This window comes from Dermacentor andersoni, chromosome 8 (assembly GCF_023375885.2).
Source record: "Dermacentor andersoni chromosome 8, qqDerAnde1_hic_scaffold, whole genome shotgun sequence".
NCBI lineage: Eukaryota > Metazoa > Arthropoda > Arachnida > Ixodida > Ixodidae > Dermacentor > Dermacentor andersoni.
The window spans coordinates 27,994,584-28,208,939 of NC_092821.1; the positions used below are offsets into that span (position 1 = coordinate 27,994,584).

Sequence of the window (214,356 nt, forward strand, 5' to 3'; positions counted from 1 at the left end):
GTAGCAGTGCGCACGCGAGGGCGGCACCACTTCAAAAGTGTGCCGTTCGTGCTGCGGGGTGGATATATGGCGGTTGAATAAACGAGGTGGGATAAAGCTGCTGGAAAAGTGAAAGGGTTGCAACTACGAACTAGATCCGGATTATTACCTCGCATGGTTTCTAGAAAACTTTCTTTAGGTTCATGCGGAGCTTGTAGAATATACCATTGCGAGCAAACGTTTAGGGGCCTTTGTAGCAGTCAATAATTTAGATTTTTCGTGCAGCTTTATGAAAACACTAGGGGCGGCCTTCACTAAGATGCGCCGTTCTTACGTACTTTCTTATCGAAAAAGTCCTTACGCCATAATGAGAGTGCCACCGAAGTGGCAGCGCAGTTAACTTAAGGCATCGTATGAGAGCGAGGAGGAAGCTAAGCTCGGATTGAACCACAAGGAATGAGAGAAGCGCGGTTACCTGATATCGTGATTTCACATCATGCGTCTGTATTTCAGGCTATGCTCTCACGACCAATCACTGCACTCTGGCATCGCTGGCAACTTCTGTTTCCGAGCGCCTGTTACATTCCCGACAAGCGCGACCGTGCTCGTCCGTTCACTCTGCCGCCAAAGCAGTGGTAGTGCCCGTAATAAAAAGCGACTAACCGTGTTTATTTTGATACTAGCGCAGCAAAAGGAAACAAAAGGGGAAACTGCCAATAAATAGTACACAACGAGGACACATAACTGCACGCTCTCTGAAAAGGCTTTGGCATCGACAGTAGGTGCACAACTTCCCATGGTTCTACATCTAAAAAAAAAAAACTACGTGCATTCCAGTTGCTTCTTGTCGCAAAGACTACCCGAAGCCAAATTTAGACGCCTTGTGGACGCTATATTCAAGACCGCATGCATTGCCTTTACTGCGGAACAGTGAAGTTGGCCAGTGTAATTTTCTTATCACGCCTGGTAATTCTAGGCACCGATCACTCGTTTCTTTTAGATAAACAAGTGGTGACGAAAAGAGCTCATTCTATTTTCGGATCTACTGCCTCAATGTTGAAATAGTCAGAGACACGGCTTGCCCTGACACCTGTCATCAGAAATTTGGTTTAACTGGCAGGAAAATATACGAACGCTATATAGGCTAACATGCACCAGCTAACAGAGGTATAATCCCTAGAAGTGCTTCACTAAAACGCGTTTCGTTTCGCACGTAGAGAAGCAATAGATACTCATTCCTTTTTAAGGAGAAGGAGGTAAAATATTCTGTGTCCGAAAAGTGCATAGAAATAAGTGCACGATTATCTATCTCGCGTCACTCCAGCAAGCCAATGGGAACGATACATAAACACCAATCAACGGTGACTTTTTTATGCTACTCTTCACATTTACTTAGAAAGCATCTCAGATTAGCTATAGGTATGCGAGCATGGCGGCCGCATTGCCCGAAAAGCACTCGAGGCGACCGTATTCCGACAGTGGCGAAGCGCACAAAGGTCCGTACAGTGAAATTAAGAGCACAGTAACAAATCATACGTTGGGAGTGACGTCGAGGCCTGGAGCGAGATGCCTCAAACTACGGTGGTCCATCATAGTCCAAGTGGCAGCTTATGCAGGCCAAAGCAAATCAGACAGCGTTGGGAAAACGAGCCCTTCAATGAATTTACAAGCTTCACTAGGACACACGTTCAAGTCCACCAGAACACGGCACAATGCGAAGCCGAAGCTATCGCTGAGGCAGAGTAGAAGGGCTGACGACTTGCCGATACATGCGCTGTGTCTGAACATAAACATGGCACTTCTGCATAAATGTAACAATCCTTGAGTTGCCTGCCGAACGCTAAATGCACCACAGCCTTGGTGTGAAGTTCGTTCAGTCTTTCACTATCGGCGATACGATATGCACGCGCACCACTAAATGCACGCAAATGCCGCAGCTTCATCCAAACGCACGGAACCAAGTGATCGAACGGTGCACTACCCGTAGAGAACACGCTGAGACAGCACAATTCCAGCGACAGAAATGCTTCCATCTTGCTGACACGCTGCGTTTTGATGACTGTGATCGGCGTCGTGTACGGTTCACATTGTCAAAGTGCACATGACGGTGTTTTCCAGGCGAAAATCGTCGTCGTTAACTTCTACATGATACCACGTTTACTGGACTACTGTACAGCAGTCACGGAGCACCGTAAGACGATCGCCATATGGAAGAAAATTCTTGCGACGTATTCACAAGCGCCTATGAAGGCTTTCTTATGTGAGAGGAGGAAAAGGTGGAATGAACATCACACGAAACCACTGAAAAACGGTAGTGACGTCACATTTTACCAAGGACTGGGGTGTTACTTTTCTATTGCACTTCTGCAATCAGCCTTCCGCGATTGGTCAAAAACTTTTTTGGACAACCCCTCCTTCGCCAGTCTGATCACGCGACGTCACGAAAACCGCGATAGGTCCCCATCTGAAATGACGTGTACACACTGATTACGCATAGATGGACCGAACGAAAGAAAAATAGTTATTTCTTATTCGACGATTTTCGCCATTAGACCTCGGCTATTGGTCAAAAGTTTTAGGGCTGCACCCACTTCACCTGCCTGTCAGGCGACGTTGTAAAACTTCGAAAACTCACCGCGTTAAAGTGACGTCTACGCGTTAAAGATGCATTAATATGTCGAACAAAACTGAATTTTTTTCTGAATAGCCGCAGGCTGTGTCCTTCCGAAAGGAATAAAAGATGGCGGCCGCCGATCGCTTAGGCACTGGCCACTCACAGCTGCCGGAGAGCATGAGATTATTTGTGTACAATAAAACTTTTTGCGTGGCAGTTTAACATTTTCGAGCACTTTTGGCACGTTTACGACCTCGCTCTGCCAACTATTCTTGGCTAAGGATCCGTTTCTGTTGCATGCAGCCGCGATTTTCGAGCAGCCGCCGCAAGCTAAGAAAGGGAAAGCCGACCAATCGCAGATGCCGGCACCACCATCTTCATCCGGTTATCAATTTCCAGTGCACTGGCTCGGCCCCATCGAATCCCTCTCCACTTGATCGCGCTCCTCCGATCTTGTCAGCCAATTAGATAAGACAAGCCGCTCTGTGTAGGCAAGCAAACAAAAGTGACCTCCTATTAACGAGGAAAGCGTTTGTTTGGTCTGTTCAGACAACCCTGGTGGGTCACCGCCCGATGCTTGCGTCAGCGATTACAGAAATTTAAAGCCAGGAGATTGGAATAAAAACCCATTGGAATAGTTTTACGTTATAGGGCCGCTGATCTTGGGCTGGGTTTTAGAATAAGCATTTCCAACCAGTCATAAGACGACAATGATGGCGTTCGTCTGCTCTACCTGTGGACTGTTACAGGCTTTGCGTTTGCAAAACAGAAATGTAGCGGTGCCTTTAGCAGCGTTATATGTGCACAACGAAAGCAAGTGTGCTAATAATTGCGTGGACTGCGCCAATACTTGTCGAAAGGACCGTGCCTCCGGTGATAGGCGTCACTATCATTATTTATATACGGGAATGAACGAGAAAAGGGGACCTGAAGGACCCATGCCGCAGACGTATGACGGCCGCAGACAACGAAGGAAAAAAGAGCCTAAGGAAATTTTTGTTGGCCTAATTCAAGCGTAGAAATTATAAGGCAAACGGAAATGAAAGTGAACATAAATACAACTGGCTCCCTGTGTAAGCCGGCGGATAACGTACGTGCATGCGCGCGTTCACTCAATCCACTGAACGTCTGAAGGCTCACTAAATTTGTAGGACTTATCTGTACATACTTAAATAACCATATATGCGCCTTTCCAGCGCATCGCTAAATCAAAAGATTTAGAAATACGTGGATATTATATGTCTCTGGCAAGCACGCATAGGTGCCCCGATATGAGGTGATACCCTATTGGGTGCTTTTTTTTTTTTTTACACCAAACGGCACTTTCGGACCAATGAATGGCTGGCGTCAAGTCCAATTCTACGCATTGGATTGCAGGCCCCTTTCTTACGTAACCCTGCTGATCTATTACACGTTGCTTCATGGCGACATTAATCTTTGCAGTGCAATGGAATTGAGATGGCCTAAAACAACCCGAAAGGTGCTGTGCACTAAAAAGTTGTTATCCACACAGAAGAGTGCTCATACGCTTTCCTTTAGCACGATTGACTACAAGAGAACTCATGCGACGACGATTCGTCCCTTTCGTGAGCTGTATGTTATTTCACAGCCTAACACTTATTCTGACAGTCCACGTGATTTTCATATCACTGGTGGTACGGAATTTCATTCGCCATTTCCTTTTTCATGCGTCATCGCAGTGACGTCCCGTTTCGTATCATAGACAGGATTGTCGTGCGTCCTGTGGATAGTAAGGTGCAGCTTGAGCGGAACCGTGTGCACACACACCACAGTGAAGAATTAGCGCTGAATTGAAACAATCAGCACTCTAATAGAAACTGGGCCAACAACACGCATAGCGGTAGCAAGCTGTTCACCAGGTATAAGTTTTAACAATTAGGGACGCCTTGCTGTTCTGTCATTCTTTGATCTCACATAGAAAAGCATATATCATCAAAAGCGTCTGGAAAAATAACCATCCGGAGCCCTATGAGCGTGGGCAAGCTTTAACTTGGATAAAACGTGGTAGGCGCGCCGAAAATAGATAAATAGCAAACTTTATGGTCGTCGTCGGCGGCCACTCCCCTTCTACTTGCTGCTACCCAATAGAGCACCATGAAGATATGAAAAATCCGGCTGTTGTGCGCATGAAGAAACACAGCCTATGAGACATTCAGCAGAAGCTCGCAGTACAGCAATAATTTACTGCTTTTAACACCAGTACACGCCCAACACAAATATATGCACTAAAACTGCTCAATGTATTTGAGACGACAAATCAGAGCACGGCACAAAATTATAAGCACGCGCCATCCTCGGCTGTCAACTGTGGCCAATTCGCCGCTACAGCGTGCTCCTACGCTTACCGGCGTCAGCTCCATAATTAAGTTCGTAAGACTGCTATCCACCTAGCTGTCGTATAAATTTCTTCTTAAGTCGCCAGCTGCGATGGCTTACGCTTACATACATGCATTTTTTCGACTGCAGCGTTCGCCTTTGCAGTGGCGGACATCACACGATTTTACGAATAGATTTAGCTTTGTGAATACGTGTTTTTTTTTTGCGTAATATATTTCTCACGTCAAAATTTGTTTGTAAGTTCGTTTAGTGAATTGCGCCCTAGATGGATATCGAAAAAAAAAAAAACGCGCGTGCACTGTACCACTACATTCATGGCTTTGTAGCTGGGCAGCGAAAAAAAAAAACTTTCTTTACAGATTATGTACCCGTAAGGAGTAGTGAACTAATCGCATCTTCTGAAACCTAATTGTCGTTAACCTTAATTGTCATCCAGTAGGCAGCGTTCTTATGCAATCCACCAATGCTCTGCGCTGTTTCTTTGCGCAATGCATTTGAGCGGGAAACGAAGAACAGGACCGGCCGGGGACAAAATGACTGGCAGACTAATTGCTGCGTGCGACGCGCTGCATGGTAACGAAGGCTCTATCAGGTCACTAAATAAAAACAATAACAAAACTGGCAGTCTGATGACCGCAAGCGCCGTGTGGTGGACCGCAATAATCAAATTACCCAAAAGGAACCAGACAGGCAGCCGCTGGGGACATTCGACAGCGTTCTCGTTAAGCCGCGTCCACGACACACGCGACGTTCGAAACTCGAGCTGTCGTATAGGAGGCCTCTTGCCAGCACTCGATGCGAAGTCGTCGGAAGGAGGCGCGCCAAGGCCTACTTTGGACCACGTACAACTGCAGTCGCCCTAAGAGGTGAGTGGAATAAAATATATGGTGCTTTACTGGGCCCGTGCTGGTGCACCGTTTGGGGCGCCTTGCAAAGTTGTAACTAGTCTGTAAGAGGTACGTTATGGTACATTTATTGATGCCATAATATTATTGGTGCTCCAAGTGAACTGAACATCGGCAGTTACTATGCGCTCTGCCTGGTGCAAAGATTTTTTCCGCAGAAGTGTACGAGCTTGTATCTCTACTAAGAGCGACAACATGCCTATGTTTTATGAATTGATGAGATTTATTAGTGAGGAAACGAGTTTGCATGACTGTCGCAAGTAGGTAGTCTGCGCACTAAGCTGTTTTATTTTCGCAGCCTATATTTATGGGCATGCCTGCCTGCGTAGTGTTGAGCTGTGTTGGGTATGACCAAACTAGAACAAGATAAAACCAAAGAGAGAGGGGGTAAGGCGGGTGGGCGAGCAAACGACCGAAGGTGTACTAGTGGCAAGGGTGTAGAACTTAAAATAAAGGTGTGCCATTCACACGGCCAGTCACACGGCCGTGTGTCAGCCGGCCATGTGTGCTTTTTGTGGAAAGGGCCTGGACGATGGTGGTGGTGGGAGGGGATTATCTGCTTTCCTGGAGGTCAGTGAGCTATCGTCTCTCTGAAAGAGGTAAAAAAGGAGCAGGAGAAAATGGTGCTTCTGGGAGCGTTACAACGCGAAGCCATTCCAAACTTTTCTATTCCGATTCTGCAATCAGCCCTCCGCGATTGGTCAAAAGCTTTTTTGGACCATCCCCACTTTGCCTGTCTGTCACGCGACGTCACGAAAACCGCGATAGCTTCCCGTCTGATATGACGTGTTCACACCGATTATGCATGATTGGATCGAACGAAAGAAAAACAGTTATTTCTGATTCGACGCTTTTTCGCCATTAGACCTCGGCTATTGGTCAAAAGTTTTAGGGCTGCAGCTACTTCACCTGCCTGTCACGCGACATCAGAAAACCGCGAAAACTCACCGCGTAGTGACGTGTACGCGTTAAAGATGCAAAAAATATGCCGAACAAAACTGACTTTTCTTCTGAGTAGCCGCTGGCTGCCCCGTTCCGAAAGGAATAGAAAATGGCTGCCTGCCCCATCGCTAAGGCTCTGGCTACTCGCACCTGCCGGTGAACATGGTTTATTTGCGTATAATAAACATTGTTGCGTGGCAGTAAAACGTTATCGAGCCCTTTAGGCACACATACGGCATTGCTATGCCAACTCTTTTTTGCTGAGGATGCGTTTTAGCGGCATTCTTCCGTTGCATGCCGCCGCGATTTTCGATAAGCCGCCACAAGCTAAGAAGGGGTGTCGGACCAATGGCAGACGCCGGTACCACACTTGTCATGCGGTTATCAGCTTTCACTGTACTGGCTCGGCCCCATCCAAACCCACTCCACTTGAGCGTGCTCGTCGCCTCCTGTCAGCCAATTAGATAAGACAAGCAGCTCAATGTAGACAATGCTATTCGCTTTGAGAGCAAAATAGGTGTCCTCCTATAAACGAGGACCTCATTCGATTGGACTTCTCAAACAACGCTGCGCGTTACCGCCCGATGCTTGCGTCGGTGGCTACGTAAAGTTGACGTGAGTGTGTCGGGAGATTGGAACAAAAAAAGGTTGGAATAGTTTTACGTTATAAGGCCCCTGGAAAAAAATTACTAAAATGAAATAAATGTATAAATAAAAAAAGCAGGAAATGGAGAAAAAAAGGAAGAAACAAAAAATGCTAAGCAATCAAATGAACATAACTAAATGATGTAGCTTATATTGAAATTTAGCATAGCGAATAGATTCTAAAGCTCCATTTGAAACGTTTATACCTATTGGTTGCAATGTCTTGAACTTATGGACGAGGTATGACTCGCTGTATTTTCTTCCTCGCGCAGAACGGAAATTTGACTGTATTATGTAGCCTTTAAGTACATCACAGATATGACATGGTTGGTTGAAAGGCTCGACGAATGCTTTGAGAAGCGCTTTAGCTGTATCTGCGCGTTGCCCGTTTCATTGATTGTCCCGTTCCACCGATATATTATTTCTTACAGGAGCAACATTCAAGCAAAAAAATCGCATCCAAACTAGTACAAGTAAAGCTAGTTTTCACTTTGTGTGTATAACTACTTGCGGTGCTTTGAATTTTAATGTCACTTTGAAAGTGCCTGCAGGTTTTGCACCTGGGGCGACAACATGCTTTCATTAGGGGGAATGATCTTGGCTGACTTTTGCGTGCACTAACATGTCTTTAAAGTTTCTGTTGCGGCAATAGGTGACCCCTGGTACCTCCGGGAACGTTTTTCTCAGGCATTCGTTGCTTAATGTTGGGTGATATTTTCGTAGGATGCTGTTTGTATCTGGGAGGGCATTAGAATATTTTCTTGTAAAGGCTGATGGTCAGCCACATTCTGGTGTGGGCTCTTTTTAGCTAACTCCGACTGCCTCTCCATATATCCATATATAGCGTAATAGACACATCCCAGAGTTTAAGCCCCCACGAAGTCGATCTCCTGAAGCGTGGTGTAACGTTTTGCCCCACGAATAAGGCTGTAAACGAATACGAAGTCCACAAAGATGTATTAGAGTTTTCAAGACTCATGTGCATCAAGGAAATTTTTTAGATAGGCGAAACGTAGGAAAACAGGATAGAGACTCTTTTAGACTACCTAGCACGTAGACAGCGTAAGCCGAACAGTGCCCAGATCTTGATATATACATAAAGCTAATATCAAAGGAAATTCTAGAGTCAACGCGGAATTGCCGGAAACGCAAAAATTTGTCCCCCACTCAGCACTAAATTCTTTAGGAACTTGCGGATAGAAACGATATTATAATAAAACCGGCCAGCATACAAAGACGGCGCTATCGTAATGTGGTCTATAGAAAAGTACAAGAATGAGGCCGCCAAACAACTGAGCAACCACACCCATTACCAAAAACTCGACTCTAACCCAGCTTGAGACAACAACAATCTTGCGGAGAGCACATAGCGGAGCTCCTGTCCAGGAAACTAATCACGGAATCTGAATACCGCTTTATGATGCCCAAGAACAAAGAAGCAGGCCAGTTTTACCTTCTTCCTAAAATACGTAAGGTTCCCGTTAAAGAAATATTTACAGCAGAAATCCAAGGTGGGCCTATAGCGTCTAATAACAGCACACCTACGGAGTCACTATTTAAATTCTTAAACAACCTCCTGTCAAACATCTCCGCCACCATCTCATCTTTTCTTCAAGACACGCCGCAGTTCCTTCGAATTATCGACGGCATTGACGTCAATCAAATCCTTTCCAACCGCACTATTCTTGTCACTTTACATGTTTCTGCCCTTTACACTAACATACCCATGAGTGAAGGAATTGAAGCCGTATCCAAATCCCTCGCAGTCAATCACCAAGCGCACGCTCCCTGAAGTGTACCTGTCACTCCTTTGGTTAGCTCTCACGCTCAACTATTTCGAATTCGATTCTATTCACTACCTGCAAGTTTTCGGCACTAGCATGGGGACATCATTCGTTCCCACGTGTGCCAACATTTTCATGGGACAGCTTGAAGCAGACCTGTTGAATCCCTGCCCTTTAAAACCCCACACCTATCTACGTTACATTGACGACATATTTATAATATGGGAACACGGCACAAGCGCGTTAATCGACTTAATTAGCAATTTCAGACGCTTTCGGCCGAGTATTATAGGCTTTGCCGAGTCAGCAGGCCTTCCCTTGGCTGCCCGCGCATTGAACGCTTCCGTAGGTTAGGCAGAAGGCGCCCTGGGCGTTCTCGCCCTATCATTTTATTATTGCTTGATTTGGGCGATAAGCTAGTGATGCTGAAAAGCGCTTATAAGGCAAAAAATTCCGGCAATATATTTTCGGAAGATTCTTCGTCCAGAATGCGTGCAGTATGTAAAAAGCTATGGGATTCTTGGGTTGAGCAGCGGAATAATGGTGGGATTATTAAAATGAGGTTCGACCATCTATTTATCAATAACGTTCGTTACAACTCGGACGGTGCATCAGATTTGTTTAGTAATAGCTCCTGGTTTTGATTCTAGCGCAAATATATGTCCTAATGTATCATTATCATTACGATCACAATTTCATCATTCTGCCACTGATCTTGAGGTTTTTAAAGTTAATGCCAGAAGTATAAATAACAAATTTCCGCAGTTTCTTTCACTAGTTCCTTCATGTTCTCCTCATGTTATATGCACCACAGAAACTTGGCTTCATGAAGGTATTCACGACTCTGAATTCACGCCTCGTGGTTACATTGCTGTCCGGTAAGACTGTCAGAATAAGAAATGTGGTGGTGTTACCTTGCTTTTACGTTCAGATTTTAACTTTAAGGTTTTACCAGGTCCTCCTAACGTCGAATTGGTTTGGTGCAAGTTGCTAGCGCATAAGCACAATTTCATAACTTGTGGTCTTCATCGACCCCCTGATAGCCTTAGTGACTTAATTGTTCGAGAATATTTTCACTTTATACATGACCATATCCTCGGCAGCGCTACTAGCCTTAAACAGTTATGACTAACTTTATCGTTCTTGCTGAATTTAACGTTCCCGGCATTCACTGGCCTTCCCACACATATTCCGCCACTAGTGCCTCTATTTGCAGAGACTTACTTACATTTTTTTTGTCATACAACCTGATACAATTGCTTGGTAACAATACGCGGCAGAACTCCATACTTAGTGTTTATCCGTGACAGTCTTGCTCATTTAGGCTTTAGGTATGATATTGACACGTGTACTTATCTTTATCGGGCAACCACGTTTCGCCGCTTAACAACTGTACAGCCAGGGACGCGCCTGCATGTATCCGACGTTTCTGGAATGTTATCGATGCTTCTACCCGGCTGTCTGTTGTCGCCGAACCTTGTGTTATCTGATTTCATCGCGTAGCGCGAATGGTGTAGAACTTTGTGGAAAGCACGCGGGTCCAAACGATTAGTCTGGAACATTCGACGACTGCTCTATAAAAGCCGACGCGCTTGACCCGCTGAGCAGATTTTCGACGATCGCCGAGCGTGTTCGCCGCTATCGTTGCGCTATAAGTGTAGCCTGTTTTGTGGGCACAGGTTCGCCCAATAAAAGTTAGTTTTCTTGTTCACAGTATTGCTACTGTGTTCTTTCTTCAACGTCACCACCACGTGACATCTGGTGGAGGTGCTTGTGCGTTCATGTACCGAACGCCCCCGCAAAGCCGCGATCCAAGCCCGAAGCCCGAGGACAAAACCGACACCGCCCAAGACCAGCGTGCTAGCCGCAGACTGCAAGGCCTGCCCCCAGAGCACGGACTTCTACCTGAGGCGACAAAGAAGATCGTGGTCAAGACAACCTCAATGGCTGCCCCAGCGTCCCCCGTTATCCTACAACAACCCCGGGACCCACCGACCTTCCATGGAGCAGCGACTGAAGACCCGGAATCTTGGCTGGAGACCTACGAGCGAATCGCGACATTCAACAACTGGGACTCCGACGACAAGCTGCGGCATGTCTACTTCGCCTTAGAAGACGCCGCCAGAACGTGGTTTGAGAACAGGGAGTCGACCTTGACTACGTGGGACCTGTTCCGTAGCGGCTTCCTGTGCACCTTTACAAGTGTCGTGCGCAAGGAAAGGGCCGAAGCTATGCTGGACGCCCGAGTGCAGCTACCAAACGAGAACGTTGCCATCTTTACGGAAGAAATGACCCGTCTGTTCCGCCACGCCGACCCGGATATGGCCGAGGAAAAGAAAGTTCGCCTACTCATGCGTGGTGTGAAGGAGGAACTTTTCGCCGGGATGGTAAGAAGCCCACCGAAGACCGTCGAAGAGTTTCTTCGTGAGGCGACGAACATCGAGAAGACACTCGAAATGCGGAACCGGCAATTCAACCGCCGTACAAGCTCTACCCCCTACGCAGGAATTCAATCACTGGCCACGGACGATCTGCGCGAGACCATCAGGGCCATTGTGCGCGAAGAACTGCGCAAGGTCTTGCCTTCGTCGCAGCCTCAAGTGGCTTCGATCGCCGACATCGTAAAAGAAGAGGTGCACCGATCGCTTGGAGTTCCTGAGGTGCAACCAGAACCACCGCAGCCTCAGCCGCAAGCGATGAGCTACGCCGCCGTCGCCCGCCGTCAAGGTCCCTTTCCACTACCGCGCCAGGGCCCCGTAACGCCGCAATTCCGTCGACCACCACCGCCGCCGCCAGCACGCCCACCCGTCGCCCAGCGCAGCTACCCGAGGAAGACTGACGTTTGGCGCGCTCCTGACCACCGCCCGCTCTGCTACCACTGCGGAGAGGCAGGTCACGTCTACCGACGATGCCCATACCGAGAGATGGGACTGCGAGGTTTCGCCGTTAACGCGCCGCGTCCACAGCTTGGAGAGCGCCCACGTGACATCGCCGACTACCTCGCCGCTACTCAATGGAGCTCTCGACGACCGTCGCGTTCGCCATCACCAGGCCGCTACCTGTCGCCGCAGCGCCGACCATACAGTGGCCCAGCCCGGGGCCGGTCAGCGAGCCCATATCCGGAAAACTAAAAGCAGCAACCGATGGAGGTGCGGTTGCTGTTCGTCGAACTGACGAAGATCCTCCGCCGCCGACGAAGACACCGACGAAACTACCTCGACGACATAACGACACGCCGCCGTCCCGACGAAATGAGGAAGCGAAGACTACACCGATAAAAGACGACTTGACGACGCGACATTCCAACTTCAGTTCAACACGACGCAGCCGTGATCCGACGCCAAGACCTAACTGTAACGCAAGACAGAGAACCACCGACCTCGACGTGCTTCTCGACGGCCACGCAGTCACCGCTTTAGTAGACACAGGAGCCGATTACTCCGTCATGAGTGGACCCATCGCCGCCCAGTTGAGGAAAGTTAAGACTGCATGGGAAGGCCCTCAAATTCGGACCGCTGGAGGACACCTGATTACGCCGACTGGGATCTGCACGGCAAGAATTACCGTTCACGACCGGACTTACCCTGTCACCTTCGTTATCCTCCAACAGTGTTCACGAGACGTCATTCTCGGTATGGACTTCCTGGACCAACACGGCGCAATCATCAACCTGAAGTCGAAGTCAATAACGCTGTCGGAAGATAAAGCGATACCGCCGGAGAGCCCTCGTAGTCACCACGCCTTGAATGTGCTCGAAGACCAAGTGAGCATCCCGCCCCGCTCCAGCATTGTTATTTCGGTCGGCACCGAAATACCCGCTGACGTAGAAGGCGTCATCGAAGGCGACCAACGTCTACTGCTAGACCGTGAAATTTGCGTCGCAAGAGGGATCGCTCGACTGCATGGAGGGAAAACTGAAGTGTTGCTGACAAACTTCAGCCAGGAGTTCAAGCACCTCAACAAGGGCACGACGATCGCGTACATCGAGGAAATTATGGAAACAAGTAATGCGTTTGTCCTTTCGGATTCCGCCGCATCTACCCCGACGACCATGGTTCCCGAACCAGACTACGACATTAATCCAAGTCTCCCAGTGATTAAGCAACAGCAGCTCAGAAGTCTGCTCCGACGATACAAAAGCTGCTTTTCGACGACATCGAGGATTCGACAAACACCAGTCGCCAAGCATCGCATAATCACCGAGGAGTACGCTCGACCACTCCGCCAAAGCCCTTACCGAGTTTCGCCGCGAGAACGCGAAGCTATAAGAGAACAAGTCGACGAAATGCTGCGCGACGACATCATCCAGCCGTCGAAAAGCCCATGGGCATCCCCTGTTGTCCTGGTGAAGAAAAAGGACGGAACCCTACGTTTCTGCGTCGATTATCGTCGTCTGAACAAGATCACGAAGAAGGACGTATACCCCCTTCCACGGATAGACGACGCATTGGATCGGCTCTGCAACGCTAAGTACTTCTCCTCGATGGACCTCAAGTCTGGCTATTGGCAAATAGAAGTCGACGAAAGAGATCGCGAAAAGACCGCCTTCATCACCCCAGACGGCCTCTACGAGTTCAAGGTTATGCCATTTGGACTGTGCTCGGCGCCTGCAACGTTCCAGCGCGTGATGGACACGGTTTTAGCGGGATTGAAATGGCAGACCTGTCTCGTTTACTTGGATGACGTCGTTGTATTCGCCGGAAATTTCGACGATCACCTTAGGCGGCTTGCCACAGTACTAGAGGCCATCAAGTCATCAGGGCTCACTCTGAAGCCAGAAAAATGCCGCTTCGCTTACGACGAGCTTCTGTTCCTAGGCCACGTCATCAGTAAATCCGGAGTACGCCCCGACCCCCAGAAAACAGCTGCCATCGCAAAGTTCCCGCAGCCCACCGACAAGAAGGCAGTGCGTAGATTCCTTGGCATGTGTGCCTACTACAGGCGCTTTGTCAAGGACTTTTCACGCATCGCCGAGCCGTTGACACGTCTAACTAAATGTGATGTTGAGTTCAAGTGGGAAACGCCGCAGGCCGACGCATTTGAAGAACTCAAACGACGCATGCAGTCGCCGCCGGTACTTGCGCACTTCGACGAGTACGCCGATACAGAAATCCATACTGACGCCAGTAGCCTAGGCCTCGGTGCCGTTCTAGTCCAGAGGAGAAACGGAGTCGAACAGGTGATAGCTTACGCTAGCCGGTCGCTGTCAAAAGCGGAAGGCAACTATTCTACAACCGAAAAGGAATGCCTCGCCATCGTTTGGGCTACAGCTAAATTTCGCCCTTATCTTTATGGCAGGCCATTCAAAGTCGTCAGTGACCATCACGCGTTGTGTTGGCTAGCGAGTATAAAGGATCCTTCAGGACGACTGGCACGGTGGAGCCTCAGACTACAAGAATACGACATCACTGTAACCTACAAGTCAGGACGAAAACACTCCGATGCCGATTGCCTATCACGCGCCCCCATTGACCCGCCGCCGCAAGATGACGAAGATGACGCCTTCCTTGGCATGATAAGCGCGGAAGACTTCGCTGAACAGCAACGGGCAGACCCGGAGCTAAAAGGCCTGGTGGAATATTTGGAAGGACACACCGACGTTGTCCCCAGGGCATTTAAGCGCGGATTATCTTCCTTCACGCTTCAAAACAATCTCCTCGTGAAGAAGAACTTTTCACCAGTCCGCGCCAACTACCTTCTTGTTGTCCCGTCAGGACTTCGTCCAGAAGTATTGCACGCCCTACATGACGATCCGACCGCTGGACACCTCGGTTTTTCCCGGACACTATCGAGGATACAAGAAAAGTATTATTGGCCGCGCCTGACCGCCGACGTCGCCCGTTATGTCAGAACATGCCGAGACTGTCAGCGACGCAAGACACCGCCGACAAGGCCAGCCGGATTACTACAGCCAATCGAGCCTCCTTGCCGACCATTCCAGCAGATCGGGATGGACTTGCTGGGACCCTTTCCGACGTCAACAACCGGAAATAAGTGGATCGTCGTGGCGACAGACTACCTCACCCGCTTCGCTGAAACTAAAGCACTGCCGAAAGGTAGCGCAGCCGAAGTGGCGAAATTCTTTGTCGAAAACATCCTGCTTCGACATGGCGCCCCAGAAGTCCTCATCACCGACAGAGGAACGGCCTTTACAGCGGAGCTCACCCAAGCCATTCTGAAATACAGTCAGACAAGGCACAGGAGAACCACGGCCTACCACCCGCAGACGAATGGTCTTACGGAGCGGCTGAATAAGACCCTCGCCGACATGCTAGCGATGTACGTCGACGTCGAACACAAGACCTGGGATGCCGTCCTGCCGTACGTAACATTCGCTTACAACACGGCGGTGCAAGAAACAACACAGATCACGCCGTTTAAGCTGGTTTACGGCAGGAACCCGACGACGACGCTCGACGCCATGCTGCCCCACGTCACTGACGAAGAGAATGTTGACGTCGCTAGCTATCTCCAGCGAGCCGAAGAAGCCCGACAGCTCGCCCGCCTACGGATCAAGAACCAACAGAGGACCGACAGCCGACACTACAACCTCCGACGACGCTTTGTTGAGTACCAGCCCGGCGACCGTGTTTGGGTTTGGACCCCGATACGCCGACGAGGACTCAGTGAGAAACTACTCCGACGCTATTTCGGACCCTACAAGGTCATCCGACGTATTGGCGCACTAGACTATGAGGTCGTGCCAGACGGCATTTCGCACTCACAGCGGCGCCGCGCACGATCTGAAGTGGTCCACGTGGTGCGCCTTAAACCATTTTACGGACGCTAATGAACTTCCTTAGTTTGTTGTTTTCTTTGCTACGAGTGCTTTTCTTTGTTACTTTCGTTTGTTAGCAGCATCAGGTCGATGCTTTATAAGAGGGGGGTAATGACACGTGTACTTATCTTTATCGGGCAACCACGTTTCGCCGCTTAACAACTGTACAGCCAGGGACGCGCCTGCATGTATCCGACGTTTCTGGAATGTTATCGATGCTTCTACCCGGCTGTCTGTTGTCGCCGAACCTTGTGTTATCTGATTTCATCGCGTAGCGCGAATGGTGTAGAACTTTGTGGAAAGCACGCGGGTCCAAACGATTAGTCTGGAACATTCGACGACTGCTCTATAAAAGCCGACGCGCTTGACCCGCTGAGCAGATTTTCGACGATCGCCGAGCGTGTTCGCCGCTATCGTTGCGCTATAAGTGTAGCCTGTTTTGTGGGCACAGGTTCGCCCAATAAAAGTTAGTTTTCTTGTTCACAGTATTGCTACTGTGTTCTTTCTTCAACGTCACCACCACGTGACAATATCTTGGAAGGAATCTCGCACAATACCGCAGTTCTCGTACACATTCACTGTCCTATTCAACATGAAATGTTTAGCTATTCCACATTTCATCATTTTAACAAGGCTGACGATATGTCTATCACTGATACTGGGGCAAATAACTTTGACCATTTTCTGTCGCTCAGTACCGGATGTCATGTTCACAGCCTTGTTCATTGTTTTGAGTCGTTAGTGAAATCTTGCATCAATAATTACGTTTCATTAAAAACAAAAAATAAATAATAAACGTCCTTGGATTAACCTGGATATCTTGCACATATCACGCCATGCCGGTAGACTACACAAATCAAAGCATTCTAATCCTACGCTTCGCATTCTTTTTGAAAAAAAAAAAAAAACAAGGAGGAACTTCGTACTTGTACTAGACACGCTAAAGATTCGTATTTTTATGTGCAACTCCCTATACTACTTCAATCAAATCCTCGCAGGTTCTGACATCAATTTTACCTAGTGCAACGTATAGTACCTCTTTCAAGGTTAACGACGGCTCCATCGTAGTTTCGAATGCTTTTGACTCGTACTTGCAATCTGTTTTCGCCCTCAATAACCATGTGGTTTCAAAGTTTAGTTATGATGCAAAAACTAATAAACTAGGCGATATTGCAACAAGTTCTGGTGATGTCTGAGCCCTAATCTTGAATCTAGACACTAAAACGTGTACCGGTTCAGATGGTACCCCGAATTCTTTCCTTGTAAGATATACTCGCTATTGACTGCTCCGTATTTTGCTCTAACCTTCCAGAAATGCTTAGACTCAGGTGAAGTACCAACTAAATGAGAAACAGTGAAGGCCCTGCCTTTCCATAAATCAGGTGAGAAACAACTCTTCAACTACAGGCCGATATCCCTTACGCCCCAGTCATGCAAAACGTTAGAGCCCATTATTCACAAACACATTATCGAATACCTTGACTCTAATGACGTTCTAACATATTCCCAGCATAGTTTCCGTCGTGGTTATAGCGCTGCAACGCAGTTAATCGATTTTGTTCGTGATATCGCTTCTAACTTCGATATAGGCAGTCAAGTGGATCCCACCTTTATTGACTTTTCTCAATTTTGGCTCTCTGATTCATTATGAATGACTGGTAAAGCTAAACGCCATATTCAATAATCCCTGTCTTGTTTCTTCGATCGCCAGTTTTCTTCGTTATCGCTCACAATTTGTTTCTTCTCAGTGGAATCAACTCCTGTCGATGCTACGCAGTGTGAGGATTGGGAGGTCAATCTCACCGTTCGTAACCATTTGTCAAGATTGGAGTCGGACATGAATTAGATGGTAACTGGCTTATGCTGTCGTCCAACTTATCCACGCTGAGGTCGTTGTTGAAGGGAAGGACTGCTTCTCATCGAGAACGAGGAATATGGGTTTATTTGCAGTATCTACAGAAGGACGTTGCAGTTCATCAGTCTAGCATGACTGCGAGAGAAAGTACACTGAGCAGCCGCACAACAGCGGTTTATAAACACTCTGTGCTCCCTCGATCCCTATGTGAGGGAACCCTTCAACCAGTCATCGTAGACGAGCCGCCTTTGAGCGGGCGGGCTTCCGCACCGGTTTCACGGACTCCACCGAGGGCAGACGGACTTCGCAGAACTCGGGGCTTACGTCAGGAACGGTGCGTGGGAAGGGGCCTCCAAAGACGTTCCCTCGGGACCTCCCTTGCTCACGGCAGACCAGGTCGGCGGTGGCGTGTTCAGTCACAAAGCCTGGTTAGTCGAACTCATCTCGGCAATCCTATGACGAAGGGTCGAGGACGCGGCGTATTCTTCCCCGCACACAGTAGACTTAGTGACGCCGTGTGGCTAGAGGGTGGCGGTGGCTTTCCAGGAAAAGTCGACGCCGCTCTCGCACCTGGCTGGCAAAACTTGCACCTCAGCAGGCCGTTCTTAATAGCAGGCGTTCGTCATGGATGCGTATTAGGCTCTTTATTATTTCTAATATATATTAATAATTTACCTCGCAGTACGTCAACTAAAATCATACTTTACGCAGACGACTGTGTAATATACGAAACCATTAGCTCCATCGATGACCATCACTGTCTTGCCCAATTCCTTATGATCAGCTATAGTACAACAGCCGTTATGTAATTTGCCAATAGGCAGAGCCCCCTCTCGTTCGATTATTCTCTGGATGGCATCCAACTTAAAAGAGTGTCTGAATATAAATACGTAAGTGTTATTCTAACAGAACAACTTTCTTTGTCTAAACATATTGAATATGTAAACGGGAAAGCCCTAAAATATTAGGTTATTTGCGCCACACTTTAGCCAAGGCCCCCCGCGATACTAAACTGATACTTTGTAAAACGTTAATTCGCCCTGTTCTAGAATATGCATCTGTCGTTTGGTTCCTCTACAAACAATGTGAAATAAGTTTGCTGAATAACCTTCAACGAAAATCTATCCGTTTCATTTGCCAAAGTTACAGCCGCAGTTTCTCACCAACACAGGCTCAACAATCTTTGAACATTGAGCCATTACTTTCACGTTATCGCATTGAAGCCTTAAAAGTTTTATATGCAATTAATAACTCCACCTCTGCTCTTTCTGACTATAACTATACCACATCTAGAAACTCAAGTTGCACTCGTAGCTCCCACGCCTTGTACATAACAACTATTTGTGCTGGTACTAGCACATTCATATACACTTTTCTTTCCACGTACGATGGAGCTTTGGAATTCTCTACCCGGTAACATCCGCTCACTATCACTAAAAGATTTATAGCTACCGCTGGTAATCACTTCGCTAACATGCAAAGCGCTTCTTTTTGATCATTGATCTTTTTGTGTATGTGTGTGTTTTAATGTGTAATGTATAGTAATGTATAATATTCCCACTCCTGTTATAGCCCTGTATTGGGCTGCAGTAGATGTAAATGAATAAATAAATTAATTAAACTTGGTGCTCACCACTCGCTTAGTCAAGTCCAATTCCTCGACACGACAGTCTACATAGAAAATGAAAAGCTGAGAACGACACGTTACCCGAAGCCTAGGGATAGCCAGCAGTATTTAGACCAGTCATCACTCGAGACACCGCCAGCAAGGAATTTTTGTCGAGCAAGCGAAACGAATAAGAAGAATCTGTAGCGATGTCAACGGTTACATCCACCACGTAAATGACTTCAAAGTAACGCTAGAGGAACGAAGCTATCCACAAGTTCCTCTCGACAGAGCTTATGACGTCGCGTCAAGTAGGAGAGGCAGACGGAATTACATAAGAAAAAGCCCAAACCAGAATCTGACAGACCGCCAGCCTTTATAACAAAATATTCTAATGCCCTCTCAAACATGAACAACATCCTACAAAAATACCACTCAATATTATGAAGCAACGAACGCCTGAGAAAAGCGCTCCCAGTGGCACCAATGGTAACCTATCGCCACAACAGAAACTTTAAAGACATGTTAGTGCACGAAAAAGTCAGCCGCCATCATTCCCCGTAATAAAAGCATGTTGTAGCCCCAAGTGCAAAACCTGCAGGCACTTTCAAAGTGGCATGAAGTAAACACTAGCTTTACTTGTACTAGTCCGGATGTGATCTATATGCTTGAATGTTCCTTCTGCAAGAAATACTATATCGGTGATACGAGACAATCAATGAACGTCAGATTAAACGGACATCACGCGGACACAACTAGAAAGCGTGACAAAGCCGTCGCCGAGCATTTCAACCAACCATGTCGTAACTGTGAGGAACTTAAACTCTACACAGTACGATAAAATTTCCGTTCTGCGCGAGAACGAAAATACGGAGAACCATACCTCATGCATAAGTTCAAGCCATTGCAACCAACAGGCATAAACGTTTCAAAGGGAGCTTTGAATCTATTCGCTATGCTAACTTTCAAGCTAGGGGCAACAGCACTTAGTTATTCTCATTTGGTGGCTCAGTTCTTTTTTTTTTGCCTTTTCTCAATTTTCCTTATTTTATTCATATATTGATTCCATTTTAGTACATTTTTTTTCAGGAGCACCATTTTCTCCTGCTCCTGTTTTTAATTACCTCTTTGAGCGAGACGCTAGCTCACTGACCTCCAGCGAAGCAGATAATCCCCCCCCCCCTACTGTTGTCCAGGGCTTTTCCACGAAAAAAAAAAAAAAAAAACACACACGGCCGGCTGACACACGGCCGTGTGCACACATCCCTCTATTGTCAATGCTACACCCTCGCCGCTAACACACCTTCGGTCATAGCCTCACCCACCCGACTTACCCCTCTTCCGTTTAAAAGAACCCTGCCTATGTAAAGGGCGACTGTCGGCTAACGCGGCGTGATTTTAGTGCCCTCAAATGTATGTTACGAATTACCAAAGGCTGTTCCGAGCACTGAGATCGATTAAGCAGGCTGCGATGGACTGCGATGGACCGGAGGCAGCATGGTTTTTATCTCCGTCTTTCATCACCCTGTCAGCCTGGCCCTTCCATCGTCTTTCTTCGTTCGTCCGAAAAGAAAAGAAAAAAATGCCTGCCCTACGTCAAATGCGGCCTCCGGTCCCATATCGCATTCGCACGTGGCAGTCGCTTTTTCGTTGTAGAATTTTTTTTTTAGAACTGCACTCCACTTTTGTCACTTTGTGTCCTTCGCACTAACCGACATCTTGTTCAAAATGTGCGCGGAGCAGCCTTTGCTGATTTGGTCAACTTACATTTGAGGGCACTAAAAACGCGGTGCGTTAGCCGGCAGCCATGTGGTATTGTTTAAGTTTCGCGCACTTTAAAGAAAGGCCGGAAAAACAATAAACAGGGCAGCCTAAATTGCGTTCCAGATGTCGGGAAACTATACAATGCCTTAGTACATGCATATAGAGAAGTTTGCGCAATGCAGCACATGCGGGAACCGTTGAGTTCCTTGTATCGCGACCTTAGCAAGCTGCTTAGCAATAGAGAAGTAGACGACGCAGTGAAGCACGAGATCGTAGAGTCGAGCAAAAGTGTGCGAGCATCGTATTCTGACGGTGTCGATAATGGAGCAGAATCTTGGTGGTTAATAAACAAACTACGGAAGAAGTTACGGACCGCGCAAAAAGCGATAGAAAGAAAAGTGATAGGCGGAACCTTAAGGTAGAGGAATACAGCCGTGTGAATTAGAGCTCGAACCGGGATAGCCGATCTTTTAGTGGACATGAAACGAACCAATTGGATCGATGCGATGGTCTCTTAGAGTTACAGAATGGGTACCCAGAAGTAAAGAGCAGTCGAGGACGGCAGAGAACTAGGTGATGCAAAATTATTACATCTTTAAGCATAAGATAGGCTCAGGTGGCGCAAGGCAAGGGTAATTGAAGATTGCTAGGAAATGTCTTTGGTCCTACAGTGGACATAAATTAGGCTGATGATTATTTTTATTTACAGATATGTATAGTTCTGCTAGCTTATTTTAAGCTTGAGCAGTAGAGTGAGTAAAAACTTTATTCAAAATGTCCGGCGATTTGGGCGGTGTGGGGCCATAAGCACCGCAGCCTAGGTAACGGCCTCGAGTCCTTGGACACGGGCGGCTTCCTCGGCGTTGCCGGACGGCCCACAGTTGCTCGGCGAGGTCGTGGCTGAGCCGCCTCCCAACGCGCCCCTGTGTCTGCCGCGTTCGTCGGGGACTCCTGCGGCTCGCTACCGCTGAGTTCCCACAGCAATAGAAGCAGCAAACGCTTTTGTTTCATATTTCATTACAAAGCATCAAGAACATTAAGAAGTGGTACATTGCATAATCAATTCGGAGCATACAAGAAAAGAAATACAGAATAAACTTCCGACGGAACAACATGAAAACAAAGAGAACTGTAAATGAGAGAAAAAGTTATCTGAAAGGTGGCGACAATGATAGTGATGTAATCGAGCATGTGACCCCAGCGATGCAACCCCAAATGAAACCTGATGACTGATATAATCGCCTATGTCATTATATATCGCCTATTTAAGGCAAATATCACTCTTGATATGTGAGCTTTGAAGTATGTGGCCATTTGAAGTGTCTGCATCCGTAAAACATTTGGGACATGTCCACGTTCTCAAAGTGTGTTAGCATATATCTGACCAATTTTTTCTTGTACGCGCTAAAGTAGTTCTGAGGTAGGAGGACATATGAAGACCAATCACACCAGATTTCTCCGTCGATGGCAGTTGCGATTAGCAGTATTTCCTAGACGCTAGAAAAAGGAAAAGCACCTATCGCGGCTCAACTTATGAATGCCTTACCTTGATATGACTGAAGGGGCGATGCCACGAAGGAGTTAGCGTGTAAAAAAGTTTGAGAACATTGCCGTTGTAGTGAATGGTGCAAGTGATAAACGCCGGGAACATTTGTGTTGCGTTTGGGCATCAGCTGTGGAAAGCGGATAGGTTACGGTTGGGCCGCGTAACTATAACTTTTGCAGTTATGTTGCCGATAATTCTCAATTACGAAATGGCATATCAGCTATGTTTCCTGGCGCCTAGTTGGATATGCATTCTTCGTCGTGTGGTTCAGCCCATGTAAAGCGTAGAAAAAGAACTTGGGAAAAAACAGAGTGCTGATTATCAACTAACAGTTCATTGACGGCGAGCTTGCCAATATATGCGAGGGTAAGTCAAATACAAAAAGATGAAAGAAAGAACAGGCCGACATACTTGGCTAACACTTTTGTAATGTATCCAGCTCGATGAATTATTCAAAGCAATTTTTAAATTACAAACAATCAGCTGAAAAACAGAAGCTTCCCAGGCGCATCAAACGAACTCAGGCGCATCAGGCGCATAAAATGAACTGTACGATACCCTCCTCAAACAAGGGGAATTAAACAGAATTCTTTCTGGAGGTAAAAAAACAGCGGCAGGTCACGGCCGTATTCACTACTCGATGCTGGCACATCTAAACCAAACACCGGTCGATGCACTCCATGAATTTTTCAACATAATCTGGGAGTCTGGTATAAATGCCGGATGAGTAGAAAAAGTCCAATACTTGTTCCACTTCTAAAAGCTGAAAAATCTCCAACATCTCCAAGCAGTTACAAGCCCTTTGCCCTCGCAAGCTGTCTGGCATAAATGTATATAATACTGTCTTATTTACGAATCAAGAGACCAAATAGACCCTCTCCAATGTGGATACAAAAAGGGTTGTTCAACCACTGATCATCTTGTTCGATTAGAACATGCAATTCAATATGTATTTTGACAAGTGCAACACTGTCTTGCAGTTTTCTTTGATTAAAGAAAAAGCCTATGGCACCACGTGGAGATATCGAATTTTAAAAGACCTAGCTCACTTCTGGATTCGTGATCAAACGATAAAACGCCGACGAGCTGCAAGTGGCTTACCGTGCCTCAAGTTTTTCAACCTGTCAGAAGTAGCTTCAAATCAGAATAAAAAATTACAGGGTCTCTTAAGAGGAAGCTTTAGCTCGGGTGCTCCTATCTAAATACATGTAAAAGGAGAATTCGTTTTGCTCGGCAACCACTGCAACAAATTTGTCGAGGTTTGTTGCATTTAAAATAAAAACTTAAAATCTAGTGACTGTTGGTTTCGAATGTTTCAGTTTGGTCGTGAATCTTTTATTAAAAACTGGCAAAAATAAAAAATTTTCAAAAAACGAAACTATCAAGATTACAACTCTCTAACTCAACAACAAAAAATGATAATAGAATTCTGTGAATTGGATCTAATAGCACATCTAAAGCGGACACAATTGATATGGTACACATGAATATGAAAATATTTACTAATAGGGAAATACAACTTTTGCAACACCCTTGTAACCAACGTAACAAATTCACGTAAGATGTAAAATGACATATTGAATTTGTCCGCTTTGAACAATCTAATGGACGCCGTTTACAGAACTGCGATATCAGTTCTTGATGCAGAGCCATGAATTTGTAAACTTCGTGCTTCTTATTTTTCAAACGGTCAAATATTTGAAAATCGTTTTAAGAAAATTCAAGCCAGAAATCGCAATCCCGCTTCCATCAGTCACTAGAATTTAGCTTTCTCTTTCAAATGCAACAAATTTCATTAAAATCAGTCCAAGGGTTATCTCATAAAAACGTTTTTGCGTTTTACATGTATTTGAATAGGCCCCGTTGGAGTTGGGCCCGAGCTAAAGCTTCCTCTTAAGATATCTCTGAAGAGGTGTACGGCGAAAGCCTACTCTTCCTCATCTTATCATTCGCGTCCTTCTATTTGCCTCTTCTCTTTCTCTTCTTTCTTTTAGTCATTACTGCTCACTACTAAGCATTTTTAGTGATTTGTAAAGAATTGTGGTCATTACAAGCCGTCGTTAGACAAGTTGGTCATGTAGTCGTTAGCAGTCATTACAAGTCATTTCAATCATTACTAGTCATTACTGGTCATTACTAAGCATTTTTAGTCATTTCTAACCAATTGTAGTCGTTACAAGTTGTCGTTAGAATATTGGTCATTTCAGAGTCATTACTAGTCATTAAAAGTCATTTCAATCATTATTAGTCATTACTGCTCACTAGTAAGCATATTTAGTCATTTCTAATCAATTGTCGCCATTACAAGCCGTCGTTAGACATATTGGTCATTTCGGAGTCATTAGTACTCATTTACAAGACATTAGTAGTCATTTTAGTGATTACTACTCAATACTAGACATTTCTAGTCATTTCTAATCAATTGTGGTCATTACAAGTTGTCATTAGACATACTGGTCATTTCGGAGTCATTAGTAACCATTACAAGGCATAGTAGTCATTATTAGTCATTACCAGTCATTATATGCCTCTACCAATCCCTATTATAACGTTATCATTCACTAACTGTCACTATCAATTATTTTTCATTCTTTTCTCTGTCTTCATATGGAGTAATGACGATTCGTCGGTCACTCCGGCGGTCAGGACTGCTGACACAAACTTCACCACGAGCCTAGAAAGGCTTTCGCCTTAACAAACTTACGGAATGGGCTGACAAAAAATGGCTTCCGTTTCTCCTCACAGAAAATAGCTACTGTTTTCTCAGAAACGAGGGCTACGCAGCGATCCAGTCCTGAAATTGAATGACGCCACACTGCCGGTCAAACCAGATTATAAGCCATTAGGAGTAACCTCTGACGCCACATTAAACTTCCTAGCCCACATAAGAACACTAAAGATTAAAGCAAATAAAGCGTTGAATATCCTCAAAGTGTTGTTTCATAAGCACTAGGGTTCAGAACGAACGTGTCTCTTGTGCGCAGCATTCTAGACTACGGCTGCGTGGTTTATGGCTCAGCCAGACAGTCTTACATTCGACGACTTGACCCAGTACATAATTTTGGACTGCGACTGACAAGTGGTGCCTACAGAACATTGGCTGTCCCAAGTTTATACGTTGAGTGTAATGAACCTTCCTTACAGCAGCGCAGAGCGTTACTCACTTTTCCCTACGTGCTCGAAATTCAGTCATCACCGCAGCACATATGCTACAACATCAGCACACAATGCAACTCACGCTCACATTATACAAATAAACCGAACATTATTACGGCGCTTGCCCTGTGATATAAGGAATATTGTCGGGGGTATGACATCCCTCATGAAGTCCTCCAGGTTTCCAAAAACCCAGAACGATCCAGCCACAGTTATGTGACTAGACATTAACATATCTAAAGAAAAGATACACCCCACATGAACACAATATACAAGAATCTGCGTTCTTTAGGACAAATATCAAAATTACATGAAATTTTACACTGATGGCGCTAAAATAATAAAAACAAGTGAGGAGGGGGCATAACAGAAAATTGGGAAACAAGTATGCGATTACCACAGCATGCGTTGCTTTACAGCCGAAGTATACGCAATATGGACGGTAGTTCAAAAGATTATCGCTGACAAACACAGAAAACACAGTCATATACACAGATTTTTTAGGTACACTAAATGATCTATATCTGAAATCTGCTAGGGGATATTTTAGTGGCGCTTAACGAATACGCGAGATTAATTCGTTTCTGCTGGGTCCCAAGCCATATTGGGATACCGGGTAATGAAGCAGCTGATAGATATGCATCAATGGCAGCGTACAAAAGCATAACAAGCACAACACTTGTAAAAGACAGTATCTCTGCGATTAGGAAGGCCTTGACGTTAGAATGGCAACACGAATGGGACCATTGTGCAGACAACAGGCTACATCTCACTAGACCCGTACTTGGTGAGGTTCGGGTCTAGTGACCACCATGAGTGGTTACCACCAGGGGTGTAACCACAAGGAATGGTTCATTGAAGTAGTTTTATGCCGACTGCTCATTGGGCACGCCCACCTCATACACAATTATTTACTTGCAAAAGAAGACCCACCAACATGCGAGAAGTGCCAAGAACTACTAACAGTTATGCATATTTTACAGACATGTACACATATTGAATTACGGATGAGAAACCATTTGCGAAATTTATATAAAATACGCATACGCTTACACCCTGCTTTAATTTTAGATTATTCGCTAGTCCCATTACCTGACATGCGTAGATTTCTAGATGGCACTGGCTTCTTACACAAAATATAGATCAACACAACGTTTTTCTTTTTAAATTCAATACTATAGCACATTGTGTTTGGTGTAGCGTAGCCTTAGCCGCTTTTCCGACACTCAACCATATTTAACTAACATCAGTAGCCCGTTTCATTTTATCTCAGCCGAGATGTGCCCTTCATAAAACTCGAGCAGCGGATTTTCTTTTCAATTGACGAAAACAAAGTTTGGAGCGTGTTTATGCGTGACGCTATTTTCACTTGCATGTGCACTTTTATTGAATAACGCAGCCGACCCTTCACACTGTTCACCGCCGAAAGATGAAGGCTTCGCAGATCCTTCCACTCATCTCAGCGGCTCTGTGTGCCCATGAGTTGCTCACACCGAAGAAAGAAAGCAACCAAGACTACTGCAATGTCACCTTGCCCTGGACGGTGTCAAGAACTGTGTTCCGCGACATTTCGGACCCTGTTTTCTCCAGAGTGGTGGAGTGTCCTGCTGGTCTTCATGGCTGCTCGGAACAAATCGTGTCTTGCTCTCCGAGAACTTACGAAGTCACTTGCTCTTGCGCTTCCAACTGTAAAGCGTACGGTGACTGCTGCTGGAACGTTGCCATCCAGGGTGAGAAGAGCACTGGTACGACGTCGTCATCTTGCGTGCAACTGCGTGCTTCCGGCTCCTCAATACAAGCTATTTACATGGTTGTTGGATGCCCACCAACGTGGAATATGGACGACGTGAGAACTAAATGTGAAAGAGCCGATTGGATGAATGGCACATTCTACAAAATACCGGCGACCAGTGTCAACAACATAACCTACAGGTAAATCATGTCGGCCGCCAGCTCTCAAAAGCTTAAATATTATATTTTGCCTGTTTTGTACATATTCAAACTTCTTCCGGTTGGATCTTCGGTCCAGGAAGTTAGCATCGTCTGCCACCTAGTTAACAGCTACTGCCACTTATCCCTTAAGACATAAAATGCAGAAATTTGGAGAACAGGAGGTGAATGCGCCATAAAGAGTGTTCTTGTTTACTTCTTCCGTTATTTGTTTGTTTTGCATTTTTTTAATATTCATCAGCAGTTTGTTTGTCGAAAATAGCATTTTCAGCCATAACGCCTTCACCCAACAAAGGCTTGGGGCATGAGTCCTTATTAAAGTAAAAGAACCAAACCTCATTAAAATAGCTACATTGTTGTTGAATGTATTATTATATTCATATGTCCCATATTTCCAATATTCCCTGCTTTAACATGTTAATCACGCCATGCTTGGCTGATCCTAGTCAGTTTACTATTGGCATATAACACCGCTGCCTGCGAGGTACCTAGAAAGTTGGTCTCGTGTCGAAGGAAATTTTTGTATGCCGAAATTTGTTTTGAGCCTTTTGCACTATAGTTTTGAGAGCACTCTGGTGAAACCTAGTGTCGAGCAACGCAATCGACAGGGTAGTACAACTCACGGCTCAGCGCACTGAATTGCCTTGTGACTATCAAGTATCTAACCCAATTATTGCGATAGGGAGCGCAGAAGTGATGCGGAAAGAAAGAGGCAGGACAGGAAAGCCGCTGTTACCAGTCCCGTTTCTTTTTTTTCCGTACCGTGTCTTCGCTCGCCGTTGCAAGCTATGTCGAACTAACTAGCCCAACAATGTACTGTCCTGAAGTATATAACCCATCTGTGTCGCAATGTGGGATAGTAGGCAGTTGCACTCTAATATGGCAGCTTCTACTGTCCGTATGTTGCCTAGGGAATTTATTGCCTTTATTCATCAAGTGACAGTACGCTGCTTGAGTAAAAAAAAGCTGCATGCATGATATCAAAACATGGGCTGCAATGCAAAGCTGACACTTGTAATAACATATTAATAAATATAGAGAAAGTGCACATTAGCTATGCCAACACTGTGCGCATCTTGAGAAAGCTACACACCGGTATGTACCGATAAAGTCAAGTCCTCTTTAAACAACCACAGTAGTGTACTTACCGCCCAGAAAAAACAAACGATTGAAATCCAACACGTCCACCTTCACGCTTTACATTTCAACGTGTGCCAAATTATTCATTTTTTCTAAATCGTTTCAGAAATGCCTTCTGCGCACTCTGCAATGAAGACATCGTCAATGCCACCTATTGGAGCGCATTGGTTCCTGGAGCCCACCGAAAGATCTCGGTGGCAGTACCGGATGCCATATTGCAGAAGCCTGCCCTTCACCTGAGACCGTGCGCTCGACCAGTAGATGACGCGTGCGCTAAAGACGTTCCAGAAAGCGTGTACTGGAAATGCAAGACGTATTATGCGCCGGTAGTGCAGGGAAATCATGAAGGCAGCAAAATCTACAAAAATGTATATTGCGCCATGTGCAACGGTGAAAAATTGGCCAGTTTGTCTTGCGCAGAAGTGATCCGCGTGAGCCGCACCAGAGTAACCGTCTATAAGAAAAGTTCACGAAAAAAAACATTCCTTAGAGGTGGTATGCCTAGTCTGGCGGCCATATTCAGGCCAGTGAGGAGCTCGCCGGGCTGTCACGCTGAATACGAAGGGCAGTGCTACATCAAAATGCGTAGGCCAAAAGTGCACGGCGTAGCACCGAGTTCTGGGCGTGGGCTTGCTGGCAACGAGACTCGGACATTGGGAACGATCACCACAGCACAGAGAAATAACGATGGAATTGAGCTGTACTATATTTACATGTATGTGACGGTTGCCAGCATGTCGTTGTCCATATGCTGCATCGTTCTAAAGGTTGTCGTGTTTTGCGCTTACCCTGAAGCACGTAGTTTTTCGTCTAAGTGCGCGCTTTGCCTTTGTGTGACGCTCATGTTCACCCAGGTTATGTTTTTGGTCATCAACTTTTCTCAGCTCAGCGCAGAACAGTGTGTGGCACCTGCGGTGGTCATTCATTACGGTTTCCTTTCGACGATGACCTGGACGAGTGTGCTCTCGTTCGATATTTGGAGGAATGTAACCGCCCCGAAAGTTTGCTCGTCACATGGACGGGATCTTCTGACTTACGGCTGCATTTCTTGGGGTTTGCCCCTGGCTGTCATTGCCGTGGCTTTTGTCGTGGATCGAACTGCTCCTGACTCCACTCTGTCGCCCGCTTACGGCGTTCAAGCTTGCTGGATCGGCACCACCGGGGGCCGCATTCTGTACTTTCTTGCACCCATGGCTGCACTGACGCTGTTTTGCGTCTTGTTGTACGTGAGAACAGTTTGTTACATACGTCGAACTTCGTCGAATGCGCGATCGTGCGAGAAGGGCAGCGGAATTCGCGCGAGTTTCCAAAACGATCACCTAACTTTGTTCCTGCGTCTTGCGATAATCATGGGTGTGACATGGGCCTTGGAATTTGTTGGATACTTCCTTGCCATTGCGGAAATCGACCTGGTTGTGAACGCTCTGGTGGGACTGGAAGGAGCGTACCTGTTCTTTGCATTCAGAGACTATCGATACCTTTGTGGGCCCGTGCGCAGGCAGGCCACGAGAAGCGCCTCCAACAGTCCACGAGCGACATCGCTCGCAAATACGTCTTCCACCAGAAAATGTTGAGTTGAGAAACGAAAGCTGGATTGTGAACGAAGTTCAGCGCTGCGTGATCGCGATTCTTGCGAGATCCTATCAGCCACGCTGTGCAGTGAGAAAATTATTTCTGTTGGACAATAGAAAATAACAGCGGCGAAATTATGCCGAAGAGAGTGTTCTACACATCCTTTTGTAGACAATTTTCATTAGTTGTTTTTAATTTTACACTTTAAAAGCGTACAATAGCGTATCATGTGCTGTATAGAATTATAATAAAGCATGCCCACATTAAGTCAACGGATGATGCAGCCAAAAAAAGCATAGCGGACACTAGTTGATTTTTTTTCTTTTTTGAAGTGTAAAACTGATGAAATAAAGGGAAATGCAAGTTAAATAAAAAAGCTGCTCGCTGCTGGCGAGAGCCGAGCCCACAAACTCGGCATTACGCGTGCTTGAAATCATAGAGTTGTGCGGGCAATAACAGGCCTTAATTCACTTCGTTTTCCTGTCGTGAGATGCTGCGACCAAGCATATGCGACCGTGTTCCAGAATTTGTTTCGTGTGACATGCAGCTGCAAGAGATAAACGTACTGTGCTTGAATAAATGAAAAATGCAAAATGTATATTGAAGGTGCATGCCGGTTGTCCGTGCCAATTTAAATAAAGCTAGATAAAGAAATGCGAACATTCGCAACGCTAGTATTGCGACATGTCAGTGCGTTACAAGAGGCGTCGCAATGTTGGGCACATGATTGCCCATTTGAGAATCAAAACCGTGCTCAGCCGTACTTCAGGTGGTAAATGGCGGCAATACTTTTAGAGGTGTCTCCACCCTTATGAAGCGCGTGAGCGCGTGTACGTAAGAAGTCTCCCCACCCTTGCACTCATCGCAGCGCCCGCTTCGGTGTTTGGCTGCCCGTCAAATCATGAAGCGTGAACACGGAGGCGGGTTGGCTTCGCTACACGCAGGGCTTCATCTATAGATGTCAAACCTGCAGTGAGCATGTATGGGCCGTCGGCCGCACTTTGGAGCTCGAAACCGATGGTTTACGCTATGTCCCTTCTGTGAAAGTTAGCTGCAACCTTTGTACATCTCCCCCTGAATGCCGGGACGACAAGACCCCGGTTGTGAAGAATGCGAGGTTTTTTTTAACGCTAAGCCACTGCTAGGGAAAAATGGTGGAGTCTCTCCTAAACGGTACCAGAAATGCCGCCATAACTATGCCAACGACCACTTGGCCAGCGGCGATTTCTCAGTAGTGAGCCGCTTCGGCACAGGCTTTAGTCTAGACTTCAGACTGTCAATAAAGTCAAATGCTTTTAGGATCTGATTACATGCACCATTATTAAAAGACCCGTGGTAGCATGAGCAATTCTACAGTTTACCGCTTCTATTCTTGCAATAGCAATTTTATTAACATATTGCAGGTGAATTTTCGCCGTCGCTACGATGTTCCATATAATGTCTAAGTGCGATAAGATTTTATCGCGCCCTCCGCGCCACGTGTCTTTAGGACGGAAAGCGCGCAAGTGTAAGCCGAGGAGAATGGTGGCTTGATCTGCCCCATTTTCAAGCGCACCCAATGTTGGAGGTCACGAAATCATGCACGCACTAGGATAAGGCGGGGAGTGAGCACGTGGTAACGCAGTCGAGGGCGCGCGACGAGTGCCAGGTGGCGTGCACGAGCCTCCAGCCCGACCGCGGCGTCGCATCGCTGTCCGCGGGGCTGAGCGCATACGCCGTCCACGCGCCGTGTCTTGCAAAGTAGCACGCGGCACGTGCAAAGTTTGACGGCCCGAGATGGCTGACGCCTCCGTAACGCGATGGGCAGCGAGAAGCGTTTATCTCTATACGGCCAGCACTCTTCGTAACGCCAGCGTTGTGGCAACCAGCAGGTGTTCGTTTTCATTGTGTGAGATATGCTCGCATGACTGCTTGCAATGCTTATTAATTTAATTACTAAGGGAATGTTGGCTGACATTCTTATGGCATCGAATACTGCAAATGGTACTTCGTATTTTGCATTATTGTTGCATTAGTAAAGTAGGGTGTGCATACTATCGCACAAACAGATTTCTACACTTTTTCATACCGAACACCTCACGTGACTGGAACCACCTTTGTGCCAATCTTGTTTCTATCGCGGATGATGCTTTATTATGACAATCCTTATTTGCATTTTTTTCATTGTAACTGTGCCATATAGCGAGTCATTTTGTTTGTATCACGCTGTTTGTTTAGTAGTTAATTCTTGTATTCTGCCTTAATAGCTTTTGCGTTACTGTTTCTTTTGTTGAACTTTATATAACTTACCATTCCTTTGTAACTACTCCCTTCTACAATGGATTTGTGTTTAAGAACTTTAATTAGAAGGTCCTGAGAAGCTTTGCCCTAGGGCAAAGCTGCGGGCCGTTGCCACGTGGGGACTGGTAGGCCGAGCCTAACCGCCGCATCGTGGGCTCTTTGGACAGCCCAAGTTTGAGAGTATTTGGAATAAGTAAATAAATAAAAAGATTTGCTATCGCTGTGAATGCTTCGATATTTGGGCGAAACTGCGACTTCTATTTTAGAGCGCAGTTCCTAGGCGCCCATTTCTGCGGCGAGCGTCGGCGTCCCTCGTGACTTAACGCTTTCATTACAACCCCCGAGAAGCTGAAGCGGGAAGAGCAACCAGCGCACACGGTCACTCCAAATGTGACACCGCGAAGAGCAACCGCGCAGCCTACCACACCACAGGGAGCCATACCTGACCAATATGCCCCTCCCCGAAAGGTAGAATAGATGCAGTAGTAGCAAAAGGCCATTCAGAGGCTCCAAACATCTATACAGGCTACTATGCAACAAGTCACAGCTATACAACTGCCAAAGGCACAACAAGAATAATTCGCAGCTCAACAAAAGCTAACGAACACTCAGATGGCGGAACGCATTGCGAGACTATAGGAATGCATACTAGCCCCTGGAAGCTCGAAAAACAAGCGCGCCAAGAAAGCATCTTACCATACCCCACCAGACTTCCCAGACTCATCTGAACCCCTCCTAAATGCAAGCATCATCCCTCCTTAACAACCAAAATGGCTCTTGCTCAACGCCTATGCAGTAAGTTCAGAGGCACCAGGCGAAACCACGGTGTGACAGGGGAATTGCAGGGGCTATAAGAATAAGTACGGGTCATTGACACAGTATATCTGTTGTCACTTATCTCGGAGCCGTGCGGATGTTGGGAGAGATGGAGTCCGGAGACGCAGGTGAGCACAGCAAACACATTTTACTCAAAACAAAGCCAAAATAAAGCACACTCAAAACTCAGTTAACTCCACACAACACTTCTAAGGAATGCAACGCCCTAAAGAGCAATCGGCACCTTTGTCGCCCACTTAATGGTGACTATGTCCTAATTGCCGGCCACGTCAGTCCTTAGCCCGTTCCGCGCGAAAGTCCGGCAACCCTGGCCTATGGCTCCGCGCTAACAAAAAGGAACGCTCTTACAAAGTTATGTGGTCGCATGTATCTCAAAGTCCGATGCGCGTCAGCTCTTGGTCCTAGTCGGTGCTCCCGCCGACTCCGCAAGCTTTGCTGTCTTGGTATCGGCCGGCCAGCTCGTCCGTCTCGGATGTCAGTGCCCCGAACTCTGTCGGTGACGTTGCATCCCGGCCTCGCTGGCTAGGCCTAACTCCGTGTTCCTCCGCTACTTCGAGTGCCGACGAGACGCCCCGTGGACTACCGTCCGTGCTGGTCTGCCTCCGAAGGGGGATCCAATTCCTGGAGCGCCGGCACCGCCGTGAGAGGTCCAAAGAGCCTCGCTCGAACTTCGCCGAGATCGACGGCCGCACCCTGGGTTGCCAGCGTCACGGACTTGGCCGAACCTCTATGGCTCCCGTCGCCAGTACGATGCCGATGCTCCAACCTTCTTGGCCCGGAGCCACGTCGATAATGCCAGCTCAGCGCCGCTTCTCTCCCGATCACAGCTCAGGTCACGCGCCTCGAGGGCTCGTGCTGTTCGGACGTATCCGCGCACATCGTCCTCCTCCTTTCTTTCTCGCCACATGCCTCTTACATGTGACATCTGTACATCAACAAGAACACCTGAAGTCAACACACTGAAGCGATGGACACTCACGTCCCTCTAGCCGTTTGCGTCACGTATGGTACCGATACGGGTGACAGCCTTCACACCCTAGACAGTAAGAAGCTAGTGGCAGTCCAACACCATCTCCAAGAATCCGAACCGCTTGCAACTTCGCTGAAAATTATTCCGCATGTAACGAAGAAGTGTTCCCGTTGGAGCACGTGGACTTAGAAAGTTGAATAAAACTTGCATGGCGCCAAAGACAGATAGGTGCTATTGTGACACAAGACATCTTCAAAGCATACGACAGTGTAGAATTGTAATTTTATCGGATATATTGCGAAGTCTAGAGTTTGCAAATTACCTTGTAAACTGGATATGTGAATTTTTAAATGGGAGGAAATTCTACTGCTCTGTAAGGGGCTTTTCTTCGAGCATACATAATCAATCATGAGGTGTTCCTCAAGAAGCTGTCACTTCTCCATTGTTATTTAACATTCTGATGTGTTCCATTCCTCGGCATCCAGATGTACAAACATATTCATACGCAGACGATATTGCCACGTGCCTTTCGGGCTTTGCATCTGTGCCGGTGGCGTTCGAATGATTGATGTTAACGCGTGTGAGCACTCGCACGAACCTACCGCGATAGCCTTGTATCTACGACGGGCCCATCCTATCAGGCAGGGCAACTCGCGCTATCTATCGCGATAGTTCTACGCACGTTACTTCACAGCCTTTAAATACTGCCCGCAGATAGGGGATGCTCGTTCTTTGTCGATTGCTGTCCATGCTCGCACACGTTGCTGCGATTGGGCTAGTTGCTTTTGGTTATGTGGGGGCACAAGTTCGCCTCAATAAATGTTTGTCTTGCTGTGCGCTCGTCTTCTTTAATTACCGGTGTGTAGCACCACTCGTGACAATATTGCTTCCTAGGCATCAGACAGCGATAATCACTCCTTATATTATCGACTACAGAACTATCTCTACGCCATAGTAAGCTGGTTAAACAAGATTCGCCTTTCACTTAACGTGAGAAAATGCTCGATATTGGTTTTCGTTAATATATCGCTATCCTACCATCTCGAGACTGTACCTCAAGTGTAGTCAGTGAAGTAGTTAGGTGTAGTGTATGACGGCCCCATTAGTTGGCTTGACCATATTGACCCTACAGTTAAAGGAGTGAGAGCAGTTGGTATGCTACGTAAGCTATGTAAAAGTCGGTCGGGGATACAGAGAGACCCACTACTAATGATTTACAAAATGTACGTGCGGCCCATTTCAGAGTTTGGATGTGAGCTCTTTCATGGTGTGCCAGCTTATAAATTACGCCCCCTTGTTCTGATTGAGCGGGAAGCCCTGCGATTATGCTGCGGATTACCGAAATTTGTGGCTAATAATGCCTTACATCAATAAGTCAGGCTGCCCTAATTTTGTGCAGATTCCGGTTGCTGACGGTGCAAACATTCTTAAATATGTAGGAATCTCCTGTTAGAAGATTGGAAAACATATTCATTTCCCAGCCTGCTTTATATTTCGGAGTATACACTGGCCCCGGTTTCATAAACCAGAGGTGGTCTTTGTACAAATATTGATTAACCCCTTAAATGTACGTATTAGGAAGTTTGTGATGTGCAAGAGAGTCTACAAATCATCTATGAGGACATGTACCCTAACAATGCAAAATTTCTCTCTCAAATTATATTAAATGGACTGTTGCAAGGTCATTTATTCAGTTTAGGTATAAATATGGTCATCGCAACAGACGTATCACAGTGTGTAGAAAAATCTGGAGTTGGTATTTTCGCTCATGCTCTAGAGTGGTCATTCTTAATTAGGATTCCGGACTACTTATCTGTATTTCTGGCTGAATTTCTAGCTGTAGTGTTATCATTACGTAAGCTAAATTAATCAATATCGACAGCAGTGATAATAACGGATTCTTTATCTTTGTGTACATCGCTCACAACAAATAGCTAGCCTTTTACGTATACTTAATTTTCTAGTGTCTGACCACATAAATTTAATTAGTTTATTTTGGGTGCCTGGTCATAGGGGATCATAGGAGCGGCCCTCAATGGCCCTGTACTATCTTTACTTCCGGCATCAGCTTACCTAACTACTACTAGATACAGGAGATAATTATGCAATTGCTCTAGGCTTTTTGAATCCAGAGATAGCAAGTTTTTCAGATTACCGACACTTCCTATTCCCTTGGCACAAAAATCCCTTTCACACCAGAAAAACTGAAGTAACTTTTACCCTGTTACGTTGTCGAACACCATTACCAAACTTCATCGTCACAGGGATGGTCTGGCACCCTCCCCTCTGTGCCCCTTCTGTGCAGTAGATGAAACCATCGATCATCTTTTTCTTATTCTGCCAGCGTTTTTCCGCTTTGAGGGAAAATATTATAAAACCAACGTTCACGCAACTTGGTTTAAATTCTTCCTTTTTAAGTATCCTTTCTCTAGGAACCTCCTCTCTTGGCAACTACCACATGGATGTCTGCTCAGTCGTGGAGGAATTCATAGTTATTTCAAGACGTTTTTCTTAAGTTCTTCAAGCATTATTTTTATCCGTTTCCACTTGACCAGCTTTTGTACTACCAAGATCTTCCTAATACCATGCAAATCTTGGCCAATCCCCCGAAGTGGGTACGCGCCATCAAAGAAGGCTACCCAATCCAATCCAAGCATCTATTGCCGATCGAATGAGTGAGTGAGTGAGTGAATAAACTTTATTGTAGGTCCGGCGAGGACGCAAACTCGTCGCGCACCCGGCTAGTCCCACGTCGGGACCGGCAAGTCTAGCCCACCGGCCCGGTCGCGGGCACGCCGGACGGCCAGGATTTGCTTTTCTAGAGCGGGGCTACGCAGAAGCGAGTCCCACTCCTCCTTGATGAACTTCGGGTATGTCGACCCGCACTCCCAGAGCATGTGAGGTAGAGTGGAGGTCTGGCCGCAGGACGGGCAGGCGTCGTCGCGATACACGTCGGGGTAAGCCTCGTGGAGAGCGGACAGACACGGATATGTGCTGGTCTGTAGGAGCCTAAGCGAAACGGCTTGCAACCTATTAAACTTGGGGTGAGGGGGTGGAAAGACCCTTCTGGACATGTAGAAATCTTTAATAATCTCGTTGTGAGTAGCGGGAGTGTCCCTGTGATCATAGAGAGGAGGGGAGTCAGTGTTCCTTATAGAGGAAGCGCGGTCGGTGAGGTTACGCGCAGCCTCGTAGGCAGACTCATTGAGGTTCGGGGGAGCACTCTCGAGTGATCCTACGTGAGCGGGAAACCAGTGAATTGAATGGTTTGTGAGAGCATGTGGACTCGAGCCGCTAAGAAGACGAACAGCTTCCTTGGCGATGCAACCCTTCTGAAAAACCCTAACTGCCGTTTTGTAATCACTATATATCTCGGACCCACGACCGTCTAGCAGGGCGAGGGCGATAGCGGCTTGCTCGGCGACTCCGGGGTCGGAAGTGCGAATGGAGGCGCTATTGGAAATCTTGCCGCTGGAGTCGACCATAACGATTGCAAAGGTCTTCCCATCGCCGTACTCCACGGCGTCAACGAAGCTTGCTCCAATGTGTCGTTGATTGATCTGTTTGAGGATGGCTGCTGCTCTGGCCTTGCGTCTGCCCTCGTTATGGAGGGTATGGACGTTTCGGGGCACAGGGACCACTTCGAACTTGTCTCGAATGCACCTACAGATCGGGGTACTGACCATCGGGAATCCCGCAGGTTGGTGACCCAGCCCTTCAAGGATGCGTTTACCTACCGCTGTGGTGCTCAGGCGATTGAGTTGCGCGCGTTCTTGGGCGTTGGCAATCTCCTCGGCAGTGTTATGCGCCCCCAGCTTGAGGAGATCTTCGGTATGGGTCCTGATGGGTAGCCCGAGAGCCCTCTTGACCACTTTGCGGATGAGAGCGTTGAGCTTGTCTCGCACCGCTCTGAGCCAGTTGTGCATAGAAATTGTGTACATAAAGTGGCATAGTACGAATGCATTGATAAGCCTGAGGAGATTGTTTTCCTTCATTCCTCGGTGCCGGTTTGCTATTCTGCGAACGAGGCGGAAAGCATTGTCCGTCTTTGCGATGATCTTGCGGAGAGCCGTTCCGTTCCCGTCATTGAATTCGACAAATATGCCCAGGACCCGAATAACGTCGACCATGGGTATCACCCCGCCCCGTCACAAATGCGAAGACTGATGCTGCTTTCGGAGACTGGCTTCCAATCTTTGGGTCTGCCTCCCTTCTCTTTTCTGTAAAGCAGAAGCTCCGACTTGGCGAGGGAGTATCGAAGTCCGGTGGGGCGGAGATACTCCTCGATCACGTCGATCGCCTCCTGCATGGATTCTTTGATTCTGCCCTCGCAGCCGCCGGAGCACCATAAGGTGATGTCGTCGGCGTATATGGTGTGCTTGACGCCCTCTACGCGTGCCAACCTCTCGAAAAGAGCAATCATACAGATGTTAAACAGTGTGGGTGAGATGACGACGCCCTGAGGAGTGCCCCGCCCTCCGAGGGGCACATCGTCGGAGCGGAAGTCCCCAATGCGAAGCTTGCCCTTTCTGCCCGTTAGAAAAGAGCTGACGTAGCTGTGGAATCTGGAACCGACACCCAGGTCGGAAATGGTCTTTACGATGAAGCTGCGGAGCACGTTGTCGAAAGCTTTCTCGAGGTCCAGACCGAGCAGAGCCTTGACGTCTCTGGAACGGCCATCCACAATCTGACGGTTCATTAGCTTCATTGCATCCTGCGTCGAGAGTCCGACGCGGAAGCCGATCATGTTGTACGTCTAAAGGCTGTTTCACATGCTGCGACTGCAACGACGAAAATCGGTGCTGTCGCACGCGTCGCAATGCGATTTTTAGAGGGCTCATTTCACATGATTGCGATTTTAACAATGCGACTGGTGCGACGCCCAGGGTTGCTGACTGCCAGGTTTCGTGGCACACGCTGCATAATTCTTTTATTGTAGTGAATAAAACGTTGACACTATAATATTATTGACTTCTCTTGATAAGAAGCAAATAATATATACGTTTACTAATTTAAAAACGTTAGTTAAGATTTGTCTTGGAATGCGCGACGGCGGTTTCTGTAGTTCAGTGCGACATCGCGCACGTAAACAGCTGTTCGCAGGTGGTTCAGCGCTGTGTGTTGTCTTATCTACCTTCTATGACCGTTTCGTTCTGCCTGCGCTACAACAATCTACAAGATGACCTATCGACAAGTTCATATAGCTACCCTCACCGCTTATGCAGTATTTGGAATTCGGCTGCCACGAAGTTCTCGTGTCAGCCCAACAAGATCCTCGCGCTACCCGTGCTCGGCGTCAGCTCCTGGAGAAATGATGCGTGTATATTGCCCGTAATTGCGCTTATGTGGTGCCTGATCCTAGCCATATTCTTGCGCCAAAAGCAACAAGAAGCACCAACCCGAAAGCCCGCGTGTGCCCCTGAACGAAGCCTCAAATGATCTGTGTGATTACTGGACGTGGAATGAAAATTGTGTTGTGAAATTCAACCTTAGCGCTAGCCTGGTTCATCCATCGCCGTGCTTGCGCTGCGAATATATATATGGGAGCCCTCTCTAAACATTTCTAAAGGCGCAAAAGCCGACGCATCAAATATTTCGAGCAGTTACCGTCACTTTTGTAGAAACCTGTACGTTGTAACACAGCATTATAAAAGACACGCTCCTCGTCCACTTTGTGTCTCGCGCTGGTAGTATACTCGGAACTTCTAACAAGAAGACCATATCAATACGCGCTATTCTCATGTAGGATCCTAGGCCGACGGTAGGCGCACTTGCCGTAGAATTTTTCGGCTTTCTGCTCAGCCTCGCACGCCGCTCACGGTTAGCCTGTCTTGTGGAAATAAATATTATTATTATATTATTAATGTTATAAAACATTATAGTTCCTTCGCAGTAATTTATAGCAATCATCCAGATTTCTTAAGCTAGTCTGCATGCTTGCACCTCCTGCAATTCAATGTTCAGAGCTGGAAAAACTGATTCCTTTTCTTGCTGTCGAAAGGCTGATTCAATGTCGATAGCAAGCTATAATTATTCATTTCGAGAGTGTTAAGCAATTACTATATCTCTAAGCTTATCAATGCGTTTTTGTTCCACGAACGCAATTAAGTTTTCTCTCTCCCTCTCATTGACAGCCATGGAATGAAACTGTTCACTTTCATAAGTATCAGGATGCAAACATTCTAGAGTTTGTCCTGAGCATTTGTCGGCATCCTATAGTGTGCATGTTTGTATCAAGTTCTAGTGTTACAATCGCAGTGATCTACACATATTGTTATATTGCAACAAACAAATTTATTTAACTTTGTTTTCAAATCTGCAATGTGGCCATGCAGTAACGACCACATTAATAAGCAAAAAAAAAAGCTGCAGATGCAGTGTACGTGTTGGAATCTATGCGAAGTGAAGTTTTTGTCAAGTGGTCAATTAAATGCTGTTAAAGTAACTGCAATATATACCATTTGTCTTATTTTCAACATCCAACATGTCATCTTTTGCAAGGTTTGCTATGCACCGCATAGGTCACAACCTTAATGTCATGTAATCTTTATGCATTACACTGTTCACAAACCATACCGAAATGCAAACGGCAGTTAAAGTACATGCACGCTGCGAGACATCAACACAGTGACGTTTGTTGAGCAAGGAATGGTGTGAGGTGTATGCAGATGAATGAATGACGTGCTTATGTACTTATTTATTTATATACCTCGCAGGCTGCAAGGTTGGAGTATTATGCAAGGGGGAATAAAAAAGTTGTTACAAAAGGAAGAAGGGCACAACATTAAGACAAAAAACAGCAATAAGAGCAGTACCAATACATTGCACCAACTAGCCCAAAGTGTTTTACTGGCACAACATTATACAATACTTAACAATCAATAACAGAAAAAGTTACTGCCCATGCACCCTGTACAGACGGTAAACCAGCGAAGCTGAAATGTGCGGCCCCGGTGTTTATCACTGGGTTAATTCCAATTGTTTATTCAGGTCTTTCAATATTATTGGTTATGTCTGTGTTTCTTAATGAGGTTATGCACATGTTTGGCATGGGTTTATCACATTGTTTATTTGGAATGCCACACATTGCACTTTGCAAGATCACCATCATGGAAAGTGCAATGAGTGGTTCATTGTGTTAATCCAGCGGGCCCATCAAAGTCTTTCTGAATTATGTTACGCACTTGCGTTTTGTAATGCGTTAATCATAATGTTTATGACTCAGTTATGCACTGTAGTTACCAAGTGACACACCGGGGCTGCACATTTCATTTAATTAAATACAGGGACACATTTTCGAACCTATTGGGAAGTCGGAGAGAGACTGCTGCACGCGCGCTCTGCTGCTAGAGAGAAACAACGTCACTATCGGTCTAGCCAATGGCCCACCACACCTTTGCTGCGAGATAATAATGACATCATGATCTTGTCTTAACCCCATCCCCCTCTGTGTCCCTTCCCTGCAATAATACGCAGATAAATGTATGTTTGAAATGCATAAGCATTTCTATGTCTACCCAACATGAAATTTCTCTGTCCATCATGCAAGGCGAATGCAATGGCTCACACCCCCTTAAACAATGGCTCATACCCCTACAGTAGGGTTTTTGGGATCGGACCACGAGTGTTTCGCCTAGGCATATACAGCTTCACTGTAAAAAGAATGAACACCTTTCTGCTAGAGACCAAGGCAATCATGAGGTATATAAACAAATGAAAGTTTATTGAACATGCCGAGTAAATGCTGGTTGACAAGCAATAAATCGAATTTACACAAAAAGCAGAAGCAAGATCTGATGTGTGTCCATACTGATCCCGACAGCAAACGCATCCATCTCTGAAAGTGTACCAGCGGCCATGCTGACACAAGATTCTCCCAGTGTCTTTGCATCTACAGCTTCCATGATTTCTCTGGGCAGCCGATCTCCACAGAATGCTAGCTTCTTCCTTTACAATGCACTCTCCACATCTGAGCGTGCATTGTAGAGGAAGAAGCTAGCATTCTGTGCAGATCGGCTGCCTAGAGAAATTACGGAAGCTGTAGATCTAAAAATGCTGGGTTAATCTTGTCAGCACGGCCTCCGTTAGAAATGGATGCATTTCCTGTCGGGAAACGCACATGAATTTTTGCTTCTCCTTTTCGTGTATGTTCAGTCTATTGCTTGTCAGTGAGCATTTACTCGGTGCGTACATTAAACTTTTGGTTGTTAGATCATCTCGGTTTTCTTGTTCGTCCTATGTGTTCTCTGGTGCCATTTGCAGCCAGGCTATTCATATTTTTTTTAGACTGCAACAAGTCACTTTAATGGCCCTCATGATACCTTATAAAATCTTTTATTTGGCCAATGTAGCAAAACTGTACAGTGTGAAGCAGTAAGAACAGGGTACGTTAACTTCTAATTAAAAGGTTTATTGTGAAAATGCAGTGATCTATATAGGTTACCACAAAGTAGTACAGCAATAAAACCTGATAAAGACTAGTGCTTGATGAAACCAAACATAAAAGCAGGAAAGGGAGAAAATACATATAGATATACAAGTCCAGGGAAAAAAAAACATTGTGATCACCAAGTGTGCATGTGGCTACCTTCCAGGAAACTCATTTTTTTCCCAATGGCATGGAACTGGAAGAATGTGCTTGCATCAGCAAGCTGTCAGTCTGTCTATTGGAATAACAACAGTGTTTCTTGAAAGGTGCTGGCATGCAGGATTGGCAATTGTAATGATTTTTTCCTGCACTTGGAATTTTTCTCTATTTTCTTTCTGTAGCATTTTTATTTATGTTTGGCTGCATCAAGCACCAATCTTTATCTATCCTTCAAAGATGTATTTCTTTTTCTGGGGAAATCTGTTGCGCTTTAGTTAATAATGAATACACACAAACTCATCTAGTTTTCAGTTATTATGTCGGGCTTATAAGCCCGCTTGTGTCCTGGAATATCTGCATGGCTATGTATCCTGTAATTTAATTTCTGGCCATGTGCTTACAAGTCGCGTGTCAATCTCCTGATTTTCCTGACAATCTTGTATGATGTGCAGGCCCAGACAGTTTCTGGTGAATCCATGCAGGGTGTTGTACAGGGTGTAATCTGCACTACAAGTGCTGCTTTGAATGCTTTCATTTCAGTTATTATAGGTGTAGGATGACCTGGAGTGGTACTCACTTATATGGGGTTTAGTTTTATGTAGTGTCATACTACTGTTACACTGCTATTGCCAGATCAGTGTACTATATGTGCCTTATGTTTGCTTGCATCTTCATGATTAGCAACCTCCTCTGTGTGTTTGGCAGTTGCATATAGTCTCCTGGCCTAATTTTTTGCCCCCATATTTCACGATATGGGCCTGTTGTGTTTCAAGTTCAGGTACTCCCGAGGTTGTATTTCTGAAGGGAGGGGCAGTCATCTTTGCATCTCATATGCTAGTTGGCATAGTATGTTGGGACGAGGTTCTGAGCTCTTGAGACAAAGAATTTTGCTGCAGGCTGCAACTCTACTCTGTCTAGGTGCTTGTTCGTCAGCTCTTTCTCATAGAGGTCTTCAAGCATGGTAAAGTTGGAAAGACCTATTCTTACTACCTGATGCCTGTATTCGATCAGTTGTCTTTTTTGTGTGCTGCTGGTAATTCATACCGCACTATACCTTGGACACAAGCACAGCATCTGTGATTTTCCATAGTATCCACTCGTACACCCTCATTATTTCGAGATTATTCTTTTCACCAGGTGTGGAAGTTGCGTCCAGGCATTGCATAATTGTTTCACCCACGTGCTGGCTCTGCCGTCATGGGCTCACACTAGCTGAGGATTTGTAGATGTTGACTTGCAGGCATATTTGTCCAGCTATGTGGATCACAATGTGTAATCTGGGGCAGTTCTTGATTCTAGTCTTTTTTTTTTCCGCCGTCGATATGAGCTGACTTATCAGAAAGCGAGAGGCCAGACTGGCCAAGAAATCTGCAGTGTTGTTGAGGGCTTGTTGCATCATTCTTGATTTCCGTATAAGATAGCTTTCCCACAGACTGTAATACACCATAGGCTGTAGTGTTTCTTGTAGTATGCCCGCGTTGTTGGTGTGTGTGGGCCAAATGTACCTCCAACTCTCACCTGGAATTTTCTGTCTTTCAGAAATTTACTGTGTAAGTGCTCTACCAGAAATGTTTTTGCTCATCGTTCTTCTTATTAGAGTAGCATGAGGTACTGCTGTTAAAAGCCTCTTCACTCTCTTCATTCCTTCATAAGCAGTATTACACAATGTCCTGCAATAAAGTTTCTGCTGCTTATGGCCCACTCATATCTGCCAGAAGGGACAACTCTTGAAAAAGGTTTTCTTTGTGCTATGTGTGCGACGTAGCATGAGCATTCATGCCTTGACATTTATACATCTGTAGAACCAGCTTCCTACTTGCTATACCTGATCATGCTTATTTGTGCAGTGCTGTTGAACAATACATATTGATCCAATGAATATTTACACACTCGAATTATCACGACAGATGGTTGTTTTACAATTCTGCCCTTTGCTTTCTATTGGTGCATAAGCATGCCCCCCTATGCAATAGTATTTTGAAGTGTAAGGGTTCAGTGAAAGGTGATGAACTAAATCTAAGTGCAAGAGCTTTTTTTTTTCACCTATGACTCCCATCAAAATGCGACTTCCATGGCTGGCAAATCAACCCCTCGCCTTGTGCTAGCAGCAGAATGCTATAGCCACAGTGGCAGGTGAACAAATTGAAGAACGATATGTCTGTCTATAATTTTTTTTCTTGCCTGTATGTAAGTAAAGTTTGGAATAAGTTTGTCACTGCAAACAAGCCCAGTTTGTGGTCTTTTATTGAATAAACCACATATTGTGTATAGTTGAAATGCAGAAATTTCTAAAATCCTCGGGTGATATATGTTCTTGCAAGTAGCATGGTATTTCATTACCTATAAAGATAGTAATCGCAACGGATATCGTTACATAGTTTTACACACTAATATATGTGATCACAAACTTATTAGAAACTTACTAGAAACATGTAAGGCATGAATGTTTCTGCACACTTGATCAGCTGTGAACGTGCAAGAACTGCTTCTACTGGCTGACTTCACTGCACAGTTTTGATTTACTTTTCTTCAGCGTGTCGTTTTATACTGTTTTATCCCCACAAGAACAGGCTGTTTGCCTGGTTTTCGCATTGTTGCACGAGTTCTACATGATTGTGCAGGAGGGTACGTTGTCACTGTGCCACTATAGCAAGCAATTTACTTAATCTACTAGCTGTACAGTTAATTACGTTGCTGAGCAAGTGTTCATACAGATGCAGTAAGGATACAAAGTCCGCAACATAGTCAATGTTTATTGGTTTCTGTGCAAGGAAAAAAAATTCTCCAGACAAGAGGTGCAACTTAACGCGCATGTAATATTTTATTGAAGCCACGGATTTAATGCTATCGTAGCAAATTCATTACGACAGCTTACACTTTTGCTCTGTCAAATTTAATAAGAGGCAAGATAAGCTTTCAAGATGCATCGGGAAATTCATGCTAGAAAACCGACAAGAAAATGCAACTGAAGGGTACCGCGTTCAGCGCAACGTTGAAACTTCGGGTACTTTGCTGTCTTGTCATTTGCCCTTGCCGAGGTTGAAATAATTCAAGCTGCTCCATAAGCGCGATTTTTGCATGCTACTCAACAAAAGAAAATTGTGACGACCTCGTCGTCTGCTGGGGATCGAACAGCTCCTAGCACTGACAACTCACAAAGGCGTACGAAGCAAACGTGAAAATGCACTTTATTTGCTGCGTACCGTGTCGACAAATGTACATAAATGGGAGAATCGAATATGCGGTACAAGTTTTTTATTCTCCCTTCGCGTACGTACCGAATTCGACAATCCACGTCTCCGCGCATTGCACTTGTAGTGCCAGACGCCATTTTCCAAAACAAACCGGTGAAATAGCTCCGTTGACAGCTCTCCGCGCAATTTCGACGGAAAATCGCAGCGATCGGTGCGACGGTGCGACTGTGCGACCAACCGGTTGGTCGCAGCCGAAAATCGGGGGGTCGGCACTGCGACTGCGATTTTCATCGCAAACGACGGAAATCGCACTTCCGGTGCGACGAAAATCGCATCATGTGAAACAGGCTTAAACCTCGTTGTCTTCCAGGTACCCGTTGACCCTGTTGAGGACGACGCGCTCCATGACCTTGCCGACGCAGGAGGTTAGAGAAATCGGCCTGAGGTTCTCGATGTTCGGGGCCTTGCCGGGCTTGGGAATGAGCACCGTCCAGGCCATCCTCCATTCTGCAAGAACAATGCCGCTATTCCAGGACTCGTTGATCTTGTCGGTCAGAAAGACGATCGACGTGTCCTCGAGGTTTCTCAACATTCTGGTGCTGACTCCGTCCGGACCCGGCGCAGACTTTCGGTTGAGTGCGAAGATGGCCTGTCTGACCTCGGCAACGGAGAAGTCTTCGTCCAGCTCGGGGCGTGGAGGGCCTCGGTAGTCCGGGTGTTGGGTCGCCGGATCTCCGTCGCAACGGACGGGCAAGTACTTCTGTACGAGTTCTGAGAAGAGATAGACCGTGTGAGACCTGGTGGCTTCGTGAGGTGCCTGGGCCAACGTATGCCTCTGATTTGACTACGAGCCGCTTTCGTCAAGAAGGTGCTTCAGCATACCCCAGGATTTACCGTTGCGCATCTGTCCGTCGATAGATTCGCAGAGCTCGTCCCACTGCTGCTGGCACAGCGCCTTGCAGGGGTCATCGATGACCTTGTTGAGCTCCGACATCTTTTTTCGGAGTCTGCGATTGAGCCTTTGACCCTTCCGTCGGCGGAGCAGGGCGTTTTTGGCCTCGATCAGGTAAGCAAGTCTGCTGTCCATCCGCTCGACGTCGAGATCGATTTCCACTTTCTTGGTAGCCGCGGAAGCGTCGTTCCGGACGCCTTCGCACCATTCTTCGAGAGTGGCGGGTGCCCTGGCTCTGCCGGGTTCTTCGCGAATCTTGCGAAAATGGTCCCAATCGATGAACGTGAATTCCCTGATCCTACTCCGAGACACCTTGAAGTTGGTCTCGAGAATGTAGTGGTCGCTGCCGAATTCCATGGCGGTGTTCTCCCAGCCCACGTCATCAACGTTCCTGACGAACGCGAGGTCGGGTGTCGAGTCTCGGGTGACGGAGTTGCCGATGCGCGTAGGAAAATCCTTGTCAGGGACCAGAGTGAGGTCCATCTCGTTGGCGTCTTGCCACAGGTTGCGACCCTTGGTAGTGTCGTAGATGTAACCCCAGATGCCGTACGGTGCATTGAAGTCATCGACGACGACCAAAGGTCGAGGGCTGGCCAACTCGGTCGCTTTCTTGAGGATGGTCTTGAACTCCTGGCGCGAGTCCCTGGGGTTGCTGTAGATATTGAGGACGAACACGCTGTTACTGAGCTGATTCCGCTGCGATACATCGAGCAGGATCTCAACCATGACATATTCAATTCTACCACTCGCCAGCTTGAGGTCTTGAGTGAGATGAGTCAGCCTTTTATCAATCAAGGTGCAAATCCCTCGCCCCCCGGCCCGGCCCGACAAGGCCCTGTAACCCTGGAGCGAGGCGGCGGAGACTAATGTTTCCTGGAGAGCAATGACTTGAGCTTTGACAGCGAAAGACCTGAAAAACTGCTGCAGAGGGGCTTTTTTGTTCGAATACCCCCTGCAGTTCCATTGCCAAATGCGAAAACTCTCTTTGGACCTATCCATTATGGCGGACTGGACGGACTACCACCTGGACGGACCTCCTGTCGCCGCCCTTGTGTGATACTGAAGTCTAGCTTCCTTTAGTATGGCGGAAACGGTTAGCGGTTGTACGACGGAGGCCGATGAAGCCATTCGCGCCTCAATGGCGTCGATGCGATTAGCGAGAGCTCCGAGGCCCCTGTTGGGGTCTTCGAGCGCAACCTGAATTTGGCGAACGTTATCGGTGAGACAACTGACGCTAGCGGTGACCTGTTTGAGGCCATCTGCCAGCCCAATGAGAGTTTGCTTAATCTCGCTGACTTCTGCGGACAACGCTCCCGATTCACCTGTTTGTTTGACTACTGCTGTGCGTATGGAGGACGTCGCAGTACCGTCTACCGGAGCTGGGATTGGAGTCTCTGTGGCCCTGCCTGGCGCACCGTTATCCGACACATTCGAAACGAGTTTCTTGATCTCTGCCATTTCGTTAACTAGCCTCTTGATCGTGCTCTTGAGGTCGTCGTTCTCTTTGCGTAAGCAAATGACTTCCGCGTCCCTAGCTTGCTCTGGGTGCGGGTCGTTACGAGGTGCCTGAGCAGCTTCTATATTGGCACCGGGCTTGGGACGTGCCAGATCGGCCCAAACGAGGGCCGGCTGCTTCCCGCAACGTGTGGAGGCGGGCTGTGGTACAGATGCTGGCTGGGTTCTGGAACCCGGGCCGCCCCTGGAACCGGATCTGGATCTGGATCGGACTCGAGGTTTTGACATCGACCTGGCCCTAGAGACAGAGCGGCTTCTGGTGCGACCCCTGGAGCGGCCACGAGGCCTGGATGTCCCCCTGGTCCGAGAGCGGCTGCGACCGTGTTGACGTTCAGGCGATGTTTGCCGGGCTTGATTCGCGCTCTCCATGGGCGGGAAATGTTCGGCATTGAGGGCGCGGGAGCGTTCCCCCGTCTGCGCCTGACGAGATACGGCGTCTGAAATCGTCGCTTGCACTCCTTGGAGGCGGTAAGGTGCTCTCCTCCGCACAGCTTGTATTTGGGATCGCACCTATGCTGAGCGTCGGGGTTTGCTTCTCCGCATCCTCTGCAGACGGCGTCGCTGGGCGAAGGGCAGACGTCGGAGCAGTGCCCGAGTCTGCCGCAGCTGTAACACACGTCCATTTGCTTGCGAAATAAAGTGCACCTGGGATTTCTCGGGTTGACGAGTTTTTTGCCGATTGCCGCGGGCCCGTCGGTAAGGGAGATGCCTCGGATGACGCCCTTGAACGTGTAGTGGGGGATGGCCTCGTAAGCGCTCACCTCTCGAAACGTTGACCGGCGATGGAGATGCCCTCGATGCCGACGTAGCGTGCAGCGTTGTCCCTGTTTGGTGTGCTGATCGCCATTATATGTTGTTGAAAGTTGGGACACATCGTGTCGGTGTCCCGCGACGCCGAATCGGGCCCGGCAGCCTGCCATATGGCGTCGGCGACTGCGGTAGGTCCGCACTTGCTGATACACAGGCCTCCCCTGGGCCGCACGGCGATCTTTGCCTCTTCCTTGGGCATCGGAGGCATCCTAGCCCCTCGAATGATCTTGCTTTTAATGCCCGCGCGGTCGGCGCGACGCGGAGCGTTGGAACCGGCGTTATGCTGAACGTCGGCCGCACTGGCATTGGCCGCGTTTCTCATTCTCATTGAAGAACGTCTGGCAGCAACGAGCTGCCACCCGGAGTCTTTACTGAAGTCCTCGGAGGATAAAAACTCCCCTTCCACCTCACACTCCATCACAAAGTCCGTGGAAAAGCCTCCGACGAGATAGAGGTGGGCGAGCGATGCCTCGCCTCGCGAACCCTAACACGGTTAGGCTCAGCACACAGTCACGGCGTAGTCTAAAGAAAAACGGCAAGAAATGTCACAAAAGTCCACCCACCCACAAAATTCGGGTATCGGCGTGTTCCTCTTGACTTCACGGATCCGAAAATGTAGAAAGTTCGGGGGTACACAATCGAAAAACATCCGAGAATGTTGGCAAAAAGCAGTTGTGCCTGTGTTGCCGAAGCTCTCTGTCCTATCGCTGCGGTGCTCTGCTATGTGAGCGTTTCATCAATTGAACTATAACGCCTCTTGACATTTGGTGGACGTGCCGGGCCCTTCACAAACCTGGATCTCCGCAGCCGGACGCTCCCTACCGTTTCTGCCATGCCTCAGGACGCCGCGCAACCCGATACTCCCCTGGCATCTCCTGTCGTCCGCTCCGGTGCTCTACGCCAACGAGATCCTCCGGTCTTCGGCGGCAACGACGACCATGACGTGGAGGATTGGCTCTCGTCATGCGATCGCCTGAGTGCGCATAACAAATGGGACGACAAAGCTAAACTGACCAACGTCATCTTCTATCTTTCTGGAGTCTCTAATCTCTGGTTCCGGAATCATTAATCCAACCTTTCCTCCTGGACACCATTTACCCATTGTTTCAAAGAAGTCTTCGGTTTCCCTGCTATGCGCAAGCTTCGCGCAGAACAACGCTTGCGTGGTCGCGCTAAGCAAAAGGGTGAAAACTGCACCAGCAACATTGAAGACGTAGTTGACCTTTCCCGGTGCATTAATCCCGCCATGCCCGACTCTGAAAAGATCAAGAATGTCACGAAGGGCATATGGGATGACGCCTTCCAAATGCTCTTTGCGAAAAATCCTCAAACGATTGACGAGGTCGTTACACTGTGCCAGAACTACGATGAGCTCCGAACTACGACGCGCCGAGCTGCCGCGCCCGACGACACGGTTTCGGCTTTAACCGACAGTTCCAGTGCTGCTCTCGCCCGCGCTTCGTTCCTCTACCAAATCAAGCAATTCGTTCGCGAAGAAGCCGCGCGCCAACTGTCACTGCTGCCTGCTACCCAGTCGTCCGAGTCCTCTTTATCCCCGGAACTCCGACGCGTCATACATGAACAAGTCAGCGACGCACTACCTCTCGCTAATCAGTCACCTTCAGCGCCGGTTCTGCTCACGTACGAAGACCTCCGCCTGAAGTTGCGCATTACACGCCCACAAGCGGCTTCTACGCCTCGCCTTCTCTAGCTGCAAACTACTTGCCCAGAAGCGGCTTCTGCGCGCCTCCGCAGCCCCTACGCCCAGCTCAGAACTGTGCACCGCTACCTCCCCTGCTGATAATCCGTGGCGTACCCAAGACAACCGACCGATTTACTTGGCGTGTGGCTTTGCTGGCCACGTGGCACGGTTCTGCCGCCGGCGGGGTTGGTATCCTCCTGATACTGCGAGACTTCATGGGAATGCTCCTGACTCCCAGTCCCGCTTTTCGCCACCAGTTCCGCACTTCGCTCATTGATCTCCTGTTCCCCAAAGATTCAACACTCGTCGGTCCCCACCTCCCCGTCGACGTTCCCTGTTCCCCATCCTCCGCCGCCCTCCAGCTGTGGAGTAAAACTAAAAGGCGCAGTTCCGGAGGCAAGAACTGCGATCTCATCGAACTGCTCAAGCCCTCGTTTATTCCCTACGAACGTCATTGAAGTTTTTGACGAAGGTATCCCGTTCACGCGCTTGTCGACACAGGTGCCGCAGTGTCCGTGATTGCCGACAAGCTTCGCCGTACGCTCTGAAAAGTCACGACGCCGTTTTCTGCCATTTCGCTATGGACAGCAAGCGCTGAGCCAATTGAGCCCTTAGGAACATGTACCGTCCGTGTCGCCATGCAAGACAGTTTATACCACATTGAGTTTGCTGTTCTTCCCCGCTGCTCTCATGCCATCAATCTAGGATGGGAATTCCTCTCATCTCATCACGCTGTTATTGATTGTGCCCGTGCAGAACTTACGCTGACTCCGTTTTACGGCAGTCTTTCTGAGGATTCGCCTCCACCTTCTGCTCGAGTGTTCGTCGCCACCGACACTGATATCCCTCCTTTCTCTTCCGCCCTTGTACCCGTTTCCTGTGCTGCTTTCTACAATTCCACAGTTCTTTTCACGCCATCTCAACTTGCTGCACGCCGTCATCCCTTCTTGCTTCCCTTTGCCCTCCTTCCCTTTCGCCAGGGCTCCAGCGCACTTTACGTTTACAATCCGTTTTCGTGTCCATCAAGCTTACATCATGGCGAGTGCCTCGGTTTTGTTGCTGAATTCGAGACGAGCTCTGTCTGTCTACGATGGACCTGATGACTCCTCTTCACGTTGACGCCAAGGCTCTCCCTGTCTCTGCGCCTGCGCCTGCATGTGACCGAACGTTTGCTCCGTTTATTGATCCCGACCTCACTCTGAGTCAGCGCAAACAGGTCGTCGACCTCCTTAACCAATTTCGAACTTCTTTCGACCTCCAGAAACAATGTTTAGGCCGTACCTCCACAGTCGTTCATCACCTCGACACCGACAGCCACGCGGCTCTACGCCAACGTCCATACCGTGTGTGCCCGACGGAGCGCCGTGTCATTGATGAGCACGTAGGAGACATGCTCCGACGCGGCGTGATACAGCCATCACACAGTCCCTGGGCTTCTCCGGTAGTCCTAGTCAAAAAGAAAGATGGGACAATTTGTTTTTGTGTGGACTATCGACGACTCAACAAGATAACCCGGAACGATGTCTATCCTCTTCCCCGTATCGACGACGCACTGGACTGCCTTCAAGGCGCTGAATTCCTTTCGTCCTTAGACTTATGATCCGGTTATTGGCAGGTCCCGGTGGCTGACGCAGACCGCCCGAAAACAGCATTTGTTACGCTTGACGGCTTATATGAATTTACCGTGATGCCCTTTGGCCTCTGTAATGCGCCTGCAGCATTTGAAAGAACGATGGATAACATGCTCCGGGGCCTCAAATGGCAGACATGCTTTTGTTATCTCGATGACATTGTCATCTTTTCTCCGGACTTTTTTTCTCACCTGTTCCTACTGAAACGCGTGCTCACTTGCCTTGCCGATGCTGGACTCCAGCTCAACTTAAAGAAGTGTCGCTTCGCCGCTCGGCAGCTAGTCATCCTTGGCCACGTTGTTTCAAAAAGATGGTGTGCTCCTAGGTCAAACCAAACTCCAAGCCATTGCCGAATTCCCACGACCGAAGACCACGAAAGAACTCCGCAGCTTCATCGAATTATGCTCCTATTTTCGTTGTTTCATCCGCAACTTCGCCACCATAATAGCGCCTTTGACGCAGCTTCTCGCGGGTAACCACGACCTCTTGGCCTGGCCGCTAGTTTGCGATGCCGCATTCATGACGCTGCGTCATCTTCTAACCTCACCCCCCCATAATCCGACATTTTGACCCAAGCGCACCGACAGAAATACACATGGATGCCAGTGGCGTGAGCATTGGCGCTGTTCTTGCACAACGAAAGACTGGCTTCGATGAATACGTTGTTGCCTTCGCTAGCCGCGCACTCCCAAACGCGGCAGCAAACTATTCTGTTACAGAAAAAGAATGCCTGGCTATCATTTGGGAACTAAGTTTCGTCCTTACATCTACGGCCGCCCGTTCGATGTCATCACGGACCACCATGCACTCTGCTGGCTGTCGTCCTTGAAAGATCCTTCAGGTCGCCTCGCTCGATGGGCGCTTCGCCTCCAAGAGTATGATATTCGAGTGCTGTACCGCTCTGGCCGTAAACATGCGGACGCGGATGCCTTGTCTCGCTCTCCAGTGTCCAATTATCAGAAAGTACGAATATGCGAGTCCTCCCTCACCGCCACGAATATGCTTTCGGAGCAGCAGAAGGATCCATGGATTGTTGTCATGCTGGTTTTTCTGTCAGTCCCATCAGCGCCTTCTACTGGCCGTGCATTGCGTCGCCAAGCACACGTCTTCGCTGTTCGTGGCCGGCTCCTATGCCGCCGTAACCACCCCTCGGACGGCCGCAAATGGTTACTCGTGGTTCCTCGGCATCCACGTTCGGACATATGTGCAGCGTTTCACGATGACCCGCAATGCGCACATGCAGGAGTACTAAAAACATACCCGCGCCAGTGAATTCGTTATTAGTGGCCCGGCATGTACCGATTCGTCCGCCAACATGTCCGCTCCTACCTCGCTTGCCAACGCCGCAGAATACCCCTCATGCCTTAGCTGCTCCACTGCAATCATTGCCTTGTCCAGGACGGGCCTTTGACCGGGTCAGAGTTGGTCTTTATGGGTCGCTTCCGAGTACTTCAAATGGCAACCGCTGTGTGATAGTGACAATAGACCATCTCACGCGCTACGCGGAAACTTCGCCTCTGCCCAACGCATCTGCGCGGGATGTTGCCTGGTTCCTTCTGCGTAACATCATACTTCGCCATGGAGCCCCCAGAGAGTTGCTGAGCGACAGAGGCCGCGTCTTTCTCTCTGATGTTATGGAAGCCTTGCTCAAGGAATGCAACGTAATTCACCGTACCACTACTGCATACCACCCGCAAACTAATGGCATGACTGAGCACTTTAACCGCACTCTTGGCGATATGTTAGCCATGTACGTCGCATCTGACCAAACCAATTGGGACCTAATTCTACCCTTCGTGACCGACGCTTATAATACCACCACACAGGCCAATACAAGATTTTCCCCGTTCTTTCTTCTTTACGTACGCGAGCCTTCCGGCATAATGGACACCATCCTTCCGTATCGCCCTGACACAACGGAGGCTACTACCCTGTCCGAAGCTGCTGCACACGCGGAAGAGTGCCGAGAGCTCGCCCGCACAGTTAGTTCGGAAGATCAGCAGCGACAGAAGCACCTTCGGGATATTCCCTCCTCTCCGGCACCCTATGCCCCTGACTCACTAGTCTGGCTTTGGGTTTCCGCTACCAGACCTGGACATTCACCCAAGCTTGTGTCCAAGTACCAGGGTGCCTACCGTGTCGTCAATCAAACGTCTCCTGTGAACTATTTGGTAGAACCTCTTGAGCCGCCTTCCGATAAGCGCCGCCGAGGGCGCTAAATCGTGCACGTTCAGCGGCTCAAGGTGTCCTTTGATTCACGTGTGCTATCTTCCCCTAGGTCGCCGAGACGGCTCCTCTTCTCCAGGGAGGCAATTGTACTGGAGAAGGACGAGCAGCAGGCACTGCTTCGAGAAAGACGACGACAACAAGTGGCTGGAAGCCTTGGGCTTGTGTTGCCGAAGCTCTCGCTGCGGTGCTCTGCTATCTGAGCGTTTCATCAATTGAACTATAACGCCTCTTGACAATATATGTAATGTGGGGCTCGGAAAGCTGGTCAACTGAAACGTTGACCGCTAAAAGTCGCTCGCGTACCATGGTTCTGATGCACGTTAAGGAACCCCAGATAGTCAAAAAGTTATCCGCATACTCCCATTAGGACATCTCTCATTGCATTACATTATCACGTCACATTACGCATAATCGTTACAGTATCCCGTCCTTAAACACTAACAGTTTCGCATTCCGCCCTACTCAGAATGCCGCCACCTAAGCCAGGAACTGTAACCGCGACTTCGATCCGAGTAGCTCAACGTGTTTTCATCCGTGGCGCATAGACGGTTGTCTGTAATAGCACACTCAACTCCCACTTCCGAAGAACTGCCATCGCACGCGATCATCGTCATTTACATTGCAAGCAGCGCCAGTAGCGGTTTCCAGTTAGACAAACTGCATCGTAGGCTGCTTATGCTCCGGGGCTGTCCTTGGCCCGAGCCGACTGCGTATTCGCACATCCACCCCACGTAAACTGCACGCGGGCTTCTGAGTCCCGTTATACCATACTCCTCCAACAACATCTCGTTTTCTTGGATTGGCAACGACTACTAAAAATCTTCATCCATTTGGATTCAGCTGGGCGGGGTTAACGTTCATAAAGTAACAATTCTGCCATTTTACGCTTCGTCAATGATGCGAACGGCCCAATTATCACTGGGATCAGCCGCTCGCGAGCGGTGGTTGACGGGAAAGCAAAATAATCGATCGAAATTAATGGCTACGTTACATCACCTAGCTCTCATAAAATAACGTTTTTGGCACAGCGCAGTACGCTCGAAGACAAGGAAGGTGACGAGCTACGGGGACAGAAAGAACGCGCGCTAACGAATAAAGTAATGCGCCCTTTCTACGGCCTCCGCAGCGTCCGTTGTGCAGCTCGGTAGGCCGGTAGCTTTGAATTTGACGTGTGAAGCAGCCGCCGCCAATGAGCGCGACCCACGGTTAGCCCGAGTCGTTTCCCTCTCCACACGTTAGCGCAGAATCAACGTGGCGTTGGTGCACTCCGCGCGCAACTCTCTCTCTTTCCACGTTCACGGTAGAAAGAAGAAGCCACCGAGAACGAACGCCGAGGGAGCCTCTTTGTGTCCCCTGTTCCTCGAGGCGTTGGGCAGTCTTCTGTTCCGTAACTACTTCGCAGGTGCGCGCTTCTGTGGTCTATGGCCGGCAGCACGAAGCTTCACGACGCAGTGCGCCACGACAGATGCCGGCTCATCGCTCGGCTCGTTGCCGAAGGTAAGCGCGGTTTGTTGTCGGCGCGTTCTCGCTCGATCGGCCACCTTCGGCGACTTGCGCTAAGCTATCTGTCGTGCTTAAGGCAATGCCTCTTGTAGGGCTATGGCGTTGTAGCTGCCAGCCCCTTTGTGTTTCGTTTTTGCATTCAGTGCATTCTGTGATAAGTGTGCAGACGAACGCGGTCACAATGTTTAATCATGGTGAACGGGCTTATTTGAAAAAGTGAACCCGTCCTGCCGCAGCAGCATTGCGTTGACTCTCGTAGGTAACGCTTCAGAGTTGTTATTAACGTAGTTATTAGTGCCATGCCTAGCCTTAACAAGTGTAGGCGATGGCTGCGTGCTGAAACGCCGCGGTTTTGTGTGTAACGGTCATACGCATCGGGTGTGGAGCTGCAGTGTTTTTCGACGATGTTTGACGCTTTACTTCGATATCATGTAGCGATTTCCGTGCGCGCGAGCTTGTTTGTCGTGTGAATGGGGTTGCCAGCGGCGGTCATTCATTCGTATCAAGTGGTTACGGCAGCGCTGTAGTGCCATAACGTGGTCGCGTTTTTGTCACAGTTTGTGGCATGCTAATCACAGTGCGTGGTACGTTTGGTGCCAAATTGAGCTATAGTTGCAGCGCAGTATAACTTGTCCCAATATCACGTGTCCGCTTGGCCCACCTCTGCGGCGGCTCGTGGAGACGTGTCCGGCGAGCGCGCTTGTGCCTGTCACAGCGTCTGTGGGGCCTCGGGTGTGCGCCTTACGGCAGAGGCCGCTACGCATGTGTGTTCGATTGGTTCAGTCGGTGCGTTCATCTGTGCATGAGTAATTCTGAGTTCAGTAAACAGGAAACGCGTGTTTACGTTCTCCTCGCCTCTTGTTGATCGTTGTCCTCAAGTTGATTTTCGTACTGGTCTGTACCGTTCATCGCGATTGCGTCAAATTAGCCGCCGCAATTGTATCTTTGTAGCTTTACTGCTTCCTTAATTCTGCCTGTCTCGCCCGCTTGTCGCTGAATAAAACTAGCAGAGCGGCATGGTTCGCGCACAGAATCCTTGTGAGGACCACTAATGTAATGTCTCCGTTGGAAAGTTTCTCCTTAAATTTTAAAATGCCTGCAGAATGTAAGGTGCTCGGATTCGTGAAACGTGTGCTTGTGGAAACTAGAGTTAGTGCAGCAATCTGTTAAACAATTTGAGAATTTTTGTGCAACTGAAGTGAGTCAAAATCCAGGCGCCTGCACACGACTGCCGCAGCTCCGAAACTCCTGTCCATGCACTTCAGCTGTGAAAATGTTTGGCCCCGCATTAAGAGGTTGGTCAAGGCGAAGGCTTTGCTGGCGCGGTCCGACTTGCCGGTTGGCCGGCACTGCAGTGTTAAGGAACACAGTGTTTATTCGGGCCAGGCGGCTGATAGCCGTCGTGAACAATGGACGCAGTGTCGCGTGCAAAGCATGAAAGCGCCGATCGCTGGCAGGCCCGTGCAGTGACTGCCTGGAAATGCGCCAGCTGCTCCGCATAGGTCGGCACATGCACGTGTGCAGTCTCGTACTCCCTCGCACTCATTTCAAAATCGTGATTGTGATTTGAGTTACGAAGGGCGTGAATGGGCGCGATTGAGTGCCGCTGCGTGGGAGCAGGTGCGAACGCGAGTGGCTGTCGGCGAGTGTGAGTGGACGTGACCTACGGCGTGTTTATGAAAGCGAGTGAGTGCTGGGGAGTGTTGGGTGGACGCGAGCATGAGTGAGTGCGGGGGGAGGGAGTTGGCTTACGAACGCGAGCGAATGCTGATAGAGGTGAGTATACGTGCGAGTGCCAGTCGCCGAGAGTGAGTGAGTGCCGGTGAGTATACGTGAGCGTGAACCTGAGTACTTGTCACTCTGGCTTGGCGTGAGTATTAAGACGAGTGCCGGGGAGTGTGTGCTGACGCGAGTATGAAAGCGAGTTAGTTGCCTGTGAACGAGTGGACGTGAGTACGAACTTGATTGAGTGCGAATAAATTTGAGCATCCGCGAATGCTCGTGAATATTGTTGCGGCGCAACCGAGAGTGGCGCCAAATACAGAAGACGACGATTTGACGTGTCGAGGTGAAATCGGTCCCGCCAGCCACCCTGTTTGTGTATCGTTGCCTTTCTTGTAAATATTGTAAACACATATTTGCGTGTGATCCCCCGATTTCCTCAGCGTAACAAATTGGTGGAGGTGCTGGGTACCCGCGAAAGACAACAACGCAGCTCCGCGTGACGACCGAAACGGGTCGGCCCATGTCAACGCCTACAACCCCGACGGTTGTCCCGGATCCTGAGCCGGCAATGTTTTGCGGCGCCGACCACCTCGACGTGGAAGGCGATCGCCGCGCGTGAGTGCCCAGAACGAATGGGACCCAACGATTGTATTGGCGTCATCGAGCGCACGTGCTGTGTTACAAGAGGCGGAAGACGACGACGATGAAGGCGCGAGCATGGTCGGGCAATGGGCGACCGGAGAATTGCCCCTGAGCGCCTTGGCGCGAGCGTGGAACGCGGGAGTGGCGCCATTGTAAAGGGGGAAGCCGAGGCGAGAATGCAGCAACGGTAGCCTATCGGACCATGGGCACGGGCTCCTGCCTATGCCTGGTGTTCGTCTGCGGGGCGTCCACTACCGACTACAGCTTCTATGTTCCCGGCCTTCCCTCCTGGCTTACACTCATGCTCCGTCGTGCCACGTCGTCAAGCCTCCCCACTCCATCTAGGGTACTTCAGCACCAGTCCACTCGTAGTCTGCACCATTGCGCCCGTGACCTCGCCCGACGCCCCACTTCAAATCACATCGTCATCATCAGCCTGGATACGCCCACTGCAGGGCAAGGACCCCTCCCACACTTCTCCAACTACCCCGGTCATGCACTAATTGTGGCCATGTTGTCCCAGCAAACTTCTTAATCTCATCCGCCCACCTAACTTTCTGCCGCCCCCTACTACGCTTCCCTTCCCTTGGAATCCAGTCCGTAACCCTTAATGACCATCGGTTATCTTCCCTCCTCATTACATGTCCTGCTCATGCCCATTTCTTTTCCTTGATTTCAACTAAGATGTCATTAACTCGCGTTTGTTCCGTCACCCAATCTGCTCTCTTCTTATCTCTTAACGTTATACCCATCATTATTTGCATAGCTCGTTGCGTCGTCCTCAATTTAGGTACAACCCTTTTCGCAAGCCTCCAGGTTTCTGCCCCGTAGGTGAGTACTGGTAAGACACAGCTATTATATACTAACCTCTTGAGGGATAATTGCAGCCTGCTGTTCATGATCTTAGAATGCCTGCTAAACGCACCCCGGCCCATTCTTATTCTTCTGATTATTTCAGTCTCATGATCCGGATCCGCGGTCACTACCTGCCCTAAGTACATGTATTACCTTACCACTTCCAGCGCCTCGTTACCTGTCGTCAACTGTTGTTCTCTTCCGAGGCTGTTAAACATTAGTTTTCCGCAGATTAATTTTTAGACCCACCCTTCTGCTTTGCCTCTCCAGGTCAGTGAGCATGCATTGCAATTGGTCCCCTGAGTTACTAAGCAAGGCAAGACCATCAACGAATCGCAACTTGCCAAGGTATTCTCCATTAACTCTTAACCCGAATTCTTTCCAATCCAGGTCTCTTAATATCTCCTGTAAACACGCTGCGAATAGCACTAGAGAGAACGTACCTCCCTGCCTGACGCCCTTCTTTATCGGGATCTTGTTGCTTTCTTTATGGAGGACTACGGTGCCGGTGGGGTCGTTATAGATATCTTTCAGTATTGTTACATACGGCTCGTCTACACCCTGATTCCGTAATGCCTCCATGACTGCTGAGGTTTGGACTGAATCAAACGCCTTCTCGTAATCCTCGTAATCGTAATCACATGGTGATGTGTAAACTTTGATGACCTAATTCTGTAGTTTGCAGACTAGTTAGAGACTACATACTTAGCAGCGGTCCATATTAGTCTTTGCTACTAGTTATATGTCGGTGAATTCATATAAAACATTGTTTGTGTGTGTGCAACACGGAGTGTACGCTTCGTCTTTTCTTTCCTGAATCGGTGTGTATTGACTACTTTAAAGAACCGACTACGGTGAAAGAAATCTATACCGTGCCAATTGGCTAACTTGGTGCTCTATTTAAAAGGCACGGCGAAAGTGTGGGAGGATAACCATAAAGAAGAGCTTAACGACTGGGACACATGCAGGCAGAAGCTTACGGACTTGCTTGGCCGTCCCGCCAGGCGGCAGAGCGCCGCCGTGAAAGAACTTTAGGATCCGCGTCCAAAGAATCGTGCCTCTCTCATATCCAATGGAGGTGCTGGCCACGAAAGCGATATGGCAGAATCTGACAAGCTTGGGTGCGTACTGAAGGGTATCGCTGACGGTGTTTTCAACCTGCTCATCTGCAGAAATTGCGAGACAGTACAGGATACCAAAGAAGAGTGCCAGCGCTTTGAGCAGGCCAAGAGCCGCCGCATTGCAACGCCGTTCGCACGTCCACCGAACACAGCTGCGACGTCCTCTTGTGATGACAGGCTAAGAATGCAGCGACTATCATCAGACGACCTGACGCGGATAATGCGGCGAGTACTTGAAGCCACGTCTCCTGCATATTTTTTCTCCTCCCAGTGAGCCGAACAACTTGGCTACAGTACCATATCTGCAGGCGATTTCTACTCGCCATGAACTTGGTAACCTTGGAGTTGGTTCCGTATGTGCCGTTGCCGCTTCACAGCTTTCTAGTGATCCTTGTCCTTCCACTGATCAGCGGTATCCTGCACGCTACTGAAATACAATTAAGTGGCGAACCGCAGACGATCGGCCAATCTGTATCGCCGGCCGGCGTGTCGGTCATGTTGCTCGCCATTGTAATAACCGTTCTGTCTCCTCCCCTCTGCGGCCGGCATTCGCAAGTTATCGCCCAGAACAGAGCCCTCCTCCACTTGAACAGCCACAGCGTAGTTCCGTTCACCACCGTCCCCGACGCCCGTCTCCGCAAAGCTAAGCGATGCAGCTCCCGGAGGCGGCGCTGCATGGACGACTCGACCGCAAAGTCCTCTGATTGCTTTTGCCACCAAACAGAACTTCATGGACATTTCAGTCGATGGCGTCAGTGTCCCAACACTCATTGACACTGGCGCGCACATATCCGTGATGAGCGACCAATTGCAGCGGCGCAATTGGTCGTTCATCAGCTTTATACTCGGCTTGGACTTTGTCGCCCCATTAAACCTTCTTTTAGCTGGGCGTCTAGTGTCATTCAGCTTGAACTGCCCCATGGTTGCCATAGTGCGCCGATCGCATAACCACGGTGTTATGCTCTCCCAAGGACATTCGCCTGAAGCAACTACGCACGTCACTCTGATGTTTCCCCTCTGTTCCTGGCGAAGTCCATGTACTATGTCTCACGGCTAATATACTGCTTGAAAGGAGTTTGACTGTTCGCCGTACCATGCTCACTCTGACACGCAATGAGACCTCGCTCCCTCTTCTTAATTTTAGCTGCTCCAGAGGATATGTCTTTGGCCGACATCTCGCCTGCCAACGATTGCGAGATATCGGCACTTGACGCCGTAATTTCGTCGCCCTCCACAGGCTCTTTCGATTCACCGGCTCTATAGTCGCAGACGAACTTAGTAAGAGACCTTAGCAAGAACTTAGTAGCGCCTAACCTCTTTCCTGCCCAAGCTGTAGACATCCGCCGTCTCTTAGAAACCTGCCGTGACACTTTTCGCCGGCAATTTTCGCCTTGACGGCCGCCCTTTAGCCCAGGCGTGGGTGGTCACCCATCATATTTACGCCGGAGACGCCAATCCCATATGCCGCCGTCCGTACCGTGTTTCACAAGCTCAGCGACAAGTGGCACGTTAAGTCAATAAGACTGTCTATTTAAAGGCGTCGTTGAGCCACCCTCCAGTCTGTGAGCGTCCTCTGCTTTTGTATCAACTACCGACACCTCAATAAAGTCACGCGCAAGGATGTCTACCATTGCCGCGTATTTATGACGCCTTGGGCTGCCTGCACGGAGCCAAGTACTTCTCGTGATATACCTCTCTTGCAAATATCTGTAGATTGCATTGACCGTGCGAAAACCGCCTTCGTAACACATGACGGCATCTACCGATTCAAGGTTATGACGTTCGGCCTTTGTAATGCCCCGGCAAGCTTGAAAGAATGATGGACTCCTTAGTTCGTGGCTTGTTGCGGATCGGCGTAGCGTTTAGGCCAGGAATCCTCCATGCACAGGGATGAGTATACGTCCGGGAATAGGAGCGAAAGGAAAATGGGTTATTATTCATTATTTACACTGGTCCCACATATGGAAGCCTACCCTATGTAGGAGCACTTCAAATGCCTGAGCTCACTACATATCTGAGCACAGGACACCCATGTCAGCAGACGTCAGGACACACCACTGCACCATATGTGCGCGCGTTTAAGGCAGTTTATTTCCCTAGGTGACTAGACTAGGCAGTCTGACGAATGTGTCTCTGCCAATCACAATCGTCGAATCGGTCGCCAAATCCCACCCACGACGTCACACCGTCCCACCGGGCTCCGCCTCCAACGCTGCGTGTCGCCCCTGCACACGAGGCAATCACGTGGTAGTTTGGGAACCTCAAGTCGGAGCAGTTCCCGTTGAAGTAGACGTTGGCCCCATGCATCAATTAGTGGGCTTTTCGTGACAGTCAGCTTGTCAGGGTCAGGAGAGTGGCCTTCGCGGTAGTTACCGCTTCCATGGAGTGCGACGGCTGTTGCCTCGAAGTGAGCTCCTTTGTTTGCGCGTCACAGTCTATGTCGGGGCCCCGTAGCCGTCTGGGCGGCTTCCAATGAAAAGGCTGCCCCGTGGGAAGCATCCAAGGAATGCCCGTTGCTGTTTTGAGTCGTAACAAGCTATAAATGGTCTACATGTCTGTGTTATCCAGGCGATGTGACAGTCTTTTCACCAGCTTTTGCGAGTCATCTAATGTGTCTGTCGGTCATTCTTGCCGTTTTTCGGCGCACGGGCCTGCAGTTGAAACTCATTCCAAGTGGCGTTTTGGACTTCCTTAAATTACAGTTCTTGGCCATCTCGTCAGTCCCGCTTGCGTTCGACCTGACCCGGACGAGATTCCTGCTCTCCTGAGCCTTCCTGTTCCGTCTTCACCGCAGACGTGAGGAGCTTTGTCGGACTGTGCTCCTGTTTGCGTCGTTTGATCAGCGATCTCGGCGAAACCGCTCGTCCACTCGATTTATTTCCCTGGCTTCGTTGTCTTCCTATGGACGACACCGTGGCGCCTCGTCGGCTTGTCTGAAAAGCTGCTGCCTCTTCACACACGATATTGCGTCAGCTTGATGTGAACTACGAGATCGCTCCGCTGGACTCGCGTGTCTCCACGGACGTTGCGCATGTGTCGAGGCTCGAGCCTGACTGCCGCGAGTTCCACTCCCTTATAGTTATCGCCGAGACGGCGCCTCGGGCGTTATACGTTATAGCGCGACAAATAGTGAAGGCAAAGACAGAAGACCACGATTTGACGTGCCAAGGTGAAATCGTTCTCGGCAGCTATCACGTTCATGTATCGTTGCCTTTCTCGCGAATATTGTAAACACATCTTCACGTGTGATCCCTCGATTTCCGCAACGTAACATTATGAACGTGCGTCGTTAAAGTGGAAGTGGGCACACGAGTGCGCTATTTGATTGAAGTTACGCGCTCCGCGTACACGTAGAACAAAAGATTACTCAGCCTTGGCCGTACAGACCGATATATAGGGTGCCCCAACTATCGTGCACCAAGATGTAAAAGTATGCAAATGCCACGCAGCTGGACAGAACCATTGTAATGTCTGCCGTTGCTTGGAGATACAGATAATTTTTTTTGCATTCCCCCTGATTAGATAACTATTATTAATTAATTAATCAAATTTTGAAATAACTAGACAAAAAATGTAAGTGAGAAAATTGTAGACCAACGGGAAAAACCCCCGATACAGCTTGCTGCTGCTCAATACGTGATGCATAAAAGTGTTTTTCCAAGTGTGAAAGAAGCCCGCAAATACGCACTGACTGTCTCGAGCCGACCAGTCGCGCGGAGGTCTTTCTGCGGCGGCTGCTGCCGTGAATCGCGTCCCCACGTCACCCACGCGCTGCCTCTCGCGATCTCCAGTTTGGCGAGGCAGTAGCGCCACACTTCGTTTGCAGCGTGTTGCACGAGGCAAATTGTCTGCGCCGGCCAGTATATCGCGAAATGAAAACACGGGTAGAGCTGCGCTCAAAATTCGCATGAGGGAGTATCGTAATCGTCGGTATCTTTTTTTCACCGTCACTACATCGTGACATATCGTTCCTCGTACCTCTCGCGTCGGAGCTCATACCCCTGTCAAGCTGGAAAGTTAAGTGCACTTACGGAGAGTGCACTTGGTTTTAAATGCACTTTCCCAAATCTAAACGTCGCAAGCTGAGCGTACTCGCCGAAGAGTGCACTCCGGTCGGAGTGTGTTCACGGAACGCACTTTGCTAGTCGACTGCATAGCCTCGTCGCCAGCTGTTCCAATGATATAAAATACAATGCATAGAAAAAGGACACAGAAGTTCACTCTGACTGTTCAACAGCTTTTAGAGGGCCCCTCACCAAGCCCTATAGCAAATCTTGGTTATACGCTGGAAGTTGTTTCGTGTCCTCTAGGGAGCGTTCTGCCGCAAAAATATTTCAAATCGGCTCATTAATAGCCGAGATATATTTTAGTGCTGCGAACCCATGGTTTCAGCAGGCGGGCTCCACTGCCACGCAAGACGCTCTCTCCACTCGCCCTGTCAAGCCTTCGCAAGCGAAATTCCATCCCTGCGTCCTCCCACACCAGACCTCGAGGATCGCATGACGCATATGTCACAGGCCCCGCCTTCATTTTTTTCTCCTCGCTTTTTTTTTTTTTTTCGGCGCCACGCATTTCCGCGCCGCGCGCGAGCTGTTGTCTCGGTTCGCGCAGCGCATGATTTTGCGCGCTGTACACAAGGAACCATGACTAGCGGTGTAATTCAGTGCTGCACGAATACTGACGCAGAACAAGCGGTTCTCAGGGCATGATCACGCGCTGGAACACGGTAGAAAATTGCATAGTTTCTGTACTTGCGCACGTGACCGCACGACCGTGGGAACAGGCATACGCAGCGTAAGTACATCTCTTGCTTCGGTGCGAAGTAAAAAAAAAAAAAAAAAACGCGGACATTCCGTTTGCGTTTTATCATTTCTCTAAACTTCAATTCGTCAATTCAAGCAACAGATCGCACAGATGACATGTTGTCTTGAATAATTCTCGAAGTCGCGTGTCTCCACGAGCGACGTCACGCTGCGGACACGATTACGTAGGCGCAGGAGCTCGACTACGTCACCGTCTCCCTCCGGGCGGATTCGCCGCGAGTGAAGAGGGAAACGGCGTTCGGATTGAAATTTCAGGCGGCGCGTAGCGATGAAATTCTTTGCAAACACGATCGTTAGCGCGCATTGTATGCGCTGCGCTTGTCAGCTCAAAATGGCCAGACCTGGTGAAACCTTTAACAAGATAATAAAAACAGAACTCGCTGATATTCTGTTCTGGCAGGATCAAATGCCTCCTCGTCGCACGCCACCATGTTGTGCTGGATTGGCTAGGCATTCGTCTTGGCCGGCCTTGACTTGTAACGCTCTTATGGTAAAAATATTTTCGTTTGTTGAGTGAATATAGATTAAAATTGTTTTTTATTTATAACACAGCTAAAGCAATAGCTTTTTAGGTTTTTATTTTAATCTACATCTTCAAAAAACATGATTTTAGTCTGTCGCCATTTCTTGTGTGTTGTGTGTGTGTGTGTATGTGTGTGTGTGTGTGTGTGTGTCTGCGCGCGCGCGCTCTGTGTACCGTTTAGAACGGCGTAGCCTGATGTATTTTACTCAAGGTCCCGAAGTGCCCTCCCCCTAAGTGGACGTAACTTGGCCGCTTGACAGGGGTATTACTCAAGCCATTCTGCAAAAAGATCGAGGACGTTTAAGCTTCGCCTTTAAAAGTGGAACGCGATAGCATTCAAAGATGCATGACTGCTTCTCACGCTTCCCGGCAACGTCACTGTAACCGCAACGTTTACCGGGAAACGCTGCCGGCAAACGCTATGCACGAAGACGAGCTTCCTGGCAGAAACGCGGCCTCTTGCGTGGCTGGATCGCGGAGGTAGTGCACAGCTGCTCAAAATAAATTACGTTGTGTTCAGGTTTCTGTTATTGTTTCGCACGTTGAACTTTTAACTTTGAGAAGATTTAATATAAAAGCCGTGCGCTATCGGTGTTATCTTTCATGCAATTTGTCTGTGGGCTGTCATTCTCAAAATTCTGAGGAATAACTTTTATCAAGAATGCAGGACAAGGTATGAGCAGTTTTGGTGATAGAATGGTGTGGCAATATAACCTGCATTAATCGCAAGTCGTAAACCAAGGCGTGGCACATCCATATACCCAGATACATGCGGCTGTTGTCGCTCGCGTACAACTCCGCCGATGCCGACACTGGATTTTCTGCGACATGGGGCCCTCAACGCTGTCGCTTTAATCCAGCCATTCACCGCAGGACGACCGCCTAAAGCCCGCAGACGAATGGCCTTGCGCTCTAAAGCGCCTGAATAAGACCCTCCGACATGTTATCCATAATTTAAAAACAGCGCTAAAGACGTACACCGGACAACAGAATAGAGCATGGGACACACACTTCTGTTGTCTGGTGTACGTCTTTAACGCTGTTTTTAAACATTATAGAAAACCACCAATTCGCCTGATCTGCCGTTCTTCTTCAGTTCATGTTATCCATGTACGTCGACGTTGAACACAAGACCTGGGATGCCGTACTACCATACGTAACCTTCGCGTACAACACGGCGGTGCAAGAAAGAAGACAGATTACGCCATGCTGCCGCACGTCTGCGACGAAGAGAATCTCGACGTCGCCACCTATATCCAGTACGCCGAAGAAGCCGGACAGCTCGCCCGCCTGCGGATCAAGAACCAGCAGAGGACCGACAGCCGGCGCTACAAACTTCGAAGACTCTGCGTGGAACACCGGCCCGGCCACCGTGTTTGGGCTCCGATTAGCGAGAAACTGTCACGCCGCTATTTCGGACCCCACAAGATCATCCGACGTATTGGCGGACTGGACTACGAGGTCGTACCAGACGGCATTTCGCAATCACAGCGGCGCCACGCACGACCTGAAGTGGGCCACGTGGTGCGTCTTAAGCCCTTTTACGCACGCTGACGAACTTTGTTTTGTTTACTACGGGTGCTTTTGTTTTTCGCTGTTTGTTTGCAGCCTGCATGTATCGGAAGCTCCTCGATTGTTATCGATAGTTCTATCCGTTGTCTCTTGTCACTGAATCTGATTGTATGCGCGACGCGAATTGTGCAGTACTTTACGGATGACACGCGGGCACCAGCGATTACTCTGGAACCTTGACGACTCCTCTTAAAAAGCGCTTGCCCGCTGATCAGATTTTCGCCGATCGCCGGCTGTGCTCGCGGCTATCGTTGTGCTTTGAGTGTAACCTGTTTTCTAGGCACAGGTTCGCCCCTTAAGGAGTTTCGTAGTTCCCACTTTCTTGCTACTTCTTTCACCGTCACAACAGCGTGACCATACGCTGCAGCGATGCCTGAGATGTTAGGACCTTCGCGCATGCACATCGTACACCGCGAATTCAGCAGCCGCCCAGAAGACGGCGCGGATGAACGCATCTCGAGGGGCATTCGGCCTCCCTGTTGGCTAAAAGAGTCTCGCAGCTTCCACAGTGCTGCAGACGACTCCTGAGAAGGAGCGGAAATTTCTCATGTGTAGTAACGGAGGCTGTGCTGTGTACATCGTGACGTGAATCGCTTAGTTAATAAGAGAATGCCTTGCAAATTCATTCCGGTAGCTCTGTCCAAAGGTATACCTGGAGCTCGTCGTTACCCTGCGGTAGAAGGCAACGATTGGTGACGCTTGACCTTCCAAAACCAGCGTGATACTGGAGATTATTTTCACCAGCTGGATAACCTGCGACTAGATATAAACACGCCGCCGTTTTCCCGTTCGCCCTCAAAGAGGGCGGCCGCTAGGTGGCAGTCGAACCACGACCTACTGTATAAAAAGGTCGTGGTCCAAGACCTCTTATAAAGTAGGTCGTGGTCGAACCCGCACCCTCGTGCTCGGCAACGGGATGCCAAATCTGCTCAGCCACCCAGACTGGTCGCGTGCATGATGGAAAGTACTGGGGCTTTCGAGGTCTGCGACAGGCTGTTTGTTTCCTTCCTGTTCTGTTTGCCTGTTTGAATGTGACACCAAGCCATCGTTCTGTTAAGGTACGGACACACTGGCGGCAAGACACGCGCGGCACGCCGCCGGTGGCAAGAACGCCGCGCGGCAGAGAGGCCACATCGGTCGCGCGCGCGGCGGCCGCCGCGGAGTCACGTGACAGCGCTGATCTCGCCTTGTCTCGAACTGCGCGAGCATAGGCGCGATATCGCGGTTGTCGCGCGCTTTTTCCTTGCTCGGTTAGCAGATACCGCGCTGATCGCGTTGATTCCTGCAATGGCAGATGCAGACGACGATGTTCTGACGACGATGAGCGTTTTGGTCATTGTGTGTTCTCTGCTGTTGCGACGGCGGCGCGCGCGAAAGGCACGCAGACGAAGCACTAGCGCTGTTTATCGCGGCTGGCTCGGAGCGCTCGGTCGTCGATCGTGGTTCCGCCGCCGCTGCTGGAAGTTAACTTCGGCAGTAGCCAAGAGGTGGCGCTTAGGAGAAAGCCCGGACGGACGTCTCTCATTGGTTCGCGGCACGCGGCAAGCCGCCGAAAATGGCTCCTCGACCCATCCTCTGCGCGGCAGACCAAACCGGTTCCGCGGCAGGTTTTGCGGCACGCGGCGCGCCGCCGGCAGCGTGCCGCGCGCGTTTTGACGCCAGTGTGTCCGTACCTTTAGACGGAAACCCGCATGTGCTTTGGCGGTTGATGTTTTATGGTGCTGGATTCGGGCTAAAATTGGCAAAATGTTGTGTGAAACGCCCTGTACTGGGGGTAGCCGTCGGCGTGACGCGGTGCGAGGGTTCACGTGGACACAGCGCCGAGGCCAAGCTGTGCACGAAAGGGTTACGGCGGCGCACGGGGTTATCGCCTCCTGCGGCAGTTGCTACGGGCTCTGTGCGTGGTGTGCCGGGTTCGTCTGGCGATCGACGAGCGAGAAGGACGGAGCGGCGACGCAAGCGGCCAAGCGCCAGTCGACCGACCCCGAAGTCGTCTGCAAGCACCCGGCGCGGGCTGAACGGGACCGGCGAAAGGCGTGTGCCCACGACACTGCCGAATAACGTGTTAGGCGGGTGTGTCGCGCAAGACGGCATGGCTTACAAAATCCGGAACAGCAACCGTACGCCAGCGCGTAGCTCACGAAATGAAACGTCACTAGATTTTTTTTAGAAACTTTAGAATTTTAGACATAACTTGGTAACTGCTATGCCATATTTTTATTTTCTGAATAATTAGAAATTAGTTCCTAAATCCTAATCAACATAAGGCTAAAATAATTTCAATTATTTCAGAATTATTCTAGAGTAACAAACTCCCATGCAATTTGCCAAGGAAAAAAAATTAAGGTCGGTTATTGCCAGATCTATATACTCATCTATATACAAAACTGTATCTTGTTGCATGATCAGCTGAAGTTTTCTCGATATTCGGGTTTCACTGCACTCGGACATTTGGAAGCAAAATGCAGCACTGACGGCTCTTTCAAACTGTATGCTGCCATTTCGTAAAGCTACACGCATACGACGAAGATGAACGAGTAATGCCACTCGAGTAAGCGCCCTGAGAAGGGCTCGTGTGCTGCAACACTCTTGCGCCTGTTAAAAACCTCAAATAGTCGTAATTGCGTCGAGACATATTGAATGAACAAAAAGAATGTGGGATCAGAAATTATCATTGACATTTCCATCAAACATTGCACGCGTTTAGTGGACTGCAGAGTGTACTTTGGTATTAGAGAGTTTTAGAGTAGGGGCCCCAATATTTTGTGGCCCCAAAGAGCTTTGCGGGTGTTAGCGTTGGCGCACGCAGGAGTGAAGAGTTTTAGAATAGGGCTTTGCGTTTGCAGATAGCGTCTCGCGCTGACAGCGCCACTACGGCGTCTAAGAAAAACGATTAAAAATAATTAAATAAAATATACCATCTTATGATATGAATAGTAATTTTGACTTGCGTGTATTCGCGTTTAATTACAATTTAGATGTTATTCTTCAAGCAGCAAACAATTAGTTGTGCTTAGTTTGGAGCAACAAAACCAACTTTACGTGCCTTCACCAGCCAAGCTTAGCCGTGTTAGGCCTACGAGCCATAAAATCCACACTCGAATTCGGAATCAGCGGCGTCTAATGGATCAATCTTGATAACACACGCTAGTTGAGAGAAAGCGATAACTGCAGTCACTTCTCCTAGCTTGCGAACTTCACGCATTACCGCGAATCGAACCCAGTTTGGTGCTAGGGTGGAGCCGTCGTTTAATTCGATGGGTGCCGGCCGCCATGTTTGTTGACGCAAAGCTTTTGGGAACGCTATTTGAGCTCCCGCTAAATCGGTGAAATAGCGTTCCCAACGCAAAACCCAAGCGCAGTTTGCGTCTCGCGCATGCGCAGTGGCTTCGACGCTATTTCTTTGGGGCCCCAAAACGTTTGGGGCCCCTATTCTAAAACTCTCTATTAACACCGTGTTGTCATTCGGCAGTCTTGTCATTGCTGTGAGGCCCTTTGCAGACACACAAATCATGCGCGTGATCCGTACAAGTTCACGCTTATCCAGCATAAATTTCAGTTGTTATAAAGAGGAGCACTTGTCTCTCTCGGTATTCACTTGAGACGCTAAAAACACGAACACTAATCCATAGCGCATCAAATATCTCAGCAGGAAGCTCTTGTGCTATAATAGCCTCTCTACTGCACAGCGCAATATCCGTCCCTGAAGTTGTGCCGCAGAAGCACAGCCATCAACTGTACCAGAGTCCTTTAATGCTTTTTTTCTTCTAAGTATAAAATGGATGTGACTATACATACTGTATCCCTGATGCATGCAGGCACCCCCGTGGACGCGGTGGACCCTAGCGGCAACTCGGCGCTGTTCGTGGCCATCACCGATGGACCCGTCAGCGCCGTCCCCTACCTGCTGCAGGCTGGCGCTGACCCGAACTTGTGAGTGCGCCCCGCAGAATCTCTCGCATGCAATTGGTGGACGATGCAAAGCAATGGGCGCACGGTCCGTCATCCGCTAGCAGCTGTATATGCCCCGTTTCCACAAATATAACCACAGTTTTCGTCTTTTATTTTTTTTTTTTCGGAATTGGCGGCCTAAGAACGCCCCTCGTGTTATATTCGAGTTCGTGACACGAATGTATTGCTTTAATTTTTTTTCTGGCGTTTCAAGCTGCCGGAAGCCGAACCACTAACTATATAGGCTCCACCGCGATGCCTACCGTTATGGAGCTGTGTCACGGACGCGTCTGAACTGCTGTCTGCCCAATAAGAGCCTTGGTGTCATGGAGGACGATGCCGCTCTCGCCGACCTTGACAAAGACGTCAGCAGTGACAGGGAGTAAAATGTGCACGCAATCGTCCGTTTTTTCGGCAACGATCAGTAAAGCAATATACTCCATCTCACAAGCTGGTCGCTGCACTGTGGAAGCTACACGAATTCTCAGCCAATAGGAAGGCCGAATGCCCCTCGAAGTGTACTCATCCGCACCGCGACGTCTGCTCAGCGTCTGCTTGCCATCCTGTCACGTGCTCCATGGTTGGTGGATTGACGCAAAACAAAAAAAATGTTTTGATGCCGTAACCATAAGCTGCGTTTACATGCATGCGACAACAGGGCTTCGCTTTACCTGTGCGCTTTCTCTCCGGTTACCTTGCAACCTGTTTAACAAATAATGCGGCCGAATGCCTTTACAAATGTTCATCTGCGCTACAGCGTCTGCTCGACGTCTACTTGGCGTTTGCTCGCTACCGTCATCATGGACCCAGGGTGTCTACCAACCGGGAAAACCGGCAATTCTCAGGGTATTTGAATAGTCTGGAAATACTCAGGGAATTTGTGCTTGTATCAGGGAAAATTAGCTGTAACTTTATTGAAAATGAACGAAAGTCGCGTTAACGCTGGCTCCAGTAACAGGAATCGCAACGAATCGCCATTGACGCCGTGTCATCGGCACGAGGTATTGCCAGAGCAGCTAACAACCGACTTTCCAGACGCCCGGTTTTTCGGACATACCTGATAATTCGCACGGCTTTGCGGCACCACCACGTAATCCATACAGTCAATGTATGTTGCCCTGAAATGGCATTAATCAAAGCCACCACCCAGGGGGCCTGAGAGGTCCCAAATTCCTTTGCAAAATAAAGCTTTTTCCTCCTGCTCCTCCACCGCCGCCATTTTGATTTTCTCTCCGCCTCTAACCGGCACTCTCGCATGCAGATCCGCTGGCAGCTGTAGCCACCACCGCGGCAACGTTAGGCCTAGCTACTTCTACGTTCGCTATGTGCCATGTTTTTCATTGGAAGAATTCGCCGCTGTCAGCTATGGCACAGACTCCGCCTTTGTAATGCTCACGATTGGCTTCGAAGCTCGCAGAGCAGTGTCCGAGGCTTCGAAGCTCGCAATGCCAGTGTCCGAAAGTTAGCTTTGCCTCGGTACAGCAGTGTTATGCGGTGAAGCACAACAAGCGTGGGAAGGGGCAGTTGTCACGGGACATAGTATGTATTACTTAATTATACACGCGTGCACCCCCGTCTCCTGTCACAGTACGAGCACCGATATGCCTAATAAGTGTACTGGCAGGCCTTAAGAGCTTTTTCGGACGTCTGTGACAGTTTTATCCCTTAAGGGCAGTTAAAGACATGCATACAATTTTTTTCCGACTGCCCGATTTTTCGGATGTTCTTGCGGCCCCTAGGGAGTCCGAAAAATCGGACGTTGACTGTGCAACTGACCAACAGGATGCTTCAAATGATCCATGGGGTGAACGCGTGGCAGAAGGAGGATGAGAACAGAAAGGACCGACGCACTGAGGAATTAACGGGAAAGAAAGCGTGCCATCACCTCTTTGAAGGAGCTTCAGCTCAAAAAACAGTGTTGGCTGACTCCGAGATGCAGGTGTCCCTCATCCAAACCAAAATAAACTCTTTAAAGCAGTGAAACCCAACAGCGAGATGATGTGTACCGGCAGATAGTATATGTCAGGGCAGTTGAGCTTGACTTTTCAGCTGCTGAGAGAGAATCTTAGTTGTGACAAACTTCAGGCCTCATACCGATGAGCTTGCTATCAGTTGATAGAAATAGCTCATATTCAAAAATATTTACTTATGTATGCAACTCCTTTTCATTCCTATTTTTCGACTCAATTTGGAATGAGTTTTACCATTTTTTCTCGCTGTGCATTTTACTAACACATTCCTTCTGTTCTCTCTTTAAATAAAATAGATATTACTCCTTACTATTCAAACTGGATTAAGTCATTTTTCCTTTCAACATGCTTACTAGAGAGCGACAACATCGGGCAACATGTTGTCAGCCTGTCACATAAAGCAAAGTTCTGGCTCATTCAGAGAATTTGGCAAAGGTACTCAGGGAAAACCTGGAAAACTCAGGGAATTTGGAAATGTCAACTAGGTAGACACCCTGTCAGGACCATAATGCGTACCATGCTAGAGCGGGGTAGTAAATTAATGATGCAGTGAACAATTACGCTTTTTTAGCGTTCTGTATCGTCGACGCGTCACCAGTGCTAATGCTGTGGTGCCATCTGCTAACTAGAAACCAAACCAGTTTTATGGCTCGATGTTGTGTCTACAGTCCTAGCGGCGTGGAAACAAACGGCCGATCTCAATAATCACGACAAAACATACCTAATGATTTGACCTCAGCTTGAGATGTGGCTTAGCGATGACGGATTTTGCCGCTTGTTTCTTGCTGACAGCGCGTAGAGCCAGTAACAAGCGCGAATTGTGGTCGTGGTCGGCGCTGTATGGGCGCTGCCATGTGGCCACGGCGAAGGTGGCTATTATGGTTACCGACGGCAATTGCCAAAGTATTTCTCGGTATATGACGGGAATGCGCAAAGGTCTTAACATGTCACGTATCGCTGTACCGTATCATGTAGCTAGCAAAAATAAAACTTTCCAGTGTGGCCAATAATCAGCCATTTACGCCCGGAACTATATATATACTGCTGCGCAAGGCCATTGCTTGTATATGCCTCGTACCTTTGGCTGTGCTGCAACCAGCTTGTGAGATCGTGTTATTGGCGGCGAGGAGTTACGGAGTCGCCATGAGGAGTTACGGAGTCGCCATCTGTAGGAAGCGCCCCCCTTGCGTAGTATGAGGGATCACGCGGCACGCTCCTCATAGGTTTGGCTTACGGCGTTCAATAAGAACACCACACGGCAGCCCTCCTGGACATTTATGTATGTACTCTCAAAACGAGGGAAGTTTTTGACTGTCAATATAATAATCTTGGTCAAACTGAATGCACAGAATTGTTTACAGACGCGCTACCTCTTTACCAAATACGTACAGTGAACGCCACTGCGCGCGGTCGCCGCGATGGAGTCTCCTGAACCGGCTTCTTGCGTGAAAGGTAGGCAAACGCTGACAGTAAACTATGTGAAATATGTTCTTATAGTGGGCTGTCTGTATAACCAAATTGAGCATAACAGAAGGAAGCTTCCATGCGGCGATCGCAGGGGTTCGCAGCGACCGAATGCGCGTCTGCATGCATGTCCGCGCACAATGTTTTCTTTTGCTGTGAGCGCGTTTTTGCACCGTGCCGTGAGCTTTAGGTCACAGCATATGAGCATTTGACAGTACAATATCAACCATTGTTGCATGGACGCTATCAGAACTGTTTCAAAAATAATTTCGTTATAGAGACTTCGACGCCTACGGCGAGTGTGATGTGCCGTCGCGACGATTAAATCTTTTTTTGTGTTCTAAATTCTTGGACATTTCAATACTTCTCAAGTTGTGTCGCACTTATATGCTTATCGGTCTTCTCAAGCGTGCGGCGTAGCAGGCTGGAGACACGCTCTCCAGGCCGACCTCTCCTCCTTTCTCTTCATTAAAATCTACTCCTCCTCCTCCTCAGTGTGCGATTTCCCTCTGCTTCATTTTCGTAATCCAGTGCATTAATTCATAACACAAACATGACCATATGCCATGCCTTCTTTAATGTGCGTCTTGCCGCTCCCTTTCCGTTCCAGTGAACTTTCCAGTATCTAGCGTCAAGTTCATAGACCAAACCGTCATGACATTAGCCGGGCAGCGGGCGCGGGCGAGCATCTCAGTGCGCGTTTTCTGCTACTCACCGAACATTGCAGTCCCGGCGCCGCAGCAGAAATCTTCCTCGCGTCTGTGCTTGCTGCATACCCGAGTTGTAGCCGATGGTTGTGCCGGTTCTAAGTTTCGGGAGCCAAGCTTCACGCAGCTCCTTGTCCTGCGGCTACGTGTAATAAGCTGACACCGGGCTCGGTTGCGTGCGTCCGGCATTGCGGCACCGAGCATACCATGCTGCCCGCCTCCAAAGGCAGCCACTACCTATTATAGTACTTTCAAATGTTGTCAAGCAGACCCCCTAGGCGGTAAAGCCTCACCACTTAATCAGAACCGCAGCGCAGGTGGGGCTTCAAACTTTCGTTTTCAGCTCGCTTCGGCGCTACCGAAGCAGCCGACGCGGCCGCTGTGTTCACGTGATCCCTCATGTCACGTCACGCCGACGGTGGCGCCAGCTTTTCCAGTGGTAGAGCTCGCCCCCAATAGGCCCGCGCACGTCGGATTTTAGGCATCATATACTGTTGTACTGCGGCACTAAGCATATACATATATATACAGTAAACTCTCAGTTGTACGAACGTCAGTTTATCAAATATTTCAGAATAACGAACTTTTTAAAACTCCCCGGCAGTTTTCTTATATATTCTATGCAAAAATGTTTCACTTAAACGAATTTCGGAACAGTCAATATTTCAGTTTAACGAACTCGCTCAGAGGATAGACTCCGCGATATGGACTGAGATCTGTCATCAGTTGGAGGTCGATAGCAATACTTTGTTTGAAGACTATATATGCACAGTGTGACAGTGCACTGATTACCTGTGCTGGACAGACGGATCTGGAGATTGTTTCCAGGGTTCGTCCTGAAGAAGAAGAGTGCGACGAAGAAGAGGCAACTGCCGAGCCAGTTTCAAGCCCTATAACTCTAGATGAGGTTGTAGGGTACATTGGAAAGTTGAGAGACTTTGTGTCTCAACAGCAACCTTTGTCAGAAGAAGTGTACAAAAACGTTGACTCTTTGGGCAGTTTTGTTACTTCCTGTGCTTTAAAAGTACAAGTGCAGAAGAAGATTACAGATTTTTTTCTAAGTGAGAAAGGCAGCATTTTAACTGTTATGAACCTTGTACTTGTTGATATGTACAAATTCTTTTCAGACATTTCTAACACTATGGATGCCATATCTTTTGCTCCATGAATTGCACTTCAAACTTTTGACTCTGTATGCCATGTCTTATGTTGGTCTAGTGAATATTCAGTTTAGTGAACTTTCAGTTAAGTGAACTATTTCCTTCGATCCCTTGAAGTTCACTCAAGTGAGAGTTCACTGTATATATATCCTGTTTCTGAGAGATCAATCCCCCCTTGAGTTATATTCGTGGTCGCATTATTTACGTACGCGCTCATACGGTATAGTCTACATACACTCCACTCCTCCTCACCGATTCCCTGTAGGGCGGGACAGGCTGGTGTCCTATCAGGACAACCTTGATCATTATAGACATCTGAGGGCCAGGTATCCTGTAGCACACAACCTAAACTACGTGGCAATCGGTGGCGTGGCGTTTGCTTCAGACCAACGCCTTCGTGGCCTACAGCCGCGGTTACCCAGAACTGCATACAGCCGAATGCAAAATCTGCAGAGGCACCCTCGGCACATGGATTGGTCGTGCCTCCTCAAACGTAGTCGCGTCCAACAGAAAGAACACCCTTCCTTAGAAATCGGGTCTGCGGTGCAGTGGGCGACCGCGCTGCTCAGCTCCGATCCGGAAGTGCAAGTCCGGTTGGCTGAAGACGCTCAATGACTCCTGGCTGCCGCCTGAAGGGGGAAGAAGACAGAAGAGGATCTGACACCTCTTCCCCTTCCATTGAGCCCATCCCGGAAATACAATAAAGTTGACTCTGTGCTGGGGAGCGAAGGCGCGTCAGTCGACCAGAATTACGAGAGCCAGCCGTGCATTCTGACGGGAAGGGCTCTTCCGCCGCGGCCGGCGGCGGTGGTTTTCGCATCTTGGAACGCATGTTCTTGGCGCAGGTCTGTGTGTATTCCACTTAAGTTAAAACAATGTGAAATAAAGCACAAATGCTTTTTGCTTTTTGTCATTATTATTTGCTTTCTTTTATAACTCGTTACAGCATTTAAAAAAAAAGGTAATCAGGCAGGATCGTGACGTGCCTGATGATCGGATTTCTCATTGGATCCCTATCCACACCGAACGTGTGATTTCGCAGGACGGTACACCACTCTATGGCCTCTACAATATTCTAGGGACCATAACCGCTCCGAACATCGTAACATAGCACGTACGAAGGTGTCGGCGGCTGGTCCGCTGGACTTCACGTAATTTCAGTAAAACAAAGTGAATCAAATGATAATGGCACGATAAACGTACTACACCGTATCATTGTGTTGTAAAATTAGTGTTGCTTTCATAAGCTTGATAATGTAACGGAAGGTCCAGATGACAGAGCAGCAGCCCGTGCGAGCAGCAGAAGCCGGCCCACCAGCTTTTTTCCTTCGTCACGTATCATTTTACAAGCTATACGAAAGTTGAGCGTGCTAGATATTTACTTCAAAAGGAATAGAATACGCAAAGATATCGTGGAATTGTTTACCCTTTTGCGAAATCGAAGACCCTGTTGTCTGGGCGGCAGTCTAATGAAGATGAATCTGCGTATAGTTTTCATTTTCTCGGGAATAAGCAGTTCGTTGACGTCACAGGAATGTAAGGAAGTTTTGGCAAAAAGCTAATTGGTAGCTGTATAGTCCGCAATGCTGGTAACGATGCGCGAGTAAATAATGCAACGCGGCATCAACATATACAGGGTGTCCCACATAACCTGAGCCAAGAATTTAAAAATGAAAGGCGCGTTGGAAGTGAATCTAACCGGATGCATACTATTCGCAATAGCCTGTAGTAACTCAGACAATGTTTTATTTTCCCTATAACTCACTAATTAAGTTTAATTATTGGGTGAGGACCCCAACCAAGTATGATACGCAGATATGTAGAGCACCTTCGGAAACCACCGACTGAGTTATTTCCTTTACGATACGTCTCACGTAGTCCTTTTTCTCTGGTTGCAAAGAAAGCCCGCGAAATATGAAAAAAAAAACGCATGACGGAGCGTTTGCGCAGTGGTATTGGGCTGCTCTCAAGCTTGCGTTCTGTAGCTCAGAACACGACCTTGAATCACACAGTGTTTGCGAAGCGCGTTGTCTTTGCAGGGTGTCTACCAACCGGGAAAACCGGGAATTCTCAGGGATCTTGAATAGTCTGAAAATACTCAGGGAAAACTCGGGGAATTTGTGCTTCTATCAGGGAACATCAGCAGTAATTTTGTTGAAAGGAAACGAAAGTCGCGGTAATGCTGGCTCGAGTAACAGAGAAGAATTGTAACGAATCTTCTATGACGCCGTGTAATCCACTGGAGGAGTTGCCAGTGTGCCATCAACGAAAGACTTTCCGGACGCCTGATAATTCGGACGGCTTCGCGGCGCCACCACGTCCCCCATAAGTCAATCTATAAGAACGTCTGAAATTTCGGACGCGAGAACGCTTCGCCGTCCGAGTTCTCGGACTTTTTGCCGTGACCGCCGGCCCGAAACAGCATTAATCATAGCCACCACCATCGCCGCCATTTTGATTACCTTGCTGCCTCGAACCGGCGCTCTCGTACGCAGATCTGCTGGCAGCCGTAGCCGCCACCGCGGCAACGATAGGCCTAGCTGCTTCGACGTTCGCTATTAAGCTTCATGCCCTACTGTGCCGTTTTTTTCATTGAAGGAATTCGCCGTTCTCAGCAACGGCACCCACTCCGCCTTCGTTGTCCTGGCGATGTGTTTCGAAGCTCGGAAAGCACGGCGCGTTGCACAGTTCCGGTTCGCGAAAGTCAGCTTCGCCTCACTACATCACTGTTACGTGGTAAAGCATACGCGAAAGTATTGCGGTGAAGCATAAGTGTCGTGAGGGGGCAATTGCCATGGGACACAGTAAGTATGTATTCCCTAATTATACACGCGTGCACCCGCCATCTTCTGTCACAGTATGAGCACCGATATGCCTAATTAATGTACCGACAGGCCTTCTGAGCTTTTTCGGATGTGCATGCACCGATTTGAGCCCAGGTCTGGCCATTTTGAGCTGTCAGCGCCATGCACACTATGCGCTAACGGTTGTGTCAGCTAAATATTACATCGCTACGCGCCGCGGAAAGAGCTGGAATTTCAAATTGAATGCCGTTTGCCCTTCTCTTCGTGGGTGCCGTGTTCCCAGTCACAGAGCGGACGTCATTGCACAAGTACGCCCACGTGCATCGCACGTTCTACTCTGACTTCGCTCGTAGCGACACATGACTTCGACAATTATTCAAGGCAACATCCGTTATTAGAGAGTTTTAGAATAGGGGCCCCAATATTTTGGGGCCCCAAAGAGCTTTGCTGGTGTTAGCGTTGGGGCACGCAGGAGTGAAGAGCTTTAGAATAGGGCTTTGCGTTTGTGGATAGCATCTTGCGCTGACATTGCCACTACGACGTCAAAGAAAACTATTAGAAATAATTAAATAAAATATACTATTTTATGATAGAAATAATAATTTTGACTTGCGTGTATTCACGTTTAATTACAATTTAGAGGTTATTCTTCAAGCAGCAAGCAATTAGTTGCGCTTAGTTTTGAGCAACAAAACCAACTTTATGTGCCTTCACCAGCCAAGCTTAGCCGTGTAATACCTGTGTCACACGGGCACATTTGGAAGGCCTTCCAGTCGACTGCCTTCGAAACGCCACAAATCTATCGACTCAAAGGAGTTGTTGTGCTGCTACACGGCACTTTTGAAAGGCCGTTGAGTGGTTCCGGCGTTTTTAGCCAAATTGTGCGGCGCTGCGGATCTTTATTTTCATTTTCATTTCACGAAAAGTTAAACAACATTAAAACCATGCACCTAAAAGCACTATAATTTATTTTATGTTTGTTTATACATTAAAAAAATTGTTTATACATTGCCATACACATATGTTTAGTTTTTAAGTTGTTGAGTAGCGAAACTGCGGCAACGTTTGCGTCGCTGTTGTCGAGAGTATGTGCAGTTCGCGCATATCAAGTGGCAAAAATACTTTATTGAATAATTAATAACACCCATATATAGTATTTTTAGAGCATTGCGGTTTGATTTGTTCTTTCTAACCCTGAGTTATAGCACACGGTGAATGAGAGGGCATGTTAGCGCTGTTTCCGTTTCCGTTGCTCAAAGGCCATCGAGATTTCGATAGAGTTGTAAGGTGCTCCGTTGACTCTATAGACTATTGACTTGGTGGCCGTCGAAACCGCCCCTGTAGCAGCTCGAACTTGACCTTTGAGTCAACTGACTATCGGTTGGAAGGCCTTCCAAACGCCCGTGTGACATGGGTATTTTTAGGCCTACCAGCCATAAAATCCACAATCGAATTCGGAATCAGCGGTGTCTAATGAATCAATCTTCATAACACACACTAGTTGAGAGAAAGCGATAACCACAGTCACTTCTCCTAGCTTGCGAACTTCATGCGTTACCACGAATCAAACCCAGTTTAGTGCTAGGTTAGAGCCGTCGCTTCGATGGGTGCCGCCATGTTTGTTGACGCGAAGCTTTTGGGGCCGCTATTTGGGCTCCCGCTAAATCTTTGAAGTAGCATTCCTAACGCAAAACCCAAACGCAGTTGGCGTCTCGCGCATGCACAGTGGCTTCGGACGCTGTTTCTCTGGGGCCCCAAAACCTTTGGGGCCCCTATTTGAAAACTCTCTATTTGTGTAATATGCTGCTTCAACAGACGAAATAAAGTTTAGAGAAATAACAAAACACACAAACAGAATGTCTGCCTGTTCTTGTTTTACTTCGCACCGCTGCAAGAGAGATGTACTTCCGTTTGGTGTGCATGTTCCCACGTTGTGCAGTCGCGCGCGCAGGCATTGAAATCGCATGCTGTGCAAAACGAGACAAACGCAACAGCTCGCGCGTGACGACGTCAGAAGTGCGCCGTGCAGCAAAAAAGAGAGAGGAGAAAAAAATGCAAGCAGGCCCGTGACATATGCGTCACGTGATCTTCGAGCTCCGGTATGGGAGAATGCAGGGAAAGGATTTCACTTGCAGAGGCTAGATGGGGCAAGTGGAAAGGGTGTCTCTCTTGGCAGTGACCCTCGCCTCCTGAAATCATGGGTTCACGGCACCGAAATATTTCTATCTTGCCTTTTAATGAACCAGTTTGAAAAATTTCTGCAGCAGAACGCTCCCTTGAGGGCACATACCTTCCAGCATATAACCGAAATTTGGTATGTGGCATGGTGAAGGGCCCCTTAAGGGCAGTAAAAGACATGCATTCATTTTTTCTAACTGCCTCATTTTTTGTATGTTTTCGCGGCCCCTAGGGAGTCCGAAAAATCGGACGTTGACTGTACAACTGACTAAGAGGAAGCTTCATATGGTCCTTGGGGCGAACGCGCAGCGGAAGGAGGATTTGAGCAGAAATGACCTATGCATTGAAGAATGAACAGGAAAGGAAGTGTGCTGCGGCTTCTTTGAATTAGCTTGAGCTCAAAAACGAAGGAACACCTGCATCTCAGCGTCAGCCAAGATGCAGGTGTCCCTTATCTATACCAAAATAAACTCTTTAAAGCAGTGAAACACAACACTGAGGTGATGTGTGTGGGCTGAGAGTATGTCAGGACAGTTGTGGTTTACTTACCCAACTGTTGAGAGAGGATCTCACTTGTGACGAAGTTCAGGCCTCATACCAATGAGCTTGCTATGAGTTGATTGAAATTGCTCATATTCGTAAATGTTTGCTTCTCTGTGCACCTCTTTTTTGAACGTATTTGAGGATGCACTACTCGATTTGCAGTGGTTTTTACCATTTTTTAAAGATATTTTATTCGCTGTGCATTTTACTAACTCCACCCTTCCGTTTTCTTTTTGAAAAAATAAACATTAGTCCTTGCTATTCATAATGTATTAAGTCATTTCTATTAATTTTTTAACATCCTTACTAGAGAGTGGCAGCATCGGGCGACATGGTGTCAACCTGTCTTGACATAAAACGAAGTTCTGTGTCACTCAGGGAATTTCGCAAGGGTACTCAGGGAAAACATGGAAAACTCAGGGAATTTGGAAATGTCAACTTGGTAGACACCCTGCTTTGGCATCCTCAGTAGTGCTAGCTGCTTGATTCCATCTGCGCAGTGCTATCCCAGGCCACGGCTCAATTTTTTGTGTCACGATCATACATTGCTTGAATTAACGACTCGGCTGCATTTGCAGTATGGCTGCAACATTTTTTTTTTTTTTTTACTTCGCGTGAAACAAATAGTTTCAGTTCGAATTATTTATAGCGATGGCGAAGTATTAGATAACTACACGAAGTAAGGTTCGTAGTTTTATAGGCCGTATAAATTGCATTCATTAAACATTCGCTTGCTAATTCAGTTAGCAAGCATGGTTTGAAGCTCATGCCGGCAAATATGACCAGACCTCACTCGATTACCGCGAGCACTCGATGTCGCAATACTGGCTTGATGAATAACAGCAGTGGTAAAATAACTCTTCGGGCTGCCTCTCACTTCAACACGTCTTCGAAACTTGAGATGACGCGACCGACTCCGGGTGCCCTGAAAGACAGTACATATGAAAGCACCAGGCACCTTGGTTCACGCGGCTTTGCACCCGCTACATATTTTTTTAAAATATTTATTTGAATACCTTTAAGGCCCATAGGGTTTTACGGAAGCGAGTGACAATAAACAGTCAAGTGCATGTTTAAAGTCACTAGGATCTGTAATAGATACAACGTAGGGGCCAAGTGGTTCCAATCATTACAAGTTTGCGGAACGAAAGAATCTGTCAGTGTGACTAGGATCTGTAATAGATACAATGTAGGGGGCAAGTGGTTCCAATCATTACAAGTTTGAGGAACGAAAGAATCTGTCAGTGTGACAACGAGGAACAAACACTTTATGAAGGTGGTCAATATGATATGAAGGATGGGAAAGCAGTTCTTGCTTAAGACAAGGGGCGCTATAAGAGAAAGCTATTCCAAACTTTTCTATTCCAATTCTGCAATTGGTCCGCGATTGGTCAAAAACGTTTTTGGACCACCCCCACTTCGCCTGTGTCACGCGACGTCATGAAAACCGCGATAGCTTCCCATCTGATATGACGTGTACACACTGATTATGCATGATTGAACCGAACGAAAGAAAAACGATTTCTGATTTGACACCTAGCTTTTCGCCATTAAACGTCGGCTATTGGTCAAAAATTTTCAGGCTGCACCCACTCTCACCTGCTTTTCACGTGACGTCAAAAAACCGTGAAAGCTCACCGCGTCAAAGTGACGTGTACGTGTTAAAGATGCATTGATATGCCGAACAAAACTGAACTTCTTTCTGAATAGCCGCAGGCTGCCCCGTTCCGAAAGGAATAAAAGATGGCTGCCACCGATCGCTCAGGCACTGCAGGCTACTCACAGCTGCCGGAGAACACGGGTTTATTTGCATACAATAATACTTCTTGCGGGGCCGTGTAAAGTTTTCGAGCACTTTTTTGGCACGTTTAGAGCCTCGCTCTGCCAACTCTTGTATGCTCAGGATCCGTTTTAGCAGCGTTTTTAACCTTCCGTTGCATGCCGCTGCGATTTTTGACCAGCCACCACAAGCTAAGTAAGGGAAAGCGGACCAATCGCACACGCCGGCAGCACCCGCTTCATTCTGTTATCGATTTTCAGACCACTGGCTCGGCCCGATCGAATCCCTCTCCACTTGATCGCGCTCCTCGCCTCTTCTCAGCCAATTAGATAAGACAAGCAGCTCAGTGTAGGCAATGTTATTCGTTTTTAAAGCAAACAAAGGTGACCTTCTATAAATGAGGAGAGCGTCTGATTGGTCTCTTCAGACAACCCTGCGGGTCACCGCTCGATGCTTGCGTCTGCGGTTACGCAAATTTGACGTCAGGCGATTGGAATAAAAATATATTGGAATAGTTTTACGTTGTAGGGCCCAAGGGCTATGGTAGTAAACCTTACGATTTTCCTGCGTGAGGAAAAGGACGGAAGCCGTAACGTTGTTTTCATGGATAAAACACTGGAAAGATGGGAGTAGTAGAAAAAAATGAAGCGTGCACTATGATATTGTACAGATTCAAGGCGAGTAATAAGACTTTCAGTAAATAGATCCCACACAGATGATGTATATTCTAGTTTGGAATGAACGGAAGTTTTATAAAGAAGGAGTTAATGAGAAGGGGCCATTGAAAAGTTACGGCGCAGGTACCTTCCAAGCATGCGGTTATAGCACTATTAGCAACATAATTAATGTGTGGTTGCCAAGGCAGGTTAGAGTTGATGTGGACCTCTAAGTATTTGTAAGTGCTCGCTTCGAGAGCGGAACCGTTATGCTTACAAGAGTTTTTGGAAAGTTTACGAGAAATTCTCATTAGTTTGCACTCTGCCGCGTTGAGTTTCACTTTCCATGTGTTAGTATAAAAATGAGAAATATTTTTAAGGTCAGACTGTAGTAGTGATATGTCAATATCAGAGGAAATCACGCGATATACAAAGCAGTCGTCTGCATAAAACCTAATAGAAGAGTAGAAGGGGCCCAAGACAGAACCTTGGGGCACACCTGAAAGGACAGGAGACGGGGAAGAATCGTAGCCATTAGCAGTTACAAATTGCTGTGGGTTTAACAAAAAAATTTTTTTATCCATGCAAGAATGTTAGGGCCAAGATTTAGTTTACTGAGCTTAAGATAAACTAGTTCATGGTAGGCAAGGACAAAACCTTTAGAAATATCTAAGAATATAGAATCAATGTAAAATCCCAAGTCTTGGGCTACTAAGAGTTCACTAGTAAATTAAATTATTGCGTTTCACAGCAGAATGTCTGTCTGAAGCCGTGCTGACGAGATGTGAAAAAAGAATTACCTTTGAGAAAGTTAACCAGGTAAGAATAAATGACATGTTCAGAAGATCTTACTAGGGACACTGGTTAATGGTATTGGCGTATTATTTAGCACAGAATGAATGTCACCAGATTTAAACGACACCACCGTTACAACCGATCGACGCACAGGCAGCGTATGCTCTCAGGCGCGCTAGGCGCAGCCAGGCAGGAGACATGTTACTAGTAGGCACAGCGGGGCATGGCGTTTCTCGCGGCGCTCGACGTTTCTGAACAGACGCGAGTAAGAGCGGGTGCGAGAAAATCTGGGGGCCTTTGCTCCTTGAATATGCAACTCTGTCTAGGCACTACGGAGGGGGTTTCTTAGCACGTGTTGTATTTTGCCCCCCTAGACATACCGGCATTGCGGAGTGCGGTCGAGTTTGTTTACGCTCCGCCGCTGGCTGCCCCCGCGGGGGAAGCAGTGGGCACGGACGCCCCATTCGGTGATAGCTGTGTTTGAAGGAGCAAGGTTCTGATTGGTGTTGTATAAGTCGCGCGTCCCTTTTTTTCATTGCGACGATAGATTGCATTTTTTACGAGCACTTAACTCTCCAGGAGGGCACATAAAAACTGCAAACAGAGGCCTCAGTAGAGCACCTGAGGTTATATTAAAGCAGGCGGCTCAGGATCCCCGGGGCACCCAAGCGGGAGCAGGGGGACCAAACAAAGCTGGAAGCTGGGCGGCCCGTGGGTTGGGGCCGCGGAGGCCGAAGCGTGCCAGGGGTGTTCGCATAAAAAAATGGTTGTCCGCTATCGCAGGCAGCCAATTTTTTATGCGAACACCCCCTGGCATGCGCAGGCCTCTGCGAGCCCCAACCCACGGACCCTACCCTACCCAACCCTACGGGTTCTAGCTTTGATGTCCCTGTTGCCGCTTTGGTGTCCAGGAGGCACTGCCAATAATGCTAAATAATGAAATGTTGCTTTAATTAGTAAAAAAACACGATTGAATAAATATAATTACATCCAGCCGCCAACTTTCGATGCTAAGTTCAGCACTACCACGCCCCGCGACTACTGACAACACACCTAGGGACAAACGCATAGAACACGCACTAAGAAACTCTTCCGTAGTGCCTAGGCAGAGTCATATATTCCAGGAACATAAGTCCCCACATGTTCTCTCTCACACCTGCTCTTACTCGCGCATGCGCGCACACGTCCAGCGTATCCGCAAGTGCCATGCCCCACTGTACCTACTAGCACTTGTAAATACGCCGCCCGGCCGTATCTTGCGAGCGATCAAGCGCGCCCGAAGGGTGCGAGGAGTGGTGGGCAGGGTGGCGCGCGTCTTCATTTCTAGCACGGCCGTGACTGCGCATGGCTGTCAGTGTGGCTGAGCACATTCGCAGCCCGGGAGGCGTGTTTCTATTTACGCCCAAGACCAATCCTCGACCACTGTGCCACCATGTGCCTCTCGCGTGTACCACGTTTCTAGGTACTTCTTCCCCGAAGCGCCACGGCGAGCGCCCTAGATCCTTGTAGGTACTTTGTGGGACTAGGGAGATGTTATGCCTGCGCGCACAATCTGCTCACCCAGCTGTCGCTAAGAAAAAATGTTTGAAAACACGCCACCAAGGCATTTTGAAATAAGATTTGCATGCGGAAACTGAAATAACACTGGACGAAATTTTTCACACTAGATAAGGGGATAAAGGGATGTGATAAGAAGTTGTGGTGTGCGAGCCGCTTCGATCTACAAAAGCTGGTATAATCGTGGGAAATGGAGGGTTTCTTGCACCGTGGGCCACATCATCGCTGCGCTCAAGCGTCGATCTTGACATCACTATCTCCTTCCCGCCGGAATAGCAAGGTGCAGAAGCTCCCCTGGCAGTTAAACTAAGTATGCTTTAGCATTATGCCACTTGCTCATCTCCACACAGCCTGGTGTCATTACTAACGTTATGAAACTTGATTAGGCCAGTACTAATGACAACTCAGTGGCAACACGAACTAGTGCCGACGGCTGTGCAAGGATCATTGATAACGCTTGCAAAGTACTGCAGGTAGAGGCGCAAGGTGCGCTGATGACGTTTCGATCATTATAAGTTGTTATCGCTCTTTAATGCCTTATTCATCTGCGTCGAACCATTATTGAACCGTGAACGTACTCTGGCAGCGGCTTCTTTTGGCATTGCCGTGCGGGCCGCAATTTGAAAGTGACCTGCGATGCCCACAAAGAGTGCAGATTGCTCATAGCTTAGCGCGCTGTGTTCTCACTGCTTACGTGTTGAAGAGGCATGCGCGCCCGTAACTTGAAAGGGATCTGCAAAAGTGGCAGAGTGAGGCGTTTGCCAAGAGCACCATCAGCACTGTGTTTTTGCCACTTTGTTGGTGTAGAAGCGGGAGGCAGCGCAAAGGCAAATTCGCCCACTGTTACGGCCGCTATCTCGAAAGCAGTCGTCTTATTACGGGACGGACGAAGGGACGGTTGTCCCGTTAGGTAAGCATACAAAGGCTTATGCATTTAAAATTAAAACTTACCTACACCGCCTAAACTCTGCGAATGTGGGCTGGCCCGAGCAGACTGCGTGCCCAGGCTCAGCTAGGAACGCAAAACCAAATACCTAGAAGGTTGTTGGGCACGTGCCGTGGCGCTTCGGCAGAAAAATACCTAGAAAAGTGGTACGTGCGGGCGGCGCATGACGGCACAGCGGTCCAGCACTGGGCTTGCGCGTAAATAAACACACGAGCCCGGCCGCCCTGTTTTAGAGGTAATCTACCACCTGTGCGAGCTGAGATGGCGTGGCATCGTGCGCTTTACTACCACGCATTTAGTACTGAATGTTGGGTAATCTCAAGTTTCGGAGACCCGTTGAAGCAAAAGCAAGATGAAGCATTCCCTTCCCATTGCCGGTGCTTTTCATGATAGTGTTGTTCCATTGCAGGGGGCGGAGTGGGCGCGAAAATGTGGTTGGATCACTTCATACCGGCGGTGGGAAGATATCGACATGGCCATGAAACCGTATCATTCGTCGCCTACTCTCAAGTTCAGCAAAAATATTTTTGTCTCATTCAGGTTTGCTTCTTTTTAAGATTTCACAGTAATTGGGAAAAATATTGCGGCCCCTTCCCTCCTGTAAAATATATCCATCGGGGACTGTACTTATTTGCATAAAATATTGAAGCTCAATATAACGAAATTTCGATATAACAAAGTAAATTGCCAATTTCACCAACTTTGTTATATCGAGGTTTAACTGTAATTGCTATTGCATAAAAGACATCTTGCCAATATAACATCTTAGGCAAAGATCTGTCGATTGGTGTGCCGCCTTTCACCTTGCGCTGGAAAGTTATTGTGTTATTGGCACTGGACTAATCTGTGCAGTGCTGTTTGTGTGAGTGTACTTTCACTTATACTTCTCTTGAGGGCTGGAACGATGCGACTTTCCTAAAAAGCACCGAAGCAGTTAATTTATGCATGCGCACACAGCCGATGCAGCGGGGGCGCCACTCCAGTGCACGCGGCGTGCCGCCGGGGCAGCCGGGGCCTCCTGCAGCAGCTGCTGGAGTGTGGCGGGGACCTGCGGCTGCGCGACGCCTCGGGCCGCACTCCACAGGACTGGGCGTTGGGACACGCTGACCCGCAGTGCCGGCGCAAGCTGGTCGCCTTCATCAACACCAAGTACGAGCACACTGCCCCTCTCTCTGCTTGTGCTGACACACACAAACAACGCTCTTCAATCTTGGGCTCAATGTCATCGATCTCTACGGTATAATCTGTGCCCTGCAAGCGAGATTTGTAACAACGTGGGCATGCCTGTTCTCTTGATGTCTCGCGTCGACCCGCCCTGGGATCCCTGTGGCTGTGGCGTTGCGTTGCTGAGCTCGAAGCCGCCTCATTTCGATGGGGGAGAAAAGCAAGAACGCTTGTGGATCCAGGTGCACGTTGAAGAACCTCAGGTGGTCAAGATTTATCTAGAGTTCTGATCACGGTGTACACGGTGTACAGCTTGTCCAGTATTGCGGTAAATGTAGGCGGACTGGGCGTTTTACTGGAGGGGCGGAGGTGTGAACGTTAGCCGCCAGCACAGTGCAGCCACCTGGTGGCGAAGAGCTCAACCAGACAAACACAGTCAATATTGCAGTTACCAAGTGTATTTACCTTTGCTGCTGGTGTAATGTTTCGGCAACAACGCGATTATGCCATTGCCAAAAATTTATACCAGCAGCGAAGTAGAATACACTTGATCACTTTAATATTAGCTCTTCGTTTGTCTGAGCTCTTCGCCGCCAGATGGCTTCACCGAGCAAGACACTCATGTTTGCGCCTCCGCTCATGCCGTAAAACGCCCAGTCAGCTTGCGTTTACTCAAGTATCGGACATGCTAAAACTCTATAATGAGAGCATAGTTCTGGCACCAGAAAAAACCCAAATTTAAGACTGCCAGCCTTCACATTTATTTCTTCTCTGGGTGAATTATACCAGACGAGGCATTCTGCAACCACGCATACCTACGGGATTATCTTTTTTTGCAACATGCTAAAATCTTTAAAAAGAACTTGCACACTAATTTCTTGTCCCCAAGCAATAAATAATACAATCTGTCTTAATTGCAATGTGCATTAGCTTTTTTTCAGGTACTGTGCTCGATACTTTCCTGTGAATTAAGAGCGCAATGCCAGGCTAATATCATTTGTTACCTACAGCTCAGAGTAGCTTGCGTGCAACTGGAAACAAAGGAAAAGGCGTGCAAGACAGGTGGCCATTATTGTATAGGGACAATATAGATCCACAGGGCTTGAAACTTTTCTGTCAGCCAATAGCCACTTATTGACCTGATAGGCCTTGAAGATGGAGAGAGCGGTGTTGTTAGAAGAGGCCGGATTGCCGAAGCTCGGTGCGTGACGTCTATGCTTTCTTACTCCATGGTTCGAATCTCCAGTACGGGGACATGCAGGCGCGTGTACCACAGGCAGACGCTTCGGTGCTGCAATTAAACTTCCCGTAGTTGGCCTGCGAGCTAAGCATAATTTGTATCCAGCAAAATTTGAATGTTTATAATTTTTCATAGTATTCATTGTTTTAAAATATTGAAGTGCTAAAAAGGGAAACGCTGGGTTATCCTGTCATTGCTAAATAAACTAATATTTCAGGATTTTTACTCCCAAGTATTGAAAAAAAAATTCTGGAACCCGTGAAGCCTGCACTGATTCTGCAGACTATCTTGCCACCTGCATCGGTAACTTACGCAGGCGCGCGCTGGCGTACCGGTTCGGCGACGCGGCTGCCCTGCTGGACGATGACGCGGCGGGTGGTGGGACCGGCGTGGATGGCTCGCCTGGCAGAGGGGGCGCAGCGGCAGCCGCCTCATTGCGCCGGCGCCTGGTCGGTCGGCCCACGGCGCCCCGCAGGCCCTGGTGCGGCGAGAGGATCCGCGCTGACGGAGGATTCGGGGTGGTGCGTCTCGGTTCACCTCCGGGCGCTGATATGTCAACTTTTGTTAATTCGACCTTGACAGGACCGATGACATCGATCGAATTAGCCGGCGGGTTGAATTAAACAAAATGCAGAAAGAATGCCAGAACACACTGCGAATTAATTGGACAGTACTTGCCAGATTCTACTAACATGCCCCCGAGTCAAATGCGCGCCAGCTTTCTGTATGTCCAAAGTAGAAAACACGCGTATAAATAACTATTAAAGCTTCCAAGCAAAGTCGAAATCAAACACTGACATGATTTTTTTTTTGCAGGAAATATTGGCCCTATGTGTTGCACAATGGTGGCTAGTTTCCTAAACTCAACTTCGCCACGCTAACTTGACGTTTGCTTTGGCGCAATGTATTTTTTTTATGTAGTAAAGCATACGAACGCTGAGAAGTTGTTCTTAGTTTCGTGTCCGATTGCACTGCACAGGCAATTTACGACCCAATTTTTCTAAAGAAGAAAGGAAACTCGGCTTTAGGATACGGTAAACACGGACATAGAGCTATGGTCGTCGCTTGAAAATTCTAGTGCAAGTGTGAAATAGACATTTCCCAGAGCAGATGACGTGTTCAACTCATACACTGTCCCCCTAACCCCTGCCAAGATAGGCGCTGCCACCAAAGGGGCCGCTGTTAGAATCACCTTAGGGTGACTGGTCCAGTAAGAATTATCTGGCCAAGGCCAATTTTAGGGTTGAAATAACCTTTGGCCCCATAGGAAAATGCATCTGCGCCGGCCGGGACCTTCGCTCAGAATTACCGAAAAGTCGACCGGACTTGAATTAACGGAACTTTACTGTTACTGTGTTTGCGTTGTCCTTCTCGTTCGAATTGTGTCTGCCTGCCTTTCCGTACCACTTGTATACGTCAAGTAGGCTTGTGCGCATATCAATTTTTGGCTCGAAGGGAATAGTAATTAGTGTGGAATAATTTCAAAGGGATTAGTTCGAATAGCTGTGGGGTTTGCATAAATACTTGATACAAGTGCCAGATGCTGACTAAAGAAGCCAAAAAGAAGTAAACTGGTTCATCTCTGAAATCAGGTAATTTGATTTTTGAAGTGCCGTTATTCAGATAAAAAATTATTCCACGCAAAATTATGCCAGTTCAACATTTCTTACAACTGCAGCAGCACAAAAGATTTGTTCACAGGCTCTTGCTCATTGTTGTGCTTAGTCAAAATTCTGGGGCGATTGAGGCCCCGGTAGCGTTTCACATTCCGTCAACATGTGAGCCTAATCCGTTCCGTCCAGTGTGCACACGTACGAACTTGGTAGGCATGCTCGCTGCTTTTGCGGTCCTCACTCTTTCCCGCGCATATCTCTGACCCGATCACCAGCAAACTTCCTGCGACAAACGTTTAACATCCAAGGCCGCCTGCCTTGTGGCCTAACCAGTGCAGTTTTGTCGGCCGTCGGCCACCAAGGCTACTATGTTTAAAAATTTCGCTTTAAAATCAGGGTGCGGGTTATATGCAAATTTCAACTTGTATGTGTCTTCCTGGCAGCATGCATTTTAACTCGAGGTGTGGTTTCACGGTAGCGTGGCGCATGCTGCCGTGAAAACACCTTCAGGGCAAAGTTCTCCCCATCATTTGCGCTGAAAAGGGGGAGCGGGGCGGGGGATAGAGCTGGCCTAAGATACGACATGGACGATATGTGCATCCGCAAATGGAGGGCTGTCTGTACAAAGAATTGCATGTAGTCATTGTCTGCGGTTATTCCTGCAGGTTATATGCGCATATCTTTTTTTTTTTCAGGGTGTATTAGTTGGAGGTGTGGCCTATATGCGAAAAATTATGTATATTTGTTCGTTCTGAATACTTCGAAAAATTAGAGTACAGAAATTCAAGCAGAAGCAAACATCGAATAGCATAAAAAATATTGAATTCGCACAAGCCCAATGTCAAATGATATATTTTAAGCATTAGACTCTTTGCAATTACCCGATTCTTCAATGCCTGATCCTTGAATGCATGGTTGCTTGCCGTTCTAGTTAACAATATGGCTGGAGTAGTACATAGGACTGTGATGGGGTGTGTAGTGAGGCCAGTGCTCGTTGGGGATCAGTGGGGCTAACTCAGTGGTTGTTGCACCATTGTACAAGTCACTGCTTATCACGCCACGCATGTGGGTTTGGTCATGGTTCGAACCAAATAGCTAGGAAGAGAGGGTTTTATGCAAAGGAGAGTAAAGGTTAATAGGAAGCGCACTTTTAGTAGTATCTGCAGCACTAGCATAGTTTCTCTTGCATTGGGGTGGTAATCGTTGAATATTGTGCCACTGTCTTGCACATGTATTGCATGCTTGTCCTTGCTTCATTCTTTATGTGGAATTTGTTTACTATTTTGATAGAAACCATTGATAATGGTTAAAGACCGTAATAGATTTTCTGTTTGAAAATTGCTGAATTTCAGATGAGTGTGCATTGCATTCCATAATTTAAAGAAATTACCATGAATAATATGTGCAATACCAACTTATTTCGAAGGAGTAAGCCCTGTCTTTAATAATCACCACCGATGGTTTCTAATGTAACCTTTCTAGCTAAAACATTCTTTTAAAGTGCTGCGAAGGCTTTTTATTATCCTCGAAGAGTATTGGCATCTGCACATGTGTTTTGGAGGTGATAATAGGCTAGGCAGTAAGCTGGTGTGCAGCACAGCAGCCATTTGCGCAATTTTTTATTCGGCTCAGTCATTCTGTGTTCCTCTCCTAAAGATGGCTCCTCAGTGTTAAAGCTTCCGAAGGCTGTTGCCAGCACACGCTGCCACAAATGACCATGTCAGCTGTACTGAGTAACAGAGCAATCTTTTTTATTAACCTACTTCCCCTCTGTTTGATTAAATATCTCAGCAGCAGGGAGATAAATAGTTGAGCCATTGAAATGGTAATTGTCATTTGCATACTGGCTAATTCCCCTCTGTTTGATTAAATATCTCAGCAGCAGGGAGACAAATAGTTGAGCCATTGAAATGGTAATTGTCATTTGCATAGTGGCTAACAGCTTGCTGTGACAAGATATAGACACACAATACTCGATCACATGTCAATACGAATGTAATTTTACAGTGTCAGTTAATTTTACTGCCGGCAATAAGCTAGCAGAAGCAGATGTCTCCTGTGGATAATAACAAACGAGCCGATACTTCCATTATCATGACAGCATTGGCTAGTTGGTTGATGTGCCACGTCGAATGTAATTTCATGTAATGTAATTTTATTAATGTAATGTAATCTGATTTGAAGGAAAAAGCAACATGAAAACGAGTGCAAAATGTGTGTACTCATACGTTGTGTGGCCATGCATCAGCACATAATGCCCAGAGCGGCTTCGACCCTTTTTTCAGGTGTACTGCAGCCCCGCCCGTGAGACTGGTGTCACCACATTTGTGCCATTTGTAGCAAGCAACTACCTGTACAACTCTGAGGACAACAACATCACCTGGAGTGGGCCACAGTCGCTCATGCAGACGTTAGTATACATGTATAGTGTGGCATTCTTGCCTTTCAGAGGCCTTTCTCTGCACGCACGTCTCTCTTAAATTGTCATTATCCTGGTTATATCTCATATCTGGCGCCTATTCTGTGGTCACTGTCAGTCGCTGTCTTCCAGCTGGCCAAGAAGTATAATGCTAAACGGGCGGGCCAAAGCTGCTGTAATTGCCGTGTGCATTCAGAGTAAATTGTACGCCCCTCTGTGCTCATCTTGTCCCAATAATGGTGGTCTACATTGCATGCATTTCTTTTGTTTTATATGCTGCTTTCCCAGCAGTTTCAGGTCCCAAATTGCATGTAGCTATCAGCATGGCATAGCATTCCTGGAAAGAAAGTATGCCTTTAGAGCGGAGCAAGAGAACTCTATGCAAGATTGATGTCCCAATTAGGGTGTTAAAATTTTTAAGTGTGGTCAAGTGTGGTGTCGAATTCGGGATGGTAAGGAAATGTATTGGTAAGAAGTAATGAGTGACTATCCATGTAGAAATAAAAATACATATTTGTGTTTAAATACCTTTATGTGTCGTTTGATTACTTGAAGTGGGCAAGACTACTATTTGCACTCCTAAGATGTACTGTAGCAAGTGAAAGTGTGGCAGTGGCATGTTTCTTTTTGCAATATTAAAGGTGTTGACTGATTTATAAAGATTCTGGTTCTAATTGGTGTGCACATAAAATGCCAGTTACAGTTGTTAATGTGAAATGGCAGTAATTATAGAGATCGTTGGGAGAGGCTTTCATGCTGGAGTTGTCATAGAATAGGGTGATAATGATCTTAAGACATACAGATGACCGTGCCAGCTTTTTGAGTAAAATGAGAAATGCAGTTAAACTAAGATATATATATATATATATATATATATACATATATACAAGTCTTGAACTCGGAACTTCTTTTTCATAGAGCACCATGTCTTTTAAACCTCAATATAACAAAATGTATTTATACATGATTTCAATATAATGAAATTTCACTGTTGCTGCAAAGAAATATTGAGGCAATAAATGGAAAGGGCTGCAGATGCAGATCGTCAAATCGTTGAATTACATGCCATTGCTTGCAAACGCATCTCTCAAACCGCGTGCCATGCAACGAAATGTGGCTGCCAAAGCACAGCAGTGTATTGGCAAGATCCTATCGCTCCCCAAGCACCATATCAACAGCAACTTCATATCACAAGGCCTGTGCATTATGCTTTATGACGTCATGCAACTAGGGCTGAAATTTTCACTGCGAAGCTGGGTGTGCTGAAAGTGGTGAAGTCAAAATCACTGTGGATTACACAGAAGCATTCAAATTAGATTCAATGCTGTTAACATGACATCATAAAGCAGAGTGTGCAGGCATTCTATCATTCAGCTGGCTTTGGCCATGTACTGTGGGTGCGAAAGTGAGCCGAAAAGGATGGTGGCTTTATCCGCACTTCTCGTTTGAGGAGAGGTGGGACGGGGGAGCAGCGAGGTAATGTGATCAAGCAGATGCTAAGGGAAGAAGGTGGATGTGTATCTCCTCCTATAGCTGCGTCTGGCTGTCAGTGGGGCTGCACACACATGCAGCCTGTGTGCCCTAGCTTTGAGGTAATCTGTGGTGGGTGCAAAGTTTAAGCGAGCTGAGGTGGCCGTGGCTTCAAGTGTGCTGTCTTCCCGCCAATGTGAAGATATTGTTGACATAGCACAAACCGTGTGGATTTACTTGAAATCTGCGCTACATTCGGGTGGATGACAATTTTCTTGTTTATTGTCAGGTGTAACGAAGTAAATATAACATGTTTATTGCAATGAATATTGCATATAATGCAGGTACTTTTGCATCGGATGCAAGATCTAAATGTACTAACCATCATGCATCCATCTATTATGCCAGCATGTACTGGGACAAGCTAAAGGTGTCTGTGAAGAAATCCTCACTCAACGGCAGCCACAGTCGGGGACCCGGCTCTGACATCCTCATCACCGAGCTGGAGAAGATCCGCCGGCTAAGCTTTCACCCGTACCTGCTGTGGCCACTGGCTGTGAGCCCCGTGCAGAACATGGATGACATGCTGATCGTCTTTGAGTGTGTCCACTTCGGCAGCCTCTTCGACGTCCTGCACAATGCACAGCACCTCCTGGCCCGTGGGCCCCTCGACCACAGTCGTTTGCTCCTCGTGTTGCAGCAGACGTGCGAGGCGCTGCTTTTCCTGCACAGCAGGCACTGGGTGCACGGATGTGTGTCCTCGCACTGCATCTACGTGGTGTCACCGTGCCTCGGAAAGCTCGGAAACTTTGAGTTTGTGCAGCGCAGGTAGGTGTTTAGGTTTCTCTTGTAATGTACCATGTTGCTTGTGATGTTAAGGAACAGGGTGATAGCGGTATGGAGTGGAGAGCAAATGGGTGTAGCTGATATTCTAGTTCACATTAAAAGAAAAACTGGAGCTGGGCCAGCTATATGCCAGGGTGTCGAATTGAAACAAAGCAAAACTGGAAAACCTGTGCTAAACCATTATTTTCAGCTGTACCGGAACCGAAGCTATATTTTCCCGCCATCTTGAAACCAAAGCTTAACCAGAATGTTTTGCAGGAACCAGTTCAACATATCCAGCCCAGGGTCGTCGTTGCTGAAATTCTACGAAAGCAGATGATGCCTCTTGGGTCAATTCAGTGCAGCGCATGGTGTGTTGCTACGGGAATAGTTGTGTGGCTCATCACACTCATGTCATTGACCCAATGAACTTTACGCATGGCCGGCTCAGCTGTACACTGTGCACGCAGTCGGCGCTCACTGTTTAGGCAAACTGTCTGACGCTGTGTTGTCGTGGAAGATACTGCTTGTGTTCAGGGCATCTGCTGTGTTGTGAACTGAAGCGGAGCACCATCGTGTTCCGTATCAAGTCCAAGTGCAATAATATCCTATTGTGCCTAGTGTGCACTGTATGCTTTGGGCGCGAGAGAAAGCGTGCGAAGGTGATGAGCCGAGGAGCATGGTGTCTTGATGAGCGCCGTTTTCCCATGCGAGCAAGGGGGAATGATAGGAGAGGAGGGAGTTCAAGGTAATGCGATCAAGCACACACGATTGGAAGGAGGGGGATAAAGTGGGGGGCAGGTTGGTGCACATCTCTTTTTCTAGCGGCTGAGTGCATGTGCTGCCTGTTTTAGACGTAATCTGGCGTGCTGGCAAGAGTGAGTGTACTGTGATGGCGTGGCATCACGTGCGCTGTCCTCCTGCGCAATTAGTACTCGAGGTTGCGTAATTTTAAGTTTCAGAGACTTGTTGAAGCAAGCGGTAGACAAAGCATTGGTGTAACAAGCATGTGACGCCCCCTCGGGCATAATCTTCGTTGGCCCGCCATGCTCAGTAGGCAACATTCGTCGCCGCACCCAATAAACACCGACGAGCACAGGTGCTCGGCGGTCAGTCATTGTCCATCACCACCATGCTGCGGAGCGTCTGCCTAACGGAGGGTGCCTCGAGCCCTCCCTTGTTCACGAACCCGGGCGGATCATGACAATTGGCTCCCCACTGCCGGCATGTTTAATGAGTGCCGTCCCACTGTCAGCGACACTACCAGTCACGGGAATGGAGTGGATGCGAAAGCATGGCTGGCTTCACTTCGTAATGCCGATGTGAAGATCAAAATGAAGTTTTTTCCTCATTCAGATTTGCTTTTTCCGATTGCGCAATAATTAGGAACCTTTTGCAGCACCTTCCATGTAAGAAAAATCCATCTACAACTGTGCTAATTTGCATAAATGGTTGAATTTCAATATAACAAAATTTCAATTAATGATGCATACTGAAAATTTTACCCACTTCATTTATATTGAGATATAACTATTATTTTCTCTTTCTTGAGTGGCTGTGTGCAGACTTTCTTTATAAAATTTAATTGAAATAAAAATGTGCTCATAGTGGCATTAAGTTCCATTGGACATTGATAGCGAATAAAAAAATTTTTTTCTGCCAGAAGTATTGTTGAACCAATATTTGTTATGCAGGGATTCAACTGTACAGTCGGGCATCAGTGGAACGAACATGGATATAACGGAACTATCAAACATAAAGTGAATCTAAAATGCCAGCATGTAATTAATCTGCAATTTCATCAATTTGACACGGGGTAATTCAACCTTTTGGTTCATTTGGTCCTGGCCGGCACCCATGTATCTCTATGGGCCCAAAGTTTTGTTATTTTGATCATAAAATTGACCACCACCGGATAATTTGGACTTGAGCACTCAGCATGCGCCTGACCCCTATGGTGACTTGGATAGCGATCCCTTTGGCAGCATCCCTCTCGGCAGAGCTTATAAGGGACACTGAATGCATTAGGCAGATGTCTTCTCGCATCGAAAATGCTTATTTTTGGCCCGCCTTGGGAAGGTTTTAATGCAGTAACCATCGCTCACAATGTTTAATTATGGTATTTAATAGGGTTGTGAGAATCCTGAATAGTAGATTTTTAATCACATATTGAATCAAATCAAGAAAAGAAAACGTAAGTATCGAATCGAATATCAGAAATCTTTCCCAGGTTAATGCTTACAAATTTTGGGCAAGAAATAGTGGCGCTGCACATGCTTGGGAGTCACCTAGCATTGCATAACAAGAATGTAGCAAGCTATCAGCAACTTGGGTGCATAGAAATCAAGACACAGTACAGTACGGCCTACTCTTATTAAAGGGAACACCAAATTAGTATGCTAGCATTGATTACAGCTGGAAAGCCTTTTTTTATAAATACATTTTTGTTGATAGAATGTAGTACTTTTCCTCTCTGAAACTAATGAATTAGTGACTTTATGCTGTACTGAATACCAATGAGGTGCTCAGTTCAATACAGTCGAACGCAGTTATATAGAACTTGCAGAAAAGCCCCTATCATTTCGTTATGGGGCATAATTCAATATAAGCCTGCTAAAGAACTGGACGTCGTAAAAGCACATACCATTTATAAAAACACTTTATTGATGAAACTAGCTTAGTTTCGCATAAAATAGTCCTGTATCTTCTTCCGCCTGGGCAACTTTGCTGCCTGCGACATTGCGCACTTCTCCACTATATCTAAAGAGTCGAAGCAACATTCCACATCACGCAGAAGCGCCGGACTAGTGCGAGTGCACCAATAACCTCGGTGGATGTGGCCCAAGGATCGTCGTTGTTTTCCTCATTGTGCCTGCTTTCACTCGTGTACGGTACAATGTCGGCAATGTAGTCTTCATTTTCGGGCTCTCCCGTGGTCGTGACACCACCATCCACACTCCCAAACTCGTTGACCGTTGACCCGTCAACGGCTTCCAGAAATTGTGACAGCTCGCTCCTAAATTCGGCGACATCAGCGATAGCTTCTGTTGATAGCAATAAGCAGTTTTCTGATTGCAACGAGGAGTGATATCTACTGCCCCACATGACTCATACCGGCGCAGTGAAAATCTTGGCGGCAAGGTACGCCGCTTCAATTTGTTTTTATTCATCGCAGCTTTAGTGTGTTGGGAATAAATCTGATTTTTCCAAATGAGAGAAAATAGTATTTCTATATGAAAGCACAAGGTGCACAGTATTTTACCTTTTCTTTTTAATGGAAAACGGGTGCGCGTTACAATCGAGCAAATATGGTAATATCGGGTTTAATGGCTCATACAAACAGGCGGGTACAGTAGTAGAGCAGCAGCTCCCAGGTTTGTTTTATGTGACGACATTGTGTTGCTAGCTGACAAGCAAAGTGATATGCAAGGCCTGGTGGACATCTCTGGACATATTATCTGTGGACAGGAAGGCGAGAATTTAGGTCTGAAATTTAGCATTAAAGAATTAAGTGTTATGGTATTCAATGAAAACAGTGAACAGAACAGTGTCAGTTCAGGGCCAGGAAATACCTTGGGTAAAAGAATATAAATACCTTGGTATATGAATAAACGAAGGCAATAGATATGTGGAAACAGGAAAAAACAATAACAGCAAAGGGGAAGAGAAATGCAGCCATAATGAAACAGAGTGCTATGGGGATACAATAGGTATGACGTGCTCCGGGGTATGTGGAAAAGCATAATGGTTCCAGGTAGTAAATTTGGAAATGCAGTTGTTTGCTTGAAATCGGGTACAATCAGGACTCGATGGGAACCAAAGGTCAGTGGGACGCCTCGCATTGGGCGCTCACGGGAAGACTACAAATGAAGCTGTGCAGAATGATTGGGCTGGACAAGCGTTGTGAGAGAAGATGACAGTAAAATGGATTATGAAGAGCGGCTGAGGAATATGGAAGAAAGTAAACTGGTTGGAAGAGTTTTCAGGTATTTGTACAGAAAAACATTGATTCACAATGGAGGAAAAGAACTAGGAAGCTTACTAGCAAGTATGCGGCCTGTAGAGTGAGCAACACAGCAACAAAGAACACCAAGCAGAAAGTCAGAGAGGCTCTCATGGGTGGCTGATGGAGCCCAGGTCGATGCCAGTGAATTGAAATGGAGTAGATGGTAACCCAGTGAGAGTGTTTAAGATTTGCGGTACTGACAAAGCTCACAGATTTAAGATGTATTAGCGACGCTGGTAGAGAGGGCATGTCAGAATAATGTAGTGGCACTTGATACGGTCACATCTCGTGGAAGCCGAAGTGCCCAGCGGTAACATCACCATGAAATGGTTTGAAATGAAAAAAACTAGCACTAACTTGGATTCATTGAGAATCAATGTATAATTTGCCCTCATAACTACATGGGCAAATTTGTAATCAGGTTTCCAGTGGAATTTGTGCTGGCTCATTTACAAGTGGAAGGAGACTCATATGGCACGAGCCTAACGCGCAGTCTCCCCACAACAATCCCCCTCTAGAAATTGAGCCGTGGAGGTATTCCTCCGTCCACTCTTTTGGGCATTTGCACATCTACTAAACCCAAGCTTGGGAGTAATATATAGCAACGCATGGCTACGTTCTCTTGACTTGGGTGTGCCCTTGTGCAATAATTTTTTTTTTTTTAACTAAAAGGAGCACTTGGAAAATGTTAGCACATTTATTTGCTTTAGTGGCTGACATCCTAGTCAGTGGAGTGGATGAAGTTGCACCATGATGGTCTTGCTAAATGGTTTAGAGGATTGCATGGAGAAAGGTTAAGGGGGTGTGGCAGCAAAGTGACTGCGAAGACCAAGCTTATACCATGCCCCTACAACTTCTATTGGTGATACACATCACAATAACAGTGCAAATGTGATAGCTGACCATCCTACAAACTAAATGCACCTTAATTTAGCCCTGTTCATGTCGCAAGAAAAGAAATTGTCATGCATTTTATTTTTCTGTGCGTCCAAATGAAGCCTACATATATTTAACCTCACACTCAATGGCAGTTATGCATCGCTTCATTCAAGGTTTTCCTTGGTTTTCCTCTTGCAGGGAAAAAGGAGCATCAGGCTTCTATCACGGCACAGAATGTGATATAATAAATGATAGCTAACATGAACTTTCATGTGTGGCCCCCGAGTGAAGATAAGTGCTCTGAAAAAGAAAAATATGTGGCATGCAGCAAAAAACAGAATTGGAAAAAGAAGCAGAATATATCAGCTTCCATTAAGCACTGCTCTCTGAGATAACACTAGGTGACACTGCACTATAGTGACACAGCTGTCTTGACAGTCACATGGACTAGTGCAATGCAGAAACGATTCAGTAAAAACAGAATGAAGGTTAGGGTAACTTATTTAAATCAAACTATTTTTTTTATAAATATGCATACAATGGAATCAATGAAATTAAAGTTAATTTAAGGTTCACTGTGATTTGGAGGTAAGTTTTCTAAATTTCATGCGGTAACGTTAAAAATAGCCACACTACCTAGTTTCTAACCTTGCTCTAGCAAGTTTTATTTAGCTAATATGTAAACATATATTTATTTTTTTGCACTCGGAACAGCTGTGCCTCAAATATTTGTGAACTACTGCTTTACAAGCTTCAATTTTCATGAAGTTTTGCATGTGGATGCTGCAACAGAAAAGCCAAAGCCATTGGGCGTGCTTGTTAATGTGAGCTTCATCTGGCCTTAGCTAAGATTTCACAAATTGCTTAATCCAACCAGGTGTGTCACAGCAGCTTCAAGTTCACCATTTCTTACAAAAGCACTTACAAAATTGATTGTGTATACATTGAGGCTGCCTTGGATCTTCTGTGACAATGGCTTCAAAATATTTTATGTATATTTTTTCTAACTATTTTTTCTATGTTTATTTCTATTTTTTCTAAAGTGGCCGCCTTGTGCAACAATTCCTTTTGCTAAAAAATCGGGTGAATGTTGAATTTCTACTTAGTTTAGGTGGTTTAGGAGCTTTATTGTCATTTCTACATTAGTTGACTACTTTGGACACATAAAGTGGATACATATTTAATTCAGGGGTGTGTTAGAACCGGGCAAGCACTGCCAAATGGATCAGCAGCAGGTTTTGTCATCTTTCTGTATGTTGTTTAATAATCCAACGGATTGTTAGATAATTCAATCTATTTCATTGGTCCCATGAAAATAGATTAACGGAAGTTGACTTTATATGCTTATGATGCATATAGAATATAGCATAGTTATTTCCATGTTGACTCTGTTAAAGTGCGGTTCGGCTGTACATTGTAGGTGCAGCGCTGCGCTACTTAAAGAAGCAAGAATAGTGGTCCAGTTGTGCTGTTGTACAAACGATCGCAGTGAGGATGCGGAGGGTGGTGATGCAGCCTCGTACAGTCCACCTGGTGACGACTTCCTTGATTTCTACTGCCACTGGCTTGCCCCCGAGGTGCTCACTGGCGCTCGTCCCACCAAAACGGCCGACCTCTACGAGTTCTGTGGTGTCCTGTGGGAGCTCTTCACTGGTACGCACAAGGGGTTCCCGTCTTTCTTTGTAGCTGTCTTCACTGCTGTACTCTGTCTCACTAACTCCATGCTGCAGTGTAGAAGCTGCGGTGTTTGCTGTGGCAGCTGGAGCTATGCAAGAATACGTAGTTTTGCGTTGTAGTTTTTGACGTTGCCTATCTACAGTACAGACAATTTGCTTCGGCACAAAGGTTGTCTGCAAGCTTCCCAATCCTAAAGCAATTAATCACACTGAGGAGAAATTCCTCACTTTGCATGAAGAAGTGCACATCACATGACGTTAATGTTGCACCTTTTTAGGCCAAGGCACTAATGTAAACATCGCTGGAAAGGGGGGGGGGGGGGTGATAGATGCCTCACTGCACCAGTACAAAGCATCCCCTCTTGGCTGAGGAGACAGCAGGGATCTTGTCCACTAGTCTAGCAACCTATCACACCACACTCACTGGCAGTTTAGAGGCAGCTTTAATATTCACATTGCCTTTGTGGTCTTGTTCGTTTCACTGTGACTGTTTTAAAATGAAGATTTCTTTGCGAATACTCCCGTCCTTTCCTGACTGTGGCTGTTCGGTGCTGCCATCTTGCTGAATAGCTCACCCTTTAAAAAAGAATTTAATCATGCACCCGATGGTGGGATTCAACTTTTGCCCCAGCACAGCAGCCCACTGCTTGAACTACTAAACCATAATTACACCTATGCTTCTATCGTGGCAACGCCAACTAGCTTTTCAAGATGATAGCCATATGTGTCACTGTAGTGGTTAGGATTGTCATGTTGCAAGGAGTGTGACGCAAAGAAGATGGAGGAGACGGTGTGTGGTTATGAAGCACATGACAGTTATATTAGACGGCATAGAGACACGAAAAAGATCTTCAACTAGATCCACACATGCATGATTGTTCGAAAATGGAAAAAACTATGCATGCAGTCTCACGAAGTTGCTATTGAAGTCTGGAGGGGGCGAGACTGGTAGAGTCCTTGAGATGGAACACTTGCGGGTAGAGTGTGACTGATGCGGCAGAATAGAAGCAACACAGAGCAGGAAAAGGTGGGCGGCCCAGAGCTCGGTAGACGGCATAAAATTAACACAGTGTAGAACTGCTGCTGGCCTTAAAATCACTCGCGGGAATGCAGTGACCTTTTCCACATGGCTTGCACATGGTTTTAGATCAGCTCGTGGGATACTACGCAGCCTCCTCTACGGAGCCTCTTCAGTAGCTGAAAACTTTTTCCTCCACCTGAGGAAACTTGCCTCCTTGATGTGGTCCTCAAAATGCACGTTGATCTGTTTTTGTAGTCCCAAGCTCATCCTCTTATTTCCTCCAGTAGTGCACACACACACATTGTGTCGACGCTGAAATGCCATCCAGCTGCATGGTTCCTATGCCAGGGCATGCTCTACGACTTTCAGTTTGAAACAGCCCGTGTAGCTGGCATAACGGTCCATAGCATGACACACAGCAGATGCACAGCACCCCAGGAATAAAAAATGATATCGTCGGCATGACATATCTTTGGTCGCTGACTCCCAAATTCAACAAAATTACATATTTTTCTCATTTTTTTCTCGATAATTCTGAAAATATTATGGCCCCTTCCACGTAAAAAAAAAGTTCAGCGACTACTTGTTTGGATAAAAGGTCTAAGTTCGGTACAACAAAAATTTGATATTACGAAGTGCTGATCTTAGTGGCTTTGCTATATTGCGGTTTAACTGTATCTCTTGCTTTTTTCTTGTAATTAATCAGGAAATTTATTTCTTTACATTTGCATCTTCCATGAAACACTGGCAGCAACAAGTTCTGCAGCATGGTGGCAGGCGCCTAGTGTCATCATCTCACATCAATAACATGATCTGCATTAAGCACCGTTCTTGCTTTTGCACTTGCATTTAAAAGAAATCTTTGTTTAGAATTGTGCGGTAATAGGCAATGTGCCAGTATAGCTGACCTCTGTTAGTTCGATCTGGACGAGACTGACGAGAGTGGTCGAATTATCTGGTTGGTCGAATTAAAAGAAAGGTAGAAAGAATGCCGAAACATGCCATTGATCCACATGGCAGTATTGCCTTTGAAATTAGCTTCACCGCAATACGGTCTTGTTATGCAGTGAAGCATATTAAACAGGGAAAGTTGCCACGCTTACGGTACATAGCCATCATCATCATCAGTCTATTTTATGTTCGGTGCAGGACAACGGCCTCTCCCTGCAATCTCCTATAACCCCTGTCCTGTGCCAACCGATTTCAACCAGCACCCGCAAATTTCCTAATTTCATCGCCCCACCTATAGTCTTCTGCCATCCTCAACTCCACTTCCCTTCTCTGGCACCCATTCTGTAACCCTAATTGTCTACCGGTTATCTAATCTGCAAATTACACGACCTGCCCAGCGCCATGTTTTTTCCCCTAATGTCAATTAGAATATGGCCTATACCTGTTTGCTCTCTGTTCCAAACCGCTCTCTTTCTGTCTGTTATGTTATGTTATGCCTAGCATTCTTCTTTGTATGGTACATAGTACGTGTTTCTTAAGTTAAATACGCACATGCGCAGTATCCGGTCTCAGTATAAGCACCAAGATGCTTAATAAGTTTGCTGGCATACCTACAGAGGTTTAGGTAGATCCCTGCTCTTTTGTTGTCTTAAAACGCCCCCTCAACTTTCGGCGTTTTTCATCTTACCACTTTTTGCGCTAGCTTTCCCAAAACACAGATAGCTTTTCTGCACTTCTCATTGCAGGGTGTGTATGTTTAATTAAAGGGAAGCTGAAGAGTCTGTCGAATTCAATAAGCCGCCCATATATGGATGCGGGAACCTTAAACCACGCAGGTAAAATTGGGGGGGGGGGGGGGCGTCCCCCCGTCGAGTGCCGTGCACTGCTGCTGACTCTGACGATGCGAGCGGAGACCGGAAACCGCGACATAGTGATGTCAGCACTGGTGTTCCGTTCCTTCGCAGTCTCCGCGACTGTGCCTGACCGTGCTTATTTCTGCATGCGTGTTGTCCTAATCTGCTTCATTCAACCCTACATTCCTTTGTTTGTGTGTATGTAGAGTGGTAGTTGACGTGCACCGCATCAATTGAACTTGTAGGCCGATCATGCTGGCGTTCTGTGCAGCCTACGGTTGCACGAGCCCCAGCGGCCGCAGCGATGTTCCGACATTCCATTAGTTCCCGCAAGACAAAAAGCTTTCAGCTAAGTGGGAGGCTGCTGTGAAGCGAAAGAACTTCAAGCGCTCAAGAACAACAGTGCTGTGCTCTAACCACTTATGTGACGACGATTACTACCAGAGTTTATCAATAATGCATGCTTTGGGTTCTTCGTGTTAGCATGCTGAACGGAAGGTGCATGCTTATGTCCCACCCATGACGCAGGTTTCATCGCCAAGCACCGCGAATTTTCTATTCGCGCGTGTGTTGTGAAACAGCCTGCATGCAGCTACCATAACGCAGTGCAAGTGTAAAGTTTGCATGTGTTGGAAAGCCGGCTCATGCCAGGACGCTGCGCTCCCCCTTCTCTCGCACACATAGAGAAACCGACCATCTCACATAGCCGACGGAATTCGCCGGTTACAAGCAGCGTGGGGATGGCGCGCTGATGAAGGTTCTGTACTACACGTGCTACAACAGCCGGTAAACTATTACCGCGTTTAAACCATCTGTGTAGATTGCCGATAGCTTTGGGGCAGTGCACAAATGCCAAAGATCGCATCACCGCTTACGTTCTACAAGGAGGCATGCAGGAACATAACACTACAGTTGTTTGCCCAGAAACGTACTCACTGGATCGTAGAGTTCAGCTTAGCAAAAAACATACTCGCCAACGAACATTTCCAACACAAGGAGATGCTAACACTTCGCCTTCATTCGCATGGAAAGCACTGCTTCCACCAGCACTTTTTGCTTCTTGGAGAGGCCAGCTCTTCGCAATCGGCTCGTACATGTAGGGAGTAAAGTATAAACCCCATACAAGTGATCTTGCACGCGACAGCGACAAGCCAGGCGATGGCTGTCGCATTCAGTCGTCGCCTACAAGCCGAACTCCACGCGAGCGACGGCTTTGAGCGACGATTTCCCGATATGAGCACAGCAATATACGCGCCGAAACTAGCGTGACGCGTGCTTTATCAATTTAAGTTGATGTATTTTACTGTAAAAAGGAGCATAAAATATTTCTGAAGATCTTGCACTAGGTTCTACTTCTTGCACGTGTAATATTCAATAGTTTGCTCATTCCGTGCGACAAACAGTAGTATTTGAGTTATGTACATCCGGTTCCGGCTTCACACTATTGGCTAGTCGCTCTTAGCACTTCTGAGCGACGAGTGAAGAGTTCTAGATTTCTAGAAACGAGTGATTGAGCAACAACACAGAGCGATCTGTTCAAGCAACGGCCTGTTTTGTCGCTCGAAGCTGTCGGGCGCAATATCGCTCTCGTGGGGTTTGGACTTAACGCCGAACTTCTCAGAGAAACGCAAGCTCTCGAAATTTTCCATGACCGTCTCAGCAAAACAGCACCAAACTACCTTGCACCGTGCCTCGTGTGTCGCAGCAGCAGTCAATCCGGACGAACACCATTGTTGACGTCACGAGGCACCCGACCAATCACAGGCGGAAACGAGGCGCGCGAGCTGCCCTGAGTCTGCTGCTGCACTTTTCGTCGAAATAAAATCCGTTTGCACTTTCTTTTACTCAATTTCGATGCGATATACGAATTCAGAGGGTTGGAAATCATGACGTACTGTTCTTCACTCATTTTTTCTGGAAATGCTTTCAGCTTCCCTTGAAGGAATGCGTACAAGGTACGGTTAATGGTCTCACCTACGAGACACACGGTGGGCGAAACAAGGGCTCAAATAGTCACAGAAACATCAACAGCTCTGAGTGGCTGCCAGTATGCTTATAAGCATATAGGTGGTTGTACTGCAACTGCAGACGGCGTGTGCATACCTATGTAATTAAGGAACGCATACAACGCAAGGAACGCATACTGGGACCCTTGGCAATGGCCCTTTTCCATTCTCAGTATACATCACCGCAATGAATTGCGTATGCTTCACCGCACAACATGGCTGTATTGAGGCGAAGCTGACCAGCAAGGTTTGAATTATCTGGCAAAGGCCAATTTTGAAATCAAAATAACTGAAGCTTGGGCCCATAGAAATGTGTAGGTGCCGGCGGGTACCTTGGGTCAGGTGTATTGTATTATTCTGTTTAACTGTAGGTGAATGCATCGTGTGCACAGCTTACATGTGCTATATTATTTTGGTGGCTTGATGCAATGTTTATTCAAGAAACGAGATTACTTGAACGGTACCAATGATTGCAGGAACTGTCTTACCTAGGCCATGGTCTGAGTGGCTTCCTTGCAAACCACTTTTTTTAGTTTTAGCATAAATTTAGCATAAAACTTAGCCCAGCATTTAGCGGGCGGCAGCAGGTACCCTCCCAGTGGCTGACAGCACCCTAAAAGAGGGAGCAGGTGTGCATACAAAGGCTCCCTACTATTGGTGGTGCAGTGGCACCGCCTATCGTGCGAGTAGGCTCTGAAGCCGATGTACAGAGCTAACAAAATTCCCGATGGTGCGTGCGTGCAGAGGAAGTGCCATGGGGCTCGGCCGAGCGTGCTGCAGTGGAGTGCGCAGTTACGCAGGAGCGCCGAGGACTGTCCCACCGGTCGGAGATCCCACCGCCACTGGACACATTGGTGCACACAGCCCTGGCACTGGACCCGGCCGAAAGGGTCACCGACCTCGAGGATGTGTACCAGGCGCTGGCTGCCACTGTGCAGGAGGTGGGCACTGTGATGCTTGTGCATTGCAAAAGCTCTGGGTTTCTGTCTTATACCCTTGTCACACTGGGAGTTTTAATGTCATTCGAACCAAATGGCATTAGCATAGAATGACATTATTCGGTTGCTACACAGCGATATTTAATGTCATTAGCGCCGAATGACTTCCGCAATCGAATGAGTTCGAGAAACTCATTTGGCTTGAATTCGCACTTCGAAGCGAATGTGTACTCTCAACCCCAGAATCACAGCAAAACACGACAGAGCGTTTGCAAATTGAAAGCCGTACTTGTAAAGAAATAATAAGCTTTGAATGTTTTAATGAACTTGTTACTTTAAAGAGACAAAGTATGTACAGCAGGCTGTCTCAAAATGTTACTCTCCAGCTCAGCAGCGTCTGGCCTCCGCCCCCTGCCGCCGACACTGCTCGTCGGCCATATTGCAAACACTCGGTCGCCTCGTTGCACGTTTCGTTCAAGCAGGCATCAGGAGCAGTGGGACGAGCAACGGCAGCGGGACAGGCACATTGGAGCCAAGCGGAAACGTTTACATTAATTAGAATTTGGGAGGACAACCTAAGTGACTTGCGTCGTGCCAAAAGGAATCAGAAAGTGTACGCGCACATTGTGGAAGAACTTCTTAAAGCCGGCGTTGAAAAGAGTCTGAAAGAAACAAAAACAAAGATTGAAAACCTCGGAAACAAATACAGGCAAGTACGATTTTTATTTTTGACGCTGTGCATGTTCGTTAAATAAGAAAGAAATAATGGGAATATATCGGGCGAAGTAGCGTCCCAGGTTGTTTTCTAGAGCGGACGCCAGTATCATCACTTGGTGTTGTCGAAAGAGCTAATAGACGCGGCGCACTTTTTTCTTTCACACAGTGCATACCTTCATCGGATGCATTGTGTATCTTTTAGCATACTGGACCAGCAGGCATACAACAATCCGCTGATGGGGACGCTCCTAAATGTGATACACCAGTCCTTCGGGACGCATAGAGAAATGCAGGGCACGTTCTTCGAGATTGAAAGTGCCCTGTGTGACTGGTATTTTTCGTGCTGCAACGACTTTCATTTCCAAATAGCAAAATAAAAAGAACATCTGTAAGTGAGTATCTCGGTGCGCGTCAGGGAACAGCTAATTTCAAGCAGTGACATCTTTTCGCTACCTTCCGAGCGTGTGCTGTACTTGTATTGTACTGCTACTGCTATTCGGGTGTGTTGTATGAACCTATGGCACAAAATATGAACTTGATAACCGACAATGCAGTTGAAACGTGGCTTTGCTTTATTTCTGTTGCAGAGACATCAATAAAAAAAGGACATGGGCTGTGGCCAGATAACGTGGCCCTTTTATTGGGATATACACAAATTTCTCCAGGCACTGCCTATTAATGATGACAGCCTGCTGCATGACAGTGTCTGCAACAGCAGCAGCACAGTGGAACAGGTAAGTGCAATGCATATTGTACAATACTTTCTAATAAATTTTTGCAACAGTTATGTCTTCAAGCATGCAAAATTTTTTATTTCATAATTGGCGCTAAGCAAAGCTATTTTTTTTTTTCAAGGTGCTTCCATTGCTATTGTCTGCACAACAAACTTTGGAGGGACATACCAGAAATGAATATTTGAAACATTTGCAGCACCCTTAATATTAAAGTTTATTAATCTGTGAAATGTTTCACGTGTGCAGGTTTATGTATATGAAATCATTGGAACAGTTTCTCAGAAACATTTGGGTAACAATGAACTGCATTTTTATTGTAGTCTTTTTTTTCAGCTCATCACGAGCATGGAATATGGAAATGATTTTGGCAGCAACGAGGACGCCTCGGTGGGTGATGCAGCCCTTGTAGATGCCGAAGCTCTGTCGTCAACACAGGGCTCGGCCACCGCCAGTGAAAACCCATCACCTCTGGTGCCCATGTCCAACAGCGAGGGCTCGCAAGCGCCAACACCACCAGCAGCTCGCAAGAGAGCCGAAAAACAGGCCCTGAAGAAACGGCAGCCCTCCCAGCAGTTGCTGTTGACACAAGTTGTTGAGGAGCAGCAGCAGCTTTGTCTCAGCTTGGAGAAATCAAAAGAAAAGGAGCTTAGCATGCGCGAGCGGCAATTGAGGCTCTATGAAGCTGCTGCCGAGCGGGAAGAACGCTTAATAGCGGCGTTAGAAAAAATTGCTGAAAAATAGTGGTATTTTGAAATAGACTGTTTTCCATTTTCTCCATTTACTTCAAGTGATCTCTTCAACTGACGCCGAACACTCCTTCAGGCATACTAAAAAACAAACCCCGAAGTATGCTTCCTACTGTGAGGTTTTAGTTTGTTGTGTGTTTTGTTGTGCCAGTTTCCAGAAATATTGCGCAAGGGCAGCTCTGACTTCATGACCTGACGCAGTGGATGCAGTGGTAGTATGTGATGGTTGCTCATACAGAGCATCAAATGCAGTGGCTTCATTTTCCCGCTGCTGTTCCACAGTGTCTCTAAGACCTTCACAAATATTGTGTAAAATACACAATGCCCTAATTGCATGCTTTGCATTGGGCAAGGTGCACTCCATTCTCTTCATAATAAACCTAAAGCGAGCTTTCAGCCTTCCAAATGCATTTTCAACAATGCGTCTCGTCCTTGATAGGTTATAGTTGAAAGCAGCTTCGTGTGTGTCGGGTAAGGCATTTGAGAATGGCTTCAGGAGGTCAGTAGTCAGTGGAAATGCCTGGTCACACAGAATAATTGGCTTCACCTCAACATCCTCAATCACAGCTACGGGCAATGAGAAGTATGCGTCTTCGACCAACGTAGACAATCTCGACCTTGCATGCACGTTGGCGTCGTGGCATCTGCCTGGAGCTCCAATATTTATGTACCGAAATCGGTACATATGATCCACCAACGCCAGAAGTATGATGCTGTACCTGCACAGAAAGCAATACATAAATATGATTATGCAAATCACATCAGTGCATTCTGCATTGTACATTTCTGACCAAATGGCAGAAGTCATTTGTGTCCACAGTGCTGCTGAAGAGACCAACGCTAAGTAGCAATAGTTTTGTGCCATGCTAACAAAAAAATATGCTCTACAAGAAATGTAATGAAGCAACCTCTCGCAAGTCAAATTTATGAAACTTTGATAACAAACAAGAACGAAAGACTGAAAATTATAATCTTTCAATTTCATACGTAGTTTTCTCTGGACACTGAAACGTAAACAGTAAAATGGACAGTAAAACGCCCATAAAAAGTGTAATATTTCCCAAACTATAGACACAAGGTCCAAGTTGTGTTTGTGAAATGCTGTTATAAAAGTAAAAAAAAAAAACCTTTTCGTAGTGCTTACCATCCTTTATAGTTGTGGTAATCCACGGCGTTCTCCTTCGGTGGCGACACACAAATATGGCAGCCATCAAGAGCGCCAATACCCTGAGGAAAGCCACTCAGAGCAAAAAATTCCTTCGTGTGTTCTTTCATTTCTTCGCGGCGGATCATGCGAAGCCATTCCCCTTCAAGATGATCAATTACAGCCTTGCAGAATTCTCTGCAAAGCACGTTCACCGTTGATCTACTGATGCCAAAAAGGTGCGCGATGGTTCGGTCTTCTGCACTGGAGCACAATCTGCACAATCCCACCGCCACTCGCTTTTCCACGGAGATTGGCTTTCTCAATCGTGTCGTTTGGTGCTCCAAGACGGATCTGCAGGATTCCACCAAATACCTGAACGTAGGCGGCAATACACGAAAAGCTTGCTTGAAGTGATTTTCACCAAGGTTCGGCAAAGTGTGCTCAAACCAGCGCTCATTTCTTTGAAATGTCCAACGCTCTCGGTGAACAGTGGAGCAACTGGCCATCACAGCCGCAACAGTGAACGAGTTCGCTTGAATACGCTGCTCAGTTTCATCACCCTGTCTTGATTGTGCGTCTATTAGACGTCTAATCGCTTCCTCTGATTATTACGCCTTGCTCGCAATGCAAAGTGCGCAGCAACTAATCTCTTCACCTGCTGCAACTTAGCGTCGTCATCCAGTGTCGCCATGTCAGCCATTTTTTCAATTTATCGGCTACTCAGGCGGCTAAGTCTTGTTTTTGCTTATACTGGCCGCATAGTCTGAAATAGAACAACTTTTTCTACACGCAGTACTAAATTTTTTTTTTTTCGTTGAAGCGACGTTCTAAAAAATATTTTTAAATAAATGCATTGCTTATGAGTACTTTACGCCTTCCTTATTCTACTTTAGTCGCCCCGTTTTTTTTTTTTTTTTTTTTTTTTTTTTTCGGAATGATCACCATTGACATCGCGACCGAATGACATTAATTTTTCGAGTGTAGCACCTCCACGGGTGAATGACATTCGTTGCACCGAATGCCATTCGATTCGAATGACATTAAACCTCCCAGTGGGACAGGGGTATTACGCAAACAGTGTATGTTCATTAATTTGGCTCTGGTTAGTTCGATTGTTCGGTTACCTCGATCCCAACAGAACACCCTAGCCGGTGCCCATACTATTCTATGGAACTAAACTTTCATCATTTTGATCCTGAAATTTGCCTTCATCGGATAAATTTTAGCTTTGGTGGTCAGCATACACGTGCCCTTCCCCAATGGTGACCCCAGTGGTGATCACCGTAGCAGCAGGTGGTGCTTAGGGTGCAGTGAATGTGTCAAACACGTCGCCTTTTATTGAAAGGGCCTGTATTCAGCCTGCTGCAACAAGCTTTAAAGCGAAAGTGGTAGCTCACATTGAATTAATAACGCGATAGCGTTAAGGAGCTCGTGTCACAGAAAAGCCGGCGTCGGCAGCGTTGGCCATGAGTGATAAATCACGGAAAGCACTTGATAAATAAATAACAACTTGCAAAATGGGCTGGGTGGGAATCGAACCAGGGTCTCCGGAGTGTGAGACCGAGACGCTACCACTCAGCCACGAGTTCGATGGTTCAAAGCGTGACAAAAGCGCCTCTAGTGAATGCGCTGTTGCCTTAGAAACGTGCCGTAGAAAGTTATACTGCGGTGTATATCGGTAATTATGAGCATGTAAATTACAGAAGTCGCAGTTACATGAGTAGCGAAGTACGTTTCCACTGCATTTCTTCTGCGTTCTGCGCACACGCAGAGCCATCCTGCGGCAAACACAGAAGACCCCCTTCTCGCAATGTCCGGCGCTGCCCCGACACATGGCGCGCCACTCGCCCGCTTCTTCCCTTTGGGCCATGCGGGGACCGGTGCGAGGATGCCCCAATACCTTTGCGTTTAATAAGTTTTCTCGCTCTCTCCCCTTTCAACTTCCAGCGTGCCTCACTCGAACCCTCGTCTTTAGGCAACGCGGCTCCTCTTTCCGCTCAGCGCGATTCCTAGGTGCAGCGTCCGATGCGGGACGCCTCTGACGTGATCATGGCGCCGTAGTGCGTCTGGTAGGAAAGCGTCCCTTGCGATGTGTGCCGTGCTGTTTCCAAGGAGTCGTGCATCTGCGTGGTGTTCCCAAGCGAGATAGAGGATGATCCCATCGAGGCGTCAGCCCCATGATCGCTTCCGCCTTTATGGCACGTCGCAGCCCGGCTGTCCGTGCCGATCACGACGTTTGGATCACGTAGATCGTTTCTCCCTCCGAGACACCGAGTTCTTTGGTTCGTTCCGCTTGCTCAGGCGCACGTTTCGTCCTTGTGCGACTTAAGAGCATGCCGAGCAAATGAGTGGGCAGTGCGAACAGGGTGCGATAACGCTATCGCATTCCACTATTGAAGGCGAAGCTTAAGCGTCCTCCAATTTTTATAATACATTCGAACCCACTTATAAAGATACCAGTTTTAACAGTATATTGGATATCAGAATGAACAACCTATGCACCATAAACATTTGTATCTGTTCTATCGCAAGATAAACCGCTTACTGCAGTGCTCCCATGCTGCATTGTCGGTTATAACAGTTAAATCTGGCTACTGGAAAGCAGGTAACAGTATGATGGCACGTAATGGTATGAATGCTTGAGAGATATTTTCTTTCACTGCTCACTTTCATAACCAAAAACAGTGACTCACTATGAAGGAATTCAATGTAACATTTAACCCCTTAAGTGTTTTGTTATGTTGACCAAAAGTGGTCTTGTCTTGGCTTTCTTTTTAATTGCTCATTTTCAAACTTCACTACATCGAAAACTCTTCTAAAGCTTTTCCAGCCAATTTGCTTCATGATTTAAGCGCAAGAACCTCATTTTATGGCCACACTGTGCAATATCTATGTACTTGTCATTGCCGAAACAGTACAGTTAGAAGCTAGGAAAGCAACATGAAAATGCTTTATTTTGCCGTGTTTCAAAATCACCTATTCTGCAAAGCAAAGTTCTTTACCGAAGAAAGTTTTTCATACATTCTTGCAATTCTAAGGGAGGTCACGAATTGTGTGAAACCTTATGTAGCATGGAACAAGGCAGACTGGTTCACCACAGTGCTTGCACCAGACCTTGGAAATGATCAGGGCCGCTATATTGTAGCGGTGCCTTTTTTGATGCTAATGTCTTTAGGCACTTTTCATATTTATGAGTGGCCCCGTTCAATGCTCTGCCCCGCTAATGAACGCAAACGGTGCTGAAAGGCAGCATCCAGAAAAGGCATTGCTACAACATCGCGATCCAGAGGACTCTGATCATCCTCATAATTCGAAGCAAAAAAACTCTTGTGCATCGCTTTCATTCTTACTTTCACTGTCATGGTCGAGCAGCGGCTTCCCTTTGCACGTGTGACTCACATGGGAGCCGTCAGTGGCAGATGCCATCATTCCTTATCTGCCAAAAGGCGCAAAAAATGTGCGATTTCAAAATGACAGCCTGTGAGCACTGAGACAGTGCTACCACCTGTGCATAGAAAACAAAGACTGTGACAAATCCTGCCCTCCACCATTGACGAAATGACTGCCATCTATGCTGTAAAACATGAAGACTGAATCAACGCAGCAGTCAACGCATTGAAGAAGCATTGACATCTCCCCAGCAGGGGCGTAGCCAGGGGGGGGGCTTATGGGGCTTCAGCCCCCCCCCCCCCCCCCCCGAAATTTTTTCGTGCGGTCATGCGCCGCCGACCAAAACAACTCCCGGCGCCGGAAATCATGCTTGATTTTGTCTAGAATGTCCTTAATTCACTCTCGAAAATACATTTTAGCGCAAACATTGCGAAATCGGGCTGGATATTGCAGAAACGCCCATGCATCGGGAGTCACATATCGTAACGCAAGGAGTCCCACCGAACACAAAATTTCAAGGGCGTTTTGATGGCGAGCGGGCTCGTCTCGGCATCTCGCGGAGGCCGCGGAATCTACAGAGCGCTTGGATTTCAATTCTGAAACTTTGTGGGTATAAAGTTCTCATAAAATTTTGATGGGAAAGGTGCATTGACATTTCCAAAGTCGTGCTTTAGATTTTCAATTCCGGAACTTTGTGGGTTTAATGCTGTTGTAAACATTTGACGCCAAAGGTACATCGACTTTTCTAAAGTCGTACATCGGGCCATACAGCGAGACAAGCCAAATCAACATAATATCAGACAAGTTGATAAAGCATGGAGCGAGGTGCAATGAGACAAAGCGTTGTGGTGGTTCATTTGTGCCGTCAGGTCACAGAAAAGAATATGAACATTTTTTCTTCACCTGCGCCAAAGCATCCATGTCAAGACACTAAAGCCACCATTGTAACTGAGTTCTTATTTATTTTTCTACCTAGAATTTTATTCGCGAGAATACATTGAGCCTCTTTATTTATTTATTCATTTATTTATTTTTTGTTCTCGCAACCCGCGGGCTGCCGATCCGGCCAGAGCGCATGCGTTTTTCTCGTGCTGCATCGACAACCGCACGGCGCACTTGGATGCGCGTTCGTTTTTTTCTGTCCGACTGCATTTTCGCCTGGCAGAGTTTTGGACGCTTTCTGGCTAGCAGACGAGAAAAAGAAACAATGCATAGTCGCTCGCCGCCAGCACTGCGGGGACTCGACGGATTGCAACGCGTTCGCTTGAGCGCAACCTCTCCGGAAAATTTTGTCTCGCCGGTGTAGGATACCGAGCAGTATGCGTATGGCTTTCTGTGGACCAAGCGTCACACGTTTTCTTCGATATTCCTTCGGTAGCCACACTAGGTGCCCAAAGTAGGCATTCGATTGTAGCCAACATGCTTTCCTTTGCGTTATTCTATTTCGCCGCCCCCCGCCCCACAAAAGAAACAAAGAAGACATTGTTGCGGCGCAGCGAATTGCCGCATGGTGAAAGTTCGATTTTGTTACTTCTTTTGCGGAAAGTAATGGGCCACGGTACGCTTCAGTTGCCGGATACTATAAAATTATTGCAATAGCAGCTATATGAAGACTCCAGGCACATTCCTGCCGTTGCCCTCATGTTCCGTATAAATAAAGGCCACGGATGATAACATCGTGACCGCGCGCCGCATGCTCTATGTGCGAGTGAAAGCGTGGGGGGAAGGGGGAGGGGGTTAGCCGACGATGGTGGCTCAGTCTTGTGTGCGCAAGGGAGAAAAGCGGGGAGGAAGCGCGCCGCCTTCCGTCGCACGCGATACATTTTGGGAGTGGAGGGAGGGGGGGAGGGTGCTGTGATCTGTGAATCTGTGGTTGCGCAACCTGTTTACTTGCCTTGTTTGACGCATTATATATAGTGACTTTTTCTTAGGTACGTAGATTTATTGGAGACTTATACGTATATTTAAACATCTTGTTGCCAGGTTTTGTGTATATGCGCAGTGAACTTTGTTTCCAGTGACAATTTTTGCCCTGTATCAAGCTGTATCTTCACATTTGTATATTCCATTTTATCTTCGCAGTTCTGATGTACGAAGGCGAGTCAAATGAAAGTGAGACAACCCGCGCCCCGCAATAATGGTTCGGTTCATTATTTTCGAGGCATGCGCGTAGCATATACGCATCTCATCTACAAGTGACATGCAGAGCTGAGGTTAAATGTTCTTTAATGCTCTCATACACTGGGTTGAACATGGTTGCGTGACATAATGGACACTCCAAAAGTTGAACAGCTTGGTGTCGTGAGGTTTTTGACAAACCAAGATGTTTCCCAAAAAGAAATTATTCGCCGTATGGCTGCCGTATGCGTTGAACATTGCGTTTCATTGGCCACTGTGAAGCGTTGTAGCAAACTGTTCAAAGAAGGACATGAGTTACAAAGACGATGCATGGTCGGGTCAAAGCGACCGTGCAATCACCCCCAACACAATTGAAAAGGCCATGGTTGCTCAGTGGCTATGGTGTTGGGCTGCTGAGCACGAGGTCGCGGGATCGAATCCAGGTCACGGCGGCTGCATTTCGGTGGAGGCGAAATGCGAAAGCACCCGTGTACTTAGATTTAAGTGCACGTCAAAGAACCCCAGATGAGGGTGACGATTTTTTGTCTGCAATTGTGAGCGGGGATGACTCATGGTGCCGCTACGATTAGCCTGAAACACTACGGCAAAGCTTACAGCGGAAACATTTGAATTCACCACTCCCAAGAAAAACAAAGGCCGTCATTTCTGCCGGAAAAGTGTTGACTTCTTTTTAGATCGTTAGGGCGATTATTGATCGAATTTTCTAAACCTGGAGAGACTCTAAATTGTTTCAGATATTGTGAAAGGTCGGATCGGCTGCGTGTCGCAATCCAGAACAAACGACGTGGAAAATTGAGCATTGGGAACATCTTGCTTCACGACATTGCCCGTTCCCACGTCGCTGATGTGGTTAATACAAAACTGGCAAAGTTCAAGTGGGAAACGCTGCAAAATCCCTCATGCAGCCCAGACCTGTTGCCTTGCGTCTTCCACATTTGGTAAAATTTGAAAAATCTGCTCTAGGGAACCAGATTCGTGTCGAAAGGTGACGTGTATTCATTTACAGATTTTTGAGGCAGCAACCCAAGGAGTTTTATGAGACGGGAATTACGCGACTCGTTAGTAGGACAAGTGTCTAAATACTCATGGTGGCTACTTTTAAATAAAGTACCCCGTTTGTCATATGTTCCCATTGGCTCACTTCCATTTGACTAGTCCTTGTATATTTTGCAGAACTCCTGCTTTTTGCATGTGCTCTCTGTTGCGACTATAATTTCGGAGCAATTACTCGCAATACACAGCCGGTGACAGCTGCTCCTGCGGAATACATTCTAACAAAGGGCAGCAGTATTGAGATTTTCCCCTGGTCGTTGCATATGCACGAAAATGTAAACAAGGTTGCTGGATCACACACACACACATATATATATATATATATTGATCCCTCGGCTAATTCTATAAGCAGGAGACCGAGCTGCAAAGTGAGCCCCCCACGAACGAAATTTCTGGCTACGCCACTGCTCCCCAGTGCACCATTTATGTCCCATAGATGTCCATAAAACATCCAGTTTTGGGCATTGCACACATCCTATAGATGTCTATATTTGTCCAAACAACATTACAAATACGCACTATGGATAATATAAGTCCCACCCAGATCACGTTGCTGTAACGTTGAAAGGATGTCGCAGCTGGACATAAGTGACCTCTAATAGATGTTCCTTTTAGGGATACAGGAGGTTCATAGAACATCTAATAGATCTTTCCTGTTCCGGCTATAATAAGCTGCATACCTGGAAGTATTAAAGCAGATGTACTATCATATACAAATGAAATGCGAAGAGCAGAGTATGTAGCCAAAGCATAACTGAACACACAGTGTGCGGCGTCGGCCAGCCATCATCGTACACGTGCATCCGCTTGTGGTTTCGACGCGGAGTGCGGGGCTGCTTGTCCTCGTGCAATTACGTCACCTGTATTTTGTTTGAAGCTTGTATTCTCACTCCACCATTGCAGTGCCATTCCTATCTGTGATTACTGTTAAGGTGGCTAGCCCTGTAGTTGCTCCTCCAGTGCAAGACATTTTTGGTGCTATTCAAATTATGATTAGACGCTGTCAGCTTTGATGGTGGTAACAAAAGCAAAGCAGCGGGTGATAGGAAACGGGGTGCACACCAGCTATATCATGCTACAGATGCGGCGATGTTGCTAGCCACCATAACCGTGTACTGCGAGGTGGGAATGGCACTGCCATGGGGAGATGAGAAAACAACTTTCGGACAAAATACGGGTGACATTTGTTGCAGTGTGACGAGCAGCACTGCACTCTACCCGAGAACCACATGCCCACATTTGTGCACAATGACTGGCCAACGACATGCACTGTATCTTTATAATTATGCCTTCGGCCACACGCTCTACTGTTCGCATTTCATTTGTCCTCAACGGTACATCTGCTGAGGCACATCAAAGCCACCACCATTATCAGCAAGTAGCTGGTGACCTTGTTTGAAACGTTTTATTAACGTCTAAATGTCAAAATATAGATAAACACTCATGAGGTACCTTTCTTATTATTAGCGAAATGATTAGATGGCTCATGGATAGAAAAGTCCGATGTCTGGCATTATGGCACCAAAATTCAATAGCAACCAAATTTTGGGCTCGCACCCTCGACTTTTGGTGTTAAATAGGGCAAAGTGAATTAAGGCACAGTTCATTAAGGAAGTGGGACCCTCGACCTTTGGTGTTAAGGCAAAGTGAAGGCACTCGAACTGACGACCCAACATGGTGAAGGCCGTGAGTCGAATCCACTATCTTTGGCGATAATTAAGGTGAAGTTACTTAAGAGATAGTTAATTAAGGTATTTGAACCCACAATGGTCGGTGTTATTTAGGGTAAAGTTAATTAAGACAGCATATTGGGGCAAATAAACTAAGGCAGTAAATAAGGAAGAGTCAATTAAGACACTCAAAATATTTGGTGGGAGTCAAACCCACCCGTGGGTGTTAAGACAGTTAATTAAGGCACACGTAATTAAGGTTGAACTTCCACAGCATATTGTGTTCATTAGGGCAGTTAATTAAGACACAGTTGGTTAAGGTCTAATTAAAGACGCTCGAACTCTTAACCTTTGGTGGGAGCCAAACGCACTGCATTTGGTGTTAATTAGGGTGAAGTTAATTAAGAATCAAAACCACCACCTTTAGTGGGAGAAAACAAGCAATAGGAAAAGCATTCGAATGAGAATGACAAGTAATTTAATGAATGTCTTGGGAGTGCCCAGGGTTCCGCCTTCATCCTCTTCAGTGTATGCTAAAGTTACTGTTAACTTTTGTATATAGTCCTAGCGCTCATCAAAATGTGAAAACTGGGCTCACAAAATCGTATATCTGTGTTTTGATCCTTGTGAAGTATTACACATCCTGCAATGGCTACATGAAGAAAGTGAGTTCATTAAGCAATAGGTAAAGCACACAAGTGAGACTCAGTGTGTTATCAACGTTATTTTCTTTTTATACAATTGGTAAAGATTTATTGCAAAGATGATTGCCACTCAGCCAGGCACATGTATGAAGATATTCATTGCAAATTCTAGGTGTATACAAACAGGTTAACGTGGATATTAAAAAAAACAAGAACTTCAATAAATATTCTTGAAGAGACAACTTCACTAAAACAAAAGCAATGAGAAAAGGATGTTAACACTCAGAAAATGACTAACAGTCACAATGCCACAGTTATGTTTAAATATTAGTGGGAGGTAATGATGTCACTTACTAATGAATGACCAAAAAATTTGGCAGTGGCTTAGCTCAGCTGTGCCAGGATATACATAGCGAAAGCTAAGGCATAGCATGGTTGGCCTTAGTTAATCTTGATTGCAAGTCCAGGTTAGTCTGGTTGTCTAGCTATGTTGCAGCATTTAGCCAGTCGTTCGGCATGCTGTTCGTCTGTTTCCTGGGCGATTTGCTTCCTCTTCATCTCTTTCCGATGTCGATTCCAGGCCTCCTTCTGCTTATCAGAATTGTCGCCGTCCATACTGCCGCCTCAACTGTGGTTGCGGCGCACGCGAGCTCTCCTTTTCAATCCTCCGACATGTTATCAAGCATGCGACGCAGCTGGCGAAGCGAGCGGAGGCGAGCGCAACGGCGATGAACGCGGTGTGACGTCATGTGCCTCCTCGGAGCACGGCCATAGCGAAACCGCAAGTTTGCGGCCACTAAAGCTTTTGCTTTAAAAGCGTATGGCATGCATGCCAGCATAGGTTGGCGCACTCACTCACACTCACTCGCACCAATTTCAAAGGCGTGAGTGCGAGTGAGTGCCAGTGAGTGTGAGCGGAGGTGAGTGGAAGTGCAAGTGAGTGCCACAGTGTGAGTGGAGGTGAGTGCGAGTGCAAGTGGTGTGAGTGGAGGTGAGTGCGAGTGCAAGTGGTGTGAGTGGAGGTGAGTGCGAATGTGAGTGAGTGCCAGTGAGTGTGAGCAGAGGTGAGTGCGAGTGAGTGGAGGTGAGTGCAAGCGAGTGCCAGGGAGTCTGAGTGGGAACGTGAGTGAGTGCTTGTGAGTGTGAGTGGAAATGAGTATGAACGTGGTGTTTATGAGTGAGTGGAGGTGAGCGTGAGTATGAGTGCCGGTGAGTGTGAACATGGGTGAGTGGAGAAGAGCGTAAACCTGAGTTATTGAGTGCTGGTGAATGTGAGTGAGTGCTTGTGAGTTGAGGTGACTCTGAATATGAGTGTGAATGACGGTATGAATGTAAGTGCTCGTGAGTGTTAGTAGGCGTGAGTAGACGTGAGTATTAACATGGGTGAGTATATCACAGCTAGCACAACAATCGATGACGTTAAAGTTCCCTTTAAGAGTGGGACGCAATAGTGTAAACGTGCTATGTTCGCATCGGAAATCATGGGAGGTTTTTGTTGGCAGGACCCTATCGAAGAGGAAATGGACGCAGCATCAAAGGCACGTGCACATGCCGCGTCCCAACTTCTTCATATAAAAACCCGTTTAAGAGTGTGCGCACCATCGACCGACAGTGGCTGAATGGGTTAATGTGCTGGTTTCGCAACACATAGTTCCTGGGGTCGAATCCCTGGCCCACAATTTTATTTTCAGGTTATCTATTTATTTATTGCCTTTATCAGAAATTTTCGCTTATGGGCAACAGACACCGACAACGCCGACAACCGATTTCCTGTGGCCCCGCAAGAAACAAAAACAAATAGCCATCTTCACTACTCAGGCTGACGAGCATGCCACTGGAACTCGACCAAGTACTTTTCCGGTGATCGTAGGCATAGCAAGAGAGGGGGCTAGCTGGGGGGTGGGTATTTTAAAATTTTGCCTTTATGGTGTATGTATTGCGCATGATTCAGCGAACTTCTCAGATAATAATTTTCGGAGTTTTACTTTCCAAAACTATGATATGATTAAGAGGCACGCCACAGTGGCGGACTCCGAAATAACTTTGAATGCGTTGGGTTCTGGTATTCGGCCTCCATCGAGATGTGGCTTCTGTGGTTGGTGATCGAACACATGTCCTGGAGCTTAGCAGTGCTGCTTTAAAATAAAAGGCACTTGGCAGAACCACAAGAATAGTCTCAAACGATAGCACAAACACAAAAGCCAAAGAATTCTATTACGCTCAGTTCGATGTGCCTACTGGTGTAAATTGTAGGATTACAGGTATTTTGGGCTATTCACCACGTTTGTGATATTTCCATTCAAAACTGCTTTGGTAGCAAAGTGAAATAAAATCTGCAAAATATTCCAATTAACTAGTTTCTTCTGGACTGAAAAAACTAAGCGTAGAGACATATCTCGTCATCCCGAACGCCTTAAGGCTTCCTCTGGTTACTTGACACTCGCCCTCCCAGTTTCAGCGCTCAGGAGGCGTAGAGCAGCTTCCATAGAGTTGTGCGAGTTGAGTCATTAAATAGTAAGTTCTGCTGTTTGTGCATGTGTTTATTGTATTTTATTTGTGTAATACTTGAGAAACAATGAGAGAGCGCTGTCAACCTGCCCAAAGCAAGTGATTTTAATGCATTTCGGTAGAATATCTCTGTTTCTTCATTTTTTCTTTTTTCTTTTTGGTCGCGTTGTGTTAGATGTCTGCTGCTAGTCAGAAGTGATTTGAAGCCAGGGCACCTTCTCCAGCCCTGCGAAACTTCCACGTACCACAGTGCTGTAGTTTATACAGTTTTTCATGTTCTAGGCATTTATTGGGCGAATGGCTCTTCCGCTGAATCCTCATTGTTAGGCGGGCCAAGGGTGCAAAAATATTTAATTTCCTGCAGTGAAAAGAGCGCAGATTGAATCAATCTCAAGCAGGCAAATAGAAGTTGCATAGCGTTCATTTATTCTTTTAGGAAAATATTGTTGATCTCACAAGAGATCGTTGCAGGGAGGGCATACATATAAATAACAAAAGAAGCACAATCAAGTAATTATACAATGGAAAACACTAGCAGAATTAATACATGAAATTATTAGTAGCAGTACGCTTGGTATGAGTAAAAAATTGAAATCGCGAAAAATACGACAGGATGCGCGATGATGTGATCAGATTATATTCAACCAAAATCCCGAAACAAGTTTTAAAAAGAAATTGTTCACAAACTGTTCTGCATGCACATTAATTTCCACCATAGTTAATGCTGTGCTTCGCTTGTGTGGCTACTGTTAGCGCGAGCACAAAGTGCAGAGACATTCAAAATCGGCCATGGGAAGATCTTCGTAGACGGCGGCAAAGGGCTGGGAAGAGTAAACGCACCACCGAGTCGCCGAGGCACGACTGTTGGAAGTCATGCAAGCTGTGTACATGCATGTCTGTACCAGCGGTGCGTACTCTTTTTTCAGACACTAAGCCCGTCTGCCGACACGACAAGTTGGCACCGGGTGGTTGCAGCTGCACGCACGAGACGGTTATGCCCATTTACGGTCCAATCTTGCACCTGCGTTCCTGATTAGACCAAACCGTGCTAGGGTGACCTAGAATACCGAGAGGGTGAAGCTTTTCCGAAGAACTGCCACACCGCCACGCTGCTCTGCCACACCCACGGGCTTTCTCTGCTGTGGAAGCTGCACCAAAGCGGCGGACGTCTGCTATGCGCTGATATTTGGTCGCTGTTAACCAACATTGCGATAGTTTAGCTCCTATAATATACTATGTAACTACAAGATAATACTGCAGCGACTCGCCACACATAGAAGGCGTTTGTGTGCTGTAAATGCAGAGATTTTGTATATTTCCTTCTATGCTTGCATTGCAGCTTTGTCACCGCAATGGTGCGCACTTACAGAACTGTTTCTTGCACACATTCAGCGCGCACTTCATTGTGAGCGGAGGTATTTAGTTAAATGCAGCATGACGAATGTGAACGTGCTGCAAAATAGAATACGCACGAGATGACACGCATAACCAGGAGAATGAAGCAGATATAAACGGCTTGATCATGCTAACGTTTTACGTCTTTCATTTACTTTCATTTCATGCATTGGATTTGCTCTACGAGGTCGTCTCCTGCACTCTGCTGTTTCCTTCTTAACATGAAAGTAAATTTAGCAGTTTATTCATTATGCTCGCCGGTTCGTACATAGCAACTGTATTTGTTGATCAATCAATATGTAGTTGTAATTATGTAATGAAAACAGACAGCTTATATGGACGTAAACTTTCACGTTTTACTGCCATTCAAGGCAATAGCAGTACCTATATTTAAAGTTAATAGAAATATTTGCAGTGCATCAAGGGTAGTAATTTAATGTAAACACACATAACATCGTCATGCACAATAAATGCTTGCTAGTTTACGTAACAATCCTACGTTAGGCGATAAAGCTTATCCCACCGACGGTCCATTTGCATATGACTGCATGAGACAAGTTACATGATGATTTGTGAGAGGACTCACGGGTTATATAACAAGGCTGTTGTAACAGTTAAACTTTCACATAATAAATGCATAAACGACTGGGTTAGTAATAGTTATATATTCATTTCAATCTAGAAAAAAATTACTTTGTGTATAAATGGAAAATTTCCTAAAAAGAGGAGGGGCCAGACAAATGCAGATGACGCAGATGTAAGATTCAATGCTTCTGGCTGGTTGACCGGATGTCTCCGCGTCATATCGCCTCCAGACCTTGCTCCTTTCTCTCTTATCATTGACCTATCATACGTAAAGCCCCTGCACATTTTTAGTCATACAGCGTAATCTTAATGTCGTCCCCGCATTACATAATCACTTCCAGTCTCCTAACTTTTCTTGCTTCTCATATTGAGCTATCATGCGGCGTAATGTTGTCCCCACATTGCATCATCGCTCCCGATGTTTCCTTTACTTTCTTCTTTTTGCTCATTCTGCAGTTACACACCTTCGCCGCATTGCTAGGCATTGCATCAATTCAGAGCCAATGATAATTTCAAGATGATGCAAGTGGTGCAAAGCCAGAAAATGTGGCTTGATCGAAAGACTGATAGAAGAAGGCAACGAGTCCGGTGCAGAACCGGATCGCGCTGAATGCATGTCTCAAAAAAGTGATGAAAGGCTCATTTCTTACATTTGCGGCTATGTGACTAGGAAGTTTGTTCTGAAAACAAAGTGTGAACACTGTCGCGATATTCTACTAACGAAGAAAGAACATGTTAGCCAGCTGAGCGCAGCTGATTGCACACATCTTGCTGCGGGACAAGGGAGGCTTGCTACCCGTCTGACCACCTCTTTAGATTTATCAGAGATTTTGAGAAACTTTTGACAAGGTGTTTTAGTACTCGGGAGCTTCATCACGAAAGCGTCATGCATGCATGTCATTGAACTCGCCAGGAAAAAGCGGGAATTTGCTGTTGGGTGCCCCATTCGTGGCACTCACTTGCAGCTGAGATTATTGCTTTCTATGTAACTACTCTTCTACATTTTTTTTTTCAGTCTTTGAAACGCGCAAACTCTAACCACCATGAATCTTCAAAATATCTGAAGTTAAGCTGCTGTACGTGAGACTGGATTATTTGAATCTGTTTTAAACATTCTCATCTATTGCACTTTATATGGTGAAGCAATGCCAGCGCCTCGGATGAATATTTTCTGTTGATGTACATTGATCCCTGTAGAAAGACGCAAAGCCGATGCATGACTGACCACAGCATACTCCGAAATGTCCACTGTGTGCCTGTTTATAATGAATATTTGTTGTTTCGTGTTATATTTTTGTCAGGCATGAAACATGGAAGATTTCTATATTTGTTGATTATATTTATTATTTATATAGAGCAGGTTTATATTCCTGATCAATTTTTTTAGATATTTGAAATAACACTTACATTTGTACATTGCTTGCCGTATTTTTGATTCGGCAGTTATTTCATTTATACAGCAGAAACGCTGGTATACCTACGCCTTTAATTTAATTTTATCTGGATATCTGTAAAGTTTCTTTCTGTGGGACTCCTTATGTGTAAAACCTTGTGTAATAAAGTTTACCTGGCATTGCTTTATTTCAAATTTCTGCATTTAATACAAGCTTTGTCTAAGCATGGTGAAAGTTGTCGCTGCGCGCTATCTCTGAAGTGAAATAAGCTAACCTGATTACGGCGCTACGGCCGTCTCTACTCTTTATCTCGTTTCCCTTAAGCTCTCTTTGGGTAATAAAGTACTAGTCGAAGCTAACAAATTATTGAATGAAGAAATCTGGATATGGCTGTAAACCACTGGCAACCGTTACTGGAAAGCTCGTAGTGGCGAGTGAAGCTGTAACTGCACCTATGTACTGCAGCTGACTGCGCAAGCAATGTAGTTTTTTTTTTTTTTTCATTACTCTTAATTATGGCATGCATCACCCTTTTGCCCACTTATCCATGCGAATAACATTGTTTTCGCTGTCTCCTTGTGCGTGTGACTTCATTTTGCACGTTTCTACAGACGTACAGCTCCCACATTACCGTTTCCCAACTCTAGCGCCAGAACTAGGCAGCGCTGATGCCGTTCAACAGATGATTTTTGCATTATCTTGCTGCCCCAGCACCAAGACAACAACTAAAATTACGTAAGTTCCATACCGTACCACACCATTGAACTTAACCAGCCTCCAAGCTTGCATAGAGACGTGAACGCAACTACAGCGTTTAGCGGTCGCCCCCTGCTTTCCACTTACTTCCCTAGCGCAGAAAGCTGACGGGTCCGGCACAGCAGCGGTGCGGCGTGGCAGTTCCCCGCAAAAGCCTCACGCGAGAGCCAACGCTCTGGACACTCTCCCAGTATTCCAGGCATGGATGATTCTAGATCACTCCAACCGTGCCTCGTGTTCAGACCGCCGTGTGAATCTCCGCATGGATCCCATTGGTCGAGTTAGTGCAGTTGCTCTTTTCGACGCTAGCGCCAAGGCGCTCTTCAGTTAAGGCCCTTTCGGGCGCGCAATACTTTAGGAAAGTTGCGGCCCGCATGGTTGTTAACATCGTCAGGGCAACAGGAACAGCAGCCGTGCGGCACCTCCTCTCCAAAGCAGCTTTTTAAAAATTATTGTGGCGACTTGTCCGGCTCGCTACCCGCTTCCCCCACCTCACTGCTCCATGTCATGTGCGCAGCATTCGTTTTTGCTTTTGCTTTTGCCTGTGCCCGCGGTACGTTCTTTATGCACGTGTGCTACGGCGCGCAATAGCTTTTTTTTTTTTTTCATTCAAATACACCGAATGGAGAGCACGCCACGCGCGAGTACACAAATAATGCCAATGCGCCCTTCAAAGCATGAAGATGCATCGTAATTGTTTGTTCCAGATTCCAGTGCTGAGAAAACAGAACCCTGTAAGGGATATAAAAAAAGAACGCACTGCTCTGTAGATAAGAATGCTTCTAACTTTTGTTGTTGCTGGCATACACTACGGTGCTCTGCTGCCTATGTTCGCTCGCCCGTAGCAATGTATTAAATCAGTTTGTTTTATGTCGTCTTGTCTACGTGCCGTTCCCTCCTCAGTGATCGAGGGGCAAAGCTCCGAGCGAACACGGTTGAAGTTGGTGGCTGCTCAAAGTCATGAAATTATTTAAATATAAAGCGTTAGTAATGGAAGGACTAAGTTCATTCCATCCTCTAATTGTTTTAAGGAAACATGAATATTTAAAGCAATTTGAGCTAAAGGTGTATTCATTAGGTGTTCTAGAGTGCTTGTGGTGTGTTGACCTAGAACAATTCAAAGAACTTCATACGGATGTGTCAGTGGTTGTGTCAATAAATCGGCTCTTTTTAATAATTCAGTCGACGAATCCATTAACTTGTATTTAATATAAGTGAACCTCATTGCCTTCCTCTGCACCCCCTCTTATGAGTTAATTTGTGTACGTAAATCAAACAATACATGCGTAGTCCAGCACTGGTCGAACAAGCATATTGTAGGCGAGCAGGTTATCTCCTGGTGCAAGACGAAGGTGTTTTCTCAGAAAGATGAGTCGCTTTAGTGCTCAGCATATACATTGATTTCCACTTGAGGTTGTGTTGCTAACATTTCCCATAGGAGAGTGCATGTTAATATGACACCTAAATATTTACCCTGAAATACACAAGCGAGAGGTGTGTCATTAATAACGTAAGTAAAATCAGATATCTGTTTCTTTTTACTTACTGTTAGCATTACTTTGGGCATTTAGAGTCATCTGCCACTCCTGACACCAAGAAATGGTAGAATCTTGTATATGGTGATCATTGCTGCAATTAATTTCACGGTACGAAAAACAATCATCAGTGAATAGACAGATGTTACCATGTAATTGGGAAGACAAATCGTTTATGTATATTAAAAATAAAACTGGCCCCAAAACACTGCCTTCTCGCACTACAGATGTAGTAGGGGCTAAACTGGAAGCTTCAGTCTGAATATATACGAATTGTGAGTGGCAGAGGGCAGCACAATCACTCACATTCACTCGCACTCATTTAAAAGGCGTGAGTGCCAGGGAGTGCAGGCGAGTGCCAGTGAGAGTGAGTGGAGGTGAGTGTGAACGTGAGTGAGTGCAGGGCCTGGAAAAATTATGGCAAGTGAGTGTGAGTGAGTATTATCCCACAATGCCGACCTATGCATGCCAGAACCTGCTTTTGGGGCCAGGAGATTCAAGATAGAAAGCCAGTACTTTCTAACTACCTTTAAATATATATACTAAAAGAAAATCCACTCAAGCAGAATCCCGAAATGGACTGCTCATCTTGATAGGTAAATTGCTCAGGCAGCTTCTCACAGCACGAAAGTGCCAAAAACATAATACCGCTAGAGAGTTCGAGATAAGCATTGCAAAAAGAAATATCTCTGACACTTGAGGAGGTGTGCTAGAAACCAAGCAATGCAAACATGTCTGAAAGTGAACTACCAAAACGTTGCCCTCGGGACATTTCTATAAGCACTCTGCAAGGCAAACAAACGTACCACGAATAGTAGTCAGAAGCACAGCTCTAAATTTCAGTACGCAACTGCTTACTATATAGGTACTTGGGCTATGGCCTACCAAACATTAGTTGAGAAGACACACCAATGAAGCGCACTTCATGTTGCTCGCACACAGTAATTACCCTTTGCCCTGCATTTGTGTTATTTGCCTCGAGGCGCATGCCAATTTGATATCCGTGGCGATGCGAAGTCAAAGGTATTATGAGTTCAAGCTTGATTTTTCTTTATAATCTGTCCAAATATATCAGCAAGGTAAAGATATTATATTTTTTTAGACAGTGTACTAAAATATATACCTAATTGAAAAAGAAAGCATTTATGTAGGTATGAAAAATGTGACAGAACTCAAACTGAAAGTTTGGGCTTGTGACGCACGGTGTTCAGCAGTGCATTCAGAGGTCGTGCAAAATTGCTACTGATAACCACATTACAAAAATAAATGCGGTCATAACTGAAATTTTTAGCTTTAATACTTCAACTTTAATCTTTTCAAAGTGAACAGATGCATATTTCGCAATTCAGGAACACATTCTCCTTCTCATAGAATCTCAAACATGTACATTATGGGGAAAAACAAAGTAAATGACTGGCTGCAGTGCTGGGACAGACAGCAGCGTGAATTCCCCAGAATCTCATTGTTAAGCATTAGAGACAATTTGCTTGTATTTCTGCAGCGTGGTGCATTCACCTAGTCACAACGCACAATGTACGATCAGTGCCTGGAAGCTTTGGATGCGCAAGAGATGTCCAAATCACAAAGACATTCGATGTCTTTTGGACGACCCGTGACTGCCATGTACTGGTGGAACATATTATAGATGTGAACTAGACGTTGGTAAATGTCTTGAATATTTGGTCTTTTGTAGTATGTCCTATGGATACTTGTGGTTTGTTGGGTATGTTGTAAACAAACAACAGTGCAGTAACCGCAGATTTCAAATGCTGGCACTGCAGCTGTCTATGTAGTACAGCAGAATCTCGTTGGAACTCCAAAGAAACCGAAAATTTATTAAAATAAAAAATTACCTAATGGTTACGGTATGCTCCCTAATGCGAAATTTCAGCACACCTCTTCAGGTGTTTCAAATTACACTGGTTAGATCGCTCATTGTTCAGAAAGAAAGTGCAAACAAGGGAACACGTGTCTTGTGCGGAGCGCATTGTCATGCGCATTTTCTAGAGGTGGCAGCGCTGGCAAAGTAACATGTACGATGTGGGTCTGAAGTGCACGCCAGCACTTTGTTTCCATATATGGTATTGGTGGACACGCTCACCCAGTGCTCGCCGCATGCCTTAGTAATGATGTCCTCGGTGCACTACTGCACACGCTACTATTGCGCCATCTCATGTGGAACTATGCTTTCCTCCTCACCCTTTTGCCGTACTTTCCTCCTCTTCTTTTCTCCTCTCACTCTCTTTGCTATCACCGTCTTTCATCCCCTGCTGCGCTACGCGTTCGTTCTTTCATCCTTTGCTGTGCTTGTCTCACGGTTACGCCGATGCTCAACTCCGGAACGGCCGCCTAAAAGCTGCGCTTTAAAATGAGTTCTAACTAAGGAAAGCCCCTTTAAATACAGCCCCCAATCAACTGTGGGCTACAGCGCGCAAACCAAAACTGTCAATGAGCTCGCATTGAAAAAGTCTTGTCTTTTCTCTATCAGTGTGAAATTCGATGACAGCGCCGGAGGGAGCCTAGGTTCCGCATGAAGTCCAAGTGCAATAAGATTGGGCTTCGCGTGCCATTTGCTGTGGGTGCGAGGGAGAACATGTGAGGGTAAGCCGAGAAGGATGGTGGCTTGACGTGCACCGTCCTTCCTCATATACAAGGTTGGGGTTGGCATGACCGAGCGGGCAGTAAATATGATCGACCGCAGTTATGGGGGGAGCATAGATGAGTGCACAGTAACATGATAAAGTATGTGTTGGGGGCTCCTTCCTGCTCTTCTTAAGCTGGGTGGGAAAAGAGGGTGCATGGTGCTTGGCCTGCTTCGGTTCAGTCCTGACTTCCCATGTCTCTTTCCTCGTCACTTTTACCACACCCAACATTACCGTAGCTAGCAACGCATTGAACCTTCACCTTTGGCTCAGGTTTTTCCGAAAGGTGGCCCACGGGAGTGAAAATTTTGTTCAAAATAACCGTTGCATGGTGTTAGGAGCGTGAATTTGCAAAAATTTCTCTATCCAACTACATAGGACTTTGCTGGGGCCAGCGAAGCCATTTGAATTAAGAGATTTCGGATTTTCAGGATTTCGCTGTGGAAGAAAAACGAAGTGGACGTGCTTAGTTTTTGCAAATCACTTTGAATATGTGATTATTCCCATTGACGTGCTGAGCTCATCCGAACCAAAATTAAACAGGATTGCATTGATGAGCTGACCTCGCCCAAAGCACATAAGGGGTTAGGTTTCGTACCCTAACACCTTTTTATGTCACAAGATGTACAAAGCAATCACTACATGGAAGGCATCGCATGTTTGAAATTCATCAATGAACAAGTGAAGTGCTACGCAGAAGCTGCAGTGTACGACTTATTACACTCGTAACCAAAACAGTGTCTCGCATACTGCAGAGTGCACAAATATGTGGCTCGACATAACCTTGTGTTCTCAAGTTGTTGCAGTATACGAAGTAGTCATTTCTGTTGCATATCAAAGACAAGTGCACTGCTAAACACACAAACTGTGACTTCTATGACCGCACTACTTGCATTGCATTGGCAGCGTTGCCTGCCATGTGTGAAACGGGCTATTAGTGCTGATCTCGCATCTGAGTCGTTGCATATACTTCTGCATAATGCTTAAGTCCGCCTTCATTAGCTGATTATTCCAGCCTTGCTTTTGTGCCTTTTATTTAATTTAGGCACAATCTGTTTAATTTGCTGCTTGGTCCATTGGAAGTATGCGTGTTAGTAAACTCGGTGTTCGCTTTGGCACGGCATGTGTTATGCAGGGCCAAGGCAACATGGGCTTTGCCGTCGGGCGGTTGGAGCAGGTAGGCGACACATGCCGAATCAAGTCGACGCCTGGCAAGCCACTTCCGTCCCGTCAGGCCTCAACCATCGAAGTGGAGCATGCCAGCTTAGTTCACCGGCCGACCGCGATAAGGTGAATGTGCAGCTAGAAGAGAAGGCTCGCCAAATGGCTTCGGTAGAATACGTTGTTGAACAACAGTGTGAACAACATAAAAGCATGAAACAAGAATGTCATGGGACAAGCGTTCAGACTGGTGGCTTTGCCTCAGTACTTCCTTTTTGTCCATTGTGTCTAGTTACAGAATGGGTGCTAGGAAATGAAAATCTCAATGAAGATGACTGAGGATTTCACAAATTGTAAAATACTGGACCCTGGCATAGTTGGCGCAAGCTCCACTTGTGCTGCTGTTCGTGCTTTCACAGTGCACCGAGTCTGTGCTTCGCAGTGCTTATGACTCACAAATTGCTCAGCACAAGCGGCATGTTACGCATTTTTACGCCGACAGTGGACAGCCCTGTATATGGTACGCTATTTTTACCACACTTGGCCTTCCAGTGCTAGTGCCTGTTTCGCACAAATTATTGTCAATCAGTACAAATTTTTTTTCCATGCTAAACATCTAATTTTTTAAGGGTGAATTTTCCACCAGGTGCTAAGGCAATGATTTGTCTTATTGTAGCAAAGCCTCTGCCAGTGTGCATTCAAGCACATCTGACGGGATTGTTGTGCAGTAATTAACCCACAAACTGCGTCGAAGACTTTGAAAGAGCTGCTGTTAGTTGGAACCTCGCTTTATTTTAACCAAACTTCAGAATTCTCAGTTAGAACTAACAATATTCCACTGAAATAATCCTACTTATCGTAATGTAAGCTTTCTTCAGGGTCTTGTGGATGGTGGGTACAGTTGTAGTAGATGGCAGCGTGACTTGGCAAACATAGTGAAACAAAGTACTGTTTAATAATCGCTGCAGAAAGCAATGTTGCAGCAGCTTTACAGTATAGTACGGTGCAGCACTGCACATAACACAATGTGGTAACATTGTGTGCATTGTTTGCAGGCTGCGTGCGCCCTCCACTGTCGCAGATGACGTGTCAGACACTGTGGAAGAGCTGATCTCCCTTGCGGATGAGGAGAGAGTGGCCCCCCTGCACCGCACTCCACCCCGGCGGCCCAGTCGGTCACAGCCACCGCGGGGAGGCTTTACTGCCACTGCGGCGTCGGCTCAGGCGGACTTGCTGGGCAGCAAGTTTGACCAGATATCGCTCTCCTCCAGCCTGGACCCGATGGACTTTGCGTGAGAGAGAAAAAAAGGCTCTAGCTTGAATGATGCTCTCCAGCTTAGAATTATTTACATTTGAACTTTGGTGAAACATGTGGATAGATATAACTGCGTTTGCAGCATCCTTATTATTTGCTGCATAACACTGATGTATTGTAGCAAAACTTATTGCACTTGCTTGCTCTGGAACGCATTTACATCATTGACCAAATGTCTTAGTCTGACCCAAATATAATGAACCTAGTTAAAGCAAATTTTTCTTTATAACGAAAGTGCAAAACTTACTGACCGACAGTACTATGGTAGATTTCCATTAATTCGACTCCGGCAGATTTGATTTTTGCGGTTAATTCGATCTTGGCCGTAGGTTCCGGCTGCCGCTCGTGCATTTCTATAGACCCAAGCTTCCGTTAATTAATCTTAAAATCGGTCTGTGCCAGATAATTTGAAATAACTGGTCAGCTTTGCCTCAATACAGCATGTTATGCGGTGAAGCATATCAAGAATAGAAAAGGCCGCTGTTGCAAGACATTGCATGCGTTCCTTAATTATACGCAGGTGAAGTGCATTGAGAAGTGGAGAAAGGCCATCCATGTTTTCAGAAGGTTAGCGAAAAAGGAGGTGGTAAGATTTAAAATTCTGAAAGTCGAGGGGATGCTTAAAGCCAACAAAAGAGTGGAGGTCTGTCTAAAGCTCTGAAGTCATGCCAGCAAACTTATTAGGCATCTTGTACTCATACTGTAACCTGGGACGGTGCATGTGCGTCTCTAAATTGAGGAACACATGTTATGTCCCATAACAGTGGCAACTTTCCCACTTGGTATGCTTCATTCATGGCTCTACTGCGGCGTAACTACCGTATTTACCTGAATGTAATGCAAGTTTTTTTACCAAAAATAGAAGTGAAAAGTCACCTCCCGCGTTCGAATACTAGGTATAACAATGCTAAGAAAGGCACCAAACACTCATTATTAAGCTTGCTTAATGTGCCTCATTTACGTGCGTGTAGATTGACCTGCTCCTTCAAAATCGCGCGCTCCAAATTTAACGGTCAACCAATACGCGAACCACGGCCAGGGTGAGTTGCGAATGCGGTGCAAACATGAAAAAGGCAGAGGAAACGACACCAACAAGAGCGCGCCAGCGACAAATCACCTTGGAGGGACCAAACGCCTGCGTGAGTGTCGAATGATTGGTGCGCGAAATGGATGCGCCTTTTTCTCACCACTAGGTGATTCTACGACGAGCACCCCTTGGCGCGCGAAATGGACGTGCCTTTTTCTCACCACTAGGTGATTCTAGTGACGTAGCGATCCGTTTGGGTCATTGGCGGCGGGTCCTGGGCACTTGTTTCCACGATAGTACCACAGGATCTACGCCACCGACTCCTCAGGCAGTGCATAGCCGCATTGTCTGTTCAGCACTTCGGCATGTTGGTCTGTTCCCGCCTGCTTAATGTGCCTACATCCAAAATGGCATGCTCCCGCACTCAGTATACCGCTGGCTTCAAACACAACGCTATTCTACTCGCCAAAAAAGTCGGTAACTCAGCGGCCGCTAGAAGCCTGGACATCAACGAATCGGCCATGAGGGGGTGGAGGAAGCATCGCCAGGAGTCATTCAATTGCAACAGTCATAGAAAAGGTTTCCGTGGGCCCAAGAAAGGCCACTTCCCGGATTTGGAGCGTCGTCTTGCGGACTTTGTTGGTGAACAACGCTCCCGGCTTCTTAGTGTGAACATTGAAATGTTTCACTGCAAAGCACGTGAACTTGCACGAGACGCGAGTTTGGCGCCAAACCAATTCAAGGCATCGTGCAGCTGGATACAGACATTCATGCGAAGGGCCAGTTTTTCCCTTTGACGCGCTACCTCGATTTGTCAAAAACTAGCCGAGGACTTTGAGTCGACACTTCTCACGTTTCAGCAGTATGTCATTGATCTCCGCTGTTCCACCAACATGCCACTTGGACACATCAGGAATGCGGACAAAACCCCCGTGTACTTGATATGTCAATGGTTAGGACAGTGCACAAGTCTGGTGAACACGAACTTCGGATTAGAAGCGCTGAAAACGAAAAGAATCGGATAACAGTTATGCTCGCATGTTTGGCTGATGGTCGCAAGCTCTCTCCCTTCATAATTTTTCGCCAGAAGACTATCCCAAAAGAAACATTTCTGAACAATGTTGTCGTACACTGCCACGAAAAAGGCTGGATGGACTCTGAACTTGTCATTGATTGAATTTCCAGCATTTGGGACTGAAGGCCAGGTGCATTGCTGCATCCAGAATCAATATTGGTGCTGGATTCTTTTTGAGGTCACCTAGCTTGCACCTGGCGTGAAAGAAAAGCTGCAGTGTGACCGAACGCATTTGGTTGTTATACCGGCCGGAATGACGTCCATTGTTCAGCCCTTGGATGCTTGCTTGAACAGGCTGTTCAAGCATCGCTTGCGGCAGCTGTGTTGGGACTGGATTGAATGTGGATCTACCTCAACACCTGCAGGGAGACTGAAACGCCCGAGTGCATCTACTGTTGCCCAGTGGGTTTCACCTGCTTGGTACGGGCTGTCTCATGAAACAGTCTACCGCGCATTTAAGAAAAATTCTATTTAAAATGCCCTCGACGGAAGTGAAGATGATCTGCTGTGGGAAACAACTAGTGACAAAGAGGAGTCCAGCTGTGATGACGACAGCGACGGCGACATCAGTGAGGATGAAGATTAGGCATAGTTTGCAGGTACTTCAATAAAGCTGCTCTCGACTTTTCCTATAGTTTGTTTCCTGTGTTACATTCGTGTTTTTGCGTCTTTGATCTTGCGCGTTCGCAAAGTCAACCCTCGCGTTACAATCATATTCTTTTTTTTTCCAGGTTTCACCCTCGCAAAGTCGACCCTCGCGTTATATTTGGGGTCGCCTTACATTCGGGTAAATACGGTAACTTGAAAGGGAAATACTGCCGAGTTAGCGGCTTTCTTCTTCTTTTTTTCTTTTGCCTTTTGGTTAATTTGACCTGCCGCTTAATTTGACCAGTTTTGACAGTCCCATCGGGATCGAATTAACGAAAGCCGGCTGCAATGTAATATTAGTTCCTCATAACCAACTGAACAGTAGATACATCGACTCTAGCTATCTGCTGACACCATCACAGAGCTACTGCATACTGGAAATGCAGCATTTGTAAGAGTTATTATTTATTATTTCCTTATGCATTTATTTCGAGCATTCACGAGCGAATCCTCTGTATAGGACTTGTTACTGGCTTAGTTGGTACAGGTTCATCATGGTAGAAATGGCACACAATAAGACAACACATAAGAGCTAGTGGACAGCACATGTGACAGGGCAAGATTGTTGTTCTGCACTCTTGTGTCAACTTGTGCTGTGCCTGTCTACCAAGATGAAGGCTCAGACTCTTGCCAGAAGTGTATCGTAAGCGTATCGAATTGAGATGGCGTCGGGTCACTTGCATGAGTGCAACTACGGTTAAGCCTCAATATAACGAAGTCGGTAAAATTGGAAATTTCGTTGCATTGAAATTTGATCTTTTATGCAAGTAAGTACAGTCGCCAATCAATTTTTCTTGCATGGAAAGGAGCCGCAGAATTTTCCGAATTATCGGGCAATCGTAAAAAAACAAATTTGAACGAGAAAACAATTAATTCTGATAAATTTGGGAGTCAGCGACGAATAATACGGTGTCAAGCCACGTACGTCGACAATATCTTTTCGGTGGTACGAATTTGGCGAAGCCGGCCACGCTTTCGTGTGCACTCTGCCTCTGTGGCTGATGGCGTCGCCCGCACTGGGATGACACTATCGCGAAAAGCACCGGCAGCGGGGAGCAAATGCTTCGTTTGCCTCTCGTTGCAACGGGTCACCGAAACTCTAGACATTACGCAATCTCCCATGCTAAACACGCGCGAAGATAGCTTACGTGATGCCATGCTGTCTCGGCACGCCCACTCTTCGCACACGCAGCAGATTACCTCTAAAGCAGGGTGCACGGCTGCATATGCAGGCATCCATGCTTAAGCCATGCACAGCCACGGCCGAGACGCCCTGCCAGAAATTAATATGTGCGTGAACGTAGTCCCCGCCCCCTTAAGTGTGCTTTATCAATTACTGCAATCTCCACCCCTCGCTTTCTCTTTGCTCGCATGGGAAGGCGGCATTCATGAAGCCACCATCTTGTCTCACCCTCGCACACTTTCACTCTCACCTAAAGCATACAGTGTGCGAAGCATGAAAGGATCTTATCGCACTTAGACTTTATGCAAAACATGATGTGGCTCCACTTCGGCGGTTGCTCTTCTCACATGGCACTCAATTTGAGAGGTGCATTTGCAAGCAGCCACTTTTAATTCAACCATATGACCATCTGCGTCCACAGAGGAGGAGGAGGAGGAAAAACGTTTGAGCTCTAGAAAAATTTGATGAATTTCGCGGAGTCAGATGGTGTCTTCCATCTTCTTGGCAATGGCCGTCTGCCCCTAGTCCAGGGCTCCGCTGGATGCCGCTGCCAGCTGGGCCCATCGGATCAGCCCTAGTTGGACGTCCTGACGGTCGCTGGAGAGCATTTCTTCCCATTGCTCCGCACTCGGGTTTGGTATTATTGGTGCCGCATTTGTTTTCTGGCAGGTGCACGTTATATGGTAGAGCGTGGGTGTTTCCTGGCACCATGGGCATTTGACAGTGTGCTGTGTGGGTTGTATTTTACTGAGGGTGTTTAAGTTCGGATATGCACCCGTCTGTAGCAGCCTCCAAGCTACGGAGTCCTCTCACAGCTATGCAGCGGGGGGTACCACTTCCTGCTGCTTCTCTGGGGACTGGCTCAGTTTCCTCAAGGTCATTGGCGGAGGGTGCTCGGTATGTAGTGTATCCTCGAGTTACCCTGTCGACCTCACGGTTGCCTTCCACATCCATGTGACCCAGCGTCCACACTATCGTGTGTCTAATTGGTTTTCTTTTTCTGGGTTTTGTGTGTGGTGATCTTCAGAGCGGAGTATACGGAGCACTCTGTGATCTATTCTGCCTAACATGTAGTTTCGGCATGCTGTTTGGGAGTCGGTTAGTATTGTTAAGGACTGCCTAGTCTGATAGCCCTCCGCTGCCGCTAGAGCGACGGCCACTTCTTCAGCCTCGACTACCGTGCAGTTCCGTAGAGATGCGCTGACGATTTCTCGCATGTCCGAGTTTATCACCGCCGCTACTGCGTTGAGGTTGGTCTGTCTCACCCTTCTGGTGTATGTGGCTGCGTCCACGTATACCGTTGTTGCCTGGGAAGCTAATGACTTTTGGATGTATTCGGCTCTCGCCGTCCTGCGTTCTTCGTGTAGGTTGGGGTCCATGTTCTTGGGAATGGGAGCCACCTCGATTGTGTTTCGTATTTTGTCTGGGATAGTCGCGGTTCTTTGGGTTTCTTGCATCTGTTCTCTGCATCCCAACTTCTGCAGAAGCTCCCTGACAGACGGAGTCTGTTGTAGTCTGCGCAGCTGAGCAACATGTTGTGCCTCTCTGAGTTCTTTGAAAGTGTTATGAAGTCCTAGTGCCAAAAGCTTCTCCATGGATGTGCATTGTGGTAGGTGGAGCGCGGTTTTGTATGCCTTGCTTATGATTGCGTCTATCTGCTGAACCTCGCTCTTGATTGGGTTGTAGTATGGGAGACTGTAGCTAACCCGGCTGATCACCAGACTCCTAACCAGCTTTAGCGTGTCTTCCTCTCGCATGCCTGAGCGTCTGTGGGAGATGCGCGTTATCATGCGAGCGACTTATAGAGTTGTCTTGAGTAGAGCGAGGATGTGTGAGCAGCATTGATTCGACTGTATGCACATGCCCAAAATTCTTATGAGCATTTTCTACAGTATTAGTTTTCCCTCGAGGTAGACGCCAAGCTTGAGCTCGTCGCTAGTCGGGATTGTGCGATTCTGTTTCCCTCTCCAGACTCTGAGCAGCTCAGATTGCTCGGTGGAGCAGGCTAGCCCTCTTGCCCTCACGTAGTTCTCTATGCAAGTCGCAGCCTCTTGTAGTCTTTCTTCTTTTTCTTTGAGTGAGCCCATGTTGGTCCAAATGGTGATGTAGTCGGCATATATGGCATGGCGTATGCCCTCAACCTCTGACTTGTTTCGCTAGGCCAATCATTGCTATGTTAAATAGCGTTGGTGAAATGACCGATCCCTGGGGGGTTCCTTTGTTGGGGGTATGGAACTTCTCCGAGTGGAGTTCTCCTAGCCCTATCGTGGCTGTTCTGTTGGAGAGGAAAGCTTTGACGTAGCCGAAAACCCTCCTGCCGCAGTTTAGGTCATCCAGGCCCGCTAGGATGGCTTCGTGGCTCACGTTGTCAAAGGCTCCTTTAATGTCCAAGGCCATTATCACATTCTCTCCGTTCCTGGGAACGTTGCTTAAGACTTCTTCCTTGATCTGTAATAGTACGTCTTGGGTCGACGGCTTCACCCTGAATCCAAACATACGGTGGGGGTATAATTCGTGATCCTCTATGTATTGTTGTAGCCTTATCGTGACCACTCTCTCGTACATCTTGTCAAGGCATGTGAGGGAGATGGGTCTTAGGTTTTTGATTTGTAGCTTTTTGCCCGGTTTTGGTATCATGACTACCTCTGCATGTTTCCAATCCTCGGGGACGGTCTCCGCTGCCCAGTGCTTATTGAGGAAGTCGGTTCTGAGATTAGCTCGTCACTGAGATTGCGGATGAGTGTGTTGTTAATTTTGTCCGCACCCGCTGCCGTGTTTGTAGTTGTGCTTCTGATTGCTGCATAGACCTCTTCACGAGTGATGGGTCTGTCTAAGCTTGGATTTTCTTTTCCCCGGTAATCCCCTGTATATGCTGCCGGGTTCGTTTCCCCGAAGCATTTGACACGCACTTTGTCCAAGAGTTCCTCGTCGGTTTCCTCGAATTGGTGGATTAGCCAACATATTGCTTTGTTATTCTCTGCCTTGGTTTTGGTCGGATCGATGAGCGCTTTCAGGATATGCCACGTCCTAGCTGTGCTGAGGGTTCCGTTCAGGGAGTCGCTGAAGTGTTGCCAGTTCGTTCTCGCCAATTGTGCTGCGTACTCCTCTGCTTTCGTTGTAATTCCTGCTATGTTAAGTCTGAGCTTCCTGTAATGTTTCTGCCTTTTCCTCGTCTTGGTTAAGCCGCGTCTAGCTTCCCATAGCCTAAGAAGCGTGGCATCCACCTCAGGTGTCTGCGTTGTTCTTTTTACCTCTTTGGTGTGCTCGCCTTGTCTCTGCTGGAGTATGTTTCCCCATTCTGCAATCGATTGGATCCCTCCCTCGTTGAGGTGTCCGTCGCATGCTTCTCTAGATGCGTTCCAATCAGTGATTTTGACTGTTCCTAGATGCTGTTTAAGTCTGTCTGAAGTCACTTGGGTTTTGAGTATGTGGTGGTCACTCCCGAGATTTTCCATCAGGTTTTTTCCATTGTGCCTGCCTTGGTCCTTTGATGAAGGTGAGGTCTGGACAAGTGTCGATACTGACGCTGTTGCCTCTTCTGGTCGGAGTTTCCTGGTCTCTGAGGAGGATGTAGCCTGCATTCTCTGCCGCTTCTGCTAGTGTCTTTCCTGTTAACGTTGAAATTCTTGTATCCCCAGCTCTTGTCCCTGTCATTAAAATTGCCAAAGACGACTAGCGTGTTGCCTTCTGCCAGTTTGCTGGCGCCTTGGAAGAGCTCTTGGAATTTGGCTTTCTTTTGTCTCAATGAAGATACTGCCCCCTTTCTTCTTTTACTTTGGGATAATTTCTACGATCACGTGCTCTATGTCTGTTTCGGCTATCCTATCATGGCTTATGGCTATGATCGCTTTGTTGACTAAGATTGCCGTCCTTCCTTTTTCCTGGGTTTCGTAGCACGTGTATCCTCCTAGGGTTGGTGTGGTGCCCGTTTCCTGAAGCGCAATAATGTCGGGTGGCGTTTGTTGTGTGTGAATATATTGTTGAAGTAGGCCCTGCTTCCTTCAGTAGCCTCTGCAGTTCCATTGCCATATGTCTAGATTTTCTTGCTTGCTTAAGGTTTTTCTGGCCCAAGTTAAGCTTCTGTGCTAGTCGTGGTTGCATTGGCGAGGGCTGTCAGTGCGGGACGGTGGTACGCCTTCTCTCTGATGTTTTCGGTGAATTTTTGCACAGAAGTCTCCATTTATTGTCCCCTCATTCCTTTATGGCGGCAGTGAAATTTCGTTATATTGAAATCGCATACAAACACACCTCGTTATATTGAAATTCTAAATGCATGGTGTTTTATGGGCAAGAGGTTATGAAAAGTTAAATGCTTCGTTATATCAAGAATTTCGTTATATTGAGGTTTAACTGTAGTTTTCCCACATGTGCTGGTGTGTGTCAGGTGGATAGGCCTGTTAATTCCCTTGTGCAATGAAGAAGTAGATTTCTTCCTTGCTTCTTTCCTTGACTGGAGAACAAATTCATATATAACGACCACATTGCAAAGGTTTGTTGAGGGCAAATTTGGGCACACGGAATTAGCTGCTATTTTTATCCCGTAAGCCTCTCGGTTCAAAGCGGGTTTGACTATGATGTGGAATTGCTCTGCAAGAGTGCCATATTATTTTTTTTTCTGCCTTGCAGTACGGACTTGCCCAAGGTGCCCACATTCTCGTCAAGGCCTGTGGACAAGCCCTCCTATGAGGTCTGCCTTATTGTTTGCAGTGTCCCTAAATCATAAACTCTACTGTCTATTTTCCCCAGTTGTAGTTCAGAGTGCAATGGTGGAATTATCTTGACTTTTGTCGTGTAAATTTGTAAGTCTCGCATTTTTGTAATAACTTAACTCGTAAATACTTTAGCTGATATTTGTACTGATAATGAATGAGAATGTGAACTGAGGGGCTCGTTTTTTGTTAGTCACAGCTGCAATTAAACCTCGATTTGATGAAGCCAATAAAATCATTGATTCGCTTTATGTCAAATTTCTTCTTATAGTAAGATTCCACCTTTCACGCTAATAAGTACAGTCGCCGATCGATTTTTCTTACACAGAAGCAGCTTCAAAATTTTCCTGATTATCATTAAAAGAAAATCAATTTTGTTGAATGTTAGTTGGCAACGAAAGGTACAGTTTCGTGCCGTGTCGACAATCGCAGTTCAAAGAAAAGCCAGCCACGGTTTCGCATCCACTCTGCCCCTGCGGCTGATAGCGGTGATAGTGGTGCCCACAGTGGGAGAACGGCGCCATAAAAAGCGCAGCAGTGAGAAGCAATTTTTTTTTCTGCCTTTCACTTCAGTGTATGTCTGAAACTTGAGATTACGCAGTCTCTGGTACTAAACATGCATAAAGACAGTGCGCACGATGCCACGCCATCTTGGCATGCCCACCCTTGGCACATGCAGCAAACTACCTCCAAGACGGGGGGCTAAGGCTGTGTATGCACTTTGCCACGCTGACAGCGGTGCACAGCCGTGGCCGGGCTCGAAAAGGAGACGTGCGCCAACACACCAAAGCTTCCGGAGCCACTAGTGAAAAAGATTGTCTTAAGCGTCTATATTATTGCTGTCATTTGATTGTGCCAGTTTGTCATGTTTATGTCCTTAGGGACATTAAACACAGCTAGCAAGTGAACGCGCACCCGGCTTTAAAGGCCTACTGCAATGAAATTTGGGCAGAGTAAGAAATGTAGTTTGAGATACTGTAGATATAGAAAAGCCTCCTTGCAAGATTTTATGTTTAATATACGAGCAGAAGTGTCCCAAACATGCCAGCAAAAGTAGCCGTTTTTGATACTGAAGCTAAAACACATACAGTCCTTACCGCTTGCCGAAAGTAATGTATGACCTAATGTGCAGCTCCTCAGCATGACCTCCTAAATGAGTCCAGACCGCACATTTGCTATTGACAGTGCTTCAAAATGCACAATCTGTATTTGGCTACTGTCTGACAGCCAAGCTTGTGCAGCACAAAGCCTTGCACAACGCAGCACGGTCAGACTGAGCGTGAGTGCGTAGTCCAGTAGAGCTGTGCGCAATTGCATGTACCTGCATCTGCTGCGTAGCATAGATACTGCAGCTGCTTCGGAGTGCTGTTGAGACGTTCGGATAACTGCCAGCTCTGACTGGTCTCTGTGGTTTTCCAGGCACGGTGGTGCGAGCCCAGTGCCTGTGATTCGCTGAAAAGTCTCAAAGATGGCGTGCTAGGACTTGTGTAATTGGCAGCAACCCCTAGGTACACGCATTGTCTGCTTAGGTGCTCTTTAAAGGCTTCTAATAAGAAAACTATATATATATATATATGTCGCATGCCACAGGCCCTGCTCCTGCAGACCACTCTCCTCTATTTAGCCGAGAAATGTACTCGGCACACCCACATCTACACTGATGCCTCAACCACTCAGGAGACTTCCTCCTGTGGTTTTTTTACGTGCCCTCAACAGGACAAATGCTTTCTTGTCAGCGGCTGCGGAGGACATCCTCAACGACAGCAGAGCTTCGCGGTATCAAAGAAGCTGTCCTCTATATACTGTGCCAAGCGCTTGATCAATGGGTGATCTTCACCGACTCTAAAGGAGCACTACAAACATTGTGCAGTCTGTTAAAAAAAACAATCATCAGCCTGTTTCTTTCGACATTGCGTACTTGCATCACTTGGCCATTGCATCAGGCCACTGTATCAAATTTCAGTGGATACCTGCTCATTGTGGTATTCTGGCCAATGAAAAAGCAGCTGAAGCGGCATACAAAGGTCTTCAACACCAAAACTATACGCAGATCTATTTTACTACATCGTAAGCTTCCAAGCTAGCTAAAAGATTTGCTTCCGAAGAAAAGGACAGACTGTGGAGCTTGCCGACCCAGCATTACCCTTTCGTTTACTCAATCGACCCAAATCTCAGATCCAGACTCCCATCCAACATTCCTCGCCATTTGGAAACTCTATATCATCATCTTTGCCTGAACACCGCCTATGGAAATGGCTTACGGTACCACTTCGGTCAAGTGACAAGTCCACACGGCAATAATTGTGGCTCAATTGAAACCGTGTAGCATATCCTGTTTGAGTGTCGAGCATATGCTGACGAGTGTGCAATCTATGAACATTGCACACAGAGACCTTTGTCGTTTTTGTTTGGCTGTGTCTTAGGCCCTTTAACCTGCCTCACACAACAGAGGTGTGCGATGAACTTTTTATTCACATACTTATAAAACATTGGTCTACTTGACAATCTTTAGTTCTACTCTGTCACCCTTATGTACCTTTCACGCAGCGAGTTCTGTCACCTCGTTGTGGGACAGTGCATACACTGAAGGACTTTACCATAGCACGCCGTTGCCCATGAGTCGGAAAACTCAGTGCCCATTTTTTTAACTTATTTCTTCTTTTTTTTGCCATCTCTCCTCCTTTTCTGTCCCCAATCCTCTTCCCCATGCAGAGTAGCATGTCAGTGATGTTTGTACGCCGGCTAAAATCTCTGCCTTTGATTAAGGGGTACTCTCTTTATATTATATATAGACATATCTATATATATAGACAATATATATATATATATAGACAATATATAGACATATATATACACATATAATATATAGACAATATATAGACAATACATATAGTTATGAGCCCTGCGGGGCTTTGCCAAGATTCATTCAGTGGTACATGGTACTCATAGCATATTTGGCTAAAGTGAAATTTCGTTGCAGTTGGCCTTTAAGCTCTTGTGAAAGAATGACTAAGAAATTTTGTTGTGTTGCACAGCCAAAATTGGACCACAGTGCACAAGCAGCACTCTAGAAGCGTGCTTTCCATAGCTGCATCTACATATACTGTGGGCCATGCATTCAATCCAATTTGTGGCGTAAATAATGCTCACAGTTCTGTGCAGTGTATGCCACGAGGCACGACTTGCACAGGAGGCATTGCAGCCACATCCGAGACTATGTTGTCTTTCAAGTTATGGCCTTCGAAGTGTTTCAAATCCCCCAAGCAGATTGTTATGCAATTTGGTTTGTGTCATGGATGGCAAAATGTGAGTGCGAACAGAATAGCGGTGCGAGAGAGAGACTGTGCTGGTGCTTAGCTCATGTAAGGACGTAAACTGCAAGGATGACATGACTGCAGCTGACAAGCTGTGCCGTCGTCCCCACATTTATTAAACGAAGAGCGAAGGCAAAGTGGCGAGCAAGGTGGCTGTGGCAGCCAGCCCGGTCGAGAACGAAAGCACGCTCCCCTGCCTCAAGCCACGTGTACATGCACGGTGCTGATGAATGTGACGCATGAGGACATACGGTGATGAAGATTATGCTGAAATTCTAACCTTTATAAGAAAGCAATGCACTTGTTTGTTATATGGGCTAGACTGTAGTAACCCATACAAACACTAGGTGCCCTCGCCATAATCCACCTCAAACATTTACCAAGAGGTGGCACTAATTCTAACTGTTCTATATGTACATACGATACATTGGAATAAGGGAAGTTCCTGCACAGCACGGGTTGAGTGCAATTGGCATCTGCTCGGTCTCTTTGGCAATGCAACAATACCTTTAGGAGCACTGCCCAAAGATTTACTTTGCCTGCTTCCGTCTCTCTTCACCTGTGTTTTTGATGGCTACTAAAGCAGTGCTGGTTGTATATGTTGCACAATCCCAGGTATATTGATTTGGGCACACACACAAGCCAGCATACACCACATGGCAGAGGGCACAGGAGCTCCCGAGTGGTACTGAATCAACTGTGGATATAGGAGGCTTAAAAAGCGGATGCAGGAAGGAGTACGAGTTATTCGCACCCCAATTAGAAGTTGGTACTTTCGTGTCTTTCATCCAACTGCTATGACCATGTCTGTTGCTGGTGCATAAGGTTATTTGTGCGCTAGTATAGCCTTTGAAGTGCACCGGCATGAATGGCCATTTGCAGTCCTGCGCACCCTCCTCTGTGCTCTTTTTTCTATTTCTCCCTTTGCATTATTCTGTTGTAGGGTAGCAAACCAAATACCTGTCTTATTGGCCTCTCTGTCTTTTCCTATCCTTGCTGTATTTTCTCTCTCTCCCTCTCTGCATTCGTCTTTTTGCACTGTGAATTTGTTAGCATGCTGCTCTGCCATACAGCCCAACTTATGGCACTTGTTGGTCATCAACAGATGGCAGGACAGCGCAAACTGAGCTATTCGTGTGTTCACAGGCATGCACTCAGACAGATCCAGAGACCCCGCCGACACTGCGACCACGCACCAGGGGCTTTGTGCCCGGAACCAGACCGACATCGGTTGGCAACCTGAGGGCTTCGTCACAGTTCTCGGATAACCTGCTGCTCGGCGCGGAAGAAGTGCCCGCCAAGGTGAGGGTCGGGAGCGTGCAGAACAAGGTACACGGTGAACGTTACCCCACACACAGCTCAGAAAATGAAGCTAGTGCATATGGACTAAAGTGTCACATTGCACGGGACCCAGAACTGCACCCAAGGAGTAAAAAAAAAAAACATGCTTGTCTCTGTATTCTGCCCTCAGTTTCACACATGCCGGGCAATGCTGTGGGAGCTATGCGAGTGGTGTGGTCACAGAGACATAGCGTTCTGAAGTGCAGTGGTTGATCTGCACAGCTTCCTATAAAATAATTGCTTTGTATACAGTTAAACATCAGTGTAACAAAGTTGGCAAAATGGGCCATTTGTTTCATTATACAGTCGACTCTCGTTGCAATGGACCCTGATAATTGGACAAAAGATGTCCGTTTTATACGAAGTCCGTAATATCCGAGACACCTCACTTCCGAAACTTTCATCGCAATGTCTAACAACTTTATCGCAAAGAGTGAGTGATGAACGTCCAAAGTAAAAAACAAACAAAAATGTCGCAGTTTTGCCCGAAAGGCAAAGCATCGATTGCGATAGCAAATTAAGCAAGATAAGCGCAGCAGCAGCAGCGGGCTAATTTACCTTCGTGCTGTCTCTCGCCTCAACGCAAACTAAACATCGAAAGCACAGCACATGCGAAGCTACCAGCACTAGGTGCATGTTGTCCACATCGCAGATCGCTTTCAAGATACGGCACCCACGCGGCCGTGCCGTTACCAGCAGCCACCGGAGTAGACCCCTCCCCCCCCTCTTTCCCCGTACCTCGCGCGCGACAGACGGCACACTTCCACCTCGCTTTCCTCCCTCGCGCGCAAGATATTGAGCCGCGATTATCGGCTGACCCTCGCAAATCAGTTGCTAGCCCGTGCAGACATGGCAAAACTCCATTTTATAAGCCCAAATTTCACAAAAATTGCCGCTAATTTCATCCGCTGTAGCCAATCGTCCGTTGTAGCACGGTCTGTTAAAAGCGAATTTCGTTGCATTAATAAAATGGGCAGACCAAACTAAGTTTGAAATATGGTCCGTTATATCCGAAAGTCTGTTGTACGTGGGTCCGTTGTAACAAGCGTAAACTGTATGCCTTTGGATTTTTCTTACACAGAAGGGCCTGCAAGATTTTCCAAATTATCAGCTATAAGACAAAGCAAATTCAGATGAGTAAAATTTTTGTTGAATGAGAGAGTATGCGACGACAGATACGATTTCACGCTGTCTGGACGACACCTTCATGGTGGTACGAAGTAAAGCTAGCCACGTTTCGCATCCACTCCGCCCCCGTGGCTGATGGTGTCAACTACACTGGAACAGCGCTATCGTGAAAAGCGCAAGCAGTGGGGAGGAAAGGCTTCGTCTGCCTCTTGCTTCAACGAGCGTATCAGAAATTTGAGATTATGGAACCTCCAGTACTAAATGCGCAGAAAGACAGAGCACTTGATGCATCGCCTTCTGAGCCCCCCCCTATTGCTTAAGTTTAATTGCGTTACTGCAAGCTCACTTCACTTGCACCCAAAGCATACAGTGCATAGGGCGTGATAGGTTCTTGTCGCACTTGGATTTAATATGGAACATAATGCTGCTCTGCTTCAGCAGTCGCCCTTGATCGCGCAACTTGAGAGGTGCGTTTTTAAGCAGCCGCTTGTAATTCAGTCGTTGACCATCTGCATCCACAGAAGTTTCCATTTGTTGTTTCGCCATTCCTTCGTAGCAGCAGTGAAATTGTGTTCTATTGAAATCATGTATAAACTCACTTTACTATATTGTGATTTTAAATACAGGTATATGGCATACTATAGACAAGAAATTGTAAGGAAAAGGTAAATACTTCGTTATATTGGGAATTTCGTTATACTGGAAATCGTTATATAGATGTTTAACTGTACTTAAAGGGAAACTGAAAGCTTTTCCAGAAAAAATGAGTGAAGAGCAGTACGTCGTGGTTTTCAACCCTCTGAATTCGAATATCGCATCGAAATTGAGCGGAAGAAAGCGCAAGCATATTTTATTTCGACGAAAAGTGCAGTAGCAGACACGCCCAGCTCGCACGCCTCGTTTCTGCCTGTGATTGGTCGGGCGCCTCGTGACGTCAACAATGGTGTTCGTCCGGACCGACTGCTGCCACTACACACGAAGCACGGTGCAAGGTAGTTTGGTGGTGTTTTGCTGAGACGGTCATGGAAAATTTTGAGAGCTTGCGTCTCTCTGAGGAGTTCGGCGTTAAGTCCAAACTCCACGAGGGCGATTTTGCGTGCGACGGTGACGGCCGACGGCTTCGAGCGACAAAACTGGCCGTCGCTTGAACAGATCGCTCGGTGTTGTCGCTCAATCGCTCGTTTCTAGAAATCTAGAACTCGTCGCTCGTAGCCCGGATATGCTATGAGCGACTAGCCAATAGTGCGAAGCCGAAACTGGATGTACGTAACTGAAATACTACTGTTTGTCGCACAGAACGAGCAAACTACTGAATTTTACACGTGCAAGAATAAGAACATAGTGTAAGACCTTCAGAAATATTTTATGCTCCTTCTTCAGTAAGATACATCAACTTAAATTGATAAAGCATGCGTCACGCTAGTTTCGGTGCGTATATTGCTGCCCTCATACCGGGAAGTCGTCGCTCAATGCCGTCACTCGCGTGGAGTTCGGCTTGCAGGCAACGAGTGAACGCGACAGCCATCGCCTCGCTTGTCGCATGCAAGATCACTTGTAAGGGGTTTATACTTTACTCCCTACATGTACGAGCCGATTGCGAAGAGCCGGTATCCCCAAGAAGCAAAAACTTCTAGTGCAAGCACTGCTTTCCACGCGAACGAAGGCGAAGTGTTAGCATCTCCTTGTGTTGGAAATGTTCTTTGGCGAGTATGTTTTTTGCTAAGCTGCATTCAGCGTTCCAGTGAGTACGTTTCTGGGCAAACAACTGTAGTGTTATGTTCCTGCATGCCTCCTCGTAGAACGTAAGCGGTGATGCGATCTTCGGCATTTTTGCTCTGCCCCAAAGCTGTCAGCAATCTACACAGACGGTTTAAACGCGGGAAAAGTTTACCGGCTGTTGTAGCACGTGTAGTATATAGAACCTTCATCAGCGTGCCATCCGCACGCTACTCGTAACCGGCGAATTCTGTCGGCTACGTGTGATGGTCGGTTTCTCTATGTGTGCGAGAGAAGGGGGAGTGCAGCGTCCTGGCGTGAGCCAGCTATCCAACAGATGCAAACTTTATGCTTGCACTGCATTATGGTAGCTGCATGCAGGCTGCTTCACAACACACGTGCAAATAGAAAATTCGCGGCGCTTGGCGATGAAACCTGAGTCAAGGGTGGGAGATAAACATGCACCTGCCGTTCAGCATGCTAATTATTTTTTTTTAGGAGAACCAAAGCACGCATTATTGACAAATTCCGGTAGTAATCGTCACGGAAGTGGTTAGAGCACAACACTGTTGTTCTTGAGCGCTTGAAGTTGTTTCGCTTCACAGCAGCCTCCCACTTAGCTGAAAGCTTCTTGTCTTGCAGGAACTAATGGAACATTTGAACATCGTCGTGGCCGCTGGTGTTCGTGCAAGCGTAGGCTGCACAGAACGCCGGCATGATCGGCCTACAAGTTCAATTGATGCTGCGCACGTCAACTACTACTCCTATATACACACAAACAAAAGAATGTAGGGTCGAGCGAAGCAGATTAGGACGGCACGCACGCAGAAATAAGCCCAGTCAGGCATGGTCGCGGAGACTGCGTGGGAGCGGAACACCAGTGTTGACGTCACTATGCCGCGGTTTCCGGTCTCCGCTCGCATCGTCAGCGTCAGCAGCAGCGCACGGTGCTCGACGGGGGGCGGAGCTACAGCGCAATTTTAACCGACGATTGCGTCGCTCCTAAGTGAAAAATCTCCACGAAAATTTTACCTTCATGGTTTATAAGGTTCCCGCATCCGTATATGAGCGTCTTATTGAATTCGACAGACTCTTCAGCTTCCCTTTAACCTTAAGTAGAGCTTCATGACTCATACTTATTTATTTTATATGTGATGCTCCATTCCTTCGCCACAAATGCAAACAGTGAAAGGAGAGTCTCTCTAGCCTTCTTTGCACTGCCTGCTATGTGTGGAACGGAGCACAGAAGATTTGTGTATTCCGCACTCCACTACAACCCTCTCTAAAAAGTGGAAGGCCAGGGCCACCCTTCAACAAAAGTCATTGCAATTTAGTGATGCTCCACGGTGATTCCTGAACACTTTCAACCAAGTGTGCATCAACATAAGTGCACAGGAGTAGAAGGTGTGTGTATGAAACAACTCCTCACCATAGGAACCACCAAGGAGCATTATCGAAATGCACTGTTTTCATGATCAGTCAAAGAACAACATTGTGCTCTGCTCGGGCAGGTCAACCACCTTCGAGTCAAAACCTTTTCCTGAATAGTAGTGGGTAATCATTGAGAGAAGCTTGAAACCAGTTGCTCACTTCTTCAAATGGAACAAAACCATCTATCTAGAGAAATGAAACCACTAGGGGCAAGTGCATTGCATTGCTTAGTCCTGTTTGTATTATCCTTGTCAGTGAAGCTCTGAAGAGAGATATTACCTCTGTTTGTGGATAAACTGCTGATGCAGGAATAAGCACACTCGCAATCGAGGCCTGCTGTCTAAATGGCATATGGGGATGTGTGCCCTTTAGTGCTTGCACAGCAAATTACAGGCTGTATGCCTAGACTGCTGCTAAGAAACTTGTCTTAGCGTGCGCTGTCCATTCTCTTTTGGTTGCAAATGTGTGTGGTCAAATGGGTACAACTTCTGGAAAGGGCTAGGTTGAAAATGAGCTGTTTTGTCCAAATGTCCCTGAAATTTGCACTCTATGAAGCTGTTCCAAGTTTACTAGGCATACATCATCTGGAGGTCGTGGTATTGCCCTACTTTGGAAGGGTGCCTTCTCACATCTCTTGCTGCCATTATGTTAATGCTCGTCAACTGCTCGATGAATGCCTCTCACAGTGATCCCCAATTACCCTGTGCAGGCACATTTTATAGGCACATTAATATAACCCCCGTTAATATGAAAAATCAAATAACTTGGGATCTTCCACTGATCCTGCTAGGCATAAGCATTATTTAACGGCACCAGTCTCATTATTTCGCGCGCATTTGACACCACATAGCTTAATTCAGACAATCTCCTTGGAGCATGTTGAGTGTGAGCAAAGTGCTGCAAATTGCACCACAAAAACTAAAAACAGTGCTAACGTCCAACTGAAATGAACTGCTGGAATGAATGAAATAAAATTGTCGGCGCATCTATTCTTTAGAGATGATTAGCAAATATATAGCTATTAGCAGTCAATCTGATGGTTACTGTGTAATTGTTGATATTGCTGCATCACTATTTGTACCAACTACACCCTGACGATGACAAAGACTACAACCGGGTAGCTCAAGAGTACGAGCACGATAAAGAAAAGAAAAAAGACGTTCTTTTGTACTGGCCTGCATCCCCCACATCCTTCTCGAGTACAGTGCGGTACTGCTACTTGCCGCAATAAAGCCCCTGTGCTTTGTGACCTGCGACACTGGTGAAGGTGCTGGGTACCATCGCCTCGTGATCGTTACTCCTTCGAGCAGCCCTGCATCCAGCCCTACAAGACACTCACGCATCGAGACACCTGTACACCGCACAAGCAGCCGCCTGCAACATTTGAGCCAAGAATTTGTTCTCTTACAAGGATCAGCTCTGTCAATGGCCACCCCAACTCCAGAAACGGCACTATCAGGCAGCCCAACACAGGTAACGGTCCCAAACCTCTGGGTTCTCGACCCTTTTCACAGTGACGTGCATGAAGATGCAAAAGACTGGCTTGAGCAATATGAACGGATAGCTAGATGTAATCACTGGCGCCCCGACCAGACGCTTTTCAACGTCTATTTCACCCTTGAAGGCAGTGCAAGGACTTGGTTTCAAAACTCCCAGGGATGTTTGATGATGTGGGACGAGTTTTCCCATTGGTTACTCAATGCATTTGGGAAGACAAATTATGTGAAAATGCACAACGCCTGCTTGAGTCACGTATCCAACAGCCAAATGAAGGTGTCGCCATGTTTGCAGAAGATATGGCATGTTTGTTTCACCGCGCAGATCCCAACATGTCCGAGGCAAAGAAGCTGAGCCATCTCATGCGAGATGTCAAAGAACAGCTGTTCGCTGGCCTTGTGCGCAATTTGCCAACAACCGTGGACAAGCTCATTAAGTAAGCCACGGCAATTGAGCAGATGCTGCAGCAACGGTACCAACGGTACGATCGCTTGGTCGCTGGGGCACTGACAAAGAGCCGCAGCACTCGCCACAGCGTTAAGACCTGCTTTCGCCAACTGATCCAACAGATTGTGCACAAGGAAATTGCAAAGTAGAACGCTAGGCACGCACCATCAGCACATGCACCGCCGCCACAGGAGTTCACGGTTGCCTCCGTCACTGAAGTTGTGCGCCAGGAACTCCTACAGGTGTTTGTCCCTACCGAGCCATGTCTTAAGATGTCATACCAGCCTAACGCCTACACCTACGCCAATGCAGTTCGTCGTCCATTGCCTTCCGAGCTGCCATACCAGCCGAACGCATACAGCTATGCCGACACTGCTTGTCACCCCTTGTTTTCCATACCGGCACCACAGTACCGTCAACGGCCTCCGGTCGCAGCCTGGACCCAACAGGAACTTGTAAGGCAACCCCAGCTATGCAAGACCGATATATGGCGCACTGAAGATCGGCGACCACTGTGTTATAATTGTGGAGAGCCAGGACACATTTATCGTTCTTGTCCTCATCGTCCAGCTGGCTACCAGGGAAGTCCACATGCCACTGCACGCCGCCTGTTTGATGAAAATGTGCCTCCTTCAAAGACAGCCATCGCCAAGCCTACGTGTTATCGACGAGGACATGTGCATACCGCTGCTATCATGCAAACTTGTTTCCGTAAGTTGCGGCGCACAATATAAAGAAGATGCAGTAGCGGCACATGCAACTGCCCTTCTATTCCGCCAAGGTGTTGCCATCGCCTGTGGTATGGTCAGCTTAGTAGACCAGCATGCGGAGGTGCTTTTGACTCATTTCACAAACGAACGTCGGCACATCAGTAAAGGCACCGCTGTCGCATACCTAGATGAAATCGACCGTGCTCAAGACTGTTTTGCCATGCAAGAAGAAGCCCAGGCTCACACAACGCCATGTACACCCACTGTTGACATTGGTCGGGGCTTAACGCCAGCAGAACGACACCACCTTATGGAACTGCTCAAAGAGTTTAAGGACTGCTTCTCCTCTACATCGCAAGTAGGTCAAACGCCGCTGACAAAGCACCGCATCATCACGAAGGAGACGGCAAGACCCATTCAACGGAACCCGTATCGTGTGGCTCAGAAAGAGTGTGTGACAATACAGCAGCAGGTCGAGAAGATTCCGCAGGATGATGTAATCCAGCCATCAAAGAGCCCTTGGGCATCACCTGTAGTGCTTATAAAAAAGAAAGATGGTACGTTGAGGTTCTGCATTCATTATTGCAAGTTGAATCACGTTACAAAGAAAGATGTTTATCCATTGCCCCAGATCGATGACTCTTTGGACAGGCTACAGCATGCACATTACTTCTCCTCTCTGGACCTTAAAAGTGGATACTGGCAAATAGAGGTGGATGAGTGCGATCGAGAAAAGACTGCTTTTGTGATGTCCAATGGGCTTTACGAATTTAAGGTTCTGCCTTTCAGCTTATGCTCGGCCCCAGCCACGTTTCAAAGGTTCATGGACACTGTCCTATACAATCTAAAGTGGAAGACTTGCCTGGTTTACCTCGACAACGTGATTGTTTTTTCTGCCAGTTTAGAAGAACATCTAAAATGGCTGCTGTCAGTTCTTCAAGCCATGCGGTCAGCAGGGCTTACACTGAAACCATAGAAATGTCACTTTGGATTTGAAGAACTTCAGTTCCTAGGTCATGTCGTCAGTCAAGGCTGTGTTAGGCCTGACCCGGATAAAATTGCAGCCATTGCAAGATTCATACATATAAGATGTCAGTCAGATGCTTCCTGGGTCTCTGCACCTACTACTGGCGATTTATCGCGGATTTTGCGAACCTCGCCTTTCCACTCATCCGCCTCACAAGAGAAGACCTTGCGTTTGTATGGGGAGAGGCGCAAGAAGCGGCATTCAACGATTCATGGCAGCGTCTACCAACTCCGCCTGTGCTCGCTCACTTTGATGCGGATGCATCAACAGTGATCCACACAGGTGCAAGCAACGTTGGTCTTGGTGCTGTTCTCGTTCAGTGGCAAGACGGTGCTGAGAGAGTAGTTGCCTATGCGAGCAGAGCATTGTCATGTGCTGAGTCCATCTACTCAACCACGAAGAAAGAATGTCTGGCTGTCATATGGACAGTCGCGAAGTTTTGCCTGTACTTATACGGTCGTGCTTTTCAAGTCGTAAGCGACCACCATTTCTTTTGTTGGTTGACCAATATGAAAGAGCCTTCTGGACGTTTGGCATGCTTGAGCTTATGGCTTCAAGAATACGACATGACAATAGTCTATAAATTGGGAAGGCAGGATTTAGATGCCGACTGCCTCTCGAAGTCACCGCTTGACCTGCCGAGTGCCGACGCGGATGAATACACAGGTTCTTTAGAAGTTGTTGATGCGGCTGCCATCTCTCGGCAACAGGAAGATGACTGGGAGCTCAACTCACTCATAGAGTTCTTGAAAGGGCGAGCTACGAATGTGTCGAGATTATTTTAAAGGAGTCTACCATCATTCTGTCTGCGTAATGGATTTCTCTACAGGAAAAACTTCTCTTCAACAGGGAAGAGCTATCTGCTAGTAGTTCTCGAAAATCTCCGCCACGAGATCTTGCAAGCCTGCCATGACGAAGCCACCTTGGGCCACCTTGGTTACATACAAACATTGGCACGAACCAAAGAAAGATATTACTGGCCCAGGCTCACAGCAGAGGTGAAACATTACGTTAGAACTTGTCTTGTGCGCCAGCGACGCAAAGTGCCACCGACTAAACCCGCTGGGCTATTGCAACCCGTTGCAGTACCGGAAATGCCGTTTGCTCAAATTGGAATGAATCTTCTTGGCCACTTTCCAATATCTGACAGCGGCAACAGATGGGTCATAGTCGCGATGGACTATCTCGCTTGATACGTGGAAACTAAGGCGATTCCCAGTGGCACTGCAGCTGAAGCGGCACGATTCTTTATCGAGAACATTATCCTCAGACACGGTGCTTCGGCGGTCGTCATAACCGACAAAAGAACGACATTCACAGCTGAGCTTTTGTGCATTGTGCTCACGCTCAGTGGCACAGCGCATAGGAAGACGACAGCCTGTCACCCACAAACGAATGGGCTTACAGAATGCCTCAACAAGACTATCGCAGACTTGCTTTGCATGTACGTCGATGTGGAGCACAAGAACTGGGACAAAATATTGCCATACGTCACATTCGCATACAGTACGGCACGCCAGGAAACAACCAAAATGACACCGTTTGGCTTGATCCATGGTCACGAAGTCACTACGATGCGTGATGCTATGCTGCCTCATGACTACAATGATTCACACAAAGATGCCGCAGAATTCACTGAGCACACCGGGGAAGCTTGACAGGTCGCACGCGTGAGGATAACTACACAGCAAGAATGTGATGCCCGACTATACCATCTCCACCACCAATTCGTCGTTTATACATCCCGTGAAAGAGTCTGGGTTTGATATCCGGTACGACGCCGAAGCCTCTCTGAGAACCTTCTACGCCGATACTTCATACTATACAAGGTTCTGTGACATATCAGTGATGGGAATTATGAAGTCGTGGCTGACGGTTCATGCAGCTCCAAACGCCGTCAACCATAGAGTTTCTTACTATATTACCTAGAGGGAAATCTGGTGCTGCTGTGCTGTGGTATGCATGGGAATGCCGGTATATTGTGACTTCGGATTGGCATCATTCTCGGAGAGCCAAGCAAGCACCGTTCCGTCTGTCACAATGATTCATTTTCTACTAAAACTGCATGTAAAAAGCTGTTTTAGCTTCATTATTGCACAAAAACACGTTTTGTTTAACTATGAGAAATTGTTATTGCATGTACAATTATATAAAATGTAAAAAGTATCAGCGGGCCGCTAAAGTTGGAGGACAGATGACGAGATTTGCGCTCGCTTTGAAACAGTTTGTCGTTTGTTCTTGCTTTTCTTCGCTTGGTTGTGCATTGTAGGTGAGTAAAGATGTAATATGTGTGAATTGAAACATTTCATGAAGATATTACTTTAAGAATGCATTATTGGTGCTCCCAAATCCACATACTAGATGAAGCCTCTTACAACACCAGCCAACACCAGCCTCGCAAACACATATGCCGTCATTCCCATGATGGCACGGCGCCCCTTAAGAATTTCCATAGACGGTGGCGCCAGATTTCCCACTAGGTGTTATAGTGAGAAACTCTATGCCGTCAACAGGTGCCTGAGGTAGTGCACGTGGTGCACATGAAGCCGTATGTTTCTGAATGATGTGGACACCGACAAGCTGCTTATCGAGTCAAACGACTGCCATTTGATGAGTATCAGGATGATGCTCGCGTTGGAGGGAAGGTAATGCCGCGTCACTATTTGTGCCAACTACACCCCGACAATGACAGAGACGACGACCAGGTCACTTGAGAGTACGAGCACCATAAAGAAAAGAAAAACACGTTCTTTCGTGCTGGCCTGCATCCTGCATGTCCTTCTCGAGTATGACGTGGTACTGCTACTTGCCGCAATAAAGCCCCTGTGCTTTGTGACCTGCAACAATATGTTTTATATAGTGATATTGATGAAAGGCAGCGCATACCCAGTGACCCAAGTTGACATTGAAAAAAGCTTATTGAGTAGCGGCACATACCCGTGACTCAAGTTGGCGTGAAGGAGGTTCATTGAAGAACACCACATGCCAAGCGCTATGTGCCCAGTGATTCAGGCTGGTCCAGCAGTTGGTCTTGAACCTGGTTCCCTCAGCACAGCAGCCTGATTTTCTACCAGTCTGACCACAGAGTATACCTAGTGACCCAAGTTGGTGAGGAAGAGGTTAGGCATGGACAGACATACATACTGCAAACTGGGAAAAGTTTCTAGAGAATTGTTGTTGATGTTCGAAGGTGCCACTAGGTTAAGGGAGCCTTCAGTTCAGGGCTCCTCTGGTGAACTTCTCCAAGCACGTCTGGACGCAGTCCACCAGGTAATCTCTCCAAGTCCCAGAGGAAGTCGAGGGGCATTCATCACTGCGAGTGCTTATCAATTGGGAGGTGACTTGAGTTGCAGCTTCCGCGGTGATTTCGTGAAAAATTGAAACAATGGCGGCAGATTTCTTAGGTCGAAGCATAGCAAGTATTTCTTTTATTGTTTTCTCGATACATTCAATAATTCAACATTTTAATCCAGACATTTTTTTCTGGTCCCGCGAAATCTAATTTAATGAGGTTTATTGTATTCTTCCATTGTAATGATGGTCAGAAGCCAAAAGCACTGCCAAAAGTGTCAGTTAAGAATGTCATTCTTTATTTGGTGAACTTTCTGCCCCAAAAGGCAAGCAACACTCAAACCACAACGACATTGGCTTGCACAGTCAGCCATCAAATCTAATCTCGTAGGTGAAATCATTTTGCTACTTCTACATGCCTCACTTTAGCATGCAAGGGCTCTGGTGCTTGCGTACATTCGGGAGTGTCCCACACTATTTTTGATGCACATTTGATTTGCATAGGTACATCTCTTTCACTGTAGAAATGATGATAGCTGTGAAATTTTGGATACAGTAGGCATGTATGCTGCTGAGCACCAACTTGGCACATTGTTACAAAATACAGTTAAGCCTCAACATAGCGAAATTATCGATATAATCAAGTATTTCACTTTTCATAACTTCTTGTCCATAGACACCATGTATTTAGAACCTCAGTATAACGAATTGTGTTTGCGCACAATGTCAATATAACGAAATTTCACTGCCGCCGCAGAGGGATACCAAGACAACAAATGGAAACTTCCGCAGATTCAGATGATCAGACGGTTGAATTATGAGCAGCTGCTTGCAAATGCACCTCTAAAATCGCGAGTCATGTGACCAAGAGTGACTGCCAAAGCAGGCCAGCATCATGTTCCATATAAAGTCAAAGTGCGATAAGATCCTATCGCACCACACACGCTGTATAATTTGGCTGCATGTGAAAGTGTGCAAGGGTGAGCCAATAATGATGGTGGCTTGATGAGTGTAGTCTTCCCGTGCGAGCAAGGGGAAAGGTGGGGAGGGGAGTGAGCTCACGGTAGGGTGTGCGGGGGGGGGGAGGGGGAGGGGTGGAGGTTTATGCGCGTCCCCTTCTTTAGCACAGCCATGGCTGCACATATGCAGACCGCACATCCTGTTTTAGAGGTGATCTTCTGCATGTGCAAAGAGTGGGCATGTTGGGATTGCACAGCATGATGTGTGCTCTCTTTCCCAGCATTTAGTACTGGAGTTTGCATACTCTCAAGTTTCAGGGGTTCCTTAAAGCTAGAGGCAGACAAAGCATGCGCTCGCCACTGGTGGCGTTTATCGTGACAACATCGTCCCACTGTGGGCGATACAGCCGCAGGGGCAGAGTGAATGCGAAAGCGTAGATGGCTTTGCTTAGTTTGTTTCACCGACGTGAAGATGTTGTCGAAACTGCCTGAAACAGTATCTTTCATTGCTGACTCTGAAATTCAACGAAATGAATATTTTTCTCATTTTTTTTTTTGCCCAATAATTGAGAAAATCTTGCTTGCAGCCTCTTCCATATAAAGAAACATCAGTTGGCGACAGTACATAGTTGCATAAAAAGTTGACTTTCAATACAATGAAATTTCTATAGAGTGAAGCGAATTGCCAAATTTACTGGCTTCATTATTGTGATCAGCCACTTATGGGGGCAAAGGTTCGTGTTCTCAATGGTTCGGTTGGTTCTCTTAGGCGGAGCCTCCGAGAACCCAATTGAGGACAAAGCCGTTGGTTTGAACACACACACAAAGACTTTTAATCAAACTAAAAAGGCATAAAGCAAATAGAAAGAAATAGAAAGCATGCATAAAATAAACATTCAAGAAGACATTGCGGTAAGGAACACACTTAGGGCTTTAACGAGGGCGCGAGTCCGGGCTTGTCACGAGGGCGGGGACGCGTCGCAGTCTCGACGCGGCAACGCGGTGAGAAGCTGGCAGAAGGAGTGGCGCCGGTCTCACCAAAGGTCGCAGCGTAAGCTGACCGACCGGGCGCCGGGAGCGCGCCAGCTCTGGCGAGGCGAGGTAACGCTGGCGGCTGGGTGGCAGGAGTGGACGGCGGCGGCGTTCTGGCCGGGCAGAGAGCTCGGGCCCGTAGCCCGACTGCTCCCCTCTCGCCCACAGCACGGAAGCTCGAACGCCGGCCTCGGGCAGCAGGCGGCACGGCAGACGGGGGGGGGGGGGGGCGTTCTGGCCGGGCAGCTGGCGTAGAACTCGGGCCCGTAGCCAGACTGTTCTCGTCCTGCCCACTGGCGCAAAAGCTCACCGGCCTCGAGGAGCTGACGGCACGCTCAGGTAGACGGGCGACGCACAGGAACAGGTTGGCAGGAGGCCCTGGGCGGGTGAAGTCCTGGTGGGCTCGGGTCCGGAACCCGACGGCCCGTCATCAACGCCCGCTCCGGTGGTTTACCTCCTCCTGCCGTCGCTTCCTGGGACTCTCCTGGCGTCTCCCCGGCGTCTCCCTGCGTGTCCTCTTGCGTGTCCCCTCTGTTCTGCCAGCGCACCACGCTTTTTCTTGTGGTCTGGCCGATTTGGCATTCTCGGAATGGCTGCCCGACGCCCCGTGGTCTTTTCTAATTGGTTGTTTTTTCTTTTTGCTGTCTTTCCTGCGCCACGCGTTCTCGTGCCGGACGCTCTTCGTCGTCGTTGTTTTCCTTCTTCCATCTCGGCGCGCGTGCACTCAGCGTCGTCTGCTCTCGACCGTCCCGATCACCGCACCACGTCGCGCACCACACATCACAGTTATATCGAGGTTTAACTGTACAACAAAAATACACGGTGATATCATAACTTGATATTCTGCCACCCATGGCTGCATTACCACTCTCGGCACCCATTCTGTCATCAAATGTTTTAAGGTTTCCTGAATGTGTTCATCCAAGCGTCTCGTTAACTTGTGGGTCAGATGTGCGACAGCTGGTTCCCGAGCATGCTTTATCCAGGGCTATTAAAATGAAGCTTTTCTTGCTATGTATGTCCCCCACTATGCGGGTGCTGCCTGCTTGCCTGTCTTGCCATGTTATACAACTTTTGTCACTGGGTATGTGAGCATTCTTGGCCTATTCTCTAGAATGGGTGCATGCCACTGGGTAGGTACAGGCATAACAAGAGACAAGGAATTAAGAATTCAACAAAAGAAAATATGAAGAAGCCGGCTACAGAGAAGTGCATAAAATTACATAGCATTTGCATGATTTCTTTGAACTTCTCCGTCGTTTGTGCAACTATCAAAGGAAAAAAAAATGAGCATGGCTTCCTCCATTTTTGTTTTCCTCGCTTCCTTGAGGCATATGCATGAACAGACTGCATGAATGGCCCGAACAAAAGAAGATGGCGCGGGTGCCATATGCAGGCATCCTCGGCAAAGGTCGTCCAGCAGCCGGCTGCTGTGACGGCACAACAGCAGCCCCTGCAGCAGAGCGTGATCGGCGTGCGGCGAACGGTGCGCCCCTGCAAACCGGCCAGCCACTCGTACGGGGTGTCGCCGTTCGTGCAAGGAGGCACCAGCCGGATCATCTCCTCTGCAAGCACCCAGCATCACCGGTGAGCACCGTGTGACGCTGCCTGTTTCGCTGATATATCTGCCTGGTGCTGTCCCACATTTATGGGCGCAACACTGCTTGTGCATTTCGAGCAACTCCCGGATAGAAAATTTTGAGACCAGGCATCAATATTCAATTAAAATGATGTGGAATTTTACAAGATGAAGGAAGTTTACCACCAAGAAATTTACAGTTCATTCGATTGATGCATGCACACACAGAATTTGTTGCACGGTGCTATAAGGATACAAGGCTTTGACCCTTTCAGTGGCGGGTTGTTTTGGAAGTGACGCTCCCCCAGCATTAGCCTTTTTTCTTGGGTATTTTAAAACGAACGCAACGGTTTATTTTGGCTATGCAGAAAAGTCTATTTGGATATTGGCAATTGCTCTCTTGGTATAATTTACATCTTCCCATCTGACAAAAGGAATAAAACGCGCTCCATTATCAATAGCAACATCATTTTGAGTACTTTTTCACGGTGTTGGGGCTATAATCTGACGCAGTTGAAGTCGCCGCTTCCGTGCACGTGCGACTACCTGTCATTGCCAGAGTCGGGGCATTGCTTGTAATCGGAGTCAGAAGCGGCAGCACCCCTATTCAAGGTGCCGCACGAGCACCCTCCTTAAAGCAATCACACAGCCAATTGCTAAAGAAAGAATCGCTTTCATTTATTTGTACGACCAGACAAAGCAGAGAGAGTAACAGATGAAAGGGATGCGACAGAGGCCAGAGACATCCTGGAGAAAGCACACCAACGAAAGGAGCATCGTCATCACTGGAAAGGGAGCGTGCCGTAGTGGAGAAAGCAGGAGACGAGTGAAAAAGAAAGGGAAAAAGAAATAAAAAGATCTTGTATGAACATAGGACAGATGGCAGAAACACTCAAGAGTGGTGGTCTAGTGCTACGGCACTAATATTTGAACGTAGAATCGTCGCTGTGGCGGTGCACAAAGTGAAAGAGCTACCCATCCCATTTGTGGATGCGCATGCTCCATGCGCTCCAGCCACGCCCTCGTAGGGGTGCATTTCGCAGCCTCTAATGAAAATCCCAAGTGAGCAAGGCCCGAGAGAGGAGAAAACATTAGTACGGTGCGAATACCAAATAGTGGATTTCAAATTGAATAGGGAATCGAATCAAGGAAAAAGAAATGCCAAATATAGAATCGAATATTGAATATCAGAAAATTTAACAAACCTTTATGCTTCTAAATTTTGTGCTAAGAAACACAGTGCTGCACATGCTCGTGAGGCTAATCACATTATTTAACAAGAAGCTTGCTAGGCTGACTCGGGTACCTATGAATCCAGATGCATAGCGTGCTCTACGCTTAATTATTACATGAAACACCGTGTTATTATGCAAGCACTGATAACTCAGTTCGTATACGAACGTCTGGAAAATATTTTTTATCGATAGAATGTCTGTGAAATAGACTCGAGTGCTTTTTCCCCCTCTTAAGCTGAAGAAATAGCGAAGCTTTGTACCAGTGGGGTTTTCAGTTTAACAGTGGACCATACTATGCTTACGGGCAATCTTCTATTACTTGGAAAGTCTTGCTTTCCAGTTTTCTTACAGAAAACAAGAGGGCTTTTCTATCTGTATAGCAGGTAGTTTCCGTGTGTTATCGTCAGCTCTTGAAGACAAATCTACATGACAGACAATATGCATCGCATCACTTGGCACCGCTCCACGTGGTCATCTGCACCGCATGAGTCGACTGCAGTCGGCACCGACGGTAAAGCATTCGAAAACCAGGAGGTTCATTATGGCAAGTTTGCAGAATGCCTCCTCCCTCTCCCTTTTTTTTTCCGTCCACGTACGTCCATCTGCTGTATGTGCAAATGTGTCTGCAGCGGGGGTTATCGTGCTAACACATTATATTTTCAAGCCCATCATCCAAAGCTGATTCTGATGGGTCGCTCAAAACTACAAAAAGAAACTGTTGTGCACCTACAAACAGCATTCGGAACGAGCGGCCACCATAGAGAATTGCACAAAAATGGCGGCCGTGAACAACGGTCATCCCTTGCACTCGCTTTTGTTGGTGGGGCGGTTTGTCGGCTTTCCAAGAGTCGTGCAGCCGCTGTGAGTCGATCTGTGTTGGTTCGATGTGAAACCGTAACTTAGTTGCCAGCACCCAACGTGCTGGCAATCGTCTCTGATTAGACCTAACGGGCTAGACTGGCCAGTGGTGTGGTCATGACCAAAATTCACCACCAGCCGATGTAAGAATGGGCTGCAAAGCATCGCGGAAAGCTCGTTGCTGATGTTCCTACAGGTGGCTCATCAGTGATAGTCGCGAGATCACGCATGCCTGTAAATTGATGGCCATTGGAGTGGCGTTTGGGTCCTCGGTTGACCGGCTGGCAATTACCGCGAGCATGTGTGTCAAGTTCCTCTGTGTGCTCGCATGTTGGTAGAAAGCTCCAGACTACATAAATCTGCATTCGTGAACACCGAACTTGTGCATTCGATGTGATCAGCGTGCCTTCTGGTGGCTAATTGGGACGATCCTCACACAAGCTTCTGTGCTTTCCACATGCTGCTTTTGTTGGTCCTTCTGTAGGTTAGGTTAGGTTTGGGTAAATATGGTACCTCCACATTGTGGAATGGCCTCTGAAAAGAGGTCACACCGAAGCAACTTTCCAGTTCTTTTTAAAACCAAGCGAAAACACATTTCCAAAATACCATGTTCTTCACAGTGAAAACAACAGAACTGTAAGAAAACTCCCCATTCCTAGTTTCTAAACGCCTAGCAAACACAATTTTACCTGGTTACAAAGGCTCTAAGATGGCTAGCAGAGACCTCCTCCTTGAACTGACCAAGAAAGATCAACTAGAAAAGCTAGCTGAACTCAGCAGTATCGGTGACATTAAAGTGACAATCTCTCCACACTTCTCACTGAACACAAGCAAGGGGAGTTACATCAGAAGAAGATTCCTGAACCTCAGTGATGAAGGGCTCCTCGAAGGATTTCAGGAGCAAAACGTAATTAAGGTACAGAGAATCACACTACGATGAAATGACCAACAGATCCCGACGAAACATGTGATATTGACATTTGGTAGCAGCACTGTCCCTAGTTCACTCGATGCAGGATATTTGAAAATCAACGTCAGACCGTACGTACCGAAACCGAGGTGGTGTTTCAAGTGCCAGAGGTTCAGGCACACATCACAATCATGCAGAGGCAAAGAAACGTGCGAAATGTAGTGCCAATGACCATCCTTCTGATAACTGCAATGCTCCCGCACTATGTGTCAATTGCAAGAGCGATCTTCCTGCTTACTCGCAGAGCTGCCCTTGCTGGAAAAAAGAAAAAGAAATCGCAATCACAGTAAAGGAAAATATTTCATTCTATGAAGCGAGGAAAAGGCTAGGGCACTTACCTCAAGCAAGCTATGCCAGTGTGACACGGCAGGGGGCAGAGCCACGCCGGTTTCAGGAGCCTACAGGGTCCATGTCCGGTATTCTTGTAGAAACTCCAGCCGGCTCCCATTGATGGCTGCAGCCAGTGCTGCTCCATCATCATCGAAGACGGGCCGGCAGACCGCAGTGCCGCAGGGCCCAAAGTTGAACCAAACTCCATGGCCCAAGATGCACGTCTCGGCGCCTGGCTCTCGATTATCCAGCGCCTCGGAGAAGGCGATAGAGGTCAATCCAAAAAACCCCGCGTCATCGACGCCAAATGATCTGCGCTCCTTGTAGCATGTCAAGAAGGAAAAGCATCTTGTAACTGCGCCAAAAAAGGGACAGGTAATCTAAACAGTTACCGCCCTTAATGAAAGTGATTAACTCTTTAAACATGTCACCTACAACTTATAAGCTTGCACACGTAAGTAAATTTTTCCAATTCCATTAAAATGGCTTTCATCATTCATTGGAATTGTATAGGCCTCTAGGTGACATCAAAGACGTTATAAATAAGTTATCACCAGGAGCATTCTGCCTTCAGAAAATGATCCTAGGCCCCAAAAATACACATTTTCTTAAAGGTTTTACTGTCGTAAGAAAGGACCACGAGCACTCCAGCCGTCTATTAGGAGGTGTCGCTATTGTTGTCCAAGGTGGCACCCCACACGAAACATTATATTAGAGGGACACTAAAGTGGAAAATGATTTCTTCTGCATCAGTAAATTACCGTTCTACAACACCAAAAACACCGCTCTTACAATGATAAGACGTTTGGTAAGTCAGGAAAAGCGCAAGAACGAAATACGGGTGGCAACGCCTACTGAAGTTCCCGCACGTGGGGGCTGTGACGTCTTGGATTTTGATGGCGTCTTCTAGGGCCTACTAAGTATATATAGCGGTACAGATTGACTACATTCAGGGTGTCTACCAACCGGGAAAACCTGGAATTCTCAGAGATGTTGAGTAGTCTGGAAAAACTCGGGGAATTTTGTGCCTCTATCAGGGAAAATTATCTGTAATTTTATTAATAGGGTTGAAAGTCGCGGTAATGCTGGCTGGAGTAACAGACGGGAATCTTAATGAATCGTCTTTGACGCCCTTTCGTCAGCTGGAGGAGTTGCCAGTGTACAGTCAACGACCGACTTTGCGGATTCCCGATAATTTGGACGACTTCGTGGCACCACCACGTACCCCATAGAGTCAATGTATCAGAACGTCTGAAATTTCGGATGCAAGAACTCTTCGCCGTCCGATTTTCCGGACGTTTTGCCGTGACCGCAAGTCCGAAACGGCATTAATCAAAGCCACCACTGCTGCCATTTTGATTACTTCGCCGCCTCGAATCGGCGCTTTTGCAAGCAGATCCGCTGGCAGCCGTAGCCACCACTGCAGCAGCGCTAGGCTTAGCTGCTTCGACGTTCGCTATGAAGCATCTTGCCGTTAGGTGCCTTGTTTTTTATTGAAAGAATTCGCAGCTGTCAGCAATGGCACGGACTCCGCCTTTGTGGTTGTCGCGATTGGCTTAGAAGCTTGGAAAGCATGTAGCGCTGCATAATGCCAGTTCTTGAAAGTCAGCTTCGCCTCTGTACATAAGTGTCGCTTGGTGAAGCATACTCAAAAGTATTGTAGTGCAGCATAACAAGCGTGGGAAGGGGCTATTGCCACGGGACACAGCATGTATTCCTTAATTATACATGCGTGCACCCGGTATTTCCTGTCACAGTACGAGCACCAATATGCCTAATACGTGTACCGACAGGCCTTCAGAGCGTTTTCGAATGTGCCTGTGGCGGTTTGAGACCTTAAGGGCATTAAATGACATGCATTTCTTTTTTCCAACTGGCCGATTTTTCTGACTTTTTCGCGGCCCCTAGGGAGTCCAAAAAAATCGGACGTTCACTGTACAACTAAGAGGACACTTCAAATGGTCTGTGGAGCCAACGCGCGGCGGAAAAACCACAACAGAAGGGACCTACGCATTGAGGAATGAACGGGAAAGGAAGCGTGCTGCCACCGTTTTGAAGGAGCTTGAGCTCAAGAAACAAAGTGTTGACTGATCTCGAGATGCAAGTGTCCCTCATCCAAACCAAAATAAACTCTTTCAAGCAGTGAAACACAGCACTGAGGCGTCGTGCGCAGGCTGAGAGTATGTCAGGACAGTTGAGGTTGACTTACGAACGGTTGAGAGAGAATCTCAATTGTGACAAAGTTCGGGCCTTATACCACTGCGCTTGCTATCAGTTGATAGAAATAGCTCATATTGTAACATATTTGCTTCTGTATTCCCCTCTTTATTTGTATTTGAGAATGTCCAACTCGATCTGCAATTTTTTTCGGAGACATTTTATTTGCTGGGCATTTTACTAACTCCTCCCTTCTATTCTCTTTTTGAATAACATAAACACTACTCCTTAGTTTTCAAATTGGATTAAGTAGTTCTTTAATTTTTTCATATGCTTACTAGACAGGGACAGCATCGGGTGATATGGTTTCAGCCCATCTAAAAAAAACGTAGTTCTGCATCACTCAGGGAATTTTGCAAAGGCATTCAGGGAAAACCTGGAAAACTCGGGGAATTTGGAAATGTCAACTTGGTAGACACCCTGACATTGTGTTCTAAAGAAACCAAATATTAAACATGGCAAGTTTCGGGAACTTTCATTCTGCCAACGCGGCCCTAATGTGAAAACATGCTTTGGAATCAATGACGTCACGCTGATGTACTGGCGCTAGGGTTTCGGTGCGGAATTAAAATACTTATACTTGGACCTTCATTTTCTCATCTAATTATCAAACTATTTTTTTAAATGACTGCCTGCAGGGTCCGCAAACAACGCTTCATTAGTCTAAAAGGATTTATTGTTTCACTTCAGTGTCCCTTTAAATACTCCGTACGAGGCAGTAGCTGTCACCGTTTTATCGTTTAAGACCGTCACCATCTGTTCATTGCACGTTCCTCCCCATAGCCATTTCACTACTCGAGACCTGGAAAATTTAATTGATATGTTACACTGATATGTTAGGAGTGTATCTTATTCATATGCCGACGCTTGTAACACAGCTAAGATATTCGCCCGCACTTAGCGGAAACGTGCCGTATTAGGATAATAGTGAAGACAAATGCCGCAGTTTCCGCAGCATACCCACCATGTGTTTCTATGTCACTGGCAGCTAAGCACACTCATCTCTGTTTCTGTCCCCTCAAAGTGGACATGGCTATGTTATTGCCACAGACTTGTCGATATTAATCATATTATTCATTATTGATATGGAAGAAACTGTTTCAGTGCGCTTAATGTACTAGCTCTCGAAAAGAAAAAATTTCGTTCGACATGTTCGGTTTGCTACGCCAGCCACCATTTTTGTTCTGGTGTCCCACACTGTTACAGTGGCAGCCGCCTGTTTGTTGACCTGTTGTCATCCCGCAGCGAATGCCGGATGAAAAAAAAAATTGCTTTTCGTAGGAAATTTAACCCGCGTAATGATTGCACCCCTGAATTTGCTGCAATCTTTTTGACAAAAAAGTGCGATCATTATGCGGGTGGATACAGTATTATGCTTTAAAGAGGCCAAAGCCAAAGCATGACTTATTCGAAGGCAGGCAGAAAAATCATCGTGGAAGAAATACGTATCTTCAATAAACAGTTCAGTCACGTCTAAACGAATGTGGGAACAGGTCAGAAAGTTTCGGGGAGAGTACTCATCTTACACAATACCGTTACTTACAAATCCAGGCACACAAACAACAATACAAGCACAGGCAGATATACTTGGCGAACTTTTTTGGGATGTATCCAGTTCAGTGAATTATACAAAGAAATTTTTAAAGTACAAACAGCCTGCTGAAAAACAGAAGTGGTGGTACTTAACAAATACGGGAGATCAGTTCGTTTCTGCTGGGTACCAAGCCATGTTGGGATACCGGGTAACGAAGCAGCTGATAGATGTGCATCGATGGCAGCGTACTAAGACATAACAAAGGCAGCACTTCCATAATGTCACGTATGAGTTTGTGCCGCTGTGGACAAAATGACGTTGGCAGGTGAAGAGGAGATTGAAGTGTCTCGAAGATCAGTTGATGGTGTTACCCTGGTCACTGAGCTACACCCTTGTACAGTTAAACCTGGATGTAACGAACCTATATGTAACGAATTCCTGGATTTAACGAAGTTTTTGAATTCCCCAACGCTGCCCCCATTGAAGCCCTTGTATTTTTTACCTTGATGTAACGAATGCATTGCGGTGGTTAGCCCTGATGTAACGAACTTGCAACGATGATCAGTCATTACTTTTTGCACTTTTAAGAAAAATTCGGCCGAAGAAGTGCATTATATTAGTGAATATTAATACTGTAAGGAGCCAGCAGCTACACGAACGCCAGGGATCGCCGCGACCGAGCAGTTAGCGATGATGATGATGATTGCGGCGACTAGCGCCGCTTCGTGCCTAACATAGCAGTATTTTCAGGCTTTGCTTGTCTAGCGTGACACCAGGTGGCATTGGTAGCGGCAGTTCATTTCTCTTGCAGAATTTTTTTTTTTTTTTTTTTTGTTGATTTGAGGAGAAGCATTCTTATTTTGTGATTTTCATTTGTTTCGACAGCTTAGACACACTTCTGTGTAAGAATTCACTTTAAAAGCAACGCTGATAGCCGGTTCTTTCATTGCCAGGGCGCAGGAAGGGAGAGGGGGAGGGACGATGACGAACGACGGCATGTTACATTCGCCATTTTGAGTGTTGTCCTGCGTCTGCACGTGTGCGTGTGTCAACTGTGCTCTGGTACTGGTTTGTCCGACTTGTTTTGGAGGTGCTAGGCCTGCCTGTCGGCGTGCAGTCGTGCGTCTCCGCTTGTAACTGCGTCATAGCTTGGTCGTAATGAGTTCTACTGCCAGAAAACGAAAAGTTCTGTCTTTTGAAGACAAACTCGCAATTTTAAATGCCGTCTCCGCGGGCGAGAAGAAGGACATTGCCGCCGTTTCAGCATTCCAGCAAGCACACTACCAATGATTTTGAGTGCGGAACACAGCATCAGAAACGCAGTGGAGTCGGGAACAAGCTCGAAGAAAAAAAGACTGAAGCTGTCCACATACACTGATGTGGACAAGGTAGTGGTCACATGGTTTTTGGACACGCGAGCCAGAGGATTTTGCGTGTATCTCAGGCCATGACGATTTCAAGGCAAGCAACGGGTGGCTGCAGGGATTTAAGAGCCGGCACGGTGTCGTCAGAAGAGTAATCAGCGGCGAATCTGCCTCCGCAGACAGCTATGTTGCTGCTTCGTGGGTGGCTAACAAGCTGCCTGGAATCCTGAGTCGCTTCGAGGCGGCTGAGATCTACAATGCCGACGAGACAGCTCTATTTTATCAAATGCTTCCAGGCCGCACACTAGCATTAAAAGGCGATGACTGCCGCGGCGGAAAGCAGAGCAAGTTCCGCATAACGATTCTGCTGTGTGCCAACCTCGACGGCACAGACAAGCGAGTCCTGCTAGTTGTCGGCAAAAGTGCCCGTCCCAGGTATTTTAAGGGAACAAAGCGTATGCCCGTGAAGTATGTGGCGAATGCCAAAGCATGGATGACTCGACCAATGTTTTCTGAGTGGTTAAAGGAATTCAACCAGGACGTCAAGCGGCAAGGCTGTCAAGTTTGCCTACTCCTGGACACTTGCTCGGTGCACCATGTCGAATGCCTGCAGCTGTCGAACATCGAACTGCATTACTTCCCGGCCAACTGCAGGTCCCTAATACAACCCCTGGACAAAGGGGTCATTAACGGTTTTAAATGCTGTCACCGGCGCCGACTAATCCTGAAGATACTTCTTGACATCCGTCTGGAACAGGAGATGAAGATTGACATTTATCAAGCAGTCGAGATGCTTGCTGCCTCCTGGCAAAAGGTCAGAGCAGAAGTTGTTGTGAATTACTTTTTAAAGGCCGGAATAGCCAAAAACGCACAGGCTGGTGCCGAGGAGCAGGAGGAGGAGGACTTTTCTACTCTGTCTGATGTGGCCGACAACGTTGAACTGAGTGACTTTTTGTGTGCCGACAACGCCACCGTGGCTACAGAAGAAATGACTAATGCAGCAGTAGCTGAAAGCGTGCAAAATCTCGATGGCGGTGATGATGGTGCCTGTGAGGCAGATCCGTGTGACGTGCCTATGCAAAGGAGGTGATGAACGCAATGAACGATTTGCGCCATTTCGTCGGCTCGCGCGACAATGAAGGAGCTCTACACGATTTAGCTTCTTTGGAGCGGCGTGTTGTGCCTTCACTCGTGCAGAAGGAGCAAGCGGAAATTACGCAGTTTTTTTTGCTGTAAAATAAATGCTTGAAGGGTGAATTCACCTTCACGGATATCTTGCGCAATCTGCTTTCATTTCTGCATCATTCGTACGAGCCTTCATGCGATACCTGCATGTAACGAAAAATTGCGAGCTTTTATCAACTTCGTTATATCAAGGTTTAACTGTAACTGTATATATTGTAAATACATATATTTTCTCCCCGTAACATTTTGGTGGAGGTGCCGGGGTAATCTCACCACAAGCCGGCCCTGGATCTTCGCAGCGGGCGTCACATCAGTTCCACTGTTATGGCTACTGACGCTGACTCCGCCACTCAGACACCAGCGGAAGTAGTGTTACCCCAACTACGTATCCTGGAATCTTCATCGGCACTGGCAAGGTCAACGTCGAAGACTGGCTGACGTCGTATGAGCACGTCAGTAAGCACAACAAGTGGGATGCCACAATTTTGCTGCCCAACGTGACATTTTACTTGGGAGAAACCGCGAAGTTATGGTTCGAGATGCCTGAAGCCGACATTAGAAGCTGGGACTCCTGCGAGGAAAAGCTACGCGATCTTTTTGGAAGACCTGTGGGACATCAAATGGAGGCCAAGCAAGAGCTAGCATCTCGTGCCCCGACATCAACCGAATCGTACGTCGCTTATATTCAAGACGTTCTGGCTCTCTGCCGTAAAGCGGACACGGACATGCTGGATGCTGATAAGGTCTGAGAATCTTGAAGTGCATCGCGGACAATGCGTTCAACCTTCTGCTTTGCAGGAACTGCTCAACTGTTGAGTCCATCATTAAGGAATGCCGGAATTTTAAGCAAGCGAAGAGCAAACGCATCGTACAACGCTTCGACCAACTTCCGAATACAGCTGCCACTTCCTTCTGCAACGACCCTCCAGCATCACATCCACCTACAACGCCAAGCTTGACACAGGTCAGCCGCCACGAACTTGAGGCTATGGCCACTTGAGGCCAAGTTCTCACTGTTCCCATACGCATGACAACATGACCATCTCGCTCATTCAAGCTGTTGTCCGCCGAGAAATTATAAACATGGACATCCAGCCTGCCGTCCGCCCACGTCCCACCCCTACGCTCCTGTCATTTTCTCTGCTGCCCCTCGACAGTCGTTCCCGAATTGATATCGGAACCCCTCTGAGTGGCGAACACCGGATGACAGGCCAATTTGCTTTGCTTGCTCCCGGGTCGGTCACATCTCCCACCACTGCCGTAGTAGCCACTGGTACTCGTCGCCTCGACCATATGCTGATCGCCGCTTCGACCGAGACCCTCGGCCTCTGTCGCCCCTCTCTAAACCATATCATGCCTGCCTTCTGGCTCGGGGAAACACCACAAGCCGCTCGCCTTCACCGCAAGGCCGTCGATCCCGTTCGCCTACACCTCGACATCCCTCATCCCCGTCCTACGCAACGTCAAAGTGGAAACATGAATGGGACCATTGTGCAGACAACAAGCTATGTCTCACTAGACCCATACTTGGTGAGTGGAAGTCATGTAACCACCAGGAGCGGTTCTTTGAAGTAGTTTCATGCCGACTACGCATTGGGCACACACACCTCACACACAATTATTTGCTTACGAACATGCGAGAAACGGCAAGAACGACTAAGTTACACATATATTACTGACATGTACACATATTGAAATGCACAGACAAAACCTTTTGCACAGCTTATACCAACCACACATACCTTTACACCCTGCTTTAATTTTAAGAGATAATCCGATAGTCCCATTAGCTGACGTTCGTAAATTTCTAGCAGACACTGGCTTTTTACCTAAAATATAGATTATTAACACAGCCTTCCCCTCTCTAAAGTAAAATTTAAAACACCTCATGTTTGGTGCAGCGTAGCCTTAGCTGCTTTTGCGCCATTAAACCGCATTTAACTAACAAAAAACCGTTTCGATCGGTCTAGTCAACCTGGTCAAACCTTGTACCAACAGACATTATGCACCATGGGAATGGAGTGAAGGCACTTACCACGGCCAGGTCATTCACCGTAGGTTCCTGTTATCCGAAAAATTGAATATTCGAAAAATCAAGCACTAGATATTCCTTTCATAAAATTCGAAGTTCACTATTCGATTCATAATTGAATGTTTGAGTAGTTGCACACTCCTAGAAAATATGCTCCTAAAAGGAGAGTGAACATGCGGGTACACTAGTGACATGGTTGAGCAGAAATGTGTAAACATACCGGTATGTCAGTGACACTGAAAGGGTTAAGCACTTCGAATTGTTAATTCTAGAGTACTTGTACAGAACACTAAAACTCGTCAACAATCCAGGGTGCTTGAAGCCTTGTAGCATTGTGGTCGTGGCCAAAAGTTAGTAGTGTTTTCTGACATAATTATTATATCATTGGTGCTCTCCAACAAAGTACTAGAACTGCGCCACTATCAGGGACATGCAAATGTTTCTCTGTTGTTGTCATCATCATCATCATCAGCCTGTTTTATGTCCACTGCAGGGTGAAGGCCTCTCCCTGCGATCTCCAATTACCCCTGTCCTGCACAAACCGATTCCAACTAACACCCGCAAATTTCCTAATTTCGTAGCACCACCTAGTCTTCTGCCGTACTCTACTGCGCTTTCCTTCTCTTGGTACCCATTCTTTGCCCTAATGGTCCAACAGTTATCTAATCTGCACATTACATGACTGGCCCAGTGCCATTTCTTTCTCTTAATGTCAATTAGAATATCGTCTATACCCATTTGCTCTCTGATCCAAACCGCTCTCTTTCTGTTGCTTAAAGTTATGCCTAGCATACTTCGTTCCATCCCTCTTTGTGCGGTCCTTAACTTGCGCTCAAGTTTCTTTGTCAGTCTCCAAGTCTCAGCTCCATATGTCAGCACAGGTAAAATACACTGATTGTATACCTTCCTTTTCAATGATAACGGTAGGCCTCCAGTCAGGAGCTCACAATGTCTACCGTATGTGATCCAACCCATTTTTATTCTTCTGTGGATCTCCTTCTCATGGTCAGGGTTCCCTGCAATTAGTTGACCTAGGTAAACGTACTCCTCCACAAATTCTAGAGGCTGACTTGCGATCTTGAACTTTTGTTCCCTTGCCCGGTTGTTCATCATTATCTTTGTCTTCTGCATATTAATCTCCAACCCCACTCTTTCCCTCTCTGTTAAGGTCCTCAATCATTTGTTGTAACTCATCTGCAGTGTTGCTGAATAGAACAATGCCATCGCAAACCGAAGGTTGCTGAGGTGCTGTCGATCCTTACTCCTAAACCTTCGCACTTTAATAGCTTGAATACTTCTTCGAAGCACGCAGTGAATAGCATTGGAGAGATTGTGTCTCCTTGCTTGACCCCTTCCTTTATAGGTATCTTCCTACTTTTCTTGTATAGAATTAAGGTGGCTGTGGAATCTCTGTAGATAATTTTCAGGGTATTTACGTAAGCGGTCTGTGCTCCTTGATTACACAATGCTTCTATGATTGCTGGTATCTCTACTGAATGAAATGCTTTTTCGTAATCCATGAAAGCCATATAGAGAGGCTTATTGTACTCTGCGTATTTCTTGATAACCTGATTAATAACACGGATGTAATCTATTGTAGAGTATCCCTTCCTGAAGCCAGCCTGTTCCCTTAGTTGACTAAAGTGCAATGTTGCTCTTATTCTATTGGAGATTATTTTGGTAAATATAATGCTGGGAGTAAGCTAATGGGCCTATAATTTTTCAGTTCTTTAACGTCTCCTTTTTGTGGATTAATTAATAAACCAGTTTATGCCATCAGCGACCGGGAAGCTAAAAAAATTCGAAGTGATTAAGAACAATGAAGCAATGCTGGCCAAGGCGTCTAGCAGGAGTAGCCAGGAATGAGCATGTGCTGGTACACATCTATTGTAGATGCTAACTGCTAGTCGTAAGCTTAGCGTTGTTCGAGACTAGTTGGGTGTTCAAAACTAGTTAAATTAGCGAGGGCTTATGGCTACCACACTGACAAGCAGTGTGGCCAGAGTTTCATTCCTACTTGAATGGGTGCGGCCCAGAGGGAGCAGACGATAGTCGGTGTCTTCCCGAAATGCGTAATAGTTATTAAAAATTTGAAATGCAGATTTTGGCTTACTTGAGCTTGTTTAATTTTCTGCATCAATCAATATAGACAGTAACAGCAAGAAGAAGCTCACCGATTCAAGCACCTTTCTGGATTATTGTCGGTTACCGGCCAATAGCCGCTGTCTGTGAGAATCTCGCATGTGATGACATATGCAAGTATTAGCAGCTTCAAAACGGATTATAGACCTGTGTGCTTGAGAAAAAGTTAACTTCGCTCTCCACTTGTGAACTCCACATGCCTTGCACAACTGTGAAATTTAGCTGAGCTGTTCACAGCAGCAGTATTTTTTTCCGCGAAATGTGTTTTTTTACCAAGCCCAAGGAGTGACTCGGGACCCCTTTAAGCTAGCACATCCAAGTTATGCACACAGTAAGCCTCTGCATGCACCTTGCACAGGAGAAGGGAAAAGTCACTTAAAGGATGTCCGTTTAACAGCGATGGTAACTGTACTTGTCTTATAATAGAATAATAGTGAAAATAGTTCTTCACACAGTTTTTTCAATGCAGCTATTGTGGACTTAAACTTGTGTCTACGCTTCCTTTGACTTGTTATGCTCATTGTTTTGCTTGTGAAACTAATTCCGGTAATGTGTCCATAATTGATATAACACACCACGGTCCGTGACCATTGTGGCTCTCTTGTGCAGCACCACGATGGACTCGTCCACCAGCACGTACAACACTGCGCAAGCTGAGGTGGGTGCCATATGACTGTCCAGCGATATTGTGTGCAGGGGAATTTTTCCTTCGGAGAGGCATTTCTTGTTGAAACGTCAATGGAGAGGAAAGTTTCACGGTATATTGCAGAGATTTCTCAAAAATTTATGGAGTAAAAGAATACTGGCGTGAGATATCTTCGGCTTGTTAGGGTTTTTTTTTTTTTTTCATCGCGTAATTTCCGTGGAAAATAGAGCATCTGGAGCACCTGGTGCATCTGTTAGAGTAGTGCCAGAAGCCTATAGTTACACCTATATGCAGACTCTCTATATGCGTGCTGTTCTGTATTGAGCCATGTCGCATGATGCAGTTTTTGTGAAACAGAAGTCTGTGAGAAACCGAGAAAAGCCAGTTGTGACGTAAAACTGATGCGATGCATCTGAACATTGATGCACGAGCGAGAGGAGCATACGTGCTGGCATATCCTGCCTGAAGCGTCTCTAATCCAAGTCAGTGGCAAGTGTGTGTTGTCGGCAGCAACACGACTCTGCAACAATTTCTCTGCAACAGAATGGTGGTGCCATCTCCCATCTCTGTCACTGCGTGCTGTGCTTTGCTGTAGCGGCAACAGATGGCACCACCGTTTCCTTGGCAGTGGCATCACAACCTCCATGTCTGTATAACCATAGACTAGGGCTTTGTCTCTTGATATTGAGAACCAATCTCGAAAAGATTGCCGAGATAATGCTCGGACGTTGCTAGGATAGATAAAACGTAGTGAAAGTCTGCAGCACTGTATTCTTCCCATGATGGGTGCAAACAAGTTAGAAGTAGCTGCCCATTCGATCTGAAGTGTGGCAGTTGCCAGTATGCCAGGCGATGATGTGATTTTTGTAGCACTTGAAAGTCTGCAGAAAACATTGATAAAAACCGCTTCTGCAGTGAAAGACCTCATTTGTTGTAGCAGAGTTGTTTTAGGAGTAATGGGGCATTCATACTTAAGTGCCAACTGAAACACTAGTATTGAATGCACTAGTGGAATGTGCTGAAAAAACAACAAGAGTTACACTTAATACTCGGTTGTGTGCTTCTCCAGCAGATGACAGCACCAACAAATTCACCTATATAAATGCTGCTAATAATTGGTGCATAGAGAACAGAGATTTGTCAGTTTAGCTTAAGAAATCCAGTGAAACCGATCAAGTGCCCAGTTTTGCATGGAAATATTGCTTCTAGTTGGAAATAATACAGTAACAATTATATTTTGGACAGCATTTTCATCTGTGGTGATTCGCACGTCCTGCAGTGTGCAAATGCATAATTTGCGTCCGAATGTAAGTGTGACACATGAGCTTGCATGCTAAAGGTCATTTTGTAAAAATGGCTACTTCGTGTATGGAGCTTCTTGAATGAGTGCTTGACTGAATTTTGCATTGTGACGGAGTTTCATACAACATCTGCCAGAAGACAGTCTGTGGTGCAGTCTTCAGTCGTCATGACAACATGGGTGGCATGAATTTTCCCTGCATTGTAATGAATGAAGTCATCGCAAACATGTTTTGTGGCTTCTGTACACTTCGGTTTGTCCTTACAGCAGTGTTCCTCTAGAGCAACCTTGGGTTTAGCATCGTGATATGTTTCAGTTTATTGTGGGACTCTATCCTCTGTTTTACTGCATGCCGATGCCCTCCACTGTTGCAATAGTATATCGTATTTACTCGCATCATAAACACACTTTCCTTTCTCAAAAAAATTTCGCGAAGTTTAGGGGTGTGTTCATTATGTGGGGTAAAAGTTCTAGCAATTTTTTTTCCTGCGGCCACCTCTAAAAAGTAGGAGACACCCTGTACAATTCAGTGTCGGATCTGGTGCCATTGCACAGCAAAACGCCTTGGATCTGGCTGCTGTTCCGGCATGTCAGACACCGTATTGGACACTGAATTGTACCGTGTGTGTCCTACTTTCGTCGCATGCCACAAGCATTTAATATGGCGCTACGGCATGGCGAAATGCCTCATATCCGATTTCTGTTCCAGCACGTCAGATGGCACGTTGAGCACTGAATCGTACCGTGCGTTTCCTAATTCACAGCAGCAATTTCGGAGCGTGATCATTATTCAAAAAAAAAAAGAAAACACACTTTTCGATTGCGAAAATAGGGGGTGCATTCATTACATGTCTGTCCATTACGCGAGTAAGTACAGTAAGCTGAACTGTGACTGAAGCAAGGACATCAAAGAAAAATGCACATGACAGGATCAGCACTTGTACTGTGGTGCATGTTTTTCATCTGTGTCCTTGTTTGTAGTGACATGTAGATGTAGCTCATGCATGATGTCATTGTTTAGTAGCTTTAGCCCATGCATGATGCCATTGTATAGTAGCTGTAGCCCATTCATGGTGCCATTGTATAGTAGCTGTAGCCCATGCATGGTGCCATTGTATAGTAGCTGTAGCCCATTCATGGTGCCATTGTATAGTAGCTGTAGCTCATGCATGGTGCCATTGTATAGTAGCTTAGCTCATGCATGGTGCCATTGTATAGTAGCTGTAGCTCATGCATGGTGCCATTGTATAGTAGCTTAGCTCATGCATGATGCCATTCTATAGTCTGTACCCAGTGTACATTCGTAACACTGCTCTGCAGTTTTAACTGGCTGTTTATGTGTGAAATGGTGAATCTCAAACAAGACAGTTGTACAACTATGTTATTTTATAGAGGCTTGGAATGTGCAGTTGCACATATCAAATGACAGCACGGCCCAGTCTTTTGCAGTCACCAATTATTTTTTGTGGTATCGCTGGCTTTGACACATAGACAAACATATGACGACCTGATACAACACACACCATCACCATAACACACAGAAGCATGCTTATGCACTTCCCTGTGGGATGTAACTGTGCAGCTGTCCAACCAACAGCAGCAGCAGTGGCATGTGCGTCAGGGCATTGTGGAAACCCGCCACCGTCAGCATACCTCATTTGCCACCAGGTGGGTGAATTGTTCTTGCTCATGTGTACTACTTCCATGTACTGCGCACAACCATCACCAAGGAGGTAGCCAAAAAGAACATTCAGTCTTGTTGCAATCGCTTATGCAACAAGTTGGGATAGTATGAAACTCGGCATTGTTAGAGGTGCATCCAGCACTTTCTTAGAGGAGTGCTGGCATATTTCTTCATCTTATTTTTCTTTCTTAGTTAAACAAATGTCTAGGACCTCCAACCCCTAGAAAAAATACTGGGAAGGCTCACAGTGTCCAAGATGGTAAATAATCTAAACAAGTTGACTTGTCTAGGTTATCAAGGCTGCTAGAGAAATGAACTGCAAATGTGACACATGAAAGAGGAAAAAAACGAGGGTTCAGTGATTCTTTGTAATGCTTTTATTTAAACAAGCAAAACAAAAGTTTTGGCGCGCACATGCACGTAACGTCCATCTAAGTTCGTCAAAATTGAAGTTGGTGTCTCGTGCAGTTGTTTTAGTACAGTTAAACCTCGATATAACAAAGTAGTTAAAATCGGCAGTTTGCTTTGTTATATCGAAATTCGCCCTTTTATGCAAATAAGTAAAGTTGCCGATCGATTTTTCTTACGTGGAAAGGGGCCGCAGAATTTCCGAATTATTGAGCAGTCGAAAAAATCAAATTTGAAAAAACAATAATTTTGATGAATTTGGGAGTCGGCGACTAATGATACGATTTAATGCCACGTCGACGATATCTTCACTAGGTGGTATCGATTAAGCGAAGCCAACCACGCTTTCGCGTGCACTTGACCCCCGCGGCTGATAGCGTAACCCGCACTGGGACGATGCTATCGTGAAAAGCGCAGGCAGCAGGGAGCGAATGCTTCGTCTGTCTCTTGCTCCAACGGGTCACAGAAACTCAAGATTACGAAACCTTCAATACTAAACGCGCGGGAAGACAGATTACGTGGTGTCAAGCCATCTCGGCATGCCCACTATTTGCATACGCGGCACATTACCTCTTAAGCAGGGTGCGCAGCTGTGCATGCTCCTCGCATGCGCTTGATCTTGTTATCGCGAGGTCGCTCACCTCCCCCCCCCTCTTTGCCTTTGCTCGCGCGGAAAGGAGGCACTCATAAAGCCACCATCTTGCTTTCTCACCCTCATGCACTTTCACTCACACTTAAAGCACACAGTGCACGGGGCACAATGTGATCCTATCACACTTGGACTTTATACGGAAAACATAATGTAGCTTCACTTTGGCGGTCACTCTTGTCGCACGATTCGGGAGGCCCGTTTCCAAACAGCCGCCAGCCGCTTGTAATTCAATCATTTGATGACGTGCATTCGCAGAAGTTTCCATTTATTGTCTCGGCATACCTTTGCGGTGGAAGCGAAGTTTCGTTACATTGGGGGGGGGGGGGGGGGGAACTCCATATAAACATACTTCGTTGTATTGAGGTTCTAATTACATGGTGTTCTATGGACAAGAGGTTATGAAAAGTTAAATACTTCGTTGTATAGAGAATTTTGTTATATTGAAGTTTTTTACATTGAGGTTTAACTGTACTTTGGTAAATTTAGCGAATTGCAGCTGTATGACACTCTAGAATGCTCGGATAAGTAACTTTCTGCAAAGGCTGTAACTAAGCTACAAAGTAGAAACATTTATTGTTTGTCGTGCACGACATGCTTCCTACTTCAACGAAATATAAGCCTTGTATATTTATCCAGGATACCGAGGAACAGCAACTGCACATCATGTATAAAGCATAAAAATTGGGAGAAGATGAGTATTCAGTAACTATTGTTAAAGCACATAATTACCTTGGGCGCTCCAAACTTCCGGCACGTGTGGCCCATAAAATTGCCCTGTTTCTTCAAAATATAAAGTATCTGCCATTTATGACCCGCCCACAGAAGAGGGAGAAAATTTTAAGCATTCGATAGAACACTTCTGGGCCACTAACCAGAGCTTAACAATTTTTTTTAAAACGGCTAATTGAAACAGACCATTTCACAATTTGCCGGCTTATTGCACTCAACAACCCCCACATTTCCTCAAAATGTAGACTGTGAGTGATTTAGTATTTTCCTAATCATGAAAATTGGCATAGTAGATCATTCTTTAGCAGTTCTAGTCGCAATAATAGCTTCACTGTAAAAAGAATCTCGTCTTTGCCTTCCGCAAATTTCCACCAGACGGTGAATGCCGACAAGCTTGGCTGACTGACATGTCTAAACAGGGATCCGTAGGGACCAGAAACCAGGTGGATAGAGTACTATCCGTTCCATCGTGCCTTTGAGGACACGAACATGACCAAAGTGTTGACCATGCGGCCATGCCACGAGGATGGCTCAAAGTCTAAATTTGTTTTTTCACTTTTTGCATCCGACACAAACATATTGTAACTGATAACACAAGCCCTCATATCATGAAGGACAACATTTTGTCTAATAAATTAAACCATTCATTCTGTCACACCAAGTGTTCTCTTCGTTGTGGGAATACAGCCTTGCACGGACGCTGTGTAGACCATATGGAAGCATTGATTTTTGTGGGCAGAAGAGTTTTCTATGGGCAGCACTCAGTGCTCCACTCATCCTGTTTTGTTTACATCTCTTTGTTTGTCATGTTTTTGTGCCTGCATTGCCTATACTTTCATAATGTAGCAACTAGCCTAAACCAGAGGTTTATTCGAATTTATTTATTTGTTTCTTCTTTTTAATTAATCTTTCAGCTGTGGACATTGTGCCTTTTTTTTTTCTCGCATTCATATTTATGAGCGCCGATTAGTGTGCTCTCTTCAGCTATGCATGCTAACTAGACCAGTTGTCGAACGTGCCTTAAGGGAAACATGCAAGAAAAGCATGTGTACGCACTTTCCAGATGACTGATGTATATTGGATTGCATTAAAATGAGATGTAGATAGCTCTCTTGCCAGCACTCGAAACCGCCACTACCTGGCCACCAAATGTGAATGCGAGAGCGAGGAGAAAAGCGTTACAAGTGTGTTGCTCACAGAATTTCAGCTCGGCATTCATTCCTAATTATCATTAAGCAATGTTATTGTGTATACCTTTAGCCCTTATACATTTGTGATGACTGTCATTGCACTGGATTCCTGTTTCTGTTTTGCTGTGTGGTGCTGATGTATTATTATGCCTGCATGTATGATCTGTACGCCCACCTGCTATGGTCTTGGAAAGAGACTGGCAGTATTGAAAATAATAATAATAATAAGTACTCGTGTATTGTGAAATTCTTTAAATAAACGGTCCAGACAGCTTGTAAGTTATCTCAACGGGAATATAAGGCTCACCCGTTGTAAGCCTACAGACAAGGCAAGGTCTTATTTTAATGGTTTTTACAACCTCTCACTCCCTTGCACTGCTTTTCGGACAAACCCGATCCAAAGACGAAGGTTCAATGCATCGCTAGCTACCATAACATCACGTGCCGTAAGAATGACAAGCAAATACACGTGGCAAGCTCGGACCGTACCGGAGTAAACACCGGGCTTAGAAGGCCCATCAGGCTTAGAAGGAGCAGGAAGGAACCTGCCACGCATGTTTGATCACGTTATGGTGCACTCGCTCACGCTTCTCTCCTAGCATGGGCTCAGTCATGTCATCTCCAACATTGGGCATGCGCGAGTATGGTGCTTGTCAAGCCATCATCCTTCTCGGGTCACCCTCCCAGGTTTTTCCTAGCACCCACAACACACGCTGATGTTTTTCTATGCGAGCCTATAGGGACGGTTTTGCATGTGCGCTGTACCGATAATTGATTCGGCTTTACATTTAAAGGGGCTCTCCTTAGTTTGAACTCAGTTATATTCTAATAAAGTTCCGGTCCTTTTGGGGGTTCAAATTAATGTGGTTCCACCGTACTCTAACTTAAGCTCCTTTACCTGGCCACCTGGAGCTTACAGTATGCTAAAGGAATAATGTGCAGGTCTGTGCAATGTGGCAGGGAAAGAGGAATTAGCGTTTTGTCCACCGTTTACTTTCCATCTGCCAGTTGTGAATGTGCACCTGCCCGATACTTTTTTAAAGTGAACAAGGGAAATTTATTGTATGGGTGCCAAGTATCTTGCATGAAAGTGAGTGGGGGGGAGGGGAGGTCAGGGAAGGAAGAAGTGCTCCCTCTCTACCTATGCCCACATCACACATGTCACTCATGAGGAGCTCCCACAGACGCTATTGTTGGCGAAAAATGCCAAGTGGGAAAGGACAGTGATGGGGTAAGAGGAGGGCATTCGCCACGGTGGGCATGGGAGATTCACCGCCAGTCGCGCTGCCACTTGGCATTCTAAAAGCTGTGCCATTCACTTTGGCGGCTCTTTAATACGTAAACATTTTAAAGTTTATTTAATCAACATTATGAAATGCCACTAAATGAATCTTCCTTGAGGCAGAGAAAAGAGCGGCGATAGCAATTTGCTGAGCCAGAATGCTGTGGGTGTGCTGCGAAATGTGGTGCCGCATGAGACCGTCATCTCCAACGGATGCAAGACTCCGAAGTTGAGCATGTTTTGGCTTTAACATCTGACAGTCTTTTGGAGTTTTGGTGGTTCCTCGATGGGACTTCGATGATCCGTGGACATTCACAGGTAGCTCAGTATGATAAGAAAGCTATTTGCTTACTTGGATAATCATCTTCTGTGGTTTCTGCATAAACTTCTCTGTTGAATGGTCAGCTCTTGAAATACTTTCTTTTTATCTTTTTTTCTCTTAAGTAAACATCGCGTTGGGTTGCTTTGACGACTGAGTGATTACATCTCACCCATTATCTCTCTCCATCAGGGGTACCAATGTGTGCCGTGTGGATGACGCCATCCTTGAGGGCCTTGGAGATGGCGAGCGATACCACGTAAGACGGCCCTCTAATTGTGTTTTCTGTTGGAAGTTTTGTGGCGCAGCAATATGGGATTGCTACTACAGTGTAACCCACTCAGGAGCGAATTTATAGGACAGTTTAAAGGGCGCAGCAGCAACAATTGTTTTGCTTCTTTATTATTATTATATTGCCATCACTGTACCTACTGTGCTTTTGCTCTCGAATTAAGCAAATAGGTTAATTTTTTGAGGCCGTCTATAGGCTCGAACACGTTATCAGTCAAATAACATTTTCGCCATTCATTGGGAACCTGCCTCAAAGCTTAATCAGAAATCAGTCTATCTTTATTAGGAAGTTTGCTCCCACTGCCCCTGGCTTAATATGCAACGGCTCTAACAGCAGCGAACTCGTTGGGAAAGCGACTGCTCTAGTAGCATTGACAGTGCTGGCTCAGTGTACTGTGCACCGCTGTGTATGTGTTTAAAAATGGTATCTGTATTTTTATGGTGGTGTAGGGAGGGGGAGGGGGGGGGGAGGTATTCGAAGTTACACCAACTAGTGCATTGTGGGATGCAGCACTTATGGCAACACAGTGGGAACAAAAATTTCTAGGGGCATTAGGAGATAAAGCGCCACAAGGTTTGGCCACAGCTGCTTCGCAGGCAAAAATAAGTACATTTGTGCTTTACATTTGGAAACTATATTTCTGAGTGAGCATCTAGTTGTTTGAGAAAACTGCCAAATTTCAGCACATTTATTATTGCGGTACTTATGAAAGCAGCAGTTTTTAACAAGCACTTACGTGCATTGTTTGAATGCGGACTTAATCTTACAATATTTTACTATGTCCTTTCTTTTTTTTCGCACCAAGCGCAGCTAAATGTGGCTGCCCACAAGGAATTCAAAAATATGCAGTAAGCCCTTTCTCGTCAACGTAAAATTCTATGAAGAATTGCATCCTACTTAAAATCTATATATTTTTCCGCAAGTCTACAAGAGGTGTCCACAAGCGGCTCATATCAACGGTATTAATGGTAATGTGAGGCATGCATCAGTCACTTTATATGTTTCTAAATTTTTAATGTAGAATCAGAGCATAACATGGCTGCGTAAAAGAAAGAAAGCTGCTCCCAGCAATAACTGCCATGAGGTTAAAGCTCTTGCCATAAGGAACTATTGAGTGTATTAGCTAGTGTGATCATTTGTAGAAACTAAGGGGTGTCAGGTTCAATGTGTTCGTGGCAGCCCATTGCCTGCTGTTTGATATTCACCATCCATAGACATCGTTTTTTATCTTTAGGAAATGGCAACCATTTTGCCAGCCATTTTGCGAATGATTAGAGCACTGAGGGGTGCAACGACCAGTCAATTTTGAGTACTCACAGCAAGGCCAGGATGACGGCTGCTGACCATGCACGTGTACGGCGGCCGTCTGAAGCGAGATCGAAAATGGTGGAGTGTGCCGAAAAAGCTGGTTTTGAAGCTGTTTTGTTGGCATCGATCCCTTCAAAGAATGTTGCCACCCTGCACAGAGCGGGGTAGGAGGTGCAAATTGAGGTACCCTAAGTGAAAAGCGAAGTCAGTCACGTGACCGTAGGATTGTAGCTGTTCTGCAGTCTTGTTGGTGCAGTCTCTGCAGCTGCCTGCATGGGGCATCGTGCATGTATTCATGCTCGCTGTAGTTTTGTTTTTCACTAGTCAATGCCTATGCATCATTCTGTGCTTGAACAGTGAAGATGAGCATACTTAAGTTCTTTTTGCATTGTTCTTTCGTAGCACAAATTTTAGCGATGCCTTTATGTATGGGTGCTTGAAGTTGACACTGATTGTTTTGATGTTTGCTTATTGTGCATGTCCCACTGGTTGGATAACCTGTGTTGCCGTACATTTTTTAAACACGTGTTTCTTTTTCACGAGATGTTTATTCTGTTGTTACTTCTTTTTTCCAGATTAAACGTGGTTATGTTTCTTTCTCTCTCTTTTTACCTGCATAGTGTTTAAACTGCGCTGTGGACCCAATTGCTTGCGCACGGGTGCAGCAGTGGCCTAGGTTGCTTCATGTGGAGAATTTTGCAGCACGTTCTTTGTAGCTACGGTATATGCACACGGGCAGTTTGCATTCCCCATTTCGCTTGTACCAATCTTGGCAGCTGACTTTTGCATATTGCAAGAACCTGTAGTATAGAAGACTGAATTGTTGCTGGCATGGTGTCTGCCTAAGTAATTTAAGACAGAATAGTTATTGTTTTGCAAAACATTTCTTGTGTTTGAACTCATTGCTCTACCAAAACAAAAAACAATGCAGGTCACATGCTTTGTTGTTGCTTTTCCATCCAGCAGCATGAAGACATGGTAGAAGTTAAGAAAGGCCACACAGTTTTGCAAAGTGTAACTCGAGCCTTGAGGTGGCACTTGCAAAGGTTTGAGAGGTGGAGAAACAGTTATGTAAGACAATCAAATTGTAAGTGCTTCTTAGCCATGCTGTTACATTGCCTAGAAATGTCTGAATAAATTACCGTGGTGTTCACTAACCCTAGCTTTTCTGCACATTCTGTTGAAAAACACCTCCACTCACTTCACCAGCACTGGAAAGCTAATCGAAAAACTGCATGAAAAATGCCCTTCTTCTTTACATATTTAACCTTCTAGGTGTTGGATTTTTTTCGGAGGTGACACACCTCCAGCCTCGATTTTTCTTCTGGGATATTATAAAACAAACACATTGTCTTTATTTTTGGTTGTACAGAATGGAAAATATTACACAGGTAATGGCAAATGCTCTCTGAGTGTGGTTGTCACATCCCTGTCAGATGTCAGTGACATGGTAGAGCAGAAATATTAAAACATACCAGTACGTCAGTGACACTGAAAGGGTTAATGGTGCAGAATGCAAGCTTTTCTGGCTTTTACTCTGCTTTACTATCTTAATGGTGTAAATTAAATTTTCATGATCCGTATTGCCCCAAAATCAGAATTTGCCTGCTCCAAACTCCTCCACAAGGAAATTTCACCTGCTTTAAGATTGCTACAAAATGGCTTTGAGCATGGCCATCTCATGATCATCTTTTTTCTAGCATAAATGTAAGCATTCAATTTTGTGATAAGCTTTCTGGTATGTTATTCAATTCGATATTTAATTCTTTTCTTGCTTCAATTCGAGATCTACTATTTGGTATTTGCACACGGGTGTCTTTTCTTTTTTTTTTTAGACATTGTTGCATTATCAAAATTTTGTCTGTTTCTACCTTTTAGGTCAAAGTCGTCATAATTCCGTTTTCAGTTTAACGCATAGATGTAGGTGACGTAGCACGTTGCCACTGACCCTGACACACACAGTAGTAACATCAGCAAATTGGTGAGCATCGGAGGCGCACAGTCAAGCAGCCAAACCGTACGTTACGTGTGCCCTAGTGACGTGGGCCAACCACTGGCTAGTTCAACACTGCGCTTATAACAGGCGACGGAATGAAAAATGGCCTACTAACCGTAGTGAGTTTCAAAGACAATTGTACGCATTGTCATTTGTGTGGAATTTCATATACTGCTTCACTAAAGCGTCGCTTCCGACAGATTTCACATAGACCGCAGTCGTGGCCCGGTGAGTAGGACGTGTGGCTTGGCCATGGGAGGTGTGTGGTTCAATCTCCACCACTGGACACCCACCGGCTTATGAGATGGGTAAAAGCAGCCCAACCCCCTCTCCCCCAGCCAGGCATCCAGCTTTCGAGGAGTGCGTTGCTTGGGAGAGGTTCGTTCAGACTGCTATGCTTGCTGTGCAAGAACCAAGACAGACAAAATGCCCTGCACTAGCACTAGCGCGCTTGTACCCATTTTGCCAGTGGGTACCTGGCAGCAGCACTCGTCTGCCGCCCTCCCACAGCAGCGGTGGTTGCCGACTGTGCTGTAAAGTATCGAGTGTTATTCCCATGCACTTTGAAGAGACTTGCAGTGTGTGAAAAAGAAAACGTAAATTCAGATGCGGCCAGTTAAGAATACTTGACAAGGAACTAATTGACATATTGATTGGTAAGATTTTACCTCTGAAAGCAACACTGGAGCTGCGAGGTGTGCCAGAGCGAAGGTGCTAAAGAATTTTGACCACCTTGGATTCTTGAATGTGCACCCAAATATAAGTGCACGAGCGTTCTCGCATGTCGCCTCCATCGAAATTAGGTCGGTACAGCTGGCCGCACAATGGCTCACTGCACTGGCTGCTGTATGCAAATGGGCTACCTTCCTCCTTGGATACCTTTTTTTGGTGCAGTTAAAAGCAATGAAAACCGTCATTGCAGAAGGAGCTGGTGGGCCGCTCTGTGTGTGCCGAGACCACTTCACAGCCCAGGAAGCTTGAAGAGGAGGATAAGACACTGGTGGCCGACTTCTGTGAGGAGCTTTGTGCACAATCTCTTTTATTTGTCTTTGCATTTCTCCTGTGTCAAAATTTGAAAATATAAGGTTTTGCCATCGCTTGGAGCAAGCCAGATTTGTATTTTGCCGAATTACATAATTTGTTAGCAATCATTAATCAACTTAATTAAATAGCATATTGAGAGCAAAAGTATTCATAAGAAAATTGTGCAAAATCCTAAAAAAAAAAAATTCCCAATGCAGCTTTCTGTTGCTGAGTACGTGCCACATAATGTTTTTTTCCAAGCCTGAAAGAAGTCCGCAAAAGCCCATGAAAACTGATGCACTTCTAGCCGCATGGCACTTCTTCGTGTTTTGCAGGCTTTCTTTCAGGCTTGGAAAAAACTTCCTTTTTAATACTTGAAGGTACTGAATAGTTTCTTTTCGAATACGAATAGTTAGTGTGTAGTATTCGATCCATATTTTCAACTTTGAATATTCGCCCACCCCGAACATATAGCGATATTTCACACCAAATAGGCCTAAATCTGCCAGTGTGCAACAATGCTGGTAACTTATTTGATGCAGCGGTTTAAGACTGCAGTAGATGTCAGATAGCTGGCAGTGTGCCTAAACAGCTGCGCTGCAAAGTCACAGGCCATGCCTGCATTCTACCGCTGACCACGTCACCACCGCAATCTACTAATGCCGCTAGCTCTTGCAGACTCATTAGTAGAACAGGTCACTGATCAATGTCAAAAAAAAAAGAAAGCTTGATGCTTGAGATCACTATTCATTGTTCACGATGAGCTGGGTAGTTATTCTGGATGTGTCCGCCTAGTGGAGTGTCCATTTCAGCCGCTGCTCATCGGTTGGAACAGTACCAGTGAGGAAGAGACTGGCTGAGGGCATGTGCCTCCGGCTCACTGGTACCCCAGCCCAGCCAGTCCACACCTCATCAGCATCCAAAATGGACAGTCCACCAGGTGGACTCCTACAGAATACCCCCCTGGCCACCACAAGATTTATTGATATATGCTTGAGTGCTCATCGCAGTCCAGATTGCCTAGCACCCTGTTTAGTGTTTTCTGGCATTTGGGTGACCACCGATACCAGACACAGTCTTGATTATGCACTTCTGCGCTCTGTGCATACAACATATGCACTTGAGGGTAACATACGTACCGTATTTGCACAAAAATACGCGACCACAAGAACACTATTTGGGGGGAACTTTTGCTCTCCCTGAAAAAGAAAAAATTACAATTACAATTGTAACGTGAAGTGATGCCGCAGAGAAACCGGAAATGATGCCTAAAAGCCAATGCTCGCAGGGCTTTATTCATTGTTACTGCAAACTGCCGTTGCAAAATAAAGTGAGAGGATGAGTGCTGACATCTCTTCACTGTCCACAAGAGCATTGTCGTCCTTCGTTACACCACCAAGGTTATTTGACCTGCAGCTACACTTCGGAAATGCTCCCAACACAATTGAACACAGCAAAGCCTTTCACAAATTGCGTGGTTATGAACATTCGAAGACCCCACGCATGATGTGTGTGCATGACTGCGGCGACCGTGTTGCTCAAGGTTTTGAATAAAGTGCCCTAACCACATTGGCTAAGGTACTAACAGCATTCTAAATCAGGAGCACAGAGACTGAGCAAAATGCACACTGGGCACCCCCAACTCTCCGTTATTGCACGAGGTGAAGTGGAGCAACCACAGAAAGAAAAAAAGAAAAGAGTTATGTTCATGTCACCAATCCAAATACTATAACATGTGCATTTTGAGGCAAATATTTTCCAAAGAAAAGTTGGGTTATCTTTGCACAAATATGGTGCTATTACACCTTAATGAAGTGCAGGCAGCAGACTACATGGTTTGCAGTACGTAAGAGGGAAGAGTGCTTGTACATGTGCTGCACAATCAGACCACAGCTGTGATGAACTGCTGCACAGTCAAGGACTCTTTCGCCCATCCATCAGGGTGCCGGAACAAAATGTTTTTCGTTCTGGTTTTAGTTTCATTCCACTGAAAAAAAAAAGTTCGGTTCTGATTCTGCTCCGCAACGAAAAAGAATATGGTCCGTAACAGTTCATAACAGTTTTGGATCGCACAAAAAATTTTTGAATCTAAGTGTCGATAAAACATGGTATTTATTTTTCTCAATAAGTGAATTATGAATTCTGAGGTCATGCTAACTGCCTCGAGTCCAAAGGCACCGAGCGTGATCTCAGAAGCAGCACGTCCTTGAGTGCACACGCCAAAATGTGAGACTGCTGTTACGACAAAACAAAGTTAAACGAATGACAAAGCTTCGGTAACAAAGCATTGCACCCGTTGAAAACAAAACGACACGCTCTTCAGCGCGCAAGCCCCGAGTTTTGCTACGATGCCGATCTGCTAGTGCACGAAGCAGCAGGCTTAAGATTAGTGGAGCGCCCGACCGGCTATCGCTCGCACTATTCCTGCCCGAGATACGGGCAGGATTCCCCAGATATACGCGCTAATTCTGAGGTTGCCTGAAGTCGGTTGTTTCAGATTACCGAATTTCCCCTTGAACCGAAAACCAATAAATAATATTGCAGTTTTACTCTGAAAAGAAATAATAAATAATGGTTTGGTTAAGTTCCGTTCTGGTCAAAAATATTGTTTCGTTTTTTTTTTTTTTCTTGTTTTTTTTCCCCCCCGTTCCAGTTCGACACACTGGTTGTCATATTGTAGTGATGAAGAAACACAGTGCCAAAACTCTGGGTCAAAACTCTAACTCTTTAGTGGGCGAACTTATACCTAGAAAAACAAGCGTTCCAGAATAATGCCCGTGCTTGCTTGCATTCAAGTATGTGCTGCAACAGTGTTCACATTGCATGTGCAATTTTATTAGACAAGACACTTTCCTTATGGAATCCGCAACAGCATTCAAGAATTTTTGGATACTGTTGGCACGTATTTCGCTGAGCCACAAATTGATAAAAGTGGCAATCTGGTCAAAAACGGTCACCATCAGAAAGCAATGCAATGTACGCATTATATTTTGTAATGATCCATTTTATTTTCCATTCTTGCTGCCTATCATCATTTATTCAGATGGAGTTATGCTACCATTATCGCCACAAGATGAGCCATTCAACAAGACACGTGATAAGGCTAACAGAGAATGAAATGGATTGTCGCATACTACAACCTCTGCTTTTATGTTCTTGGCAATTGCTCATCAGCATTTTCACTGGCACAGGGCCAGAAGCTCCTAATAAATTTGCTCATTTCTTGCAAAGCTCACTGCTGGTCACCAGTATAAAAGGCTCTTTTAGTGCGTTTTTACAAGTACCTACTGACATTTGGAAACTAGTGTTGTACGATATCAGGCTTGCAGCGCTTCGCTAGCAAGCTCACAAATGCCTTGGCAAGACCTCTTGTGCAGCTTTTGCACGCACAGTGACAGGGAAGATGGATTAACATTGACAGCTACAGTAGAGAAAGTGGTCATCTTGCCGACAGATGCTGGCAGAAAACGATCTTTCACGGTCCTTTGAAAATATGTTGCAGGCATCAGCTTCAGCTTACCCAGTGGTGACTCATCACAATTCTCTTGCCCCCGCCACACTTCCATTGTCCTTTGCTCAAGAGCATGATGTACTGTGCACCTAATAGCATGCGTTGTGGTCCCCCTCTTTCTGACACGTTTGTTTCCTTCCTTCCCTGGCGAATGTCATCATACAGCTCTCCCTTCTGGGCTGGCGATGATGGGCGACGACGTTGCCGATAGCAGTGAGGTGAGTCTCCTGAGCCAAGCATGGCACCACAAGCATGTAAAGTGGGACTCCCTTGACGCACAGGTGAAGTCGGTGCAAACGGAACCCCACCATGCATACAAGGTGGAGGTGGTCACCATGACGTGCCCGGTGATCCAGCACACACTCACGGTCACCAGCACCAACTTGCTGACGGGCGAGACCACCGTGACCGAGGAGTCCACTGGTGCCGAGATGGTGCAGGTCCAGTGGAACCCCGACCAGATCAATATCACTACACCCGACACCAGCCTCAACTCGTCAGCTGGTGCCACTGGAGTGCCTGACGTCTCGCCAGCCACGGCACCACCAGCACCGCCGCATGACTAGTTTGCACATGCGCCTGTTGTCATGTGTCCTGTGCTTGCAATTAAAACTGCCATTTCATTGCCTTTGAAGACTTGTTTTTTTTTTTTTTTTTTTCTTCAAGAAAAGACAGAGGTGTCTCACAAAATGGACAGATAAACAATGGGCAAAGAAGGGTGCAGTGAATCTGCACGCCACACTTACTTTTGACAAGACATTTTACTTTAAGGTTTTTAGATATTACTATTAGATATTGTTCTAAAAAGTAACATTGACCATGCTAGTGACTTTACCTTTGACGAGTGTATTAGTGACATTTTAGCCTCTTTTCGGCAACATAGGAAGGGCATGATCATTACACATGCAATGCCTTCTCATGGTTCTCTTCAGTTTTTAGATATTTGTTTACCTTTAGATAACATGCTGACCGTACAGCCCACGTGCACTGAAACATCTACTGCCTGATTCTGCACACAAGTTAGTTAAAACCATGGTACTACTGAACTGAAAAGGTGGTTCAGATCCGGTTTCGGTTCAAGCTGCAATGTTGTTCCTGTTTAGAGAAATAAAATTTTATAATAGTTCACGAAAAAGCACAGTAGGTTTTATCTTGCACTATGGAGGCAACATGCTGCAAAGTGCTGTTGACTTGTCTGCATGACGCACGTGCAGGTTTTGCCAGGAAGTGGAAGGAGTGGGGTTACTGACCCATGGCCCCAGTATAACTTTATAGGGGCATTTGAATATTTTTTTGGATTGTCAAACTTGATTTGTCAAACCTAGACGACGGCCAGGAGTCCTTGGACCCTAGCGGCGGTTTCGGCCAGTCGGACGGTCTTCAGTGGAATCTCCGGATCAGAGCTGAGTAATAAGGTCTCCCATTGTTAGCCAACTTTTCTAATTGATTGGCCAAATACCAACATTCAATAAAAATGACCGTCAAATATAAATATAAATGTTAGCCAACCTTTCTAATTGATTGACCAAATACCAACATTCAATAAAAATGAGCGTCAAATATAAATTGAATACTCGTAATTTAAAAAAGCCTTGTGGAGCCTGTCCAGTAACAAAAGGTTTGTGTACATTACAATTACAACCTGGGGCTCGACAATAATAAATTCAATGAAAAAGAGGAAGGACATGTCCCAGATGCATTTATTAGAGTTTAATGCTCGTAGAAAGAGCTAAGGCCACACTACAGCACCACACATCAATTTGAAGGGTTCCAAGCATATTGAAATAGGTCAATAAATTTGCTTTGTCTAAATCGAGACTGCGAATTCATAGGCTGCCAGAAATGAGATGTGCTTGCTTCATGGCTGGTAACTGTTGTGCATTGCATGCCTCCATTGTGTGTTGGCTCAGGAGCTCGATCGTCTGGGCAACAACTGCATGCGGTCCTGCGAAACCACAATCATTCAGACAGAGACTGCATGAAGTGTTGTGGTCCTCCATAGGTATTTGAATGGAGCTATAAGAATTGGCCTTGAGGATGCAGCACATATCCAGGCATTGAGGTGCCGACAGTGCGAGCAACAGCCGCACAGTTCCATGTTGGATTCAATTTTCGTTAAGGGCCCCGTGTCGCAAAAAATACAGCATCGTACGTAGTTTCTGAAAAAATAATTCCGAACCTCAACCATGCAGACCCTCCACGTGGTGCAGAGGTGTTACTGAACTAATCGAGTTCCCAAAGTAAAATGTGTCTGAAAAATCGTCAAGTATGACCTAAACACAACCTAGAGACATAATGGCTTCGGATTGTAATTTGAATATATACTACCAGAAAACATGTTACGTGGCAACTCAAACACAAATGCCTTTTCCAACATTTCTATTATTCATAGAGTGGCGCTGCCTGCTCGGTTCCTTGCAACAACACCATGAAGATGGCACTCGCCTCTGCACATCTGCAAGAAAGCTGTGGTTGCCAGGAGGCGTGACAAGCAGCCGGGGACCTTTGAATGCTATCATGTTCCACTCTTAAAGGCAAAGCTTAAACGTCCTCAGATATTTTTTTCTTTGTACGGTCGTTCAAAGCATAATGAAATGAGCTATCATTAATTAACAAAAGGCAACGTGCACCTACGTGCGCATTGTAGTGGCTGCAAATGTGAGCCATATGGCTTCTTGAGATCCATACCTGGCATGAGTAGTGACACGTTGGCATGCGAGTTGTTGGAGGCATTTCATATGAAGACGAGAAGCGTGAACTGCATTAGCACTTCTGTTTATCCTTTTAGAATTAGATTATTATTCTGTTTATCCTTTTGGGAATGTGACCAACTGCATGTACATTTGTTGTATTTTTTTTTACGCCGCTCTCAGAACAAAACAGTTAATCTCCCTCCTTCCTAAGTCTTTCCTTCGTTGTAGTGCTAGTATGTATTCCCCAGTATTCAACCAACTCGCCTAGCAACAAATTTTACTGAGGACATGCAGAGATCACCGAAGACAAATGTCGAAGTAATCGAAGCTTCTTATTTGCCCACCTCTCGCAGTGGCCATTGTCTTCCGACTAAAGCAGTTTTCGCATGCTGCGTCACTTCTCACAGATTGAATGCCCACTCCATGAGAAGCCACCTCTGTAGTGTCCCTGCACGGCGCCAGTCCAGTACGCTGGTGCTGTGCATGCCACTGAGACACGGTGTCTACACGGCGAAAGCATGCAGGCGTGCGCCCACTGCAGCGGCCATGACATCGTCACTTATGCAACGAATAAATCGTGCCATACCCTACACACACCCTGCTTCTCACAGTCTTGCAGTCCTCTTCCTAGCCATCGCACGAACTCTGCACATTCCCTCCACTTCTTGGTGCAACCACCATATCTTGTTTCATACACGGCAGGCAACACTGCACAAGGTTCACAAGTGGTGGAATCACTTAAGTCTTACTTCATGCGTTTGTCACTGAAGTTGTATTTGATCTGCAAAGTTTTTTATGAAGCTACTACTTCATATGGGGTGTTCTTTCTTTTCGTTAAAAAATAATTTTAAAAAATTATTTGTGGCATGTGGCACGATTCTGCTTCTTGGACTGGATTACTCAGGCATACATTATATACATGAGAAATGGAAATAAATATTGGACTACTTAACAAATGTTTGCTCATTAACTTTCCAATGACTTTATCACACATATTTTAATACTATACAAACTGTAGCAGGTGACTTCGAAAGTGATATCTACTTTCAACAAAGTCTGAAGACACTACAGTGAAATCTCAATAAACAGACATCGCTTGAACTGCCTCTTAAATGGAACACCATCCTCATGGTATGGTTTTGTAGTCATGGAATCTTACTCAGCTCTGTCACTCAGTAAATGGAACTCGATGAATGGAACCAACTTTTCCCTGGTCCTTTCCGTTTAAGGAGAGTCCACTCTTGTTTGCAGCAAAATGCATTGGTGTTCCAGAAATTTGAGCTCTAATGCATAGAAAGGAGTTTTGTTAAAAAAACTGGAAACAAGTTTTAAAACTCAGTTTTGAGATAAGTGCAGTCAAACTTGGGGTAAAAATGCACTGTTCAAGTGGATTTGCCTTGTAAAATGATTGGCTTCAATTTGCGTGCTGTAGTATGTGCGTTAAAGTAACTGGTCAAAGAGTTTATTAGCGAAATTCTGTTCACTAGTTTGATTTTCAGTGTAAGTAATGTCAGGCTCCAAGTAATTTAGGTCAATAAGTATATTTTAGCTATATGTCACAACTTATAAAAATTCTGTTCATGTTAAAAAAAGCACCGGTATATTACAATAGTACAACTTGCGTACATAATATTATGTCAAATCAAGTGTTATTTATGCACATTTGTACTTCCAGTATGAGAAATGTTTTGGTCTGTAGTGCAAGCAATACGCTGCGGCCACTAGTAGATACGTGTCCTGCCGCTCATACTGTGTCGACATCCAAGACGTCTTCCAAGTAAAAATTGTCATATTTTAGTGGCATCAGATGATGCATACCTATGTCTCTTTTTCTTATGTGGCCTTAACTTTTTGGTCACGAGTGCCTGCTACGTATGAAATGGCACACCACACAGCATCAAAAGTTGTCACACGTTTAAGAAAGTCTTGCCAAGACAAAGCCCTCTCCTTAATTGTCGAAACGTTGACTCCAGGCCGAGGCTTCTTTTAGTCACTTGCTGTTATTACTTGGCCATATTGTGGTATGCCGCATATGGCAGCATTGTGCCTAGTGGCAGTTAACGAGACTGAGGCTCGGCAGAAGTACTTCATTCGTGGCATGTCCACACCATATCCCGATATGAGTGACCCACTTTGGGGACAGAACATCTGTCAGAGGTTGACTTTCTATTAACTCGCCAAAGACATCCCCCATGTATACTGTACCAGGACCTCATTTAATCCATAGAGGAGGTCTGCCCCAAAGGCATAGCTTTTCAGTTTTTATGTAGAAAAAGAATGTGTTATGATAGTCAGCCTTAATACAGACAACATGCATCCAATTATTTTGACTTCCTATGGACTGCAAAAATATCAAGAAAATATGAGATAATCAAAATGGTCATGGTGTCACTTCATGCCATTTCGGATTTGCGGTCACGGCAAAAAGCCATAAAAGTCAGTGTCCGAAATTTTAGATGTCCTTATACGTTAGCCTTATGTGGTATGTGGCGGTGCTGCTAAGGTCAGATTGTGGTGTCACTCATTGTGGTGTCGTCTCCCTTCCGTCCTTGTTTGCTGGCGCTAAATATGCTTTCAGTTTACCAACACGCCCAACAAATGGCAATGCTGCTAAGGTGTCCGAATTATCAAGAATTTTCGAAAAATCGGTCATTGACTGTAGTGCATCCATTGTACAAAGAAATCTGAGACTGACTTCTGTACAGGCGATTCCTCAAAACATAAGTTGGTGCTGTTGGCGCACATATGTAGTGCCATCATCTGGGAGCTAACTTGTCTTAGTTTTGTCTTCTGCTGCGACAGCTGCTTGATGGCATTATGTGCGGGATAGATCCATTGCCAGTGCAGTGCAGTCCACTTATAACGATACAACATACATTGTAACGATATATCGGTTATAACGATAAGTCGACTTCAGAGTATCAACTTGTGCATTAAGGCTATAAGGAAAACGCCCATATATAACAGTGTTATTTTGCCTATAACGACTTTACCTATATAGCGATCGAAAGTTTGCCTTTTGGGCAGCGTTTTCCATGCAGAATAATCGTGAAGTTTGCTTTGCTAAGTTCCCCATAACCGAGACAGGGCGAAAAGTTCGCCTACGCGAGTTCGTATCTGCCGCCATTAAGCGCTCAGTGCGTCCCTCCAGTGCGCCGATTGCGAAAGCCACGGAGAGTATCGCAAGTTGGCGCAGTGTGCCACAAGATGGGGCCAGCTGGGGTGCGATCGGAGATGGTTGTTCGGCGCGTTCGTTCGGTTACGGGCGCGCGCAATTGGCCTACTCCGCGCCGACATCGCCAGCCGCGGGGCGCGGCCACCACGCTTTTGGTGACGTCAAAATGACGACACGCTTCTGTCAACCGTCGTGCAACTGAGCACGTCGTCTGCGAGGTGCCGAACCCGGCGGGAGTTGGGAAGTTTGAGTTTGGCTCTCAAATGAGATGGAGGGGAGAAGCGGGCGAGTGGCGCGCCAGGTGTCAGGGCAGCGCCGTACATTGCGAGGAGGGGGTCTTCTGTGCTCGCCGCAAGATGGCTCTGCGTGTGCGCAGGGCGCAGAAGAAATGTAGCGGAAACGTACTTCGCGACTCGTGTAAGTGCGACTTCTGTAATTTACATGCATGCTCATAATTACCAATGTATACCGCAGTATAACTTTCTACGGCACGTTTCTAAGGGAACACGGCATTCACTAGAGGCACTATTGTCCCGCTTTGAACCATCGAACTTGTGGCTGAGTGTAATAAAGAAAAAAAAAACTTGTGGCTGAGTTGTTGCGTTTCTGTCTCACACTCCAGAGACCCTGATTCGATTCCCACCCAGCCAATCTTGCAAGTTTTTTTTTTAATTTATGAATTGCCTGCCGGGATTTTTCGCTCCCGGCCAACGACACCGGCTTTTCTGCGACACGAGCTCCTTAAGCTGTCGCGTTAAAAGCGAATTGCACCTGCGCTTTCTTCCTCAGCAAGCGCGGAAGTGCTCCGCGGAAGCAGTATAGTAGGTGCCCCGACAAAGCGCAACGCTGAGTCACTTGAGACGAAGCTGTAAATTTTGCAAGACTCAAAAGTGCGAGCTCGCGCAGTAGATGGTATCGACGATTCTGAAAACTGTGAGCGCCACAATCATGAAAGCTGGAACCAGTGACCATGCCAATGAACTGAAACGGCGAGCTTTGTGCGCTAGGGCAAAACTCCCATATGTCTGAAACCGACATGGTAGCAGCCACTGACATTGGCGGATTCTGGGAGCACATCGCTACTTGCGATAACATATAGGCTGTGCTTCGATGGAGGAGTTTCGGAGTGCAGATAGCGCTGCCTTGTTCTGCGAAGAATTTCCAATGGGGCAATCGTTGCCGCGACAGACGGCGGCGTTGTGCGACGGAAGCGACGAGATTGACAGTGGCTCGTCTTTGACGCTGACCCCGACGTTCATCCAAAGTGCATTGTCAACCAAGTCGCTCGTTGATTTCATGCGTGCTAAATTATCGCCACCAGTGTTTTCTCGCTCGCTGAACGCAATGCACACCGCGGTTGCGCACCTGAAGCTTCCACGAAAGCAAGTGCAGATTTCTATTTTAGCGTATCTAACGCTTGATGAGCCGTTTAGAGGTGTAAATAAACAATTTATTTTTTCACAGCCTTCTTTCTACAATGTCAATTCTTTATCGTAAGTGGCAAATTTGGTCCTGTAGATACGAAGGTACGTTTGGCAACTTTTTTTTTTTTTCGTCAGTCCAGATACAGCGATGATCAGTTATAACAATCAGGACTGCACATGCATGTAGTCTGCAAATATTACTGCGAATGACCAAAAGATGGATGTCCATGTTGAACAGCACATGAACGTAAAATTTTATGCCATGGCAATTGCAAGCTTGGCAAGGCTGCGCCGCATAAACATGAGTTTCTCCGTCACACGGAAACGAGACATTATTGCAGGAGTGGCTCCTGCAATAGAGGTTCATCTCTGGAAGAATGTCAGTGGCGGGAGAGAAGTCCAGAAAAAAAAAGTTTTTTTTTTTTTAATGCCAGAGGCGTACACCGCGAGTTAATCCCACAAGGGCAGACTGTGAATCGAGTTTTTTATGTGTGTTCAAATGCATGCACGATTCTTTGTGATGTCGTCGTCCCGCCTATGGGTATGTGGACAGTGGAGTCTTCTGCAAAATAACGCAATGCGCTGCACACTGCCCTGAGCTTCACAAAATTTCTCACCAAGCACAGCTTAATTACTTATGCATTTCGCTTACTCCTCTGACCTCTTCCTATGTGATTTTTCTGTTTCCACATGTGGACAACCCTAAAAACACTGGATGTAGCGCGTTGAGGCCATTCACGACGCCACAACAAAGGAGCCGATCCTTGCCAAAAGAAGCTTTCTAAATGCTTCCAAGACTGCAAAGGAGACTATGTCTAAGGGGCGCTGCACAAGTGATTTAATACCATTGTTGTTTTTGTACTCTCTCTGCGAACTTAACGGACAAAGGTAGTACTATAAATAACACAGAATAAGGAATTGGGTATTATGGAGTAAATCTAGCATGTTTCTCAGTGATATCCCCATGTAATGAATAAAACTCTAGCCATTATACTAATCAGATAAATGAAAAAATGTTCTTGCCAGAAATGCGAGTTCATTATAAAAGGCTCAGCACTTTCAGTTATACATGTTGCAGCCTAAAAACTCAACAATCAGAAAGGCGCACTCTCTGAAATAACGAATATATGTGCAACAAGGAAGATGAAAAAAAAAAGAAGTGCAGCAACAAAGAACAGGCTCAAGGGGCGGGTGGGAGCCAACATACAGTACAAACAATGGCAATGAGATAAACGGGGTTGGTCAGAAAGATGTTTCCCGTGAGCAAATATTTCGGCAGTGCTAAACAATAAATCAGCTGAGATATATAGCTGCAAGAAACTTTCTATTGTTAACTTTAACATCAGTAAAATCCTGCAGAAATGGCATCGAGGGAGGGGGGAGTGAGGGTCTTGCACCATATTTTTTTCTCGCTCCGATTTGGCTGCACTTTCTGCACAGGTTCAAGGAGCGTAACACTTCTACATTTAATTTGAGAGAGCAATGGGCACTGCCTGCAGCACACTCTTTTGATTTGTCTTCGTGAAAAGCCAATTCAGCACGAGTTCACGGTTCTTGTGCACTCGCTACGGGGGGACGCGGCTTTCGCATCGCAAAAAAATGGCAAAAAAAAATCGATTTTTTTTTTTTGAAAATCGCATTTTCAGTTTCTAAAACTCTTTTTCTATATGATTCCGTAATATATAAACACTATAAACCACGTAGAAGTGCTCTAAAAATTTGTTTTACGAGCCAAGGTGGGGAAAAGATTCCCGGGAATCAAGAACAGCGTTTTTCAAGCCACAATATCGCTGGAACGGCGCAGCCGAGCGTCTTCAAATTTGCCGCTTCAGCTATTTCCCCATACAGAAACAAGCATACAAAAAGCAAATGATTGAAGGTAGTGCCGGAGTCTGCGATAGGCCGCGCCCGCCAACGCGGTTCGCCATTGGTCCTGCACTCGCGTCGTCTGCTCGGCTAGGGTGCCTAACCCGGGTCTTTGCACCTCGCGAGCTTGGAAGTCTCCACCAGTGATGCCAACCCTAGAGATTTATCCCTAGATCTAGAGATTTTCTCTTTGCTTTAGGGATCTAGCGTCTTTTTGTGAAATCTAGGGATTTTAAGAGGCCGTATAATTGTTACTTTAAGCGGCCTCAAGGCAGGCGTATCTGATTATATTGCCTTCCAAACAGAAAATACTATGAAAAATGCTTGTTACTGCTAATCTATTTTTGGTGTTCTGCCAAGCCGATAGATGGCGACAGCAGTTCTCCAACGCGAAATAATCGGCTGCTGCACAGTGAGGTAAAACGAAACCATATGACTTTCAAACTGTTTAATCGTGCGTGTGATCTCCGGCGCTACGAGTGACTGCTGCTCTACGAAAGAAAAGGTTGAACTTTGACTTGTAGTGTCAGCATAAACGCGCAACGTTTACGCTCACCGCGTACCTTCACCGTTCAAACGTGCTGCATGTCAAATGGCAACTTCTGGACCAGGAGACTTTGATGATAGTGAGCCAAGCAAAAAGAAAGCGAAAGCGTACGACCAAAAATATTTGACCAAATGGGAAGCGGATCCGAAGCACACAGGGTGGTTGTCAGCCAGTAAAAAAGGGCCCTTGTACTTTTCCTGCAAAGCATGCAGATCCGATTGTAAATGTGGAAAATCAGAAATCGACCGCCACCTTGCAAGCTCCAAGCACAAGAAAAGCGCTGCAAGCTTGCAATCGGCCCGCGCGCTGACATCCATGCCTTCAATAAGTGGGCAAACTCAAGTAGACAAATCGGTCAAAGAGGCTGAAATCAGACTTGCCGCGTTCGTCACGGAACACAATGTACCTTTAATGCCATGGGGCATTTAGTTGATGTTGTCAAGGCGTCGTGTGACGACTCGCAGATTGCAAAGAACTTAAGTTGCCACCGGACAAAGTGCGCTGCAATCATAAAGAATGTGCTTGGAGAGGAGAGTCGCGAAGAGCTCTGTGAGCTTTTGCGAACACAGAAGTTCTCCTTTCTGGTGGACGAATCCACTGACAGGGCTACGGTGAAGCATATCTGTCACTTGTCGCCCGAGTAATGAACGCCGACGGCGGCATAATGGATGCGTGTTTGGACTTAGTACCAGTCAGTGATGCGACTGCCAGCTCTCTCTACACTAGCTTAAAGGCGGTGTTCAGTGCTGCGGAAATTCCGTGCGACAAAAATTTGATTGGTTTTGCGGCCGACGGAGCGAACGTAATGGTGGGTGCACATCATTCCGTCGCGTCGCTGCTACAAGCAGAAATTCCAGGCCTCTTCATTATGAAGTGCGTTTGCCATTCGTTCCATCTGTGCGCCTCGTATACGCGTAAAACACTTCCAAGAGGAGTTGAAGATCTGGCACGCGATGTTTTCAATTACTCTTTGTCGCCGAAGCAGACATATCTGCCTTCCAAGAATTCCAGAAGCTGGCAGAGGTGAAACCGCACAATTAAGCTCTTGCACCCAAGCCAAACAAGGTGGCTGTCTCTCCAAGTTGTTGTGACACGCTTGCTTGAGCAGATGCCTGCCCTGATTTTGTTTTTCAAAGAAGCAGCCACTGACGACCGCCTGCTCGCTGCAGAAGCCATTCTGGAGAAACTGACTGACCCGTCAACGAAACTCTACCTCGAGTTTCTTGAGTACGTCCTGCCTTTTTTCACTAACCTAAATAAGGAAATGCAGTCGGAAGAAACCAGAATTCACTCGATCCATGAAAAGGTTTCGGCCATGCTGAAATGCATACTGGAATGCTACAAGTAAAAATCTTGCTTGGGCTAGTTGGTTCATGCTTGAAGTAGTAAAGGCAAGGCGCAGAAGACCAGGACTCAGGAAGAAGAACACAAACGACAGGACCAGCGCCGATCTGTCGCTGGTCCTGTCGTTTGTGTTCTTCTTCCTGAGTCCTGGTCTTCTGCGCCTTGCCTTTACTACTTCAAGCATGGAATGCTACATCGATCAAGCGAGACTACCTGGAGGCCACGCCGTTGTCCGATGTGCGGTACAAAGACCCAGCCAAGTTCCTGCCATTGGAAGAAATTTACCTCGGAGCAAAGGCAACTGCCGCACTAGCCGGTAACACGCACGGCTTATACGATAATCAGGTTCACAACTGTCGGCTGCGGTGTTTAGAGTTTTTTATTGAAGCAGCTCACCAGATATATACCTGCGGTTCCCCCTAAAAAGTGAACAGATGAAAAACCTTCGAGTCATAGACCCGAAAGTTGTCCTGGGAAAGACAGTACCATCGATCGCGTCGCTTGCGGTCTCCTTTCCCCTGATCGTGAAAGAAAATGAAGTGAACGAACTGGACAGGGAATGGCGACTTCTTCGCAACATGGAGCTGATCGAGCGACCACGTTGCCTTGACTGCGAGCCAGTTCTGGCACAAAGTGTCTCAAATGAAAAAAGGAGACGGATCACAAGAGTACCCCCTGCTGTCAAGCTTTATGAAGAACCTTTTGTGCCTACCACACTCCAGCGCTGCTGTCGAACGCGTATTTTCGCAAGTCAACCTGCTGAAAACAAAGCAAAGACAGATTGTCGACAGACGCGTTGTGCGGTTTGCTGCACGCAAAGAACCTTGATGGAGAGCTGCTGTTACAGCTTCAAGATCACTCCTTCTCATTTGAAGAGGGTGAACAAAGATATGTACGATGATTAAGAGTTTAAGATTGTGTGCGCGTCTTAATTCCTTGTTTGTGTGCCATATAATAATTCTAGAGTGTTAAGAAACCCATCTTAACGCGTCAACATCGACACTGCACGCGCGTTTACGTTATCTTTGCATACAGTATCATTTGCGTCGTACTTGTTTTTATGTTATTGAAGAAAGTGCTACTGTGCAGCGTTTTTTTTTAAAGAAAAGCATTTTCCACGTATGCTAGACCACTTCGTTGCAACGTGCTGCGCAACCAAAACAACATATATATTCTCAGTTTTAAGGAACCATTTTCTGATTTTGTAATTACCAACTCTATATCTTAATCACTGCTCTATAACTAGCAAGATTACATTTTTGGGGATGTCAATTTCTCGTGATGTCATTTCTTAGTCGCTCCAACTATACTGTTTGACAATCTTTGATTGAGACTTTGATAAATAAAGAACTGTACGGTGAGGTACGCCATTTCACCGCTTCTGAGTGTTCTATTTCAGGCGAGAAGGGGACTTTAACGAAGTCCAACATGTTCGTTTTTCTGTGCGCATCATAAAAAGACTGTTAATGTTGTCTGAATAAAATACCTTGATGTGATGACGGGGCTTACCAGACAATGTCCAGCTCTTTCAAATTGGAACCATTCTTTTTTTAAAGGGCTACATGGGTTCTTTGCGCGTGAAGATGAGCCTGCTGAAGGAGCAGCTCGAAAGGCGGTGCGGTGAAACGGGAGTCGTCTGCTCGAAGTTCACTTCAGATACAGAGGGAGTCAGCAGAGTGTCGTTGCTGACTCCCCCTCTATCTGGTGGTCCCATCTGTCGACCCTCTATGCATGATAACTGTACAAAAAAAATTAAGAAAAAAGCTACAGATGCGGCTAATACACATTTATTTATCTCTGATAAAATGTAAAACAAATGGGACAAAAAGTGAACTGCGCTGAGACTTTGTTAAAGCTGAAATTGCCACATTAACAAGTAAACAAAGAAAATCTAGGGATTTTCCTTTAATCTAGGGATTTCTGGGGATTCATTTTAGGGATAAAACGTTGACCTGAGTTCGCATCACTGGTCTCCACTCGCCGTAATATGCCGTAATCTCGACGTGGCAAAACGGGCGCTACGCGGACATCGCAGTAGCGTGGCTGATCCCTACGTCTATAGACGTCTCAGCCCCGCGGCTAGGCATTCTGAGCAGCGGCAACGCGGACTTTGCGATCAAGTTTCGCGCGCGGAATCCTCGGCCAAGCATTTCAGCGCTGGTGTTTCGGAATTCGTGACCAAGCACATAGCGCACGCGATCCTCGTACCGCGGCTAAGCATTTTGCGCGTAGGAGTCTCCGACTCGGCGGTCAAGCACAACGCGCGTGGACATCTCGGACCCTCGCCTAAGCATATTGTGCATCAGTGCCTCCAACTGCGCGAATAAGTGCATCGAGCGTTGACTCCTCGATCCCGCGTCTAGGCATTTCGTGTGTCGGCACCTCTGAGTGCGCGAATAAGCACATGGAGTGTCGACTCCTCGAGCTCGAGACCAGGCATTTGTGCGTCGGCACCTCGGACTGCGCGAATAAGCACATCGAGTGTCGACTCCTTGAGCTCGAGACTAGGAATTTCGCGCATCGGCACCTCGGACTGCGCGAATGAGCGCATCGAGTATCGACTCCTCGAGCTCTAGGCTAGGCATTTCGTGCGTCGGCACCTCGGACTGCGCGAATGAGCGCATCGAGTGTCGACTCCTCGAGCTCTAGGCTAGGCATTTCGTGCGTCGGCACCTCGGACTGCGCGAATGAGCGCATCGAGTGTCGACTCCTTGAGCTCGAGACTAGGAATTTCGCGCATCGGCACCTCGGACTGCGCGAATGAGCGCATCGAGTATCGACTCCTCGAGCTCTAGGCTAGGCATTTCGTGCGTCGGCACCTCGGACTGCGCGAATGAGCGCATCGAGTGTCGACTCCTCGAGCTCTAGGCTAGGCATTTCGTGCGTCGGCACCTCGGACTGCGCGAATGAGCGCATCGAGTGTCGACTCCTTGAGCTCGAGACTAGGAATTTCGCGCATCGGCACCTCGGACTGCGCGAATGAGCGCATCGAGTATCGACTCCTCGAGCTCTAGGCTAGGCATTTCGTGCGTCGGCACCTCGGACTGCGCGAATGAGCGCATCGAGTGTCGACTCCTCGAGCTCTAGGCTAGGCATTTCGTGCGTCGGCACCTCGGACTGCGCGAATGAGCGCATCGAGTGTCGACTCCTTGAGCTCGAGACTAGGAATTTCGCGCATCGGCACCTCGGACTGCGCGAATGAGCGCATCGAGTATCGACTCCTCGAGCTCTAGGCTAGGCATTTCGTGCGTCGGCACCTCGGACTGCGCGAATGAGCGCATCGAGTGTCGACTCCTTGAGCTCGAGACTAGGAATTTCGCGCATCGGCACCTCGGACTGCGCGAATGAGCGCATCGAGTGTCGACTCCTCGAGCTCTAGGCTAGGCATTTCGTGCGTCGGCACCTCGGACTGCGCGAATGAGCGCATCGAGTGTCGACTCCTTGAGCTCGAGACTAGGAATTTCGCGCATCGGCACCTCGGACTGCGCGAATGAGCGCATCGAGTATCGACTCCTCGAGCTCTAGGCTAGGCATTTCGTGCGTCGGCACCTCGGACTGCGCGAATGAGCGCATCGAGTGTCGACTCCTTGAGCTCGAGACTAGGAATTTCGCGCATCGGCACCTCGGACTGCGCGAATGAGCGCATCGAGTGTCGACTCCTCGAGCTCGAGACTAGGCATTTCGTGCGTCGGCACCTCGGACTGCGCGAATGAGCGCATCGAGTGTCGACTCCTTGAGCCCTCGTCTAGGCATTTCGCTCGTCGGTACCTCGGACTGCGCGAATAAGCACATCGAGTGTCGACTCCTCGAGCTCGAGACTAGGCATTTCGTGCGTCGGCACCTCGGACTGCGCGAATGAGCGCATCGAGTGTCGACTCCTCGAGCTCGAGACTAGGCATTTCGTGCGTCGGCACCTCGGACTGCGCGAATGAGCGCATCGAGTGTCGACTCCTCGAGCCCTCCTCTAGGCATTTCGCTCGTCGGTACCTCGGACTGCGCGAATAAGCACATCGAGTGTCGACTCCTCGAGCTCGAGACTAGGCATTTCGCTCGTCGGTACCTCGGACTGCGCGAATAAGCACATCGAGTGTCGACTCCTCGAGCTCGAGACTAGGCATTTCGTGCGTCGTCACCTCGGACTGCGCGAATGAGCGCATCGAGTGTCGACTTCTCGAGCCCTCCTCTAGGCATTTCGCTCGTCGGTACCTCGGACTGCGCGAATAAGCACATCGAGTGTCGACTCCTCGAGCTCGAGACTAGGCATTTCGTGCGTCGGCACCTCGGACTGCGCGAATGAGCGCATCGAGTGTCGACTCCTCGAGCTCGAGACTAGGCATTTCGTGCGTCGGCACCTCGGACTGCGCGAATGAGCGCACCGAGTGTCGACTCCTTGAGCCCTCGTCTAGGCATTTCGCTCGTCGGTACCTCGGACTGCGCGAATAAGCACATCGAGTGTCGACTCCTCGAGCTCGAGACTAGGCATTTCGTGCGTCGGCACCTCGGACTGCGCGAATGAGCGCATCGAGTGTCGACTCCTCGAGCTCGAGACTAGGCATTTCGTGCGTCGGCACCTCGGACTGCGCGAATGAGCGCATCGAGTGTCGACTCCTTGAGCCCTCGTCTAGGCATTTCGCTCGTCGGTACCTCGGACTGCGCGAATAAGCACATCGAGTGTCGACTCCTCGAGCTCGAGACTAGGCATTTCGTGCGTCGGCACCTCGGACTGCGCGAATGAGCGCATCGAGTGTCGACTCCTCGAGCTCGAGACTAGGCATTTCGTGCGTCGGCACCTCGGACTGCGCGAATGAGCGCATCGAGTGTCGACTCCTCGAGCCCTCCTCTAGGCATTTCGCTCGTCGGTACCTCGGACTGCGCGAATAAGCACATCGAGTGTCGACTCCTCGAGCTCGAGACTAGGCATTTCGCTCGTCGGTACCTCGGACTGCGCGAATAAGCACATCGAGTGTCGACTCCTCGAGCTCGAGACTAGGCATTTCGTGCGTCGTCACCTCGGACTGCGCGAATGAGCGCATCGAGTGTCGACTCCTCGAGCCCTCCTCTAGGCATTTCGCTCGTCGGTACCTCGGACTGCGCGAATAAGCACATCGAGTGTCGACTCCTCGAGCTCGAGACTAGGCATTTCGTGCGTCGGCACCTCGGACTGCGCGAATGAGCGCATCGAGTGTCGACTCCTCGAGCTCGAGACTAGGCATTTCGTGCGTCGGCACCTCGGACTGCGCGAATGAGCGCATCGAGTGTCGACTCCTCGGCTCGAGCCCTCGTCTAGGCATTTCGCTCGTCGGTACCTCGGACTGCGCGAATAAGCACATCGAGTGTCGACTCCTCGAGCCCTCCTCTAGGCATTTCGCTCGTCGGTACCTCGGACTGCGCGAATAAGCACATCGAGTGTCGACTCCTTGAGCTCGAGACTAGGCATTTCGTGCGTCGGCACCTCGGACTGCGCGAATGAGTGCATCAAGTGTCGACTCCTCGAGCCCACGTCTAGGCATTTCGTGCGTCGGCACCTCGGAGTGCGTAAATGAGCACATCGAGTGTCGACTCCTCGAGCTCGAGACTAAGCATTGCGCGCGTCGGCACCTCGGACTGTGCGAATAAGCGCATCGAGTGCCGATTCCTCGAGCCCGCGTCTAGGCATTTCGCGCGTCGGCACCTCGAACCCGCAACCAAGCATGCATACTGGGCGTTTACTCTATCATATTGTTACGATATCTCGTAACAATATCTATCATACCGCCCCTTCATAAAGAGAACCTCATCATGAGCTATTGTTACGATATCTCGTAACAATATCTATCATACCGCCCCTTCATTAAGAGAACCTCATCATGAGCTGTGTTCACTAGGCCCCTTGGGCTGGCACAGACACCTGGATGCAGAAGTGATCGAGGCATCATACAAAAGTACAATTCTGGAAAGCACTTAGCAGCTGCATATCTATCACTGGCTCTCTGATCCTAAGTTCCATAGTCATTGTAAGGTGAAGATGACTTGGAAGGCTGCTGACACTCGGAGCCTTCATTCCGCAACATGGTCAATTCTACCATAACAAAGAATTCCTCACTGATTGAACTGCAGACTGCTATCAAGCAGTCTGCAGGTACAACACTGGAACTATATTCATGCCCACACAGAGTTCTGCACCCCACTTGGTTTGAAACTCCACCACGCTCTTAGTAGAGTAGCAGCAAAGAATGCCACACAAAAAAAGGGGAGGGGGGGGACAAAGGCACACCAGATCAGAAGCCACATGTACAAGGAGCCCTACATCACAAGACATCCCAAAAGACTACAAATTGGGCGCTTTTTAGAGAACTGAAGAGATGGTGAAACTTTGAGAGCTGTTTTCTCAAAACTGTTTTTTTTTTTTTGCCCTTCTGCTCTGTTCCTGGAGCTGATTGTTTTGTTACCGTTTCACATATTTTTTTTGTCACATTCCTTGGGATACAGTGCAGGTCGTGACATTCTCACTTTCTTATCTTGACCCTTTGTAAGTTTACGATATGGCTATTCGTCTACGACGAAAGCGTGCTTAATGCAAAGGTAACATAAGCCTTCTATCATGTTTTTTAAGTTCCCCGGCCTCTCCAGAAAGTTCAAGGGAGCAAAATTATGCTCAATAAAATTCAATAAAATGTTCTCAAGATAATGCTCTGAAACTTTTATGGAAGCATCAGGGAGACATTCTAAACACTTGTGCCAATTTTCATCAAAATCTATAAGAAGAAATAAGGAAGTTGATTTTCAAAGCCACGTCCCCCCTTAAGAAGTGCAGGTGTTGTGCAAGCTCTTGCCTGCAGACGGCATGGCGCAAGCGCTGGTTTACTTATGGTGCATGGATGTACAGTCAACAGCAGAAGTTTGTGGGATGCGGTTTCTTCTTCAAATGTGAATTCCTGCACTGTTAAGGCATGACACTTCGTATTTAATGAATCACTGTGTAGGTGGCGAAGGCTACTACATGCTGAAACATTTAATTCGAGGCTGTGTGACCACGCTTCGTGAGAATTCAGCTGCTTGGAAGATCCTGCATCCTGTAAACTTTTGTGGTTGACTGTACACAACAATCTCTGCATGCACTATGCTGTTTGTGGTCCCATTGCCCAGGAATTCCAAGGGGGGGTGGGGCGCACATCTGCTCCCTCTTGCGAACAGCCATGGTGCCACAGCTATGCAAGTTCCTTAATGAGATACCATGAGAAACGTTTGAATGTTGAAAGTGGCCATGACTACAAGATAAAGCTTTCTTTGAAGAAACACTTTAAACAGTAAGCAATCGCAAATGTAAATAAGATTGAAATCCAGTGATCAGTGAGCACAGACCACCTCATCCTTCTTCCAATTCAAGCAACCCTCCGGTACTCTAAGCATTACTGCTCGGGCATTGGGTAATAAATGAAGACAGAAGCTGCACTTCACATGCTGTTCATGCAGGGACTAAGATCACTGTGGCAGACAGGGTGCTGCTTGGCAGATGAACGCACCTTCAAGGTGCCCTGGCTCTTTAAACAATGTGCCAATTCAAAGTTCCCCAATTCCAAGCATTCGGCTACATGTAACAGCACTGTGGCACCACTTTACCCCTCTAGGTAAATTTACAAAACTTTATGGGTTTATGGTAGATGTAGTAACTGTGTTTTTAAACATAGAATGGAATGAAAGAATTTCAAAGTGCGTGAATTGGAGTATGTTCAAGATGTAAGTTATTTTAATCCTGCTTTTCAAGCATTTACTTCTAACTTAACAACCAGTTGTACAAATAAATTAGTGGAACTGCTATGGGTGCCACGATCTCCGTCCCAGTCAACGCCTCGCCATGGAGATCGAAAAGCAGGTGCTCAGCACTTCCACCCCAAAGTCACAAACGTTTGTGCACTACATGCACTTGAACTCAATAGAGCCAGCTATACAGTTTACAGTGTAATGCGAAAATTCTCGTTCTGATGATGATGATTTGGGATTTTTATGGCGCAGCAGCCGTGCAGACTATAATGTGCTAAGAACATGTTTTTCGTATTAGCTTACTTGTTTAAATGCTGTAAAATGGTGTAAATGGCCAAGTAAAAATATAAAACATGAAATGTGCTACAGTTCTTGTAGGATTCCTGTGGCTTTTAAAAAGTTAAAAGTATCTTCATATGGGACCAGTGGTTCATCGCTCAATAAGAACATAGGATGGATAGGGATTCCTTTTTCGTAAAAAATCTTAAAATATCTTTCCCTCCATTTTTCTAAGCCAGGACATGTTATTAAAATATGTAGCACGGTTAAAATTTCACCGCAGTGTTGGCATGTTGGTTGTGGTTTGTTATTAATTAACTATGTGTCAGCCTTGTGTGACCAATTCTTAAGCGACATAAAATAACCTCTTAAAATCTTTGTCTGTGACGACAACTCTGCCATTCTCGTAGAATAGGTTTTATGCAATGAAGCTTGTTAAGTTTTTCTTGATCCCACACTTTCTGCCAGTGTTTCTTAACGGCTATTTTTAAAGTGGCTTTATAATCTTGCCAAGGTAGGCTAACACTATGTAGCTCCAAATCTTTGGTACGGACTGCCATAAAATCTGCTCTTTCATTACCGGGAATTCCTACATGACTAGGAATCCAGCAGAAAGTGACGTTTAACGCTCTTTTGTGACATGTTGTGTATTGTTTTTTTATTCTCTTCAGTAGATTATTTCTAGATGGTAACTTAGATGCGAGAGCTTGAAGGGAGCTCAAGCAGTCGCTAAATATAACAGATTGGTTATTTCCTCTTTTCAGGATGTCTTCAAGAGCTAATGAAATGGCATGAAGTTCTGCAGTAAAGACAGTAGCCTGACTTGGAAGTCTCATTTGTTGTTCAAATTGATTTGATGTCACTGCAGTGCCTACATTGCCATTGCTTTTTGATCCATCTGTAAAGTATTTCACGCAAAAATTATATTCTGATTCTATTTCTAAATATTCGCTTAGTAACGCCTCTCTTGGTGAAAATTGTTTTCTGTTTTTTGTTAACCTAAAGTCGCATTGCGCATGTTTCATCTCCCAAGGAGCAAAAGAAGGTTCATCTTGCAAGAATTTATTTCTTACGTCGAAACATAGGTCCGCATTCAGCTTTTGGTACCTGATGAAAAAGGAAGGAATGATTGTCGGTTTGTTGCTAAAATGTATTTCAAAGCGCGGCCTTGTAAATAGTAGTCTACAAGGATGTGTTGAACAGGACAGTACTCTCATTATGTACGTGTTTCCAAGAAATAGTATTCTGTGTTCCAAAGACAGCTGGTTGGTTTCTGCATACAAGCTTTGTACGGGAGACGTACGAAACGCGCCGGAACACAGACGTAGTCCGAGGTGATGCACCGGATCAAGAACCTCTAATGCTGACTTTCGAGCTGAGCCGTACACAAAACATCCGTAGTCTAATTGTGACCGGACAACTGCATTGTATATGCGAAGCAGACATATTCTATCTGAACCCCATGATCGGTGGGATAGGAGCTTTATTAAATTTATGGATTTCAGAGATTTCTGTTTTGCATAAGCGATGTGCGCTTTGAAGTTGAGTTTCTTGTCAAAGATCATACCAAGAAATTTGTGTTCGTTCTTTACTGTGATTTGCTGTCCTTTAATATGTAATGTTGGGTCCGGTGTGAACCTTCGGTGTTGACTGAAACGTACGCATATTGTTTTTTCTGCGCAAAATTTAAAACCATTTTCGTTTGCCCATCGCACTATAGAGTTTACACCCAACTGGAGTTGGCGTTCGCAAGTAGCCATATTACAAGAGGAGAAACAAAGTTGAATGTCATCGACAT

General features: G+C 46.7%; 1 protein-coding gene and 1 long non-coding RNA gene across 2 annotated transcripts; one reads left to right on the forward strand and one right to left on the reverse strand.

Annotated features, from left to right (window-relative positions):
• Window positions 1-56,551: 56,551 nt before the first annotated feature.
• Window positions 56,552-194,126, forward strand: LOC126526296 (uncharacterized). Its single transcript, XM_050174202.2, has 19 exons — window positions 56,552-56,798; window positions 71,884-71,998; window positions 89,534-89,725; window positions 91,297-91,501; window positions 94,879-95,003; window positions 96,891-97,310; window positions 103,682-103,845; window positions 109,445-109,641; window positions 133,829-133,983; window positions 134,910-135,146; window positions 143,729-143,789; window positions 148,272-148,427; window positions 163,101-163,291; window positions 177,760-177,808; window positions 180,679-180,764; window positions 185,553-185,619; window positions 189,879-189,969; window positions 193,656-193,708; window positions 193,772-194,126. The coding sequence occupies exons 1-19, from the start codon at window positions 56,723-56,725 to the stop codon at window positions 194,054-194,056; spliced, it is 2,925 nt and encodes a 974-aa protein (XP_050030159.2). The 5' UTR covers window positions 56,552-56,722; the 3' UTR covers window positions 194,057-194,126.
• LOC129383537 (uncharacterized) lies at window positions 124,352-131,038 on the reverse strand. Its single transcript, XR_008611417.2, has 3 exons — window positions 130,858-131,038; window positions 130,063-130,145; window positions 124,352-124,744 (listed from the first exon to the last, which is right to left on the reverse strand). It is a non-coding gene; the product is annotated as an uncharacterized lncRNA (long non-coding RNA).
• Window positions 194,127-214,356: the final 20,230 nt, after the last annotated feature.

Excerpts from the sequence above, each read along its gene's own strand:
- LOC126526296 (XM_050174202.2), top strand. The coding sequence starts at position 56,723 with ATGGCCGGCAGCACGAAGCTTCACGACGCAGTGCGCCACGACAGATGC. Across the intron at positions 133,984-134,909 it reads CACCGGCCGACCGCGATAAG|GCTGCGTGCGCCCTCCACTG; the intron begins GTGAATGTGCAG and ends CATTGTTTGCAG. Across the intron at positions 135,147-143,728 it reads CTGGACCCGATGGACTTTGC|TACGGACTTGCCCAAGGTGC; the intron begins GTGAGAGAGAAA and ends TCTGCCTTGCAG.